Raw genomic sequence first — 263,321 nt, 5'->3', positions numbered from 1 at the left:
TTGGTTTATATTATCTATATGTACCACAAGAGGTAATTGGAATTCAAAAAAAAAACACCAAAAACTCAAGTAACATCACACTGTAGGAAATGTTAGAACTATGCCTTGAACCCCTGTAATTTGACACTGAAACTGTCCTAATAAAATTAATACAACTTAATTGCTAGATTCTTAACAAAAACAGAAGCCTGGAGTAGCATCAGAGCAAAGTATGAACCAGCTTGCCCTAGAGCCACTTCCTTAAAGCTACCGCTTGGAAGTCACCTACCCCCATCACAAGATCCTAACTTCTATAGATAACATCCTTACCATTCATAAACCTCAAGGTTTTCATTTGAGATGCTTTGCAGATCCTGCATTCCAACAAGTCCGTTGATGCCAGCCAGTCTGAAGACCCGCTCTGAGGAAGCCACTCAGTACCAGAATGTGGTTTCTTCATCTCCCTGTCCCATGACTCAACCTCTCACTTTGCAAACAATCAGCAACCTTAGCTCCTCAGCTCTGTGTCCACCAAAATTCCCTTAAAAACCTAAGTCCAAAACTTCTAGGACAGGGAGATTTGAGGTTCCCTCTCATCTTTTTCTTTGGCTGCTATTTGGTTATTAAACTCTTTATCTGCTGCAATTCCTGCTGTTTTGGTGCACTGATTGGTTACCGTGCACTAAGCAAGAATCCGATCATGCTACAACAACACTATGCAGGTTGATTTTCTTCATGCAAATATTCTGAAATGGATATGCATACATAGGGTCTCAAAGTCCTCATTTTCAATGTATATTTTTAAATGTTTATAGTAAGAAAAGATCAGTATGACAATATTCTGAATCACTTGAATTAAGTCCTAAACAAACAAGTGTTGTCACATACTTTGTGGGGCCAACTCAAAACAGTTTGTTTCCAGGCTCGTAGGCAATCAAGATCACGCAATGTGACTGATTATTCTTTATGAGGCATTTCTTAAAAAGGGAATTCTTGAGTCATTGACTAGAACTCTATCTGGTTCTCTAAATTTAGTCCATATTAATTTGGTTTATGTCAACACAAATATGCCTTGCAGGACTAGTGCAAGGTTTTGGGATAAGTACTGTGTTAAACAAGAGATGAGTCAGATCATTTTCTTTTACTTAAGGGCCAGTTCCACAGTGTGTGACTGTAAAAAGTCCATAAAGCAGAATGAGAATTCAGGTAAGAATGTTAAACCTATCTCTTGTCTTGTGCCATCAAAAGAATTTGACACTCATAAAAATCAGTGACAAACTGTATTAGTCTGTTCTCATGCTGCTAAAAAAGACATCCCTGAGACCGGGCAATTTATTAACAAAAGGGGGTTTAACGGACTCACAGCTCCACATGGCTAAGGAGGCCTTACCATTATGGTGGAAGGTGAAGGAGCAAAGGAACGTCTTACATGGTGTTGGGAAAGACAGCATGTGCAGGGGACCTGCCCTTTATAAAACCATCAGATCTCCTGATACTTATTTGCTATCAAGAGAACAGCATGGGAAAAACACACCCCCATGATTCAATTACCTCCCACTGGATCCCTCCAATGACATGTGGGAATTATTGGAGCTACAATTCAAGATGAGATTTGGGTGGGGACACAGTCAAACCATATCACACACTTTTGCCATAATTGCTGGCATGTAGTAAGTCAGGTAAAATACACTACATACTGTATAACTCATTTTATGTAAAACTAAAAAAAAGCAAATTTATCTCTGTTGACAAAAAGCACATAGGTGGTTGGTTACCAGGGGATGCAAGGAGTGGTTGCAGTGAGGGAACAGAAAGAGACACAAGAAAGTTTGGGGGCGATGCCATCACACATCATCTTGGTTGTGCCCATGGCTTCATGTGTGCATACACATAACAGAGCATATCCAATGGTACCCTTTCAATACAATTTCTGTGGTTTCTTGCATGTTTGGTATACCTCAATAACATTGTTTAAAAAGTAAATTACTGGTAATGCTTTTTGAAGTTTGATTAATAATTACACATAAATAATTTAAACTTCTAGTGAATTATATTTGGATTAAATCAAGTAAAGAAGAATGAATAAACTATTCATTCCTCAGCTGGCTCCTTAATTTCCAGGTTATAATTATTGGGGTCTATGTACCAAATTTTACTGAGTATTTTCTATCTCTAACACTAGGTTTTTCTTAGTAACGGAGTTCTGCCAGATTGAAATCTTGCTTCAGACTTTTCAACTTAAATATAAGGTCTTTTTCCTCCCAAAAGATATGCTAAACATATCTTATGTTAATGTACATACATAAATATTAATATCTAGAATTTAAGCTTTATACATTTACATGTCAGTGTATGTTTATGTGAATATATTTTATATTCTTTGTTCATATGTATGTTCTTGTTATAATATTAAATATGACTTTCATTAACAAAGAATGTGTTTAAGGAAAAATAGTCAAATTCCATTATATTTTTTAAAAGAAATGGATAATCCAAATCAAGCCTTCAAGCCTTCCAAATTTTAAAATGATGAAGGATATCTAATTAAACACTTAACTAATAGTAAAACTAGGAATATAACTTCAATATACAAAGCAGAAATAGTACAGAAAATTATGACACATGAACTTGATGGACTTTTATGCAGCCATTAAAATGATAATTATGAAGGCTATAAAACAAAATGAAATGCTTATAGTAAAATATTGAGTGACAAAGGCAGAATGCAAAATCATATCTATGCTATAATTAGGTTTTGCACAACACATACTTAAGGAGTTTGTAACTCAGTTTCAAGCATTGTCTTAGGTCCTGCAGTTGCAAAGGTAAAGAAATAACTGCCCATAGCTTTAAGAAACTCAGTCTCATTGCGGGAGACTGACATGCAGTAAATGAGTATGATAACCTCTAAGACCTGCTATATAATTATATAGTGCAGAAGTAGGTCAGAAAAATAAGTAACAAAGCCCATGAAGTGAGCTAGGAAAACTTCCAGAGAAATAAATATCTGTCTGTGTAGGTACACTGGCCAGAGAGCAACTATATCTGGGATGGAAATCCCCTTGGTACTTTTGAGAGACAAGAAGAAGTCAAATAAAATGTTTTCTTAGCAGCAGCAGCCAGTAGGCATAGCCCAAATGGCTCAATTCTCTCTCACCTGCTTCAACTCCTGTGTGTCCACATCGCCTACCTGCAAATCTGTTGGTAGAAACCTCCTTCCTGCCCCTGCTCATCATAGGAACGTCATAGTTTATGTTGATATACTTTTATGGCTTTTTGATAACCCCAAACTGCTGGATCCTTAAGGGTCACTTCTCTGACACTCGGCATATTATTTTAGGATTCCAAACTTTTTCCTGACTCACTAATTCTTCTTGCGTAATGCTATCAACTTTGGCCTCTAACTACGGTGACTCTCCATTCTGATTCTTAAACATTACAGCTGGGAACATAAAAGTATGTTCTATAGAGTATATAGAGAAAGGGTCAGCAAATCGCCACCCATTGACCAAAGCTGTCCTGCTAAATATTTTGGTACTACCTATGCTATAGACCAAATATTTATGTATCTCCAAATACAATGAAACATAATCCTCAATATAATGATACTTGGAGGTGGGGCCTTTGTGAGGTGACTAAGTCATGAGGTCAGAGCCCTCATAAATGGATTAGTGTCCAGAGGACATAGATGGCCATCTATGATCCAGGACGCAGGCCCTCACCAAATACCACACGGGCTGGCATCTTCTCATTGGAATTCATAGCCTCCAGAACCATGAGAAATAAATTTCTTAGCTATCTGTCATAGCAGCCTGAACAAAATAAGACAAAATTCAAAGTTCAAATAGCACTTACATTTCTATCAAGCTGGAAACAAATATATTTTATGACACAATAATTACATTAAAAACATTTTCTTCTTTGTAAATAAAGTTTTATTGGAACATGACCATGTTTTCTATCTTTATATACAGCTAGTCTCCAACTTATGATGGTTTGAGTTACAATTTTTCAGCTTTGTAATGGTGCAACAGGGATACACATCCATTAGAAAATGTACTTCAAGTACCATAAAACCATTCTGTTTTTCACATTCAGTATTCAATAAATTACATAAGAAATTCAACACCGAATTACAAAATAGGGTTTGTGTTAGATAATTTTACCCAATGGTGGGCTTTGTAAGTATTCTGAGCACATTTAAAGTGGGCTCAGCTAAGATGTGACGTTCAGTAGCTTGGGTGTATTAAATGCGTTTTTGATTTACAATGGGTTTACTGGGATAAAATCCCATTGTAAGTTGAGGAGCATCTGTATATTCTGTGGCTACATTCTTGTTACAGCGGCAGAGTTTAGTAATTGTAACAGAGAGTATGACCTGAAAAAATAAAACAGCTTGCCCTTTACAGACAGTTTTGTTGACTATGTAATAGAGAATAGTCTCAACATATTGCTATAGTTTATTTATTTATTATATGTATAACTATACATTTATTATATGTGTGTATTTATTAAATGTATATGTGTAATTTATTAAATGTATATTTATTATATGTATAACTGTATTTATTATATGTATAACTATGTATTCATTGTATTTTGACAATACTTTAATGTAAATAAATCTTTTCAACAGCAATGAGATAAAAGTTTTGTAAAAAAAAAAATCAAGTACCACATTTCTATTTCTCAAATAAATTGATGATGATGTAAAATTTGTTAATATTTGCCTTCCATATTAGTCCATTTTCATGCTGCTGATAAAGATATACTCATGACTGGAAACAAAAATAGGTTTAACAGATTTACAGTTTCACATGGCTTGGGAGGTCTTGCAATCACGGTGGAAGGCAAGGAGGAGCAAGCCATGTCTTATATAGATGGCAGTCAGCAAAAAGAGGGAGCTTGTGCAGGGAAACTCCCCTTTATAAAACTGTCAGATCTCATGAGACTTATTTACTATCACAAGAACAGCATGAGAAAGATCTACTCCCATGATTCAATTAACTCCCACTTGATCCCTCCCACAACACATGAGAATTCAAGATGAGATTTGGGTGGGGACACAGCCGAATCATATCATTCCTCCCTGAGAAAATCAAATCTCATTTTCTCACATTTCAAAACTAATTATGCCTTCCCCAAAGTCCCCCCAAAGTCTTAACTCATTTCAGCATTAATTCAAATGTCCACAATTCAACATCTCATCTGAGACAAGGCAAGTCCCTTCTGCCCTAAGCCTGTAAAATCAAAAGCAAGTTACTGACTTCCTAGATACAATGGGGGTACAGGTATTGGGTAAATACAGCCATTCCAAATGGGAGAGATTGGCCAAAACAAAGTGGTTACAGGCCCCATGCAAATCCAAATTCCAGTGGGGCGGTCAGATCTTAAAGCTCCAAAATGATCTCCTTTGACTCCACGTCTCACATCCAGGTAATGACAATGCAAGAGGTGAGTTCCCATGGTCTTGGGCAGCTCCACTCCTGCGGCTTCGCAGGGCACAGCCTCCCTTGCCGGCTGCTTTCATGGGCTGGGGTTGAGTGTCTGCAGCTTTTCCAGGCACATGGTGTAAGTTAGTGGACCTACAATTCTGGGGTCTGGAGGATGGTGAGCCTCTTCTCACAGCTCCACTAGGCAGTGCCCCAGTAGAAACTCTGTGTGGGAGCTCCAACCCCACATTTTCCTTTCATACTGTGCTAGCAGAGGTTATCCACAAGAGCCTCATTCCTGCAGCAAACTTCTACCTAGACATCCAAGTGTTTCCATACATCCTCTGAAATCTAGGCAGAGGTTCCCACACTCCAAATCTTTACTTCTGTGCTCTGGCAAGAAGCACATCACATGGAAGCTGCAAAGCTTGAGATTGCACCCTCTGAAGCCACAGCCCAAGCTCTATGTTGGCCCCTTTCAGCCACGACTGGAGCAGCTGAGATGCAGAGCACCAAGTCCCTAGGCTGAACACAGCACAGGTACCCTGGGCACAGCCCACGAAACCACTTTTTTTCTCCTAGGCCTCAGGGCCTGTTATGAGAGGGGCTGCCATGAAGACCTCTGATAGGCCCTGGAGACATTTTTCCCATTGTCTTAGGAACTAACATTGACCCCTTGCTGCTTATGCAAATTTCTGCAGCCAGCTTGAATTTCTCCTTAGCAAACGAATTTTTCTTTTCTATTGCATTGCCAGGTTGCAAATTTTCTGAACTTTTATGCTCTGCTTTCCTTATAAAACTGATTGCCTTTAACAGCACCCAAGTCACATCTTGAATGCTTTGCTGCTGAGAAATTTCTTCTGCCAGAAACCCTAAATCATCTCTCTCAAGTTCAAAGTTCCACAAATCTCTATGGCAGAAGTAAAATGTCACCAGTCTCTGTTAAACATAGCAAGAGTCACATTTACTCCAGTTACCAACAAGTTCCTCATCTCCATCTGACACCACCTTAGCCTGGATTTGATTGCCCATGTCATTATCAGTATTTTGGTCAAAGCCCTTCAACAAGTCTCTAGTGAGTTCCAAACTTTCCCACATTTTCCTGTCTTCTGAGCCCTCCAAACTGTTCCAGCCTCTGCCTGTTACCCAGTTCACAAGTCGCTTCCACATGTCCGGGTATGTTTTCAGCAGCACCCTACGTTACTGGTACCAATTTACTATATTAGTCCATTTTCATGCTGCTGATAAAAATATACCTGAGGCTGTGAACAAAAATATGTTTAATGGACTAACAGTTCCACATGGCTTAGGAGGCATCACAATCATGGCAGAAGGCAAGGAGGAGCAAGTCACATCTTACATGGATGTCAGTGGGCAAAAAGAAGGAGTTTGTGCAGGAAAATTTCCCCATATAAAACCATCAGATTTCATGAGACTTATTCACTATCATGAGAGCACCACGGAAAAGACCTGACTGCATGATTCAACTACCTCCCACTGGTCCCTCTCACAACATGTGGGAATTCAAGATGAGATTTGGGGAGGACACAGTCAAACCACATCACCTTCCACCAGTGACGTCTCTGACCACATGAAAAACCAATACACATCAATCTGCCTCAGCATCTATCTAAAATAGTAGAGTAATTTTAACAAGTCTCTGCCTAAAGATAGAAATTTTACCCATTACGTGCTAGCCCAGCTTGTTTTGATCATCAATCTGTAAAGCTTAACTTTCAATGTTGACAAAAAGCCTATTGTTTTAAATTTATTTATGTTTGTTTCATCTTTCCTTCTGCAGTATAAAAAGAAAGAAAAAAATTAATGTGTTTACAATTAAATTATGATTTTAAATTGATGTTATTAGATGTCTCAAATATGGTATCTGTTTTTTTAAGTCTATTTTGTGTTGCTATAACACAATATCACATACTGGATAATTTATAAAACATAGTGAGACTGGTAATCTCAAAAGAGAAGGGAGTTGGCATCGGGTGAGGGTTTTCTTGCTGCATAATTTATTACAAAAGGCCAAAGGGAAAAAGAGAGCAAGAGAAAGGAAGCTAAATTCATCTTTTTTATCGGGAACCCATTCTAAATAATATCATTAATCCATTAGTGATGGCAGAGCCCTCATAACCTAATCACCTTATAAAGGTCCCACTTCTCAATACTGTTGCATTGAGGATTAAGTTTCCAACACATGAATTTTGGGGTTACATGCATGCCATCATGTTCTAGCTCATGATCCCCAAAATTCATGTCCTTCTCTCATGTAAAATACATTTATTAAATCCCAGTAGCCCCAAAGTGTTAACTTTTTCCAGCACTAACTCAAATGTCCAAAGTTCAGAGTCTTATCTGAATCAGAGATGAGTGAGACTTACAGCATGATTCATCCAGAAGCAAGTTCCTCTAGAGCTGTAAGCCTGTGAAATTAACAAGTTATCTGCTTCCAAAACACAGTGTTGGAACAACCATAAGCTAGACATTCCCATTCCAAAAGGGAGAAATAGGCAAGATAAAAGAAATAACTGGTCCCAAGTAAATCCAAAATCTAAGAGAAAAATCAGTACTGAGTTTTATAGTTGGAAAATCATCACCTTTGACTTTATCCCTCACATCCTGGGAACGCTGGGGTAGGAGCTGGGACCCCAAGGCCAAAGGCAACCCCATTCCTATGGCATTGCTGGGCACAGCCCATCCATCCACTCTCAGGGGCTAGAATTTCATGACCGTAGCTTTCCCAAACTAGAGTTGCACATTGGTGGCCCTACAGTTCTGTAGTCTTGGGGGCTTCCCTACTCCCCCAGGTTCAATGGGCATTGCCCTAGTGGCTGCTCTCTGCAGTAGCTCTGCCCTTGTAACAAATCTCTGCATAGGCCTCCAGGACATCCATGGCATCCTTTGAAATCTAGGTGCAGACTGTCACAGCCTCACAACTTACGCATTTTGCTTTGCAGAATTTGCACCACATAGATGCCACCAAAGTTTATGGCTTGGACCTCCAAAGCAGCAGGTAGAGTGTCACTTAGGCCCACTTGAGCCATAGACGAGGCAGTCAAAGAGCAGTTTGCTGGAAGGCAGGGAACAGATTCCAAGGCGGCACTGAGCAGGAAGCCAATGGAGGGCACCCTGGGCTCATCCCCTGAATTTATTCTGCCCTCCTGGTGCTCTGGACCTGTGATGGGAGGGGCAGCCTTGAAGATCTCTGAAATGCCTTCAGGTCTTCCTCCTATTGTCTTAATGAATCTAACCTAACTTTCTTCTATCCATATTAACTTCTTTTTTAAAAAATACTTCAATTTTTATTTTAGATTCAGGGGCACACGTGCAGGTTTCTTACATAGGTATACCGTATGATACTGAGGTTTAGGGTACAATTGACCTAGTCACCCTGGTAGTGAGCATAGTACTCTATAGGTAGTTTTTCAGCCCTTACCTCCCTCCTTTTCTCCCCACTCTAGTAGTCCCTAGTATCTATTGTTCCCATCTTCATGTCCATGAATACCCAATGTTTAGCTCCCTTTCAAAAGTGAGAACATGCAGTATTTGGTTTTCTGTTTCCACATTAATTAAATTAGAATAATGGCCTACAGCGTCATCCAAGTTCCTTGAGAATAAAGAATAATTTCATTCTTTTTTTATGGATATCTAATATTTAATGATGCATATATACCACATTTTTTCCCCAATCCACCACTGATGGGCATCTAGGTTGATTCCATGCCTTTCCTATTGTGAATGGCGTTGCAATAAACATAAAAGTATGTTGCAGGAAGTAAGGGACTCTGAACAGAGGGACTGGCTGAAGCCATGGCAGAAGAACATAAATTGTGAAGACTTCATGGACACTTATCACTTCCCCAATCAATACTCTTGTGATTTCCTATGCCTGTCTTTACTTTAATCTCTTAATCCCATCATCTTCATAAGCTGAAGATGAATGTCACCTCAGGACCCTGTGATAATTGTGTTAACTGCACAAATTGTTTATAGAGCATGTGTGTTTGAACAATATGAAATCTGGGCACATTAAGAACAGGATAACAGCAATTTTCAGGGAACAAGGGAGATAACCTTAAAGTCTGGCTGCCTGTGGGCCGGGCAGGACAGAGGAAATTCCAGCTTGGCGATTTCTAGTCAGACAGGTTCTCTGCTCTTGAACCCTGACAATGCATGCACAGCAGGACATGGAAGTTCATTAGTGATTCTAGTTTCACCCTGACCTGCTGCCGTGTGATCTTTTCTCGCCCTTGAAGCATGTGATCTCTGTGACCCACACCCTATTCATACACTCCCTCCCCTTTGAAAATTGCTAATAAAAACTGGCAGGTTTTATGGCTCAGGGGGCATCACGGAACCTGCTGACAAGGGATGTCTTCCCCAGACACCCAGCTTGAGTGCCAGATTTCGGGGGAACCCGCCCCTGATAATTTAACAGAGGTTCTTTTCTATTTTCCCTAAGTGTCGGCCTGTCTGAGAAGTATAGGGAAAGAGTACAAAAGAGAGAAATTTTAAAGCTAGGTGTCTGCCAGGCTGCAATTTCCTAATCCTAGCAAGCCTGGGGGCACTGCAGGAGACTAGGGCATGTTTCATTCCTATCTACATCTGCATAAAGGCAGACACTCCCAGGGTGGCCATTTCAGAGGCCTCCCCTAGGAATGCACTCTTTTCCCAGGGCTGTTAATTATTAATATTCCTTACTGGGGAAAGAATTCAGTGATATTTATCTTACCCATTTTCGGTAATAAGAGAAATATAGCTCTGTCCTACCTGGCCCACAGGCAGCCAGACTTTAAGGTTATCACAGGGTCCTGAGGCGACATTCATCCTCTGCTTACGAAGATGATGGGATTAAGAGATTAAAGACAGGCATAGGAAATCACAAGAGTATTGATTGGGGAAGTGATAAATGTCTATGAAATCTTCACAATTTATGCTCAGATTGCAGTAAAGACAGGTGTAATTAATTATAAAAGTATTAATTTGGAGAACTAATAAATGTCCATGAAAGCTTCACAATTTATGTTCTTCTGCCATGGCTTCAGCCGATCCTTCCATTCGGGTTCCCTGACTTCCCGCAACAGAAGTACCTATGTCTTTTTGGTAGAATAATTAATTTTCCCTTGAGTATACCTGATAATGGGATTCCTGGGTCAAAGGGTGGTTCTGTTTTATGTACTTTAAGAAATCTCCAAACTGCTTTCCACAGGCGCTGAACTAATTTACATTTTCACTAACAGTGTGCATGTGTTTTCTTTGCTCTCTATCCTCACCAGACTTTGTTGTTTTTTGACTTTTAAATAATGGCCATCCTGACTGGTGTGAGAGGACATCTCACTGTGGTTTGGATTTGCATCTATCTGATGGTTAGTGATGCTGATTAGTTTTTAACATGTTTTTAGGCTGCTTGAATGTCTTCTTTTGAGAAGTGCCTGTTCATTTTTTTCCCACATTATAATGGACTTATTTGTGTTTTGCTTGCTGCTTTGCTTAAGTTTCTTAAGAATCTGGATATTATACCTTTTCATTCAATTCATAGAGTCAAATAAATCTTTCTGAAATGTATTAAGTTGAGGGTAAAACAGCTGACATTAATAGGAGTGCTCTTAAAATTTAGTCCATTTAAAATTGAAGGTAGAAATTAGTTGTTATTCTGGTGCTAATATAAAAAATTTTGGAGGAGTACATTGTTATGTTAAAAGCAAGGTTCTTGCTGAATTAAGAAATCAACAAGGCTTCTATGTACTGGAATTGATTGTGTTGCACAAGCAAACACTTCCTTGCATAGTAAAGAATGACTATGATGAACAGCCTCCAGTAAATCTACCAGTGAGGTTGAATTCATATTTGTCAAAATTTACAAATATATTTATACACATACAGTTAAATTGAAACTACTGTGAAATGTTGACAAATGGATAATTTCAATCACAAAAAATACTTGGTAACAACTCACGTTTTCCTTCTTTTTAGCAACTATCTATGAAATGATTGAAATGTAAGACACTGAACTCTGTTGATTACTTTTTGTAGAGTGGGTATTATTTCTTTTTTAAATGGTTTGTAGTATTTTCCAGTAAAATCATCTCAATCTGAAAGTTTCATTGTTGGAAAGTTTTCAGCTACCAATTCAGCATCCTTAAAAGATATGACACTATTCATTTTATTTAGATTTTCAGTGAGATTTGGTAGTTCCTGTTTTCAATAAATATTTCTGTTTTATTTAAGTTGCCACATTTTGTCCATGGTATTTCTATATATTTCTCTATTATCTTTTTCATGTCTATGGGTTATTTATTATTGTTCTGTCATTCTTGAGATTGGTAATATGGGACTTATCTCTCTGTTAGTCTGGCTAGATGTTTATCAATTTTATTAAGTTTTTCCAAAAACCAGCTGATTTCATTGATTTTTTCCATTCGTTTTTCTGTTTTTACTTTTATGTATTTTTGTTCTAATCTTTATTCCCTTTTTTCTTCTTGCTTTGGGTTTAATTTGCTCTTCATTTTATAGTTTCTTGAGATAAAAGTTTATATTACTTATTTGAGACTTCATTTCTTTCTTAGTATAAGCATTTAATATTTTGAAATGTCCTTAAACACTACTTTAGCTACATCCTACATATTTTGATATATTGTGTTTTCATTTTCTTAAAATTCAAAGCCATTTTCCAATTTTCTTTATGACTTCCACTTTTTCCCTACTGGATTATTTAGAATTGTGGTCTTCAATTTTAAAACATTTTATGTTTCTCCAAAAATATTTCCGTCATTTAGTTTTAGTGTTACATTTTGTGGAACATATATTGTATAATTACAATTTGATTAAAATTATTGAGATATATATTATGACCCAGAATACGTTCTACCTTAGGAAATGTTTTATATGTACTTGAAAATGGTTTCATTCTGCTATTGTTGGGTGAAGTTTTTCTATAAATGTGAATCTGGAAAAAGTTTGTTGATAATTGTTCAGGTTTTCTATATCTTGTGATTTTATGTCCATTTGTTCTACAGATTACTGAGAGAGAGGAGACAAAATCCAAACTATAATTATAGATTCCTCTATTCCTTCTTGTAATTCTATGAGTTCTTCCTTCATTTATTTTGAATTCCTCCTTGACTTTTATATGTCTTTTCAGAGATTTGGATTCTTTATCACTTTATCAGTTTATTATTTATCTTTGTTCTGGGACATACTAATCCTTATTACAATTTGGTCACACCACTTTTCTTTTTTTTTTCATAAGTGACTTGATGATCCTTATGCATTTCTTCTGTTCATGTTTTATCTCTATCATATGTAAGAAATCTTCTTACAGACAGCATATATTTGGGTCTTGATTTTTATCTAATCTAACAATCATGTATTTTAATTTTTGTTTTTATACCAGTTATATTTGAATTAATTATTGATATTATGGAATTAAACATGCTATCTTATTTGTTTTGCACTTGTTTGTTCTTTATAATTTACTTACTTATTGTCTGCCATGTTTTAGATTAATTATATATCATGTAAAATTCCCTGCTATCCACTATTGATTAATCTTTTCTATATCTTTAGAAATAATTTCCGTAGGCATATGCATATATCTAAACACACACACACACACACAATCTTTATTTTATTACAATATAAATCAAAGTAATACAGATTTTTGTAACCTTTTGTTTTCTGTAATATTGTTTTTATACAATTTATTTCTACATACAGCATTAATCCAAAAGACAATGTCATTTTTGTTTATTTGTCTGTTCTGTTGTGATAATAATATTTAACATAGGTGATAGCCTCTTAAAATATTTAAGTGCACAATATAGTATTGTAAATTCAAGGCAAAATATTGTGCAACAAATCTGTAGAAATAGCTACTTTGCATAACTGAAACCATATACCCATTGAATAGCTACCTTTTTATTTAATGTAGTAAATCAATTATATGCCAAAATTATATAAACATTTTGCTATAATTCAGGCAATGACAAGCCATTGACAAGTCATGAAATTTGTATTAACAATTCATGAAATGAGTCAAAGAATGAGTCAAAGGAAAAGGTAAAACTGTTCAGGTTTGGGGCTTAGGTAATATTTAAATACATAACAAGTATAGATATTAGAAATATCAATGGAGGTATGTGAAAGATACTACATGAATATTCTTTGAGGAATGTTAAATATAGCAACTTTTTTTTCTGGTCTTAGACTACTTATTGCCACAATGTTTAGGTTTTGGACATTTTTTAAATCAAAGTTTATTTTTTGAGGGGATTCCACTTCGTCTCCGCCACGAATCACTCATTGAGCTCACTGGGTTTGACAGTGTGTCAAACCCTGGATTCACAAGGTGGATCAGATACAGCCCTCACCGTGGGGAATTCCCAGACTAATAGGAAAGATAAGTACATAGGCAGTTTCTATACAACACCTTTAAACTGTCAGATGGAAGTAAAAGTTAATCTGAAGAAACACAAGAAAGAACATGCGTCTATTTACGGAGGTTGGGGAGGGCGAAGACATTCAGGAAAGTTTCCCAGTGAGAGGGGTAGCCTCTGAATTGAGTTTAAAATGAGAAGTAAAACATAGCAGATGAATAAAAGAGGTAAATAGAACATCTTAGCAGACATTAAATAACTTAAAACGATAGGAGATTGTTTCAGCTCTAGCCTTGTGAAATAGAAATTAACATATATGTGATTTATTTAGGAGGTTAGGATCTTAATTAGGCCTAAACTTAACACAGTAATGGGAAGATTTCAGTGGAAGCTGCAACAGCTCTTCATAAGAAAAGGTCAAATAAAAGCCTATTTAAATCATCCTTCAAATTCTTCCCCTACAGATTCTTCATAAAGAACAACATACAACAGATAATGAGAGAATCTGCAAATATGAGAAAGTGAAATATACTCAAATGCATAATTACCTATGGTCAGGTTATCTGTTCTCTGATTATGATATATAGTCACAGAGAGGTTTTTGTTAATATTAGAAATCGATAGATATACAAATCGATGAAAATAAACTTTTATGAGTAATTAATATGTCCACTGTCTGATCACAACACTGTTTCACAAATGTATGTTTATGTCAGACCATATCAAATTGTACAGTTTACATTTGTATAGTTTATGGTGTTTTCATTATATTTCAATAAAGCTGTTAAAGAAAAATAAAGGAAATCTACATCTCTGCATAGAGAAGTCACTGTCTACCCCATATTTTCAGGATTTTCATTTTTAGTTGTTATTGTAATAGTAAACTTGGATTGACAGTGAGATCATCTTACTCCTGATCCATGGTTCTTGCTTTCTCTGGTGAGAGCATTTGCTGAAGTGAGGGACAGCATCTGTGATCTCTAGGTGGAGAAATTTCAACTGATGCAAGAGGTCTAAACCTATGGATCCATTAACATGAGGACTTAAAATCTGACCAACTGAGATTCTGCATAACAGTAATAGGCCAATGGTGGTATAGGCACATTTATGCTATGAATGATAGCTTTATTAAGCAAATATTTGAAGAAGTCATAATTTTAATCCATTTAGTATTCCCTGGTGGCTATTGCATGCAGGTACTAGGCTAAACTCATGGGAAACAAAAGTAAATAAAACACGGATATAGCTCCATAGGAATGCCAGGTCTATTGCCAGAGGACAGCAGGTTAAAGTCATGAAGCAGAATAACAGTCACTACACAACCACAGGCCTGGTGTAATGGTACCGTAGGACAGGGATTGAACAATTAGAATAGGCAAGTTTAGGAGACAGTCTCGAAAACAGATGGCATTTGAATGGGAGTTTGTAAGAAAAACAACACTGTCTCATCAGACTGGCTAAGATTTTTTATCATGCATATTTCTTGAGTACAGTATGAGATTTTGGCACATGCATAAATTATGGAATGATCGAATCGGTGTAACTAGCATACCCATCACTTTAAACAGTTATTATTTCTTCATAATGACATCTGAAAGCCTATCTTCTAGCTATTTAAAAGCATACAATACAGCTGGGTGCGGTGGCTCATGCCTATAATCCAGCACTTTGGGAGGCCAAGGTGGACAGATCATGAGGTCAAGAGATCAAGACCATCCTGGCCAACATGGTGAAACCCTGTCTCTACTAAAAATACAAAAATTAGCTGGGTGGGGTGACGAGCACCTGTAATCCCAGCTACTCAGGAGGCTGAGGCAGAAGAATCACTTGAACACAGGAGGTGGAGGTTGCAGTGAGCCGAGATCACACTGCTGCACTCTAGCCTGGTGACAGAGAGAGCCTCTGTCTCAAAACAAACAAACAAACAAAAATGCATTCTTTTTAACACTAGTAATTCTACTACGCAATAGACCACCAGAACTTAACCTCTTTTATCTAACTATAACTTTGTACCTGTTGACCAATCCCTCATTATCTCCCTTTCAGCCTCCTTTTCCCATTCTCTGGTAACCACAAATCTATAGTTAACATCATACTGAATGGGAAACGTTGAACACTTTCTCTGTAAGTTCTGAAATACTATAATGATGTCCACTTTCCCCGCTTTTATTCAACATACTGCTGGAAGTCCTAGCCAGAAACATCAGGCAAAAGGAACAAATAAAGGGCATCCAAATTATAAAGGAAGAACTCAAATTGACCCTGTGTGGAGATTAAACAGTCTTATTTATGGAGAACTGCAAGGACTCCATGAAAACTATTACAACTAATTAAAAAATTCAGTAAAGTGGCAGGATACAAAATTAACATACAAAATCAGTAGTTTCATTATGCCACTAGAGAATTATGTGGAAAAGAAAACAGGAAAGCAATCCATTTTACAGTTTTACAGGAGCAGGAAGAAATTTAGCCAAGGAGGTGAGAGATCTTTAAGATGAAAACTGTAAAACATTGATGAAAGAAATTGAAGAAACACACACACACACACACACACACACACACACACACACACACACAGAGACATACCATACATGGAATAATTAATATTGCTAAAACGTGCATACTACCCAGAGTGACCTACTACTTCAATGCAATTTCTATCAAAATCCCAATGACATTCTTTAAAAAAAATAGAAAAAATATATATAGTGTGAAATCTGTATGGAACCCTGGAAGACCTAGGATAGCCATAGCAATCTTGAGCAAGAAGAACAAAACTGTTGGCCTCATACTACAAAGGTATAGTAATGAAAATAGCATGGTATTGGAATAAAAAGAACACACAGACCAATGGAGCAGAATAGAGGGCACAGAAGTAAACCCACACATCTAGGGCTAACTGATTTTTGACAAAGGCGTCAAGTAAAAATAACGAGAAAAGGAAAGCATTTTTAATAAATGGTAATGAGGAAATTGAATATTCACATGCAGAAGAATAAGACCAGACCCTTATCTCTCACCATACACAAAAATTAACTAAAAATGGAGTAAAGACTTAAATATAAATATAAAACTGCTGCTCTCACTGGAAGCTGGTTCTTTTTAATGTTTTGACATAAAACATGTACATCCATACAGAGATATTTTAAATTAAATCTGCAGTTGTACAAGAGAACATGGGTGATACTCTGACATCTGAATAATGAGTCTATAAAGAGGCGGCAGAGGAAAGAAAACAGGAAAGGCATCACCATTTTGTCATTAAAGAAAAACATAATAAATTACATATTATTTCAATAAGATACAAAGAGGAATCTTACAAGTTTTAGTTCATTGTAGAGATGATAATATAAAAATTAAGGTTCTTCATGAGAAACAGTCCAGCAACTGTGGGATGAGTGATTAAACAAGAGCTTTGTCTTGTAGATTATATGTCCAGGTTACCTTTCAGACTTTTCCACAGAGAAAAACTAAAAGAATACAGAAACATGTTTAAAGTTTATGAAAAATATCTTGAGAACTAAGATCTTTCCTTTATTCTCTTTCTATTCCTCTCTATTTCTCTCTCATGCTCTTTATTTCCTTTTCAATAACAATATTGGCAGTTTAGGAATTATCTATGAAGGGACATAATTGTTGCCTTATTTCCGACTTTTTGTTCACGTCTCCCTGCATTAATCATTCTATGAGTTTCAATTATGAGATGAGGGTGAATAGTAGATTTCTTAAACAGAATTGTATTTTAAATGTAGACATTTGCATATTTTCTCACTAAATTATAAGTTACTGAAAGGCAAAGACTTTCTCTCCATATTAAAGCAGGGTAGTTCATTGCAATGCAATATGTTTACTACATTAACGATGACTGACCCGAAAGTTAAGTTTAATCTGTTTCCTAAAACATGAAAATTGCAAATAAGTGTGACATGGAATATATTAATTTTAGTTAGTAGTTACGAATACTGTATTTCTATTAAAACAAATTATATTTTTAATAAACATCTACAGTTATTCATTCATTTTAGCTATTACTAAGTTTTAGGTATTGAGTTCAGAACATTATATTTAGTTTAACAAATAAAAGCCAGGAATTCAAATTCTTGAATTCCAGATAAGCAGCAAAGAAGTTTTAGCTTACAGATATCCTATGCAATATTTGATACATATATATAGTGACTTGAGTAATGGCCTTGAAGAAAGATATGTTGTTCATGGTGTAAGCACCTGGAAGCTGTGAAAATGACCTATTTTCACAGGAAAAGGTTTCGCAGATGTAATTAAGGTTCTGGAGATGAGTCATGTTGGAAATAGAAAGGGCCCTAAATGTAATGGCGAGTGTCCTTTTATAAAAACGGGAAAGAATACACACACACACACACACACACACACACACACAGACACACACACAGACACACACACACACAGACACACACACACACAGACACAGACACACACACACAGACACACAGACACACACACACACAGACACACACACACACAGACACACACACACACACACGATGTGAACATCGAGGCAATTCGGAGTGAAGCATCTGCATGCCAAGGGACACCGAGGACTCCCAGCAGCCACTCGAAACCAAGAGGGAGGCCTGAAATGGATTATCTGTCACAGGCCCAAAAGGAACCAACCCTTCTGACATCTTCATTCTGGACCTGTAAAATCCTGAACTATGGGACAGTAGATGTCTGTTGTTTTAAGCCACTCTGTGTTAATTTGTTATGGCAAATGTAGGAAATTAATGCACTATTTCAACAACAAAAACAAATGTTGTTTATCTAAAATTGAAATTTAACTGAACATCCTGTAGTTTTATTTACTAAATCTGTTGACCTTGCTTTAGATGGATGATCTCATTAAATGCTCTATGTAAATGTAAGAGCTAGCTGTTATTGTTCTGCTTTACATTAAGGAACTGAACTCTAAGATGTTTTCAAGCTAGCGTAATAACTAATCAATCAATAAGTATTTGAGTCAGAATTCCAAAGTGAGACATTATAATTCATAATCTTCAGCTGTTAATTAATATTATACCACCTTCTAACATGTCTTGGGGTGAAATTTATGATATAATAAAAATTGAAAAAATGTAGGAACAAACTTATGCATGCATTGTTATTCTAGGATGGGGAAGGGTGGACAAGAGGAGGAGAAACATAGGGCATCAGAGTATTTGAGGACCTACAGAGCAGCAAGAGCTCAAGGCGGTCTACCGCTGGATACAAAGAAAAGAGTCACCAGGCTGGGTAAGGCGGCTCATGCCTGTAATTCCAGCACTTTGTGAGGCCGAGGCGGGAGGATCACTTGAGGTCAGGAGTTGAAGACCAGCCTGGCCAATGTGGCGAAACCTGTTCTCTATTAAAAATACAGAATATTAGCTGGGTTTGGTGGTGCACGCCTGTAATCCCAGCTACTTGGGAGGCTGAGGCATGAGAATTGCTTGAACCCTGGAGGCAGAGGTTGCAGTGAGCTGAGATTGTACCACTGCACTCTAGCCTGGGAGTGGCGGAAAAGCCAATTCCTGCTGTAAAACTCAGAATATAAGCAATGGTTGCTCTCACAAAGTAGAAAGGGCATATGTTAAAGCAAATGAATGAAACTGAGCATGGCAAATCAGAACATTTCAAGATATACAATGTGAGTAAAGCAGAATGCATGCCTCTAAGATGACTGCATCACCATTATTTTATTCATATCACTCCTTTGGTAATGTGGTTCTAGTGTCTGGATTTCCAGCAATGTCTAGATCAGTTCTTACCTACAACTATGAAGATATTTATTCAAAGCATGGCCCAGTCTAACTTTGCAGGTCCTCTTCCCTTTCCCATGTATTGAGGGAGCTGTGCTACAACGTGCCCAAACTTCATTCCAACACGAATGTCGGATGGCCTGCAAGGTGGTAAATAATGCTGAAAACAGCCATGAACAGTGAAAAGGAGCTATGCAAACTTAACCTGCCAGACTTCAACAGCAGAAACTCTCCAGTTTAGAAGTAGTGGAAGTTTTCCTCTTCGTTGAGTGCTGTGCTTTAAGACAATTTTTCAACTGTTTTTAACTTCTAAAAAAAAGTTGATATTCAGTAGTTTGGAGATACATATGCACTAAGAAATCATATTGCTTTTAAATCTTTAACTTAAAAACAACTCCAAGATGTTTGTGCTGATCTTACTCAAATTCTTATGGAAAGTGATTCAGGTTTCAGGCTGAAACTAACTCCTCAGAGTGTAGCAGAACAGAATCAATTATTATTAGACAGCAATGAGTAAGTAAAAGTAGAATTAAAGTGGAATCTCTGAGCAGCCCTAAAACAGGGTGTTCTGACAAATATTCTCTTATTCAGCATGACTCTCCTTTTACAAGTGTTCACAAAATGATTCAAGAACCATGACAGCTGGCTTCTCAGCACAATTAGACTAAAACCCATGTTGCTTTGAAACAGAGAACGGGTTTTTAAAAAACATATGATTTGATATGGGATAAGACATTTTTTTTTTTTTTTTTTTTTTTTTTTTTTGAGACGGAGTCTCGCTCTGTCGCCCAGGCTGGAGTGCAGTGGCCGGATCTCAGCTCACTGCAAGCTCCACCTCCCGGGTTCACGCCATTCTCCTGCCTCAGCCTCCCGAGTAGCTGGGACTACAGGCGCCCACCACCTCGCCCAGCTAAGTTTTCGTATTTTTTAGGTAGAGACGGGGTTTCACCGTGTCAGCCAGGATGGTCTCGATCTCCTGACCTTGTGATCCGCCCGTCTCGGCCTCCCAAAGTGCTGGGATTACAGGCTTGAGCCACCGCGCCCGGCCTGGGATAAGACATTTTTGAAAGACATATCTCTTAAAAGATACATAGCTATAAAATGGCTGTATAATTGCAGAACACGTACTAGAAGATTTTAGTAAAAATATTAGGCAGAATTATTCCTTTGTGCTTACCAATCATTTTTTCCCCACCTAGATACACAGCAAGACCACAGTTTCTAGTTCTCTTGTATTTGAGTGGGGCGCATTCCGGCCGCTAAATGTAGTGGAAAATGTTTGCCACTCCCAGGTCTAGTTACTAAATTGTTTTTACAAGATTCTCCACACTCTCTCCACGCAGCTGGATGCAGAAGAGTGAGACACAAGGCCACCTGGTGGAAGGGGCCAGCCATCCTCACTGACTTCACCACTTGGAAGGAAGCTATGGAGGAGAATTGCCCAGACAACTACAACTGCATCAGACTTCGCCTCGGTAAGAAATAGATCTTTATTACGTTAAAATAGGTCCCTGGAATTTGGGTTTTATTTGTTATAGTAGCTAGTGTTATTTTTACTGAAATGGATCTCCGCTGGGCGCAGTGGCTCAAGCCTGTAATCCCAGCACTTTGGGAGGCCGGGGCGGGTGGATCACGAGGTCAGGAGATCCAGACCACCCTGGTTAACACGGTGAAACCCCGTCTCTACTAAAACTACAAAAAATTAGCCGGGTGAGGTGGTGGGCGCCTGTAGTCCCAGCTACTCGGGAGGCTGAGGCCACAGAATGGTGTGAACCCGGGAGGCAGAGTTTGCAGTGAGCCGAGATCGCGCCACTGCACTCCAGCCTGGGCGACAGAGCGAGACTCCGTCTCAAACTAACTAACTAACTAACTAACTAACTAAATAAATAAAATGGATCTCATGGTTCTGTAAAGCTGCAACATGCTTAAAAATGTTCAGGCACAATGACCAAACAACAGGAAGCCAGTAAAGGACTTCATACAATTTAGTTCTGGATCAATGCATTATCTGGCCTTTTTCTGGGTCTTTGTTAGACTTTGACATCCAATTAGTGGATTGTTAAGACACCTATATGCATTAGCACACATTCAATTGTGAGTTTTAAACCCTCTATTCGTCTCTCTTTTCAATTTGTAATTAATTTCCCTTGTGTGATTAAATTAATGGTCTAGGAACGGGTTTTGATTACATTATCTCATTTGATTCTCGTTAGAAGTTTCAGTTAACACACGAAAGCTATCAGTTTTGAAGGTTTCTACATTCCGTGTCCTCTTGCTTATACTGGAAGAGTCAGAACCAAAACAAAACTTAGAGGAGTTTCTTTTTTTTCTAATTGCATCTATACTTCAGTCCTAAAATAATAAAAAAATTGTATTAAAAAAGTTTCCACAGTTTAATAAGAAAAAAATCAAAATATACAATACAGAATTTTAAAAATGTTTATAACAAATTTTGCCTAGTTTTTGTTAGTTGAGAAAATTAAAGTTGATAACTTTTTAAAGTATGTGAAAATCAGTATCAAATTAACTTGAATGTAGTATGCTTAGAGTCTGTAAAATTCAGAAATGTGTGTGTAGGCATGTTTGTTAATGATGAGTACTTTTACACTTTCATAAAAGTAAAGGGTATATTAATTCACCTCTATATAACTGCCAACCATCAGTAGAAATTATCAAGATGTTGTAATAGTTGCTACTTCAACCTCCAATCTTATTTTAATTATTTTATATATTGTTTTATTACAAAGAAATACATGATGTTACCCATTTATATTTTAACACAAATATATAAAATGTTTGAACGTATTCTTAAAAAACATCAAAAACTTATAATTATTTGTTCTTATCTAATATCTAGGCTACATTTAAATTTTCTCAATAGTATAAAATGTATCTTTTAACATAATTAGGATCCAAACATATTTTACCTATTATGTTTCTAAAAATAAATATTGACTCTTTGAATGTAAATCCCCCTCAATTTATATATACATATATATATAATCATTAAATTGATTTTTGAAAAACCTAGGTTTTGTCTTGTGTACTATCCCATATTCCATAATGATCTATTTGCTATTTCAAAATGATTCTTAACTTAGTCTTTTGTCCCGTTTTTCTTGTAAAAAATAAAATTAGCACTAAATTATTGATTAAAGTTAGACATTTTTGGCAAGAATACGTCTATGCTGTGCTGTATGCAAATACCAGTTGCAAAATCTTTTTGTATCTCACTTTTGATTAACTTAAATTTCATTCATGGCCTCAGAATCTCAGAAGATGACTGACAGATGACGCCACTGAGAAGTTCTGTTTGTGTGTGTGCATGTGTATTTAATGAATATTTCATCTAATAATTTCATCCATTGATATTTGTTGCCTGGCAATGAGGTGATTTTTCTAAGCCTATAATTCCTTCTATTTTAATTATCTATATTTATTTTATATAAAACTAACCCTCATTAATTATTATTTAACTAAAATGCAGTTTATGTAAGGAAAGCTGGATATATGTTTAACATTTTCCCTTTAATTGCTAATTTTCTGAATGAGATATTTTTCAAAATCTTACATAGTGAGTATACATTGCACCATTTTATTTACTAATATAATGTTAAAAATTTTTACGCATATATTCATGAAAGATATCAATCCATAACTTATTTGTATGTGTGTACGTTTGTGTGTGTGTGATTTCCTTGTCAAGTTTTGGTATAAGACTTATGTCTGCCTCGGCCAGGCGCTGTGGCTCATGCCTGTAATCCCAGCACTTTGGGAGGCCGAGGTGGGTGGATCACGAGGTCATGAGATCGAGACCATGCTGGCTAACACGGTGAAATCCTGTCTTTACTAAAAATACAAAAAATTAGCTAGGAGTGGTGGTGGGCGCCTGTAATCCCAGCTACCTGGGAGGCTGAGGCTGTAGTATGGCATGAACCCTGGAGGCGGAGTTTGCAGTGAGCCGAGATCACACCATTGCACTCCAGCCTGGGCCACAGAGGGAGACTCCATCTCAAAACAAAACAAAAAAAGACTTATTTCTACCTCATAAGAGACAAAGTATTCTCTCCTCAATTCATTCCTACGAGTTTCAAAAATATTTTTATGTTAATATTTGAAAGTTCTAATAACTTAATTTTTTGAATTTTGTATTATTTTTTACTTTAGTATAATTAATATAAATAATTGAACATATTTAGTGTATACATTTATTTCAGTTTAAACATATGTATAAACCTGTGGTACCATCACCACAATCAAGGTATTTTATATATATGTGTGTGTGTGTGTATATATATACACTCCTAAAATGTCCTTTGTCCTTTGTGTGTGTGTATGTGTGTGTGTGTGTGTATGTTTATATGCATTTGTCATAAGAACACATGCCATGATATCTATTCTCATATTTTAAAGTGCACAATACTGAAATATTAACTACAGACACTATGTTGTATGCCAGATCTCTAGAACTTACTCATCTTGCAGAACTGAAACTTTATATCAATTGAATTTCAATTCTCCAATTCCCCCTCTTTAGTTACTAATAAATACCATTCTATTTTATGTTTCTATGAATTTGACTGTTTTAGAAATTTCATATAAGTGGAATCATACAGTATTAGCTCTTTCTGTAATTAATATATTAACTTAGAATAAAATATCCTTTAAATTCATTCATATTATTGTAACTGGTACAATTTCCTTCTTTTATAAGGCTAAATGATATTTGATTCTATGTATATATCACATTTTCTTTTTCCACTCATTTTTTGATGGACATTTAGATTACTTCTTTCTTCATTACTTATGTTCTGTATCATTTATTTCTGCTCCAATCTGTATAAATTTCTTCATTTCACTTATTTTGTGTTTACCTTGCTCGTCTTAATCTAGATGCTTAAAGATGAATCTTAAGTTACTGACTTTATATAGTTTGTTTCATTTACAATATAAACATTAAAACCTATATTTTTCATTGAGCACTGCTTTATCTACATCCCACAAATTCTGATGTTTTATTTGTATTGTAAATAAATTTGAAATATTTTTTTAAAATTTCATTGTAATTTCTTCCTTAACATTTGTCAGCATGTTAAATTTCTAAATCTTTGGGAGGCTTCTATATTTGCTTATCAAAACACTTTCAATTATTTCAGTATCACTTTAATGTGTCAGTTTTCTTTTTGCTATAATTCTTTTCATTTTTAAGTGGTTATTCTGGAGAATGCAGTATCAGAGATAATATTTAAACACTATACATAAAATATAAGAACCATGCAATAATGAAGTTTAATTTACCACCATCCCTCTCCTTTACACAAAGTAGTTGTATATGTTGTATACGTCATACTGGCATACAAAATAAATCTACAGTGACAATGTTATTCTTTATTTCTGACTCTGAATGTATTATAAAAGATTAAGGAAAAAAATCACTTTATGTTTACACCCCCCGTTCATTATTTCTAGGACTCTGTATTCCTTATCTAAGATTCCCTCTGGTCTTGTTTCCCTTCAGCCTAAAAATCTTCCCATAGCATTTCACATACCGCAGGTCTGCTGGTAAAAATTCCCTTTTATTGCTCATTTACAAATAAGGAAGAATAAAGAAAAATGCCTTATTTTCCCTTAATTGTAAAAAAAAGTATGAACATAATATTTTTTGTTGAGATGATCATCTTCTCTCGCCCTTCTAGATTTGTGTTTCTACTCTCTTCTGGCCTGCATTCTTTCTGATGAGACGTTGGCAGCCATTTCTATTGCCATTGTCCTGTAGGGATCACTGCACTAGTCTCTGGATCCTTTCAAATTTTAACTTTGATTTCTAACAAGATGAACATGTTATTTCTAGCTTTGGACTTACCTTCCTTAGGGTTCACTGAACTTGTTGAATCTATACATTTGTATTCTACTACTTGGGAGAACTTTGTGAGCATTACTTGGAACCAACCCAAATGCCCATCAGTGATAGTTTGGATAAAGAAAACGTGGCACATATACACTATGGAATATTATGCAGCCATAAAAAGGATGAGTTCATGTCCTTTGCAGGGACATGGATGAAGCTGGAAACCATCCTTCTCAGCAAACTAACACAAGAACAGAAAACCAAACACCACATGTTCTCACTCATAAGTGGGAGTTGAACAATGAGAACACATGGACACAGGGAGGGGAACAACACACACGGGGATCTGTCAGGGGGTGGAGGGTTAGGGAAGGGTTAGCATTCGGAGAAATACTTAATGTAGATGACAGGCTGATGGGTGCAGCAAACCACCATGGCATGTGTATACCTATGTAACAAACCTGCACATTCTGCTCATGTACCCCAGAACTTAAAGTATAATTTAAAAAAATGAAAAAGAAATTTCCTTCTGACCCATTTTTACTTCCTTTTCTTCTGGAACTTCAGTTATAAGTATGCTATTTTTGATACTGTTCCACATATCACTGAGACTCTGACATATACGTGTGTGTGTTTGTGTGTGTATATTTGCTCACAATTCTTCCAACTGAATATGTACATACACACATACACATAGATATGTGTATATATGTGTATATGTGTGTGTATACAGAAACGAGAAAGCTAGAGAGAAAAGGCTCTGAATTCTGCATACACATATATACACATTTCTATATGTAAACATATATACATGTTCTTTATATATACACACATAAATTATATAGGTATATGTATATATACATTATGAACCATACATAAACATGTATCTATATAAACATGTATCTATGTAACCTATATATAAACATGTATCTATGTATCTAACCCAAATGTAAACATGAACAATGTATACATTATATACATATGTATATATAGTTACTATAATACATGTGTACATATGGATCAATTATATATATACACATGTGTGTATATTAATGTACACGTGTATATATGCACATATGCAAATATATTTTTACATATATACATATGTATAAATGTGTTAATTATATACATATATGTGTATACAGATACATTTATGTGTATGTGTATATAGATACATATGTACTATATATACGTATGTGTGTATATATACACATATAATGTATATATGTATATGTATGTGTGTGTATATATACATATAGAGGAAGGAGATGTGTATAATATATATTTGCTCACAATTCTTCCAATTGACTAATTTGTATAGATTAATCTATCTTCAAGTTCGCTGATTCTTTTTAAATTTCAATGTTGGTAACTACATGAAAATAATGTACATATATATTTTTAAAAATTCAAATGTATTTTTCATTTCCAGAATTCCCATTTTATTCTTTATAGTTTCTGTTTTTTTACTAAGATTTATTACTTGTTTATGCACCATGAGCATCTTTTTTATTATTCTTGAGTATGATTACAATAGCTGCTCTAAAATCATCATCTGCTATTTTATCACCTGTCATTTCAGGGTTGATCTTTGTTTCTTGTCTCTTATATATGAGTCATATTTTCCTCTTTTTCATATATCTAACAATTTGGATAATTTAAAATCGTATCTTAGGCCTCATGAACAACATATTTTAGAGATTCTGTTATGCTCTTCTCAACACTATTAATTTTGTTTTGCTTTGCTTTGCTTTCTCAAGCAGTCAGTTAACTCGACTGAACTCAACCTCTAGTTCTCTACTACACAGGGCAATCGTTGAAATATGTTTTAACCTTAGCTGGAATGCTAAAAATCTGCCCCATACATGTGTAGTTCAAAAATCAGTGAGAGCTTTGGGCAGACGCTGTATGCAGAATTCGTAGCCTTTTCTCTCTAGCTGTCTCATTTATGCAATATTCACCACACGTTCCAGATGTTGTCATTGCCTAGAACCCTGTCCTCTAGTTTTTAAAACCAGAAAGATTTCAAGTTTCTCTTCAAGTTCTAGGTACCCCTCATACCCGGATAGAGGCTACCCTCAGTCCAAGAATTATCGAAAGAAGTGCCTCTTTTCTAAGGTTAGAGCTTCCTCTCGTTTCTGCCTAATGTTATCACTCCTCTGTGTCTGTAATTGGTTTCCATTTTATGTTTTAAGAGTGTACAAAGTTATCTAAGGGATGATAAACCCACTAGGAGCTATTCCACCACTACCAGATGTGAACGTTTTTCTCAGTGTAGTTTTAATTTGCATTCTTTTCATATTAGAGGAAAAATACACTACAACATACCTTTTTTTAAGTTTAATGGTAAACATTTATTCTTCTGTGAACTATTTGTTCATATATTGCCCATTTTTGTATCTTGTGGGTAATTGTCTCTGTCATTTTTAAAGTTATTTATACATTAATGAGACACTCCTGAATCTATAAATCTTATATTTTTATTTTTACTTCATTCAGGATTGTTAGCCACAGTTAGGCTTTTAATAATTATACATTGAATGAATAAATACATCACTAGATACATTGATCCAACACATGGTGTAGATATTATGTTAATGGAGATATCTTTAAATTCATGAGGAGATATCCATAACTTCATGGGGAAGTTAGCAGACCTTTAAAGTTAACAGACATGTTTAATCTTTAAGGTAAAGTTTAAAGCACTTTGTTATTAGGCTGAAATTCTGAATTTCCAGCTAAATTTTACAGCATTACTGTATCCTGAACTTGATGACATGGTGGTAAATTTAAATTGAGACTCTGACTTTCTGCCTGGCTATGCGTATACTGTTTAATATTTTTTGTATGTATTTGCACTTCACTTTCTGATTTCTTAGAGTGAGGGTCTTAGAGGGAAAATAATTTAATTAATGTGCATAATAACAAGCCCATAATATAAAATAAAATATACACTTAGCAATATATAATTCATCAGTTGAGGCTTTGTCCTTTCTTCTAGACTTGTTTTCATAATTATGCTTTCATCATTTCTAATGAGCTGTCAATTACCTATGCAAATTAAGTGCAGCAGACATTAAAAGGTGTTTATATTAGTATCATAATAACGGTGCTATGATTTTATGAGATGGCTGTGATTCATGCAAGCTTTCAACAAAGGGCCTATACCTGAGGCTGCTATTTATTTTTGTCAATGATGTATATCTGCTTTCAAGAAAAATTTATAAATAGAATTGTAAACCTTTAATGGAAATTTAGAATCTTTCCAATTTTGTATTTTATAAGGCCACACAACTGTTGCCACAATTAGGCTGCTAAACACCCCAAAATGTGGCATTTTGGTTACTAGTCATAAGCTGAGAATGGAATATTTTCCCCTATCCATTTCTATTATGTCAACATCTAGTACTATGAACTTCGTTGACTCCAGCTTTGCTACTTCTTTTCAATCTATGGTCCTTCATGCTCTCCCTAAGTAGGACTGCCCCAAGGCAGCTAGCCCATAACTTAGATGACTCTTAACTAACGCTAGACCTGCTAAGGGTTCACCTAACTCAGCCAGTTTTTATATTTTTTAGGTAAAGAAATAGAATTTATCTTGTGAATGGAGTACTTTGATATCAAACAGCTGATGTGAACCCTGATTCCATCTGTCTTACCTTGTAATTCAGGATATGTACATGGTATAGAATTGTGACTTGGTTTGATTAGATTTCATTACAAAAGGTATACCATGGCTTCTACACTCCTTCACATCCTCAAGGACCTTAGAATAGGACTTACAAAATATGACTCAGAGAAAAATAAGTGCCATAAAATATAGAATGTCTATATTGCTTACAGCAGTGTTTTATATCTATTTGATAATGGAAATAGTAAATGTATTTTTTCCAAATATAACCCCAAACTGGAGAAGTGTGTACATTTGACTTTTGGTGAAGCAAAAATAGAAAATTTTAGTGCTATGTTAAAAAGTATCACACGACTTATGAAAATTAGCTGTTTTGTACATGCTATACAGAAAAGATGACAGTTTATAGTTGGAGGTAAGGAGTTTAGTGCAATGTCTAGCCAGAACAAAAAACAACTTGAACTTGTATAAAGAGGCACTGCCAAGGCAGTAAAAATTTCTGTTGAAAGACCACAGCAACATAATGGATGGAGTTAACCATCAAATAGTGTGTGCATGACTGTCCATGAGAACATTATAGATACAGAGAGGAACTTTTACCTTTGGGTAGTAATTTTATTTTAAATACTGATAATATGATTCCTCTAATCACTTCAGAAGTAGTGCCAAAAATTACAGTATCTTCATGTGTGCCACAAACAACCTTCTGGGATCCATTAGTATGAGATGCTATGTAGGCTTGCTTCTTAGTGAAACAGGTATAAAAAAATCCACATGTGGATTGAGTGAGGGAGCCTCATTCTCCCCACAGTCACAAGCGAGTGAGCAGGAGACCATGCATAGATGGCATGGAATGGAACTGCCAACATTAACACCAACATCAACAAAGTATAGATGGGAAAAGCTCCAGTTTAGATGAATGAAAGCTAAAGGCTATAACATCGGTGCAGATGACGTAGGGTCTTTGATACGATGTCCTACCTTACCTAACTTAATTGGGAGTTAATTCCGATAGTAATGAAAATCCTCACTGATGTAGAATAGACGAGTCGGTTGACAAGATAGAAATTTTAGAATCATCCCATTTATAGTGTTAGAAAACATTTATTATTAATAGTCAAAAAGGGAAGCCTTGATGGTAATTTCAACAGTCTTTATGCCAGAACAAACGGACCAATGGGAAATCATTAAAGTACTATTTAGGAAGATGCATAAACAATATAAGCAAACAAGCTCCTATGTACATGTTAAGAAAATAAACAGGCAAGGACAAACCCTAAATTTCTTGCCTCTTTTTCTGGTTAGATATTAACCATGGAAATTATAAATTCAATATTTTAGGGATATTTTATGTATGCAGTGCCTAACTGTGGCTCAGTGTGAGGTAATGTTGGTTAAAAAAGACATGCATTTGCTTTGGTATATACTGATTTTACAATGTCTGAAATATATAATCTAGTTGTCTAGCACAGTGGTGGGTTTGTAAATTTGATGTGAATGTGGGGCTAAATATAGAAATCTGGGAGTTTTGCTAACAGTAAAATAGTAACTACTACATTTCCCAGACTTGCATAGAGAGAAACTGGGCAAAAAGGGCTTGCCTACTAAGATTAAAATTTATGAAATCTTTAAAACCTACTCACTATAGACAAGTTTCAATGAACTATTTCTTCTTTCATTTTTAGGAGTCTAAATGTAAAGAAAACATTCCCCATAAGCAACCTTTCATAGGACATGAAAAAACAACCATAATTTATGATTCACAGAAATGTTCACTTTCTTAGTATGATGTTAATGGATTTTTTGCCCGAGAAATAGAGAGTGCGAATGATGAATCATGAAAACCAGCAATTTACTGAGGATAGGTATATTTCCTTCCAACCATTGTCCTGTAAATGATATACTTGTTTTATAAATAGTGACCTAATTGTCAAATAAAGACAGCAGGAGACATAGGCAAGGTGATTAGACCATGATGTAATCAAGACAATAAGACACATCAAAAGCATTTCAAATGAATGAATCAATTTGATAATTAGACACCTCGGCTACTAAAGAGTAAAGTCAAAGAAACCCATGGAAAAGGAATCCCTTCAACAAAACAATTGGGTGTTTTTGTGAATTATAATAACCTATGTGTAATCTACTTCTCTGAACAAAGGCAATAATTTATTCTTGTTTATGAAAGCGGCATTGAAACAAACAAACAAACAAAACGTAGGTTTGCTTAAGAAAGGTGATGGAGATTAGAGTTGGAGAATAAAGAAGAAAGCAAAACATTAAATCATTGGTTTCCATCTGTTTGTGCAAAGGAGGAAAGGGAGGCATGGATCTTGTGCCCAAGTGAAAGATGGCCCAGGATGGTTAAGAGAAGGTATGTCCAAAGGAACAACAGAGTATTGGAAGGTGCAATACTAGATTTTTAAGATTTTAATTCAAACGAAATGGCTACTTCTCAAAAATCTCAGTTAAGGATCAAATGATGGCTAAATTCATCCTCATCAGGTAAAGCACATTTTGATGGAACTGCAGCTCCAGCTCAAGGAAAAAGCACGATACCAAAGCCCCAGACCTAGTTCATTATGATTTGGGCTATGACCATGGAAACACCACAAATGTGCATATTGTTGTGTGTTTTCTCTTTTTTATCTCTTTTGTCTGTTCTCCTTATTTGTTTTTGATAAATATAAGCCAAGAGAGTTCTTCCTCACATGGTTGTCATTGAACCCACTTGATCATCACTTTATAAAGTTTCTGGAAAAGGCAAAGAATATATAAGTCACTTTCTGAATTAAAAGAATAATAGAATAGCCTTAAAAGACACACTAAAACTACTAGCTGGGGGCGAATGCTGTTTATAAAATTTACTAAGGGAATTGGTGTGGGAACTGATAAGTGATATACAGAGGAAAAGTTGAGACAGGCTACAGTTATAGTGAAAGACCATTATTTAAAGAGGTATTTTGCTGATAAGAGGCAGAGACAGAATCAACAGACCGGGCAAGTGAAAGGGGAAGTGGGTTACTATAATCTGGAAACGTGAAGAAACTTTTTCTTTGCTAGCTGGTTCATCTTATCCCACTTCTTAAAATGTTTAGTTTCCAGAAATATTGCTAAGGGATCAAGCTAAATACTAGTGCATGTATTAACAAATTCATGTATGCATTCATATAAGGTTCTGAAAACTAATCAATAAAAATATGTTGAGTGTGCGTGTGTGGTGTGTGTGTGTATACACATGCACACTATTGCTACCCCAGGAAGCTTACTCTGTATTGAGAGTAAAACATGGAAACGGATGACTTGGTGTAATAAATGCTTACCACAAAGGTACGTGATGATTGTGAATACACCAGGTAGCAGGGAACAGGGGAAAGTGTCTCAAATAGTCTGAGTAGAGAGCAGAGCAGTCCTAGGGAATGTGTGTGTTTGGGGTGGGAGGTGGCAGGGAGAGAAACATGTAGTGTATCCACACAATGAACATGCCACAATTTATAAGGATAATGCCAATTTTGAATCTATGGAAGAGAAAAAAAAGGAAAGTGGAAAGCTATTCAAAGATGGACTGAACTGCATTTGGGAGGGTTGTGGACATTGTGAGAAAATGAGGTGGACAGAGAACTGGGTGGAGAAAACTGGTGGGGTATGTAATCTTTCTGCTTTGTTTCTCTATTTTTTTTAAGTTTTAACCTAGCTATATTTTATGTGATGTGATGCCTTTCAGCTATCAAATTTATATGAGACAAAAATAATAGTAAAGATTCCAAAAACATATAGTACGTGATATATTCCAGCACTGTTGAACATTTCTTGAATCTATTAACTTATTTTAATCATCACTCCTCCACAAGATCACTCTACTCTTATTAGGTCCATTTTATAAGTATGTCGTCACATGATTAGAATTATTTGTCCTGTCTTTATTGGTTTGATTGGTATAATGTTATTGAACCTAAGAAAAAGATTAAGAGCAACCCAGAAAGCCCCCTACATCCTACACAATAACTAATTTATCCTTGGTAATCAGGGTCAAATGACCCTAGTTCAGATAACCCATTTTCCTCAGTAACACAAGAATGCAAGTGGTCGGGAGTATCTTCAGCCTCTGTCTGACGGACTTCCAACCAATCAAACTCAAGGTTGTGAAGAAGGTGAACAAAAATTGTGTAAGATAGTTATTATTTGTAGTAGTGAAAGAGACCACCCATACATCTCTCCCTAGCAAACAGATTCATGTATTTTGACTAAGGAAAATGGCAAGATATACTCAGCTGTTATGTGTAGCTGTTCTACATCCTGTAAAACAGCCTCCCAAGTTCTCTGGTGGTGTTTCTCTTAGGTGATCGCTACTAAACGTCACTAGGGCATTTCATCATCCTAACAAACCAGCTGTTTCTGGTGATGATGCAGGTGATAAGATCAGTTAATCCCACGGGCATCGGTGCATTTTCAAACTTTGCTTGCTGCAACATTACCATTATTCTCTTGTAAAAAGCAATGTCGAGTGGAACAACATCAATGTGAACAAGACATACACTGAGTAGCAATGATGGCAGGGGATGTGGGGGCAGGAAAGGCAAATCTATATTTATTCCTGTGAGACAAATCACTGTCCTTAATAGAAGGGGACCAGTGCAATCAGCCTGCTCCCAGATGGCCGGTTAATACACTCATGGTGCATTATCAGGGTTCAGATTTAGCCTCTGCTTTTGGCAGCTCGGGCACTCATTAGCAGTTACATTGTTGAGTCTATGTATAGCACTCTTCTCTGTCTGTACTTAGCACACAGGCCCATATAGCAAATGCCGGAGTGCCAGAGGAAAGACCAGCATTTATAGAATGTGTCATTTTTCCACCTGCTTATTAAATAAAATCCAGGCAGTTGAGCTGTTGAATTTCAGTTAAGCCTTTTTCAAGGCTTTTATATAGGCATGGGTATTATGCTTACTGTATCTATTCCGAGAGGTGCATAATTATGGCTCTGGGTCCTAACGTCTTATCATCAATAATCTCATCCTATTCTTTATAAGCTTTTGATCTCCTAAAACAACTTTCATAACATGCAAAGTAGAAAATCTGGCACTCTATCAGAAAATCAGACACTGAGAAGACTTTTTATTTTTGCATTCCCTCTGAGTGTGATGTACAGCAGATTGTGTTTTCCAAACATGCGGGTACCTATTCTTATACAGTCCATCTTCATCACTTATGGATTCCATATTTGATAATTTATCCACTTGCCAAAATGTATTTGTAACATCAAAATTAATAATCTCTGTGTTTTCCTTGTTATTGGCAAAAAGTTTGAGTTGCCCAACACACACATTACCAGTGGGGGGTGAAATGAGGCATTGCATTGCTTTCTTGTTTCTACTCTCAGGCTGTAAACAAGTGTCCTTTTTGATATCTTCGCAGTGCTATGTTTCTCTTTTTTAATTTTTGTGCTTTCTCTTGGTGATTTTGTTCTAAATTTAAAATGATCCCCAAGTGCAGGTGTGACGTATCGTCTAGTGTCCCTAAGCACAAGGCAGTTGTTATGTGCCTCATAGGGCAAAAACACATTTATTGAAATAAGCTTCTTTTAGGCATGAATTATGGAGCTGTTGTCTGTGAGTTTAATGTTAGTGAATCAACAATATGTACTAAACATGGTGTCTTTAAACAGAAGCACATTTAAAACAAGGTTGTGCATTGATTCTTTGATAGAAATGTATGACTTGAGGCTCCCACTATTCTAATTCATTAGTATCTGTTTCCCTCTTTGAAAATTGAATATGCTAAGGTCTGATCTTACATAATTACTTCCCTGTATGGATGAAACACTACTGTGTATATTCAGCTTTATTATGTTTATTTTGATTTTACTGAAGACCTTACACTGCATTTCTATCCAACACATAACATAAAGTACCCTTAGAATCTACTGGATCATGAGGACCATATGTCAGGGAAGCTTGTTTCAAATAATTAACCTGTATTATAGCCCACAAAACTGTCAGATTTGTGTATAATTCTATGTAAAACAGTATAGTGGCTACTGAAAACATTATAAATAGAATTAATCTGTGATCAGTAATTCTACTTTTGAGTATATACTCAAAAGAGTAAAAAACAGGATCTCAAGGAGATATTTATGCACCTGCCTTCATAGCAGCATTATTTGCAATAGCCAAAATGTGAAAGAAACTCAAGTGACCATCTACAGATAAATGGACAAACACAATGTAATATACCCATATGATGGGATGTTATTCAGCTTTGAAAGGAAGGAAATTCTGACACATGCTACAACATAGATGAATACTGAGACCATTAAGCTGAGTGAAATAAACCAGCCACAAAAAGACAAATACCATAGTATTTCACTGACATGAAGTACCTAGGTCAAATTCATAGAAAAAGAAAGTAGAATGATGCTTCCCAGAGGCTGGAAAAAGGAAGAGATAGGTGGTGATTGTTAATGGGTGTAAAGTTTCAGTTCTGGAAAATGAAAGGAGTCCTGGAGATTTGTTGCACAGCAATATAAATGCATTTAACACTACTGAATTGCACACTTAAAAGAGTTAAGATAGTAGATTTTATTTATGTATATTTTGACACAAGTATTTTGAAAAATGATCAGTGGTTGCCAGGGTTTTGGGCAGGAAAAGATGGATAAACAGCTGAAGCACAAGAGATTTTTAGGGCAATGAAACTTCTGCATGACACTGCAATGATGGATACATGATGTTATGCATTTATCAAAACCCACAGAACATTCTAATACAGAGTGAACCCTAAAATAAACGGTGGACTTTAGTTAATAATAGTCCATTCATATTGGCCAATCCATTGCCATGATTCTATCACATTAATACAAGATGTTAATTACAGAGAAGATTATGTTGGAGAAAAAGAAGTATAATAAAACTTTTCTGCTAAATATTTATGAAATCTTAAACCTCTCTAGTAAATAAAGTCTATTAACTTAAATCAATTGTCAGACTTAGGAGATTTTCTATAAAGGGGGCAGAGCAGCACACACTCATGTGGTATATCTACCTCCCAAACCCAAATTTCCAAACAAGAATTATACTTTATTTATTTATTTTTTTACTATGACAAATGGTGCAGGGTACAGCAAAATGCCATTTACTTTAGAAGCTGTATCCAAACCTGTTTCAGACAATTAACCCCCTAGAAACTTTATTGATGTATAAATGCCACTGAAATTTCTCTGGCATAATAGCCCCAATTTAAGCATTTAAGGTTTTGTATGTCTTTCTCATATAATCCAATGAGCACAACACCATTTATGTTATGTAACCAACAGTATGATATACTGGAAGAAATTAATATGACTAAATTTTTACAGACTATCTAAATGAAAAGTAATTAAAGTTGATATAGTCCTAAAATAACAGAGTGAAGAAGTATCGCTGTTCTTGCCTGGTAAAGTGGATGATTTCCAAGTGAGTATATTAATTGAGAATGAGAAACAGAATACTGGATAAGTCAATTGGTAGCTTTTTTTTTTTTGCCAGGAGCTATTGATTTGCTTTCGTAAAGAGTTTAAATCTGGAACACATCCTGTGATAGGTGCTAACAGGTGATAAACTTTACATTTTTAAGCATGTCATTCACAGTCATGCTTAAAAATCAATGTTGACTTTTACTCAATCTGTTAAGGAATCAAAATGGAGATCCTGTCAGTTGCTAAATAGTTCTATTCCAACAGCACATTGAGAAACTAGGGAAATAACCACAGAACGGACCTACTATGGACCCACTGTGTTACCCACTCAGGCCAAGTGTCCATTATTGCCTGACTTCCATAAGCTCTCACTCTGACCACAAAGGCATTTTGGGTTCTGATGGGTTGGTGTTAACTCAGAACCCCAGAAGGTCTGGGTACATCTCTTTCTCCAAAACATTTAAGTCCTCACTTACTGTTGTTGATAGATTACTGGAAACTGTGACTTTAAGTAAAATGAAGCATAATTAAACCAGTTTTATCATAGGCTAGTTGATACGAACAAGTGTCAACTTCCTGTGGCATATTTCTGGTCACAAAAACATCATGAAATTTCTAAATAAAGACCCCAAATGCTTCAAATACTGAACATTGAAATGGATGTGAGCTATACATATATTGAAGATAGATTAACAAAAGCAGGTAAGATAATTATTTACTCAATTTTTGGTGAATCAGTGAGTGGTGACAGTTGCAGTGGTAGTGGGTTAAATCAATGGATAAACGTTTGCAAATCAACGATTGTAAGGAGCACCTCCTGGCACCACGCATTTCAACATCAAACAATCAACAAATGTGGTGAGCTTGCTGAACGCTTTCCTACTGCATCGTTTATTGTTGTGCATTTATGCAACTATTGTGGGCTTTGCAAATGTTTAGTTTGTAATCATTTGTATTCAATCAATCATCATTCTCCAATCTGTTTATTCCAGTCCAGGGTCAAAGGTGGCTGGAGCCTATTCCAGTAGCTCAAGGCAGGCACCAAACATAGAATGATGTCATTTCATCACAGGGTTCACTTACACCAACACCCACACTCACTCAGACTGGGACAACGTAGACACGCCAATTCACAGAACGTGCACAGCTTTGGGATGTGGGAGAAAACCGTGGTACATGGAGAAAACCCACACAGACATGGGGAGAATATAAAACCCAACAAATGCAAAGTATACACCTGATAGAATAAACATTGTAATCGATATAATTCTGAAAATGAGGCAAACCACAGGGGGCTTTATTTTTTATAGAGGTATTTAGTTTATATATTACCTGGTAAATTCTCTGCCACCTTTGACAGCACCTCACTGAGCATCAAATTGCCAGAAAGGTGAGAAGGAATTAAGCACTGCGAGTAATATCCTCTGTAATGTCTGATAGAGAAAGGTTAAGGAAATTTTATTTGCTATAAAGAGATGGAAATAAATTAGTTGAAGACACCATGGAAAATCAGGGAGGCAGAAACAGTGATAAGATCCAGGAAAGAAATATGAGATTTTTAAAAATAGACATTTTAATTCATAGAATAATAAATGTGAGAAGAATTTTAAAGGAGAGAGCTAATGCAAAAAGCATCAAGATTTTTCAACTTAAGTTAGAAAGGGTTGGATGAGTTTATAAGACAATTCAGTTGTTATGAGTTTTTACTATTTATTTATATACTTTAATGGGAAGGAAATAAATAAACTGAAACAAACTTAGGACCTAGAAATCTGTTTTAACATTCTGAGAAGACAGAAAGTAGAGAAAAAAAAGAGTTTGAAATAGAGTTTTCTGAAATCTTTTCTATAATCTGACTCTCTTACTAGTCATAATGATTACTAAAACATTTATATCAAGTCCTGTTCATCTTGTGTTTCTCTTTTTAAGAAAAAGTGGGTTCTTGTTAGCTATTAATATATTATTATATTAATTGAATACAGGCCTTATATATTAGTAATAGACAGAAAGATCACCTTTAGTGCTGGGAAGAAAACATGAATGGCAGAGCAAAAGTCAATTTTCTGTGCTATAGTCTGATGAGCAGAGCTAGTGCTACATGAAGTTGAAGTTATATCACTTAGGCTTTAGACCTGCAGGCACACAGTTTCAGAGGTAAACCCAAGAATGAAGAGGAAGGGCAGGTGAGGGTCATGACTGATCAATCACATATGCCTTGAAATGGGAATGTGGACTTGGAAAGGGTCTGGTGGTAGCAGTTGTGGGACATCACACCTGGATGCCTAGGGGAAATTGCACTTGACTCCACTAAGTACACTATCCCAGTTTTATGGATCTAAGTTATCCATATCAGTTAGGAGAAATTTTGATGCAAGCCAAAGCATACCTCAAACTGGCTTAAACAATATAAATTAGTTACTGGATTTATTGGTTTATTTACTGTACATTCCAGAATTGGAGGTGGCTTTGGCTTGAGACAGACTCAGAAGGTCAAAAATTCACTTACGCGTATGATTACTTCCTCTTCCTACTGCCTCCCATGGAGTCATCTTTATCCCAGTGTTGGCTCTCCACTGTGGACCCAGATAATTGGCAAGAGTGGATGAAGGCTTGCTGCTGGAGCTTATCCCAGCCACTCACCTCCTGCTCACTGGGGAAGATGTCTCTAAGGAATATTTGTGACACGCAGAAGAATGGAGAGTGGGATCCTTGTAGGAAACCACAGACATCTGCTCAGCCCGAAACTCTGAGGCTATTGTCTGAACTCAAAGGCAACATTTTTTAAAGTCACAATTACTAGAGAGTTTTTAGAACAGAGGTCACCTGCTTTCGGACTGCACCTAATCCTTCATAATTTTTTAAAAACATTTGTATAATTATTTACAAATAAAATTACTCATCAACTCCCCTTCTTTCCCCTACTCCCAACTATAAGCCAAGTTCAACATTTTATTCTCCTTTCTTTCCTCAATACAAGCATAGACAGTGCTTAGGAATGGGCATCATGTATGTACCATCGGACAAGTGCTACCCTGAGCCTTAATACCTGTTAGTGTTTTCATTGTCTTAAAAGTATAAGATAGAGTCTGTGACTGATTCCATTGTGCAGATAAGAAAAGTGGCACGATATGCAGCTGAATACTGGCAGAACTAAGATACAAACCCTGGCAACTGGCTACAAATTCTTTGGTTTTAAAACTTTTAAAACACTTTCTTGAAAAAAAAGTAATAAATTGATTATTTCATAATTACATCAATGAATGAGTGAATCAACAAATGAATGAACAACAAAAAGACAAAAAATGTCTCTGTCTGCATATTCTATACCTATGTGTGTTCTCCTTACAGACAGTGTGCCAAAAACAGGTTAGATTTTTAAGAAATATGATTTCAAGCTCAAACAGTGTCCTTAATTCTCTATGGAATTTTAGGGAATGTTTAAACTACTCAGTGTCACTGTCAATAAAACCACTAAATGTGCACTGAAATTCTGTCCTTTCTACTTCAGAGGACATTTTTGTGGATACAAGAAGACGATACATTGTAAGTACATTGGAAACTGTAAAGCACCATACAAATAAATATGAAGTATACACCTGTAACACTTTTCATGTAGTAAAGTTGTCTCCCTATGATGACGAAACTGTTGATGAATAATACCAGAAATATAGTTTAGAGGCCTGCCATAATCATTACAGTTTAGAATTTTAGAGCTGAAGGCCCTTTTGAGATCATTTATTTTGAGCTCTCATTTTTCATATTGAGATTGACTCAGGGTCATTTTGTCTATGGGGCACAGGATCCTCAGTATAAAACAGTCTCTTTGTACTACCAATCATTATCATGAGTGGATAATTTTAAAACCTGTTCAAATCCTCAGGTATCTTAATGTCATTGCATCAAAAAGTTAGAATGTCTGACTGCCATCACAGGCTCCTCACGTTACCCTGAGCAAATAATTATTTGTATTCAATAAGTACTCAATAAGCATTTATTCATTGAGTAAATTGTAATTTCTTAGCGATTAGGCAGCAGACTATATCCCTTCATCGGAATAAATTAAAAGCAGCTGCTTCTGGGAAGTATCTAGCCCAGACAAAGTGCAGGCTCCCTCACATGTCCTCATTACCTTCTAGCTGGATGAACTTGGCCCATTCTCTTGTCTCAAGTTACAAAGGACTCATCTTCCACGTGGTTCAAGTAAATATGGTAGTGTTTTAGGTAGATGTGGAAATAAATAATAAGAATGTAAGGGAATGGCAGCCAAATTTGTTAGCCACACCACAATACTGCTGCATAACCAAACACCCCAAACTCAGCAGAAAGCGCTTAGTACCATGCACAACGTTCTGCAACCCATTCAGGGCAATTATACACCTGGCTGCTGGACTGTGATACCAGGTGAAATATCTCTGATACGGTTTGGCTGTGTCCCCATCCAAAATCTCATCTTGAATTGTAATCCCCATGGTCCCCATGTGTCAAGGGCAGGACGAGGTGGAGGTAATTGGATCATAGGGGCTGTTTCTCCCATGCTGTTCTCATCATAGTGAGTGAGTCTCAAAAGATCTGACGGTTTTATAAGCATCTGGCATTCCCCGTGCTTGCACTCACTGTCTCTCCTGCTGTCCTGTGAAAAGGTGCCTTCTGCCATGATTGCAAGTTTCCTGAGGCCTCCCCAGTCATGTGGAACTATGAGTCAATTAAACCTCTCTTCTTTATAAATTATCCAGTCTTAGGTATTTATTCATGGCAGTGAGACAAGAGGCTAATACACTAAATTCGTACTGCAGACAGTGGGGTGCTGCTATTAAGATACATGAAAATGTAAGACTGACTTTGGAACTGGGTGACAAGTGGAGGTTGAAACAGTTTGGAGGCCTCAGAAGAAGGCAGGGAGATGTGGGAATTGTTGAATGGATTTGACAAAAATGCTGATAGTGATATGGACAATGAAGTCCAGGCTGAAGTGATCTCAGATGGAGATGAGGAACTTGTGAAATGGAGTAAAGGTCACCCTTGCTATGCTTCAGCAAAGGAGCTAGTGGCATCTTGCCTCTGCTCTAGAGATCTGTTGAACTTTGAACTTGAGAGAGATGATTTAGGGTATCTGACAGAAGAAATTTCTCTCTCTCTCTTTCTCTCCCTCTCTTTCTTTGGAGATGGAGTTTCACTCCTATTGCCCAGGCTGGAGTGCAATGGCATGATCTTGGCTCACCGCAATCTCTACCTCCAGGGTTCAAGTAAGTCTCCTGCCTCAGTCTCTCGAGTAGCTGGGATTACAGGCATGTGCCACCACCACACCAGGCTAATTTTGTATTTTTAGTAGAGATGGGGTTTCTCCATGTTGGTCAGGCTGGTGTCGAACTCCCAACGTGAGGTGATCTGCCTGCCTCGGCCTCCCAAAGTGCTGGGATTACAGGCGTGAGCCACAGTGCCTAGACTAAATGCATGATTTGACTCTTAGGAACAAAATTTCTTCCAAGGATTTTGAGGTTGGTTCCTCTCAAGGTCCTCCTGAACTGTATGGCCTATTTATAGTTTAATTTGACCCCCTGCAAATCTCTTCCCCACACATATGCCAACACAAACACAAATCAATATGCTTCTACACACACAGGCCTAATATGCATATCATAAGCCATACCAGCACATGCGCGCACGCACATACACACACACTTTTTCTTCTTTACTTATATAGCGTCTATTATGCTTTACATTTTATTTTAGTGATCATACTCTTTGAAAGATTTTTATGACCTTCATCATTAACTTGTATTACTATATTATTTCACTTTGAGTACATTTTTAGGCTTGAACTTATCTTTACTTCCCAATAGACTAAAGGTAGATACTTAAGCAGTCAAAATATTGACATTCTGCTATTATTTTATCTGTATCTAGTAAACTGTACTATGCACCAGCAGAAACACATAATAAACACTCACCAAAAGCATTTAGTTTAAAAATATCACAGTTAATATAGTTAGGCTCTGTATCCCTACCCAAATCTCATCTCAAATTTTAATTCCCATGTGTCAAGGGATGGACCTGGTCAGAGGTGGTTGGATCATAGAGGCTGTTTCCTGCATGCTGTTCTTGTGACAGCGAGTGAGTTCTCATGAGGTCTGATGGTTTAAAACTGTTTGGCATTTCCTCCCTGGCTCTCTCTCTCTCTCTGGCTGCCATGTAAGACGTGCCTCGCTTCCCCGTCACCTTCCACCATGATTGTAAGTTTCCTGAGGCCTCTCCAGCCATGTGGAACTGTGAGTCAATTAAACATCTTTTATTTATAAATTAGCCAGTCTCAGGTAGTTCTTTACAGCAGTGTGACAATGGACTGATACAGTAATTAATGAATACATTGCCAATTTTTATACATTTTATTAAGAGTTTGTAAGTTTACAACTTCCAGATCTTACACTGATGTAATGAAACATTTGAGCAAGTAAGAGTCATTTATTACATGTATTGAAAATAACAGTAATGAATGTAAATATATTTAAACATTATATCTAAAATCATATTTAGATTCAGTTTCTGTTAATATTTAATGACTTTCCTTCTAGCATGTAACTGATAATTTTTTTTTTTTTTTTTTTGAGACAGAGTCTCACTCTATCACCCAGCACGGAGTGCAGTGGTGCTATCTCCATTCATTGCAAGCTTCGCCTTCCAAGTTAAGGCCATTCTCCTGCCTCAGCCTCCAGAGTAGCTGGGACTACAGGCACCTGCCATCACGTCTGGCTAATTATTTTTAATTTATTTTTAGTAGAGACGGGATTTCACCATGTTAGCCAGGATAGTCTTGATCTCCTGACCTTGTGATCTGCCCACGTTGGCCTCCCAAAGTTCTGGGATTACAGGCGTGAGCCACTGAGCCTGGCTGATAATTTTACATTATGCAGAGTGGAGATCATAATACATACCATTTATTCTCCTATTTTCAATTAATATTACATGGTGAATATTTTTACATCTTCAAAATGTTGTCAAACATATTTACACATGCATGTGTAAATCAATAATACAATTTAGATACCTTAGTGGAACCATGCAACAATAGGACTAAAATAAATACATTAACAGAATATTCTCTCTCATATGGATACTTCCTTTAAGCCAAAGCTATTTATTACTAAAAAGACTAAGTAAGCTTATTTAGTAAGCTAAAGTTAGATATCCACAGCACCTTCTTTATCACAGAAATTAATGAGGTGGGATACTTAATACCCCCACACAGTACAGGGTGGCTGATATGTATGATAGAAATTTCAGTCCTTAAAAGTTAAACGGCTCTATTCACTTATTTTGAGGCTCTGTGAATGAGAATAAGGAGTTAACATTAAACAAGTTTTCTGCCTTTGGTATATAAGTGATCTATTTAAAGGACTACAGATGTACATATGAAATAGTTACAGAACCATCCCAGGGGATGAGATGAGTAGGAATACACAGCGTAGACAGCACATGGTAGTGTAATGTGGAGGTGGAGTGTCAGTTTGGATGGGTGCAATCCATGGAGGCTTCCTGGAGAAGATGGACTTAGCTCCGGTTTCTGAATAACGGAGTATGGTAGAATAACATTTATTCATGGCCTATTACACATCAGTCTTCATCTTTGGACACCTTCACAGAATCACTGTGAAACCATTCTCATTTGATAGATCGTCTTGAACACTAGCTCCACATATCTGCTCTTGAAGTGGCACTGTTAATAAGACACTTAGAAAGAACAAGGACAGCATTGAGGCAGGGAATGAAGCAAGTAAGAGCCTAGGGAGGCATGAGATCTGTGTGTGAACCCAGGCAGGTCACAAGCCAGGTGTGTAAGAGGTGAGATTCAGTGTGATGTTTTATAGTGGGTTGACAGCATGTCTAAGATGAGATTGAATAGACACTGTAGGATCATGTGGTGGAAGACATCAAATAGCAAAGAGGAATCACTCATGACTATACCCCATGATGCTGATTCTCCCAGTGGGATCCCATTTATGCTCTGACTGCAATTTTCCATTTGCTTGACTGAAATCTTCTTAGAAATACAAGCTCAATTAGTTTACAAAGAAGTCTGCGGTCTGTATGCATTTATATGTGTGTGGGGGTATGTGCAATCACAAAACTCCATCTTCTCCATTATGGTGAAAATACAATTAATGCATTTTTCAATGATAGTGAAATGGGGGCCCTTTTAAACACACACACCCTTTTATAGATTTGTAGTCAAAATGAATTATTTTCTATTTTACTGTGGTCATTAAGTATTAATATCCACCCCTCATAGAGTTTGGGGTCTAATGGACAAGGTCAGTTGCAACAGGTACGACAGAGAAGAGGTACATAGCACCTTGACAATGTCTAATTTTAATTCCAGGAAGTCTTCCACAAGGAAACATTTACTGATTTTAAATTTCTAGGAAGAAAAACCTGTACAAATGCAGAAGGAAGGAATGCTTAAACCGAGGAAATAGCATATCAGATACCCTGTGTTTTGATAGATCAAGGCTTATATTAGGAACAGGACAAAGAAACCCTGTGGTTGAAGTGCAGAGATCAAGAGGAAACAGCAAGTCACATGAAAAAAAACATATGGACAGGGCTGGATCGTGCAAGGTTTGCAGTTTGAGGTAATGATCTGGTTTTCACTCCCTCCCCCCAAAATGAGGAGCCATTGATGAATTTTAAGCAGAGTCCTGATATGATCAGATTTGATTTAAAAGAAGGAAATAGGATGAAGAGAAAAATTAGAAACTAAGCGCTAAAAGATCAATGACTGTATGAAGATAAACCAAGAACCACCAGCAATTAGCATTGTTAATAGTATTGGCATGCTGTAGAAAAAATCGGGGTTTTGCAGAAGGGTACAAGAGAAATGAGAAGAAAATGTCGCTTCTATATCTCAAACTACAGGGAGATACAGTACTTACACTGATGAATGCAGTGCAGAGTGATACATGAGAAACTAAAGTAATTAGATTAAGATCGGAGGTTCTGGAGTCAGCCAATCTAATTTAAATCCAGGTCCTGGCACTTATCAGAGGTGAGAGGCACAGCCAATTACCTAGTTGCTGTGAACACCTCTCTTTTGTTTCCATAAAATGTGAAGAACCATAACTCTCATTGTAAAGGGCTTGGAGAAGGATTAAATAACATGTTGTGGAATAAAGCATTGAGCCCAGAGCATATACAATCACTAAAGAATCTTAGGTACAACTATTTTTAAAGAATTGTCATTGTTGCTATCACAATGTCATTCTTAAAATCATTGTAATCAGCATTGTTTTAAGAGGCTTAATAGACACTTTTTTTTGTATAGTCAATTTCAGAGATGATAAAAGTTTGAGATGGAGTCTACCAGGAATTCTAAAGAATATCCCACAGTTCAGAAATTAATCTGCTACAACCAACTTTTGTTGAGCTTTGGAAGTAGTTTAGAGTTAATTCTCAGTATAAGATGAGAGCTACGATAATTCCCTTTTTACTGATAAAGAAACTGAGGTATTGAGACATTAAGTAATTTCCAGGGATCATTCAGTTGGTAAGCAGAGGAACTGGAATTTGGATCCAAAGGTCTGGCTACAGAATGGACATGCTTAACCACTAAGCAGCAATGCCTCTGCTATGTTAAAATGGTCAGTGGTAAGGGTGACTAGTACAATACTGTCATTTGATTTCCAATTTCTGCATTGTGTGGTATGCACACTACCGGACAAAAAGCCTATTCTTTTGCAGAAAATGACTTGGGAAACTCGTGGAAAAGGACACGACCCAAAGGCCATGTTATCATTTTTTCCTTTATTTAAGATTTCAACCTCAAAGATGAACCCTGGGTCGTGCATATCATGGAGCTTAATGTACTATTCCGTCACCAGGGCCAAGGAAAGCTGCATTCACAGATGGATTGTGTCTGCAGGCAGCCTTGAACTTCTTGTGTTCAGTTGAATAAATGATTTTCTTTGGTAATGCAACATTTGAAGCAGCTGGATAGCTAGATTATTCCACAGCATCTGAACACCCACCAACAAAATGATGAAAGCTTGAGACAATTTGGTTTGCTCAGAGAAGTGTTATTGCTCAAGCTAGCCAACCGTCACTAACGTTTCTGTACAAAGCCGATAAGTTCAGAGGTCTCTGGGATGAGCAGAGGCATGTGAAATCAGAAGATGCATGCTGTCTACATCCTTCAAGGCCAGCTCAAATGTCTCCTCCCTGACCACCGGAAGCAGAACAAACGGCAGGCAAAACACTCAGTGTACACTTCTCCTATGTTGACAAGAATTCCAGCATATTAGACATGTAGCCCTCTTGCCTTCTCAGAAGCACATTTTGTGGATGCTGATGAGAGTCATTTTATCATTCTTTCCTTACTCAAAGACCTTGAGCGCATGTGAAAAATTGTTTTACCCACGACTTGAACAGTACTGTTGGCAGTGCTCTGGTTACTCTCAATTTCCCGCTTGCTCAACCTCCATCTCCCTGCTAGCCCAGCTTGTGGCCACCTCCTGCATGTGGAATCACACAATGTTCAACTGAACAATTCCTACTCTGCCTGCTGCCCCACTCCAATGCCACTGCCCACCAGTTCATCCTTTCGCAGTTATATAACGACAGTCTGGCCATGTCTCTTCATGATCCTCCTGTCTTCTCCTCAATGGGAGATGTCTTTTTTTTTTTTAATTCACCAAAAGGATAAAGGGTGAGAGTGCAAGTGTTTTGTAGCCAAGCAGTTGTGCTTATTAATAGATTTGTTCCAGGCTTATCAAATATATCAAAGAAGCCTTCCTTTGGTCCCAAATCCGTGGCATGTAGCGGATTGGGCAGAACGGGATGGAGTTTGTTGGAGTGGGGTAGGTTACTGTTTAGACTCACACTTATGCTTTTCCTTTCACATCAGGCTCTCCATGAGGACCCTCTGTCACCCAACTCTTCATTTATGGTGCTCTTGTTCCCTCTCATGGACTTGGTGTCTCTCACTGACTCAACTGCCCTTGTTAAACTGTCTGAAGCTCGTGGATGGCAGTCATGATTGAAGAATTTAGTCCAGGTGGTAGCCAGAGCTACTTAAATGCTTTCTGTATCAGCCATGGTAAAATGTTTTATTTATTGTTTTAATGGCGTTTCCTTTGTTTAGAGATAGAATGAAATACTGGCACAGTCTGTATCTGTAATCTGAAAGAGGAGATTAACTATTTCTAGTCTTTAAAGAAAATCCAGTATATTTTGAATCTTAATGCACAGCATCTGTATTGCTTTTGTAAGGCTATGATAAAAAAAAAAAAAAAGTACCGCAAACTAAGTGACTTGAGACACAGAAATTTACTCTGTCACAGTTCTGGAAGCCAGAAGTCTATGAGATCAAGCGGTGAGCAGTGCTGGTTCCTTAGGAGGGAGGCAAGGGAGAATTTGCCCTGTGCCACGCCCCCAGCATCTGGGGATTTGCTGGCATTCTTTGGCACTATCTGACTTGTTGAAACATCAGCCCAATAACCGCCTTCATGGTCATGTGGCGTTCTACCTGTGTGCATTTCTGTTTTCAAATTTCCCCTATTTATAGTACCAGTGATATCAGATTAGAATCCCCCCAACAACCTAATTTAATTTGATTACCTTTATAAAGACTCTCTCCGAATAAAATCACATTCTGAAGTACCTGGGGTTAGGATTTCAACATAGGAATATTTGGGGGACATGTAAAAGTTTTAAGTAAATAAGGATAAGCGCTTCATTAATAGATGGCTGCTCTCCTTTTATTCATATATGTCTCCTAAGGGTTTTGTTGCCCTAGCCTACACATAGACACACGCACAAGGGGAATTTTGGAGTTTTAGAAGAAAAGCACAAAACTGTTCCTGACATTCCAAACTGTCAGACAAACTTGACAATTCTAGTCTCCTCCATGCATAGATATTTTTCACAGTTTCATAAACATTGACTTGGGGTTAGGTGGCTTTGGTTTTGATAGCCAGACTTTTACTTCAAAATTGTATAACCTTGGAAAGTGACCTCGTTTTTTTGCATTTCAACTTGTCATCTATGAAGTTAGAATAAAAATCCACATATTTAAATACTAGATGACATATTTTCAGTAGTGCCAAGGAGAGCAAGTGATAAGTTGAAGGATTGAAATAAACTTAGCTCTCCACCATAGACCTGTTTTATTAGGGAAGATAATGATACTTAAAGCACTCTGACAGCTCAGTGAACATAAGCGGATTAATTTATCTTTTTACTATGACTTTTAGAGAACCAAATACAATTTAAAAATTTCAACTTTGCCTATATCTGCCTTCATCTGATTATATGTCTTATCTCTTTTAAATGTGTTGGGATCTTAAAGCTGATTTTATTATTTACTCTGTATCAGTCTATTTTGAAGTCAGTAGATAAAGGCATAGGAAGGCAATACAGTTTGAACATACAACAAATATCTCAGGCGTCTTTTTTTTTTTTTTTAAATAAGGCAGCTTCTTGTAGTAGAAAAAAAACCTGGATTAGGGATCAGCGACTTGGATTAGAGTTCTGGACTTTCTACCTCCTTTAGGTACATCACTCAACATTTCTAAGTCTCTGATGTCTTTAGTTAAAAACAGATCGAATTACCTCCCTCATAGTATTGTAATTGTCAAAATGGAAAATATGGGTGAAGTGCCTACTACAGAGTCACCACCTGGTACATAGCTAGTACATTTATATTAAGCCCCACATGCACAATCTATGAAAAATGAAATCCTTATCACTGCAACTTTCTCTATGTATGGGTTTTCATAAGAGAAAATTAACTAGAATCAGGTGTTTTAAACATTTATGACATATTTTTTAAGTATAACAAAGAAGGTGCTAAGATGATTGCAGAAAGGTATGTGCAAGGAAAAATATAACTAGATCAAGCCCCAGAATAAGTAAGAAGAATTTTAGCACATATTTTCCAATATTAAATTAGTAGGTTAAAAGCAGCTATAATGGTTCACCTTTTTGTCTTCTAAACCACTCACTCCTAAAATGAGAAGACACAAATTACACTTATCACACTCCATGATATACATACTTTTTATAGCACTTGATTTCTATATTGTTTGTATGTTTCCTCTACCAAAATGTGAGCAATTTTGACACACCAAAAGCCAGGTCTCATATTTTAATGCCACAGACAGAAAGGCAGACATTGGAGTCACACAGCTGGAATTGCTTCCAGATCTAAATTTACCTGCCGTGTAACCTTTGGCAAGTTACTTAGGCTATCTGAACTTCACTTTCCTGAACTATAGAAGTGAAGCCAATATTTGTTTTAAGCTGATAGCACTGTTGTGGAGACTAGATGAATTGTACACACTTAGAATGACAACGGGCATATGGCAAGCAGCTCAGTAAGATTTAGCTATTATGTCATTCCAACAGGAGCCAGCAAAATCCTCAAATTTGAAATCCAGATTTCCTGAATTATCAGATATCCTGAATCTAAAATTTATCCATTCGTTGTTCACTCACTCATTTACTTACCTATTCTGCATTTATTGGGAACCTACCATTTGCTGAGAATTTGTATGTCCACATAGTCTCATACCCACTTACATTCATTTTCAGAATCAACTGACATTACCTAAATAATCTCAGACACTCAGACATACTCTAGCTTCGATCTTCTAGGATTCTAAAATGACTGTGAGGGTTCTTCATTTGAATACATGTTTAATGTTTCCTGATAAAGAAAAAAAAATAAGTCTCATCAATTGTCTTTATCATTATGTCAGAGACATGTGAACCAAAGCGATTCCATCTTAATTAAACAGTAGCTGGGTAGAATGAGGCGCAAACCTACTGGGCTGCATTCCCAGATGGTTAAGGCATTCTAAGTTACAGGATAAGATAGTAGGTTGGCATAAAATACAGGTCATAAAGACCTTGCTGATGAAACAGATTGCAGTAAAGGAGCTGGCCCAAACTCATGAAAACCGAAATGGCGATGAGTTTGACGTCTGGTCGTCCTCACTGCTTGCTACACTCCCACCAGTGCCATGACAGTTTACAAATGCCGTGGCAACATCAGGAAGTTACTTTATATGGTATAAAAAAGGGAGGCATGAATAATTCCTCCCTTAGCATATCATCAAGAAATAACCATAAAAAAAGGGTCACCAAGCAGCCCTTGGGGCTGATCTGCCTATTAAGTAGCCATTCTTTTATTCCTTTACTTTCTTAATACACTTGCTTTCAGTTTGCACTGTGGACTCTCCCTGAATTCTTTCTTGCATGAGATCCAAGAACCCTCTCTTGGGATCTGGATTGGGACCCCTTTCCTGTAACAATTAGAATGACCTGGGTTTTAGGCCAAATACACATGGGAAAAAATATGTTTACGACAAAATATTTCCAGAAAAGTGATTTGCAAACTCATATTGAGTAATTGGATGTTGGGTTTAATCTTTTCTTAGGGCACTTTTATACAGTGAGAGAGAGAGACTGGGAGGGAGGGAGGGAAAGGGGAAGAATGAGGAGGAGAAGAGGGAGAGGATGAAAGGGGAGGAGGGAGAGAAGGGCAGGGGAGAAAACGAGAGAGTTCTTCCTCCAAACTATTTCTTAGATATTTTCAATTTTATAAATGCTTTCATTCCTTCTGGCAACAGCAAAATGAACAAGCACATAGTATGGGGAGAAATGCGGCCCCATAAAAACTGCTCCCAGTGAGTGGGTGATGGCCTCCCTCGGAACCCATAAATGTTTTATCAGCAGGTTCTGCTTCCTCAGAGTCAAGGCTGGGCAAGCCTAGTAAGTGCTGTTGAAATGCTGGAAGTGGCAATCTTATTTGAAGAAGAGGTCGAGGAAGCAATCCAAGCCCTGTTTCAATGACTAGGATTTGCAATGCACAGAGCCCAGTGAGTGGCACTTCAAACAAATTCTACCACTCCATACTGGGATGCAAATGTCTGCTTTGCTGATGCCTTGTTTCCCTAAAGGGGAAAAGCCATAGGCACCTTCATATGGTGAAACCGTTGACAGTGAAAAAAAGAAAAATTAAATAAATAGTGAAAGGAAAGCAAAAAACAACAACATGCAGGGGATGGTGCTTGTGAAAAAGATCATTCTCTAAGAATGAAATGGAGCCTTTCCACTATAGGAAAAGGTGGATTTGGGCAATGCCTCCCACTGGTAACCCCCTTCCACTTGATCCTTGAATGTAATTAAAGTAAATTTTAGCATAAACCCAAAGTCAATAACAGATTACAAGAGAAGAAAGGGATTCTGTGAACATAGCATACGTCAGTTCATCATAGTCTGTATATGTAAGGGCATTAGTGTATTAGTAGTGAGGGAAGATTGAAGAAAATTTAACCATTTGACATGATCTTTTCTATATGAGAAAAATACTCTATACATATTATAGATCATGCTTAGGAGGAAATTATGACTAAAATGCTGGAAGTAAGGAATACAAAGAGACTACTACTGGGATTTTTCAAACACAATTTAATAATTAAGAGGGTGTCCATGTCTGGGGCAAAGATGTAGTAAATACTTAGGAGGCACAAAAATATATAAGACCTAGTCATTTGGAATAGAAATTAAGGGAGTGGGAGGTGATACCCAGATGTAAACTATAAATAGTTGTATTCTGCATCCTTTCTCCCTTTCTTCATTTTTTTCTAATATAACCTCTATATTTTAAAAAATGTGTATACCAGACATTGTGCAGCAGATTGCAATTTCCAAGAGCAATTCCACCACTAAATCTCATCACTCATTTTATTCCTGCAATGGGATGTTGACACTTCTCCATTAATCAGTAAGATCTCCTTTACCTCCCCTTGAATATGAGCATGAGCCAGCCTCTGCAGCCAGGTTCTAATGAATATTATGTGAGGCGAATGACTTTTAGTCACATTTGAGATTAGGCTATAAAGGTGATCGAGTTTGTGCTAGAGCAGTTTTCTCTCAGGATAACAGCCATTGAAAGCAGTTGCCATGTTGTGAGGAAGCCCCATCCATATGAAGAGGCCACGTGTAGATATTCTGACCAATAATTCCATCTCAGCTCTCAACTAATAGCATCAATTTGCAGCCTCATAAGTGATCCTTCACATAATGCCATTCTTGTAGCCACCCTAGATGATACTGAGGCAGAGATGAGCTATACTCACCTACCTCTATCCAACTTGCACACCTCTCAGTCAAATAAATGCTGTCATTGCTTTTAGCTACTATGTTTTGAGTAAATATATTAGCAATTACAGAGACATTCTATCATATTATGATATTGCAAGGTTGAATATTACTGATTCTTTCTAATAACATATTCTCATATATTAGACAAACAATATTAGTAAAATTAGATCAATACAAAAATCATGTTTATGGTAAAGGGAGGTGTAACAGAAGGGTAATTAAATTGCTTAGTGATTGATGCCTATTTTAGATGCTTATTGCTCCTGCTAGACTTGATCCTTAGGACAGGATGATTTCAGGATCCCACACTATGTGCCCATGAACATGACCCTTTGTGACAAAGAACCAGTCACTGCTGAGATGTCTCAACAACAACAACAACAAAAAAGGGTTTTCCCATATGCTTATACATTATTTGGAAGATACTTGAAATTGTCACTTGTTAGGCCCATGGTGAGTTGAAAAAGACAACGTCAGATATTCTTCCTCTCTAAACTTCCATCTGTAGTTTTTTTCTTTTTTTTTTTTTTTACACAATCCGTCTTTACTAACAAGTGATTTGTAGAGAATTTGTATGCCATATATGGGCATTCTGATGTGTAAGTGAGAAAATGACATTTGTGTGACAGTTCACAAGCTCTATGCAGATATACTTTAGATATTTGTCCATGCCCAAATGTCATGCTGAAATGTATGTAGTTCCCAATGTTGGAGGTGGTGCGAGGTGTTTGGGTCATAGGGGCAGATCTCTTATGACTTGGTGCTATCCTTGTGATAGTGACAGAGTTCTCATGAGATCTGGTTGTTGTAAAGTGTGGCACCTCCCCGCCACCCCTACAGTGCCACCTCTTGCTCTTGTTCCCACCAGGTACAGTGCTGGCTCCTGCTTCACCTTCCACCATGATTGTAAGTTTGCCAAGGTCTCACCAGAAGCTGGGGAGATGCCAACAGCATGCTTCCTGTACAGCCTGCAGAACCATGAGCCAATTAAACCTCTTTTCTTCATAAGTTACCTAGTCTTGAGTATTTCTTTATAGTAATACAAGAATGCCCTAATACACGTAGAAACCACAAAACAGACCTTAATCTTCTATCACAGTTTCTGGGGCCAGGCACCATAAATATGTACGTAACAGTGCTCCTGGGCCATCAGCCTTGAGTTCACTCTCTTGACTATATTTAAGGTGACAAGTGTTGGATGACAAATTCGTGGAGCAATGGCAGGACTTCATTTTCTTCATGGGTGTGTGGATTTATTGTAATTGTAACTAGCATTGTGTTTAAAAAGGAACAAACCCTTTGGTTTAAATAGAGTGATTAAGATTATTGTCTTTGCTGTGAATAAACACATAAAGGTAACAATACTACCTGGTCTGGGGTGGGAGACAGCTTGGACATTAGGATCTGAATCTAATCTTTTAACAGTCTGAGGGATCTAGGAGAGGATAATAGTGCATTTGAGTAAAAAAAAAAAAACTTGAGAATCTCAAAGTGGGTAAGCAGACTTATTCTGGCAGTCAATAATTCATGATCACCAGTCGTTTCATTGAGTTGTCCAAAGTCTTTACAAGACTTTGTGTCAAATAAACATGGATTCAAGTTGATGCTTGTCCATTAACTTGTTACCGATTATTTAACCTGTAAAAAGCCTAATTAAATGCACTTAAAGTGTATAACAATGTGCTAGGCATGTAACCAGTACTCAGTGAAAGACAGCTTCTAGAACGGCATGCCAACGGGCACCATTACACTATGAGAACATGGCTAGTGTTGTTGTTATCTGAGGGAGTTGGTAGCTCATCCCGATACGATGTCAGACAAAGGATCTATGCCAGAGATGAGGACTTGGGAGTAATGATTATGTAGGATGTAGTTAGAATTATTGGAGTAGTAGATTCAAAATATCCACAAGTTAAACTCAAGGAGATCCAGAGATTAAAGAGACACAAGAGAACCCAACAGTACTATGTATAAGGTTGAGGTAGAAGAGGAAGACACAGAAGAGTTATTGATAGGAAGATATGTAGGAAGAAACAAATAAACTGGGCAAGAACCATGGAAACTGAAAAAGAGAGTTTTACATAGAATCTTAACAGGAAGCCAACAAATATTTGTCATCAATATATTCCACTGTATTCCATTCCCTATTTTCAGTGTGTCTGGGGACCTCTGTAGTGTAAGTGGAATATTTAGCCTAGCTAATAATAACCATAAAACAAGCAATTAATCCTTAATATACTGGAAAGAAGCAGCTTCCCAATAGGTAGATATTTCCCTAGGTGAGTGCTAGAACAGTTAATCCTTATTGTAAGTCAGCAGTGTGTTAGATTTATTTATCTTGGAATGGATTCCTTCAACTCCTGTGGTTTTCTTCCTTATATCTAGTAACTGTCATGCTGAGTGACTAGGTGGGTTTGTTCTGGCTTGAGGAAAGACCAAATTCAAAGGGAAGTGGGGGTCCATTTCTAAAAGGAAGCATTTCCTAACAAAGCCCTGTGGGGGGATTACCAACAGGGTATCTTCTGAGACAAAGCAGATACCACCTTCACTCATCTCTCACTCAGAAGGCAATCTTCTGCACGTGACTAGAGATATTCTAATCAGCCTGCCTAATTACAAAGCCCTGTGAATCACTTTGAAAGAAAAAAAAAAAAAACTTCCCTACAATAAAGGCAAGAACAAAGACAAATTGACAATCACTTCCCACACTAGCGTGTGATAAACCTACCAGCTGGATTGAGACAGAGTGATTCCAGTTTTCAGAGCCCTGAGTGTGAAGACAGATGTTTAAAAAAAAAAAAAAAAAAAGAAGAAGAAGAAAAGGCAAATCAACACGGTTGGAATTTTATTAAAATATGGACTCTACTAAAAACTGTCTAATTCATTAGATAACTATTTACAGGTCACTTGAGGTGTCTATTGGCTTGAATGTATCTCTTCTAGAAGAAGAGATGTATGTGTTCAGAAGCTGTCAATATTATTACCACTGTATTTTATTATTCTTCCATAAGTTTGGGGTTTTAATTAATTCAAAGAAAGCCTTAAACAAATTTCATTTGTAAGAGGGCGCATGGCCTAGTGGTCAAATGGTGGCTTTAAAGCACTTTGATCATAACCATGCAAGGTTGTACCTAGAGTGATGATGGACTCTGGGATTGAATCTCTGCTCTGGCTCAGACTGTCTGTGCCTCAGTTTGCTTATCTGTAAAATGGAAGTGATAATAATGCAACCTTTTTCATAATATTATGTATATGGCTGGGCTGTGCCCCATCCAAAATCTCATCTTGAATTGTAATCCTCATAATCCCCATGTGTCAAAGGAGGGCCCAGGAGGAGGTAATTGAATCATAAGGACAGTTGCCCCCACGCTGTTCTCACAATAGTGAGAACCGTGGAAACGGAAAAGCAGAGTGTTTTACATAGAATCTTTTTTTTTGTTGTTATTTAAGTTCTAGGATACATGTGCACAATGTGCAGGTTTGTTACATATGTAAACATGTGCCATGTTGGTGTGCTGCACCCATTAACTCGTCATTTACATTAGGTATCTATCCTAATGCTATCCCTTCCCCCTTCCCCACCCCACGACAGGCCCCGGCGTGTGATGTTCCCCGTCCTGTGTCCAAATGTTCTCATTGTTCAATTCCCACCTATGAGTGAGAACATGCTAATATCCAGAATCTACAAAGAACTAAACAAATTTACAAGAAAAAAATCAAACAACCCCATCAAAAAGTGGGCAAAGGATAGGTACATAGACTCTTAACAAGGAGCCAACAAGTATTGTGAGTGGGTTCTCATGAGATCTGATGGTTTTTAAGTGTTTGGTAGTTCCTACTGTGTTCATTCTCCCCATTGCCACCTTGTAAAGAAGGTGCCTTGCTTCCCCTTAGACTTCCACCATAATTGTAAATTTCCTGAGGCCTCCCCAGTCCTCTAAAATTGTGAGTCAATTGAACCTCTTTCCTTTCTAAATTACCCAGTCTTGAGCAGTTCTTTACAGCAGTGTGAGAACGGACTAATACCATTATAAAGTGTATGTGAATTTAGATTTATTAAATATTAGAACTATGTCTAACACATGGGTGTACATAAGTGTTAAGTTCCACAAGCTCATGGTAATTACATGACCTTAAGGTGGGGCACAATTGCCACGATCACCAGGAATAGTTTTTACACAATGCATTTTTAGGTATTTAGTTTTACCTTTCTCTGGTACAAGTCTCCACATGCTGTGCTCTTTGCCAGCCTTGCTCTTGTGCTGAAATAAATGCAAACCATTCCATAGTGTGATGAAGATTTTCTTAAATTTACTGATTGAGTTTACTTTTATTTATCAAAAAAGAAATATCCAGATGTCTTTCCTCTCTTGTGGGTCACGAAGTTCGGGATGATCAGTCTTTCCCATTCAACACAGTCTACTACCCTTTTCTCTGCTTATTATTCACCCATTCCTCAAAGTTTCTTTCTCTTGACTGGGCGCAGTGGCTCATGCCCGTAATCTCAGCACTTTGGGAGGCTGAGATGGGCAAATCACGAGGTCAGGAGACTGCTACAATCTTGGCTAACATGGTGAAACCCTGTCACTACCAAAAATACAAAAATTAGCTGAGCGTGGTGTTGCATGCCTGTAATCCCAGCTACTTGGGAGGCTGAGGCAGGAGAATCGCTTGAACCCAGGAGGCAGAGGTTGCAGTGAGCTGAGGTCGCGCCACTGCACTCCAGCCTGGGCAACAAGAGGGAAACTCCATCTCAAAAAAAAAAAAGTAAACAAATACAAATTTTAGATATAAATATTACTGCTAAAGACATACGAATCTTAGTGACAGGTTAGCTGTATTAAGTGACAGGTTAGCTGTATTAATATACTTTCGGGCCATTGATTCATCATTGATTGAATAAAGATTCCAAAGTAGACATTGTGTTTTCACTGTTATAACCCACTCTTATAAATGCTGCAGGTGCAGATCAACTAAGGAAAATTACGTTTAGCCTCTGTTTATATGCTTGCACACTTTACTGATGATGCCTTTGAAAATAGATTCTATTTTGAACACGTGTTTGAAATATATATTTTAAAATGAGTTGAACAATGTTTATTCATAAGGTGTTTTGAATCTTGTGACAGCTGAAGTTAATATTGACCAACCTGTGTTTCAATACCAGCTTTAAGTATATGAAATCCACAATGATACTAAAGGTGTCAGTAATTTACTTATTATCATTAGCACAAGACTTTATGAGACATTTTAATTGCAGATCATAATGACAGAACATTTATAACACTGTTCATTAATACATTATTTAATACAAACCTATGAAAAATTTAATTGCTGTTAAATGAAGTGTACCAGATAACATTCCAAGAGATTCAGTTTGCATTAAAAATAGGGCTGTTTCGTGTTTGATGCTATGGGGTAGTCTAGGGAAATATCACATATGGAAGAGTATTTTTTAATATGAAAATTGTTTCAGTACTTAGCAGTTCAGGCCATTCATGGCATTAAAAATAGTTTCTAATACACTCAGTAGGCATAGTTTTATAAATATTGTTTCAGGAGGAAATTCCTCCATCATTAATTAGCTATCTACTATTGGGCAGATTATTTAACCTCCCTGAGCTAAGTTTCCTCATCTACAAAATTGAGCAATCCTATAGTACTTACCTGTGGCAGAGGATGTAACTTTCCACATTAAAAAAAAAAAAAAAAAAAAACCCTCTTTCCCTGTAGAAGTCTCTAGCGGCTTCATCATCCTGGACCAGTAAGCAACCACTACATCTCAGGGTCATAAAACAATAACCATTTACTTCTTGCTACTGCTTGGTATCCACTGGGGCTCTGCTCAGGCCAGCGGCACCCTCATACCACAACCAAGGCTGACAGGGCAGTGTAATTTGGAATATTGGTAGTTGTCGTGTCACAGGGAAAGAGAGAACAACAAAGCATATGTTTATTAAGGATTCTACCTATGCTAACTATATTTCGGTTTTGATCATTCTTTACTGAGAAAAACAAGTCATGTAGCCCAAGATCAGTGGAGCTTCAATAACTCTGTTTTGACTCCAATAACCCTCTTCTTCTTCATTAACAAAACCATCATTTTGTGCAATGGAAATATACTCAGCTACAATCAAGGGCTCTCTTAATGCTAAAGGTAGCTAAATGCTCCCCATCTCTGGTATTGCAAAGGAGGTATGCTCTTTTTTCCTCATAGCCTATAGTTTCTTTATATTTTCATAAAGGTGTCAACTAACAGCATTCCTGTGTCCTTTTGGAATAGTTCTCTCTTGCAGCATTTATGGAGGGTCAAAGAGGTGTTCTGTTCTCATCAAGGAAAGGTAAACAAGTAATCTAGGCTATACCAGTTACACTCTGTTCTTACAGTTGAAGCACGTGTGAATATCTCAGAGAATATAAAAATGAGTCCCAGACAAAAATAATTTTACTCATAATTAGTTAAATGCAAATTAATAAAATGAGAAGTCAGTTCATGTCAAGCAGCTGGTGAAAATTTTACAAGTCCATTAGTACCCAACTATTTACTATTACCTTTACTGCTGCCACACTGGTCCAAACTGTGTTTCCTTTTGCCCGCCCTTCTAATTGATATTTTTTTTTCCCCATCCTTTCCCTCCTAGAATCTCTTCTCAGTATAGCAGCCAAAGGTGTCCTTTTAAATCTTAAGTAAGATTAGATCACTTCTATGTTTAATAACCTGAAGGATTTTAATGGATCCCCATTCCATCCTGGTAAAAACTAAAATCCTAACATGGTAAGCGAGACCTAAAATCCTTCACCCTGTTACTCTTTTCCTCTTTTCTAACTACTCCTTGTCTCACTTATAGCCTCATGGGTATCTTCGCTGTCCCAAAAACAAACACCCAGGAAAAATTTCACTTCAGTTAATTTGTTCTTCCCTAGCTCCAGCATGTCCTGCTAGATAAATGAATGGTGAGCTCCCAGATTTGTGTGAAGTCAACAAGTTTTTGCTCGCATGCCGATTTCTCAGTGAGAACTTCCCTTAGCACTTAAATTAAACATGCAATCTCACCATCCCTCTGGCACTTCCTATTGCTTTGTGTTTTCTTATTTTTCTCTATAACACTTATCAACTTCTAAAACACAAAACATTTGTTTATACTGCTTATTGTATGGGTTGCTGCATACACATATAATACAAAGAATAAGCTTCTACAATACAAGGAATAAGTTTCATAAGGGCACAAATTTTTTAATCTCTTTTGTTTACTATCATTTCTGAAAATAAAACCAAAGAGTTTTTGGGTTGAAGTATATGGACAATAAACATTTGCTGAAATGACCTGAATTGCCAAGTATTATTAAGAATACAGGGAAATAGGAACTCAGTTACACGGTCAATTAGTATATTGGTTTTCATAACCACTTTGAAGTACACTTCTGCAAAATCTGTTAAAGTTGAAGTGGATGTACTCAATGACTTGGTAATTGTCTTCTAGAGAGGAAATTATCTACAAAGAGAGTCAAAGCATCATCGTTATAGCAAAAACAATAGTAAAAGGAGTTATCTCTTTCTTCAATGGGGAAACATCTAAATATGTTGATTCATTCAGTTAAATGCTATGGAAATATTAAAAATATTAAAAATCTTAAACTAGATCAGGAAAAATATATACGAATACAATTTTTTTTTTTTTTTGACGGAGTCTCGCTCTGTCGCCTAGAGTGGAGTGCAGTGGGGTGATCTCGGCTCACTGCAACCTCCGCCTCCTGGGTTCAAGCGATTCTCCTGCCTCAGCCTCCCGAGTAGCTGGGACTACAGGTCGGTGCAACCATGCCTGGCTAATTGGATAGAAATTTTAAAATAATATTAGATGGATAAAGTTAGTTGAAAAAGCACGCAAGCAGTATGATAATAGTTATATATATCTTATTAAATACATACCCTTATTTGATACTTATCAATATTGATACATAATAAACCACAAGACAAGAATGAGGATGCTATAGACCAACTTCAGGGCAGAGATTTCCTTTAGGAAAGGCATCAGGGTGAGGCTTTAGTTGTGTTTTAAATATATTTTAAGTAAAGAAACTCAAACTATTAAAGTTTATTACATATGGTAAGCATTTGAATACCTATTTTATTATTTTGGATAATTTGATATGAGCTTGGAACACCTTTTAATAAAGACAAACAAATAGGAACATGTCTGAGGCCAGTGAACCCCAATGGCAGCGAACCAACTCTCTAAAAACTTCAGTAACATTAGCACCTGGATATATGTGCAGAGACATTTGAGAAGTATTAGTAAAACCCAAAACAGGCCTTTCAATCAAGCAGTAAACAATTTATATCTCTTTCAACATCTATTGGCTGTGTGACACTGAGAAACTCATTTTGTTTTGTCTCTGAATATCAGGGTTTTTTACAAGTAAAATATGAGGATAAATCATTCCTGCTTTATGTGGTTAAAATGATAATCACTATATTTAATGAAAATTGCACATAGGAAGCCTTCAGTTATTAATTATTATCTCCCTTTATATAGTAAATAAAAATAATCATTACTTTCAGCTATTTTGGCTTATGGGGCTGATCCCATTGGAAGGAACAAGCATTAATCTCTACACTCTCTTGAGGAGACATTTGACATAGTTTATTTTCCTCTCCGATAGAGTTATCGCAGAAGACATTGGCTCACTTTACATTTTCTGTCTATCTCTGTTGATGTCTCTGCTGCAGTTCTCCTCAAGTACTTGTGGAGTGGTCCTTGACATTTACAAAAAAGCTGCAGGAGAGACGTGCAAACGCCGTCAACATGCACCAGACCAGCTCTCTGAAGAAAGAGTTAATGAACTTACTGTTCCTTGGGGAGTTTGAGGTGGTGGTAAGTGGGGAGTCTGAACAGAATTAAATTGCTCTCCTCAAAGCCATCAAGGACTTTCATCAGTAAGAATAAGAAGGTTTGAGATAGGGGAGCTTGGCCTTGCAGTTTTTGTCTTTAAAACTAAATACTTAATTAAAGGAGATGTGGTATAGCAGGAAAATAGTAAACTCGTAGTGAAAAAGCATGTTTTACAGATGTGAATCTTTCAAATCTAGCTGTACAACTCAGAGATATTTTCATTTCAATATCTTCTATAACATGAAGGGGGTAGTCACTTACTTACCAGGTTGATTAGATGAGCATAAGATATTTTTAAAGTGTAGGTGAAATAATTTTTAAAAATATAATCCCCCATAAACAAATTAACACTCAATCCTGGATCTGGGTAAAGAAAAATTAAGAGTTGAATATACAGGATGATACCAAGAAGAAGACAAAGATCAACGCCAAAAGAATGCAAACAAATAAGGCATTCTTCTGCCTGGAGACACCTACCTTCTACACCACAGAGCAGAGAGAGGAGTACCTAGGAGAGCACAATAATATTCCTGAATTGAAAAGACAGAGATTGGAATGCAGGGAGGAACAGGAGGAGGCTGCAGGGTATGAGAGAAGAAGCTACCCATAGAAAAAGCTGCTGATAATAGCATAAGGTTATATCCTTGAGTTTATAACTCTGAGTTGATGAGCTTTGAGCTACACAGGAGTAGGGATCTGTAAGACAAGCAGTTCTAAGAGATTGCTGGGCTGTGGACAAATGAAGGCATACCAATCTGACCTTGAGTCTTTGTTACTACCAGCATATCTAACAGGAGCCCCTAAAGGAACATCCTTTAGTAATAGGAATAAATTAGACCCTGAGTATAACATTAAATTCATTCAAGCAAATTTCACAACTACCTCCAAAACATTGAGCTGATAAAAAAGAAACATACCGGCTCACTAGAATAAAGGCCAACACAGTATAAACAAATATAACAAAATCTAGCATAAACATATAAAATTCAAACTACTTATTATCAAAATAAATTGCTTAATGTGAAGAAGTAGGAAAAAGTGATCTACAACTCAAAAAAATCAGTAAATAGAAACAGACGTATAGATGACAAAGATAAAGGATTTAATGGACAATAATTTTAGAATATTTATTAATAGATTATGAATAGATCCAAGTATGTAAAATAAAGACACGAAGAATATAAATCAAAAGGCATAAAGAAAACAAAGTAGAATCTCTAGTTTTAAAAAATAAAGTGCCTGAATTTTAAAAAGTAATTGGATGGATTACCAACAGATTAGAAACTAACAGAAAAGAAAATATCAATGAAGTTGAAGACACAGCAACAGACACCATCCGCATTAAAGGACCAAGGGAAAAAACACAACAAAAAATTTAAAACAAGCAAAAGCATTAAATAATAATTTATCAGATCCTTAGTAATCTGTAGGAAAATATCAAATATTATCATGTGTACTATTGGGGTACCATCAAGAGGGAAGACAGTTGGGAAACCAAAAAATGATTTAATAAGGCAAAATGATTGTTAAAAACCACATACCTACAGATCCAAGGAGTTCCATTAAACTTAAGAGGAATAAAATCAAACTAGGCCAAGCTCAGGTAATCATAATCAGTTGCCTAATACAGTGTAAAGAGAAGATCTTAAAGCTCTAGAATAAAAAAAACTATGAACAGGAAAGCAAAGATAAATATATCACAGACTTCTCATTAGAAACTATTCAAATAAGAAAAGGGTGAAATTACATTTCCAAAGTGCATTTTCAAACAACAAAATATGTTTGAAAGTAAACATGAAGCCAAAACTCTTTCAGAAACACTAAAGCTGAGAGAATCTATGAGTAGTGAACCAACACAGCCAGACACACTAAATAAAGTGTTTCAGACTTAAAGAAATGTTACCAGAGAAAAACTTGGACTTATCAGAGAAACCTAAATAATAAACATGCATAAATGTTAAGCAGTTTTATTTTCATAATTTTATAATGATTTATTATGTAAAACACAATTAACAACACTGTTTTATAGATTATATTGCATATTTAGAAGTAGAATGTATGATTTCAAAAGCACACAGGAGAGGAATAGGAAATAAAAGTATATCAATGTAACTTTTTACCCTACACGCAAAGTTGTTTAATGTTACTTAAAAGTACATCATGATTATTTCAAAATATGTATTTCAAATTTCAGAGCAATTATTTAAAAAATGAAACAATGTTATCGCTACTATTCCAATGGTAAAAATAAAATGGAACACTAAAAATATACTCAAGTAATCTAAAAGAAGGTATGGGGAGAAAAAAATGTAAAAAATGAAGAAAATGAATAAAAGTATTGTAGATTTAAATCTAACAACATAAATAATTACATTAAAGATGGATAGTCTTAATGCTCCAATTAAAAAGCAAAATGATCAAACTTAATAATAAACAAAGCCCTACTTGTCTGGTAGGAAACCAATTTAAATATAAAGATATTATTATCTTAAAAGTACAGGGATGGGAAAACAAATAGTAATATAATGTTAATAAAAATATAACTGGAGTGGCTATAATAACATCACTAGAAATCAGAATTCAAATAAGAAATATGACAGGGGTTCAAAAGGAAGAAAAACATTTTATAATCATAAAATTTCATAACACTTTATAAAATTGTTAATTTCTCATGAAGACATAATCATCCTAAACTTCTATGTACCCAATAAGATAACTTAAAAATGCATAAAACTGAAGCTAAAAAATGTGAACGGAAAAGAAAATCTACACATATACTTGGAGATAGCTATAATACTCTTACGATAATTGCTAGAATAAGTAAATAAAATATAGTAAGAGTCACTCAAAAAACACTGTTAACCATGTTGATTTAACTGATACATTTAGAACATTCAAAGTAAGAAAATATGTGCACACTCATTACTTATCGAGGTAGATTCATCAACATAGACCATAAAACGGGTCCTACAATGAGTCATAATATATTTTAAATGATTGGATAAAAAATAATACAGGGTATTTTTTTTTATTAAAATGTAAGCAAAGTAGAAATCAATAAGAGAAAAGTATCTGAAAAATTTTCAAATGTTTTGAAATTAAACATCACAACTGGAAAAAACATGTGGGCCAAGTAGGAAATCACATAGGAAATTATGAAATATTTTAAAGTAACATAATAAAAGCAAACATGTCAAAATCTGTATGTAAAGTTAATTACAATTATTTAAAAGATTAGTTTTGAGTGCTTATATTAGCAAAGAAATAAGTCCCAAATTCAATTATGGCAGATTCAAGAGTAAGACAAAAAACCAAGGTAAAAATTTAAAGTTGGCATTAGAATAACAATAATGATTTAAGAGATCAAACAGAAAAACAGTAGAAAAATATAAAAACAAAAGTCAGTTTTTCTAAAAGATAAATAAAACTAATAATAGGCATATAATGATTAAAAAAATTATCAATATCAGAAATTAAATATTAGTAATCACTAGAAAATCTGCCAACATTAAACAGATAGTAATGGAATATCATGAAAATGTTATCCCAATATATAAGTTAGACTCCTACTGGACAAACTTAAACTTAACTTGAGTCTATAACTTAAACTCACAATGGACAAATTCCTGGAAAGACAAAAAATAACCAAGCTTACATAAGAAGTCTTATATTTCTGAAAAGCTTGGCTAAAAGCCTTCCAACTAATTAAATTAAAGCCCAGATGGCTTCACTAGTTAATACCAATAAACACTTAAAGGACAATAAATCAACCCTACCTGCACTATATCAGCACTCAGGGCATGGGAGTACACTTCCCAAGTGATTTTATGTTGCTGAAATTAACCCGATGCCAAAACCAGAAAAAAAGAAAAAGGACGTTTAAAGAAAAGAGGACCATAGATTACTTTCTCTCGTGAACATAGATGCAAAAGTCATATAGAAAATATAAGTTAATCAGCTGAGGAACACACTCGTAAATAAGTTACCACATGCTGACCCAGTGAGATTTAGCCCAGGAATGCAAATTTAGTACATCATTCAAAAATCAACTAATGTAGCTTACCATATTTAAACCCAAAACAGGAAAAAAAAAAAAAAAAGAAAAAAACACACACATAATAATCTCAACAAATGAAAAAATACATTGAAAAATTTTTCACATTCAAAATTTTTGAATTTTCATTATACAGACTCTGAATAAATGAGGTATAGAAGGAATATACCTGAACACCATAAAGGCAAACTCATAGCTAACATCGTATATATGACACAAACTCATAGCGAACATCACACCAAACTCATAGCTAACATATGACAAACTCATACCTAACATCATAGCAAACAGGGAAAAGTTGAAATATGACAAACTCATAGCTAAAATCATACCAAACAGGGTAAACCTGAAAACTTTTCCTCAAGATCTGGAACAAGACCATTTTTACCACTTCTATTCAACATGGTGCTATAAATCATATTCAGAGCAATTAGACAAATGAAAGAAATAAAAGGTATCAATATTGGAAAAGAAGATGTTAAATTGTTCCTTTTTTCAGATTACATAATCTTGCATTAAAAAACCTAAACTCTACACCAAAAAAACTATTAGAACTAATTAATGAATTCAGTAAACTTGTAGGATATACAATCAACATACAAAAATCAATATTGTTTTTATACATTAACACCATACTATCTGAGAAAGAAATTTTATGAAACTCCTACAGACAATAGCTACAAAATGTAATAAAATAACTGGGAGTAACTATTAGATAATATAATTGTTGTTATGATCTGTTAAGACACTATCCAAGAACAGAGATAGATACTAATTTTTCTACTTCGCAAACACACAAATTTATCTTTTCTTCAATTTAAGCAGGAATACATTTTGTGAGAAGCTGGTATATCTTTGGTTGCCCTGGGGAAACTTAAGTAGTCGATTTCTCTGTAATATTTCTCTTTACACATAATGAGATTATTAAGGAGCCCAGGCAGTCTCTAAACTGGAAAAATATCCCAAAAGATAAGACTAAACTTTCTATTGCTCATTTTGAGTGAATCATCTCTAATCAATCACTGAATGAGTAGACTTGTAATGATGAGTTCTTACTCTAGGCCAGTTACTCTGTTAAGTTATAAGAGACAGAAAGATGACCAAATTATCACCTCAATCCTCGGGGTGTTTACAAACAATTTGGAGTGAAAAGATTGTACAGAGATGTAACACTCTTTTGTTTGTCCAGAAATATAAAATAATAGGAGAACCTTAATATCAAGAAGGATGAAATCTCAATTATTGTCATTCCTTTGCACCTGAAACCCCCCATGGAGTTTTTCTTATTAGCTTCTGATTATCATGATGCATTTTCTTAGTGAATACAAGAAAGACTCAGAGAATTAAAATGACTTTCCCAAAGTCATGCAGGTTGTAGTGAATGGACTCAGGATTAATTTTGAGATTTGACAGCCTCCAAATTCAATGACTTTGCAGCTTATCCCAACACTAAGATTCCATTCACAGAGATAGTGATGATCCACTTTCATGATGCTTTTAGTGGCCCTTTGTGAAGAATTTTGTGTTATTTTGCCTTTTGAACATAAAGCTAACTTTTAGAGATAGATCCAATATTCAAAAATTACAGCATCACTTTTAAATATCTCTGTCATAAAGAGTCCTAATTTCTAATAATAATATCACCTTAAATAGTGATTATATACTCTTTGATGAAGAATATAGCATTTTCAAATTTTCTCATTGGGGAAGAAGTTTTGTGATTATCTTCAGAACACATTTGGTATCTGAATATTCTCTTTTAATTTGGTGGAGAAAGATCAGGACTTTGGAGGAGAGGATGATATTCTTCTGGCACAACTCTGGAAAATTATGTTATTATGTTTTACTTGAACAGAGATGTCCAACAAATTTGTGTTAGTGACAGAGCCTGTCGAATGTCAGTAAAAATAGCTTATGGTGGCTGAGCACCAAACCCTGCCATAGACAAGTAGCAATAATAGCTCATGGTGGTTAATGACAAATTAAAACAACAACCACCACCCTCTGAATTTAGGTAAGACGAGACTTTATTAGAAAAGAGTATTGCACAGAAAGAGGGTGACTATTGTAACAGAAAGAATATCCCAAACAGATCCTGAAACATCTCTAATTTCAATTGGAAAAAAACTTTTCTTTCATAGACAGGAGTAAACAAGACTAGAAAGAACCAGGTGTTAGAACCATGGAATACTATGCAGCCATAAAAAAGGATGAGTTCGTGTCCTTTGTAGGGACATGGATGCAGCTGGAAACCATCATTCTCAGCAAATTATCGCAAGAACAGAAAACCAAATACCGCATGTTCTCACTCATAGGTGGGAATTGAACAATGAGATCACTTGGATAAAGGAAGGGGAGCACCACAGACCAGGTCCTATTGTGGGGAGGGGGCAGGGTGGAGGGATAGCATTAGGAGATATACCTAATGTAAATGACGAGTTAATGGGTGCAGCACACCAACATGGCACATGTATACATATGTAACAAACCTGCACGTTGTGCACATGTACCCTAGACCTTAAAGTATAATTAAAAAAAAAAAAAAAAAGAAGAAAAAAAAGAAAATACAATGAAGTGGAGGCATGACTGGACCATTTAACAAGAAACGTCTTTCTTTTCAGCAAGCCAGTTCTCTGAAGGGACTGTTAAGGGGGAGCTGTTCTACTCTCCAGTGCCAGCTGAAGCTTCCAATGCTCATTTAAGCTCAATTATGGGTCAAAATTCAGGGGCCCAGAGGAAAGGGAGAAGCCTATCTAAAGTCTGCTCAAGTAGAATTAGTGAGTATTTTTCCAGATGGGTCATTGGAGACTGGAACTGATCCTAATTCTGATGACACAATCCCAAACACTATAATTTCAAATGCTGAAATTCTAGAAGATCAAAATCTTCAAAATAAAATCCTGGAAAAAAACAATTTTAAAATTTTATTACAATATTTGTATGTATATTTTTAAAGGAGTATTCATTAGAAACAGATAAAAAACATGACAGAACATTTCATAGGCCACTTTATATAATGAAATATGCATTAATATACATATTTTTGCAAGCACAAACTCTCAGGCATACTAATGACAGTCACAATAACAACAGTTATGAGCAGAAAAACCATATTCATATAAATAAGTCAAAAAGTGAAAAGTATAAACACGTATCAGAATTGTTGGCAACTGTGTGTGCCCAACTTTATAATGCAGTCATCTGCAATATTCTGATGGACGACCTAAGATTTTGACGAGATTTATCAAAAACCAAGATAGGTCATGATATGGTTTGAATGTATCCCCACCCAAACTGCATCTTAAATTGCAGTTGCCATAATCCCCACATGCTGCGGGAGGGACCAGGTGGAGGTGACTGAATCTTGTGGATGGTTTCCCCAATCCTGTTCTTACGATAGTGAGTGAGTTCTCACAAATTTTCTGATGGTTTTATAAGGGGCTTTTCCCCCTTTTGCTGTCCACTTCTCCTTGATGCCACCATGTGAAGACAGACGTGTTTGCTTCCCTTCCCACCATGACTGTAAGTTTTCTGAGACCTCCCCAGTCATGCTAAACTGTGAGCCCATTAAACTGCTTTCCGTTATAAATTACCCAGTCTTAGGTATGTCTTTCTTAGCAGCATGAAAATGAACTAACACAGTAAATTGGTACCAGAAGTAGGGTGCTGCTATAAAGATACCTGAAAATGTGGAAGCAACTTTGGAACTGGGTAATAGGCAGAGGTTGAAACAGTTGGGAAGGCTCAGAAGAAGGTAGAAAATGTGGCAAAGTCTGGAATTTCCTAGAGACTTGTTGAACGGCTTTACCCAAAATACTGATGGTCTCAGACGGAGATGAAGAACTTATTGGGAAATGGAGTAAAGATCACTCTTGCTATGCAAAGAGACTGGGAGAATTTTGCCAGCCCTAGAGACCTGTGGAACTTTGAGCTTGAGAGAGATTATTTAAGGTACTTGGTGGAACAAATGTCTAAGCAGCAACGTGTTCAAGAGGAAGCAGCGCATAAAAGTTTGCAAAATCTGCAGCCAGATGATGCAGCAGCAAAGAAAAACCCATTTTCTGGAGAGAAACTCAATCCAGCAGCAGAAATTTGCTTAAGTAATGAGGAGCCCAATGCTAATCACCAACACAGTAGGGAAAATGTCTTTAGGACATGTCAGAGACCTTTGCAGCACCCCCTCCCATCACAGACCCAGAGGCCTAGGAGAGAAAAATAGTTTACTGGGTGGGGCTCAGGGACCCCATGCAGTGTGAAGCCTTGGGACTTAGTGCCATGCATCCCAGCCACTTCAACCATGACTAAAAGGGACCAAGGTATAGCTCAGGTCATAGCTTCAGAGATTGCAAACCTGAAGCCTTGACAGCTACCATGTGTTGTTGAGTCTGCAGGGGCATAGAAGTCAAGAAATGAGGTTTGAGAACCTCCACCTATGTTGGGAGAAAAGCTGAGTGTTGAGAAAGAAGCTGAGGCAGGGCTTGCATGTCTGACATAATGTAACAGAGTCTTGGAACATGTCCAGGGTCCAAAGTCTAAAACCCCTTGTGGCCTTTGGAACACCAAGCTCTGTGCTAAAGTGTGGAAGGCTACTCTGATGCACCATAATCTAAGCTCTAAGCCCAGGGCATAAAACCCCTCATGGCTTGGATAGAATCTGGGGCTGCTGGCCTTTGGAATGTGTCTAAACTTGCTGGCTCCATGCTCCTTGCTCTCCCAGGATCGATTGTATCTTGAGTTAAAAGAACCTACTCTCCATTATCTCAAGTAGCGAAGCATATGCTAAACCATCACAGCTGTAAATCATGTGATTAATGCAACACGCCCTTTCAACCCCCACATTTTTACCGCCTGTTTCTTTGTTTGATCACCAATAAATAGTCTGGGCTTCCAGAGCTTGGGGCCTTCACAGCCTCCGTATGTAGCAATGGACCCCTGGGCCCACTTTTGCTCTCAAATTGTCTTTTCTCATTCCTTTGACTCCGCTGGACTTTGTCGCCCCCATGACTGGGTATTGGGTCCGATCACCCCAACCACTTACATTCCAGAGGATATATGAAATTGCCTGGATGTCCAGGCAGAAATTTGCTGCAGAGGCAGAGTCCGCATGGAGAATCTCTGCTAGGGTAGTGCAGAAGGGAAATGTGGCATTGGAGTCCCCACACAGAGTTCCCATTGGGGCACTGCATAGTGGAGCTGTGAGAAAGGGCCACTGTGCTCCAGACCCCAGAAGTGTAGATCCACCAACACCTTTCACCATGGGCCTGGAAAAGCCACAGACATTAAACCCCAGCTCATAAAAGCGGCTGGTAGGGAGACTGTACCCTGCAAAGCCACAGGGGCAGAGGTGCCCAGGGCCATAGGGGTCCACTTTTTGCGTCAGTGTGCCCTGGATATGAGACATGAAGTCAAAGGAGATCATTTTGGAACTTTAAGATTGAATGATTGCCCTGTTGGATTTCAGACTTGCATGAAGCCTGTAGCCCTTTTGTTTTGATCAATTTCTCCCATTTGGAATGGGTGTATTTACCCAGTACCCCCAGTGTATTTAGGAAGCAACACACTTTCTTTTAATTTTATAGGCTTATAAGTAGAAGAGACTTGCCTTGTCTCCAACGAAACTTTGGACTTAGACTTTTGAGTTAATGCTGGAATGAGTTAAGACTTTGGGGGACTGTTGGAAGGGCATTATTGTGTCTTAAATTGTGAGAACATGAGATTTGGGAGGAACCAGCAGTGGAATGATATGGTTTGGCTGTGTCCCCACTCAAATTTCATCTTAAATTGAAGTTCCCATAATATCCACATGTTGTGGGAGGGACAAGGAAGAGCTAATTGAATCATGGGGGCAGCTTTCCCCATACTGTTTTGAAGATAGTGAGTGAGTTCTCATAAGATCTGATGGTTTTATAACAGGCTATTCCCCCGTTTGCTCTGCACTTCTCCTTGCTGCCACCATGTTAAAAGAGAGGTGTTTTCTTCCCCTTCCACCATGATCGTCAGTTTCCTGAGGCCGACCCAGCCCTGTAGAACTGTAAGTCGATTAAACCTCTTTCCTTTATAAATTATCCAGTCTTGGGTATGTCATTCTTAGCTGCATGAGAATGGACTAATACATGGCACCACTGTACCAGTCACCCCAAAAGCCAAGATCTCAAGACATTTTATCTTTCACAAATACAAAAGCACAAAAAGGACTTATCTTCATCTACTGAACAAGTGCCAGTGTTTCTGTATTCACACGTCATGCTTACACACAAAGTCAACATTGTGATAATGCATTTTCATGGAGTCTCTTTTGAAAAAAATACATACAATGAATTAGAATTCTCCAAAAGTTTTAAAACAATTTATACCCTAATTATTGGAAATGATGAGAAGATGATGTATTACAGCATAGTGAAGTATGAAGCAGTAGTGGTAACAATGTAAAATAGTAAAAGAAAAAAAAAATCAGCAAAAACAAAGAAGAATCAAAAGAAAAGAAAACAACAACTCAAAAACCTAAAACAAAAATTGACATGTGAAAAAACATATTACAGAAATAGATTATGGGCAATTACACAGAGACAGTCCATAAGAGCTGGCCAACTTTCATGAACATTAACTATATTTTAACATCTTGAATAACAGGGAATAGCTATTTGTTTGTTTTCCTTTTAGGACATTCATTTTCTACTAGGCAGTGCTGTTGCTCTATTTGAAATTCTTCAATGATTAAACATCCACCTACATGAGAATTGCTTATTTAATTTTTCCATCTTCTGTGCCTTGCTTCTATGTTTTTGGGGATATGAGGATATCTATTCCAAACGCACTCACATACAGACCACAAATTTGGTAGAAACAATAGTGGTAATTGAGTGACTACACCATTTCTCAACTGTCTTTTTTTTCTACCATGCACATAATTATTTTTGGGCCAGTTAGTAACTTTACTGATATATTCAAGCAAATATGGCTTTAATTCATTGAAAACTCCTGGAATGTCATAACCTGGAAGAAACGCCACTACAGACAAACAACACGTTTTTAAACTTAAGTTTTCATCCTTGCCATATCATATAGGCTTCCACACATGTGAATTTTTGTCAAATGCATTGAGATAAATGAACAAAACAAATTTTATTGGTAACACCTTGAAATTCACTTTTAGAAGACTTGTTTGCGGTTTACTTCAAATCTGTCATTATGGCTTGGGAATTCAATTAAAATCCATTTTCTTCTGCAGGAAGACATTAACAAGATAACAGTTGAACGTAACATGTTGCAACTATCCCATGATTGTAATTTTCAGTATTTAAGATGTTAGATATTTTAGACTTTAAGTATTTAGACATTTGGTATTATGGTGTTTGAGATTGTGTCCTTTGGTATTATGATGCAAACCCTATGTATGGAAACAAACAGTTCAGCTGGTCATTGACAAAAGAGGAATCAAAATTTGGAGCATTTGTAGCTGGCCCTATCATAGGTGAACAAGATGTTCACCTTTGAGTCCCATCCTTCTATGCTAGGTGTAGTCCTTAATTTATCCTCAGTGATTTTGCTGAAAGGATAGAACATGATTATTTAATCCAGATTTTTTTTTAACTTATTGTCTTCATAAACGTGGTTAAATATCCAAGGCCTTTAGGAACCACTCTTCTCATCTGTGTATTATGAATAATACCACTTACCTGAAATCGTCGCATGAATATATAACAGTATCCTTTATGTTACAACATATTTATTCAATACCAGTAGTTTTGTAATGGAGAGGAATCCCTCCGTGCCTTGTGTCTCCACCTCGTATGTTAGAGTAAACAAGTAGTTCAGGCTTCCAGGAGAAGATGTTCTATGGATAATAAAATAATAAATACAGGAAAAAAACCTGACCTTCTGATCCAAAGTCCTGAGTTATAATACCAGTGCTACCTAATCTTTACCATGTGGCCCTAAACTAATCAAATAACTTGAGAAATAAAATCTACTTTCCTGTTCTTAAACATTTTTTAAGGGAATCAAACACATTGAAAGTAAAAGTTTATTCATCTTAAATTTGCTAATATAAATATCATTGATATTATTTTGCATCAAAAAGGTTAAATTCTTCATTTTGTCTCAGAATCATTTGATTTTTTAAGCAAATATCTCTCTATTAAAAAGCAGTAATTTATGCAGGAAAAATGCATGCTACTATCCCCTATGACTCTTTTAGCAAAAACATTGCTTTTTTTTTTTTTCCAATTGACTAATTGATTTTAAGCAATTAGTCAGTGCAACTAACATGTAACTAGTTAATTAGCTTACTATCCAGTGTTGCTCCCTTGAGAGCCATTAGAATGTGAATTTACATCCTTCGATAAAGAAGTAATGTCAGAAGAAGACCAAAGATTTTATATTTTTAGAGAAAATGAAGCTGCAGAAAGGAGAACTTCAGCAAATGGATTCTGAGAGCTGGTTATTTAGAAGTAATTTATACCACTTTCTTATTATACAAGTTTAGGAAATAAAATATCAGTAATTTAAAAAAAATCTATAATCTTATTACTTATCACTACAAGGAATTATTTTTTATATTCTGTTCTAAAATTTACATGCACACACATGCCCAAACACACACACATGTTTCCAAATCCAAAATGTATTAATCTGTACAGCATATGTAGATTGAGTGGCCATCGTGTACACCTGGGAACACAAAAGTTCATAGTATGCGATTTCTTGAACAGAAATGGGAAAGACAAATATTAATTACGTAGTTAACCAAATAGATACTCAATCACAAAGAGATGGTTGACCTACATGAAATATATACATTACTCAGAACATATCACAAAGAAATTTGACTCAGGATACCAAGAAATTTTTCCTCAGTAAGCGATATTTTGAACTGGTATCTAAATGAAGAAAAGGATTAACCTATGTGAACGGTAAAAGAAGTGAGGGCTGTTGCAGTAGTTTTATAAGATTCAGCCATAGCATTTGGTAGGAACCAGACCATGAAGCTGCTGTGGATGATACTAAGACACCTAACCTGGGTCCCCAAAGCAATGGGAATCACTGAATTGTTTCCAACAAAGGAGAGATCCACAGTTTTAATGGTTTCAATGTGGAAAATATATTGGAGTCTATAGCACTATATCCCATACATACATACAAATATAATTTGTCAAAATATGATAAAAAATAAATTTATATGACAAAAATGGAAGAGGGATATCAAATTGTAATAGCACAGTAGAGTTATTAAGTATCTTCATCTGGAAATAGAATTAGGTGAACTGAGGAGAGACTGCAAATACCGCAGAGGTTTTGGTAACAGAATAAGCATGAGGAGGAAGGAATAGAAAAGTGTTAGAGATGGCCCTTGGGTCGCAAAGTAGGTGGACTGAGTGATATTCAGTGACAACAAGCACCAGACAAGGCCCAGATGAGAGCAGAGGACGGTCAGAGGAGCATCAGTTAGCCCTGGGTGTGCTGAGTCTGTGATGCTTTTAAGACCACTGTATGAAGTACTCAATTATGGAGTTGGATCTAAAACTAAGAAAACTGACTGGGGTAGCAATATAAATTTGGGTACCATTCCAAAAAGGATTGGTTTTGAAAATTTTGACGTTGATGTTGTAGTCTAAGAGAGAGAGAAATTAATAAGAAAGGTTTATGGGATAATGGACAAGGGATATAGCTCAGACACTTACAAAAGGATAATATGAAAGAGCTAATAAGAACATCATGATACATTCAACTCCACTGTAATTTAAAAAATAAATATTAATACATACATGACATTCCTTTTTATATCCATCGTAATACCAAATAATTAGACAGTCGTATAAAATCAAATGTTGGTGAAGATACAGAGAGACAGACACTTCTTTGAAATCAGAAATTACACATATTTCTGGCTATCAATCAAGTACTAGTTAGTGAATTCCAGTTCGAGTGTGTTCCATAAATGACATACCTCACTCCTGCATGTATGTATTCTGAGAAATCCCCACTGGTGCATTAGAGAACTTCTATGAGGAAAGTGTTCTGTTGCTTTGCATAGCAAGGACTCCGTGACAATTTACCTGTTCAACTCACCTGTTCAATACTGGGGGAGCTTATAAGTAAAATTCATTGACATCACTATGGAATACTATGCTGCAGTCAGAGTCAACAAACCAGATGGGCATTTGACCATATGCATGAATCTTCAAGATAGGTATTGGGTGAAACTGGTAGTTTGAAAAGGGCTGAGGAAATAAAGCATATTAAAAGACAAACAGTAATCAAAAATGTCAGGCACTACTGAGAAGTAAGATGAATTCTGAAGTATGCTCAGTGAATCTGGTGCTGTGAACCACTGACACAACATTTACCACATTGGGAGCTATTTCGGTGAAGTGACTGAAGCAGAAGTCAAAGTAGAGTGATTTGAAGAATAAATGAAAATAAGGAGTCTGTTTGCTGGAGCAGAATATGAAGCTGAAATAAATTGTGTTGTTGTTGTTTTAAGATTGGAGATGCTTAGGTGAAAATTCCTGATGGAAGGACCCATATGAGAGAACAATACAGAGGGGAAACATTGCAGGAACGTTCAGATGAAAGGTTTCAGCATGTTGCGTATGCTATGCAGGAAGTATCGCCTATCCCCAGGAATTCTCTGTATATTTGAATCCGTGCACAGTTATGATTTCAGCAATAAAGTGAAAATGATTGGCTTCTTATTGTAATTATTTATTTTGTTCCTGTCTTTGTGAACAAGCACCGGGAAAAAAAGACGGGACTTGGCTCCAATAAAATTGAGGGTTCGAATTCTGTCCTTAATTAATTAACATTGTGGCCTTGAGAAACTCTTCCATTTCTCCTTACATCAGCTTTCTCACCCATAAATGTGAATAAAATGCTATTTTCCCACAGGATGATATAGAAAATTAGGCGAGTTAATGAATATTACATGCTTAGAAGATGACCTGCAACATAGTACATGTTGAATAAAATATAATTGTACAGTTCTCAAAAAAGCATCTGTTCCAAAGCTGGCAGAAACTCTGCTTGGATAAGTCCTATTGAAAGTCAAAACTCTACTGGTGATTAAGGATCTTTCAAGAATAATTTTGACAATACTTAGTTTTTATTTTAGGAGCTGGCAAAATATTTAAATACTTGCAAGTATTCTGGCTTTTAGAAGTTGCAAATCTTCACGTTTAGATTTTTATATCACTCCAAGTTTTTTCCTCTTGGCAAAAGCATAAATAAACGCAGAATAAAGGCTGTGTTAATTAGGTATACGTATCAAAAACTTTGAGACTTTAGGAAAAGATGGAATTATTCTCAAAAGGGCCACTTAGGCATAAGGAGGCACTGAAAGGCCTTGGCAAGATGATAAGGGATTAAAATAAGTGGAACAAAAAAAATTAAGCCTATACCTGTCATGCTTTTTAGTCTCATGTTCTTTGTGAGAAAGTACTCTGCTTCTGCATTTTAGGGCTAGGCAAGTTTCTGTGAGATGTACACCTCCGAAGCTGAACGTTCTGACAACACTTGTAAGAGGTTGAGATAGTAAAAGAAAACTGGCCTGAGAATCGCAGGAACACTGATGTAGAGCAATGGGGGTCCTGGACTGGGGATGTTGCTCTGAGCCATGATGGGACAGATATAGAATTAAGAATCATCAGCCAAAGGATTATAAGTCATGCTGCTGTAAAGACACATGCACACGTATATTTAGTGCAGCACTATTCACAATAGCAAAGACTTGGAATCAACCCAAATGTCCATCAATGATAGACTGGATGAAGAAAATGTGGCACATATACACCATGGAATACTATGCAGCCATAAAAAAGGATGAGTTCATGTCCTTTGTAGGGACATGGATGAAGCTGGAAACCATCATTCTCAGCAAACTATTGCAAGGACAACAAACCAAACATGGCATGTTCTCACTCATAGGGGGGAATTGAACAATGAGAACACTTGGACATAGGAAGGGGAGCATCACACACTGGGGCCTGTCATGGGGTTGGGGGAGGGGGAAGGATAGCATTAGGAGATATACCTAATGCAAATGAGGAGTTAATGGGTGCAGTACACCAACATGGCGCAGGTATACATATGTAACAAACATGCACGTTGTGCACAGGTACCCTAGAACTTAAAGTATAATAATAAAAAAAAAAGAATCATCACATAATGGGTAATATTTCCAAGGCTAAAGCATCAACAAAGAATTGCCCAAAATGGAGAAGCATCCTGAGAAGCATTATAACTTTGAAATTGACATGTGGGCTTTGATGAGATAGAATTCCAGCAGGTGGAAATAAGAGGGAGCCTTATACATTTTACATGTTATACTCCTGGCTTTATCCCTAATCTTACAAGCCATGAGAAACACTATTACAATAAGTACCTGAATTGTCAAGAAGAAACAAAGCATCTCAGATGCATTCAAATTACCCTGCTGCTGACTGCTATTATTTAGGATTCATCCCATGGTTACAAACTCCCATTATAATGAACCTTGAAAGAAAATAAATAATGACATTTCAGCTACCCTTAACAAAATATGTCAGCCAAGTACATTTTGGAATCTAAACCCTAATTTATTACTTATTAATTTGTATAAAGTCATTAGCTGTGATGGGTTTTCCTAAAGTTAGTGTTATTTAATATGCCTAAACTAGATAATTTTATTATTTTTTGAACTAGCTTGAAAAAGAGCTGAATTGCAGGATTTCAGAGGTGACTTATGACCAGATGGTGGTAAAGATATGTGAGACAATAGCAGCATCTATTTTGGCTTCTGTATCTGAGTGTATGACATTTTTAGGAATCTCCATCTCTGTCAATGAAATGTAAGATCTGTAAGATCTATGAGAAGAAAAACCAGCTTTGTTTCTTCGATCGTAGTTCCATTCCTAATCCTAGTGAAGTATCCTAGTAAAGTATCTTAGTTACCAAATAAGTAATTTTTGAATTAAAAATGAAATGAATTAAAGGCAAAAAACTAACCATTTCATAAAGCTTTAAATTTCTGAGGGGATAGAGGTAGCAGGGGTAGGGCAATGAGATTTCAAACAGTTAAATGCTTGTTTTAAGTTAAGCGTGGAGCTAGAGGGGCATAGACTATGAGATGATGAGAATAAGAATGATCATTATCTTGAAGAGTTACTAGGTGAGGTTTCAAGCAAATGATTGTCTTATTGGGATCTCTGACATGCAAGCTATAATGTAATAACATAAGTTAAGCTAAACAGTATGAGTAATAGTTGATCTACTATTTTTGTTGTATTGTAACTTTGATTTAGCACTGCATTAGTTTCAGTATAACTATTAAATCAAATAAAGTACAAACTGCCAGTGGTTTACATAACAAAAGTTTATTTCTCTTTTAAATAACTCAAAAATGCTGTTTTTTTTTCTGATTAGCAGGTCACTTTTTCTCTCCATGGTGACTCAGAATCCTGTGGCTCTGCCTACCTAGGGCTTTGGAATCCTCTCCGTCTAGTAAGCAGAGGGGGAAAATGCATGGAAAAGCTACACCTGCTTCTTAAAACCACGATCTCTAAAATGGCATGTGCTTATGCTCACATTCTTTTGACTAGAACTCATACATGGCCACAGACAACTGCAAGGGGAATGGAGAAACGTTGTTTAGGGTGAGCACTAAGTCCAATGCCAGGAACACAATGAATAGGTAAATATATTTTATCTATTATTTTATTATTACACTTAATGCTTATTAAGCAATTGTTCCCTAGATTGTCAGGGTTGGAGGCCTGAGTCCATCTTTCCACTGTTTTTGTAATTTCGATACGTCATATGAGTCTGTTCTGGCAGAGACCTCTAGATGCCCACCAAAATCTCCTTTATTTGTTTTCTTCTTGGATACACAGCTACATTTACATTCTCCAGCTTCGTTCGCAGGTAGCTGTAGCTACCTGCAGTAGTTAACGTAGCCCTCTCCAGCAACAATGTGAAGCGAAATCATTTGTGCTATTTTATGGCCCATGAAAGTAAAACAAAACAAACGAAAACAGTAAAAACAAAATCTTGCATGGTACTCCTCCATTAGATCCCAATTCCAACTGACTGAAGGTTTGATAGACAGGATGATCTTAGGAGCCACTTGGTGAAGGTAGGAAAACAGCTATTGACCTCAATCTGTGAATAAGTTTTTAGGCACTGGAAGCTTCCCTGGACTATTAAATGAAAAATAAATCAAGTCCTTCTTCTTTAAGCAGCTTAAATTTTGGGCTTATTTGCTACTGGTACTTGGACTATACTAATACAGCACCATGACGATGGAAGGCTATTGGGCCACACAGTTGGGCACGCAGAATTTGGAGACAGGGATATGAGGCCTCATTTACTTGCTGGAGATTGACCTTTCATAAGCAACAGAGCTGAATATTAAACACAGTTTTGTCCATTGCCAAATCTGTTGACCCTTTCTCTGTACATTACTGCCTCTCATATGCCTTTAGTTTCTCTTATGCCACGGTTTCCCACGAGACACCCTTGGTGTCTTTTGGCATTGTCATAGAGAAAAATATGATTTGGTTGCTAATTTAAGCTGTCGTTATGGGCAGAACCAATACTTAGTTTTCTGGTCTCACTTGTGAGATTCTCATTCAAAACCTCAAAGGTTGAAGTGTGGGCAGCTGGCATGTTTTATGTCTCTTCAGTTTTATACATGATAGAAAAATTTTACTGCTACTAAAATAGTCAGAGGGCATGTGGCTAATATTTATAGCTTAAAGGTTAATCTTGCTAATAATTTAAAGCAAAATGCTAGTTTAAAAACTATGGAACAACTTGAAATAAATGGTGTTCCTCTGAAATGCCCCAACTACTGAATAACTAACTCACCATGAATAAGTGCTTTTCCTAACTAAAGTAGAAGAGAAATCCAATTTAATTCTATTTATTCAATAAATATTTATTTAGGATTCTTTAAGTAAGACCACATGAAAAAGAGAGCAGAATAATGAATTATTTCTGCTTGAAGAAATACAAATTTTAGGCAGTAGTACAAGAACATTTTAAGCACATAGAGCTTAACTTGCCTGTGGCCTTTCGAGGAAGCATGCATGGTAGCATTGTGTGGGTTATAGCAGTGCAGACCAGGAAATCCTCCTGGAGGAAGAAACTAGATTTAAAGATGTAAGCAGGTGACAGTGCTATAGAATGAAGACAGATAATTCCAGATCAAGGGAACAATCAAAACAAAGACATGGTGAAGGGAAAAGAGTATGAGATTTTCTTAGGAAAAATAATGAAGTGTGATTGTCTTAAGGGCATGACACATGGAAGAGGAATGGGGAGACAGGAGGACTTTAAAAGTTGGTTGTCAAAAAAAATAATGAAGGCTCATGAATTCCATCCCGAAATGTTTTGAATTATAGTTTGAGAGTGTGGAGGGTTCACTTAGCACGTTGAGGATGGAGTCAATGTAAATGGAAGTATATACTTATACCTCATATATATATACACATATATATATATAGTCTATAAAAAATATATATCTTATAGACTATTTATTTCTGAGTTTTCTGATATATTGATGCCGGGCATGAATGAAAAATAATAAAGATAGCAGGATATCAAATGGAATACCATAGAATATAAGATCACCAATAAAACATAAAAGAAGCACTTTCTAGATTAAAAATGAAGCATATCATTTTGAAATGATTCATTGCATCTCTCCAGAAAATATTCATTCTCCAACTCCTCCATGGACTATAGGTTTGGTGCTACTGAGGGAAAACTGAATTTGGAAAGTGGAATGTGAAATGATGAATATTAAATAGATGAACATTTCAAGTTGTAATTTTCATAATCTATTTTTTCCAGCCATCCATCATACCATCAATGGCATACCCGACTAGATGAACTGAATCATACTGTAGTAACAAAAGATAGTGAAGTTCTTAGAGATTTATGTGAAAAATAACTCCCCTCCTCCTCCAAAAGACACCCCTGACTCTGAGACTCATTTCTCCACTCAGATGTTTCCACACTATGTTTGAGAGCCATGCACGGATTTAGTTCTAGCCAAAGGCCTTTTCTCAGTTTTATATTTTACTGCTTTTGTTGAGAAGCAGTCACCTCTTGCAACTCTGCAAGTCCTCAGATTTCTGGTTTACTTTTATTTCCTTTTCATGATTCAAGCCAAGCCAAGTCTTTTCTCAGCTCATCTTTTTCTTATAATAACTTGTCAAACACAATCAATAGGAGCTATCACACTGTATTATGTTTTAATTTCATTTCTTTTCCCTAGAGTTAATACTTTATGAAGGAAGAAACTACACTAAAATTCTGGTTTTAGACCCTGTTTTGAACAAGGCATAAGCCCATTTTTTTCTTGCCTCTCTGCTAAGCATCACTATAGAAATAGCACAAGAGAAAATGAAAGAAGAAGGCTAAAATGTGCTAAGAATGTAAGTTGTTTGGAGGCTTGAGAACAGGAAGAGGATAACAACAGCAGGATCTCCCCACTCCAGACCCTCTAATTTAGAAAAGAAGGTGGCCCAGGTAGGCTTATTCTTCTGCCAGATTGACCATGATTCCTTCTGACAGCATGTGAGTCTTATACCACCACTAAGGGAAGAGTGAGTGAATGAGTGGGAGCTTTGCCAGAATTAAGTGGCCAGGGGAGTTCATCTCTTTCCATGCTGTGTCTAAGGCTCATCTTTTCCACTGAGGGACACATAGTCAGCCTGATGGAATTGGAAACAATTCCCAGCCACAAGTGCCCTGATACAGCAATCATTCTTTTCCCTGGAAGCCTGAGACCCTCCTGACCACAAGTTATGGAGGTAGCTGAGATACACCAAATGGGAGATCCTACAACAGTCCTCACTCACTAAGAGACACCTGGAGAAATCAGCCTTGACAACATCAGCAGTAATCAGTGGGAGCCCCAGCAGAAGGAACAGACAAACCAAGCAAGCCAACACAACAGTGAAGAAGCTCTGAAAATTTAATTGCCTTTGAAACACAGCCCACAGAGTTAGGTGAATACCCGCATGCTAAACCTAAATAGGATGAACATTGACTTAAATAAACTATGTAAATAGACCCACAGTCTCCTACCACAATAGGTAAAATGTTCAGGATACAATTTAAAATTAGGTATGCCAAAATTCAGGAAATTTGCAACTTCAGTGACAGAAAAAATAAATTGATGCCAGCACTGAGATAAATCAGATATTGAATATATTTAATAAGAAATTAATAACAGGCATCAAAATAACGTTTGAATAATCCATTTCAATTTTTTTTGCAACAAATAAGAATATGTAGAAAAAATCAAGAAATTGAGATCTAAAAAATAACAAATAGAAATTACTGGACTAAAATTACAAATAATCAAACCAAACCAAAACAATCTTCTCTGGTCGAATTCATGAAAAGGTAAAATGACAGAGGATTCAAATAGTAACCATGAAGATGAAATAGTACAACAGAGAAAAACAACGAATAAAGGAATCTGTGGGATAATAATACAAGATCCAGTATTTATATCATCAGAGTCCCATAAGAAAATGAGAAATTAAAAGAGAGTGAAAGAGTATTTGAAACTACATTGTCTATAAATCTTTCAGCTTTGATGAAATAAACAAACATACAGATTCAAAGGGTTGGGCAAACTCCAAACAGAAAAGTTTCTAATCATAAATATATGTGCACAAAATATATATTCCTAAAGCAACAGACCATGAAATACATAAAAAATCTCATAGAGTTGAAAAGATAAATAGACAAGTCAACAATTACATTTGGGGACTTCAACACACTCACAAAAACAAGAGAACTACTAGCAAAGATATAAAAGGTCTGAATAACATAATCGACCAACAGTGTCTAACTGGTGTATACAGCACAATCTACTCAACAAAGGCAAAATATGCTCTAACAATTACGGAAAATTAATCAAGATAGACAATATTTCAGGCCATAAAACAAACCTAAACATTTTTAAAAGATTTAAAATGATGCACAGTTGGTGGGAATGTAAAGTGGTACAACCACTATGGAAACCAGTGTGGAGATTCCTTAAAGAGCTAAAAGTATATCTACCATTTGATTCAGCAGTTCCACTCCTGCATAGCTACCGCAAGGTTATTATATGAAAGTCATTATACGAGAAAGATATTTGGACATACACGTCTATAGCGACAAAATTTGCAATTGCAAAAATATGGAACCCGTCCAAATGTCCCACAATCAGTGACTGAATAAAGAAAATGTGGTGCATATATATATATATATATACACACACACACACACATATACATACACACACACACACACACATACATACCATGGAAGACTACTCAGTTATAAAAAGGAACAAAATGATGGCATTTGTAGCAACCTGGATGGAACTGGAGACCATTATTCTAAGTGAAATAACTCAGAAATGGAAAACCAAACATCATATGTTCTCACTCATAGGTGGAAGATAAGCTATGAGGATGCAAAGGCATAAGAAAGATACAGTGGACTCTGGGGACTTGGGAGAAAGTGTGGGAAGAGTGTGAGGGATAAAAGACTACATATTGGGTATAGTGCATACTGCTCAGGTGATAGGTCCACCAAAATCTCAGAAATCACCACAAAAGAACTTATTCATGTAACCAAACACCACCTGTTCCCCAGAAATCTATTGAAATAAACAAAAAAATGTATTGTACATTTTTAAATAAATAAAATGTTGCACGGTAAGCTCTCTTACAATAATTGAATCAAACGATAAATATATAACATAAAGAAAACAGAAAAAAATCTCTAATTTTTAATGGAAACATTAAACAACACCCTTCTACATATTCCCCTGGCCAAAGAGTAACTCTCAAAGGAAATTTTAAAAATATATATTACTGAATGAAAACATAATATATCACAATTTGTGGGACTTGGTTAAAGAGCAATTGAGAGAAAAACTTATATCACTAAGTGCCTGCATTGAAAATGAGGAAAAATCTCAAATCAATAACCTATGTATCTACCTTAGGAAACTTGACAAAGAATGGAAACATAAACTCAAAGCTATAATGAAGGAAATATAGATAGGAACAAATGCAATGAAATTGAAAATAAGAAGCAATAAAAATAATAAACAAAACAGCGCTAGCTTACCAATAAAATTAATAAACCTCTATTAATTTTATCAATACAATTAATAAGACTAATAAATAAGAGAAGATACAATTTCACAAGAATCAAAATAATATTGTGTATCACTACATATCTTATATCCATTAAAAAGATTGTCAGAAAGTATTACAAACAATTTTATGCTCATAAATCTGGCAACTTAGAAGAAAGGAAGTGACTTGTCAAAGACTACAAGCCACCAAATCTCAACCAAGATGAAATAGACAGTCTGAGAAGCTCTATAATTTTGCAAAACGTAAAAATAATTAAAAAGAATCACCACGAATATTGGACAATTTTTTCCAGAAAGTGTAAGAAGGAACACTTCCCAAATCATTTTATGAGACTAGTATTACCTTGATAATAATATCAGACAAAGACAGTACAAAAAAGGAACTATACACCAATATCTTATGACTTTAGACACAAAGGTCTTGAATATAATATGAGTCAATTGAATCATAAATGTGTAAAAAATGTGTAAAAAAATTGGCACTATAGCCAGTTAGTATTTATTCCAGGGATAAAAGACTGTTTTAGCATTTGAACAACAGTCAATACAATCCATCATTGAAACATGGTAAAGAAGAAAAATCATTTCATCATATTACTTGTCAAAAGCCAACAGCAATTCATAACAAAACTCTCGTTTTAATTAATAAACTTGATTTTTGGAGCTGATTCAGGTTCACAGCAAAATTGATTTGGACAGTACAGAGTTCATGTATATCTCCTGTCCCCATGAAAGCACAACCTCTTCCACTATCAGCATCATGCACCGGAGTGGTACATTTGTTACAAATGATGAACCCACGTTGACACATCACATAATACAACTCTTAGGGAATTAAGAATAGAGGAGAGTTACCTCAACTTGATTACAGAGCATCTACAAAAACACTAGAGCTAACATACTTAATGGTGAAAGACAATGATTTTCCCCTAAGATTGGGGCAAAGGCAAGATGTTCACCCTCATTAAGTTGATTCAACATCATTCTGGAAGTTGGTTCTGGTTTGTAATATAAGGCAAGAAGGGGAAATAAAGGACATACAAATTGAAATAGAAAAAAAAAAGTTGTCCCATTTATAGATGGCATAATTGTCTATAGAGGAAATTCTGAAAAATCCACTGAAACCTCATAGAACCAATCAGTCGGCTGAGTTAGGTCACAGGATTCAAGATCAATCACAAAAAAATTAATCACATTTCTATGTTCTAACAATGAACCTGCTGTGTAGAAAGCAAAAATAACACTATGGAATTCACAATTGCTCAGCAGAAAATTAAATACTTAAGTATACACTTAGCAAAACATACATGTTGAAACTTACAGAAAGCTGATTGAAAAAAATCAAAGACTTATAATAAATGGGGACAGACACAATAATCATGGATTACCAAACTCTATATAATTAAGATTTCAATTCTGCAGTTAATCTATGGATTTAGAGCAATTTCTGTCAAAATCTAGACAAGATTTTTTATAGGTATAGATAAACTTATTTAAAAATTTACATAGAAACACATAGGCCCTGTAACAGCTAAGACAATCTTGACAAAAAAAGTAGGATAAATTATTCTATTGTAATTAAGGTTACTATAAAACTACAGTGATCACATAAAATGTGATATTGGCAAAGGAATAGGCACACAGTTTGCTGGAACAGAAGACCCAGTAATAGACCCACAAAAATATACTCAACTTGTTTTTGACAAAAGTACAAATTGAATTTAATGGAGAAAGGATAGCCTGAAGCAATTAGTTCCATGTAGGAAAAATAAAAAGTCAAAAGAAAAAAGAGAACCTAAAACTCACAAGTTAGACAAAACTTAAAATGGATTACAGAAAATGTAAAACGAAAACCATGCAACTATAAAGCATTTAGAAATAAAGATGAGGAAATCTAAAGCATATAGAATTAGGCAAATAATTTTTAGACTTGATATTCAGTGCACAATATCTTAAAGAAAAAATGAAATATTAGGCCTTATCAAAATTAAACAATTTTACTTCATAAAGGTGCATGTGAAAAAAATATGAAAAGATAGACTACAGTTTAAGAGAAAAGGTTTGCAAACAACATATCCAAAATGTATAAAACATTTTCAATTCTTAACAGTAACAAATTTTATGAAAACATAATTTGAAAGTGACCAAAATACATGAACAGGTGATTCATCAAAGAAGATATACAGATGACAAATGAAGTCACAAAATATTGCTCAACATTATTATCCATTTGTGAAATGCAAATTAAAATACAAATTACGTATTGATGGCTGCCTACTCAGAATATGTAACATAAAAAATGGTGACATCTTTAAACACTGGCAAGTGTGCAGAGATTCTGGATCACTCTAAACATTTGGTAGTTTCTAAAACAAACAAAAAAATACCTGAATGTACAAGCAACATATGACCTAGCAAATGCACTCTCGGGCATTTATCCCACAGAAATGAAAACTTACATTTGTAGAAAAGACTGCATATGTACATTTATAGAAGCTTTATTTGTAATAGTCAAAATCTGTTTCCAGCCTGATGTCCTTGAACAGATGAATGTTCAAAAAAAAAAAAAAAAAACTGTGGTACATCCATATTACGGAATATTACTTAGCAACAAAATGTAACTATAGATATGCATGACAGTTTGGATGGATCTCTGGGAAATTATTTTGAGTGAAAATTCTGATAGGTTCCATATATATTTTCATTTGAAATGACAAAACTGTAGAAACGGAAGCCAGATTAGTAATTGCTAGAGCCTGAAGGAAAAGAGTTTGAAGAGAGTGAGTGTAATTATGAAAGAGCATCATAAGGGATTCTTATGACATTGGATTGTTCAGTACCTTTACTGTGGGAGTGGATATAGGAACATAAGCAGGTGATAAAATTGTACAGAATTGAATGTATAAACAAACAAGTAAAACTGGGGAAATCAGAATAAAATGAATATATTATATATCTGTCAATATCTTCATTGTGATATTTTGTTATAAGTTTCCAAAATATTGCGATGGGAGAAACTAGGTAAAATGTACAAAGGATTTCTCTGTGTTATTCTTTACAACTGCATGCTACTTCACAGTTATTTCCATTTATTAAAGTTTATGTTGATTGTCTGCTATTTGAGTTATGGTAAAATGTAGTTTTAATTAAAGCGTATGTAACACTTTCCTTTCCTTCTAGCCTCTGATAACTCTGTCCCTAGTGCTTCCTTCCCAGTTCTAAGCTAATGCTACATTGATGTGTATGTGTGTGGGGAGATGAAGGGTGCTGTTATGGCAGCATGTTGTTGGTCATCACCAACTCCCCCACTCCGGGAGGCACTTCTGATATAGCAGTCACCAACTGGAACATTACTGGTTGCCTTTGAACATCAAGCAGTGGCCAACTTGCCCCAAGTTAGCTTTATCACTTAGCCTCACATTTCGAGTGACATGACCACATCTAACGCCAGGAAGACAGAGAAGCCTCATCCTGTATTATATTGCAACAAGAAGTGGAAATATTTGATAATTTCCCCTTCATTTACAAATATGAAATAGTATTTTTTTGCTATATAATTGTCTGCTGGTTTTTGACAACTGTCTTCTTTAATTTAATCTAAAACATCATTAAGCCAAAACTACTCTAACTTAGCATCATGGTATGCAAAACACAGAGAACGCAGTGGGTAGTGAAGTGAGAGACGACGAAACTGACAATTCTGTTGAGACAAATTAACTCTGGTATACAATGAAAGACTAGAGTGGATATGAGTTAAATTCACATAAGGAAATTTTGGGTAGTATAAATGATGGCTCTCACAACGACTGAAAAGATGGACAGTGACTGGAATCTGAGGATAATGTTGAATAGGTAAAACCCTGGGGCCTCTCTCTCTCGATATGTGTCTGCATCTGTCTGTCTGTACGTACATATATACACACACATACACACATGTACACAATTTAAGCCATTATGATTGGGGTATTCTTTACATTGGTAAATAAAACACATTAACAAATAGAGTTTCTTTTTTTTTTTTGGAGACCAAGTCTCACTCGGTTGCCCTGGCTGGAGTGCAATGGTGCCATCTCTGCTCACTGCAACCTCCGCCTCCTGGGTTCAAGGGATTCTCCTGTCTCAGCCTCACGAGTAGCCTGGATTACAGGTGCATATCAGCACGCCACCTAGTTTTTGTATTTTTAGTAGAGACAGGATTTCACCATGTTGGCCAGACTGGTCTCAAACTCCTGACTTTAAGTCATCCACCCTCTTCAGCCTCCCAAAGTGCTAGGATTACAGCCATGAGCCACCGTGCCAGGCAACAAGTAGGGATTCTATTCATTATCTACTGATGGTCATAAGTATGCATTACGTAACCTGTCAGGCTTGCCTTTATTCAAAATTGACTGACAAAAGCCTTTTCCTCTTTAAATACTCAATTTAATTGCGATTTTTCCCGTTAATTATTTGGACTACAATTTATCTAGTTTGTTAAACCAGTGTGGTGACTGGATTTAGTTGATGCATTATACCATAAATTTAGTATATTTTCAAATAAATTAATGGTTATTTTTACTTGTTGACACTTATTAGCTGGCAAAAAAAGAAATCTTTGTCAATCAGTTATTCAAGAAGGACACAGAAAGACAATCTCTGAGCTTTTAATACTTTATTCCTACAGATTTTATTCCACTGGATTTAATTTATAGACATCTATGTCTCCTACTAAATTAAGGCTCAGGCAGCGATTTTGATTTACTAACTTTTAACCTATAATTTTCACAAATAAAGGAAATAAAGTGCACACTCAGAGGAAAGGTAAAACAAGGGAAAGTGAAAGCCATTCCACAATGTACACATATTTCAAAACAACATATTGTACATTGAAAAAAATATATATATAGTCAATTTTTAGTTGCCAATTAAAACATGAAGAAAGAATTTGAGGGAGAAGAGTAGGGTATTGTAAGGAGAGAAATAAATTTATATGGGGCAATTTCTGCCTTTCAAATAATAATATTGTAGTGTTGTTGGTCTAAATAATTTCATATTATAAGAAACATAATGAAAAAGAAAAGATGACAGAAAATCCTATTTCTGATGTGCACAATATGTATTTGTCAGACTTTGTTTGCTACTTATGATTTAGTAATTCTGAGCTACTTTCAGTCTTTCAAATATATTCTCCCTTTCTCTTCTATGCTTTTACTGAGTTGTTTCACATGCTTCAATGTGCTTCCACGGTGTCTCTGTATTATCGGATTTCATGCTCTTGTGAGTGGAGATGGTGTCAGACAAATCCGCCCTTGCAGGGCTCGGATACTTTGCAAGTGTGGAGTCTCTAGTTGCAGAGTATTTGAACAAATGGCTTCTCTTACTAGTAACTGAAGTTCATGAAACTAAGATGTGCCCTATATTTTCCTATGGATTTCTTGGTGTCTGTATCTATCAGCATCTTTATCCAGCCTCGTACACCCTCATTTGTCATCCCTTTCCTAGCTTTGTCATTAAGTATATTCATTAAACATACAAACAGGACAGTTGGAGCATACCATACAGAGAAGAAAGGTAATATTTCTTGTTCAGAGGCACCCAAGTTAAGACAGAAACAGGAAATCACTTTTACGGGACAGATTTATAGTGTAATATTCCCTTTTTCTAAAAAAAAAGAATCCAGGCAGAACAAACTCTTGTCTGTAGATGGAATATTACTGTTATATTTTCTATGGAGATAAAATGAGTGGCTTAAAAAGTGTCTAAAGAAGTGGGCATGGAAAAGGTGAGAGGAGACATTGAGGAATTCTGTTTGGACAGGGTGGGGTAAAAGTGGTGGGATATCAACGCTTATGGTTTAGAGTGGGGATAGCTGTTCTGGTCCCAGGCGAGGCCTGCCACCTGGGAAGATATTACTTAGAGTGAAAAGGAGAGCTTAGGCAAGACCAGGAGAAGACTATCAGTCACTGAACCAAGATCAATGAGAAGCTATAAGAAGTAAATATTGTCTGTGTAAGGCAAGACGCTGAAAGTCCAAGAACACATTATGAGTGAAGGGCACATCTGATAAGAAACAATACAGCTCAGGATGCTGCTTTGATTAAATCACGGCATTCTGAGACCCCCAGTAGCTGGTCCCATGTACTTGCATGTTTCTCAGTAGGAAAGTATGTAAGCCAGTTTTAAAGGTGCAGGGCAAGGCTAGAGATAATTTTGGGAGGAAGGCTGGGTTGTGTTTCAAAAATAATACTAAATAATAATATGAAGCTTCCACTCTGTTCCAAGAATTGTATTAGAGACTAAGATCCAGAAGTGTAAAGACCTTCCCAAAGGTTGCAGAGTGAGTTGGAATTAGGACTTCAATCAATTATACATCAAAAATATGTTACAGATACATTCTGAAATGGAAGGCAGGAAAATGCAGTTCTGTATCTCACACATCTAAGAAGGTAGAAAAGGAGGACTTTGTTACAGAGAGGTGATGCCCAGATAGCAGGCTCCAGGTAAGCAAATGTCTTGTCCACACTGCTCCATAGCCTGATTTCTCTTTAGTCTTGTGAGGTGAAAAAGACCCGAGACGTATCTGATCATATGAAAACCCCTTAAAAGTCACCCCATCTGAGAACTGACAAATATTGTGAGGAACCGTCTTTTCAAAAACCCCTAATAATAAAAGTATTTTATACACAAAGGTTCTCTTCAGTCAAATTTATAGGAAAAAGAGGTTTCATCTAGAGAGCTATAGTCAATTAAGATATATTTATATTAAATCATACAAAATAGTATGAATTTAATATGATAATTAAAAAGCTTATGACTTTATAATGAATAAAATATAAATATAAATTGAACATATATTCACAATTTTAAGAGTAACCAAACAAAATAAAATTCAAGCATCAAAATACAGAAATAGAGGAATAAAAAAGATGTCAAGAGTAAAGAACAGAACTGCACAAAAAGACTTATTGTGATACAAAATTAGCAATGCCTAATATAAGTGACTGGTCACACATGGCTACTGAGCAGCACAATTTGACTGACAGAGTAATGTCAGCAAGATATCAAAATAAGAGTTCTCTACCATCATCTTTCCATAAAATCATTGATTTTGACAACAACTCATGGGTGAAAGTACCTTTCAGGTAGTCCAGGAATCCAGTGGAGAAGTTCTCACACACTTTAGGAGCAAAAATCAGAAAATACATGCATTGAAGAGGATAAAAAATAGTTTCACTACATGCACATCACCCCTCTCCCAAGGCAGCACAGATCAGAACCAAGAAAGACCTCCTTAGCCCACATTTCTCCCATTAGGCAAAGTAAGAGCATAGTGAGTGAGAGCCTGACTTCTGTAGTCATAGAGGATGCTGTCCAGAAGGCCCATTTGCTTCTCACCCCACCCAGAATTCTGAAATAATCATCATGGCTGAGTGGTTGGTAAAGGATAACAACAGGGAAGAGAGGTGAGGACTCAAAACAATCAGGGCTCTGAACTCAAGAAATGGCCCCAGATCTTACTAATCCCTATGTAGACTTAATCAGGAAACCTGATTATAAATCACTTAGGATGCCTTGCCTTCAGACTCCACCATTTTTTCCATGGACACCTCTAATGTCCCACACACCTCACACCTCCTTTGTAGATTGCCACCAATGCACACCCTCACAGACAGCAAGTGAGCTTCTGAAGGTGGTGTCTGAGCATGCACAGGTGGCTGCTGGCCTTACTTGGTGAAATTGGAAAAAGACACACAAACCTGAGTACTTGTGGGGGCTGCCCTAGTGAAAACAAATTGTAAGGTGTCAGGACCAGGCCTGGATTTGCAGGATTGCGAGAAAGACTTCCCTACATCCCCAAGAGGGAACAAGAGATGAGAAAACAACATATCTATATAAAGGGTCTATGAGAGCCTCAGAATCTCTAGCTAGGCTGAATAGTGTAGGTGCTCCTCTAAAGGCCAGTTAACAAAGTCTGGAGGCAGAGTCTCTTTCTTCAAATGTGAAGGCAGCAACACAAGACTAAGGAAAATCTAAAAAAGGAAAGAAACATGACAACGCCAAAGGAATACTGAAATTTTCCAGTAACTGTCCTCAAATGAATGAAGGTCTACAAATGGCCTGAAAAAGATTTAAAAATAATTGTTTCAGGAATTTCAGCATGCTATAAGAAAATACAAGTAGATAACTCAAAAATATCAGAAAATCAATACATAAACAAAATTGAAAGGTTTGCAATATGATAAAAATAGAAAACAAAACAAAACAAAAATAACAACAGCAAACTCCAGAAACCAGAGCTAAAAAATACAATAAACAAAAGGTAAAAATTCAATAGAAGTTGGGCAAGATGGCTCACTCCTGTAATCTCAGCACTTTGGGAGGTTGAGGCAGGCGGATCTCTTGAGCCCAGGAGTTTGAGACTAGCTTGGGCAACATGGCCAAACCACATCCCTACAAAAATGGTTTTAAAAGTAGCCAGGCATGGTGGTACATGCCTATATTCCCAGCTACTTGGGAGACTGAGGTGGAAAGACTGCTTGAACCTTGGAGGTCAAGGGTGTAGTGAGCCATGATCACGTCACTGTACTCCAAACTGGGTGACATAGCAAGACTCTGTCTCAAATATATTATTTATACATGTGTGTGTATATATATACACACACACATACATATACACATATATATACACACAGATATATATACACACATATAAATAATGTATATGTATATATAATATAAAAATATATAATATCAAAAATACTCTGTATATACATATACCAATAGATAGCATTCAGAGCAGAATTGATGAAGCTGAATAAAGAATTGTGAAGACAAGTCATTTGAAATTATTTAGTCAGAGGAAAAACAAATTAATAAAACAATTTTGAAAATGTGATTTATCAGACACCATCAAGGTAACTAACAAATGTGTTATGGGACCACCACAAGTAGAAGAGAGAGACAAAGGAGATCAAAAGCGTACTTAAAGAATTAGTGGTTGCAGACTTCCCATATTTAGGGAGAGGTACTGACATTCAAGTACATAATGCACAAAGGAAATCAATTAGGTTCAACCCAGAAAAGTCTTTACCAAAACACATTATAATCAAAGTTTCAAAAACCAAATACAAAGAGAGAATTTTCAAAACAGCAAGAGGAAATAGACTTGTCATATACAAGGGAATTTTCATAAATCTCTCAGCAAATTTCTCAGCAGAAACCTTGAGAGCCAGGAGAGAGTGGGATGATACATTCAATGTGCTGAATTTTTTTTAAAAAAGAAAGAAACCTGTCAACCAAGAATGCTTTATAGTAAAGCTTTCCTTAATAAATGAGGGAGAGACAAAGACTTTCTCAGACAGACAAAGTTGAGGGAGTTTATGACCACCAGATCTGCCTTATTACAAGTAATAAAGATGGTTTCTCAAGCTGAAACAAAAGAAAATTAGTAACATTTAAATATATAAAATTATAAAATACACTGCTAAAGATAAGTATATAGTCAAATTCAGAATATTGTAATACTTAAATGTAAATGTATAAATTATTTTTATTTTAGTATATAAAATAAAACACAAAAATATTAAACATAATTTTACCTATAGCAGTTTGTTAATGAAAACATGATACATCATGACACATAAAATGTAGGAGGGGAATAAAATGGTGAGTTTCTGTATGTGATTAGAGTTAAATTTTTATCAGCTAAAACTAATATAAATATAGATGTTTTATATAAGCTTCAGGGTAACCCCAAAGCAAAAACCTGTAGTTGATATGTAAAAGTAGATAAGAGTCAAATTATACCACTACAAAGTATAATCAAGTTGCAAAAGAAGCTAGCAAAGAGGATAGAGGAAGATAGAGGAAGAAAGAAACTACAGAACACCCAGAAAACAATTTTAAAATGGCAATAATAAGTAACCTATAAATAATTAATTTTCATGCAAATGGATTAAATTATTCAATCAAAAGACATACAATAGCCGAATGAAGAAGAAAAAAAATCTATATGGTGACTATGAGATACTCACTTCAGTTTTAAGGACCCATAGAGGCTGCAAGTAAAGATATGAACAAAAAGTCACATGCAAATGGAAACCAATGAATAGTAGGGATACTATACTTATATCATAAAATAGACTTTTAGTCAAAATCTCTCACATGAAACAAAGTTCACTATATCATGATAAAGGGATCGAATCATCACAAGAAAATAACAGTTGTAAATATATAGATATGCATCCAATATTGAAGCACCTAAATAAAGTAAATATTAACAGAAATAAAGGAACATATAGAAATATAATAATAATAAGATACTTCAATATTTCACATTTTAAAATGGATAGATTAGACAGAAAATTAGCAAAAAAACACTACACTTGGACAACACTACAGACCAACCAAACGCAGCAGAAATATATAAAACATTTCATCCAACAGCAGGTGACTAAATATTATTCTCAAACAAAAAAAAACATTGCTCATAATACATGTTAGACCAAAAAACAAATCATAATACTTTTAAGAAGACTAGAAACATTTAAGTATCTTTTTATACCAGTTAGTATGAAACAAGAAATAAATAATTGGAAGTGAAATATAAAATTTACTAATGTGTGCTAATTAAATAGTGCATTCCTGAAAAGTCAATAAGCCAAACAGTAAATCAAAAGGAAAAAAGTACTGATGCAAATATAAATGGAATTACAACACATTAAAACTCATGAGATTAGCAAAAGCAGTACGAATAGAAAACATGCATATCAATAAACACCTACTTTAAGAAAAAAAAATCTCAAATGAACAACCAAACTTTACAACTGAAGGAAATGGGAAAAAAATGACAAAGTAAACCCCAAATTAGCATATAAATGAAATATTAAAGATCAGAGCAGAAATAAAAAAGATTCTAGAAAAACAATAGAAAAGATCAACTAAACTAAGAATTGTTTTTAAAGAACAGTACTAGTGGAAAACTTTTATCTAGATTAAGAAAAAAAAAGAGCAGGCTCAAATAAGGATAATCAGAAATGAAAGAGGAGACATTATAACTGATACCAGAGAAATACAAAGGACCACTAGAAACTAGTGTAACTATACACCAGCAAATTGTGTACCCTAAAATGAATGGGTAAATTTCTAGAAACATACTATATGCCAAGATTAAATCATGAAAAAGTAGAAAATCAGAACAAATCAAAGACAGACAAGGAGATTTAATTAAAAAGACTCCCAATAAAGAAAAGTCCAAGACCAGATGGTTTCACTGGCAAACTCTACAAAACATTTAAAGAAGAATAAACCCCAATTCATCTCACAGTCTTTCAAAAAAATTGAGGATGAGAGAACACTTTCAAACTCATTTTATGAAGCGGGCATTACCCTCATACCAATGCCAGACAAGCACACTATAAGAAAGAAAATTACAGTCAAACATCCCTGGCTAACATAGATAAAAACAATTCTCAACAAAGTATCAATACATTGAATTCATAGCATGTAAAAAGGGTTACACACCATAATCAAGTGGATCTACCTACAGGATACAAGTATGATTCAACATAGGGAAATTGACAATTGTGATACAAACATTCATTAAGAGATAAAGAATAAAAATATTATAATATCAATAGATGCAGTTAAAGCATTTGACAAAATGTAACATCCTTTCATTATAAAAGTTCTCAACAAATTGGATATTGAAGGATTGAACCTAAACATAATATGACAAGCTCACAGCTAACAATATTACTCAATGGTGAAAAACTGAAAGCTTTTTCTCTAAGATTAGAAAGAAAGATGAGGTTGACAACTCTCCATTACCATTCAACATAATACTGAAAGTTGTAGCCAGAACAATTTGGCAAGAAAGAGACCTAAAAGGCATCCAAATTGGAAAAAAGGCATAGAACTTCAAGTCCTTGCAGATAATGTGATCATATATATATATGTGTGTGTATATATACACACACACACATAATTTTTTAAAATTGATTAAAATTTACTAAAACTAACAAATTCAGTAAACTTGCAGGATACAAAATTGACATACAAAAATTACTTGTGTTTCTATACACTAACAACTGATCTTTCAAAAAAAAAAATAAATGTCATTTCTAGTGTCATCAAAAAGAATAAACTACTCAAGAATAAATTTAGTTAAGGGGTGAAAGATAGCATATTGATGAAAACAATGAAGAAAACACAAATAAATATAAATATATACTGTGTTAATGGGTTAGGAGAATATTGTTTAAATGTCCATATTACTCAAAGTGATCTACAGATTCAATGCCATCTCTATCAAAATTTCAATGACATTTTTCACAGGAATAGAAAAAAAAAATCCTAAAATTTGTATGGAACCACAAATTACCCCATACAGCCAAAGCAATTTTGAGTCAGAAGAACAAAGCTGGAGACACCAAACCTTCTGATTTCAAGTCATATTACAATGCTATAATAATCAGTACAGTATGACACTGGCATCAAAACAGGCATGCAGGCCAGTGGAGGAAAATAGAGTTCCAGAAATAAACCCACACATACACACTCAACTAGTATTTGAATAAATTAATAAAGAAAGGATAGTCTCTTCAAAAAATGTTGCTTCAAAAAATGGATATTTACATGGAAATAATTAAATTGGACCCTTAACCAATAAACAAAAAGTCAACTGAAATTGTATTAAAACTTAAACATAAGACCTGAAACCACAAAACTTCTAGAGTAAAAAAATAAAAAAGCCCCTTGATACTGGTCTTGGCAATCATGTTTTGAATGTGACACTTAAAGCACAGCCAATAAATGCAAAATAAACAAGTGGAACTACATCAAACTAAAAAGTTTTTTGCACAGAAGTGAAAACAGTCAACAGAATAAAGAGGCAATCTGTGAAACTGGAGAAACTGCACACCATGTACCCAATTAGAGGTTTGTTTCCAAATCATCTAAGGGACACAAACTCACACAACAAAATAGCAATTCAAGTGGCCTGAATAAAAAATGCACACAGATCCTGACTAGACATTTTCAAAAGAAGACACACACATGGCACACAGGTGTATGAAAGTATGCTCAACATCACTACTCATCTGAGAAATGCAAAACCAAACCTGTTAGAATGAGTGTTACCAAAAAGACAAAAGATAACAAAAGTTGTTTGTTAGGATGTGGAGAAACGGAAACACTCTGTGTTGATCAGACTGTAAATTGGTACAATCATTGTGATGGCAATGGTGCCCTGTCTGGCGCAGCTGCTGAGAAGATGTTGGCTACAGAGTAGGAGTCATCCTGCCTCCTACTTGGTTGGCGACATGGTAGTCCCACACTCTCAGGTGCAGCTGCAGCTGCCTAGCTGAAGTTCTGAACCCAGGCATCCCTGTGCTCTGGGAAGCCCAGGAAGCCCTCCCTGCCCCTGCAAGTTGGGAAGTGCCTGCTCCTGTCCCTGGCTTCTCCAATTTTGGAGGAAAGTTGTGGCAGAACCCGGGTGCTGTTGAAACCCAGCTGGGTGTGCACACACAGGATGGCACTGACACACCAGCACCCTGCCACCTCAGCCCCCTCTGGACTTTGGGCACTGAGGAGCACAGGAGGGAGTCTGAGGGGTTGGCTGAGGGTAGCTCAGCATAAGCGTGCAGGCATCCCTTGTCCCTTGGCACAAACTGCCTGGGCATTGTAGATGGCATGTTGATGGCAGGAGGCAGACAGGCTCCTGGGTGGAAAGGGGTAGGTCCCAGGTGAATCCCCACCTTCAAGCTAGGGACAGCCTGAAGCCTGGTGGCCAGGCTGCCAATTCTGGGTGAAATCTGTGGCTTAGAGTGAAAACTCATGGTGCTTTTTCCGGGCCTGCTCATGGCTGCCCATGGACCAATCAGCACACACTTCTTCCCTGCTGAGCCCATAAAAACCCAGCCTGACTCAGACAGATGTTGGGAATATCAACTGCCAGGAAGGAGCTCCTCACTCAGGGTCTCCTCAACACATCAGGACAGCCTGCCTGCAGAAAGGAACTACCCATTGTGGGTCTCCTCTCTGCTGAAAGCTGGGCACGTGTTGGGATGACCTGTCTGCAGAAAGGAGCTACCTACTTCAGGTCTCCTGTGAGCTGCTGTGTCACTCAATGAAGCTCCTCTCTACCTGGCTCACCCTCCAGTTGTCTGTGAACCTCATTCTTCCTGAACATGGGACAAGAATGCAGGACCCACCGAATGGCAGGACTGAAAGAGCTGTAACACAAACAGGGGTAAAACATGGCCCCCCACTCACCACGTTACAGGCAATGAGAAGGAGAGAGGAGCTACAGTCCTTCTGGGAGCCGAGACCTCCAGGCTCCCTGAGCCAGAGTTGTGACACTGTATTGCCCTCTTGAGGCTCTGGGGTTCCTGTCATCACCAAGCTTTTGGGCATCATGGCATTCCCCTTGTCAGATGCTGGTAACCTCAGCGGAAGCTGCTTGCAGTATGTCTTATCCAGCAGCAGGCTTGCATGTAGCTGACACCTGTGGTGGTGCCTGGAACTGCCCTCGCCACAGCAGCAGCCAGCGTGCCCGGCTGTGTGCAGTGGCCAGACCTCATGCTCACTTGCCCACACACCCCTCTCCACTCCGCTCCTGGCTTGCCCTTGGCAGATGTGGGATCCAGAACAGTAGCGTAAGCCAAGCATAGCAGGTCAGGCCAAGTGGATGGAACAAGCCCAGTAGGCAGGAACAAAACTCAAGCAGAGGCACCGTTGGCCACAGAGGCTTTGGCTGCTCAAGTGACACTCTAAGGATCCTAAGACAATTGTAGTGATTCTTCGAAAAACTAAAATAAGAACTACAATATGATCCAGCAAGTCCACTTCTGGATATATTTTCAAATGAGATAAAATCACAATCTTGAAGAGACATTTGCACTTCCTGAGTGAAACATTACAATGGCAGAAAAATGTTGCAGCATTATTCACAGTAGTCAAAATATGGAAACAACCAAAGTGTCCATTGATGTATAAATGGATAAAAAATTTGGTATTTACATAGAGTACATGGAACAATATTTAGCCTTAAAAAAGTAAAAAATCTTGCCATTTACAATAACTTGGATGAACCTGAAGGACATTATGTTAAATGAAATCAGCCAGATACAGGAAGACAAATGCTACATGATCTCAGTTATAAGTGGAAATCTTTTTTAAAAAAGTTATACCCGTAGTAAAAGAGAAGGGAATGGTTTTTATTAGGGGCTGAGGGTGGGCATGAGAAAAGGAAAAAAGTAAAAAAATATAAACTTTCAAGTTATAACACAAATAAATTTTGAATATTTAGCATATAATATGATGACTCTAGTTAATAACAATGTATTGTACACTTGAAATTTGCTAAAATGTAGATCTCAAGTGTTCTCATGAAAAAAAGATAACTGTGGGATGCTGAATGTATTAATTTACTTGGTTGTGTTAACTATTTTACAATGTACAGACATATCAAAACACCATATTGTCCACCTTAAATATATACAATTATTACTTGCTAGTCATACCTCAAAAAATTAAAAGAATTGATTATGGGAAAAAACATGGTCAATATGACTGAAACACTAAATTTTAACTTTTTACAATTTTAACTCATTTACATGTGATTAGACATTAATTTAGTTTTTGCTTTTAATTTAATGTGGCCAGTGACTCTGATATTGGATAGCACATTTATGAAGTGTTTCTAAGAATGCAAGACTTTTTTGTACCATCTATGTGAAGAAGGAACTCTAAAAAGATACATAGACTCGTCTGTAAAATGGGACTAATGATAGAACCAGCTTCTTTGACCTGTTGTGAACAGTAAACTTAAAAGGTATAAAACAAAAATCATTTAAGAAAAGCTTAACAAGTATAAATTATTTCATAAATATTAATGATTTCAATTCTGTGGATAAGGATATTATTATTCCACGAGAATAAAACACCACGTCCCCCAACATGGAAGCATACAATTCCTGTGAGTGTTTGAGAAACACAATGTTTTTTGCATAAATGCGATTTTAGGTTTTGGTTGTCTCCATAATAAAATAGTCATGAAGCCACTTCAACAGGTTTATAGAGAAGAAAACAGAGTGAATGTATTATAAGAAATCCTCTCTCAGAGGTCTCTAAAGGATCCAGATATCTTGGCCAAATGTATTGAGTAATCATCCTTATTTTACAGAGGTAAAGATGCAGGAAGTGTAATTTGATGGGACTACAACGACATGCTTTGATTCAATGGAACATGGAAGCAGTGCTTTTGTATGGTGGGGAAAGGAACTAAACGTTTAAGAAGGAAATACTACAGCAAAGTGAAAATCAACATAATAAAATTCCTCCCACTGTTTGTCCTTGGGCTTCCTCTCTTCACATCACCAGCGTTCCATCTGGATGCTTCCCAATGTGTGCTATAACTCCCATCCTTGGCTCTTCTGAAATCAGTACAGGTCACATTGAGGTTCCAGGTGTTCATGATCCTAGCCTCAATTAGCTATCTCAGAGAGTAATAAAGAAAGACCTATTAAAGAAAGAAAGTTGGGGGATACAGCAAAATTCTGACCTAACAAACAAAAATGTGGGACTATCAAACCACTTTCTGCAGTTTTATCTGATGTTTTATTAATGCAATAGCTGCATTTTAATTAACAGAATTCTTTATTGTACATGTACCCTGAGGGTGTTTGCAAAAAGGGCATGCTCTTAAAAGTCTATAGAGTAGATAAATACGCAAATATTGCCTCAGACAACATTTCCCCACATGCACTGGTAATAGGTATTAATTACCGTATTGGGATTTTGCAGAAACAATTTTAGTAATCTAGGCATTTGCCTTCCTGTCCTCAGCTTCAAGGACAGAGACGATCATACTGGAAAGCATTTACAAGGGAAACACGAAAGCGCTGGGGAATTTAACTAATCTGTAATGGGTAAAATATATGAAAATTTCCAAAAATTTCAGATTACTATCTCAATTTGGGTCCTCCTAGAAATGAACCCTGAGGCAAGGACTGGAACGGCAGTAATTGATTTGAGAGAGAACTCAAGAGTCACCAGTGGAACAGTGGGACACCGAGACAAGGAAGGAAGTGTGGCCAATAAAATTTGCAAAATTATCCAGTAGTCAACATGGGCGACTAAAGCAAAATTCCACTGGAGAATGCTAAGATACCACAAAGCATGCCTCAGAGCTATCCCAACTGAGGGATGAGGACACTGGTGTGTTTTCATGCTTTTACCCTGATGTCCTTGGATGGAAGATGTATTTATCTGAAGGCATTAATCCACTGGTAATTAGAGCTAGTTCTATGCATAAGGCCAGCAAGCTTTCCAGCCAGGAGTAAACAAAAACACACACAGACACACACACACAGACACATACACAGACACACACACCACAGAACTTTCAGGCAGAAAGACACAGGTGCCTGCAGGACATGCCCCTTGCCATGTGAAGGTGAGTAGTGAGGGGAAGTGAGCTAGACACCGACAGCGTCTGCTTCAACCACAATAGTTCTTATTGAAAAAAGGAAACCTGTGTGTATATTTGTCACTGACTACTTCCTATTGTAGCAAGTATGCACACTCCGGAATCAGAGAAACCTGACTTCAAATCCTCAGTTTACACCTTTAAATGGATGACTGTAGATAGTTTGTATAACAACCATGTACATCTCTTTCATCATTGGGAAAATGGGAATAATATAATGTATGTAGCAGTAGACTTATGTTGAAAAGCACATGAGATAATATACGCATAACTACTTAATGCTTTACATGAATATGTCTAATATATACTCTAAGAAAAAGTATGAAACAATTAATAAATAAATGGCCCATATTATTATTTATAATTACACTTTTCTGCATTCACGTAAAAGGGCGTGACTAAAAATGACAAAAATATGGTGATTGCAATGTCTTCAGTTTCTAAATGTGCTGATATCTGCATATTGCATTCTAATAGGCAAGGAATTCATAGTATAGGGACTCTGAGTCCATTATTTAATATTTATAATAAATGCATTCGGTAGATGATTCTCTTCTTTGCTTAATTACTGGAAGTACTCACCTGCTCCCCACTTCAGACTTCATCAGAGGAGCTCTTCAGCTCAGAAAAGGTGAGGTGACCACCTCTGTGATTCCTCAATTTGTCAAATATCCAAAATTCTGCAAGTTCATGATGTACTGGAGTTCTGCAGAAACTGAGCCTAAACAATGTGTGTGTTTGTACATGTGTGTGCACATACGTTTCTCTCTCTGCATACATATGTATGTATATAGAGAGAAAGCACATGCGTGCAAGACTTTAAGAAATTAACTCATGATTGTGGAGATGCAAGTCAAAGTCTGCAGGGTGAAACCCAGGGAGGTTTTGCTGTTCAAGTGGAAGGCAGTCTGCTGCCCGAATCCCTTCTTGCTTGGGGAGGGAGAAATCATTAACTGATTGAACAAGGCCTATCCACATTAGAGAGGTCAATCTATTTTGCTCAAAGTCCACCAATTTAGAGAATAATTTCATGCAGAAATCACCTTCACAGAAACATCCATAATAATAGTTGACCCAATATCTGCTCTCCTGATCCAGCCAAGTTGACACATAAAACGAACTCTTGCACGAGAACACTAAGTTTGTTTCTTCTACTTCTTGTTTCACTGCAAGAGTAATTGTTGAATGGATGTAAACATATCATGTATCTTGTTAATAAATGTGTTTAGGCAGCCCTGATCTTACACCGAGTGGCAGTGAGTGATCTTCCATAAGGACCGTCTGCCTTGTCTGAAGGTGTGTTTGTCATAACAACCATTCATTCATGGATTTAATATTCATCCCTTCATTCATTCATTCATCCATTTCCTCAGCATTAATTCATGTCTTCTTAGGCTAGGCACTGTGCTAGGTTGGGGGACAAGGCAGCAATCATAGTTCTTTTCTTCAAAGAGCTTTTATTTGTGAGAAGAGCAACAGTTAAGTGAAAGATTAAAAAGACTTGTGGCAACTGCCATGCCCACAGCTCTTTTGTAATGTGTAAGAACCTCAAGGGGAGGCTGCCATCAAGGCCTTTAGGGAGGGCTGCACTGTCACGACCAATGGGCATTGAAAAGCCACCTGCTGCCAGCTAAGACACCTGAAGAAGAAAGAGCCCTTTCCAGAGAGCTGAGAGGAACTTGATGAGGTATGGAGAAGATAGCCTTGTGCTCTGGAAATTGAAAGTATTTTCTTATTTCCATTAGAATTCAAGCTCCTTGAGGGTCGTCTTGTCCCTTGCTATCCCTGCACTAGAACATACTCAGACCAAGCAGACATAGTGGGAAAATGGTGCAGTTTGTGCAGACACAGGAAGGAAGGAGGAATAGAGGAAGAGGGGTGGAAATGATGCTTGAGGCTTAGACTCTAACCTGTACGCAAAGGGAGATCCAGTAGAAGAGTTAAGCAGTGGAAAGATAGGAATTACGTAGGAGTATGGCATGTTTTAAACAGAAAAACAGAGAATCCTTAAAAATAATAACCAAATGTCTAACTATGACATCATTTCCATTGCAAAGAGAAGGAAGCATGCTCACTTTTACAAAGGGAAGCAAGTTCCAAGATTGTCTAAAGCTTGGGACTAGTTTTATTATGAAAAAGGATTTTAGTTCTTCCACCAAAAGAAGTGGTGGGAGCTCGTGCATCAGAGTCTGAATGACAGGAGCCTCGGATGCCTTTTGTTTTCAAATCAGTCTCATATTCACTAAAGGAAACAACAGGTACATATCAAGAGACTGTGGTCATAGAATCCAAACACTAAGCTTGTCGCTCTAACTCTGCCACAGAATCAACTGCTTAAAAGTACCTTCTGGATTTGTTCCACTTCTTCACAAGTAGGCTGTTTTGAATTTTCGTAACCTACCATCTTGCTTCCTCCAAACCCAGCCTCCTAAGGACCAGGGACTTCCTGGCAGGCACAGGAGTAAAATTCAGGACCCTAACGCCCAGGCCCAGGGTCTGTCTACTCCTTATGCTTCACCCACAGATTTATAAAAGTCGTTTTGAGGATGAGTGCTGTCTTTTCTTGTGGAGGGTGTTTGATTTTTTCTTCCTCCTAAGAGTCATGGGGAGTACAAAAAGAATGATGAAATAAAACCTAAGTGGGTCATTGCCTCAAGTCAGCCAGCTTCTTCAAAATATAGACCTGGCGTTTTTCAGAATTAAAAAAAGAATGTCAGCATGCCTTTATCCTTTTGTTACCAGAATGCTGGAATGGCTAAGGAAGGATAATTGATGATGAGAAAACACAGATGAAATAAATACGAGCAAGAATTTTCAAGGTTCTGATGTACTCTATGTCTAAGTGATGATCATCGGACAATTCCTGCACCCTGTACCTTGACTATGGGTGGATATTTCAGGACAAGAAGCCAAATTCACATACACAATTCTAGAGAGTGCAAAGAGAGTAATTTTTTTAAATACAATTATATGTTCCAAAATAAGCCAGTTGGGAAGGGTCTAGGATAACAGCAGAGCCTGATTCATGGAGAAAGATCCAATATGCCTTCCAGTCTAGATATTTGAAACCATAAAAACAATTTACATTTGTTTGGTGTATTTTGCAAAGGACTTTTACATCTGTGGTGTTGTCTGATCCTCAGAGGAACCTGTGGAGGGAGTATTGTCATCACTGTTTCACAAATGGAGAACTGGGTTCTTCATATATATGGAAAGAAGAGCTCAATTTTAGGCACTTACTATTTGCCAAATGCAGTACTCAGAACCCATAACATAAGTTATCCAATTTAATCTCTCAACAACCTTGGTGCAGATGCTATTGTCATTTATAAATGAGAAAATAAACCAAGATTAAATGAATTGTACAAACGACACTTTCCTGTCTCCCAATGTGGTGCTGACACATCACTAATACTAGACTTGTAATATTTTACTGCAATTAACTTAAGTTTCTGTAGCTTTTGCCTCTACAGTGTTGGAGCACTTTGAAGACAGTCTCTTTTTAATCTTAGCTTAACCAGCATCTTAGATACATTAGCTCTACACATTGAAAATGCCATTATGTGCAATAAGTAGGCTATTTAAATTAAAGTAACTTGAGGTACTGACATGGCATTTTTTCAAGTTTCCAAATGATTCTAGGGTACAACCAGGAACAGAATCCCCACTGACCTAGGTTATAGTAAATGTTAAGTTACATAACTCAGTCTTAATCTTGCTCTTAGTCTCCCCATCCATAAAATTTGTATAATGGTAGCTCTGTGTAGATAAGTTTGAAGACTTTAATGCAGTGGTGTGTATAAAATTGCTTAGCACATTGTCACGTAGCAAATAGTGAAGAAATAATAGGTATCATCATTGTTTATAGTATCCTTGTTATTATGAGTGGCAATTATTGAATGATAAGATAGATAAATTATTTCCTAAAGTGTAACATCGTATCACTGACAAACTTGAGATTATGTCAAAAATTCCATTTTTAATAATACTTTTATCATGAAAAGGCCAGCAAATATGTCATTCTCCTAACTGCCACACCATGAGTTCCTTTCTGTGTTCTCACATTGAGTAAGGGATTCAACGCCAATGGCAGGCCAGGCAGATTCCAGAGTAAAGACATCCTCATCACCAAAGCCCAGTATTCATGCAGTTCTTCCTCACTCTGCATATCTTGAGGATTGAGAAGGGAAGGCCATCGCACATGTGCCGATAGACAAAGCCAACATTACTGGTTGAATTTGAAAGTGTTAAATGATACTCCACAGACTGAATCTCAAGGGGGAAAAGTATTACAAGTCATCTGATTAAGTGAAGATCAATTATACTCCTCAAAGAGGTCAAAAACAGAAGTGTTTTATCCGATCTTCAATGAGGTCAGAAATAAAAGTAGATAAACATTGGGTAGCAACTCTTCCCAGAAACCTTTGGAACTGTTAACCATCAGACTCTGATTTTCTTTGAACCTCGATTTATCTCCCTAAACCATAAATTGAGGATGATAATATCATTACTCCTCCACTTGTTGTGAAAACCTAGTAGGAAAACACTGTATAAATCTGGTGTGATAATTATACATCTTTGTGATAATGTGAAGGGGTCATCCCTAATGTCATAAGACCTGATTTAGTATATGCTCTATTTAAAAATGCGCAGAGTGAAAAGAAGGAATTTCTTTAGAGAATATTTAGTCTAATGTGCTAATTTTCAACATCAGAAAATCCAGGCTGAGCAATATTAATAACCTTTACCAAGGTCATACATTGCATTCTGTCTTGCAGGCTGTGTGCCAGTTTATTGGCTACACTGCCTCACCTACAGATGTGGTATCATCTAAGGGATTTCCTTCAGAACCCCTCACTTTCATTTTTGATTAAAGTAAACAGAGAAACAAGGCAAATTTTTCCTGGAATGACTCCCTGCATAAACTCATGCTTAATGTCATTCTATTTAAGTGGCCACTAAGTTTGATCATATTATTTTAGCCACAAGGAACATTTCAGGCTCCTAGATAATTATAAACCAGTCACATTTCTACAAAGTCATGCTTAACTTATTCAAACATATAACAAGTGATTATATTCTAAGAGCAATTCAGCTAATTACATTGCATTAAAAATTAGAAATAAATTAATTCTAAAAGCAAAGTATATACTCAAGTTTTCTATGTAACAGCTTGGCATAAATATTTAATGCATATGAAATCTTTGATGGGAGTGTTTGGCAAACATTCACTTGGGAAAGAAATCAACAAATTATGTGATAATTGCTTTTGTGAAGCTTGGTTCAAGAATTAGAGGAAATTGAACTTCAGTGTTTTAAGATTGAGAATATTCTCAGACCTAAGTGCCTTAAAATCTTTCACTTCTCTGAATTTTTCATGTATGTTATCTATATTTCTTTTGTTCCTTTTTTCTTTTCTACCTTTTGAAATTTCTTAAAATGCATTTCTTAATTGACAAATAAAAATGGTATGTATTTGTGGTGACAATGCCCTCTTTTAATCCATGTATTCATTGTAGAATGGCTAAGTCGAGCTACTTAATATGACCATCACCTAACATACCAATCAGTTTTGTGGTGATAACACTTACAATCTATTCTCAGCAATTTTCAAGTATACAATACTTGGTTATTTACTATAGTCACCATATTATGCAACAGATCTCTTGAACTTAATCCTTCTATCTAATTTATATTGTATATTATTTGACCAACATCTCCTCAGTTCCCCTACCTTCAGGCCATTTTACTCTCTGCTTCTATGGATTTGACTTTTTAAAATTGTATATGCAGTAAAAGTGAGATCATGATGTGTTTGTCATTCTGTACCTGGTGTGTTTTACTGAACGTAATGTCCTTCATGTTTATCTGTGTTGTTACTAATGATAGGATTTACATTCTTTTTTAAGGCTGATATTTCAGAGTATTTCATTGTATATCTATACCACATTTTCTTTATCCGTTTACCTTCTGGTAGATACACAAGTGGAGTCCATGTCTTGACTATTTTGAATAATGCTACAATAAGCATGGGAGTGCAGATATGGCTTCAACACATGAATTTAATATCCTTTGGACATATATCCACTATTGGGATTACCGGCTCATATAGCAGTCTTACAGCAAAAAGTAAACAGGATATTATGCAACACATTGGAATCTGCTCAGAAAATGTGGATTCTAGTACATTCTTCTCATACTTTCTGAGTATGATTTATGTAGTTCAGCACTCTGAATATCAATTTTCTTTACTGTAAATTTTATTGATTTGTAATTCATTTATTTATTATTATATTTTAAAGTACCTACTATGTGGAAGGCTGTCGTAAGCACTAAAGAATTAGAGGAAATTGAACTTCAGTGTTTTAGGATTGAGAATATTCTCAGACCTAAGTGCCTTAAAATCTTTCACTTCTCTGAATTTTTCATGTATATTATCTATATTTCTTTTTGTTCCACGTTTTTTCTTTTCTACCTTTTGAAATTTCTTTTATTAACAAGACAAATGTAGTCCCTGCTTTTATGTTGTTTATGTTCTAGTAAGATATATTTTTAATAAAAAACTTTGCAAGTTACAAATGTGCTAAAATTGGGATGAAGGCAATGAGTGAAAAGCTTGACATGCTATAAAAGAATATGACAAGGTGTCTCATTCCATCTGGAGAGGTCAAGGAATACTAACATAAGTTGAATCTTAAAGAAAAAAATAATTCATATACATGAAGTTAGAAGATAACAGTTTTCTAAGCAGCAAAAGAAAAAAAATGCAGTATTGACCTTTTTTATCTCAGTGAGCTCTTATGAGGCTCAAATAAAAGAAAATATTCAGAAGAATTGGAAAATTTTGAACTGTTGTACTCACTGCTGCCAGACTCCTCCTAGGAAGATGAGACCTTAATGCAGTTATGGGAATGGCTTGGAGATGAAGATCTATGAAAATGCATTTGGCCAATGCCATATGTTACTTGGCTTAGCCTTGCTGGTAGAATAGGTCATGTTGAGTCAAAATGCAACCTGAAATCTGATGTCAGAGCCACTGACACTTCATCTTTTGTTGATCTATTTAACCTTTCCCAATCATTCCTCCAGAATTCTAAGAGCAATTTTATTTAAAATGTTGCCTCATCCTACACGTATCCTTGATGATCTCTTACTGTTTCAGAGGATGGAAGGGCAAAGCCACAAAGAATCATAGACATCAGTCACCGTAACCTGTGTTTCCAGTGGGGTCTCAAGTCAAGTGCTTCAAGTATAGATTGTATAACTGGAAGTGATCATCAGTATCTTCAGTGGCCTTCTCACTATCAGTCATACTTTTCTTTCTCACTTGTTCCTTTTTTTTTTTTTTTTTTTTTTTTTTTTTTCCCTACTTTTTTTTTTTTTTTCTTTTTTCCCTTTTTTAAATTTTTTTTTCTTTTTTTTTACCACAATGTCATTTTTTTTTTTTTTTTTTTTTCAGCAGAAGCTATGCTCTGAAGATCCCTTTAGCTGAAGGAATGAGTTTCCTCAAAACTCCACCTTTAGGATCTCACGGCCACTCAAAGCCACAGACTTTAATATTTGCAAGAGGAGAGCAGAAAGAGAGGATGCTATTGCTTCACTTTCAATTTTTATCTCTGCTTTACATATCCTTGCTCCACCAAAACTTTTCTTACTTTTGTGACTGGAAGTAGCACCCTGTCTCTAATTACAGTAGTAGTCTATCCATATGCTTCTTAAGTCACTTCTCCTATGTAATGTAATATACGTCAGTCCGTACATATTTAAATAAGGCCATCATCAGCTTCTTGAAAGTAGGATGCATTTCTGGTCATCTTTAAATCCATCACAAAACAAAATAGTTAATGCAAAGGGAGAGAGAAGGGAGAACGGCAGAAGGTTAAAAAAAGGGGAGGAAAGAGAAATAGAGGAAGGGTAAGAAAGAACAGCTTTAAAGAGAAGAAGGCCAGTGTGAAGAGGTGCCTAACATTTGTCAGGAACTAAGGTATAATCACGTATAATACATTTTAATATATATATTTTTTGTAATTTTAAATATATAACATTGATTTTAAAATGAAGAAATATGAATATAATGATAATTTTCATTAGAAATCAGGAGTGATCATTGTAATACTGAAAATGTTCAACCCATTCATTTGACTATTTTTGTTATATGATTAAAATAAAACTCAAATAATAGAGATCAGTATTTGCAAATGGATGTGTTTTCTGCAAGTTACACATTGTCAGGTGTTTTTTTTTTTTTTTTTTTTTTTTTTTTTCCTATCCATTTGTGGTCTCAAGGAATGCTAAAGAATCCAAAGTTACCCACCTAATATGTAGCAAGGATGGACTTCCCACTCCATAGCCTTTTCTCGGGTCCACAATAAAGAGACAATGCAAACTCAAATAAGTGGATAAGTGAGTAAATAACGGATTTCTAGTAAGACGGATCAGGACAAAGTGTAGAGACTCTAGCTTCTAAACAGAGCAAGGACACTGCCTGTCCCTCAATTAATCCCCCATTCTTGGCCACATTAGCACATTCTTTTAACTAATTAGTATCGACTGTAGCCATATTACCAATAGTATTTCATTTGCTTAAAGATGGTTCATCTTAGTATGTACAAAGTTACCCATCCCATTGATGTACAAACTTTTAACATCAAATAATTCTCCCATAACCGGCAAATAATGGGAAATTTGTGTTTTCAAATAATTCAAATAGCATACATTTATCTGCTAGCCTAACAATCCTTATTTTTGTCAAGCTGAAAGCAGGGAGTAATATTGCAGCCCACAGAAAGGATTTACTTATTTCATTCATTCAGTCACTTATTTATTTATGCTTTTAAATTTCTCTGTTTGATCCATTCATTTTCTCTCCAAACATTTATTCACCGTGCATTATTTGCAGATACTGAATTCAACTACAGTCATAGGAAGACAAACGAAAGTAAAAGATGATAAAGTCAGGCAGATTTGTTAATAATGTTTTTTGTAAGTATACATTTTTATGTTAACAAAAATGGAATGTATACTCTTTTAGCAGTAAGAAGTTCAATCTGAGTTTTAGAAGGAAAGCATTAAGAGTTCTCCTTTCTCCATTGCTGAGATTCTCTCTTGGGAATTATTCAATTTTTTTCAGAATGCTTTGGTAATTCTCCAGACAATGAGATTTTGGTCTGGTTTGTGCGTTTATCTACTCTCAGAGGTCTTGAAGTAAACACATACTTATGGTAGACTTATTTTTTTCCACTAGACAGAATCTTTCCATACCATATCATTTTTGATTGAAACTGAAGTGGTTCACAGAATGTGGGACTTTTGGTTTTAAAGTCAGGATGGGCCTGGGCAATCTGTATAAGTTGGCCACTCTAAATTGTGATGCAAATCTTCATTTTTCAGGCATGTATTTACACATAGGGACCATTTTCCAAGTAGCTTAAGTTTTTCACTTTAAGTAGCAAAATAATGTTTTTGTAACCACAGGTTTTTTTAAACACACACACACGCACACACACACACACGCACACGTGTGTGCACACACACACATGCACATGCACACACACCCACACATGCACACATGCATGCACACACGCACACATACACACAGGCACATGCACACACGCACACACATGCACACACACGTGCGCACACACACACACACCTCCTCCATTCATTTTAAAAGATAACTCAATTGAATATTCTCTTCATATTTCAAGCTTAAATTCTATTTGTGGTGAGACAACTTACCCCTACCCAGTATTCATTAGCTAGTTGAGCATTTCTCATTGTTTAGTTTTATCAGTGGTGGTTTATTGAACAATACCTTAACGTTAAGCATCCTGTGGTAAACATCCTATATTTCATTAAGTTATTTTGGTAATTATTTAATTTCCAGTTCCCCAAATAGGCTTTAAGGTACGTAAGGGCAGAACTCAACCCGAACTCTATCCTCAGTGCTTTATCAGCAGGCTTATCATGCTGTCTGGGTTATATAAGCACATAATCATTGAACTAGTGAAAACTATAGAATGTTATTGACAGCTAACATTTATTGAGAATCAATATCATCTGAACACATATTAAGCATTTTGCATACCTTCCTTTACCCCTTTTAATATTGACCTTTACAACAAACAAATAGTACCTTTTGATAACACTAACTGGTATTATTAACTAAGAACTGAAATAGCATTCTGTTCTGGATATCAATATCTATTGTCTAAAAGTAAATATGACTGTTGTGGGAATGGTGCGGGTACACGGATGCAATTTTTAAACTCATTCTCACATTGTTCTTGGCAGGCCGAGGTCCTCAGTGACTGCTGGCTGGATACATCCGTTCCTTGCTATGTGGGACTCTCCTTAGGGCTTCTCACAACTTGAGAACTGACTCTGAGAGACAGAGGTTGTAAGAGCATAGTCGAGATAGTAGTCACAGCTATCTGGTAATCTAATCTCAGAAATGACACCCCCTGCTTCTACTTGGCTGTTATTATAAGTGAGTCAATAAGCTCAGTCCATACTCCAGGAGAGGAGAACAGTCAAAGAACAAACGCCAGTAGGCAGGGGTCATTGGGGCCATCTTAGAGGCCACCATCATATTACACGCATAGACACACACAAAGAGGATTGTATTCTAAGCAAAGTAAAGCAAAATTCAACTGAGACTTTGGAGAAGAATGGAATATAGACTGGGGCAAATAATTTCTTTCTATGACAAATGAATCATATAACAACACTGAAGGATAAGAGAAAGAAAGGAGCTGCCTTAAGTAACATTGAAAAGGGGTGTGTGTTGTGTGTGTGTGTGTGTGTGTAAACTATAGGTATAAAGACCAAAATAACTGTTTATAAACACAGTATGATAGCTGGTAAATTTGTTTTCCATAAGAGCACAGATGAGAGATTCTGAATCCATATTACATGCATACAAATAAACAAATAAATATATAAATTGCAGGTAATGGGATCCAGGTTTCCCATTGTGGGAGTAAGATGCTTCAAATCTTAATATATATACTGATTATATGTACTTAATATATATACTTTATATATACTTAATATACATAATGGTAATATATATACTTATATCTATCTCAATAAACATAAATATATACTGATATAATTTAACTTTAACCAAGCACCACAGGCTTCACCTCTTTGAGGTGAGGATAGACTGAATCCTGTGGTGCTTGGTTAAGGCGAAATATATCAGTATATATTTATGTTTATTGAGATAGATACATACATACATACATACATAGAAGGCAAATAGGTAATTAGTTATAGGTAGGTGTGTGTGTGAGTGTGTGTGTGCATAGGCTAGTACACAGCTGTGTATTTCTTTATCTATCCCTGCTTATGCGACCTTAACTAAAAGATCAAAGTTGGCATCACCAGAGATAAGTCATGTTGATATCATGTCTCACCCCCACCCTCTGGCATAAAATGATGATAAGAGCACTTCACCTCTATGTTATTGTTTCTCAACAACCATAACTCTAGGCAAATCACGTGAAAAACATAAACAAACCCCAGTTTAAGGATACCTTACCAAATGCCAGACAAATGCTCTTTAAAATGTCAAAGTCATGAAAAGCAAGGAAAGACTGAGGAACCATCATGGATTGGAGGGGACTAAGGAGTCATGACAAATAAATGTAAGTTAAAGTCCTGGGATTAGATTCTTGATTACAAAAAGCACATTAGTACAAAACTGATGAAAAATCTGAACTACAGTTAACAGTATTATGATATTGTACTATAGTTATTTTCTTACTTTTGATAACTATTCTATGGTCGAATATGTGGTGATGGATACATGGAAATTATATTATTTTTGCAACTTTTATAAGCCTAAAATTATCTCACTATTAAAAGTTTAATAAATCTGAGAGGGAAAAACACTCTTCTTGGTAACTTGGTTTTCTTCAGTCATTTTTGTTCTAGAGCCATTTGTCTATGTTGAGCTCAGATAGATGCTAGATTGGTTCATGCTGGATGATTCTATTGAGGTAAAAAGAAGTCAGCAAGGTTTTGGTAGTTTTGCAGGGTATTAAAATGAATTGGATACAAGAGGACTTGTTAATGCAGGTCTAGATCTAAAACATTTGCTGAGTCATTTAGTGATGTGGGAAGCTAGAGGACTGAGCTGGAAAAGCAGAGTGGAGTTTCTGGCACTCTCATAGTACTCACAAGCTGGAGGGGTCATGAAATAAATGAGGCTAGTTTCTTTCTCAAAACTGTTGTGAGAATTTGAAACCAGTGAGAAGTAAGCTAAAGAGGTAGGCCAAAATTCTCTATTAAGCAAAACTTTAAAAGCTGAGGTTGCAGAAATTGGCTAGGCCATTAGTAAAAGTTCAGGAGCATATCACTTGAGAAATAGAATTAATGAGAAGTGACCTGACTTTGATCTTCTATGTCCTCTGTGGTTCTATTATACACTTGTCTGGCATGTAATAAAACTTATTAGACTATTGAAAATAATGAAGATAAAAGGAAAAACAAACAATACAAACAAATACTGATAATCCAAATATTGAAGTTATCAGATAAGAACTTTAAAATAACTGTGACAATGTGGAAGAAAGAGGGAAAGAAGAAAAAAATGAATGAAAGCGTGGATTTTTAAAAGCAAGTAAGTATTCTACACATAAAAATTATACAATATTCAAAAACAAGAATTTATTAAAAGAGTTATCAGCAGACTGGCCACAGCAGAAATCAGGGTTTGTGAACTTGAAGATGTATCAGAATAAAATATTAAATTAAATCACAAAAAAGAAAACATTTCTGCAATAATAGAATTAGTGATAGAAACATGTGAGACACAAGTGATCTAACACAAAGACTATCCAGAATGAGAAAAAGAAGATATAGAAGTGCAGACCATATTTGAAGTGATAACGGTTGGAATTTTCCAAAACTGATGAAAGCCATTGACCCATAGATTAAAGAGATTTCATGCACATGTATTGTATTAGTTAACTTAGAACTGCCTGAGACTATGTAATTTAGAAAGGAAAGAGGTTTAATTGACTCACAGTTCCATATGGCTGGGAGGTCTCAGGAAACTTACAATCACGGTGGAAGGCAATGGGGAAGCAAGGCACCTTCTTCACAAGGCACCAGGGAGGAGAATGAATGCAGAAGGAGCTATCAAACACTTGCAAAACCATTAGACCTTTTGAGCACTCACTCATTATTATGAGAACAGCATGAGAGAAACCACCCCTATGATTCAATTACCTCCACCTGGTGTCTCCCTTGACACATGGGGATTATGGGGATTATAATTCAAGATGAAATTTCGAATGGGGACACAAAGCCTAACCATATCATGTATAGAGCCTACACCAGGTACCTTGTTTTCTTGCCCCAGGTCCTCTTTGATGTTAGAACATGGAATGTGCTTGGAGCCTGGCCTGGTATTTAGTAATATGCAATCTGAAACTATACAGGAGTTAATCCCAGGGGACTTCCTTTGATCACTGGGGTATTCAGAAAAGGACAAATAGTATGTCTTTAATCTCAGTGAGTTTAAATGGACTGGAAATATAAATTATGAACTCAAATGTAAAATTAAAGGTTGAAAGAAAGAAATAACAGAGAGGTATAGGAGATATGTTCCTTTATCAAGATTATCTCCAGTTAGACGAAGGAGGAATATATGGATGTAGATAGATTTTGCAAGATTTTTTTTGAAGAATGACTAGAATTTATTAAAGGAGAGGTTGAGGCTGTAATATTGAGATGAGTTATTCCAAGCAGAATAACTAAGTGAACTCTGTTAGCTTTCTTTTCATAATTGTAATCAAGTTTCCTCTGCCTTTGCAGTAACTGTGGGAGGCACAAAGATAATGATGAATATGTCACAGTTTCAACCATCAATTAATTTGCAGATTAGTGGAGAATATGAGAAGTATCTATTGTTTTCCGGAAATAAACACAAGCACATTAACATTTGAGTTGACATAGCAACTCTGATTTCTAAGTGAGGCCACAAAGGTTCAGTGATAACCTCTTTTGCCCAAGGTCATATAGCCAGAAACTGAAATGGCTAAAATAGTTTAAATTCAAGTCAGCCTTTGCCACACCTAATATGTTCTTTACTACGCACATATAACCAGAAGATAAGGCAGAAAAAAAAGATGTCACAAGAAAGGTATAGATAAAGCCCTATAGGCCTTCAGAAGAAGACAATATTTCCACAAGAATGAAGCATTTATGTAATTAGGAATTACTTACAAATGCATACACCATCCACTGCCATTTGTCTTATCCCTATTAAGATATGTTGGTGTTCATATAAAGTGATTTACAGAACCATAAATACTTTCTATCTCATCCAAAACTGTGTTCACAGACTTGCACTTAACAGATTAATTAGGAAACATTGCATTGATTGACCTAAGTATTTGCATATTTTTGCCCATGCTTTTAAAAGGCCATGTTGTATCCCTATGAAAGGAAATTATCCATTAAATGGAGGAAAAAACAAGATTCAAATAACTAGCGGAAAAACTAACCACATCAACAGCTAGGGCTTGTCAGTTTTTAATAAGGCTGAGTTATGATTAAGTTATAATTATGATATAAAATATTATGCAGAGCTGTAAGGAACAAATGTGAGACATGCTTATTGAATTAGACAGTGTAAATGATAAGTACTAGTAATAAAAGAACACTCATTTCATATTCTAGTAAAATATGTTCATCATCCTGTTATTTATTATTCAAAATATTGAGATGCAATTCCCCCAACTTAAAGTATAAAATAGCAAAAAAAGTTTTATGAATAATTTGATTTTGCTGTCACTGGGAGGTAGTATCATCATCACATAAAAAAGCATAGAGCCTGTGTGAATCGCTCAAACCGCAGTTCAACTCTCACTACATTAAACACCTTGCACTATGCCAGATACGTTGCCTCAGCTTTTAGTCTTAATTTTCTCTATCATAAAATGAAGAAAACAATTTCTGTCCAATCTGGGTTTCATGTGGATTAGAAATAATATATGGGGAGTGCCTGATTCATAATAAGGTCATGAAAAAACACAGTGATAATTTGCATGATTTCTATCTTAATATGTGCCTAAAATAACCATGGTTATTGATATTGTTTCTGTTCCATAGGTCTTCATGAGAACTTGCTCTGCCACTCCTTGTGATGGGTGCCATAGTGGTGCAAGCCACCCGGAACTCGAAGCCACATGGGACAGTCCCCACTAACAGCAGACACAGGCCCAGAATGAGACGCAAATTAATGCTATTGGAGCATTTGAAAAAAAAAGGATATCAATTTACAACTAGAGTTTTCTGTAAAGCGTTTTGAAGTAGGTGTCATTACTTCATATGCCAGGAACTGTTCTTGGCACTGGTGATACATTATAGAACAAAGGAGAGTATTGGCCTTTAAGGCTCTTAAATTCTGTGATAAAGGAGAAAATAAACATGCACATAAAGAAATAGACTTGCAAGTATATTAAAATATAAAATAGAATAATTGAATAAAAAGAAGGATGAGTTGCTGTATGTGGAATGACCAGGAAGGGCCTGTTGGGCTCAGTAACATTTGAGTTGAGACCTGAACAGTGAAAAGCAAGTATCCATGCACAAACGTGGAGGGCAGGTTTGGCAAGAAGATGGCAGTTTAAAGCCCATGAAGCAGGAATGAGTTTGGGGGTGAAGAAAGGACAGAGGCAAGGCTAGCATGAGAGAAGTAGAAAAAGAACAGAAAAGTGATTAATGAATTGTAGTCCTAATAAATAATCCTAACGGCTACACTTCATGATTACAGATTAGGATCCAGGTTCAGTGCTAGGTTTTCTATATAACTAAGCAGTTTTTACTCCTTTCAAGAATCCTATGTGTGAGACATCTGCTTAACTCCATTTCTTAGAGCAATAGAGGCTTCTGTGTATTAGCATACCTATCTAAGATCTAATTCTAAGTTAAGGAGCCTGGGTTCAAGAGTTAGTTTGATTGAATGACTCTGAATCCTGTGTTTATGAATTTATGTTTTCATGCTAACGCTGCATTAGTGTCTGTCAAGATCTTTCTTTGATGGGAGAATGGATAAGACATAGTAGCTGTCTTTGAACTGTGACCTTTAGAAGGTCAGTCTCAAGAGTTCAGTGTTTCCTCTTACCATCCTCAGATCCATATCCTGGAGTCAAGAACTTTAATCCATCACTTCACAGCGTGGTTATGGGAAGTGAAGAAGATTATTTTGGAAAATGTGAATCACAATGTCATTACCTGTGGTAAAAGTAATTATTTTATTTTGTTTTTTTTTGTAGTTCCTACTTGACCTGGCCCATGTCCCCATTGTGAGGAAACAGTCAGGGATCAGGAACTTCTGTCAGACCTAAGAACAAAGTTCTTGCAATCACCTACACATGATCAGTCATTGATCTGATGCTTCTGCAACCTAGGTGTGAAACTAGTGTAAATAGTTCACCAGTAACCGAATGAACTCTAGTGGAGGATGATTCTAGGGGAGGATTACTTAAGAAAAGTTCTGAATTCCTGTGTGAACCTGACTCGTGGTCAACTAACTGGGCTGATAGCCCAACTGCCACGGGCTTTCTTCTTAGTTCTGTTCCTCACTAGTTGTACGACTTGAATTGAATGTTTTTCATTCATTCATTTATTCATTCTTTAATTTATGTTCTCTTTCACGGAAAAAACTATGGATCAGATACTAATTTAGGCAGGTAGGAATTTAATATAAATAAAGCAGCATCTCTTCTGACAATGGTACAAGAGATGGAGACATTTTGTACATTTTTTTGTTTCAATATAGCATGTAAACTGCCATTACTGAGGATATAGTAATAGGACAAAATATATAATTCTCAGTTGAAGTTGCTGGACATAGAGTAAGATTTTATGGAGAGGTGGCTCTGGAGCTGAACATGGAAGGATAGGAAAGACTATTTTTAAGGAAAGACAAATAGCCAGTATATGATAAGTAAAGGTAAATATTTTTTGAGCATCTATCGTGCTACATTGCTCTTCTAGGCCCTAGAAATTAGCAGTAAACAAAAGAAATCATTCCCTGCCTTTCATAAGTTTTCATTCTGTATAAAAACACAGTGAAATAAAACATTAACACAAAGAAGGCACTCATCATCAATTTTCACTGGATTTGAGGTTCAAAAATAGTCCAAATGGGAAAGGAGCTAGGGAGCATATGAAAAATCCAGACATACCTGCCTAGCTATAATGAAACTGAAATATGCCATTAACTTCTTGTCAGTTGCCTGAACACAGCACTCCTGCAATTCAGTAAGTAGCTCCTTCCCAGGGCCCCTTCAGTCTTTGCTCATGCGAAGAATTTCTCCATCTCAACTGTGAACTCTTCAATGAAAGGGGATATAAATTGCACATTTTATATCCTCAGTCCTAGCAATGATCATAGAACAGGTGTTCAAGAATATTTGCTAATGAGGTTGCTAAATACAAAGCCAATAATAACAACTCTGTGTGTGTGTGTGTGTGTGTGTAATAGAAATTGTAATGCTAGAAACAATATGCCTTAAAATAGAAAAAAAGTTACCAAGTTTCTAAAGCTAAATCTAAAGAAAGAATCTAAGGAAAGAAGTGTGATAACACTACATTAAAAGTGTGTACAGGTACAAAAGCATACAACAGTACCTTCAAATGTGTGTCTCTGTGTGTGTGTGTGTATGTATTTATCCAGAATAGTGACAACTCTATAAATTCTCTATAACATTTATATCTGTGAGATGCTCTTTTATATGTTCATATTGGAACACACAATACTGTAAAGATATCAATTTTCCCAAGTTTATGCATTAAATATACCCCAATCAATATATCAGCATATTTGTTGGTATATGTGTGTGGCGGGGTGCACGTCTGGGTGCATTTGTGTCTGTGTACATATGTGGAAATTGACAAACTCCTTCTAAATTTTATGTGAAAGAAAATGCAAATAACAAGGAATAACCAAGATAATCTTAAAGAAAAAAATTGCTGAAGGACTCATAATACCAGATATCACAATTTCTTCTAAAGCAATAGCAATTTAAACCATGTAGTATGATATGAAGATAGATAAAAATATATCCATGAAATAAAATAGAGAATTTGAAAACAGTTGGGTGTGTATATAAAATCAACTGCTCTTTGACAAAGACGGAACTAGAATGCAGTGGGAAAGCGTGAACTTTCTATGAAAGAGTGCCGGGTCAGTTTGGAATGAATGGGAAAGCGTGAACTTTCTATGAAAGAGTGCCGAGTCAGTTTGGAATGAATGGGACTTTCATATGAAAGGGAAAAGAAAACAACATAGGATAATATCTTCATTGCCACGAAGTAGACAGACTACGTTTTTAACTGGCTGCATAAAAAGTACTAATCAATAATAATAATAATAATAATAATAAATTGTTATTAAAATTAAAAGCCAAAACATACTCTTAAATTGGGAGAGGAAGGAGACAGGTTTCTGTAGGCCTTGAAACGTCCTGTGGGACTAAAACATGTTCCCTAGCAGCAAATCAAGTGTATGGCAGAAGCTCAGAACGAATGGATTTCCATAAATACCTGTTGGATTAATCTATGTTTTCATATTTAACACATACGTATACAAAATATGAATTCACAGAATATAGGACAGCATAGCACAGACATAAAATGAGGGAGGATTTAGATATTCTGAAGCCATAATGACCAGATTTAAATATTTCTTCAAAAAATTACTAGCTGGTCTTGAGAAACTTACTTAATTTTTCTGGTCTTCAGCTTCCTCAGCTAAGAAGAGTTAAATAATGACAGCATATGCTTCAGAATGAAGTAAATACACAAAATGTGTTTTCAGCACAGTGTTGGGCTCTGCAAAACTATTCAGTGAGTGTGAGTTCTCACATCATACACTTTCCCCTGTAGCATGGTGTATCAGCATGTGCATTTCTTATTTATTTATTTACATATTATCAACTTTCTTCTATAAAGCATTTAACATCGCAGTAATATACTATAAAATTAATTTAACATCCTCGACTTCTGCCTATAAATGTATAGATGTATGTAAATTTAGTGTTTTTGTACATATAATGATGAGTGTATGGAATAACCTTTACTAAAGATCTCTAATAAGCAGAATGTTCAACCCATGGCTAAGGTTCCTAGAAATTGAAAAAAAGAAAGTGTCTAGTGTACCTGCTGTGTCTCATGCATTTTACATGTATTTTCTTATCTAATCTTTCCAGCAAGCTACGGAAAGAGATATTTCTCCATTTAACAAAGAAGAAAATTGAAGGCAAACACAATTTAATAATTTACTCAGCATTACAGACCCAGTAAGTAGTGGAACCGTCATTCCCACCTGGATTTGTGTGCATTTTCCAGTGTACCATGTTGTCTCTTGACCCCGTAAGAACTTTGTATGTTGCAGATACCACAAGACCTTCATACTAGTAGGTTTCACAGTGGATAAAAGGTTCACAAATGCCATAAAGAGGTATGCTCAAAATACTCTGGCAGATTAGATAAAGATGAAAACATTTTACGGTTATGGGTGTTAGTAAAAGCTTCCTATGTTGGTTATTTTTGCTCAGGATGTTGTTTGTAAATTATATACATATTTGCATTCTCTACCTCTAGCTCTTAAATCTAATCTTTTTGTTGGGCCAATCAGTGGTACCCTCTATACCTACTCTGGATCTGTGGCAATTTCTACATAGTTAGTCATTACCTTGTAAAGGCTACTATCCCACTGCTGAATGAATACTTCTCAAATGAAATAAAGAGATACACAGAAAAAGTCAGTTTTTAAAATATTGTACAGTCCAACCAGAAATGTCTATTTAGATGCCATCCCTCTATTTCTAAACGATACTATGGTTTGGTCTATTTATCTACTTATTTTTGAAATCTAGCTTGTCTAAAAATGTGCTGGGACTTTATTTGAGCAGGTACAGTAAGACACACAGACACTAAACTGATTTCCATGAAGAAAGAATTATTTTTCTAAATTCAAAGAAGCATGGTACTCAGAGCCACCTAGAGAAGCACCCAACAGAGAGGACCTGGCAGACAGAAAAGAGAATTATGAGTTGGCTGGAATCTTCTCACAGTTTTCACAGGACAGAAATGGGCAGGCAATGTTCAATTATGAGGAGTAGAAACTTATGATCAGAAAGTTTGAAAAATTTTGATGGGCTGTGGACTATATGGGTGGTAGGTAGGGCAGGGAATAGTGCCACGGACTGTACTAGTCTGATAAAAGGAGACTGGTGAGAAGTGTGGCCTCTGGATTGGTTGGTTTGCTTATCAAAGGTGTGGTGGCAGGCAAGTTGTTTGTTATTTCTAGGAATTAGTTAACCTCCAGAGAAGTGGTTCCCTAGGCATTTAAAGATCCCAAACTCTAGAGCATCAAAAATGTAAAAGTAAGAAAACATAGCTAATCCAGAGGCCTTACAACCTTATTTAGTGTTTAATCAGAGAAAGGCAGATAACAATATAGTGGGTGAGTCTCTGTAGGATACTATCTGTGCTAGGTGCCAAGAAAATATTATTAAAATGTATAGCGGAATAAAAGTGCACTATCTGACATACTCAGGGTAGTCTTTGTTTCAGATTATTCTTTCCTTTTGGAGAATTTGTCAGCCACTTACTGAAAACAGTATTATTTAGATCTGTATTTAGCATATTCCTTTTCATTCATTTTCTTTCCTGATACTTCCATGACCATATGTTCTTTGGCATTCTTTTTGATTAGCGACAGATGGATGAAGAAACTTTAGATCCTACCTTGGATTCCATGCTGTTTTGGTGCTTTCAAACTGGCAAAACCACAAACCTAGCCGCAATCTCTTAGGCAACTTTAACTGCCCCTAAACTCTGCCTAATAATGGTCATTTTGAGGTAGGGTGTTGGGTTTGAGGCGGGGAGTGTCTTTACGTAAATAACATGGAGCTTTTTGGGGAGTATAAACTAAAACTCTCTGAATCTCTGCAGCCACACCCTTTGAACACTCAACTTCTCTAAGAACAAAAACGCTTGCCTGACACAATGTCAAATTTGTCGCATCTTTAAGTGTATGGAAGAGTTATGCATTAGAGGAAGGGAATAAAATTTTATTATATGACTTTTCACCAAGCAAAACAAAGAATATCTAAATCCCACCTTGGCCCAGTCACTGCTCATTGTCAAGGAAAATATATCAACAAGGAGCAATGACCATTAAACATTAAACCATCACTTCATTTTCAGTCATGCCTGTGAATGGAAATTCAGTGAGTTGCACTCTGGTCACGTGTATCACACCACATCCTTCAAGACTGGGACCTGACAGGCTAAACCAGGGACATGGCTCTCACCTCCCTTCTCTCCAAACATGGAAGGAGTAAAGTCCTTCACACTTGCCACCAACCCAGCTATTTTATGCATTCTCTATCTCTCTATCTTTTTGCAAAGGATGAAAGAGGAAGCAAAATTATGCAAACCCCTCATCAGGTTGACCTGGGCAGACACCCCATGATGCTGATTCCCAATGAGCCTGGTACCAAAAAGGAGCTAGTGCCATTCCTTCTGAAACTATTTCAAACATTTGAAAAGGAGGGAATTCCTTCTTAACTTATTTTATGAAGCCAGCATCATCCTGATACCAAAACTGGGAAGAGACATAACAAAAAAAGAAAATGTCAGGCCAATATCCCTGATGAACTTCAATGTGAAAATCCTTAATAAAGCACTGGCAAACTGAATCCAGCAGCACATGAGAAAACATCCACCATGACCAAGCTGGCTTCATCCCTGGGATGCAAGGCTGGTTCAACACACACAAATCGATAAACGTAATCAATCACATAAACAGAACCAAAGACAAGAACCACATGATTATCTCAATAAATGAAGAAAAGGCCTGGGTAAAATTTAACATCACTCCATGTTAAAAACTCTCAATAAACTAGGGTATTGATGGAACATACCTCAAAATAATACGAGCTATTTATGACAAATCCACAGCCAATATCATATTGAATGCGCAAAAACTGGAAGCATTCCCTTTGAAAACTGGTACAAGACAAGGACGCCCTGTCTCACCACTCCTATTCAACATAGTATTGGAAGTTCTGGCCAGGGCAATCAAGCAAGAGAAAGAAATAAAGGGCATTCAAATAGGAAGAGAGGAAGTCAAGTCGTCTCTGTTTGCAAACAACATGATTTTACTTTTAGAAAACTCCATCATCTCAACCCAAAAACATCTTGAGCTGATAAGCAACTTCAGCAAAGTCTCAGGATACAAAATCAATTATGCAAAAATTACAAGCATTCCTTTACACCAGCAATAGGCAAGCAGAGAGGTAAATCATGAATGAACTCCCATTCACAATTGCTACAAAGACAATAAAATACCCAGGAATACAGCTAACAAAGGATGTGAGGGACCTCTTCAGGAAGAACTATGAACCACTGCTCAAGGAAATAAGAGAGGACACAAACAAATGGAAAAACATTTCATCTTTATGGATAGGAAGCATCAATATCATGAAAATGGACATATTGCCCAAAGTAATTTGTAGATTCAATGCTATTCACATGAAACCACCATTGACATTTTTCACAGAATTAGAAAACAACTATTTTAAGTATCATATGAAGTCAAAGTCCCCCTATAGCCAAGACAATCCTAAGCAAAAAGAACAAAGCTGGATGCGTCACGCTACCTGACTTCAAACTATACTACAAGGATAAGACTGTTTTAAATGCAACCAAGATGCTGCTGCTTTCACACCTGGTTTTCACTGACCTGCTACTCAGCCTCATCTTTCTCCAGAGTATCTGTACCACCAATCACAGGCTACACAGTCCATTATCCTTATCACCATGGTTTTCTCCATGCATAGTGGATCTCTTAATGAGTGGACTCCCACTTTGTGAGGTGCGAGAACATTCACCCTACCGTCAGTGATGTCTTCATTGCCTGCAGGAGAGTGATCCAACTTCACAATTGAATCTTCTCACTTCTTTTCTCAAACTGTGTTCCACATTGAGTTTACAGGTTGGGTTATCTGGAAGCAAACGCTGAGACAGAGTTTGATGCGTGAGACGATTTATTAGGGATCATCAGCTGTGAATGGAAGAGGGAAGAAGCAAGATTGGACAGAGACAAAAGTCAAATCATGATAAAGACTAGCTTGACAGCCTTGGCCAGTCCGCAGACAGCCTCTGGTGTAAGGATTGCGCATCAGAGTACTGTACCTTGGGCCAAATGAACAGGTGTTTAACCCCACACTGTCTGAGTCCCTGGATTTGGACTTCTCCAAGAAGGCCACAACCTCATGGTATGTGAGGTGGCTTTAAGCAGCTGAGGTAGAGCTTGAAGGAGCTGATAACTGGAGGTGTCTGTTTGCTGACTGGGCAGCAAATCTTTCCTTGAAGGGAGATCTGAGGGGACCTGCACTTGATTAACACACTTATATAACTGCAGTACAACTGCCAAATTAGGAAATTAGCAGAGTTAGCATTAATTCGTTTTTTTTTTGTTTTGTTTTGTTTTTGAGACAGAGTCTGGCTCTGTCCCCCAGGCTGGAGTGCAGTGGCGCGATCTCGGCTCACTGCAAGCCCCGCCTCCGGGGTTCACGCCATTCTTCTGCCTCAGCCTCCCGAGTAGCTGGGACTACAGGTGCCCGCCACCCCATCCGGCTAATTTTTTTTTTTGTATTTTTAGTAGAGACGGGGTTTCACCGTGGTCTCGATCTCCTGACCTTGTGATCCACCCGCCTCGGCCTCCCAAAGTGCTGGGATTACAGGCGTGAGCCGCTGCGCCCAGCCTACCATTCGATTTTAAACGTGGTATACATTCAAATTTCTCCAGTTGTTCCATTCCTTTTGATTGGGGTGCAGAGAATGTTACCCCAAAGTATGATATTTTACCATACTCAACAATGAATTTAAAGAAATTTGAAGGGCTTAAAAGCTGCCTCAGAACAAATAACTTTCCAACCTTCTCTTATTTCTTCTTCCCATAAGCACAGGGAGGGACTTTGTCTGGAGTTTCCCTATCTGACTAAGGAGATTTCTTTCCAAAAGAAATGCAATTGTCTTTTGAACTCCTCTCTAAGAGTCTCATCAAATAACTAAAAAAAAGTTTAAACCAGCGACTATGATGAGAAGAGACTAAAAGTCATCACCGTGCCCAGATAGACTTTTCATGTATTCTTCGGAGGGCCGCTTCCAGAAATTACCCGAGATACCTTATCTACACAACAAGAAAACTTTTATTCCCAATGCAGTTTCACCTCTTACCTTCTAATAATTTCCTGTTCCCATTAAGCTTCTTAAGAAAATCATGTACGGGATAATTTTGCTTCCTGGGCCCATTTATTTTCCATAAAATTATGTACTACCACTCTAAAATGCCCACAGTTTCCCACATCCTTCTCCCCTTTGAAGGAGGTGTTTGAGCCTCAACTATCTGGCCCTCTTTTGAATCTCATATTTGTGAGATTCCCAAGTCCCTGTGCATGTTAATACATTTGTATGTTTTTTCTCTTCCTAATCTATCCATTGTCAGTTCATTTCATTTTAACAATGAACTTTCCAAGGGCAGAGGTGATGCTTTCCCATCCACATCTAAACTTCTTTGATAGCGCTTTTTACCTAGTTGAATTTCCCACCCAGGATAACACAAAGTATCCTATTGGCATGCCTTTTTATACTCCTTTAAATCTGGAATGATTCAAAGTTTCTTTTTTGTCTTTTAGGATTTTAATTTTGTTTTATGGACATAAGTCTGTGGCTTTACAGAATGAAAATTTAGATTCATTAGGTACCTTTTTATGATTAAAATACATTTATAAGAAATACTATATAAATTATGATGTGTCTTTCATTAATTCTTATCATACATATTGTGCTGCCTTTTTTTTTTTTTTTCTCAAAACAGAGTAGACTGGTATTATTTTCCTCTTGTACAGACGGGAGACCGATGCAGAGAGGTTAAAATGATCTAGCAGTGCATGGAAGAAGTAGTAATGTCATTCAATTTAGGGATTTTAAAGTCTGTCTTCTTCACAAGACTTCTTACTTCAGAAAACTGTGCCTATTTGTTATATTTACACTTTCCAGTTGAGGAGTTAGTTAAAAATATATGCACCCAAACTGCACAAATTATAATCATCAGACATTAGAGAAAGATATCTGTTTTTAACAGGCATTCCACTCTGAATTTGATCCGCAACAAATCCTGAGCTGTTGGAACACAGGTGATCGTGTCAGTGGCTGACTAGGTGGATTTATCTGGCTTTGGATGGAAAGGCTTTACTCCCACCATATGGGCTGTCTGGTGCTCCTCACTTTCATAACCCTGGCTGCTTCATCCATTATCAGACTTATCCTCACTCTCAGACTTGAGATTTTGGGAAACAAAGGAGCACAGGCTACGTTCAAACTGTGGCTTTGGCAAATTCCTTAACCTCTCTGGGCCTCAGTTCCTTAACCTCTCTGAAGTTAATGATACGTGTCTTCTATGAAGTTTTAATAATATGTTAGAGATTGGTAATCACTAGGCAAATAATACATCTAAGATACTCATTGTTTTTTAAAAATGTTTACTCTACACTCATCCCTTGGTATTGAAGGAAGATTTGTTTCATGACCCTCCCCTTCCAAAAAATCTACAGATGCACAAATCTGTTCCATAAATTAGCAATGGCATGGTATTTGCATATAACCTAGACACATTCTCTCATATACTTTAAGTCATCTCTAGATTACTTACAACACATAATACAATATAAATGCCACATAACTGGTTGTTATTCTGTATTGTATTTGCATTTGTATTATTTGAATTTTTAAATTTTCTGAATAGTTTCAATCTGTGGCTGGTTTAATCTGTAGGTGCAGAACTATTAGATAGGGAGGGCCTACTGTATTTAAGTTTTACGTTTTACTCAGAGTATGAAGAGCCTGGACCAGCCTCTGCTCTCTGCCAGTTCACCACATTCACAATCAAAACAAGAGCCCTAAAGCACAGAGTTGTCCCTAGGCCTGCACACACCTGCATTCTATTTTTCCCCCATTACATCCATTTCTGACCAGGTGTATAGGTCTACAGATAATTTTTTCTTTTTCTTCATTGAATTATTGCTCTTCCTCTTAAAGAATTGATTTATCCTCCCACCATCTGCTTCCAAATAAAAACCTAAGAAATACCCGGTCATCTTTGGGAAATAAATAACAATAGATAGATAGATAGATAGATAGATAGATAGATAGACAGACAGACAGACAGACAGACAAACAGACAGGTAAACTGATTCAGTGTTTACTGTGAACTCCTTATTAAATTAGAGATTCCCTAAGGGGTAAAACAGTCAAAGTGCTATTTCCTGAGTAAAAAAAGCTTGTGGTTTACCCTACAGCCCCCAACAGAGCAGCAAGCGCACCTCACAGCATGCCTATCTTTGATGCTGATTTTAACTTTCTGTGTAAGTATCACAGGTTGGGTGGCATTTACTTTTGCATGAATATGATGTTAAACTTTAACTCACATTAATCCAGCAACTACAGTCATGTGCTGCATAATGACGTTTTCATCAACGGCAGACTGTTTATACGACTGTAGTCCCATAAGATTATAAAATTATTTTTACAGTGCCTTTTCTATGCTATATTTAGATATGTTTAGATACACAAGTACTTACCATTGTGTTAGGATGCCCACTGCACTCAGTACAGTAACATGTTGTACAGGTTTGTAGCCTAGGAGCAATCTGCTATTCCACACAGCCTAAGTTAGCAGGAGGCTGTCCCATCTAGGTTTTTGAAAGCTAAATACATGATGTTTGCGCCATGATGCAATCGCCTAAGACGCATTTCTCAGGCCCCTTTGCGCGATGATGCAATCGCCTGAGACGCATTCGTCGGAACCGTTTGCGCGATGACGCAATCGCCTGAGACGCATTAGTCAGAACCGTTTGCGCGATGACGCAAACCCCTGAGACGCATTCCCCTGAGACGCATTCGGCGCAAACCCCTGAGATGCCTTCGTCAGAACCCTTTGGGCGATGATGCAATCGCCTGAGACGCATTTGTCAGAACTTACAGCCTTGTTAAGTGAAACATGACAGTTTTCTTCTTTTTAATTTTTAATTTTTGTAGGTACATAGTAGGTGTATATATTTACAGAGTGTATGAGATATTTTGATAATGATATCAGGGTAAATGGTGTATCCATCACCTTAAATGTTTATTCTTCGCGTTACAAACAATGCAATTATACTCCTTTAGTTATTCTATAATGTACAATTAAATTATTATTGACTATAATCACCCTGTTGTGCTATCAAATACTAGGTCTTATTGATTATTTCTATTTTTTGTACTCGTTAACAATTCCACTTCTCCACCCCAGCCTCTGGTAACCATCATTCTGCTCTGTATCTCTATGAGTTCGATGGATTTAATTTTTAGCTGCCACAAATCAGTATAGTTTTTGATTATTTCTCTATACAAAGAACTATGTTGGCTGTATAAGAAGAAATTCAAAAGAGAGAAAAAAAAACTTAGTCCCATCCGTGACAATTTACATTTATTAGAAATGTGCTGGCTCCTATATTGAGCAATAAATAGGGGTACAAAGATGGATACAACAATAACCTAACCCATGAGTTGTGAACAATCTCATCAAATATATTATTTGGTCTATATTTGTTGAAAACAGAACACCAGACTAGCAGGCAATATATTAGTTTCAAGGGCTGTCCCTGAGGCTGAGAAGGTGTTTGGTCTCTAGTAACTATTAATTTTGGAGGAAAAAAGAATAAATAAAAGCAGCATTGAGCTATCTTGTCTATTATAAATTGAAAATATCTTCTTATATGACATAATTAATTTTCTGATAACATTATTTAATGGTGTGGATACAATGTTTTTAATTAAAAATTAAAATATACATATTGTGGAAAAATGTTTTTAAAATAAATGATCTACATTCTAGCAATAAAAACTAACTAGTTGGGTGTGTTTCCTTCTGTTTATTTTTTTAATTCTATACTTGGATAGGTATACATCTGTATCTGTATATCTATAAATAATTATCACTGTGCACATAGTTTTATGTTCTATATTTTTTACTTATTTGTATATTATATACATTTTCTGGTGACCTCAAAAAAATTTTAAATACTTATTTTCAACAGTTCCGCTGTATGGTTTTAGTTTAACTTATTCAGCCATTATTTTTCTGGAGATACACATTTTATATTAAGTTTATAAATAAATATGAAGTAACTTTTATATATTTCTGAATATTTTCCTCAGTAGTATAGGGCAAAAGAAAACTACTGAAAATCAATGATAGTGTAGGGGAGAAAAAAACATTCACTGAAAATCAACTGACAAAAGGTAGATTAATAGAAGAAAACATATACAAATATATTAACATGTATATGGGCATGGGAGGCATACTAATATTAAAAGCTCAAATAAATGGCCAATTGATGCTTTTGCATCATCTTGAGGTTACAAAAGAATAAGAGCTCAGGACATGGCCAAACAGGTTATGGGAGGGAGAGGAGAAGAAAGGCCCGGAGAAAAGGTGGTCACGTTGTGCAGATGAAACCTGTCAGGCAGCAGCCCTCAGAAGGAATAGATGGTAGCCAGTGGGCAATGTTCCCGTCAGACCTTTACAGGTTTCTGACTCAGTTAATCTTTCCTAGTTATGAATAAGGGAGGGCCTCGCAAAAAGCTTGTGTCCATCTGTTGTTTATTTCACTTTATCTCCTCTACAGGTGCAAATCCTAGCCACTCCCCCCACCCCGCACAAAAGACAGCATTTTAACTATTCTTATGTTTCTAGCCCGGCTGAAGAGCCATCTTGAAATATGGCAAATAAGTATATATGGGGGTAAATTTTTTTTTTTTTTTTTTTTTTTTGGTCACCAGCCTGGAGTGCAGTGGTGTGATCTCAGCTCACTGCAACCTCCACCTCCAAGGTTCAAGCAATTCTCCTCACTCAGCCTCCAGAGTAGCTGAGACTACAGGCATGCACTACCATGCCAAGCTATTTGTGTGTGTGTGTGTGTGTGTGTGTTCTTATTAGAGACAGAGTTTCACCACGTTGGCCAGAATTGTCCCAATCTCTTGACCTCGTGACCCGCCCGCCTCAGCCTCCCAAAGTGGGGTAAAATATTTTTAGTTTCCTTCAGTAATTTTTTCTATTTAATTATTTTCCCCTTAAATACTACCTTTAATATGCTTAAGTAATTTTAGCAATCATATCATAATGTAAATTCCAATATCATATGATTGAAATGAGGAAGGAAGGAAAGGAGTAAGGAAAGGAGGAGGGAAGGAAAGGAGTAAGGAAAGGAGGAAGGAAGGAAGGAAAGAAGGAAGAAGGGAGGGAGGGAGGAAGAAAGGAAGGAAGGAAAGAGGGAAGAAGGGAGGAAGGGCGGGAGGGAGGAAGGAAGGGAGGGTGGGAGAGAGGGAGAGAGGAAGGAAGGAAGGAAGAGAGGGAGGGAGGAAGGAAGGAGAGAAGGAAGGGAGGAAGGAAGGAAGGAGGGAAGGAAAGGAGGAAGAAAGGAAGGAAGGGAGGGAGGGAAGGAGGAAGGAAGAAAGGGAGGGAGGGAGTTGGTTAAGCTCAAATCTGGTTCTAATGAACTCTATTTCAGTGGGAAGCCTGGAGTTAAGAACTGCACAACAATCAATCTGGAGCATTTTAGTCTTGAGTTGATCTGCTAAAGCAGTTCTGAAGAGGGGTTGATCAAAGGCAACAGGACATGGGGATTCAGCTTCCAGAAGGATTCAGCTTCCAGAAGTAAGTATAGGATCAAGAGGAGCTTAATTGGCCCTAACTGGCCTGAGCTCAGGGAAGATAAGAAATGTCCCCTGGTTTAGCTGGCCCCCAAACACAATGGTCCAGGAAATGCTACCATCACACAGGATTGTATTCTTTAACACAGAACCTCTTTAAGGCAGAGGTTATTTGTATATGTGATGAGAACATACAAGACTACATTTTATGGGAACAATAAAAACTTCATAAACATTCACATGTTTTATGTCCTTGCATATGATATACTTTCAAGAAATACTAATTTAACCCAATTTTACTATTGTTTATTCCCTGCAAATAATATCTTCTATTTACAATGGTTTTCAATTTGTACAGTTGTTTTCAATATGTACAATTGTTTTCAGTTTGTGCAATTACATTTTGTTTGCTACTTTTCTTTTTCCTTTTGTTTTTGTTTGTTTGTTTTTGTGTCTTTGACCACTCATTAAACCACACTGGGGATGGAACTTAATATATTGTATTCATTATTTTTCCTTAATATTTGTTAAACTGATGTTAAATTAAAATCTGTTGGGATTCTTTTACTATCCTGGATGATTTAAGTATAATTGGCTTAAACACTAGACCATTTCACAGCTTAAAAGACTAAGAGGTTTTTTACAAGTTTTCCTGATTCTTAGATCTTGAAAATTCATGTTTTGTATCTTCTTTGCAGACTGCCTCTGTTTATCAAAATGCAAAACTAAACTCTTTCAAGAATCACTCACACTAATAAATGTATGAAACTATTAACCTTAAGGACAAGATCTCATAGCAGCATCTCACAACTCTTGTACTATCTGTACCCCAGCTACTCCTCCTCTCTTTACTTCTCATCAGGAACAAAGAAAATTTTTCTTCTCTAACCACAAAAGCTCTGTATTCTTTTCTGGAGTTTTATACCCTGTGAGTGACAATGTTTATTTAAGTTTTTAAAGTTACTTTTGCCTCTGTAAAATGAGAAGAAAGTAAGCAATGGAAAAGTTATGGCACAGAAGTTCCTTGCCTCAGGAAAAGTAGCTAGGTTGCTGTTGAGTAAATAAAGCATTGGGAAAAACAATCTGTAAGACAAGTACAGAATTAGAAGGGAAGGGCATGTGTGCAAAACTAGTGTTTCAGAGTATATATGGGCAAGGTTTGACACTGACTCCTAGATTCATTGGTATAATTATTCAACATTGCAATGAAAAGTCCGAGGGACAGAGAATAGATGGATATTGCAAAGTGAAAGCCATATTCCTGTACTTTTGAGACACAAGAAAGAACTTGACCAGCCCCTGTGGGCGATCCATGGAATACCGACCATATGATTATTATTATCTTTCTTTTGTCCTAGTGTTAGTAAAGCCTGGGAAACAGCTGACAAATATTTCCTTGCATTTGTAGAATTACTGTTCTTTTTTATCTTTGTGTCTTGTAAAGCAGATTCTTGCATCATGGCTATAGTGCAATGGTCTGGAAATTTGCCACTGCCCTTCAGTTAATTAAGGCTGTGGTCACTTAAGTTGGCTCCAAGTAGGTGCTCCATAAATGTTAGGTGAATGAACAAATATGAATGAATATTGTGGCTGAGGCTGCTCTATCATAACTCTATTTGTGATAATAATATTTGACCTGTGAAGTTGCAATCAATACAAACTCTTACGGGCATCATATATAGATCTCTTCTCTTCTTGAATTTATATGTTCTAAAACAGGGACTGGAACGTTTTATTTATGTTGGTCACCAATTCATGAGGGAAAAATATCAATTGAAGTGTGAAATGACAAAACAACTTGTTATACTTAGTTTTTAAAGATAAATATGGAGTTTCCTACTCACCTGCTTTTTTAAAATAAAATAATTCAACAACTGGACAGACATCTATTGATCATATACTGCATGCACGGAGCTATGCTATTCCAGGCTACTAGAACCAATGAGAATAGCTAAAGGAGACACATTGCTGTTAAAACTTAATCCTTGCTCTAATTCTCTTGTATGTGTACATGCATATAAATGTGTATGAAGGATGAAGTGATCAGTGACTTAGTAAGAACATTCTTTTTTTTTATAGTTCACAATTACATAAAGGAAGAAAAAGTTCAAAATCATTAGCAAAATCTCACCTAAATCTATAATTTTTTTTTTGCAGTTCTCTCTTTCTTATTCCATACTCCAGGCATTGTGAGTCACTTGCATTGCATGACAAGATCTGTACTTTGCACCTCATTCTATGTAGTTAACTGGATATTGTTATTTAACTCACCAGATAGAGAAATGCTCTATTAGAAATATACACATCCAGATCCAAATTGTGTCTACCTTCATGTGTGGTTTCAAATTTTTAGAGTATCTTTGTTTTGCTTTTTAAAAAAAATCTTGCCAGAAACTCTGCTAAGTGAGAAATGGTATCCAATTTAGTTTATACTCTCAGGCACTTACCAGTTTGATGGACCAAAAGCACAGGCTGATTAATATTTGATGAATAATTGGGAGTATATACACAACTTCACACTTCTGTATCTCTCTACATAATACTATGCATATGTGTGATTTTATTTTTCTAGTCAAATTTCAATATTTATTAATATGAAAACATTAAGGAGAGTTACATATTGGAAGAACCAGGTATTGAGGTGTCAAGCTTAGACACACAGAGGTATAAGTAGAACATTTCACGTTCTCTATTTAATAGTTTCATCCATCACACTTCTGCCAGAATAGACTTTATAGAAGGCAAACCCAATATCTGTGCAACTACCAGTAGTCCCCACTGTAAAAGGTTCCTGTCACTTCATGTTCTTTCCAGTATCGTTTGTCCAGTATGAGCTTAAATATATATTTTATTTATTTCATGGTATAAATGTATTTCCCTATGATACCATATTGCGTTTTCCTAAGTAGTAATGGTAAATCTCTTTTGGTTTTTCCAATTTTTTTGTTTGTTTGTTTTTTTGAGACAGTCTCACTCTGTCATCCAGGCTGGAGTGCAATGGCACAATCTCACTTTAACCTCCACCTCCCAGGTTCTAAGGGATTCTCCTGCCTCAGCCTCCAGAGTAGCTGGCATTACAGGCACATACCACTACACCCAACTAATTTTTGTGTTTTTAGCAGAGATGAGGGTTTCACCAGGTTGGCCAGGCTGGTCTCAAACTCCTAATCTCAGGTGATCCACCCGCCTCGGCTTCCCAAAGTGCTGGGATTACAAGTGTGAGCCACTGCGCCCGGCTGGTCTTTCCAATTTTTTGTTTTTAATTTAAAAATATAACATACACATAGAAAAGATAAAAAATGCTGAATTAAATGCATAGAAATAAAGTGGGTGCCATGTAACCACCACTGAGAAGGAGTATGAGTACATGGGTAGTGCCCGGTATCCCTCCATGTGTCCCTTCTGATCACATTCCTCTCCTTATCCTGTAATATCTACATGCATATCTATAGTAATATTGATATAGATAAATATTTACAATTAAATATTATGTGTAAGTACATAAACACATATTCATACATAGAAGTATGCATTACTTCCAGGCACTGATTATATATTAATATGTATGTATGTGATTTCATTTTTACTTTTTAACCTTACAAAAATGAAATAAAGTATGTGTTCTCTTGATTCTTACCTCTTTTAGACAGCCTCATGTTTGTAACATCTGTCTAGATTGTTTTATGTAGCTGCAGTTCATTCTTTTATATCACTGGATGATAGCTCATTGCATAAATATGCAAGAGTTTATCTTTTCCACTGGTGATGGACATTGAGTTATTCCCAGTTTGGTGTTATTACATACTAATAATTCCATGTGGACAGCCATTCTGTTGAATATTTATCTAGAAGTGGAATCAACTTGTCACAGACTATACAAACCTTTGCATTCAGTAGATAATGCCATTTTTTAAGTGAGTATATGAAACTACATTCCCAGAGGCATTATATGAGAGTTTCTGTTACTACACAGTCTCACCAATACATGGTGGTATAAGACTGTTTCAACTTTTGCAAGTCTGCTGAGAATATAATTTTATCTTATTGTGGTTCTAATTTGCAGTTCTCTGATTAATGATGAAACTGAACAGCTTTTCATGTTTATTGATTATTTGAATAAAATATCTGCTAAAGATGTTTGCCTATTTTTCTATTGATTTTTCTGCCTTTGTGTTGATTAAAGGAATAATGTATATAATTATGAAACCAGTCCTTTGCCACTACAAATATATGAAGTATATAACCTAGTAGATTTTCTCTTTTTTCATCTTTATTAAGGTACGCCTGATGAATAGAAATTGTGTGTATTTAAGATGTACTAATTGATGTTTTAATGCATGTATACATTGCGAAATGATCACCCAATCAAGCTAATTAACATATCCATCCCTCACATAGTTGTTTGTATGATAGTTTTGTCACACAAAGGGATATGGGATAATTTGCTGTTCTAGCTCCATTTATTGTAAAGACCATTCTTTCCCCTGATACTCTATGATGACACTTCTGTAATACATGAGAAGTACACATACATGAACAAATTGAATCTGTTTCTAGCATCTCCTTTACCTTCAATTACTCTGTTTATCTCTACCTGTGCAAAAACTTCACTATCCTAATGATATGGTTTTTGGCTCTGTTTCCCCACCCAAATCTCATGTTGAATTGTAATACCCAGTGTTGGGGACTGGTAGGAGGTGATTTGATCATAGCGGAAGATTCCGCTCTTTCTGTCCTAATGATAGTGAATGAGTTCTCACAACATCTGGTTGTTTAAAAGTGTGTACCATTTCCTCCTTTACTCTTTCTTTCCTGCTCGGCCATGTGAAGATGTGTTTGCTTCCCCTTTGCTTTCTGCCATGATTGTAAGTTTCCCGAGGCCTCCCAGTCATGCTTCTTGTATAGCCTGAAGAACTGTGAGCCAATTAACCCTCTTTTCTTCATAAATTACCCAGTCTCAGGTAGTTCTTTATAGCAGTGTTAGAACAGATTAATACACCTAATTAATATAATATTTTAAATCCTGAGGGTATCTTTTAATTTTTTTTTTTTTTGAGACAGTGTTTTTTTCTTTTTGTCCAGACTAGAGTGCAATGGCACAATCTCATCTCACTGCAACCTCCACCTCCCAGGTTCAAGCGATTCTACTGCCTTAGCCTCCTGAGTAGCTGAGGTTACTGGCGCCCGCCACCAGGCCCAGCTAATTTTTTGTATTTTTAGTAGACAGGGTTTCACTATATTGGCCAGGCTGGTGTTGAACTCCTGACCTCAGGTGATCGGCCTGCCTCGGCCTCCCAAAGTGCCGGGATTACAGTGTGAGCCACCAGCCCGGCCCTAAATTTTTATTCCCAGATCATTTTCTCTGTGAGGGTTTTACTTCTCTTTTATTCCTATGTACCATTTTTATGAGATTGTAATATTTTAAATTTGTTTTATAATTATGGCTACTATGTGAATAAATATTTGATTTTTAATTATCAGTCTTGTTAGATTATTAAGAATCATAATGTTTAAATTGAAATAAAAATTTATATAGAAATATATGTTCTTTCATAATTATTATTTATTCAATTTGCTATTATTTTCCAACTCTATTTTTACAGTGATTTTAAACATCATCCAACAGATAATTACCAATCACCGACTACTTAGCAGGCATTTGGCAGCATCATGCTACAAAACAGACAAGGCTTCCTATCCTTGTGGAGCTTACATTCTAATGTGTATAGGAAATAATATGTAAAAAAAAAAAAATAGGAAATAAAATATCATAAATAATACTGGAAGGTAAAGAGGGCTATGCAATTTATAGACAAGGGCATGTGGGATTTAGATGGTATGGTACAGAGGTTTGAATTCTTAAAAGGGTGGCCATAGGAGTTTTCTAATTAAGTTGTCAAATTATTGGAAACTTTTCTGACATTTTAATAGAGAGAGAACTGATGCATCTATACCAGAGTGGAAGATATTTTAACACCATATCCAATCCAAAATCTTGGCTTGTTTATCACTTTACTTGGGTTTTCCTTTATGCTCATAAATTAAGTATTAGAATTTTCTCTATGAGTGTCTTGTCTCTTATTTCTTCATACTCTTCTTTGAAATTATAATTTTTAAAATTTGTTTTTTAATTATTACTACTATGTGAATAGATATTTAATTTTTAATTATCTATTAGTCTGCTAGATTATTGATAATAAATGTTTAAATTGAAATTAAAATCTATGTAGAAATCATGTACTCTGTAATAGTTACTTATACCATCAGAAGTGGTAACAATTCCTACACCATTTGTTCATTCACTCTTTTATGATTTCCCATTTTACCCAGGACCAAAAGTCATTGGTGAGAGCACACAACCTTGCAACCTTGTCTTTCACTAATACCTAATGGAAAGATTTCAATATTTCACATTTAAATGTAACATTTTATGTTTAAATATAAATAACACATACACACACGTGCGCGCGTGCACACACACACACACACACACACACACACACAGAGAGAGGGGAGAGAGAGAGAAACAGTGAGAGAGAGACAGATTTTAAAGAATTAACTCATGTGATTCTGAGGCTTGGTGATTCCAATAGGGCAGGCCAACAGGCTAGAGACCCAGGAAAGAGTTGATGTTTTATTTCAAGTCTGGAGGCAAAATTTTCTCTCCTCTGTGGGACCTCAGCCTTTTTCTCTTAAGACCTGCTACTGATTGGATAAGACTCATTCACATTATGGAGGGTAAGCTTTACTCAAATTGTACTGATTTGAATGTTAGTCACATCTGAAACAAACAAACAACCTTTACAGCAACATCTAGACCTGTTTTTGACCAAACTTCCAGACATCATAGCCTAGGTAAATTGACACTTATACTTAATCTTCACATCTTCATTCTTAGTTAACTAATAATTTTTAATATGAGTCAATGTTGAATTTTAAAAGTGCTTTTATTCTGCAACTATTGAGATAATATTATGTTTTTGTATTAATCTGCATCTGTAGGAATTGTGTTAATAGATTTTTCTATTGCTAAATCAAACTTGGATTTCGGGATAAACTCTCATTATTAATTGGATCAATAGAGAGTAGACAGATGAATACTTAGATTTGTCTTACCAACATTTTATTTCGGATTTTTGCCTGTATGTTAAATGGTAAGGTTGAGCAGTAAAATTTCATTTTTTGTCTTTTTCTTATGGGGTTTGGTATAAAGGCAATGTATAAATAATGTAAATTGAGATAAGAAATATTCCCACTGAAAATGTTTATATGAACCTATGAGTATTTTTAAATTTTTGATAGAATTTCTGACAAAAACATGCAGGATTTGAGTTTTCTACCTGGCAAAACTTTCAACTGTTCTTTCAGGTTTTTTACAAATATTATCAGGCTAAGACTGTTTATTAATTTTTGAGTTGAAAGTGAAATGTTATCATTTATATTATATCGTTTTAAGGTAATTTCTTTCATATACCTTCTAATTTATTGTTGTAATGGTTTTATAATATTCTTTAAATATGTAAATTATGTCTGTGTTATTTATAGCAATGAGAAATTTAATAACGACTAGATCCACTCTATTGCTTCACATTCTTTAATGGGTAGAAGAAAGGACAGGGAGAGAATGCTTGACTTCAGGCACAGTATGCCTGGAAGTACATTTTGCTAATGCTGTGTTCTGAACTTCTGTCACAGTCCTCTGGTGATAAAAACTGAACTTGCCCTGACACTTAGTTGTTCCTCCTCCAGAGGAACTCACTGGTTGACCATGAGTTTATTTGATAAACTCGGTGGGTTAAAAGAACACACATTTGAGGAACAGAACAGTAATGGATGAAGCAGTTTCTTTCCTCTGAAACTTATTTCGAGGGCAACTATAACATCTTCTAACTTTTTTTTTTCTCTTTGTAGAGTGTAAGAAACCCCTGAAATTTTCTGTACTGGTAAACATGAAAGGCAAACATCCATTGAGACATGGTTCTCTATGAAGTGGGGATGAGTATTCCAACCCCCTCTGAATCTCCATGAAGCAGCAGAACTTTACAAAGGCACGCTCTCATTTTGTATTCTCTGAACCTGTTTCTATACAGTAGGCATGGTGGGGTCACGGCATGCATTCTACTTATCGAATTAATATTGTAGGCTCATCAGAAGGCCAGGCCAATACCTTTAAGAATAAAGGGTCTATAACAGCATGGTTGGTTTTGTCTCCTTTGTGGTATAAGAAGTACCTAGGTAGTTGCAGGCACATAGGAGACACTCAAGAAAAATTGGAAGAAAAATTTAATAAACAAATATGCTGCTGACACATTTATGATGTATGGCCCCAAAGTTGTGGATCTGGGGAGTGATGCAAAAAGTCTATTTTGATCTTGGATGTAATCTTTATTCTCTAATCCAGGTTTGTCAGGATAAAACAGATAGAGGATTTAATTCCTGTCAGTCTCCAGTGAATATTTCTAAAAGGATTCAAAATCTAGAGAAAGACTGATTGATGTCCAAAAATATCAATACAAATTCCAGACTAGGCATGAAACTTATAAAAAATGAGGTCAATCCATAGTAGTCTGTGTGAAATGTAGAGCAATAATCATTACCTCAAGACAAAAAATCTTTCTCAAATACATAAGTGCCTTTCCTGATATTAAAACAGATACCTACAGATATTAATGTCATAATTGTTTGAGGTCACAGAGCTATGCGATATAAGATTTGAGATAAAAAGTTACTACAGCTGACTACTACTTTATTTATCTACTTTATATTTATACTACATTTATCTTGTATGAGCTTTCACAGGATTTTTAAAACAACACATATAGACTTGTAAAAAAAAAGTAGTTCAAAAGGATCCCATTTTGTTCTCAAGAAATGAAACATAACACTATTCAAATATCTATGAAGTAGCATTAATGGCCATGGTGACAAAACCAGTCTCTGGTCTGCAGTACAATTATAAACTGAGGTATTTAGTGATATCTGACATCAAACAGATATTCAGTGATATCTGGATGTGAAACTTGAGACAAGTTATTTAATCGCTCTGAGCCTCAGTTTTCTCATTTGTAAACGGTTGTAGTGTTGCTTACCTTCCAGATAATGGAATAACATTCTAGGTAATGAGGTAACATGCATTCAGAATGTTAGACACACAAAGGGAGAACTTGATAGGTCAACTTTATCTCAATAAGATTCATGCTAATTGTAGTCAGATGTTTGCATTTTGCCTTCTTTCTGTTTGCAAGAAGGACTAAACATTGGCGCATTAAAAGTGAAGCAAGCAGTCAACTGGATGAGACAGGGCTACAAGAAGCTTATGTATTACCTGTTGAGTATTTTTCCAAATGTAGTTTATATACCACTTCCATCAATTAGAACTACCTTGGGGATGCTTCAAGGGATATATTACTTTATTTTCTTTGTATCTGTCAATCCACCCACATGGAAAAGCCTATTACATTCAGGAAAGTATTCATTCTGACTGGAGCACGTTCTGACTGGAGCAGACTATGATGATGGAGACATGCAAGAGTTAAACTGAAAAAATGCAGGTTGAGCCTACTATATCATAATAGAGGAGAAGCTTTTTGTCATACAAAAAATGGAGAGTTAATTAAGGAGTTTCTAAAGTAAGGGAGTACAGGATTATATTCATAAGATCATTCTGAATTGAGCAAAAGCATATTTAATATTTCTGCCCAATCATAGTAGAGTGACAATTCACTTATATTACAAAGACAAGAAGCACAAATGCACAGAGATACCAATGGCAAATGAGGTCCCTTGTGTTGATGCTTATGTCCTGCATTTTTATTATTTTTAGTTATGGCATGCAGGGCTCATTTGCTCAGTTAAACATACAGACCTGTATTGAATTCCACCAGGCAGCAGTTTCTCTTCTTGGCAGTGGAAATTGGAAAATTGAATTTTCCTCTGCATTCTAATCTGATTCAAAATTTATTTTGTATTTAGACCCTTTATATAATTATTGCCATCATCATTATTTAGCAGCTTTTGCTTAATCTATTATTGAAAAATGGGTATTTTCAATTTGGGTGCTCTGCAAAGTCTATTAGGGATAGTTATTGCTAGAAAAATGTGTAGGCGTAATGAGTGAAACTTAGGAACTGCAGCATAGTCACACTTACTGTTCTGAGCAGCCAAGGAAAGGAGTGAGAGGTGGAAAAAAACTCCATGGAGGAGCAAGAAGAAAATTGGATCAGTATACTGAAGGTCTGACTGTTCAACCCCAGCTTTTCATTTAACTGGCTGTATGATTTTGGAAAGAAAATTTCTGAACTTAGTTATCACATCTGCAATATAAGGAATTGGGAGAAAACGAAATATATGTTGACAGTCTCTTTCAGCATAGGTCCTCATGAACTTAACCAAACAGAACAGCATTTTGAAGATCGTGAAACTGCCCTGGAATATACTTTCTTCCTGTTTGTGACTTCTGACACTCTGAGGACCCGGCCGCTGCTTGATTATGCCAGCCATAACTACTTCAGATCCCTAAATTTATAGAATCAAAAGACATTATAGAGACCTTTCATTCCAGTGCCATAAAAATGTAATTCTCAGTACCATTAAAGTTTCTTCTGGTGTTTCCAATTAAAAAAAAAAAAAAAACAAGAACACTAATAAGATCTCATTCTCCATGATATGATTATTTCACATTGCATACCTGTATCAAATCATCTTATGTATACACACCTACTATGTACCCACAGAAATTAAAAATTACAAAATTACAAAAAAAGGAAAATAAATTTAGAGAATCATTTGAAGGGTGAAACTGAAGGGACATTGGGGAACACTTATTCTCCATTCAGCATGGTCAGATTTAAGAAATAAAAATGCAAGATGCCCAGTTTAAATTTGAATTTCAGATAAACCACATTTTATTAAGAATAAGTATGCCCCAAGTATTGCATAGTCAATCTCAGCTTTTATTATACTCCACTCAGCCTGTTTCTAAATTGAGCAATTCCCATTACAAAAACACCCTGGACTTCTTTCTCTCTCTTCACTCACTTCACTATAGGAACCAAAAGTGATTCATCTTACTTGTGGCTTGGGACAAGGAGCAGGGGATAAGTGACGCTCAGTCCTTTCTAGTATCTCTTATATAAAACTCTTGACTACCGATGTTCCCTATTTCATTCTCAACCAGGTGGTTATCTCAGCAATAAAGACCCTGACATGACTGTGAATCTCCACTGACTAGGAAAGAATAGAGAAGTCTCTGTGACTAGGATGCAGTTCTATGGAAGCCCTTTTTGTTTTGTTTTGTTTTGTTTTATTTTTTGTTTTTTGCTACTTCTAAGGCACATTCTCCATTGGCTCAATTAATAACAAAACATGCCATTTTTATTTCTATATGTTTACTTTTTTGTATCTCTCAATTGGTTCGGAAATTAGGTGGGAATACCAAGAAGAATCACACACTATGAAGAAAAAAAAAAAATATATATATATATATATATATACACACACACACACACTAATCCCTTGAATCCTATCATCCTACCTGACAATAAGGAGGCTGATTGAGAAAGCTGTTGTGAGAATACAAATAATATAATTTTCTGAGAATAAGGTACACAGAAGAATTCAAACATTTTAATTCATTCCTCTTGATGAGTTATTTGGAGAATGAGATTATATGAAACTTCACAAACTGAAATCGACAAGCCAAATGTATTGAATTATCTTTCAATCTTTGTTATTTTTGGATGCTATGCTTATTTAGGTAAATGCAAAGAATACCCTTTCCTAAAACAGTTCATATAAAACAACAAAATAGATTATGCTTTTATGGAGTACAAATTAGGGGGCTAAATTGAAACAATACGTGCACAGATACAGCAGATGACATAGTCAAGGAGTAACACACCCGACTTTCTGATACAAAAGTTGATAGTTCTTATGATCCATCATGAAAATATTTAAAATAAAACATTAATTATTTCCTTTTGGGGATGCAGCTAATTAAAAACAAATTAAAAATTAAAAACAAAAGCTAATTAAAAACAAAAACATTTTATTTAGCTAAATCACTCTGATAGAACAGAGTTACACAGACAATTTACCTTGTGGCTACTCACAGTTAGGCGAATGAGCTCACTTTGACAAGGCATGGCCTCCATGTTCCTGTCTTTATAACTCTGAATATGGGCTGGGACTAGGTTATAGCAAGCCAGCACCGGGTAGGCAGAATTTAAGGAGACCATCACTCTCAGCTGCTGACCTGTGCACGCAAAACACTGAAAGCGAGCGTCTCCTTAAGCAACTGGCTTGACTCATTCCAGTCCCAGCATTGCTCTGCATGAATTAGGGTGTTAATAATGGAATAAAGTTGTAGATTTTTACTCAACTTTTAACTTAAAATATGCAAAACAAAACATACAACAAGAAATTTAAATAAAAGTAAATATTTGATAAAGACATGTTCAAATTGCTGATACTTTGTTTTAATTACACTGTTGAACACTTCACAGAATTTAAAGACCATGTGAAAAATGTTTTATAGGAAACAATAAACATTAAAACTGGCCATGGAAACTATTCATTAGCTTTATTCAATATTTATGCCAGTTTTATGATTTGAAGAGTTTTTATATATTATTGATCATTCAAATTTAAAATAAAGGCGTACCTCATTCAAGCATCTAGAGTACTTATAAAGCAACTTTTTACAAGCAAAAATATTGAAAACACATGTTTTTAAGCTGCTTATCTACACAAAAGAAGAGAAAGAAATTACAGGATCTTTTAAGACAGAGCTTATTATTTATAATCCTCCATTAATACATTTTTATTTAAAAATATACCTTTTTTATTATTTTTTAAAGTTAGTATTTTGACCCTATATTTATTAAATATCTCTTCTTCGCAAATAGTGTTGTACGGAGTGTGGTCCCTGTATATAACACTTGCTCTGAGACACAGTGGGAATTAGCCAGTAAGGTCTATGTCCCCATAGAGTTTGCATTCTAGGGATACAAAAAGATTATAAGCAAAACAAAAAATATATACACATTTTTATTTGTGATAAATGCTATAAAAAGCATAAACATAATAATGTGATAGAGAATACTTGTAAAAAGTCAAATTTAAAGTCGACTCAAAAAGCCCATCTGTGGAGGTGTCCTTTGAAGGAAACCTGAAGGATGAGAATAATTCAGTCACTGGACAAGCCCAGGGGAGATAACTCCAGGCAGACAGAAAACCAAATGAGCCTCATGTCTGCAAGGTCTCATTCACTACCAATGAAGCCAGCTAGCAGCCGGTGAGACAGAGTTGCATGACTCTGGCAATGGGTAAGAAACAATTCATAAAATAGATTGAACACATTACAAGGAGTTTAGGTTTTATGTTAGTTATTAAATTGAAAAGCCCTTTAAATGTTTTAAGTAGAAAGCAACACTATTAAATTTGCATTTACCAAGACTAACCAGAATAAATCAGATGGTAACAGAAGAGGAAAAGGAAGAGTTAGGAGATTCATGCAACGTTCCTGGTGAGGGATGTGGCAGCATGAACTGCATTGTGTCAAATAAAAGAAAGGATAAAGAGAGGCAAAGGTATTCTTCTGATTTCCCCCATTCACAGATGAGCCACTCACGGATAAAGGGTTTAGTTTCAGTGGCCCGGTGACAACCTGGGCTTCCAAATGCCAGGCTGGAACTCTTGCAGGATTCTGAATCATAAAGAACAAATTTCTCTTTTTCTTTCCTAGTTATAATACTTTGTGTCACATATTTCTAAATACTTTACAAGTAGAAACTCACATATTTTTACCAATAAATGCATTTAATAAATTAAGGGACACATGAGAAATGAATGGAAGAGTTTGAAAACTTTACAACACAGCATATGATATATTTTCCTTCCACTTAACATAAAAAGATCATTAGACAAAGTACTATGCTTCACTGATACCTTCTGGTTAAAATTTGTGTTATTTTTCTTTTCTTTCTTTTTTTTTTTTTGAATCAATGTCAATTTATTTTAATTTTTTTAAAAAATTACAGTTTAAGTTCTAAGGTACATGTGCACAACGTGCAGTTTTGTTACATATGTACACATGTGCCATGTTGGTGTGCTGCACCCATTAACTCATCATTTACATTAGGTATATCTCCTAATGCTATCCCTCTCCCATCCCCCAACCCCACAACAGGCCCTGGTGTGTGATCTTCCCCTTCCTGTGACCAAGTGTTCTCATTGTTCAATTCCCACCTAAGAGTGATAACATGCAGTGTTTGGTTTTCTTGTCCTTGTGATAGTTTGCTGAGAATGATGGTTTCCAGCTTCATCCATGTCCCTACAAAGGACATGAACTCATCCGTTTTATGGCTGCATAGTATTCCATGATGTATATGTGCCACATTTTCTTAATCCAGTCTATCATTGATGGACATTTGGGTTGATTCCCAGTCTTTGCTATTGGAAATAGTGCCACAATAAACATACGTGTGCATGTGTCTTTATAGCAGCATGATTTATAATCCTTTGGATATATACCTAGTAATGGAAGGCTGGGTCAAATGGTATTTCTAGTTCTAGATTCTTGAGGAATCACCACCCTGTCTTCGACAACCGTTGAACTAGTTTACAGTCCCATCAACAGTGTAAAAGTGTTCCTATTTCTCCACATCCTCTCCAGCACCTGTTGTTTCCTGACCTTTTAATGATCGCCATTCTAACTGGTGTGAGATAGTATCTCACTGTGGTTTTGATTTGCACTTCTCTGATGGCCAGTGATGAGGAGCATTTTTTTTGTGTCTGTTGGCTGCATAAATATCTTCTTTTGAGAAGTGTATATAAAAATTAATTCAAGATGGATTAAAGACTTAAATGTTAGACCTAAAACCATAAAAACCCTAGAAGAAAACCTAGGCAATACCATTCAGGACATAGGCATGGGCCAGGACTTCATGTCTAAAACACCAAAAGCAATGGCAACAAAAGCCAGAATTGACAAATGGGATCTAATTAAACTAAAGAGCTTCTGCACAGCAAAAGAAACTACCATCAGAATGAACAGGCAACCTAGACAATGGGAGAAAATTTTTGCAATCTACTCATCTGACAAAGGACTAATATCCAGAATCTACAAAGAACTCAAACAAACTTAAAAGAAAAAAACAAACAACCCCATCAAAAAGTGGGCAAAGGATATGAATTTGTGTTCTTTTTCACCTGAGTATCTAACTTCTGGATGCATACATGTCTTTAGAGAATTCCTTTTACAATTTTGTTTTTACTTTTAAATTCATCTTTGTACAGCAACAAAACTATAGAGCTTCTGAATTCGAAGGTGCTGTAGAGATTACTAAACTATAGCACCCTTTATTTTACTGATACAGAGCTTGACAGAAAATGTGCCATAGAGAAGTGTACTGAATAGTGTGAGGTCATTCTTTACTCAGCTGGTGACAGAAAGGGGAAGAAACTCCTTCCTAGTAAATACGTGAGCACATGGAAATTTACAGAGTTTATTATAAGTAATGTATCCCAGGGAGAGATAAGCTTTTCCACCCTCCTTAAGTACTTGAACATGAAGAAGTGTAGAATAATAAATTGAAGATAAGTGCCCAGGAAAAAGCGACTTTTCAAGGCAGGCCAACATTGCAGGCAAAATAAAATAATAAAATATGACAGAAGATAATTTTGGAATTTGGTTTCCTTAATTCTTCTTCCTTTAGAAGTTATATAAACACAAATTGAAAGTTTAAATTATTAAAATATTCTTTATTGTTTTCTGGTTATTGCACACATTTTATGATGACGTTAACGTATAATAAAAATCTGCATACTTTGTATTCCATAATAAGCAACCAGTCATTTCTTATGTGTTTTATTATTCTTAATAAATTTCGAGGTAAAAAATAAATAATGCTACTTCAGGTGCTGTTACGGATAGATATCTAGTCTGTGTATATAATATCTATCACGGATGACATCTGGCGTGGGATAGTAAACAGACATCTTACTATATGCAATTTTAACAAGGCCAATATCTTCCTGGGATATATTTCATACATTAAAAGCAGAGTGAAGCAGAGATGGGATAAGAGGATGGGTGCTGAGCTGAGTGTGGGTTTTGTTAGAGTCTACAGTCAGCTATTAGGTAATAAAATAATAGCCACTCACTCACTTTTACCACTTTGCAGTAATTCCAAAGCAATGAATCTAATAGAATCCCATGCAGAGATGGCTTCAGTGGTTTCATTTGGTAATGCAGAGTTAGGCTGAAGAAATATGAGTTAACGGTGTTTGCTAAACCCCACCAATAAAAACTCAATAGCTTTATTTTCTTCTGCAGAGAATCTGATATTCAATTTATATTCATGGGTTTCAAAGGAAAAAGAGTGAAAGTGAGGACAATCTGACATAAAAATGCTAAAAAGATTTCTTCTAGTATATCATTGTATTTTCAATGCTTCTGTCAGTCTGAGAACAGTCAGAACAAAAATATAATAATAACAAATAGCATGTCAGACGCTCAGCTGCTTCTTCCACCACAGGTGTGCCAGACAGCTGGTGATGTCACAAAGAGCAGGTTCAGATGGTGCAGTGATTTCCAAAAGAGAAGACGGAAAGAGTAGTCAGCATTTTTTTTTTTTCAAACAGTGGCTGCAAATTTTAATTGCTTGGGTAAATTTGTAAAAAACATGTATGCCCAAATGACCAGAGAATCTGATTAAATAGTCTGCAAGTGGGAAATGAGTATCTTTTAAACTTTCCAAAAAAATATCTAATATATAGGTAAAGGGAGAACAAAATATTCATATAGGAAGATGCAGATAAAATATGTCAATTATATTCCATTTTAAAGAAAAGCTAAATTAGACATTTAAAATAATTGTAAGCTCTATATGGATCTCCTGACTGATATGAAGGAAACATGTTGATGCACATTAATTTATATCATTTAAAATGGCAAAATTGATAGAAAAAAAATGACAAATATGCCACAAGTTTTCACATACATTGTGATGACTTGCTTGGCTTTTCAGTGTATAGTGGATACGTACAATTCTATAATTATTTCCTATTTAAACACATTAGCAGGATAATTAAAGATGGGTTATAGCAACAGTGACTCCTGTTGCTATTTTACTGACTTCTTACAACTTGAAATCATACATCCTCTCATCTCAAACTTTTAAATGTCTCAAATACTCGATTAATCTATATTAATGTCAAACCATGTGGCTGGATATATATGACAATCCAGATTGATAGGAATCTGTAATGACAAGGGGAATGTTTTGGAATGGATCCAGTTAGCCATGGAGAATCAAAGGTGAGAACATACAGGAAGCAGTGGGAAATGGGTGGGAGAAGATAATGTGGATATACAAGAAATATGTGGTTGTCCAGGCATGAGACAATCAGGGCCTGATAGTTAAGTCAGGAAAGAGTAAGAAAGAAAGACCATGTTTAGAATAGACTTTTGAAGTACAATTTCTAAAAAATCAAAGCTGATATCAGATATAAAGACCGAAGAAAGAAGTAAGATTAATTCTAAAGGTTTTGGTGAATGCTGAAGACATTTTCCAAAATCAAAAACAGAGATTGTGATATAAGGTCATTTGTAAGACAGTGGCACAGAAGAGAGAGGGAACTCAGAGAACTAGCCTACAGAGATGAGCAAATATACAAGTCCATCCCTCATCAAACAAAGATGAGAAAGCAGCCATCATGCTAAGAGACGAGAAGGCCAAAGCATGAACAATATATTATTAATAAGTAGCTATAACCGCTGTGGCTCTAGACCCAAAGTGCCTCACAATGAATTGTTATCACTGTATGATCTATTATTTGCAGACAGCAGAGCAAGAGAGAATATTAATTAAAGCCATAAGCAAAGAGGTCCACAGTTACAGTGTGTTTTTGGCATACTTGCGATTTTAGGGTGAACCATGAGTGACACAAACATAAAAGGTCTGTGGTGAGTTTCATTTTGAGTACCAATGTTAAGTTTGGACTAAATGCAGAATCTGTAAAATCTGTGGAAACATCCTATGGCAAGAACCATTAGCAGAACAAAGGATGAAAATGATAAATGGAAAAAAAGAAAAAAACACTGAATAATTGTTGAAAAGATTCAAATTGGTTTCTGAGTAAAGAATCCCCCCGAAATTTGTAGTAATAAGCATTACAAATAATCAAATAATATAAATAAAAATATTTCTGTTAAATTCAGGAATAAGCAAGAATGCCCATTGCCAATAAAACTCTTCAGAGTTTATCCTGGAGACCACAGATAAAGTAACGAGATGAGGAAAAAAAATAGTAAGTATGAAAAAATCAATTTTGGCTAAAATTAAACTTGTTAATGTACGCGAATCTTAAAATAAGCTTGTTCGGCTCGCGGCCTGTGGGTCACATGTGGCTCAGGACTGCTTTGACTGCACCCCAACACAAATTCGTAAACTTTTAAAAAACATTATGGTATTTTATTTGTGATTTTTAGAAATAACTCATCAGCTATCATTAGTGTGAAGTCTGTTTTATGTGTGGTCCAAGACAATTCTTCCAGTATGACTCAGAGAAGCCAAAATAGTGAACACCCCTGTCTTCAAGGATTAATTTGAGAAGGACAATACATAAAAGGTGTTCAAAATTTGGATTTCTTCAAAAGCAGACGCCAAAAAGAACTAGGATTTTGGTAGTTTAATTGGAAGTTGATCCTAAGAAACAAGAAAAATAGCCCTTGAAGAGCAACACAGAGAAGGAAGGAAACTCAATACAGAAGCGTCAGGTAGGCTGCTGCTGAGTTTGGTGGGGCCTCTATTCCACACAACCTCGGGAAGATTGTATAGAATTGATACCAAAAGAGTACACCACGAGTACAGGAGTTGGGAGCATTCATTATCAATCCCCATTCCTCAGGCTGAGGGCTGCTTCTAATGATGTCATGTCCACATACTTCCAAGTCAGGCACGAATCCAGGCTGTCCAAGTTCCCGTTGGCACCATGACACCGGAAGATTCCCTATCAAGTGAAAATGCTTAGGATAGATGAAGCCTGAAGTAGGCATCATGAAGTGAGACCATTCCTAAAGGGACTGTCCCCTAAGTGCAGGTGGAATCAGAAGTAGGGTCAAGGAGTCAGAGGCAGAGCTCCAGAGGAATTGGGCACTATCAACAAACAAGAGCCATGACTCTCCTTTACATCAGCAACACCAGTTGGAAAGTGTAGAGAACAAAAGGGAGACTTCATTGCTGTATGCAGATGATTTATCTAAGAATAAAGATTGTATTTGCTATTGTGGTTTCCTACAAATGTCTCTTTTCTTCCTTGTTTTCCTAACCATGCTTTGAGCAATGCAATTGATTCATTTACATGGGACATTTTTCTCACCATTCCACACTGCCCTCCTGCCCCTCAGCACCAAAACTTTTGTCAGGACGAATTTTAAAATCCTATCCATGCTTTAAGGCTCAAAGCAGAACATCTGCTTTAGGACATCTTCATGATTCCCCAGGTAATATTCATGCTCATGTTGTCTTCTCTGATAAAAGCGATATAGCTTAACTCACTACAGTGTATTTCTGTTTTTTTTTTTTTTTGGATGGACTCTCACTCTGTTATCCAGACTGAAGTGCAGTGGTGCGATCTCAGCTCACTACAACCTCTGCTTCCAGGGTTCAAGTGATTCTCGTGCCTCACCTCCCAAGTAGCTGGGACTATAGGTGTGCACCAACACTCCAGCTAACTTTTGTATGTTTTGTAGAGATGAGGTTTCCTCATGTTGCCCAGGCTTCCTAAATCCTGGCCTCAAGTGACCTGCCCACTTCAGCCTCCCAAAGTGCTGGGATTACAGGCATGAGCCACTGTGCCCAGCCACACACTGTATTCCTTTTACAGTCAGACCATCAACAATCTTACAAGGAGTCTCACCTACATTACTTTTACACAGGGCTAGCTACATAATATTGGGGTGTAGTACAAAATGAAAATGCAGAGCTCCTTGTTTAAAAATTAGGAAAACAGTGCGGTAAAAGATACCAAGGTTTGAAGCTTTTTAATTCCTTGCATGGTATCTCTTGACTTGTCATGGTGTTTTTTACTCGCTGTTTGATATCATTTTAAGTATATGAAAATGAAATTTCAAATTATTAGACAAAATTGTGCATTCCACTTTACATATTGTGAAATTATACTTTGAAAACCAAACATAAGAACATTTAACTCATATGTGGAATCATTAAAATTACATAATTTATATTTCATAGCTTATACATGCACATGTATTTTATTCTCACTAGAATAATGTAAACACTGTGCAAAATAAAATCAACTGTTTTTGTTGGATTTGGTATGTACCTTTTCTGGCAACACTTTGTACCTGTGGTTTCATAATGTGGACGACAAAACTGAAAAGTGTAGTTTCCCCTTTTCTTCTACATCGTCGCCTCAGCTAAAGTGATTGGCTAATACAGAAAAGGAACATGAGGAATAAAGAATATGAGTTCCTAGTCACTTCATGCTCTTAGAACTCCATTGCCTTCTTTCTGCAAGTTCGGGGTTGAAGGGAAAGCTAGGCTTCTTGGTGTCATCAGCAACCTGTGTAGTCCTACATGGAACACACGCTTGTCTTGTACTTGCTTTGAGTCTGGTTAAACTCCTTCATGTCTTGGAGCCATTGGCATTCCATGATCAAGGTGCATTGCTAGGTAAAGCTTAATTCTGTGTTTACACACTTGCTCCCTGGTCCTATTGGACTTCATTTAACAAACATAAGTTCCAAGATAAAATAAAAATTGTAATACAGCTACAGCAAAGCATAAACCAATCATGGGGCCTGCTGAGCATGGGGCCAGTATGACCACACGTGCCACCTGCTCATCTGTAAAGCCAGTGCTGCTTCCACGCATAGTTCTGTAGCAGAGGCCCATTTTCCTCAAATGACTGTTCCCTGACCCTGAGAGCAGGGGGTTGAAGAAATCCATTACATGGCCCAGCATTTTAGAGGAAAGCTTTATCTCCAGAAGGTACAAAGCAAACAACAAAACAAAACAAAAAAACAAAGTTGCAGATGCTGAGTTTTTGCCTAGAGTCTCCAAGAACTCACAGCCAATTTGCTGAGGGCACTGTTTGACCTGGGGTTACAGCTCCAGTCTCTGCCTTGATTAGTGAATGTTTTTCTCTGTTATGGTGAGTTAAACTGGACACTTGCTTTTTTCTTCTTGTTTTTCATTTGTAAGTAATTGGTTTTTAAGTAGTTACTTAAATTCCATTTGGTCAACTATTGATAGAAATTGCCAAACCTCATTAAGAAAGTCATCATTTTGCTAGATTTTCATGAACGCTTTGCTCAGCTGAATACAGACCCTTCTGAACCTTTTTCTGTGCATTTTTGTGTTCTGAGATTTTTAGTACAATGTGTGTTGGAGACTTTCTAGGTAATAATATAAAATTGAATTCACTTCACTTCCACTTAATTAAAAATTAAAAGAGTGAGGGCCTACAATATACTAAGTTGCCTTAGATTTGTAAGTCTTGATCATTTTCTATGAATAATGAAGATCTAATATTTAACAGAATTACCATGATAATTACTAAAACTCAAACTATAAAAGCACCTAACACAATTGCTGACTCATGGTAAATACACACCTGAAAGGTGTATGCAGAGGCCGTGGGGGAATGCAGAGTGGATGAAGGCACTGCCTCTAGTCTTAAGTGACTTCCAATTTCAAATCTTGTCAGGGAAAAATATGACGTGACTGTACAGTAGTATAGAGCAAATGTAACTTCATAACTTTATATGAAGTTCTGCCACTGCAAGTAGCTAAGGCTTATTTTATACATGCATGCTTACATACATACATGCATATATACTTCTAGTTGACCCTTGAACAATGCACGGGTTAGAGGTGTCAATCCCCAGTGCAATTGAAAATCCTCATATTGTTACAGGACCCCACCACTTACCCAAAGTCGGTGGTTTCCTCACTATAGTCCCTTCTGTGCTCACCAGAAATATGTTACAAAACCCCACCACTTACCCAAATGTAGCTGTTGGGTCAAAGTTTCTGCACGGTAGTCCCTTCTGTAGTCATCAGAAATATGTCACAGGAAAGGGATCCAATCCAGACACCAAGAGAGGGTTCTCGGATCTCACGCAAGAAAGAATTCAGGGAGAGTCCGCAGTGCAAAGTCAAAGCAAATTTATTAAGAAAGTAAAGTGGTGAAAGGACAGCTACTCCATAGACAGAGAAGGACATTCCCTAAAGTAAGAGGAGGAATGCGTCCACCCTAGAAACAATGCTAGTATATATGGGGAGATGTGCTCTGTTACAAGGGTTTGTGATACAGGATTAATTTTCTTAATTACTATATTTTGCAAGAATCAATATTATTATCTTCAAAGCAAAATTAGGAATGCCTTTGTTCTCTGGGTATCAGGATATCTGGACACTCCCAAGTCTGGGTCTGTTTAATAAACATTGTTAATTTTTTCCTTTACCTGTAAACATCTAGAGGCTCAGAATGCTTAACTTTCTGGGAATGCAACCCAGCAAGTCCCAGACTCATTTTCCTAGCTCTCATTCAAAATGGAGTCACTCTGGTTCTAGCGCCTCTGATAATATTACCTTTGACTTTCCAAAAAACTAAATTACTAATTGCCTACCATTGACCAGAAACTTTATGGATAACAAAGCAGCTGATTTGATACATAAGAATACATATGATACATATAAACATGTTATATTTATATGTTATACGTACTAGATACTATCTTCTTACAATAAAAATGAGCTAGAGAAAATAAAATGTTGTTAAGAAAATCCTAAGGAAGAGAAAACATATTTACTACGCATTATGTGAAAGTGAAGCAATGTTAAGGTCTTTATCCTCATCTTCATGCTAAGTAGGCTGAGGAGATGGAGAAAGAAGAGATGGTGGCAGAGGAGGAAGAAAATCCTCTTATACTTGGACCTGCGTGGATCAAACCCATGTTGTTCAAGTGTCAGGGGCATTCGAACCAGAGTGACTCCATTTTGAGTGAGGGCTGGGAAAATGAGTCTGGGACTTGTTGGGCTGCATTCCCAGAAAGTTAGGCATTCCTAGCCTCTAGATTCTTATGGTTAAGGGAACAAATTAATAATGTTTTGTTTTGTTTTGTTTGAGACGGAATTTCGCTCTTGTTGCCCAGGCTGGAATGCAATGGTGTGATCTCGGCTGACTACAACCTCCACCTCCAGGGTTCAAGCTATTCTCCTGCCTCAGCCTCCCAAGTAGCTGGGATTACAGGCATGCACCACCATGCTCAGCTAATTTTGTATTTTTAGTAGAGATGGTGTTTCTCCACATTGGTCAGGCTGGTCTCGACCTCCTGACCTCAGGTGATCCGCCTGCCTCGGCCTCCCAAAGTGCTAGGATTACAGGCATGAGCCACTGTGCCCGGCCTAATGTTTACTAAGTAGACCCAGACTTGGGAGTGTCCAGATATCCAAGGCATTCCTAATTGTGCTTTATAGATAAAAATATTGGTTCTTGCAAAATATAGTAATTAAGAAAATTAATCCTGTATCACAAACCCTTGTAACAGAGCACATCTCCCCATATATACAAGCATTGTACCCAGGGAGGGCATGTTCCTCCTTTTATTTTTGGGAACGTCCTACTCCATCTATGGAGTAGCTGTCCTTTCACCACTTTACTTTCTTAATAAACTTGCTTTTGTTTTGCACTGTGGACTCACCCTGAATTCTTTCTTGCCTGAGATCCAAGAACCCTCTCTTGGGGTCTGGATCAGGACCCCTTTCTTCTAACACAAGGGCCAACTGTATATACATATAACATACACACACCCTTTTGTGCCAGGCACTGTGCTAGGCATTGGGGATACACTAATAAATTAGAGAAACAAAATTCCTGCCTTCATATACAATAAACATATTTTTGCATGTATATTTCTTATCTATGAAACCGATAGAATAATATGTACCACTCTTAGTTTCACTGTGCAGTTAAAACAAGATGACTTGGGCAAAAACTTTACAAAGTGTTTTTCTTTCAAATACTCTTTGATTATTTACTGTGTGTCAGTCATTATTTTAGAGACTGAGAATGCAAAACAGTAAAATATGCATCCCCTTAAGAGCTAAAACCCTAGGAAGAGAATGGGTAGATATGAAAAAACTAATTTCTATAGAATGAGGTAATCAAAAGTACAAAATGCATTGACAGGTAAGATAAATGAATGTCTAGTACTGTGTAATAGGATTTTTATTCCAAAATGCTTGACAAAGGTGTTTGATATTTGAACAGAGCTTGAAGAAAGGTTTGCCTGAGGGATCAAGGGAGAAGAAGTACTACAGATAGAGGAAACATTATAAAGAATCTTGTGTGTTTGTGTGTGTGTGTGTGTGTGTGTGTGTGTGTGTGTGTGTGTTTATAGAAGGTCTTAGCTACCTAGAGTGAAAGAGTTAAAAAAGAGAATTTTTTTTTTAAAAGACATTAATCTCTTGTTACATTTAAAACCTATCAGTCTCATGGGTTCATTATAATGGGCATAATGTTTCCTTGTGCAACTATCTCCCTATGAAACAAGGTTGGTCTCTATTTTCTCATATGATCAATATTTATCGGGTGTCTAAGATGTCAGATGTCTTGTCAAGTGTTTGGTTACAGAGATAAATAAGACATTGTCTTCAGTCATTCTGCCATCCAGTGGTGAGAACAATAAATAATTGATACAGAACATTATACTTTTCAATATTGTTTTACAATTACAAGACGGAGAAATTCAGCTCATATTAGCCTTAGCAAAACAAAAACAAAACAAAACAAAACCAAAAACCAAGCAAACAAAAAACAGAAAGTATCAAGTCACATTAAAGGGCAAGGTGAGGATGTCTTCAGAGAAAACTGGATCCAGGGTCTTGAAGATCAGGAATTTCTCTCTCCCTCTCTCTCTCTCTCTTTTTTTTTTTTGAGAGTCATCTTAATTCTCTCTAACTGCCACAGAACAAGACTACAGGAAGCAAGACTGATATTTCTATCAAGCTCCAATTTGGAAAGCCCAGGGAATATCTCTAATTAGCTGAATTTGAGTACATGCACAGATCATATTTATCGACCACTGTGTCCAAAGGAGATGCTTTCTCCTGGATCAACAGCCTACCACACAGATGCTGGAAGAAGCTTCAGAATCTTCCCATATTAAAGGGTTTCAGGCATAGATCCACTTAGAATCATGGTTAGAAAGAGACTGGTTTGGGAGAGGGGAGGGTAAGGGAAGTGGCTTTGCCACTCAGCATGGAAATTATGTAAGACTTAAGCAAGGGAGGTGGGGCAGGGTGGTGAGATTTAGGAGGTTAGGGCAGTTTGTACAGAAGTACCTGGAAATATACACCATAATAGCTCCAATAATTGATCACAGACCAGGAATAACATAAAAAAACTGCATCCTAGAGCAAAATGAGTAATACTGTAATAAAATTAGTATGCATTATTAATGTGCCTCTCCCAAACGCAGACTGAAGATAAGACAGTATTATTAATGATATAGTTTATTAATAATCAACATTTGAAATATGCACATTCTAAATATTTTACACAATAAACTCTTTTCAAGTTTTAATTATATTTAATGGCAATGTAATGGTTTTAAATAGCAAAATTAATAACAAAAGAAAACTTAGTAATATTAATAGTGCTTTGATGTAAACTTTGTCTGCTTATGATTACAGATTTGATTAGGAATTTTCAAATCCAAATCCCATTCAAATTCTATTCAACTTCTCTGCATCACAGTAGGGTCAGAGCATGGCATTGGAAATAATTTATGAATACACCTCCAACTGTATTGATGTTAGACAACAGCCAGGCATTCAATTTGGAATTTCATTCTTCTCATCTAGTCAGTCTGACTCATTTTTCAGATTCAACTCAAATAGTACCTATGCTGTAATTGTATTTGTAATCTTCTTACCCATTTTTCAACCCTGAGATAGAATAGACGACTTTGCCTATTGCACACTTTCAAGGTAGTACTTAATGCAATAATTTCTAATTTCTTACTTGCTGTATTTTATTATCAGACTGTTGCAGCCCAATTTGTTCTTCTTGCCTGCTGACCCCAAAAGCCAATATAATGAGAATAGCTGGTGTTGTAGCAAAGAAAGAGTTTAATAATATCATGGCCAGCCAAGTGGAAGGATGAGAGTTAATTCTCAAATCTACCTCCCCAAGAATTCAAAGGCTACAGTTTTTCAAGGACAGTTCGGTGGGCAATGAAATAGGGAATAGGTTGGGTTATGGATGAAATCATAGGGGTGTGAAGCTGACTTCTTGTGCTGAGTCACTTCCCGGGTGGGTTATTGGTCCTGGTGGCACCAGTTGGTCCATCAGAATGCAAGGTCTGAAAGATACCTCAAGTATCACCCTTAGATTTTACAATAGTGGTGCTATCTATAAGAGAAATTGGGGAGGTTAAAAATCTTGTGACTTTTGACTACATGAATCCTGCACCCTAATTCTAACCTTGTGACTAATATGTTAGTTTTATAAAGGCAGTTTCAGTTCCTGAGCAAATAGGTTATTCATTTTGGAAAAATACTATTATCATCATTGTTTTAAAGTTAAACTATAATCTAAATTCTTCCTATAGTTAGGTTGACCTGTGCCCATGAATGAGCAAGGAAAGCTTGTGACGTCAGAAGCAAGATTGAGTCAACTGTGTTAAATGTCTCTCACTGTCATAATTTTTTTGCAAAGGGTTTTGAGAATAGAACATCCTGGACATGCAACCAACTTATTTATCTCTGGATCTTATGACTTAAGACAGAACTTGAAATACATTTACATAATAAATACATGTCTACAAATTTACAAATGAACAAATGAATCAGTTTTCTTCTGATTTACATGCTTTAGAGAAAAAGGTATTTTTCATTGAAATAGGTTCTGCTCCCTTTTCGCCACTACTAACACCTCCACTGTAGCTGGTATACAAAAGGGTCAGGACAGAAATTATGAGAAATAATATTATAGTTCCTCATCTAGAAGAATAAGTTAAAATATCTATATTAGAAGGCTGTCCTGAGAACTTTGAGTTAGTAAAATCATCAGTGAGTACCCACAGTTTCCTATGATGGACAAACAGAATGGAGTAACTGACACCTTCATCCAAACAGAGACTGAATTGGTAGAACTTAATTTGCAGTTTTGTAAAGCTCTGTCTATCTGTCTCTCTAACCCTGGAGCATAGCACTTTAGGTCTTTCAACTGGAAGGATTACTAGGATCCCCCCACCCCTCTCCAATCAGAGTTGGAGGAAGTTCTTTGTGTATTCTAGCTCCCTGAGCTTTAAACATTGTCACCCCTGCCTGGACCTTCTGCCAAACATTCTATACCCCTTTCTGTCCTAGAGCAGCATCCCTGTGCTAGTGGAAGCCTGGATACACAGTTTCTTGCTTCCTCCACATGCCGCATTGGCCAATGTCTCCAGTCACAAGTCTTCTTCTAATTACAACTTTGTCCATACTCTTCGCAAGTTTAGTCATTCCTTGTGTAGCTCTCTGATATTTTTAAACGGATTTTTAAAATCCTATCCAATTTTCTAGGTGTACTTGGGTAGAGCACTTTTTATGTTGCAAGCTACTCTACCCTACCTTGAATGAGAAGCTCTCAGGTAACATTTCATATGTTTTCCTGAAATGCCTTCAGAAGGAAGACAGCTTTCACGATACTTTAATTTTACCCCAATGAGACCAATTTCAGGTTTCGGAACTCCAGAAGAATAAGGTATCTTCTGGAGTTCTGCATTGTTTTAAGCAGCTAAGTTTGAGGTAGTTCGTTACAGCAGCAAGTGGAAATTAATACAGGCAGATTGCATTTTCCAAAGATAATGGCAAGAATTTCTCCCAAACCATGTACTAATCTTCCAGTGATGTTTCAAATCTCTTCCCATCAAAAGTGAAGTTTTCTGTACCCTCACCACTATAGTGGAAGTGATATTATATACATGACTTAAGAGGCTAGGTCTTCAGAGGTGATGTAGCCTCCTCTTGGTTCTCTTGGGACATTTGCTTTTGTTGCCCAGATGCTATACTGTGAGGAAATCCAAATTTACTCATATAAAGACATCACATGCAGAGGCCATGTATAGATGCTCCAGCTGACAGTTCAGTTGAGGTTCCAAAGTGCAGGTGAAATCAACTGTAATCATGTGAGGGAAAACACCTCCAGATGTCTCCAGCCCCAGCTGCTGATTCAGTCTTCAGTCTCCTTAGCTGAGGACCCACGCATGGTGACACAGAGACCCACCCTCCCTAAAACCCATGTCTAAATTTCTAAACCACTGAATCCATAAGAATAATAAAATGCTCTTTTATACCACTGAATTTTGTGAGGGTATGTTACACAGCAATAGTAACTAATACACAAGAGAGACGATGCAAAAGTGGAGAAAAAAGTAGGTACACTAGAACAAAAAATATTTTCATGCAAATTAACAACTAGAAGATACAATTGAGGGATCACAAATAATTGCCTATCATACCTGCATCATTTAGGCATTCTGGGCTCATAAAAGACAACAGCTGTGATGTGAGTTAAATCATCCCAAGCCTGGGTTCTTATTAGAAAATACAACTTGGGTCAAAGGTCCAATAATCTTGTCATGCAAAAGACCACTAGGATGGCTAGAGTAGAAAGGAGAGCTTTTCATGATATCAGTTTCCAAAATGGGAAGAGACAGTCTCCATCATGTGCTGAAAGTGCTCTCTTTTCAAAGAGCAGAAGGACAGGTTGGGTTTTATGCCACATGGAGCCTGTATCATATTACTGAGTAACACACAAGCAACTGGTTTGGGGAGAAGACTATACGTATCTGCAGGGAGATGCAACGCCCGCACAATGGGTAAACATATACAGAACATACCTCCCATGTTCACACTGGTGTGTGATTTTAGCATTAAAATGAGGAGAAATTTGACTTTTTACATCAAAAGGAGAACTATAAGACAAAAAGACCATTTGTGCACAGCCTCTATAAACTGACTGAAACAGGCTTAACGTCTGCAGTTGCTTATCAGAAAATAATGTTTGTAAGGCTGGTCCTCTGTCCAGTCATAATTGTCGTGGTCTAGGTTGCAAACTGGAGCTAGGAGGGGTTTGATAATTTGTCTAATAGCTCCTACTGTGAGGGAATTTAGCAAGAGTGTGATTTTTCTTATAGCCATAGGAACTTAAGAAGTTGCCAGGCCAGCAACTCTGAAACCTTGAACTTATAGGTGTCATTGTTGTCCCCTTAAACTCAGGGTGTGTTTTAGTGGGTAAAGGGTGCCTATTTTGGTCATCTCTGAAATTATAATACGGAAAAGGTCATAGTCAGGAGATGAAACAAGGAGCTGCCACAGATTATGAATAAAGCATAAAGAAAGGCAAAGGAAACATGCTAAGACTGAACCAGGAAAAGGGTGCCAGTTCCTTTGGATAGAGATTTTAAGATAAAGAGAATCGAAGCTGAACAGCAGTTCTTCTATGGGAAGGATTATGTTTGTGTGCTTTTTAAAATCCACCTTGCTATTCTCAGCCTTCATATTCTTAAAGATGTCTCAGAGCAGGGCTACCATCCTAGGCCATGAAGAAAGCAGTTTGTTTCCTACAATATACAAATTAAATAAGTGAATTACTGCAAATTTGTCAAATTATTTTAAGCCACTTCTTCAAATGTCCCTTCTACCACATCCCCTCTACCTTGTGGCCATGGAGGGATTCTCATAGTATCTCATATTGTCTCTGTAAGGTCACAGATAATTTATTTTCACTTTCCTACAGATATGTATGTCCTATGGATGTAGGAATTCTTTGTTCACTACTCACACTATGCAGAGTCCTCAAGTCCTATTTTCTACATCTCCCTGTCATATGGGTTCTCCCCAAAGCATTCTATACCATAACTAGATTACATACCACCTTAAACAAAAAAGTGAGATGTGAAGGGTCATTGTTTTCCCTCCAAAAGTAAGTATCTGGGTCCCTGCAGGACCATGGAATCAATCATAAACCAATTTTGTAAAGCTAAGATAATATTCTGAAATGTGGTCTTTGAAACTTAGCAGAGTACTTTGCATATAGTAAGCACTCTATGAATAATAGACAGTGCTATTTATTTTTATTTTTATTACTGCTGGAACCATTGCAACCCTAAAAGTAGTTTGTCTTCACAGCTAGACTGTGAAAAGGAATCCTGTCTCATTCACCATTAGATCTGCCTCAGAGCTCAGCACAGGGCCTTATGCTATTCAATGGATGTTTGCTAAATATGTATCCTCAAGACATCCTCCTCTGGGCATATCTGAAAGATCTCCTTTGCACAACATGCCCACATCCACCTACAGGCAACAATCAGTAGAACAACAGCCTGGATGCAGCAGGCTGTTAAATATCTGTCTCCAAGGAAATACTGCCCAGTACTAAAAGGACTCACCACAAAAAGGTGCGTTTTATGGTGTCATTTTTCCTCTGTGATATTTTGTGCCACATTAAATTTTATCCATATCAATTGATATTCTAAATCCAAGCTTAAAGGCAGAAGGCCAGGGAGGGAGTTATCATTATGGTAATACTGGGAGCAATGATTGCATTCAGCAGTGAAATGTGGATACAGATTCAGTGTTAACATGTGGTAATTAACTGGGAGAAAGCTTCCTCCTGGCCCCAGGTGAAACAGTTAAACACCTACCGAGACAAGATGCCAGGCTGGAGAGAAGATTGAATAAAGATGCCTCTAGCTCTCTTATCCATCATGTTAGCCAGTCTTCTCTTTGTAAAACAAGTTAGATCATTCTTTGAGGAGCTGGAGGAGGGATTTGGTTGTACTTCCTTTTTGGTTCATTCATTCATTAAATCATTTTATCTATATAGAGATGAATATCCCCACGTTAAATTCATCTCCCGCCCCTGCCCATTCCCCAAAGTTTTCCCTTGAGTGCCCTGGAATGTACCACACATAACTTACATAACCAGCAAACTCCATTCCGTTCTTCTTTTCACTTGTAAATGGAAAAGCAAACACCTGAATCACTCCTGAGGACTCCACTTCTCCTATAGCCCTGGCCTGCAGAAAGAACAGGTGATTTCTTCCCTATTAGGAATTTTAGAAGATCCCCCCTCTCCCCTAATAAATACTCTGAAGTTGTAAATTATTTCACTCACTACCCCTCTTCGTCCCCACCATTTATATATTTGTTGCAAATATTGCAGCTATTTCAATACTCGAGACAAATTTTCAATTCCTTGAAGATTTCAGCGTCTGCAATGATGTTCCTCCTCCCGTATTGTTTTCATCTGTAATGCACAGTGATTTCAGTATCCTCATCAACAATTACTCCAGCACTTTGGTTTTTCCCTTCTTGATCTGTCATGCAATGGTCTTGCTCTCCAGTTTACTAGAGCTACCCAAGCCCATGGTCACACCTCAGAACTTGTTATTGCCAATAAGCGCCTAACTTCAACTCTCCTCAATTTATAGAGGTAGTTCTAATTCTCTCACTCTTCAATCTGCCTAAAACGATTACTTGATCATGAAGGAAATTTCATTGAACTTACCACATTTCTGTTGTCTGTCCTGTATCTCATTATGTTCTCCCTTCACTCTGTATTCAGAATTTATATGTGATGTATTTTATATGATATTTGTTAGAATAGGAAGATAGCCAAACATGAGCAGGAGCCACTGAGAAAGGAAGGTCTGGAAAGCCTCACACCCCACAGACCAGCTGAAACATGCGTACTGGAAAGGAGCAGAGAGGAGGGGAAGTACCTATGCAGAAAGGAATGCCCCCAAATGCCTGATAAGATGCCCAGTAATTGCTCACCCTGCAGAACCTGTCAGAATGCAGCTAGCTACATGCTTATAAGAATAAAAGAGGACAAAGGGGAAATTCCTAAGATATATACAGTACATAAAGTACAGATTTAACCACTATATGACCATCCTGGGATGGTGGTAATGAGCAAAGCCACAATTAGGTAGGCTTCGTATCCAGCATGGGGCCCACATGTTCCATCAACTGACAGTCAGAGTGAATCCCAGGAACCTGGGACAGGACTAGGTAGGGACTAGGCAGAAACTTAGGACAGAAGCGGTAAACTAGACACCGACAAAGGCAGAGACTTGAGAAAGAGGCAGGAACTTCAAGAGTCCAACAAAACAAAAACTTCAGTGCAGAACTCTCAGGACTGCTGCCTGGCTCTTTTCCCAGCAGCCTGCTCTGCCTCATATTTGAGTGTACTCTCTCTGTGTCTCTTTGAATAACTCAGCTACTACTTAACTCTTGTTGCTACTGCTGCTCCCAGCGGGGCCAGCCCACTCCTCTCTTGGAGTGAACTCATCTCCTTAATGGGTCTTTGCTTACTTTAATAATTGGTCTCTTGGCCATATCTTTTCTCCCAAGATGACTAGCACCAAGGACTTCACACTTCCTGGTAATATAATCACATTTTTGAAATACGTCTTTTTTTTTTCTTTTTTCTTTTTTTTTGAGATGGAGTCTCGCTCTGTCGCCCAGGCTGGGGTGCAGTGGCATGATCTCAGCTCACTGCAACCTCCGCCTCCTGGGTTCAAATGATTCTCCTGCCCTAGCCTCCCAAGCAGCTGGGACTACAGGCACATACCACCATGCCCAGCTAATTGTTGTATTTTTAGTAGAGGCAGGGTTTCACCATTTTAGCCAGGCTGGTCTCAAACTCCTGACCTCATGATCCACCCGCCTCGGCCTCCCAAAGTGCTGTGATTACAGGCATGAGCCATCGTGCCTGGCCTGAAATACATCTTTAACACTTTTGTTGCTTCCCCTTTATCTGACTTAAGTAAGCTAATTGTTGGCCCTTGCCAAATTCCATTATGCCTCCTCTAGATCTGCATCTGGACAGCTGAATGTGGACCAAAAAAAAAATTCTTAAAATCATGTCGAGTGCACCCAAATTAAAATCATAATCACTACATAAATAAAGGTGGAAGATAAAGCTATTGAAGAGGCAAATTGAATGCAGTGCTAGAACAGATCATTAACACTCACACAAGGCATTGTCATGCTGGAACACTGTTGACTCCAAAAGGGATGACATCATGTCCAAGAGGCCAGAGAAGATACCCAGAGACAGCAAACTAGACACAGCGTTTATTGACAGGACTTATGTTCAAGGAGAGTCCAGCAGAGGTGTGCTGGACAGGAGAACCACATTCACTTGTGAAAAGCATTCAGTTTACATCACATTTTTACTTGGCATCCTTCAACTAGAAACCTCCATTTAACTCAGAACAAAGGGCCTGGATTCCCTGTAGGGATGGTGTTCTAAGAGATGGGCCAAGAGCTCAGCTGTCCTTCATAGATATGGAGTGAATCTTCAGGTTGGCCACTTAGCTAGGAATTCCTTAGCTCAGAACTCAGAACACACAGTCTTCTTAGACCCTGAGGTCATTCTCAAGGTATGCTTAAGTTAAGTTATTGCTGTCCAGTTTGTTTGCCAAACAGGCATTATGTATCAGACATTTATTCTAATTGATTCATACATATTCACTTTTTAAATTAATATATTCACCTTATAGATGAGGAAACAGGTAAAGACCTACTCTCTGACAACAGAGAGAGGAATCAAGACAGAAGTTTATAAGAGAAAACACAAATTAAAAATAAGAAACTTCATTCTCCCTGTTGTCAATAAAAAGACTTCCTCCTCCCTCTCTTTTCTTAGAGTATTTACTTTGGAAAATATATGATATTTTTCTGTGACTTTGAAATGTATGTAACTGTTAGGAAACGGTAAGTAAACCTCTTGTCAGTGTCAAACCCCAGGAATGTCTTTCTTAAGGACCAGAAAACCATCTCTTTGAATTGAAATTTTCAAGGAACAAAGTAGCATTATACCCCGGTTTCTGTGGGATAGTAGGAGCATAAATTCAGCGGGTGCCTCTCTTTAAGGCACAGAACTACTGCCTCTCACAAAGATATGAGAAGTTTGTGTTTCCCTTGGATAATGCCAATTAGCTAACACAAATGGCCACCCCAATTACCAGAACAATCTAATATAAACATGTGTAACAAATGGCACCTCAAGTTTCCTTACTTGACTACTAGTTATTGATTATCTTGAGAACATGTATGTAATAGATTCTATTTGCTGGACTGTATAAAAGAATAAGATTTATTTTTGATCTTTGCAGTCTCTAAGCAGATTGTCTGTGATGTGCACCACATTCTGGTTTATTGCTTATTCAACAATAAAATTGTTTCCCTTCTCTTTTGTCTTTCTGGAAAGATTTTCTGGATTGGAAGAATACTTTGTTTTTAATTATATTTTCAAAAGAAAACAACTCAAAATGGGATATGATAGAATGAACAAGATTGGTAGTAAATATTGGAAACTCATTATTTATTTTTTACCATGGCTGAAAATTGCAGGAAATGAGAGGGGTTGTAACTTTAACTTTTGACTTTATGTATTTGTCAACTGATTGATTTCTTGCAATCAGATTGATTCTTTGCAGTATCCAAGATATGGAATCAATGCAAGGGTTCATCAGCAAATGTGTGGATAAAGAAAATGTGCTATATATACAGCATGATAACCATAGTTAATAATATTTATTATATACTTGAAATTTCCTAAGAGAGTCAGTATTAAATGGTTTAACTACACACATACACATACACACACATAAACACACACACAAACACAAAGGTAACCATGTAAGGTAATGGATATGCTATCTAGGTAGATAATAGCAATCATTCCACAATATATATGTATATCAAAACAAAATGTTGTATAACTTAAATATATACATTTTTATATGCCACTTATAAAATTGAGGTAGTGGGGAAGGAGATCTACCAGTCAGCACAGTGAACAAACATGAAATAGCTCAAAGGCTATTTCATATTTGTGAAATATGAAAGTGCTAATTACTTTGATTGAATAAGTTGTTTATTTCCATAACACTTTCTGATGTAGCTCTTATCATCTTAGTTTTATAGATAAAGATATAGAAGTTTAACTACTTGAGTTATAGCCAAATAAATCAAAACTAGCAAGTGAATTTGAGCATATACCTACTGACTTCAAGTCATATTTTCTCCAGATTGCAATTAATTCCATATATTGAATATATTGAATAAAGAAAAGCAGAAAAAGTTGACTGAAAAGCCACCTAGATACAACCAAAAATTAATATTTCATCTAGGTTTTTTAGAAGATTATAATTTATAAAACATTGGCTGTGTCAGACACTAAGTTATTATTTTGGTAAAATAATATCTTAATTTTCACAAGAACTTAAAAAGGCAAATTTTGTTGATGGTTGTTTTTGTTTTGTTTTTAATATGTGAAGAAAAATCTACAGTGGTCACCTCCCAGAGGGAATCTGGAAATGGAATTGCGAATTAGGTTCCAGGCTACAAAGCCCATGCTCTTTCCATTATGCATAAATTGCACAAGCAATGATGGTTGCACAGGCAGCTCAGTCAGCATAAAAGAACACACTAAGTCATGAAAGTATAGCTATAATCAAGGTATAAGAGTAGTTTTACTGGAAGGACCACAGAGATTTGGAATACAACGGAAAAAATGCAAAAAAAAAAGTAAACCTGGAATTAGGAAACGCAAAGGTCCTAGCCTTTGGTTTTTCACCAGGTACCTATTAATTTGTTGTGGTTTTTTTTGGTCTTCAAATTTCTTATTTTTTGAACTCTCCAGACACTGAAAATACAAATGTGAAAAGACAATATGGTCCCTGGTCTTTTGAAACTCACATTCTACTTGGAGAAACAACATTAATACTAATAAAGAGAATCACAGTCAAAACATTTATAGATTATACCAATGATCATGAAGGAAACATATAATGTGAAGACAGGGGTGGGAGAATACTTCTGTAGGATTTCAGAAAGGACTTTCAGACATGGGAGCTGGGATGTAGTTTAAATGTTTACTAATTTCATATTGCTGCTTTAAAATATACACTCTAAACTAATGCTTCAAACAACAACAAAAACACATTATCTTGCAGTTCTATAGGTCAAATGCATGAAATGAGTTAGCAGGGCTACACTCTTAATATGGTTTGGCTCTCTGTCTCTACCCACATCTCATGGTGGATTGTGATCTTCATTGTTGAATGAAGGGCCTAGTAGGAGGTGACGGCATCATGGGAGTGGACTTCCCTTTTGCTATTTTCATGATAGAATTTTCACAAGATCTGGTGGTTTGAAGTGTGTGGTGCTTCCCACTTTGTACTCTCTCTCTCTCTTCTGCTCTGCCTGGTAAGGTGTGCTTGCCCCTCTTCACATTCTGACATAGTTGCAAATTTTCTGAGTCCTCCCAGTCATACTTTCTGTACAGTTTGTGAAACTGTGAGTCAAGTAAACATCTTTTCTTCATAAATTACCCAGCCTCAGGTAGTTCTTCATAGCAGTATGAGAAAAAACTAATGCAACTCTCTTCTGGAAGCTCGAGAGGAAAATTTGTTTCCTTGTCTTTCCAGCTTCTGGAGGCTGCTCAAACTTCACAGTCTGCGTTCCTTTCTTCCATCTTCAAAGACAACAGTATAGTATCTTCAAATCTTTTTCTCTCTATTATCTCTACTTCAATCATTGACAGTGGCAGGAGGCAAACAAATCCCAAAATTAAAAATTGCTAGGAGTTACCATTATATCATGTAATTGAGACTACTGAAAATAGATTTACATGTGACGTATACACTTACATGTGACGTGTGTAAGGAAAGTAAAATGTGTTTTTGGTAAAAGATTACATGACTACATGGGAATGTAAATTTTTGACTTATTTAGAGGGTTAAAGGATTGTTTGAAATTAGATAACACAAAGCTAAAAGTTTAAACAAGTTGTGGAAGGTTTGTAAAAATCTTCTAAAAGAAATTCTGTGTGTGAACATATTGACTAAAAACAAAGAGGATTTTTTTTTCATAAATTGTACATTAGAATAAAAGCACAAAAATGTTTTATTAAGGCACTGATTTGCTCTTTAACAAAACTTTGTAAAGAGTTATAAAAAGTTTACAAGAATTTCACCTTATGGTCAAACTGATTAAAATTAGATTTGTCTATAAGGTTTCATTTAAAAATCAGGGTTGACATTAATAGTAGATTAATGCAAGGGTGAAATGTGGCATTCTCTATCTTGAAAAATATTTTCATATACTATTATATGATAATGAAAAGTTTTTGATTGCCTTGAGAATAACCTACCAAAAAGGAAGGGAAAGAGAAGAGACAGAATGTTTGGAAAGCTAAGTCTTCCCTCTTAATCAGTAAAGGTTTTGCCTTTTTACGAAGTTTTGAGTCATCATTTTGGCTAAATAAATGATTTATGGTAATGTGGAATTCTATTTAATAATATTAGGTATTTTAAACCTTTAACATGTTTGATAGATTTCCAACAATCAAATTTCAGCTTCAAAATAGTATTTTCTGACCCCAAAATTTGGGATACTACAGAGGGCCACTGGAGCATCCAATAGAGAAGTAAAGAGGATTATTTGACATATTTAGTTACATGAGATTGTCAAAATAAAAATAATGTGTAATCCTCTTCAGGTTATATTTTAGTGAATAATAATATATGTTCCAAAATTATATGGGATTTCTAAGATTCTAATATCTGAGTGTATGCTATCAATCATAATTAGAGTTATTATGTTAAGTTATTGTAAACCACAAAAAATAACCCAATTTCTTTGTCCATTATGTTTTTGATTGTGACTATCCTAAGACATTTTGTCTTTCACAGGCAATTGTTGTCTTGTGTTGATCCTCTTCAAAAGATGGTTTATAATCAGCTACAAGACTTTGACAGGTGCTTTCTAATGCAGGTTTCTGGTAACTTTAGAGTTTGTGACATTAGAGTAGAGGAAAAATGTTCAGGACCCATGAAGAGCTGAAATATTCATGAATATCAAACAGAACAAGTATTGAATGAATAGATTGAGCTAATAGAAGACGAAGTAATGTTTTTTAACTTTTTGCTTAAAACATTGCTGATCCTTTATTTTCAGAGTCAGGAAAACTTTTATTTTTGAGCTATTTACAGCTTTTGACAATTGAGTAAAATATACTTCTGTGAACAAAATGTGGAGCATATTTGTTTCTCTCTGCCTGCTTCCTCCAGAATTTGGAAACTATTTGTGAGTATCCTTAACTTATGGCAATATAATTATTTGCATAAGTGCAATAAGAATTAATTTTCTTTTGCATCAGGATGCAATTGGAGAAACTGGTTATTTTACCAAGGCTTTGACTGTAAGGTGCTTCCTTTTAAGGAATCAAGCTTGACTTGCAGAGCCAATAAAAGCCCTTAGGAAAACTGGCCTCACGCCTTGTCTACACAGTCCTTGTACAGGGTTCCTAACCTGTTCTGAATAAAGAATGTCACTTTCTAATGGGTGCAAGGACCCCAAGTTATCTTGGGACCTCAAAAAGAGCAGAATTTACCCAACTTATAGATAGCTGAGAATACAAATCTATGGCTGGGCTCAGCTTTAAATGTCTTATCTGAGATTCCTTATGGAACAGAGTTCCATCAAAGTCAATTTAAAAAGCCAATGTGAAAATAATTATTCTTGCTTTGCTTTATGCTAATAATCAGGCCAAGTATAATAAGACTACAGTTAATTTGGAAACAAATCAGTCCTATCATGATTTGTTTTTAACAAAAATGAGAATAGAATAGAAAAAAAATTATGTTTCAAATGTTACGGTACATCTACTATCAGACTGTAGTCTTATTAGTTGCTTTTAAATTTTTGTCTACAATTGAGACTAACCTTGCTTATTCCTGTGAACCAATCAGTGATCTTTGGCTACAGCTCAGAAGAAACAAAAGCGATGGGTAATGTAAAAATCTGGATCAATATTCTAATTCTGGGCAATTATCCTTCTCATCCTGCCAGGTGATGGGGGTAAAGGGAGTGCCCATACCCAGAGGATTTTTTTTTCTTGGAAAATAAGACCAAGGTAGCTAACCAAAGCCGAGCTCCATGCACCCAAGTCTTAGCAGGTGTAACTATAGTCACTAGTTATCTGGGCATTCTGGCAGCCTTAGGATTTTTGGGCTGTCCTTACCTGCTTGTTTCCTTTGATTCATGTTGTCTAATAACTGGTTTGTCTCTTCTCACCTCCAGGCCATCAAACTTCAAACAGTAATGCAAATGGAGCCTCAGACAAAAGTTTCCTTTGACTGAGAACCCTCAGATAAGCCTCTGAGATATCTGAATGTCATATCCCCAAAACAATGGCCCCTGTGAGCACGAAGCAGTTAAGTGTTGTCATAATTCCTGCCCCAATGGCAGTTAGATATACCTCTTCAGAGGGGCAACTGATAGCAGCAGGAGGCAGACACTTCCCTATGTAGATAGGGATGGGTCCCCAGTGAAACCCCATCTTCCAGCCAAAAACAGATTGAAGCCCTCAAGATTGGACTGCTGGTTCCAGATGAAGCTTGCGACCCACAGTAAGAACTCTTTTATCCTGTTTGCCTGCTCTTTCCTGGTTGGTTCCTTATGAATAATGCATTGTTTTCTTTCTTTTTTGTTTGTTTGTTTGGAGACAGAGTTTGACTCTGTCACCCAGGCTGGAGTGCAGTGGCACAATCTTGGCTCACTGCAACCTCCACCTCCCAGGTTTTAGTGATTCTCTTGCATCAGCCTCCAGAATAGCTGGGATTACAGGCACATGCCACCACACCCAGCTAATTTTTTTGTTGTTGTTGTATTTTTAGTAGAGATGGGGTTTCACCATGTTGGCCAGACTGGTCTTAAACTCCTGGCCTCTAGTGATCTGGCCTTGGCCTCCCAAAGTGCTGGGATTGCAAGCTTCAGCCACTGCACCTGGTTCTGAATAATGCTTTTTAATCAATTGAGTGTTACCTTTTCCAGTGCTACCTATGGCCCACACCTCCCCTATTCTGTGCCTTTAATAAAACCCCCAAACTCAGCCACACTTGAGAACTACCCGACTTCAGGCAGAGGGTTGCCCATTCCAGGTCCCACCTCCACTGAGAACTGTTCTGTGGCTCAATAAAACTCTCCACCCTGCTTACCCTCTGGTTTTCAGTGTAGCCTTATTTTTGGATGGAAGATAAGAACCCAGGAACTGCTGAATGCGTGTGCAAAAAAGGCTGTAACACTGTAGCCCTCTGTCCTCTGCCAGTGCCAGGCAGCCATGCCACACAATGGGAAGCAGTGGTGGGGCTGGGCCAGCCCAGGAGCCACGGGCTGGAGTGTGGTAGTGGAACTGAATGAGCTATAACTTATACAAAAAATGGGTGGAAACACTCCCCCCATTTACTCTGCTACAGGCAACAGGAAGGAGAGAAGAGCTACTACCCTTCTAGGGGCCCAGACCTCAGGGCTCCCTGAGCCAAAGCTGTAGCACAATGTAACACCCTCTTTGAAGTTCTGCAATTTCTAGCATTTGCAAGTTTTTTGGGTGCCACTGTGTTCCTCTCGTCCAGATGCCAGCACCCAAGGCAGAAGCAGGTTACAGCACACCTAGCCCATCCATGAACTGATCACGGATCCCACAGTTGGGGTACCTCCAGCAGCAAGCCTGGAGTGGGTCTCCAGCTGAGGAAGTGGCACAGAAAAAAAATTCTGCCTCATCGTTACATCTCCTTCTCTTACTCTGATACTCTTGACTTCCTCTTACAAAAGCCGTTGTCATTATATTGAACCTGCCCATATAATACAAAGTAATCTTTATCTCTCAAAATTCTAAATTTTAATCATACCTGCAAAGTCCCATTTGCCAAGTAATGTAAAATACGTTCTAGGGATTAGGGTGTGCACATCCTTGTGTGGGTGATTATTCTACTACCTGAAAGTCTTAGTGTTAATACTGGAGACTTGGGAAGAACAGACTGTAGAGTTCAGTAATGAAAATGTGGAAACAGATATCCAAGAGCCCTGAGACTGTAAGTAACTGGGGGTTCCTTATAATGTGAGAGATTAGTGTTAGTCCAGTGCCATGTGGAGGGAAAGTGGTACAAATGAAATGTCATAATTTCAAAGAAAGACACACAGGGCCTGAGGTTTTTCAATTATTTAGTGGTGGCATTCGGTTATATGGTTTCTCATGTTACTTGTCACTGTTTGTTTCAATGATTCCATGAAATGGTGAACAGAACCAGAAAGCCTCAGGGCTCACCTGGGAGTATAATAAACGTGGCAAGAAGAGACGGATGTATTTTAGGAACAGTCATGGTATTTGTAAAGAATATAGTTTTGTCAGAATTTAGCTGAAAATGCTTTACGAGTTGGTAAGTTGCCAGTTTTAAGAACAATTTGGACAAAAATGTCCACAGTAGACACCCAGTGAACACATTTTATGTAAACCTCCTCTATCCCTTCTCCTTTTGCAGTTCATCTTAAAAAATAGATCATTTTAATAAATAGCTGATGAGTTTTGCATCTATATGACTTACTGAGACTTCCACAGGTCTTGGCATATATTGTTTTCACAATCATGAGTTAGCCATTGATATTCACATTTAACTGGTAAAGAACTTAGATTCAGAGAAGTTATTTCAGATTCAGATCAAGCAGCTACTTGATCAGCATCAAAGTTTCCCACTCCACATTTCTGTCCCTTTTCTGTAGTGCTCTTTAGGTAGCAAATGATAAATAAAAATGCATCAGATTCCAGTCAGAATTGCATTTAAATCAAAGTTGAATATTTTTCCTTTGTATTTCCCTTTACATCCTATGGAGGAGGCAGGCTTGTTCTCATAATAATAGGAAGCCAACTTCCTATGATTAGTGAACTCAAATTCCAGTCCACAGCATGCTTATGTGTATGTATCTGGATAGTTTTAGGAATGTCAGTGTAGGACTGAAAGCTCAAACTGGCGTGACAACAGAGTATTCTCGTGTTTGGCAACTATCTGAAAGAGAATAGGGTACAGAGGAAGGCTGATGGACACAGAGAGACTACATCTGCCTCTTCTAAGCTGTACAACTGCGGACAACTCTTGCAGCCTTTGTGTCCTCACTTGTTAAATAGGGATAATATCTATCTTAAAGGATTACATATATTTGAGGTAGGAGGCAGGACTCAGATGTGAAACCACAATGAGGACTAGCTCAAACAGAGCTGGGGTGACAGCAGCTTTCAATCAGACAAACCCACTAAGATTAACATGTCAATTTACCGTTGCCATGGCAACACCTGGGTGTTACCACCCCTTTCCATGGCAATACCCAATGACCTGAAAGTACTACCCCTTTCCCTGAAGTTTCTGCATAAACCACCCCTTAATCTACATACAATAAAATGTGGGTATAAATATGACTCCAGAACTGCCCTGAGCTGCTGCTCTCTTCCCACAGGGTAGCCTTCTCTGCAGGAGCAGTTACAGAGCTGTAACACTGCTTCTTCAGTAAAGCTATTTTCTTCTACCTCTGGTTTGCCTTTGAAATCTTTCCAGGGCAAAGCCAAGAACCCAGTGGGCTAAGCTCCACTTTGGGGATTGCCTTCCCTGTATCATATTAAACAAGACTTTAAAACATGAAGCCCTGTCACATAGTAGACACCTGGTGAACACATTTTATGTTAACCTCCTCTGTCCCTTCTCCCTTTGCAAAGATGGAGTAACTACAGATCAAAAAGTTATTCTTTGTTCTAATCAACCTGACTTTTTGCAGTTTCCCAAGAACTGAATGTTCTATTTGATTCGGAACATGGTACATGAGTCTCTCTCCTTATGTATTATCTTTCTCTTATCCTTTGCCTACTAAATTATTTTCATTTAACCAGGCTCATTTCACACAGTATTTCTGACTTACTCTATAGCAATATGTTCATTGGATTCCCCTCACACCTGCAGCTTCCTTCTCACTTTGCTGTAGTCACATTGGATTTTACTGTCTCTGACCCAGGCTGTCCTTTGGGCTTCTTGGACAGCACTCATTCTTATCTGTCCCCTCATTCTCAGTGCAATGCTTGCCACTCATTACCAGTTCAGTCCTCTGAGAGATCAAATGAATGAAAGAAATGTCATCCCTGTCTTCAAATAGCTCACAGTCTAAAAGGGGAGATAGGTAAAAAAACAAACACTAAACCTAAGCGGATGAAATTATATTTAGGCAACTTGAACAAAATGCTATGAGAACACAGAGGAGAATGATTTACTCTGACATGGGAGAGAACAGCCCCTAGAAGATTCCATATATGGATGTAGGTTTAAGTGCCCAAAGAAGAAGCAAAGTCCATCTCTCCAAGGATACCAGCAGTGAAGACTTAGATTCGTAAACAAATAAACAAAAGATGGCAACCTATGTAAGAAGATAAGGGAGCTGGTGTGGCTGAAGGTCAGATGTTTGGGCAGTTGGGAGAATAGGAGGGGATGCAGCTGAGAACCTCTTGAGAAGACTGGAAATACCTGAGTATTATCGGCTAAGTGAGTGGAGAAAACAATGGCATAAGGACTGAAGATCCCCATCCCAACCCCTCTCTCTCTCCTTCCTCTCTCCCTTCTTGACTCTCTCTGTCCCTCTACCTACCAGCCATCTTTCTTTGTCTATCTCTCTCTCTGTTTCTCTCTCCGTGCCTCAGTTTCTCTGTCTTTGTCTATCTCTCTATTTTCTCTTTATATGTGTCTCTATATCTCTGTCTTTATCTCCCATCACGTTGCAGGCAAGGAAGATAGTAGAGAGATGGTTTAGGTTGCGTAGGTTGGTAAAACTGAAGTCATTTAATTTAGCTCATAAATTTTATCTCCAAAAAATTATCTTATTTAGCATCTGCTGAGTGTTTTTCTGCCCAGAGACTACACAGAACCATTAACTGAGCCTGGGTCTGATCCTAGTCACATCTTCGAGTATTGCCTAAACCTCGAAATCTCATTTATATGTCATTTTAGAAGGATAGATTGGAATCCAACACTCAGAAATGAACATGTTAAACTCCTCTGCTGCTGAGTCAACCACAAGCCAAACTTACTTTGCAGCTAACACTTCATAATAGTTATGTGCTCAATAAATGTCCACCCCGAATATGGATTTCACAAAAATGCACCACTATAGCCACCCCAAGGGTTTATGATCCATAATTCATTTTGGAAAATGGCTTGATTCACTTGAAGCAGTAAAATCTGAGAACTTCATGGCTCATAATAATGTCAGAGAAAGCAATCTCCCATGCTAACTGTGTGCAGAGAATTAAAGCCACACTATCTAAACACTGCACCAATCTTGTCCCCACACAAATCAAGAGGGACCCACCCCTGAACACTCTGAGGAGTAATAATCAAGGCCAATTCATGTTTTATCATCTGAAAACCAGGGAATGTGCTGATATAATCCTTCCAAAGGAAATAAGTCATCAAAGAAAAATGGATCCTAGTTTCAATTTTTCATGACCCTAATTGGGTTCCCATTTGACCTCAACTTATTTTCCAGCCACAATTCTTGACCCTTTTATTTGATACCCACATCATTTGTTTCCCTAACAAAAGAGCTTCTCAGATTTCTTAGAATGGAGTGTGTTTCTACTCATTTCCAAGCATTTACATAAATGAATACCCCTCCCTACAATACACCTATTCATTCTTCAAAGTCAAATTTAATGCTACTTCCTACAGGAACTCTACCATATGACATTATAATTAGTGGTCTCTTGAGGGCAGGAGCTGTCTATTAAATTTATTGGTACATAACAGCTGCTTACCTATATTTTTTTATCTTGGTTTTATTTGATGTGCCCTAAATGTTACACACATAGGTAATATAATTTTGTAGTATATAAGACTTTAATCCAACAACATTATTTGATAGATTTGAAAGAAGAGGCAAGAAAAATCAAGACATTTAATCAAGATAAGTGGTAGAAGAGGCATAACCAAACTGTCCACCTCTTTTTGGCAGAATGTCCGACTCTCAGTTAAGTATTTAGCTCGACCATGGCATTTTGCGTTCTTTCAGAAGGATAAAATGAGACAATGATGCAAAGTGGTTAGTATTGTGCCTGGCACATCTTTAGTGCATCTACTAGATGATGCTTATTGTTTGTATGTCATATTATTGCTATCACTGCCACTAGCTGGGCACCTGCTTTACATTTCAAAATTTTACATCTTCTTTTCATAAAAACACTACAAAGTAAATATTATCCTTAACTTATATACAAGAGAAGAGAGGCTTATAGTTTCAAAAACTCTTGCAAAGGTCACCCTGTTACATAGGCAGTATTCAAACCTCATTAACTTTTATTGTTTTTTACTCAAATGTCCTTTCTTCATTTCTCCCACCTCACATTGCCTTCCCATCCAGAGGAGAGTTTGGGCTGAATATCTAATCTCTGGGGAGATTTGTGGTCCTGCATTCTATAATGCCATTGTCTTCCTGGGTAACGGAATGTGTCCTGAGTCAAGGAACCTTGCCTAGGAATTGGACAGTGGCTGCCTCCAGGGCACTGCACATTTGTTAAAGAGCTCAGTTGCAGAGCAGGTCATTTATCTCGTTCTGGTTTTGATCAGTCTAATTATTCATGAAATGATTCATCACAAAAATAACATATTAGAATGAAAACATTCTTAAAACAAAGCAAGACAAAACATCAAGCTTCAGCAACTGCAGTTTTCAAGGTTGCCATCTTGATGGTGCTCCTGCAGTGACTTTGAATGCAAGGAAACCAGTCTCACCATTTAGTCAGATGTTTTTCTCACGAGGGGAGAGGAATCGCATGAGCTCTTGGACAAATATTTAGTGAGCACCTGCTAAGTAAAGCATATGGAATGCATGATGGATGATACAGAGAAACATAATGCAAATCTCTTGCCTTCAAAGACTTCGAACCCCTAGCACTGTAAAACATTGCTGAAGGGAGAATAATTTGTTTTATTTACTTTGGGAAATTGACAGAAAGTACTAAATGTAAGCGTAATCTACCCTCTGGATCAGGAACTGCACTCTGAAATATACGTCCAGGGACAATGAGTACACATGCCCCCAAAGACTTAAGAACATCTGAAGCAGCTTTGTTTATAACAGTCAAAAACAGGGAGGGAGGAAATCATCAACACTAGAATTGTGAATAAACTGTGATCTAGTCATACAGTGAAAAATAATCAGAAACAAACAAAACAAACTACTGCTACACATATCAACGTGGATAAGTTTTGCAGTCTGAATATTGAGGAAAACAAGCCACGTATTAAGAGGCACATATCTTATGATTCTGTTCACATGAAATACAAGGAAAAGCAAAACTAATCTAATAGAAGTCAATATAATAGTTACCTCAGTGTAGTGAAGTGTTAACTGGGAAGATGAATGAATATTTCAAGGATACTGCAAAAGTTCTGTGTCTTGATCTCCGTGTTACATAGGCAGTATTCAAACCTCATTCTATATGTATGCAAATCTCTATCCAGAAGATACATTGAGCTGTACCCTCAATATCTGCGCACTTTGTATATATGTATGGTATACCTCAATAACAAAAAAAAAAAAAAAAAAAAAAAAGAAGAAAGCAAACAAGGCTGTGCGCGGTGGCTCCCACCTGTAATCGCAGCACTTTGGCAGGCTGAGGAGGGTGGTTCACAAGGTCAGGAAATCGAGACCATCCTGGCTAACATGGTGAAACCCCGTCTCTACTAACAATACAAGGCGGGCATGGTGGCGGGTGCCTGTAGTCGCAGCTACTCAGGAAGCTGAGGAAAGAGAATAGCGTGAACCCGGGAGGTGGAGCTTGCAGTGAGCCCAGATGGCGCCACTCCACTCCAGCCTGGGCGACAGAGCGAGACTCTGTCTCAGAAAAAAAATAAAAGAAAAGAAAGAAAGAAAGAAAGAGAGAGAGGGAGAGAGAGAAAGAAGGGAGGGAGGGAGGGAGGGAGGAAAGAAAGAAACACACTTGGATGTCCAGATGCTTAGAAGATCAGAAACACTGAGATCTGCTAATTCTCTCATGTATTTTATATAGGATAATTTTTGAAAATAATTTATGGTTGTAATCATTGCATGATATGCTTTACTAATCAATTACTTCTTATTTCATTTATTTAATTCTTGAAAATATCTATAGAGGCCTGCACCATCTACAGTTGGAAGAGACGATATGACTCAAATGCCACTTAGATGACACTGGAAGTCAGATTGGGCAGTTACAAAAATGTTACCAGAAGCACGGGGGGCAGAGGTGCACAGTTAATGGAGTCATGGGCCTCTTAACACAAGAGCTGAGCTTCTGGGAGGAAAGTTGTTATTTTAGAGACAGGGTATGATTCACCTAGCCTAGGAAATCCGGAAGTAGAAGTTGGTTTTCTCCTAATAAGGTGAGTGTGCTTCTTTTGAAGCCACAAACCTGTGGATATCCTTGATCCTTGTTTCTAATCTTGAGAGTCAGCATTAAGTTATGCCAATACAGGGGCTCGAGGGAGCTTTGGGATTTAAACGAATGGTGTCTGTGTTGTAGTCCCATAAGCACTTTTAGCACATGTGGCCTGTAAACCTGAACACGCTGAGCTCCACCTTCTACAGCTATGGAATGAGAACAAAACTGCCTGCAAAATGTTTCCCAAGACATAAAGATATAAACTCAAACAACTTAGTGTGATTTATATGAACTTTTATGAGTTGTTCTCAATGATTTTCCAACTTCATTTTTTGTCTGTGCTTCTCAATTATTTATGGAGGGCTCTTGTATAGCCAACACCCTGCCAGAGGCCAGAGATTGTGAGAAGGACAGAATGGAGCTATGTTCTGGTAGAAGGTAGATAGATGATAGTTAAACAAATAAGAAAATATTGTAATTCCAAAGAGGGCTAAATGCTATGACATTTTTAAATGCAGGACTTGTGAAAGAGGGGTAGAAGGGTGGCTGACAATATTTTAGGTTGGGTAGTTGAAGAAGGCCTCTCTAAGAAAGTGATATTTGAGCTGAGCTCTTTCGTAGATGTCTTTTGAACCTCACTCCTCATTCTCTCCATCTCTCTCACTAAAGCTTTAGCAATCAGCTTCATAGACTGCAAGCCAACATTTCCTTGCCTCAGTTACACCTAGCACCTCTTCTATTCTATTCAGTATGCCTCTGAAGTTGCAGTGTAAAATGCCTGCAGAAAACCATTATACCTTCACAGATGTATAAACCAAGAAGAACAAGAGAATTAACAAACCAAGGCCAACCCTTGACCAATGGCAGATGTCATTCAGAAGATAAATGTTCCTTCTTTTTATTCTTTTGGTGGACAAGTGTAAGGGTCATTCTACATGGCTTTTCAACAGTCACTGAGCTCAAACTGCCACAGCAGAAACCCGCTTAACAGTGTTCTTCCTTCTTCCCTGTCTCACACTTACCATTTACTAAACTCTTCAGATAATGCATCCAGGCTAAACTACCTGCATGAAAGTCTATATCTGAGGCTCTGTTTTCTGGCAAATGAAAAACTTTAATATTAAGAAAGAGCCAGCAATGCATAAATGAGGGGAGAAAGTTGTCTAGGAAGAGGAAACAGCAATGAAAAATGCCTTGAGACTTACTTTGCCTATCAAAACCCTGACTTTCTCAAGGCCCAGGGGGTTCCACAACCACAGACGGAATAGAATAATGAATTTTATGACTTGAAGGAATCAGGGACCCCCAGTCCTTGGCATATTGGAGGAAAAGAAGGCCACAGTAGCCTAAGTGAAGGCAAAGGAAAGTGAAAGAGTATGTGGAGAATTCAGCAAGAAGCGGCTCACACAGTCTTACAGGCCCAAGTAAGAAATATGAAAAGCCAGAATATTTTCCCTTCACTGGACTTCTCATTAGTTCTAAATATTCCACTGTCTTTGATTCCTTCACATGGCTCATTCGGGCCCTTCCTACATGCAAAGTCTCATCTTCTCCCCTCTTCCCCACATCCTCTTTGTTCTGTCTGCCTTGGATATATTTATTGTCTTTGAATTTTTCTAAATGTTTTTGATCATAGTCTATAACGTTGCATATGCTCTTTTCTATTCCTTGAGTATCCTGTTCTCCTTGCAAACATATTTGCTGGATAATGGATAATGGCTATCATCTTTTGAGAGTCTTCTTGAAAGCAACTTTTTCAGGAAATAATCCAATGATCCTTCTCTCACAAAAACTTATATATTCCTGCTAGGAATCATCATATTTTCCTGAATGTTTTCATTATTTCATATTGTTTTGACTTCAAAAATTATTTGACATTCTTTTCTATCACATTATAAACTCCCGGAGTGATAATGTTTTCTTAATCACTGTTGTGAATCGGAGGACTGAGTTCACTGTAGGTACCTGTCTTTGTCCATTCAGGTTGCTATAAAAAAATGCCATAGATTGTTTGGCTTATAAACTACAGAAATTTATTTCTCACTGTTTTGAAGGCTGGGAAGTTAAAGGTCAAGGCAATGGAAGATCAGTGTTGGTGAGGGCCCACATTCTGCTCCATAGAGGGCACTGCTTTCATTGTGCCCTCACATGGTGGAAGGGACTAAAGAATGCTCTGAATCTTTTATAGAAAAGCACTAATAAGAGGCTACACAATCCTAATACCATCACCTTAGGGGTCAGGGTTTCAGCAGGTGTATTTGGGAGGGACACAAACGGTCAGACCATAGCAGTATTTATCCATATCTCATACGACAAAAATAAGTACCGATATGGTCTGAATGTTTGTGACCCTGCCAGACACAATGTATTATATTGTATATATGTAATTGTTATATATGTGACTTCATTGTTGTCTCTGTTCCTTGGCACTTGTTGATATTTCTGCCTGAAAAGTCCCTTTCCCTTCTAACTGTGACAACACTCCATGAAGGCCTAACTGAAATTTTGCCTCTTAGTGAGATCTTTTCTTACCCATAGGTGAGTTAGTTTCACTGGCAGACTCCATAATTTGGCCATCAGATCTCTGTTTCCAATCCCAGTCTCCATTTTCTGATTCTTCTTTAAAGACTGTAAAAAGTGAAAATTCCATTTATCCAATCCCCTCTCCATGAGGTCATACAAACATAAATGGAATTCTTCTCATATTCCTTTCTGCTTGATTTCTTGCTCCTGTCTCAGTAGGAGCCTGACGCTTTAAGCAGTAGCCACTCTGCAAGCAAGAGGTGAGAAGCATGAAGATTAAGCCAATATGCCAATGATAGAAGAGAAGAAATATTGAAAGGCCATGGGTTCTTGATGGTAGTACCAAACATGTGCACCAGTCCTAAATTTCCTGTTTCTGGACTTGCTCTTGAGCGAAAGAAATAGCCCACCTCTTTATTTTTGTGAAAAATCAGAGATAAATATATTGTCTATATTGAAATTCCACCATATGTAAAGGTATAAAGAACTGAATACTTTAAAAGATTTTGGAGATCATACGAAGCATTAAGAAATAGAGTATTGTTTAGTGAAGCAATAAGACATAGAGGATGAACTGCAAAAGGAAGCAGTAATGTAAGAAGCTAAAGAATTTTGGGGTAGACCTCTGGGGTCTACAGTAACAAGAAAAGATTGATGGAAAATAAAGAGGCAAACCAAAAGTAAGTAATTCATTTCAATGTACATTTTTCACAACAGAGATTCCTTACCAATATGTCAAAGATATTTGAAATATAGAGTGGGCACTGTGGCTTATTCCTGTAATACCAGCACTTTCAGAGGCTGAGGCAGGAGGATCACTTGAGTCCAGGGGTTTGAGACTAGCCTTGGCAACATGGCAAAACCCATCTCTCCAAAAAAATATAATAATTAACTGGGCATAGTGGCACGTGGCTATAGTCCCAACTCTCAGGAGGCTGAGGTGGGAGGATCAACTGCTCCTGGCTCAAGGCTGCGGTAAGCTGTGATGGTACCACTGCACTTCAGCCTGGGTAACAGAGTAAGACTCTGTTTCAGCCAATAATATATTAATTATTTAAAAGTAATCTTTATGAATATAAGTCATTGTAATCCATACATTTCATGATTCTCAGCTAATTTAATATTAAGTTCCAAGCCTGCTAACAGAAGGAGGAATCTCCTCTGCTACATTTTTGCACAATATACTCAGTAATGCAAATAGTTTATCTAAGTGGTATTGGCTTAACAAAGTCCATGAGAATTATTTGCTGTTGGTATTTTGATTCTTGGAAATTTTGAACATTTCTAGACAAAGCAAAAATATGTTAAAACTCTACGAAACATAGCTGGCATTTATAGAGATATGAAATTTCATTCTAGGCTCAATTAATTATAAGGACTTATCTGCCCTCATGAAATGACATTCGGCTGTTGTGAAGGATGCTGCCCAGTCTTCTATGGGTCAATGACTAGCCTCTCACTTTCTTGAATGAATATTCCTGGTTTTATTGTCAAATTTATCCCAGTTTAAATCATAGCTCTTCCACTGTGTAATGTATGTTAAGCTCCTTGAGTCTTAAGTTTCCTCAAAGTGCAAAAAGTGGAATAACGACAATCCAATGAGATAACAGATATCGAGCAGCTCATACAGTTTCACATTGTGAGTTAAATGGTAGATTTCTATCTCTGGATGAGATCCCTGTGGTCTAGCAACCCCAACAGAATGCAGCAGGTCTAAATATCATGGCTTGATGCACATTCCTAGACTGTATTGTAGCCAGACTTGAATCATCACACCATAGCTAGGAGCAATGGTACAGTGATGAGGACCACCTAAATCACCCTGAAGAGTGCCTAAGCATAAGAGAGCAGAATGCAATTAGGAAACTATTGGGGTTGATGAAGAGAAAGGAATGCTTAATAGAAAAACTCAAATGTTGTTCATTATTCAAGGTAGGCTAGTTAACGAAGACTTACTGAGGCAATGCTGCATGCCAGGCTCAGTCCTGGGCTCCAGGATACAGAAACTGATAAAGGAGACCTAGACATTGGCTTTAAGAGGCTTCCTCGGGGTGGAGTAAGAATAAGATAAATATAAACACAAAGCGAAGGGAGCACACGTTGTTTGTGGTGTGGACACTACTTTCAGTGAGTGATCCTTTCTGAGAAGTAACATTTGAGTGGTAACATAAGCAATAGGAAAGGGGCAGTCACAGCAACATCTAGGGCAGAGCCCTTCTGCAGAGGGATTAGTTGTCCTGAGAACTTGGCATGATCTAGAGTCAGAGAAAAAGCACTAATGTGGCTGGAGCCAAGTGAACAAGAGGAGCCCAGAGGAGATGAGCTCTCAGAGATGAGAGGACATGGTTCTCTATGACTCTTATGGCCACATTAGGAGGTTTGGATGTTATTCTAAGTGTAATGGAAAGTTTTAGAAGGGCTCAACAGAGGTGATAAAATTTATACTCTGAAGCTCAAGTTGATGAATGGAGAAGAGTGTAGTGTGAAAGGAGGCTATGACAGAAGTTGTTTCTCCAGGTCAAGACATCGAGACAACCACTAAGGAGATGCAGAGTAACCCTATGAATTAAAATTACTTAAATCAACCAATTCCTCTTTGGATACAAATTTAATAAACACACTATAGATTACATGCACATCTACAGTTATATTTATTTATATGTATATTTCTATATGTCTATATATCTATATCTGTATTTATATGTATAGATTTATAATTTTCTCTATATTTATAGATATATCTATATCCATCCATCTATCATCTATCCATCCTTCTATCCATACAGTTGGCCCTTGTGTATAACCTTTGACTCCCAAAAACTTAACTACTAATAGCCTACTATTGACAGAAAATCTGACCAATGAATAAATCATCAGTTAACACATATTTTGGATGTAATATATATTTTATATGGCATTCTTACAATAAAGTAAGCTAAAGAAAAGAAAATGTTAAGAAAATCATAAAGAAGATAAAATATATTTATTGTTCATTAAATGGAATTAAATTATAAAGATCTTTAGCTTCATTATCTTCACATTACATAGGCTGAGGAAGGGGAGAAAGAGAAGAGGTTGGTCTTGATGTCTCAGTGACAGCAGAGGCAGAAGAAAATCCACATATGAGTGGATCTTTGCAGGTAGTTCAATCCCATGTTGTTCAAGAGTCAACTTTACATAAACATATACACATGGCTTAGTCAGTTTGGGGCTGCTGTAACAAAATATCGTAGACTGAATAATTTTTAACCAACAGAAATTTATTGCTCATAGCTCTAGAGGTTGGGAAGTCCAAAGTGGAAGTGCCAGCAGATCTGGTTTCTGGTAAGGTCTCACTCTACCTCAGAGACGGTGCCTGCTTGCTATGTGCTCACATAGTCAGGGCCAGACAAGTTACCTCCAGCCTCTTTTATAAAGTCACTAATCTCATTCATGAGGAAAACCCTCATGACCTAGTCACCTCCCAAGGGCTCCACCTCTTAATATCAACAGATTGGGGATTGCATTAAAAAAATGAATTTTAGAGGGACACAAACATTCTGACCATTGCAATGTAGGCATACATATATATCCATGTGCATGCATGTGCCATTTATAAAAATGCAAGCACTGCCTCAATATATGGCAATGTTAAAATGGTGGATTTTTAGATGTCAAAATGCCTTTGTAATTATGCTTTTTAGGAGTCCTTACCTTTTAGAGAAATATACTGATATTCTGTTCTAGGTGGAACAATATAATATCTGGGTTTAATCCAAATGAAAGTATGAGGAAGGGGGTGAATGTGGATATATAAAAATAATGTTGGCTATAAAATGTTCATTGTTAAAGTTGAGTGATGGATACATCAAGTTTTTTAATTGTGTCTAATTTGGTATCTGTTTAATATGTTCCATAACAAAAACAGAGAGAGAAAAAAGTATGTGTCTCTCACCCTCCCTCTCTGTCTCTATGGTATGTGAGTGAGGGAAGAGGGGAGGGGGGGGAGAGAGAGAGAGAGAGAGAGGGAGAATGGTACAGTGGTATGTGGGGTGTTCAGTACTTGAATGGCACCTGAGGTTATGATAAGACGTTGTTAGAATCTAGAGTGTTTTAGACTCAGAGTGAACAGAAATTTCTGTTGGATGTCTAAGTCCCTGAGATTCTGGGACAACTATTTTACTCTGTAGGCTGTGCTGAGCCACTGCAAGTTTTTTGATCAGGAGGCCCGTATGATCAGCTGTGTTTGGGGCTGCAGCTGAGGGTGCAGGATTAAAGCCAAGAGCTCTGGCACTTTTTTCAACATAGGATGGCAACTTTGAGGAGTACCACGCCTTAGTTCTAAAACTGTGTTTTGATCCCAATATGCCAGGAGCTTGCCAACCTCAACTTGCCCATAATGTAATGTCTGTGATTAGCAATCAAGCACAAGATGAGGAATCTAGCTTCCTAAATGGATTAATACGCTAAAATTTTCATCAGGTGTGAAAGCCTGGACCCATTCAGGCATTGTTAAACACAGGCACTCTCTGGTTGCCTGCCTTTCCACTTAAGGTCCGGTGTAATCTGCTTTTTGCATTCACTTACCCAAAGTATATAAAATATCCTAGACAGCAAAATGCCTCCCTAAAGAGTGTTAAGTATCAATCTTCTTCATTTGCCTGTTTTTGGAGAAATCTGAGCTGCACTCTGGATAGAAATTGTAAACTCCTGGGAGCCCAGACATTTCTTTGATTTTCTCCTTTAGTGTCTTACTGCTTCTCTCAGATCCGTTAATGAAACACTCTGCATACATCTAAAGAAGAGATCGTTTAGACGATGTGTTAAGAAGCACACCTTACAGAAACTCTCCTGTACTTCTTTTATCATAAGACTTGTTTGTCTGAGGTAGCCTCTCATGCACCTCAGATAACCTCCAGTGAAATACCGCTTTAGGCATATCACTCTTTTTTCCACTGCCACTTTGCAAAAGCCTCAAAGACAGGCAACTGAATGTACTAGCTAAAAGTTTGTTTCCGAGGCTGGGACAGTTATAAGTCTAAAACTCAACCGCGCTACTTAGAATTAACGCAGTGTTTTAAAGACTTATCTCATTGATCTCTAATATAGGGAAAGTAGGACTTTTTCATAAAATTGTTGTCATCAGCTGTGAAAGTCCTGACTCATCCAGGCATTGTTAAAAAAAGGCACACTTGAGGTGCCTACTTTTCCACTTAAAATCCAGTGTAATTTGCTTCATAGGTTGATGTCCAGTGTAATCATGCTTCATATGTTGCATGATATGAAGCACGTAAACTAGTTACCAGGGAATCCAGCCTGTGGTGAGCAGTCAATAAATGTTATAATTCTCAGCTATTATTTTTATCAACCAGTGTCACAATGTCACATATGCATGTCAATGACATGCATAAGTGGAATTGTAATAGTTAAAATAATCAATAAGTATTTTAAATTTTAACATGTGGAAACATGTTCAATTTTAACATGTCTAACCACACAAAGCTGGTTAGAATGCAGCTTCCCCTGCATTTCTGGCAGCCACCAGGTTAATGGCTATGTTACTAGCTCTCAGACTATGCATTCAATAGCAAGAGTCTACATCTCAAGTATGGTGGAGAATTATTTTAAACATAAAAACGTAACTTTTGGAATAGTGGAGTTTATGATTTGTATTATACTGAGGCATTATGTTAATAAGTATTGGACCATCCATTTTGTGTCTAGTCTTTGTTTATCCAGTTAGCATCAGGATACATAAGAACTAGTATTAAAGTTAGAGACTACTATTTGTGTGGCATAATGAGGGGAAGTGAAAAAGCAGTGATTCAGGGGAGAAGGCAGGGATTTTATGAAAAAGATAATGGAAATGCCTGGTCATGACACTAGCCATGTCATCTCAGGCCATCCACTAACCTATGGAGCCTGGCTTTTCTAGGCTGTAGAATATGGTTAGTAATGTCTGTATCATAGAGCATTCATGATGAATCAATGGATGCCTCTTGAAGGTACTAGCACTGGTACTGAAAATAGAAATCACTTAAGAAATCACGGCTTACACCCCTACCTCCTCACCTATTCTATCTACCTCTGACAAGAGCATTTCAAGAATTTTTAGCACAGCCTAAACAACCCTCAACTATCTAAGGGAGAGCATAAAGTATAATATAATTAAGAGGCAGAAAGCGAAGGCAGCTCATTGCATCCCTAACATTTACCATGGGCTTGCCAAGTGCCAGGCTCCAAAGATGCAAAGTCCTATGCGGGCCTTCAAATAGTCTGTTGCATTGTCTACTTCTCATTCCTGTATCCCAGTGAGGCCAGGTGGTGTGGTGCTTGGGCACATACCATCTCTGAGTCCTAGGGTATCCAGAATGACCTTCTCCTTTCTCTTCTCCAGTGTCCAAATTCAGTGTGACATTGAAAATAAAAGACACTGAAGATAAAAGACACTGAAGATAAAAGACAGGGAAAAAGACAGGAAAAAGACAGGGAAAATAGAGACATCCTGCCCAGTTTGCAAGATTTTCTATTTTATGACTCATAAAATCAATCAGTTTCTCACATTTGTTTTTTTTAAAAAAATCATGATAATCAGTGCATATTTATTGCAGAAAAGCAGAATGTGCAAAGTAAAAATTGCCCATATTAAAGATTTAGACATATGGAAGTGTGTGTGTGTGTGTGTGTGTGTGTATGCGTATGTGTGTGTGTGTGCATATGTATGTGTTCTCTTAGTCTAAGAATACACTTTCACATTATGATTATTTATGTCTTTAATGCAGAATGAATATATTGTCCTTGTTAAAAATATGTACTTCAAAGTTAGGCAGAGCTGAGTTAACATTCCTGGTTTATCACTTTCTGCGCATGCAACTTTGAGCAAGTTGCTTAATAAATCTAAGTCACAATTTTGTAGATTTAATAAAATGTGTATGAAACATTTTATAGAGATAATTACAAATAAAAAATTAAATATATGCCGCATATTGTCATTTTTTATTAACAGTTTTTCTGTGTTTCTTCATATTTCTAGAATTCTTTAAAATCACATTGCCACTGGCTGTACAATATTCTTTTCTGAGCCTGGCACAAAATGAGCACCATGTAAAAAGCTATAAATAAGCAAATGTATGATAATTTACTTAAACATCAATTTCTAAAAGCTTTGCCAGTATTATAGCTAAAAATAATTCATTGTTTCAAATTTTATTATTTATTTACATTTACATTTTCTTTCATTAAGTTTTTTGCTCATATCCTTTGTTCATTTTTATCAGTCTTAATTTTCATCATAATGTATATTTTTATATTAATTTTTAAAGGTTCCAAATATTTACACTGATTTTATGGTATGAATCAGAAACATTGCATGACACACAACAAAGTTCTCCTTTTGGAATTCAGGAATCTGGGATTTAGGTCTGGTTGTACCATTTACTATTTGTGTGACCCTCAAGAATTCCCCTAAACACTTGTTCTTTATTATTATGGTTGTTTGTACCCTTCCCTTTCTTGTTCATGGCAAGTCTATACAACTTGGGCAAGAAAGAAATTCTACAATAAAATGTTGAATGATTTTACTTCAAATTCAAGCTACTAAGTCTTATATATCTAGGCCTTATCTTCCCTTAGTGATGTTCTTCCTATAAATCTCAGTGGCTTCTTGAAAAGTCCCCTGGCAATACTTTTCGAGACCTACCTATATGGAGTAGTTATTTTTCCTTCTTTGCAGAAGACAATAGACTGTATGTTGACTAGAAGAAGGTTAGTGAAATGTACGTATGAGCCAGGAATAAAATCCTGTGCTACAATCAATTTATTGTTAATACATTTCCTATTAATTATGTTTACTCCACAAATACATTTAGGTCAAATGTCATCAGATATGGATAGCCATCTGGCATTATAATCCCTTAAAATAAACAAAATATATAATTTCTACGAAGGACAGCCATATTTCTGCTTTAATTTATGTTTCTGAATATTATCCTGCAAAAGCAAAACTAACTCAATAATTTGAATATAGTCCAATGCCTTGATTGGTTTTCAACATAGCAAAGACAAAAGCTGTAGTCAAGTTAGGGTGGTTTAGCCCTTCCCATTCAATAGTCACTTTTCTTTTTCTCTTCAATGCTTGGATTAATGCAAATACATGAAGCAACTGTTATGAAGAGAAAATAAACAAGGAGAATTACAAAAAGAAGGACATTGTTATTATGACAAAGGAAACAAATGCAATAGATTTAGCCATGTCGGAAGTTCATAGTAAATACGAAAGAAGAATTATGTTTCATGGTGGAAGTAAAACAAAGTAAGAACTCAAAGGAAATAAATGCCTCAGCGAACTTTTCCTTTTCCCTTTCTGTTCAACTGAATACTCTGTGATTCATTCACTTTGAATATGTGTGCTCCAGCACTAGCCATATATAAAACCAAGCATTCCTGCTATTTACGCTCCTTCTCATTTTGAAGTGAGAAACCTCTGGAAGCTTCGCTAACTCCTCAGGCCATCAGAGAAGTTCTAACTGTATGAATGCTCAACATAGCATTCCAGAATCATTTCCATCTTGTGGATGCTCACAGAGTCTGTGCACACACACTAATTTTGTGGTGTGAATCTGAAACATTGCCTGACACACAACAAAGCTCTCCTTTTGGAATTCAGGGATCTGGACTTTAGAGCTGGTTGTACAATTTACTAGTTGTGTGACCTTCAAGAATTCCCTTAAATTATTTCAAAGGTCTGATTTAAAAGAGAGAAGGAATGCTCTTTTAGATGAGCAAAAGTATTATATCTAATAATGTATGTATGCATTGTAATCCTGTGACACATAAACTCCCTCATAACATTTATAACTAACTTATTGACAAAAGTATATATGGATGTGCACGCTTGCTAATTGTCTTAATTCTGTTGAATTGGTTCTATTTTTAGTTACTGGATCACCCTATGAATTATCAAACAAGCTATGCATGTGTACAGGAGAAATACAGTTTAGATTACAACCTTCATGCTGTACATCCTTGAATCTCGTAGTGTCTATAAGAGTCTGCGTGTTGTAAATACCTAATAAATGTCTGCTGAAAGTGTATGTACTGAGTCCACAAATGAATAAAGTTATTTGCAAGGTCTAAGAGAGAAAGCTACATGCTTGCAAATAAATAAAAATGTTCAACAGATTTTGAGTTATTTCATTTTTACCTAGACCTAGGAACTTACTCCAAAATGTATTCATACCTGGTTCAGGGTTCATATCCAAAATACAGAAGGAATTTGTACAATCAAATAGGAAAAAACTCTGGTCAAAAAATGGACAAAGGATTTGAACAGATACTTCTCTAAAGAAGACAGACAAATAGCCAGTAAGTATATGAAAAGATGCTCAACATCATTAACTATCAGAGAAATGATTATCAACACCACAAAGAAATATCATGTCCCATCTGTTAGGATGGCTATTGTTAAGAAAATAAGAGTTGGCAAGGATGTGAAGAAATTGGGACTCTTGTGCACTGTTGGTGGGAATGTAACATGGTACAGCTGCTGTGGTAAATAGTATGGATTTTTATCAGAACACTAAAAATAGAGCTACTTACGATCCAGCAGTCTGATTTCTGAATATTCATTAAAAAATTAAAATCAGGATCTGAAAAAGATTTTTGCACTCCCATGTTTATTGCAGCATTATTCACTGTAGCCAAGATATGGAACCAAACTAAATATCCATCAATGTATGAGTGCATAAGGAAAATGTGGTAAATACAAACAATGAAATATTATTCAGCCTTAAAAGAGGATTTCTGACACGAGTGATAATGTGAATGAACCTTAATGATATTATTTTAAGGTAAATAAACCAGTCAAAGAAGAACAAATACTGCCTGATTCCCCTTACATGAGGTATCTGTAATAGTCAAACTCCCAGAAGCAGAGAGTAGAACGCTGATCGCCAAGGGATGGGGAAAGAGGAAAATGGAGAGTTGTTGTTTGATTGGTGTGAAGTATTGATTTTGCAAGAAGAATGAATTCTGGAGATCTGCTGTATAATATTGTGCCTATAGTTAACAATGTACTTAAAAATTTATGTACTTAAAAGTTGGTTAGAGGATAGATTGCTGTTAAATGTTCTTAGAGCAGTATAAATAAACAAGTAAATAAATAAAAATTCAAACAAAAACACTAAAATGGTATCTGATTGAAGTTAATGTCAAAACATACTTTTATCTGGAATTTACATAGCTGAAATAACATACTTGCATGTATTATTTAATAATATAGCAAAGAACAAATAGTATTAGTTTAATTCCCTAAACAAAAGTCTCAGAATAATAATATCAAATTCATAAAAATTCTTATATTTACCCATAAACGTGGATCTCAAAGGGGGAAGTTTTTTGGTAACATGGGATTATTCAAAAAAAAAAAAAGACATTGCATTGGTGAATTTTCATATTAGGTTTAGGGTTGGTCTCAAATATCTCAGGTTGAGAAAAATGAAACATGATTCTATTTCTTCAAAGATTCTGGGGAATCCTGAACAGTGTCGTGCGTTGTTTGGTTTGGTTCAGAAGTAGAATTAAAATGTTTATCAGAAAAAAACAGTAAAAATTTGAACTGTTATATGTGAAACAAATAAAAATTCTCCTAAGTTAAATCTAATGAAGCTACATGGAATAAGATAATAAATGTTTTAAAAAGAGGAAAGCACTATAAAGCATTGTCTCCATGAAATAATAACAAATAAACATTTTCTGAAATCCATATTCTTAGTCAACTAGTTAGATGAAGAATACCCAAGAATGGGTGAAAAGAAGGTAATATTAATACTTATGGGAGTTTTTATGCTCAAGTCATAACATCTTACTGAGCACTTATATTTCCAAGAGAATATAGAGGGCTGTGCCTTCGAGGAGAGCTCAGCTTTAATTACCATGTGTCAGAAGTTATTTAAATGGTTCACAAAGAAGTTTAGAAAGTTAAAAATTCCAAGACCTATCCAAATGAATAATTATCATTTGTTACACTTTAGAAAAGATTCTGAAGAAATTAACAGAATCATAGCCTGATAAAACTCTTCTACCCAAATCAGAATTTCTATTCCTATTACAAAAATGTCTTTCTGACCCTGAGTAAAGATTCAAAACTACTTTTCTCATTATAAATACAATTTTCATCATTTCTGATTTTCAACCATCAGTGTATTTTTTCCTTAATAAGTGCAAATATTTATACTTTGCCTTAAATGGAAAATTCATCCAACCAACACTTTCTTCTACTCATGCGTTTGTGTTTTTTTAGAGACATGCAGCCCATTTGGCAGAATAAAATATAAATGAAGTTTTCTTTCTTTTTTTCTCCATATACAAACAGAGCGTTTTGTGCTCATTCATTGTAACATCTCTGTTGAAGTGCTATCATTTGCTCATACCAGTCTTTGGCACATAAAGTGTTTATCAGATGCCTTTTGCGTAAGTGATCCAAATTTAAAATAAAAGATGGAGCTGAAACTTTTTATTCAGAAAGGATATCCCTTCGTTTTTAAGGTCGTTTAGGTTTGATGTCGAGATATATTGTATCATGGTGAACTAGAAAAGTGTTCAGTGTCTTATGTATGATTTTGTGTTAAGTCACGTATAACCAAGTATAAGTTTTCAAAATTAATGTGTTTTTCTTTCTCATCCGTAGTGCCATGGAGTTTTGTAAAATTCAAGTATTTGTCTAACTCTGCCATCCCTTAAAGGTCAGGCAGTTCTTGGTTCTTGATGGGGTTCTCATTACTGGTCAGCACATTTTATCTATGAATCACCAGTGATAAGGAAAATTGTTTGGCACATGATAGATATCCATTTATATATATATATAAAAAAAATTGAATTGAGATAGAGGCTCTGACTATCTTTCAGGGTCTTTTTTCTTTAAGAGGAAATTATATTCAGAAGGCAGTTTTTAGAAATTACCCTTGAGACTGTTTTAAACATAAATACTTTACGAATATCACCATAGCTTTTTCATTAACAACATATGTGAGCTACAGAGTCCAGAAAACAGGTTTGGGTCACTGTTTCCCTGTCAGTGAATTAATTAATTCGATAATTGTATAAGTAATCTCTGGCTCTAAAATCTGATGTTCCTTTGAACAGCAAGAAAGTGTCTGGGATGGGATAGATTCTACAACTTGGCAGCAGCTAGGCTGACAGTAACAAAATAATAGATTTCTACAAACAATGTCTTCCCAACCAGGCTGAGCTAGGGAGCAGACAAGGGTGGCATATAGGAGGTCCTTTCAAAACAGATTCAATACAGCTCCTATTGCTCCTCTGAGCTAAGCTATGCCTTTATTAAGCATGTGGCATCAATTACAGCGGTCTTCTTACACCTATAGTGCAACCCAAGAGAAGTACAAGAGCTGTAGGAGGCTTCCATCATCAGTCAAAGTGTTGTTATCAGCTAACTCCCTCAATTGGCCATATGTCTTTTCAGTGACACTCTCCTCTACCAGATTATTAGGAGAGAGTCATGCAAAGGAATTTCCAGCAGATAACTTGTACAGAGATGCTTCAGAGTCAGCCTGCTAGTTATTAGACCATTGTGGTAGGAAACACTTTTAGAGAACTGATTTGGGAGTGCAATATCTATGATATTTATTCAGGATTTTAAATTTATTATATTTGTGATTTTGAACAAGTGACTTCCTCTCTGGACTTTACTCTTAACTGCATACATCACTCAACTAGCAATAAAAAAGACCTAATAGGAGTGAGGTCAAAAATTACAGCTATGTAAAATTCCTTTGTATAAAACTGAGTTCATGTTCACACATAAACACACTTGCATACATGCACACACAATTATTCATAAGAGATTTTGTAAAAAATGTTCTTTCTCTCCTGATTCTCTGGTACATATAATCTGTGTCTTATAATGGAACACTCAATAGAGTAGCCTTTCTTTTCCACTCTTGGATGTTTCTTTATTCTTACACTTAGATGTGAAACTCCTTGAGAAACGGTGCACCAGGCATTTTATTTGTCTCTACTTCTTTCAGCACCAGCTGCTCATGCTCTCAGTTCCCAGACACTGGAATACACCCTCCCCTTTGCTCCTTGTGGAAATGCGGTTTATGGCTTTGTTCAAATATCTATTCCAGAATTCTCCTTGAAAGTCACCTTCTTTCTTGATGCTCCAGTTGGTCCATTTTCTCTTCGTTTGGGTTCTATTTTTTATGTTATCTTAGAGTAGTTTGCTCAATTGTATGTAAATTTGAAACATGTTCAGTGAGCAGCCACAATTATTAAAAGCAATGTGTGAAACACTCTGGAAAACTAAACAACAAACAAACAAACAAGCAAAAACTAATTACTAGTCACAAATCTTGCCCCCATCTCTTTTCCCCTGTATTACAAAATGATAAAGCAGATAAGGCATGCAATAAGCATCTATAATTCAAGGTTAGAATTAAAGATAATATTGCTTTTATTGGCATGTAATTATTGTTGGATGCTAAGGAAAGAGAGTGATTCTCATGGGGAAGATTTTGGAGACAGAGCAGAGGTTCAAATTCTTCTATATCTCCAACAATAGGTCCTTTGACTTCTCTATGTTCCCTTCTTTGAGTTACATTTTTCTTTTAGCTTCCCAATAAAATGTCCTTAGTTTATACAGGACTCATCTATACCCACCACTTCTACCACCTGCGTGAATGCATAACTTGCAAATGTATGCCACATTCCTAGAACTGCAGTCTAAGCTACACCCTTCGATAAGTCTATTCCATTGTTTACCAGACTCCCCACCAGGTCGCCCCTCAGATCCATCTGTATTAGCAGGCTCAAAAATTAACTTATTTTACATTCCCCCTACTCATGCTACTTTCTTGTTACCTATTTTAATTACTGTTCTCCTATTAACACTACCAGAAATCCCTATATATAATGAGGTAGTAACCCCTAATAATTCATTTTGTTTAAGATAGTTCCTATCTACCTCATATTTGCACCAATTACCAAGATTTTGGCTGAAAATACTAATTATTTTTCTGCATTCTTGCAATGTTCCATAACTGTTATCTGTGTTTCAGTTTTCACCATTCTTTACCTCCCCCATTGATGGCAGAGTGCTATTGCTAAACTGCAAACCTGATCATGTAATGCTCATGCTTAATATTTTTAATGACTTGCATTGATTTTGGAATCAGGATCATCAGCAAAGCACACAGTTTTTGCTCTTATACTATTGTTGATTCCTGACAAAAGAATTTGAAGTTCCTAAAACCATAACATTTTAAAAGTACAGACGTTTTTAAATATTTAGTGTTCCTGTTGTTTCTTTTCTGTCTGAACTCACATCATTTCACTATTCATTTAATGAACTCAATAATCTTATTTAATATGACACCAAAGTTCTTACGAAACTTAGCCCCATCCTCAAGAAGTGTTTTAAAACTTTCACATTACTACTTACATATATATTTTGGAAGTGTAGACAGTTAAAAATTTATTTTACATTATTTTAATCAACGGGGCTGTTCAGAACAAGAACATTACCTTATGTAGCTTTTATTCTCTAGCACTCAGTGCAACACTGAGAACGTAGAGCAGCTCAAAACTTTCTTGGCCACTTCTGTTGAGTGACTAACACAAAAAATGAGAACTCTGGACCTCCTCAAATAAACAGGAATAAAGGCAAAAACAGATTGTTTGAGGAGTATGAGCAAAACTGTTTCATCCGACCTTTGGGAGAAAATGATCATGTATGCTTACATGGATCATTTATAGCATGTGTACAGGCGAAAAAAATACTATTTTTTTTTGGTTTAAAAATGCCAACATATTAGACTAGTAAATGAGTGATATTGAAATTTGGAACATTTCCTAAGAAGGTATGATTTACTACCTTTTACAGGTTGAGCATCCAAAATAGGAAAATCCAAAATTTGAAATATAGTACTCCAAAATCTGAAACTTTTTAAGCGCTGACATTATGCCACAGTGGAAAATTTCATACATGACCTCATGTAATAGTCTGCATCCACAACACACGATTTATTCAGCATTCCCAAGAGTGAGAACCTTCTTATCCTGCTTTGACTGTAATATATATTATTTACTTATGCCTAGATTATTCCACATAAACACAAAGTGCAATAAAATAGCACATGTACAGGGTGGTTGTGCCAACAGCAGATTCCTCAAAATGCTCCAAATGGAGCCAAGATCTACATGCATTAATTACTGTGTTTGTGTGTTTTATTATTAGCATTATTGTTATTATCTGCTCTGTAATGTAACAATTTTTTTGAAAATGTCAAAAAGGCCAGGTATGCTGGCTCACTCCTGTTGTCCCAGCACTCTGAGAGGCTGAGGTGGGTGGATCACCTGAGGTCAGGAGTTAAAGACTAGCCTGGCCAAATGGTGGAAACCCCGTCTCTACTAAAAATACAAAAATTAGCTTGGTGTGGTGGCAGGTGCCTGTAGTCCCAGCTACTTGTACTTGGGAGGCTGAGGTGGGAGAATTGCTTGAACTTGGGAGGCAGAGGTTGCAGTGAGCTGAGATCACATGACTGCACTCCATCCTGCGTGACAAGAGGGAAACTCTGTCTCAAAAAAAAAAAAAGAAAAAAAAGAAAAGAAAACGTCTAAAAGGTCTATATATACTCCTATGGGTAAAAGTATTAAGACAAAGTGGAAGCATTTATATTTATCTACAACACAGAAAGTCAAGCTGTTGGAGAAACTGGATGGTGGTGTAAGTGGAAAACATCATGCAGAAGAGCATGGTGTTGGAATGAGCACCACACATGACCTGAAGAAACAGAAAGATAAATTGTTGAAATTATATGCTGAAAATGATGAACAGAAGTTAGTGAAAAATAGAACATAAGACACTGCAGAAAGATAACAATGAAGATTTTGATCATGTTTTTAAAGAGTGGATTCATCAGCATCATAGTAAAGAAATGCCATTTAAAGGTATGCTGGTCATGGAACAATCAAAGATCTGTCATGATGAACTGAAACCGAGAAAAAAAGTAAGTATTGAATACGCTGATTGCAGAACTATCAGAAATAATGCAGCATTAGATTTTTAAATATGTTTTGTTTTAAAGCATCTGCTGATTATGAAACAGCAGAGAAATTATTTGATAAGTTCGCCAAGGCTGTCACTGATAAAAGTAGGACACCAGAGTAAATCTATAATGCTGATGAAACATCATGGTTGTGGTCCTGTTGCCCTAGAAAGTCATTGACTACAGCTGATGAGACAGCTCCTGTAGAAATTAAGGATGCCGAGGACAGAATAACTGTGGAGAACGTGCTAATGCAGCAGGCATGCATAAGTGTAAACTTGCTGTGATGGGCAAAAGCATGCATCCTCCCTGTTTTCAAGGAGTAATTCTTTTACCAGCTCATTCTTATTCTAACAAAAAGGCAAGGATCACTAGAAACATCTTTCCTAACTGGCTTCACAAATACTTTTTACCAGTGTCTTATACTCAATGAAGGAAAGCCGGACTAGATAATGGTTGCAATATTTTATTATTTTCTGGTGAGTACTCTGCTCCTTCTGCAGCCAAATTTATTATAAAAAGAAATGCTATGTCACAAACTTTCCCTCAAGTGTGACTTCATTAATTCAGCCATGTGACCACGCTATCCTTAGATCGATGAAGAGTAAATATAAAAACACTTTCTTGCATAGCACTGTAGCAGTAGTGAACAGAAGTGTTGATGTGGAAGGTTTTCAAAAGGACTTAGCATACATGATGCTACATGTTTGGAACACAGTGACTAAAGACACAGTTGTACATGTCTGGCACAGCCTCTGACCTGCCAACTGTGTTCAGTGATGATGATGAGCAAGGTGGTGACCTTAAGAGATTCAAGAGTATGTCAAGTAAAGAAAAAGCCTGGACTCCTTATATATGCAAAAAGTATACTTTCAGGGTCCACTGGTAAACTGGAAGAAGTAGATCTTGAAGCAGTTTTTAATATCAATAATGAGGCTCCACTTGTTCATTCATTGACTGATGGTAAAATAGCAAAAATGGCTCTGAATCAAGGCGATGTTGATTAACAGTGATAATGAAGATGACATTGTTAACACTGCAGAAAAAGTGCCTATTGATGACATGGTGACAATGTGTTATGGACTTATTGAGAGACTAGAGCAGGAGTTGTTCATAATAGAACAAGAAATCACATTAGGTTATAAAATCAAGGAGAGACTTTTAAGATAAAAACCATTAATGATGCAGATGACTCTGGAGGAAACATTTTAAAAAGTCATCCAACAGAATGCCTCCTCATCCCTCGAGGACTCACTCTCTGGTCCCTCAACTGCTTCTGATGTTTCTTTCCCTCACCCTCCCGCAAAATGCAATGAACCTTTTAATCAAAACACAGAAATGTAGATGGAGACTGATAGCCAGCCATTGTTTGCTGTTGCTGCTGTTTAGCAGTTTATATGGTGTCCTGGTGATGTTACTGTGTGCTTAGTTACCCTTAACACATTATTTTTTCAATGTATTAATTATGTGGTTTTTTTTTTTTTACTATTAGGTTTTTAATGCATAAATATATGTAAGAAAATATTTGCTTATTGATAGCATAGAAATTCAGCATCAGGAATTACAGTGATGCTAAACAACCACGGATTGTCCCCATGGGTGGCAAAGATAGTGAGACCTTTACTTTCTGATGGTTCAATGTATGCAAACTATGTTTCAGGCACAAAATTATTTAGACTATTGCATAAAATTACCTTCAGTCTATGTATATAAGATGTATAGGAAACAAAAATAAATTTCCTGTTCAGACTTGGATCCCATTCCAAAGATATCTTATTATGTATATGCAAATATTCTAAAACATAGAAAAATTCCAAATTCAAAACACTTCTTGCTCCAAGCATTTTGAATTAAAAAATCTACATAATCAACTATATCAACAGTTAACAGTTAAGTATCTCAGTATCACATCAATTTTAGAACCTAGTAATGAAGGACAATATAATTATTTTAAAACAAATAAAATTTGATGAATACATTAATTAGAAATGCTTCCCCATGTTTACATATAATTGACATACAAAAAAAACCAAACAAGCAATAACTAACTTATGGTAAGCGACATTTGATGAAACGCTGGTTAATGTATCTAAATTCCAAGTACTATATGAAAAGAAACCTCTAACTACATACTGAAGTTAAAAAAAACTCAAGGTTAACAGGTTAAAGTTTGCAGTTAATTTATTCTGCTAATTAAGTTTATTTTTCTAAACTGATATCAATTTAATAAGACTGCAAACTGCATTGACTTATTTGTCTTTGTTATTGTGACATTTCACTAACAACTCCTGAACCAGAACCCTTAGGTGAAAGAATATCTTTCTGAACTTACTGAACGGTGCCATAACCTAAAGGTAGATACTGGAAAATGCAGAGCTTCTCCATTTGAGAAAAGAGGATAGGAGGAAGAAAAAATGAAAAAAAGAAAGAAGAGTGACTGACTATTTGTATAAATTTATGATGGATAAGTAATCAATGACAGATCTCAATAAAGGTTTGTTAATCAACTAAGTGAAATTGGTAGCTACGTTAACCACAGGGGTAAAATTTTGAAATAAGGATAACAACTAATAACTATATGGATATGAATAATATTATTAATAGCAATTATCATTGTCCAAAGAGTTGTGCAGGGATTTTATGTAAGTTGACTACTTTATTTCTGTCAATGTGAAGCTTGAGTATTTATTATTACTTTCAGTTTATACTTTATATTTTTTATTTTTAGATTTTATAACTATATTTATCTAGGTACTTTTGTTATTGTTGGACTATAATATGAAAGAGTAAACTTAGATTAAGTGATATTAAATGCCTTACAGTTACACAAAAAACAGGGATAGTTGAGATGTGGTTACAGATCTAAATCCATGTTTGCTACTGATTCCACAACAGGCGGTTCAAGCTTAGAATACTAAACTGAAGAAAAGAGTGGGTTATCTAAAATGTAAAGAGCATTAACTAAACAAGAAGACACAAATCTGGGGCCATATTTTGCACAGAGCCATACTATTGGTTGTATTTTTAGCAAAATTATTTCTTTAAATATTCTTAAATTTCCACACTAATTTAATTTTTTTTCTAGTTACATAAGAAAAGTACTTACCAGGTCTGACATATCTGCCTGTTCTCCCCCGTGGCTACCAGCTTAAGCTGAATAATGCAGTCTGCATTAGAATGACATGTGGTCTTCATTTAATTAGAATCTCCACCTAGACAAAAACAACCCTTTATGTCACCTACTGGCCCTTACAATAACTTTATATTGACACTCATATAAACTCTACACAACTACCTAATTGGAGCTGTGCCTGCTACATTAGTGAAGAACTAATCTAAATTCATACATTGACAACAACACTAGCAATTCTACTTTTTAATACAGGTGGAGAATTGTCTCTCTAAAGTGAGAATTGTCTCTCTAAAGTAAGCTTCTCTGTTACTGATGACTATTTTTTTATATTGGATAAATTCTTTTATTCTTGTCTGTTTATGAGCATGATGTCCCAACTGCCTTCTCATCTCTGGTCAAAAACTTGGACATCTCTTCTTCATTCCTTAGGAATCACTGCCACTATTTTATGACACTTTTCATCTTACTTTTCCGTGGAGTGGAGAGTGGAGCCAATGATAAGATAGGAGACATTGTGTAGTTTATTTGGGTGGTGATTTTCGGGAGTAGGAGTTCACTGATCTAGATAAGGTTTAAAAAATTTAGAAATGTGCTGATATGGTCAGTACTCTTCTAACAGAGTCTTGAGCTGAGCAGTATCTTTTAGTAATGTGTAGAATTTTCCCCCAAATTGTCTTCCAGGAATGACAGGTAGAGACATTTATTTGTCTGTCTCTTGTGCCCCATTGGTAAGGGTTGTCTCTGTAATTCTTAGCTGTTGTGAATGCATGCCAAGGCCATCACACTGATGTCCATGATGGCAAAGAAGGCCCAGGAAGTAAACAAAAGATGTGAAATATACGCTTAAGATGTAACACTGTCAGTGCAATGTAGTCTAAAGCTTGTACAAGACCATTTGCTCTAGTCACAGATGGACTGATTGCGAGTCCTGGATGAGGATGTGACACTACGCGTAAGAGGCATCTAATAGAGTCTACCCTTGCATTGTTTGTGTGTACCCTACATTGTCTAATATATCACCGAGTCATCAAAGTTTGACAGCTACAAGTCTGTAGAAAAGATCTAATATAGGCAGCTTAATAAAAACAAGCTTTAGTCACTGATAAAGGCTAAAATTGAAATTCATTATTTCTCTATTACAACCTATTTTACATTTCCTTCACCTTTGGCCACCTTCTGTGGGTCACCTGCCTGATGGGTGACAAAGACCTCATTCCTGATGAAACTAATATCCTAGCCTTGTTCTTGCTGGTCTCAATTGTGGCAGTTGTCCGCTTGCCATTATCACTGGAAAGAAGGGCACAAAGAACACCCTAGGTGGCAGACATGCACCGATGTTGTGACTCTGGAGCAGAACCCCCAGCTCCTCATGTTCTATGACCCATTTCATTATAATATTTCTTTTGTCAGTTGATTCACAGGCATGAGAAGCCTAAAGTAACCTGATATTGACTCTGTGTGCTATGACTTCAACCCAGCAGAGTCTAAAGTTGTGGGGAAGAACAGCAGACTCTCCACATGTTGGACACTGAAAGTGATGGAAGTGAAGCTGATGCTGCATTGGCCCTTTGGGTCCTGCAGCCATGTGTTCTATCTGTTAGTGAGAGCACGCTATATGTCAGCTATTGGCTTACTGCATATGTACCTGATCCTGTAAGATAGACATCACTTTTGCTGGTCAGTTTCAGACTGGTTGTTAGCTAAGACTTTCAACGATCATTCCATCATTATCAAAGAGAAGTTAAGTCTCATTTTCAACACATCCTTGCCTGCCGATATAGGAGATGAGAGTTTCTTTATATATAAACTATCTTTAAACAATTCCTTGTAGGCTCTGTGGGTGTTTAGAGTGCATGGAGATGATGGTTGCTTAACCTGAGCCTTTCATTTTCTTTTTGCAAGGCTTCCCATGCAGCACACCCAAGCTGGGCAATCTCAAAGCCTAATGATTATCATAATATTACTCCACTGAAAGGATAGAGCTATGACACAACTCAGTTCTGCCCCCTTCTTCATGAAGCACATTCCAATTCTGCCACATTACCAAATGAGACTTTTAGTTGTTTCAATGGTAATATGTGCAAATTCTGTTATCTCCATTTCCTTTTTTTTTTTTTTTTTTTTTGAGACGGAGTCTCACTCTATAGCCCAGGCTGGAGTGCAGTGGCTGGATCTCAGCTCACTGCAAGCTCTGCCTCCTGAGTTCACGCCATTCTCCTGCCTCAGTCTCCCGAGTAGCTGGGACTACAGGCGCCCGCCACCTCGCCCGGCTAGTTTTTTTGTATTTTTTAGTAGAGACGGGGTTTCACCCTGTTAGCCAGGATGGTCTCGATCTCCTGACCTCATGATCCGCCAGTCTCGGCCTCCCAAAGTGCTGGGATTACAGGCTTGAGCCACCGTGCCCGGACTCCTCTTACTAATAACAATGAGATTCTCGTCATCTCACGGGTGATTGATCCAGTTGCAGGATCCCTCCTGGGAACTGGCTTTCAAGGTCTACTCCTAGGGCAATTAATTGCCTTAGCCCAGACTCTCTCTGTAAGCACAGCCTAAGTCCATATAGTTATGCATGCAGTTTATTTGAGAGTCGATATCCAAAAGAAGGCACAAGGGACTCTGTCTAACAGGGAAAGACAATTCAGCTATCCTCTCCTGACTCTGTTGTTTCAGGGTTGCATCAGGGCATGCCTATACTCCTAAACTTCTGGCTGTGTATGTGTGTATGTCTGAGTAACATTCTGCATATTTCCCAAGCTATGGTATCACAGATGCTCTGGGTCAGCAAGCTGGAGAAACAGATTGTGGGCTTGAAGTGGGAAGCTTTCTGTGAGAAATGAGCCGATCCCACCATGGACCTATGTGCCACAGCCTTGGCACAGCTAGAATTAGAGTTGAGGCCAAGAAAATAGTAGCAGGTCAAAAGAAGAATCAGATACCTCTTCCTTATTAAAGGATGATAATCTTTTCTGTGAATTTTCATAGTACTCTGTACATACTTTGACAATAAGACTGATTTCTTATTAGTTTAGACAGCTTAATAAAACAAGCTATAGTCTCTGCTGATAAAGGCTAAAATTGAAATTCATTATTTTCCTATTACAATCTATTGGATACTTTCTTCACCCTTTGCCAGAACGTCAACTTATCGAGGTTACGGCCTAACAGGTGAGTTTCTGAGGACAAACATTAAATTGTATTTTATTTTGCCTTTTCTTAGTGTGTATTTGCACATGTTAAATGCATTATCCACATTTTCTGGATGAATAAATGAAAGTTTTGAAATGCACATGAAAATACTCTTATAAATTGCTATTTTTGAAGAGGTTTCTCTTATGTGTTTTTATTATGATAGGCTTCTAAGGGGTCTTGTTTCATCAAACCCATTTTATAGATATAAAAACAAATCTGAAATATGCCAGAGATCATTAAATAGGGTCTGTATCAACCCCTGCAAGATTACCTAAATAAAAGGTAAGTAAATACATTTTCACTAGAAATAACAAAAATGACATTGACACATACAAATTAACTCTAAATTACTTGATATTCAATTCTTTATGTGGAACAAGATTATTTGGAAAGAAACTGAAGTTTTAAGACATAATGAAGTTTGTCAGAGAGGAGACTGAAATCTAGACATGAAATCATAAGCAACAAAAGTAAACTTCCTCTGTTTCAATGATGTTCCAAGCTCATATCAGGTTTTAAAACTCTATTTATTTAGGCTCAGGGAACAACGGCAACAATGAATTTTCTGTCTGACCCTAAATTTCAGTTGCCATAACAACGTGAGAGAATTCTATAAATGAATATGTGTTTATTGTACAATTTAGCATTGAGAGAGAAAGAAGGATATAACCAAATATACATTTTCCTCAGTGTACCATCTGTAATGTTGAATTCTTTAAAGATTTCTTTAATTAGCCTACATGTAAATACACTTGCTTTGGAGTACATTGGCTCTAATTGCACTTCAATTTTCAATGGTTTTCTGCTTTTCTAACGATAAAGGGCTTATATAGCTATGCCAGCCAAGTGTAGGGGAGACGTTTCTGCCTGGAATGAGCTTGCTAATAACCTCAAATCCCTCTTTCATGCCACACTAGAGACCTGGCTAGAAGAAGAATCATAACAAAGGCAGCATCAAGCCTAGAAGAGAGAGCTATAAAATCCTGCAGGTATCAAGACTGACAGGATGAGACACACTTCTGGCCAAGGGAACAAAAATGCTAAGGATGGGAGATCCGATATATTTATTTCCTTTTAGATGAGCAAGTAAGACAAGCTCTTTGTTGGGGAGATGATGCTATGGAAAGAGTTGATCTCATACTCAGATTTTCTGAGTGCTTTACCCTTCCGATAAAATCCTTTCAGGGGAACCTGGTCAAGACAAGATGGCCACCATGGTAATTAACCAAGGTCTAAAAGGCTTAGCTCCTGTCCGTCGCAGTGGGATTCTGCTGTTTGGCATTACAGCCATCCTCGGTTTTCAGTTATGCAGCGCCTGGCAGTTTATACAGCAAAGGTACATGCACAGCCTTCCTTGAGTCTCACAGAAGCCCCAATTTTCAAGCAAGGAAACAGCATATGAAATATAAAACAGTAGTAAAGATACTCTACTAAGCAGAAGAAATGAACTTGACCTCTTTCTCTACTGTGATTTCACTGTGTGACTTTGGATCTATACTTCCTCAAGGCTTAGATGCTTAATATGTAAAGTGAAATGATGAAATATGGCTCCCAAGATTGTTGTGAAGATGAATGTACTTCATGAGCTTGAATTTCTATATGGCATAATACTTTACTTTTAGTTTACATGGTTTGTCAGACTTCCTTAAGAATCCAAGTCTGTTATAAGATTAGTTCATTGTCACATTGGATTAAGGATTAAGGTATATCTTTCTTTTAAGACAGTTTACATTGTTTATGATTTAAAAAATCATATATATACAATTACTCCTAGGAAAAACATGTAACATGCAACCTGACGTTTGATTGCATGGGGCACATAAATATTTTGGCATTTCAGAGAAGAAAGAAGCTAGTGAGAATTTCAATATTGCACAAAAGCTTCTGTGGGAATTTTTTAAAAATTAGCATGGCCTTGTAAAGCAGGTTCAACCTCAAGCAATGACACATAGATTTGATAAGAATGGATACTAAGAAATACAGATGCTAAATGTAAATATGGTTATAAATAGATACAGCAAATACGGTTGAATTTAAAAGAAAGAAGTTCTAGGTGCTAAGAATTAAGCAAGACACTAAAAAAACCATAAGTGATAATATTGCAGTTATTCATGGAAGTTTTAAACACAGATATACAACTTATGGACAGGGTTTTGGGATTTTAATGCCTATATTAAGGGATTTTAAGGCCTATATTAAGGGATTTTAATGCCTACGTAAAGCCTATAAGAAGGAGGAAGTTCTAATAATAGACAAATCATAGTGAACATGCATTCAAATACACTTAGAAAACTACTAGAAAAATAGTAGAAAAGGTGAATTCTTTCAAAGAAATAAAGAGTGGAATGATAATTTTTTTCTCATCAATAAAACAGAGGATACAAGATTAAAAAAATAGATCCCAAGTGCTAAATATAAACAATTATCAATCTCATAATATAAGCTCAACAAAACCATCATCAATCAAGAACAAACAGACAAGGACAAAAATAAACATTTTAGAAAACAAAGCAAAACATTACAAAAGAAAACAAAACTGAGTAAGCCTTCCTCTTGTAAACTCTTATGGACAAAATCAAGAATCAATTTCAAGTAGAAAAGTTACATTGAGAAGAAAAGGCTGAAATAATAGGAAGTGATGCACATACTGACAAAGCTAAATAAACATTGGCTGAAAAAGTGTATAATAATGACCAAAAGGTAGCATCAAAAATAAAAGAATCAATAAAATAACAGTCAATCTCCATTTATAAATTGGAGGTATTATGGACACGGAACAAAAAGATGACATTTTAATAAAAATTATCAGAGAACGAGAATATATTCCTAAGAATATAAAAATAGGCTTGGTGCGGTGGCTCATGCCTGTAATCCCAACACTTTGGGAGACCAAGGCAGGTGGATCATGAGGTCAGGAGATCAAGACCACACTGGCTAACACAGTGAAACCCCATCTCTACTAAAAATGCAAAAATATTAGCCGGGCGTGGTCGCACGTGCCTGTAATGCCAGTTACTTGGGAAGCTGGGGCAGGAGAATCTCTTGAACCTGGGAAGTGGAGGTTGCAGTGAGCCGAAAATGCGCCACTGCACTCCAGTCTGGGTGACAGAGCGACACTCTGTCTCAAAAAAAAAAAATAAATAAATAAATAAATAAATAAAATAAAGAAAGAAAAAAAGAAAAGAAATACCATAGATTTCAAGAACAAGGTAATAGGTTTTGAAACATTAAGAAATCTTCGCTGAAAATTAAATATAGACTAAAATGATATCAAAAATAACTCAAAAAGAATGAAAATATATGGGAAAATAGAAGAAACATAGAAGGCTGTAAATAAGTGTAAGACAAAGTAGAGATAGAAAATATTCACACCAAATAATATAGAAAAAATATTTTACAAGTCTTCAAACTGGAAAGATTCATAAGTACATTGAAAAATACATGCATATCTAGTGCTGTAAATTTCCCTCTACACACTGCTTTAAATGTGTCCCAGAGATTCTGGTATGTTGTGTCTTTGTTCTCATTGGTTTCAGAGAACATCTTTATTTCTGCCTTCATTTCATTATGTACCCAGTAGTCATTCAAGAGCAGGTTGTTCAGTTTCCATGTAGTCGAGCGGTTTTGAGTGAGTTTCTTAATCCTGAATTCTAATTTGATTGCATTGTGGTCTGAGACTGTTATAATTTCTGTTCTTGTACATTTGCTGAGGAGTGCTTTACTTCCAAATATGTGGTCAGTTTTGGAATAAGTGTGATGTGGTGCTGAAAAGAATGTATATTCTGTTGATTTGGGATGGAGAGTTCTGTAGATGTCTATGAGGTCCACTTGGTGCAGAGCTGAGTTCAAGTCCCGGATATTCTTGTTAATTTTCTGTCTCATTGATCTGTCTGCAGGAAAGATCTAAAATTGACACCTTAACATCACAATTAAAAGAACTAGAGAAGCAAGAGCAAACACATTCAAAAGCTAGCAGAAGGCAAGAAATAACTAAGATCAGAGCAGAACTGGAAGAGATAGAGACACAAAAATAAACCCCTTCAAAACAATCAATGAATCTGGGAGCAGGTTTTTTGAAAAATTGATAGACTGCTAGCAAGACGAATAAAGAAGAAAAGAGAGAAACATCAAATAGACATGATCATTAAAAAGTCAGGAAACAAAAGGTGCTGGAGAGGATGTGGAGAAATAGGAACACTTTTACACTGTTGGTGGGACTGTAAACTAGTTCAATCATTGTGGAAGACAGTGTGGCAATTCCTCAAGGATCTAGAATTAGAAATATCATTTGACCCAACAATCCCATTACTGGGTATATACCCAAAGGATTATAAATCATACTGCTATAAAGACACATGCACACATATGTTTATTGTGGCACTATTCACAATAGCAAAGACCTAGAACCAACCCAAATGGCCATCAATGATAGACTGGATTAAGAATGTGGCACATATACACCATGGAATACTATGCAGCCATAAAAAAAAAAAGATGAGTTCATGTTCTTTGTAGGGACATGGATGCAGCTGGAAACCATCATTCTGAGCAAACTATCACAAGGACAGAAAACCAAACACTGCATGTTCTCACTCATAGGTGGGAATTGAACAATGAGATCACCTGGATGCAGGGTGGGGAACATCACACACTGGGCCTGCCGTGGAGTGGGTGGAGAGGGGAGGGATAGCATTAGGAGATATATCTAATGTAAGTGAAGAGTTAATAGGTGCAGGAAACCAACATGGCACATGCATACATATGTAACAAACCTGCACGTTGTGCACATGCACCCTAGAATTTAAAGTATAATTAAAAAAAAAGAAAAATACATACTTATCGTCAGAAAGTTTCAAGATACCTAGTTGATAAATATGACCTAATACTTTTTCAGAGAGGAGAAAAACACAGGTTTAAAATGAAAGTGAGAATCAGAATAGAATTGGTATTGTCAATAGCAACACTGGAAGATGGAAATCAGTTGCAATGTTTTAAAAATTCAAAAGGAAACTTGTGTTCAATGTAAAAGTATATACTAAAAGAAAAAATTAAGGAAGTGAAAAAATTGGAGACAAGATAGGTAATATCACAAGGATTTATTTCCTCTCACACTATTTCAAACATTCTTTATTAATATTTATTTATTTTAAAATATTTTAACTTTTATTTTAAAATATTTTAACTTTTATTTTGGGTTCAGAGATATATGCGCAGGTATGTTATATAGGTAAACCTGTGTCTCAGGAGTTTGGCGTACAGATTGTTTCATCTTCCAGGTACTATGCATAGTAGCATAATACCCAATAGATTTTTTTTTCCAAGACTTTTCCCTCCTCCCACCCTCCAACCACAAGTAGGCCCCAGTTTCTGTTGTTCACCTCTTTCTGTCCAAGTGTTCTCATCATTTAGCTCCCACTTATAAGTGAGAACATATGGTATTAAGGTATTGAGTTTTCTGTTTATGCATTAGTTTGTGAATGATAACGTCCTCCAGTTCCGTCCATGTTCCTGCAAAGGACATAATTTTGTTATTTCTTATGACTGCGTAGTATTCCATGGTGAATATGTACCACGTTTTTTTTTTTTAATCCAGTCTACTATTGATGGGAATTTACGCTGATTCATGAGTAGTTCTGCAATGAACCTAGGCATGCATGTGTCTTTATGGTAGAATGATTTATATTCCTTTAGGTATATAACAAGTAGTGGGATTACTGGGTCAAATGGCAAAAGGGCAATTCTGTTTTTAGTACTTTGAAGAATCCCCACACTGCTTTCCACATTGGTTGAACTTATTTACAATCCCACCAGCAGTGTATAAGCATTTCTTTCTCTCCCCGACTTCACCAGCATCTGTTATTTTCTGAGTTCTTAATAATAGCCATTTTGACTGGCATGAGATGGTATCTCATTGTGGTTTTGATTTGCATTTCTCTAGTGATTAGTGATATTGAACATTTTTTTTCATAGACTTGTTGGCCTCATGTATGTCTTCTTTTGAAAAATGTCTGCTCAGGTCTCCTTTGCCCATTTTTTAATGAGGTTGTTTGTTTTTTGCCTTTATGCTTGTTTAAGTTCCTTGTAGATTCTGGATATTAGACATTTGTCAGATGTATAGTTTGTAAATATTTTCTCCCATTCTGTAGCTTGCCTGTTTACTCTGAAGATAGTTTATTTTACTATGCAGAAGTTCTTTGGTTTGATTAGGTTTCATGTGTCAATTTTTGCTTTAATTGAAATTGCTTTTGGCATTTACATCATGAAATCTTTGCCTGTTCCTATGTCCAAAATGTTATTTTTAGTTTGTCTCCCAGTGTTTTATAGTTCTAGATTTTACATTTAGATCTTTAATCCATTCTGAGTTAATTTTTATATAGGGTGTAAGGAAGAGGTCCTGTTTCAGTCATCTGCATATAGGTAACCAGTTTTCTGAGCACCATTTATTGAATATAGAGTCCTATCCCCATTGCTTATTTTTGTCAACTCTGTCAAAGATCAGAAGGTTGTATGAATTTGGCTTAGTTTCTGGGTTCTCTCTCTCTTTTTTTTTAAACCATTTTTCTATGTGTGTGTTTTTGTACCATTACCATACTGTTTTGGTTACTATAGTCCTGCAGCATAGTTTGAAGTAAGTCAATGTGATTCCTCCAGTTTTGTTCTTTTTGCTTAGGATTGCATTGGCTATTCAGGTTCTTTTTTTTGGTTCCGTATACAATTTAGAATAGCTTTCTTTTTTTAGGTCTTTCAAGCATTGTATGTATGTTGTGCTAAAATGGGTGAAGAAATAAAGAAATATAAACCTTAAAATCGAGGAAACAGGAATCGAATACAGAAAGAGGAAAGAAGATCCAGGACGGTGAAGGGGGAAAGTCCAGAGATAGTAGAATCCCACAGTCTTGAGAAAAGATCAGAAGGCTGTTAATAAGTATGCCAAAGAGCAAGTGGATGTTGATAGATTACATCATATGAATGACTAGTGAGAAAAGCTGAGAGTGATGGAAAATAATGTGACGCAGATTAATGATAGTTATCTTTAAAGAAAAACTAAGAAGTTTAGCAGAGACACTCAAAAAGAGGCAATATTTGAGGAAACTGGATACTAGACTTAATACATGGGTGATAAAATGGTCTGTACAATAAACCCCCATGACACAAGTTTACCTATGTAATGAACTACACTTGTACTCTGACCTTAAAATAAAAGTTTAAAGAAATAAATGTAACTATGTTATTGCATGTGACACTTTATTGTGGTACTACTGTAAATGTGTATTAGTCATTCATGCAATTCCTACAGCAATTTAATAACATGAGAACTACTGTTATTGCTACTAATGAATAACACAGAGCTAAAATTCAAGCTTTCATTACTGCCTTTTCTTTCAAACTGTATTATCTAAATTATGTTTTTCATTGGTATTATTAATAATATCACCCCAAAAATATATTTATAGACATACAGAACAATTCCTTGTCTTTCAGGAGTTTTGTTTTACAGTACCTCCTCTTTGACTTACTGACTTTGCTTGTCCAAGAGATATCCTTGAGGCTCCAACCTCTCCTTGTTAATTCTGCACTTTATAAATTCAACTCAGACACTGAGCAGCACCTAGCTGTCTGTTCCTGTCAAGTCCCCTCCCCAACCCTCTTAATTTTCCACTTCATTTTTAAATCATCCTTTAGAGGATATACATCCCATCATAACAAGATATATCTGTATCATATTTTTATTATAGGAGAGCTGCTCGATAAATGTTCCCTATAGTGATCACCAAACTGATTCTATGTTCATTTTAAAATTTAGTGTTTTGTTTTTCCTTAATTATTTTGCATTAACTTATTTTTTTAATATTGTGTTAAAATATTGATCTTGATTATGAAGATTTTCAGCAACCCTTAAATGTTGTTCCTGGGTTGGTCACCTCATTAGCTTCACCCTCCTTCCAGCCCTGAGCAGACACTATCTTCATCCAGATCTATACCACTACAAACAAATTTATTGAAATTCACTGTTATAAACTTCAAATTTAGCATTACCCTTTAAATAGAAAAAAATGATTACACTATAGTTGTGAAATCCTCCCATTATTACTGCATTTTTTATAACAGGATTTCTGAACCAGGAGATTCCATTCGATCTCAGGGTAAGAGAAGCAGAGAAAGCAGAGCAGGAGGTTGGGGGAGTAAAATGACATGAGATTTTTTTTCATATCACCTAAGATTTAGAGGCACTAGATAAGACTAGGGATTCAGGTGAGGTAAGCTCCATTGGGCTATTATTAGCACTGGACACAGTCAAAGCCAGATGTGTGCCTCTGTCAGCCGTGGGCTGCTTGCTGTGTCTCTCAGAATCATGCAAGGAATATGTTCAGTAAATTCCTTGTCACAATACAAGAGAAGAGAAAAGACTCAATTTGTCCTAATAGGCATTCTAATGCATTTTATAGGTTAGCATTTTAAAAGAGTAGACTAGTTCAGCATAGCTTACAGCGAGCACATAAAGTCCAGTGTGGAAATTTTAGTTCAGGATAAAGACAATAATTTTAAACATTGAAGATGTTCAACAAGGATGATGCCCTTAGATTTGTTAGCTCCTTGATACTGAAGAGCTTAAATTAGTCATTGTGGTCCTCTAAGGAATTGGAGAAGAGATTTATAGAGAACTGTAAATAGATGGATAATGATAGTAATTATCACCATCATTATCCTCACCATCATCGCCATTTATGGGAGATAATGGAAGAAAGTCATACTGAAAATGCAACCTCAAGTTCAACTCTCATGGATGAAAGTCTAACTTTGTTATTTGGTACTTTGTGATATTGAGTAACTTAGCTTTTTTCAAATTCCCAGTCTTAAAGGAGGGATAGCAATAACTTCTAACCCATAGAGATATTAAAATGGTTAGGGTAAAACAAGAAAAGTTGTTCGTGAATCTCTCTCTCTCTATATATATACAAACTTGATTTAAAAATACAATTCCTTATTGAACAACTATTATTTGTCTGATATTGTGTATACATTTTCTATTGCCATCATGACAATCCAAATAAAATCTTATATTTCAGACGAGGAAATGATACTCTGGAATTCAGAAGGAATTTGCCTAAATTAACACTCTCAGCAGTGACAGAACTCAGCTAAACACACAAATATGCTTGTCTTCAAATCCTTTCCACTGCAGCACGGAACCACTGAGCCTACAAGTCAAAAATTCTACAAAATACCAAGGAACACAGAAAGAACAACATTTCACAAATGTCTGCATTGCGACAGACAATGTACAAATAGGCATGTAATGAATTAATTTATAAAATCTTGGCAGAGACATATTTCTGACAGGGTAATTTCTTTGTGTTCCACTTTAAAAAATTGAGATACGATGTATACATAGTGAAAGACCCAGACCTTCAGTGTAGAGATTGATGAGTTTTGAAAGCCATATACATTTGTTTAAGAAATACCACTATAAAAAACAGAACATTTTCACTATCCTAAAATTCCCTCATGCTTCTTTCTAGATTATCTCTATCTTGAATGCGGCAGCAATCATTCTTCTGATTTATATCACCAGAAGTTTGATTACACTGTTTTAGAAATCCACTATATGTTGCAATTGTTGCATCAAAGTTCTTTTATTCAGCATAATGATATTTAAATTCACCTATTTTATTCCATGTATCAGTAGTTGTATATGTTTTCATTGACAATGTTTCTTATTTTTTCTATTGATGAATACTTGGGTTGCTTACAGACTATTATGCATAAAGCTACTGAGATTATGCTGTACACAACTTTGTATGGATGTATCTCATGGCATAATTGCTCAGTAACAGGTTAGGTATTAGTTCAATTTTATAAGAAAGTACTAATCATTTTCCAAAGTGGCTATACAATTTTACACACCTACCAAAAACATAGGAGAATTTTACTTGTTTCACATGTTCTAACCTTCAGTGTTGCCAGTGTGTATAAATAGCTTTCATTCTAGTGAGAGGATAGCCATATCTCAAGGCAGTCTAATGTTACATTTCCCTGATGATAGGAATATCAAGCACTTTTACATCTGTTTATTGACCCCAAAGCATATCTTTCTTTTAAGAATTTTTTTTTCAAATGTGTTGATCCTGATTTTAAGTGGGTGGTTTTCCTTTTTGACTATTTATATGTCACTTTTCTGTATTCTGGTATAAGATATGTATGACATGTACATATTATTAATTTTTTTTCAGTCTGTGGTTTTGCTATTCCTTTTGTTAGTGGTGACTTTTGATAAACAAAGTCCGTATTTCTTATGATTAGTGCAATTTGTGTGTTTTCTAAAATCTTACCAAATGTCAAGTTTGCATAGATTATTTTTATATTTTCTGCAACACGTTACTTTTAGCTTTTACTCTTGGTCTTTGACCAATGGGATATCAATAAGTTCTTTAAAAATATTTGAGAAAGAGGAAATATTTATTCATTTTTTCCAATATAATATCCAAATATTTCAGCATCATTTTTTCAAAAGATGTTATCTTCCCATTGAATTTCTTGGATGCCTTTTTCTGAAAAATCAGTTGATACTATAAGGGTGGTCTATTTCTGTCCTATGGCAGAAAGCCAAGCAGTGAGTAGAGCTCTCTTGTGTTTTTCCCTTCAGAGATTATTCTTTACATTTTCTTAAAAGAGTTGCTAATAAGTGGAGATGTCAACATCTCTCTATCAGAAAGGGACAGCTCCAATAGTCAGAAAATCCATAAAGACATAGTTAATCCACATGTATGCAAAACTTCAACATGAACAAGATACAAATTTTTCTCAAACTCATATGCAACATTCACTAACATAGACATATTCTAGTCCATAAAACACACTTTAACAAAATAGAATAAATCATATAATGTATGATCCCTGATCACAATAGAATTAAACTAAAAATCAATAAGAGAAAAATAGTTGAAAAATTCTGAAATACTAGGAGATTAAACAAGGAATTTCTAAATAACACATAAGTCAAAAAAATTACAAGAGGAATTTAAAAATACTTTGCAGTAAATGAAAAAAAAATACTTCAAAATTTGTGGAATGCAGTAGAGGTAAATGTAAAATCTCTCGAAGCATGCTTAGAAAGATTTAAAATCAGTAACTTAAGCTTCCAACTTAGGAGATGAAAAAAAGAAAATTAAATCCAAAGATAAGAGAAGAAAAAAATAATAAAAATTTGAGACGTTAACAAAATTAAAAAACAAAAATAGAGAAACTAAATTGAAATCAAAAGCTGCTTCTGTGGAAACAGCAACAAAACTTATAAGCCTATTACCAGGATGATAAAGAAAAAAGTGAGAAGAAACAAATTACTAATATCAGAAATGAAGGAGGGTTCATCACTACAGTGATCACAGACATCAACAACATAATAAGGGAATACTATTAAAAATTCTATGCCCACGAATCAAATAACCTAGACATAATGGGCCTATTTCTTGAAAGACACAATCTTCCAGAACTCGCACAACAAGAAATAAACAATCTGAATAGGCATATATTTCTTAAAGAAATTGAGTCAATAATTAATAACCTTACAAAATACAAAGTAACAGGCTCGGGTGTGTTTACCAGTACCTTCCTGAAAACATTTAAGAAGAAAATTTTTACCAATTTTCTACAATATTTTTCTGAAGATAGAAGCAGGGAGCTGGGCACGGTGCCTCACGCCTGTAATCCCAGCACTTCGGTAGGCGAGGACGTGCGGATCACTAGGTCAGGAGATCAAGTCCATCCTAGCTAACACGGTGAAACCCCGTCTCTACTAAAAATACAAAAAATTAGCAGGGCTTCCTGGCGGGTACCTGTATTCCCAGCTACTTGGCAGGCTGAGGCAGGAGAATGGCGTGAACCTGGGAGAAGGAGCTTGCAGTGAGCCGAGATTGCCCCACTGTACTCCAGCCTGGGCGACAGAGCAAGACTCTGTCTCCAAAAAAAGAAAAGAAGCAGAGAGAATACTCCCTGACTTATTATATGGAGCCAGCACTACTCTAATGCCAAAAACAAATAAGGATATTAGAAAACAATAAAATTACAAACCAATATTTCTCACAAAATAAATGCAAAAATCCTCAACAAAATATTAGAAAATGTAATGTATAAAAAATTGATAGACCATGACCAAATAAGATTTATTCCAGATATGCAAACTCTCTCAACATTTTAGAAAATCAATTAATGCAACAAATCACAATGGCAGACTAAAGAAGGCTAATCATATGAAAATATCAGTAGGTACAGAAAATATACTTGACAAAATTCAATACCCACTGTCGACAAAAACTGTCAGCAACCTAAGAACGATGGAGAAATTCCTCAACTTGATAAAGAACGTCTAAAGAACAAAAAACCTCCAGCTAACATTTCACATAATGTTCAAGAACTAATAACTTTTTTTGCTAAAATCAGGAACAAGGCAAAGATATGTCCTTCTCACCATATTCCTTTTCAACATTGTGCTGGAAGTCCTAGCTAATGCAATAAAACAAAAAGAGAAAATACAATCAATACAGATTTGAAAGCAAAAAATAAAACTGTCTTTGTTCACTGAGGACATGTTCGTTTATGTAGAAAATTCAAAAGAATTGAAAAATCAAACAAACAAATCTGGAACTAATAAGCAATTATAACAAGGTTGCAGGAAACAAGGTTAATATACTAATGTCAATCACTTTCCTATATGCCTATTTACCTATAAACAGGTAAAAGTTGAAACTTAGAACACAATAATACTTACATAAGCACACCAAAAAATAAGATATGCAGGTATAAATCTAACAAAATATGTACAAAATCTTGTGAGAAAAAAATTACAAACTCTGAGGAAATAAATCAAAGTACAAAATAAATGGAGAGAGATTTCATGTACATGGATAGGAAGACTCAATATTGTCAGATATTAGCTTTACCCAACTTAATCTATAGATTCAGTGCAAACCTAGTCAAAATATCATATGACCTAGAGATTTTTCTTCTTGGTATTTACCCAAAGAAAATAAAATCAGCACTTCATAAATCTATCTGCAGTTCTACTTTTATTGCAGCATTATTCACAATAGCAAACATACAGAAACAAGCTAAATGTTAGCTGATAGATGATAAGACAAAAAATTGTAGTATATATATAATACAAGAAATACTACTCAAGTTTAATTAAATAAGAAAATCCTGCCATTTCTGACAACAAGATAAATACTGGAGGGCATTATACTAAGGGAAATGAGCCAGACACAGGAAGAATAAACACTGAATGATCTCTCATACATGTGAAGTCCTAAAAAAAAGTTGAATGCATAAAAACAGAAACTAGAATGGTACTTACTAGAGGCAGGAGAGGAGGAATGGGGAAATATAAATCAAAGGGTACAAAGTTGCAGGTGGTCAGGGTAAATAAACCTAGAGATCTAAAACACAACACGGAGACTGTAGTTAATAATATTGCATTGCCTATTGAAAATTTTCTAAGAGAGATTTTAGGTGCTCTTACCATATGCACCCCCACCAAAACACACACACACACACACACAAATAATAACAGTAACTATGTGATATTGTGAGATGACGAATAGGTTATCTCTATTTATCATATGTTATCTCTATCATTTCATTTTGTACAAATTGTCGAAGTTAATAATAACAGCGAGTTCATTCTTGTCATACCCAACTAAAACACAGTTGAGAGGCCAGGTGAAAATCCACTCAGAGAAATTAGTTTTGCCTAATAGCTGCTGAAATAACCTTCTGTGACCCATAATTTTACTCATAGCTATCACTCACAAATCAGAGCTTGCCAGCTCTCCAGAATTTTACTAGTACCAGTGAACTTTCTTTCAAAATGAAATGTAAATGCCAATAACTTTTCTTTCATATAAAATGTTACATTTCTCCTTTGTATAACATGTCTAACCCTCTTTTTGTTTTTTGTACATACCAAAGACAACTTGCTGTGTGTCTATGCCCTCAACTGCAATTATTGCTTGCCAAGTAAAACATTTAAAATTAAATATTTTTCTCCATGTTTGATTTGACTTTGACTATAGATAGATATCTCAAAACATCATGTTGTACATCTTAAATTTACTCAATAAAAATTATAAAAAGAACTTTCACATATTACTAGTTAAAGTGCAAAATGGTACTGCCAATTTGTAAGACAGTTGGGCAGTTTCTTACAAAACTAGAAATAATCTTACAATTCAGCAATAGTATTTGTTACTATTTACTTAAATAAGTTAAAAACTAACTTCTTTCCTCCCTCCCTTCCTCCCTCCCTCCCTTCCCTCTTCTTTACTTCCTTCCTTCCATAGTCATTTGCCAAGTTAAATGCCATGTATAATTTGATTAAAAAGAAAAGAAACTGACTTGGTCCTTAGCCTCACTGATCTTAATTCTACTTAAAATAGCAAAATGACCTTCCCAAATTTAGTATTCCAAGGGCAGAATTGAGTGAAGGCATTCTGTGAAAATTCATGACACAAAATAATGAAGACTGAAAATAAAATTGGGTTAAGATAAATAACGGTTTGGGGAAACAAGCCATATTATAGAACAAGAACAGTCCCTGAGAGTATATCTTAACATTAAAATTTCAAATAGATAGAGCATGACACTACTAATTCTGTGGTCTTTCTCTTAAATTGTTAATGACTGTTTTTGGACATCAGTGTCTTGTATTTAACTGGAGGGGAAATACCTTATGGGTCAGAATCATGTCCTGTACTAAAATATCTATAGCATTGTATATTCTACTATATTAAACGTTTAACCATGTTTATAATAATGATGACTATAAGAATAGTGATAATGATCTATATTTTATTTGTATTTTTATTAAAATTTTTATAACATATTAAAAAACATTTATGATTAGTCATGGTTATACAAGAGGAACATGGAATAGCTGTCTTAATTAGTTAAAATAGTATTTGGTTTTGCTGCTGGTTTTTACTTCAGAGAATGATTTCGTGTTGACTAAAAGCTCATGATAATTCTGCAAATATCTGTTAATTCATAAACTAATGAAGATTCATCTTGTAGAGGCAGGAAATAAGATAATCCAAGATGGCGGCATTGAGCAATTTGAGTAGTAATTTTGTCAAGTGTCAGGGCAGTATTTTTATGGTAAAATGTGGGTGAATGAGAAACCAATTTTACCCCATGTGGCAATGGGTTATAGAAGCCACATTTCCAGTGGAAAACTTGAGAGATTTTTAGAAAAATACATAGAGAAGTGTACTTTTATGGGCAGAGCCAAGGTGCAAATAGGGTCAAGGAGCAGATAACTGTTGAAATCTGCGGCCCTGCAGGCTGAGTGATGCCCATTGAGACAGACAGGTGGGAAGGGCTCCCTGGCAGAGCCTCCAACCAACCTGCGCACTGGGAATACCACACACTGGGTGGGAGTCAAAGAGGTTCACACCATCTGCAGTGAGGAGGAACCCAGTCCCTCCTCTTCTTGTGCGGAATGGGGAATTCAAACTAAAAGGCGGGAATAGCACCAGCAGGGACTCTGGCCTTGTGGAGAGTCCCTGTTTCCCCGCCCTACATTTTCTTTTTTCTTTTTACCCAATATATCCCATTATTCTCACCATTAAAATTGTCTGTGAGTCTAATCTTTCATTGCTGTGTGACAGGGACCCCGTCTTTAGCTGAGCTAGGGAAAAGTCCTGCAACATCATGTATTGTACCACAGAAATATGAGAAGCATGGAAATGATAAGCCAGCTTGACCAGAACACTGGTCCCGATAGTGGGGCTCAGTAATTGGGCAAGGATTATCCTAGGAGTAAAAAAAATCAGAAAATTCTTGTGGGAGGTCCCAAGGTATGCAGGAGATGATGATGAACAATCTTTTGTAATAAATTATGTGCTGACCTAGCATCAAGAGTCCACAGATGAAAATGCTGTTAATTAACAATATTAACCATCTTAGAGAGATTTTTCTCTCACTCTCTTTTCCTCCATCTATAAAATTATTTTATTTTAAGTCTCTAATTTAAGGAGCTGTCCTAACTGAAGGAGGAAATGATCAAAGAGTTTTCTGTGTAATATATTGATGTCCTGTTCAAAAATAAATGACCTTGTCAACTTTCTTCACCCCTTGCAACTCATAGTAAGAGTAAACTTGTTGATTATATTAAAGAGATTTGTCATACAGCAATAGGGACAAATGTAGAAGGCATTGACATGCTGAGGGCTTTAGGAGCATGCAGTGAATGTTGTGGCATAGACCTTTTGCAAAAGTGATGGCCACATTCTCATTTACTTATAAAATGCATGCTATCTAGGTCAAATAAACTATATCTGTGTGGGAACTAATCACTTCTAACAGCTGAATGATTTAATGACTGAGAAAGTCCTCAATAACTCTTCTCCCAAGAGATAGTATCAGAGATAAAATCTTGAGACTCATTATAGCACTAGAGGTTTGTGGTTTGGGGGTGATCGAAGATGTTTATGGGCCACTGCTTGGTCATCATCTTTAATGATAACACTCCTGCCTCTTAATGTCTCCCCAGTTTTTTCTATGGCCTGCTTGGATTATATTCTATTGGTTAAGTTCATCACTATAGGGCAACATTTTCAATTTTTCCTTTCTTACTGGCGGATGAATATAGCTCATTTGTGAATGTATTTTATAAAAATAAATGCTATAGCTGAAAGCTGAGAGGACAAGACTTGACATTTGTGAAAGGTATGAATGTATGTCACGTTTCTTCATAATGATTTTATGACATTGGGCAAGCTATTCACTTCCCTAAGCATTACTTTACCTATCTGAAGGCTGGTGATGATTTCTGTTCTTCCGCTCTTGTGGAATCATCCATGACCCATCTTTTCCCCAGTATTTTATGTTTTAATATTTCAGCCACATTCGTGCTGTGGCTGGCATAAATAACCCATCCAAAATATTTTGTATTTTATTATATATAAAATAATAGATATTATTACATTAAAATACTTATATTTTAATATATAAATGTATAAATTATATATTAATCATATATTATTACATATAAAGTAATACATTTTATATGTACATTTTATATATTATTTAACTTATTAAATGATTTTCAGAAGCAAATCTGAGCCTATTTTCTACTAAAAAACAGGTCCATTTCCTTATTATTTAGTGTTCCTTACGATAAAGACAACAGGTAGCTTTTCTTTGTTTATTTGGTCGTGATCGGTCATGTGGTAGCCGCTCTGCGTTGCTCCACTTAGCTTCTCAAATGGTTGTACCAGGCTCTCTCTCTCTCTCAGTTCCCTCAATATGTACAAACCAATCAGCTTAGAAGACAGCCACCCAGTTTCAAATCTAAACTTACTATGCCCGCCATCCTCCTTCCATATCACAAAGGAAGGTGAATTTAATAATTGTAATAGTTAAACAAGACCATGGCTATTGAAACACTTTGGAAACAAAAGGTCGGTAAGAAGTGATAATCACAGAGGTGAAAAGTGATAATCAATTGAACAATTATTTATATAAAATGTCTTATGTAAAAAGTGTGTGTGTGTGTGTGTGTGTGTGTGTGTGTTTACCAACTGAAACTTGATTTATTAATTGAAGTTGATTCCTTGGAAGGTACAACTCTTGGTCCCTCCCTTAATGCAAGGTAGAAAGACAAGACAAAAGGACAAGACAAAAAGGAAACAATAGCTACTGAAATAAGGAATCTAAGACACAGAAGAAGAACACAGCTTGTTCCAAGCCCCAGGTACATAGGGCCATGGCAGGAAATAGAAGTAAATTATCCTGGTCCTTGGCATAGAATCTTACCCCTGTGTGAAAGGGAGGAACATGCATTTAAGGTGCTGCTAGAATGAAAATCACCAAATACATGAGCTGGATTATCAGCAGGACCTTCAACCACATGCTAGTTCAGGGTATTTTTTTATGCTTATCTTTTTTTTTTTTTTTTTGAGACGGAGTCTCACTCTGTCGCCCAGGCTAGAGTGCAGTGGCGTGATCTCTGCTCACTCCAAGCTCCACCTCCTGGGTTCACACCATTCTCCTGCCTCAGCCTCCCGAGTAGCTGGGACTACAGGCACCCGCCACCACACCTGTTCTTTGTATTTTTAGTAGAGACAGGGCTTCACTGTGTTAGCCAGGATGGTCTTGATCTCCTGACCTCATGATCCGCCCACCTCGACCTCCCAAAGTGCTGGGATTACAGGCATGAGCCACCATGCCAGGCCCTTATCTTTAATGTCATATGAAATTATACATTCCTAGGCCTACTTCTTCCCTGTTATTGTATGTGTCATATCTCTTGATACCAGAATAGTTCTATATACTCCAATCACTAAAGTAAATACACAAACATAAATTAGTACCAAGTATGTGATTTAAAGTGCACTAAACTGTAAGCAATAGAGACCTTACTCAAAGAAACCCACCGGATAAAGCAATTTTATACATTTGCAGAAGGAAATCCAAGTAGTTCATCAATCTAACCACAATCTCAGTCTTTTTTTATTGTGCTGCCTTGAGTGTTGATTTCTTCCTAAGCCTATTCCTCATTTTATAATAGGGTGACCATTCGACTTGCTTACTAGGAAATATCCAGTTTCTATCTTGACATGGTTTGGCTGTGTGTCCCCACCCAAATCTCATCTCGAATTGTAATCCCAATAATCCACGCATGTCGAGGGAGGGACCAGCTGGGAGGTGACTGGATCATGGGAGCATTTTCCCCCATGCTGTTTGGTGACAGTGAGTGAGCTCTCACAAGATCTGATGGTTTTATAAAGCAGATTTTCCCTGCTCTTTCTCACTGTCTCTCGTTTGCCGCTATATAAGGTGTGCCTCTTCCTTCCGCCATGAATGTAAGTTTCCTGAATCCTTCCCAGCTTTGTAGAACTGTGAGTCAATTAAACCTCTTCCCTTTATAAATTACCCAGTCTTGGGTTTGTCTTTGTAGCAGTGCGAAAATGGACTTATACATACCTTTTATCTAGAATAATAAGTTGCATTCCCTTTCACTCTCTGCAGTTGCCTAGCTTTGTAGATGATAAATCGTAAGTACTCCGGCATCAAACTTTTGCTGCCAGTTGCAAAGAGGGATACATTGCTCCTCATATCCAGCAGGTGAAGTCCCACTTTTAGAAAAGTGAGAATTTACCCATAGGTCTCAACAAGTCTCCCTTTTCACCTATTTGGATCAAATGATGGCATAAGGAATGCATTTTTTTTTTTTTTTTGTAATAATGAGACTCATTGTGGAGTCAAATTCAAATCCTAAAGCACATGGGCTATGATGATGAAAAATGAACACCTGAATAGCATTAAAGTTCTGTTGGAAAGAGAAATAAAAAAATGTGTAGTGGAGCCACTATGCTCTTGATGATGTCTCAAAAATCTTCATGAAGTCATACATTGTGATGATAATAAGGCTGAATAAAACTACAATCAGACGATGAGAGACTTCAATACAGGGTGAAAATGATTCCTTAATACACATTGTGCTCCTGCATGTAGCTTAAGACTATAAAGATATAACTGCTCAACGTGTACTCATTGATTAACTAACTGGAAAATCAACTCATATTCCTTTCACTCAGCCTTTCCTCAGTTTATTCTGGGGGCATCACAAAGTCAATATGAAAATTTTGAATAAATAATACAGATGTCCTCATACAAACCATGTTAGAAATCTCAGTCCTACCAGAATGGTCTAAGCCTTTCCTTTATTGCATGCCTTCTGAGCATTTCTTGGGTAAAAGTGTAACTCCCATTGAACCATTTCTCAGATTGCATCCAATTCTCCTTACCACAAATCTGTGTTTGATTGCAAGACAGAGTTGTATTATTATAGATGAATGGCAACACAGATGACTGAAATCAGTATATTTGATTTATATGTTTCCAATAACATTTAGTTACCCTTTTGCATTGTGATTGTGGTTTTGATTTAATTTTTAACTTCAATTTTTATTTTAAATTCAGGGTTACATGTGCAGGTTAGTTATGTGGGTATATTGCATGACACTGAGGTTTGGAGTGCAATTGATCCCATCATCCAGGTAGTGAGCATAGTACTCAATAGATATTTTTTCAGACTTTGTTCCCACCATCCTCCCTCTTGTAGTCCTCAGTATCTATTGTTCTCATCTTTATGTCCATGTGTATCCAATGTTTAGCTGACACTTGCAAGTAAAGAATATGTGGCATTTTGTTTTCTGTTCCTGTGTTAATTTGTTTGGGATAATGAACTTCAGCTGCATCTATGTTGTTGCAAGACTCATGATTTCACAGTTTTTATGGCTTCATAGTATTCCATGGTGTATAGGTACCACATTTTCTTTATCCAGTCCACCATTGATGGGCACCTAGGTTGATTCCATGGCTTTGCACAGTGAATAGTGCTGTGATGAACATATGCATGCATGTGTCTTTATGGTAGAATGATGTATATTCCTTTGTGTATACACTCAGTAATGAGATTGCAGGGTTCAATGGTAGTTCTGCTTTAAGTTCTTTGAGAAATATCCAACTGTTTTCCATAGTGGCTGAACTAAATTACATTTCCAAAAGCAGTGCATAAGTGTTTCCTTTTCTCTGAAGCCTCACCAGCATCTGTTTTTTATTTATATATTTTTTTACTTTTTAATAATAGCCACTCTGACTGGTATGAGAAGGTATATCATTGTGGTTTTACTTGCATTTCTCTGATGATTAGAGATGTGGATCATTTTTTCATGTTTTTTGGCCATGTGTATGTCTTATTTTGAGAAATGTCTGTTCTTGTCTTCTGCCCACTTTTTTAATAAGGTTATTTGTTTTCTGCTTGTTGAATTAAGTTCCTTATAGATTCTGGATTTTAGACCTTTGCCAGATGAATAGATTACAAATATTTTTTTCTTATTCTGCAGATTGTCTGTTTTCTCTGTTGAGAGTTTCTTTTGAAGTAGAAACTCTTTCATTTTATGAGGCCCCATTTGTCAATTTTTGTTGTTCCAATTGCTTTTGAGGACTTACTTATAAATTATTTGCCAAGGCTGATGTCTACAGTGGTACCTTCTAGGTTTTAATATGTAATTTTTTACAGTTTGAGGTCTTACATTTAAGTCTTTAATCCATCTTGACTTAATTTTTGTACATGGTGAAAGGTAGGAGTTCAGTTTCATTCTTCTATCTATGGCTATCCAGTTATCACAGCACCATTTATTAACTAGGGAGTTTTATTCCTATTACTTGTTTTTGTCAACTTTGTCAAAGATTATTCAGCTGTAGATATGTGGCTTAATTACTGGATTCTCTATTCTGTTCCATTGGTACATGTGTCTGCTTTTTACCAGTACCATGTTTTTTTGGTTACTGTAGCCTCGTAGTATTAGCATAACTTGAAGTCTGGTAACATGATGCCTCTGGCTTTGTTCCTTTTGCTTAGGATTGCTTTGACTATCAAGGCTCTTTTTTGGTTTTGTATGAATTTTAGAATAGTTTTATTTTTTAATTCTGTAAAAGATGTCATTGATAGTTAGACAGAAATAGTGCTGAATCTGTATATTACATTTGGCAGTATGGCCATTTTAACAATATTGATTCTTTCAATCCATGAGCATGGAATCTTTCTCCATTTATTTATGTCATCTCTGGTTTCTTTCGGCAGTATTCTATAGTCTTCCTTGTAGAGATATTTCACTTCTTTGATTAAATGTATTCCTAGGCATTTTATTTTTTGTGTGGCTTTTGTCAACGGAATTGTGTTCTTAATTTGGCTTTCAGCTTGGATGTTATTAATGTACAGAAATGCTAGATTTTTTACATTAATCCTGCATCCTGAAACTTTACTGAAGTCATTTATCACTTCCAGAAGCCTTTTGGTGAAGTCTTTAGGGTTTTCTAGCTATAGAGTAATATCAACAAAGAAAGATAATTTAATGTCCTCTTTTTCTATTTGGATGCCTTTTAATTCTTTCTCTTGCCTGATTGTTCTGACGAGGACTTCTAATATTGTGTAGCTTGAGAATGGTCAGAGTGTGCATCCTTGTCTCATTTGTATTCTGAAGTGGAATGTTTCCAGCTTTTGCTCATCTATTATGATGTTTATTGTGGGTTTGTCATAGATGTTTTTATTTTGAGGGATATTCCTTTGATGCCTAATTTGTTGAGGGTTTTTATCATAAAGGAATGTTGGATTTTATCAAAAGATTTATTTGCATCAATTGAGATTATCATGTGGTTTTTGTTTTTAATTCTGTTTCTGTGGTGAATACATTTATTCATTTGGAGATAGTTAATTCATAGGGTTGTGGGCTGTGTACTTAGTGTGTTTTTGTGATAGCAGGTATTGTTCTATCATTTCCACTTTTAGAACTCTTTTAAGGATCTCTAGTGAGGATGATCTAGTGGTGATGAATACCCTTGGTGATTGCTTCTCTGGAGAATACTTTATTTCTCTTTTATTATAAAGCTTAGTTTGGTTGGATATGAAATTCTTGTTGGAATTTATTTTCTTTAAGAATGCTGAGAAATAGGTCATCAACCTCTTCTAGTTTGTAAGGAGTCTGATGAGAATTTCTCTCTTAGCTTGTTGTTGTTCCCTTTGTAAAAAATCTGACCTTTATTTTCTAGTTGGCTTTAAGATATTTTCTTTAGTGTTGACTTTAGACAATCTGGTCGCTATATGCCTTGGTGTTCATTTTGTACAGTATCTCAAAAATATTCTCTAGGTTTCCTATAACAGAATGCTGACTTGTCTAGCAAGATTAGGGAAATTTTCTTGAATTATTCCCTCAAATATATCTTCCAGTGTTTTTAACTTATTATTATTATTATTATTATTACTATTATTATTATTTGCTTTTTCCTTGTCTCTTGGGAATGCCAGTAATTCATAGGCTTGGTCATTTAATATAATCCCATTATTTCTCAAAGACTTTTTTTTTTTAATTCTATTTTCCTTGTGTCTATCTGACTGTGCTGGTTCAAAAGACTGATCTTCAGGCCCTGAATATTTTTTTCTTAGTCTAGTCTATTGATAAAGCTTTGAAGTGTATCTTGAAATTCCTTGATTTTTTCATTTCCAGAAGTTCTGACTGATTTCCTTTTAAGATATTTATCTCTATTTTCATTTATTGAATTGCTCTATGAGCTTGTATTGATTTTCAATCTTGTCTTGGATCTCATTGAGCTTCCTTGCAATCCATTCTTTGAATTATTTGTCATTTCTGAGTTTCTATTTTGGTTAGTGTCCATTGCTGGAAATCTACTGTGATCCTATGGTGGTGTAACAACATTCAGACTTTTCATGGTGCCAGAATTCTTATGCTGGTTCTTTCTCATCTGGAGAAGCTGGCATTTCTAATTTTTATAATTACTTTTGTGCTGATAAAATTATTTTTCTTTCTTTCTATGTAATTTTTTTCTTTCCCTCTCCCCTCTACTCCCAAGGGGATGTCACTGTAGAGAATGTTGTATAGAGTCTTTTAAAATTGTTGTATAGTCCTATGCCCTTCTTTTTTATTTTTATTTTATTTATATTTCCATAGGTTTTGAGGGAACGGGTAGTGTTTGGTTACATGTGTAAGTTCTTTAGTGGTGATTTGTGAGATTTTGGTGCACCTATCACTCAAATAGTAGGCATTGTACCTAATTTGCATTCTTTTATCCCTTATCCCCTCCCACCCTTTCCCCCAAGTTCTCAAAGTCCACTGAGTCATTCTTCTGCCTTTGCATCCTCATAGCTTAGCTCCTACTGATGAGTGAGAACATATGATGGTTTGCTTTCCATTACTGAGTTACTTCACTGAGAATAATGATCTCCAATTTCATCCAGGTTACTGTGAATGTCATTATTTCATTCATTTTTATGACTGAATAGTATACATGTATATATACATATACGTATATATAGCACAATTTCTCTTTTCACTCATTCATTGATGAGCATTTAGTTTGATTCCATATTTTTGCAATTGCAAATTGTGCTGCTATAAACAAGCATGTGCAGGTATCTATTTTTATAAAATGATTTATTTTTCTCTGTGTAAATATCCAGTAGTGGAATTGCTGGATCAAATGGTAGTTCTTCTTTTAGTTTTATAAGGAATCTCCACACTGTTTTCCACCATGTATTAGTTTACATTCCCACCAACAGTGTGGAAGTGTTTCCTTTTCACTACATCCTCACCAATATCTACTGATTTTTTTTTATTTTTTATTTTTTATTTTTTCTGGCAGCTCTTGCAAGAGTAAGGTGGTATCACATTGTGGTTTTGATTTGCATTTCGCTGATCATTAGTGATGTTGAGCATTTTTTCATGTTTGTTGGCCACTTGTATATCTTCTTTTGAGAATTGTCTATTCATGTCCTTATCCCTTTTTTTTTTTTTTTTTTTTTTTTGATGGGATTTTTTTTTCTTGCTACTTTGTTTGAGTTCCTTGTAGATTCTGGATATTAGTCCTTTGTCAGGTATATAGATTATGGAGATTTTCTTCCACTCTGTGGGTTGCCTGTTTACTCTGCTGATTGTTTCTTTTGCTGCGCAGAAACTTTTTAGTTTAAATAAGTCCCACCTATTTATCATTGTTTCTGTTGCATTTGCTTTTGGGTTCTTGGTCATGAAGTCTTTGCCTAAGACAACGTCTAGAAGGATTTTTCTGATGTTAGAATTTGTATGGTTTCAGGTCTTAGATTTAAGTCCTTGATCCATCTTGAGTTGATTTTTGTATAAGCTGAGAGATGAGGATCCAGTTGCATTCTTCTACATGTGACTTGCCAGTTATCACAGCACCATTTGTTGAATAAGGTGTCCTTTCCCCACTTTATATTTTTGTTTGCTTTGTTGAAGATTGGTTAGCTGTAAGTACTTGAGTTTATTTTTGGGTTCTCTAATCTGTCCCATTAGTCAATGTGCCTATTTTTATACCAGTACCATGCTGTTTTGGTAACTATAGCCTTAGAGTATAGTTTGAAGTGGGGTAATGTGATGCCTCCACATTTGTTCTTTTTACTTAGTCTTGCTATGGCTATACGGGCTCTTTTTTCATTCCATATGAATTCCAGAACTCTCTTTTCTGGTTCTATGAAAATTGACAGTGGTATTTTGATGGGAATTGCATTAAATTTGTAGAGTGCTTTTGTCAGTATGGTCATTTTCACAATATTGATTCTACCCATCCATGAGCATGGGATGAGTTTCCATTTGTTTGTGTCATCTATGATTTCTTTCAGCAGTGTTTTGTAGTTTTCCTTGTAGAGGTGTTTCACCTCCTTGGTTAGGTATATTCTTAAGTATGTTATTTTTCTGCAGTTATTGTAAGAGAGGTTGAGTTCTTGACTTGATTTCCACCTTGGTTGCTGTTGTTGTATAGCAGAGCTATTAATTTGTGTATACTAATTGTGTATCCTGGAACTTTGCTGAATTCATTTATCAGCTCCAGGAGATTTTTGGAGGAGTCTTCAGGGTTTTCTAGGTATACAATAATATCAGCAAACAATGACAGTTTGACTTCCTCTTTACCGATTTGGATGCCCTTTATTTCTTTGTCTTGTCTGATTGCTCTGCTAGGACTTCCAGTACTATGTTGCATAGAAGTGGTGAGAGTGGGCATCCTTGTCTTGTTCCAGTTCTCAGTGGAATGCTTTCAACTTTTTTCTGTTTGGTGTTGTGTTGGTATAGCCCTATGCACTTCTGTCAGCAGGTTTTATATTGGGCTGTGTGGTTCAATCTACAGGCCAGTAAATGTTGGTTACAGATATGAGTCAGCTTCAGCACAGGCAGATGGGTATGTACCTGATCTTTGTTTACTGCGAGATGCTTTGTTCAGATAATGAGCTGGACAGCGGAGGGACATGTACCATGAGTTTCCTATTCCAAGTGGGTGAGGGGACAGAGCTGGGCAGAGCTGGAGTCCCTGGCTTGCTCACAAATACCCAAATGGTGAGTGCAGTCACCACCCCTCAGGAAGGTTATTGGGAGGAGCTTCCGGTAAAATGCACTGATATCTCTGTGAGGGATTGGAGGTAAAGAGGCTGCACCTGCTTCTCATTCTGAATAAGTAGGTAGGAACATGAACTGTTAACCTATTACACCCCTGTTCCAGGGCTGGTGACTCCTAGTTCAGATGCTCACTCTAATCTATTTCTGTCATTAGAAACTTTCGGATGTACTTGTTTTGTGACTGTCTGTGGGAGTGGTTTTGGGACAGAACTTCATCACTCAGCCTGACACAGAGAGCTTGATGACTTGCCTGTTCTCTGATATGATAGCATTGTTGCTTCATGTGAAAGGGAGGGACCCCGTCTTTGGATCCCTGCTTTCCTGTTCTCTGATGTGATAGCATTGCTGCTTCATGTAGAGGAGAGGGGCTCCGTCTTTGGATCCCTGCAGGTGGGTGTTGGTTGTGTTGGTGTCAGCTGGTAGGTTTGCCTGACCTCAGGCCCTGCGAGAGTGGTCAGGTGCCGGCAGAGTTGGAATGGGCTGGGTAGTTCCCCAGTTCCCAGGCTCCTAGGACTCCTAGGACACACTGTTGGGCAGTGTGTATGAGTCCTGATGGAGATGGATGGAGTCTGGCTAACCCATGGTTCAAGTGCTGGCTGTGATGGGGAAGGGCGGGCTGGTTCCCAGATTACCATATGAACTCTACAGCTGGAGTAGACAGAATGTGTAGGCAGTTGGAGCTGAAGGGATGATCACAGGCCTGTGGTGGTAAGGTTCTCAGAATGGCTCTGGTCCTCAGTTGAAATGCTCAGGCAGGGACAGGGTAAGTGCACAGGGAACCAGAAAGCATCAAGCCACATTTTTCAGGGAGCAGCATGGATGAGGGTGTCATGTGATAAACAGTCTGACCACCTGTCTATACAGTGGCAATCATAGAAGTTCTGCCGGCTGCCTCTAGGAGTTTCATTCCAGAACAATGCAGAGCTGCAACCAACCCTTGTGATCATGCAGGGGCCGGACAGCTGCACTTCAGTCCCAAGTTATTGTGCCCTACTTGGTGAGGAGAGGCAGGGGTGGCTTCAGCACTGTGTCTGCTCCTCAGTACCATATCTGTGGCATCTATCCTGGGGGCATGCGAAAGTTCCTGTCTTCCCCTGTTGGAGGGGCTGTGGCAGTTGGCACTGGGGTTATCAAAGAACCAAGACCCATGAGGCTCCTAACGCATAGTCCAGCCAGCTCTTTGTGTAGGTCTGGAGGCCTGGGGGGAATCTGAGGGCTCTCTTGTACCCAGGGTTGCAGAGGTGCAGAATGGAGACTATGGATCCTTCAGAGGCTCTCACTTATTCACCTTTTCTCTGTGCCAAGGAACTTCCCACAGCTCTGCACCAATTCTGAGTGGGTGAGTGCCTGGCTTTGCTATTCTCTGTTCTCCATAGGTCCCATTGCTTCCTTCATAAATCTTGGCATTATCTCATAGGTGATCCACTTGACCAGCTAGTATTTACTTGCCACTTTGTTTCCTCTCCATGAGAATGACTCACACAAGCTTCTTCTAACCAGCTACCTTGAACCAGAACCCTTAATACGATCCTTGAGACACTTTTTTATCGATGTCCTGCTGCAAACTTGCAATTTGTGGGCTGAATTGATTCAATCCAAGGAGAGATGGCACCGGTGCTGTGTGGAGTGAGAGCCCACCTAACACATTCTGATGGAATTTCCTTAGACACTGCTGAGTTTTGAAGCATTCCAAGGAAAATACACAAAGCTTAAGCCCACACACTTGGCACTGAACTGGGCGGAGTGAGGATGCTCTGAAAGCAAACCCAGGGGATGGAGGTGGGTGTGTTTATGTTTTTAAATAACTGATTCATTTAGTCACTCAAATATCTAATATATGTTTGTGCCCATCTATGGTGTTTGAGACACAAGAGAAACAATTGGGTTATCAAAGTTCTTGCTTTCATGGAGTTTATATTTTCATACAATAATATAGTCAATAAATGGATAAATTTTTTATGTTGGAAGTTGGTAAGTGCCCAGGGGAAATGGAGCAAGGTAAGCAGAACTGAGAGTACAGAGGAGGGGTAGGGAGAGGGTTACTCCGTTATACAGGTGGTCAGGAAAAGGCCTCTCCGATATAGTGACTCTTGAGTGGTCCAAAGAACTCTGTCTAAAGCAAAGGACCAAGTCATTCAGATGTCTGCCAGGGCAATTAGAGCTCCAGAGCTGTGATTTGCTCATCTATCCATCCTCAGTGCCTAGCACAATGCCTACAAGTGGCAATTCAATAAATGTTTGCTGAATGCATCCAGCCCTTATAATGATTCTTTATAGCATACTATTAAATATTCTGACCCAAAGATTAGATTAATTGTAGTTCTAATGTCAAGACAAAGAGAGAACAAAAAGTCCCCCATCTCTCCGCATACACGACTTATATTCTGGGCTTAATCTGACATTCATTAATATGAAAAAGCCATAGAAGGCACATCATTAGCCAATGACTTTCTCTACTTTCTAATTAATTCAAAGAACCTCTAAATATGTATAACTCCATTTAATTTCGCTTATGCTGTTTGCCTCTCTGCCTCATGGTATGAAAACAGCAGCTAGTTAAGTAATCATATAACACTGGCTCCAAGAATTACCAGTCCTATGATGCACCCATTATAAAGTAAGTAATAAATATTGCTGCAATTTGGTAGTGGCTACATAAATCTGCCTAGATAATATTTTTCTAAGATGTTCTCGGGTTCTCCATATCAAGTATATGGAAATCCACCTGCCCTGAAATTGCCCTTTATTAGATGAACAGGGAATCCAAAAAATTATGCAAATGTGACCTTCTGGGAAGTGGTGGAACAGAAAAACATATAGCATCAGCTGTCCAAGAGTATTTTGCCTACACTTCTTTTTTTGAATAAAGAAGCAAATCGGAGCTATTGAGTTTCAATAAAATAATCAAAATCATTGTTTTCATTGTGTTTAGTAGTATTTGCATGAAATATATTTTTCTATAATTTTACTTTCAGTCTTTTTGCATCTTTGTATTTTAGATGTTTTTTTCTAAAACCATTTAATTGGATTGTGTTTCTCCAGTTGCTCTTCTGTTATCTAGCTTAAAAATATCTGCATTTTTGAATGAAGTCTCAAACCTCTTAGATCTAACATAATTAGTTATGTATTTCAACCTCAGTTTTGCACCTTCTTTTGTATTTTTCATTTATGCAATCCATTCGATGATTCATTCTTTTCTCATTTCCATTTACTATTTCTTTATAATTCTACTTTTCCCTCTACTAGTGTTTAAGTTACTCGCTCGATTTTGAGCATTTTAATGGTACCTAAGAAATTACAAAATCTATAGCAAATTGAATACAATTACATCCTACCTAGACCATACAACTTCAGAACACTTTTTTTTTTCATTTTTACCCCTCCAGCAGACTTATATTAACATAGTTGTGTTATTTAATTCAATTTTATTTATTTTAACCTTACGGATTTTTTTTTCTTTTTTTTTTTTTTTTGAGACAGAGTCTCACTCTCTCACCCAGGCTGGAGTGCAATGGTGTAGTCTCAGCTCACTGCAACCTCCACCACCTGCGTTCAAGCGATTATCGCCCCTCAGCCTCCTGAGTAGTTGGGACTACAAGTGTGTGCCACCACACCCGGCTAATTTTAGTAGAGATGAAGTTTCACTATGTTGGCCAGGCTGGTCTTGAACTCCTGACCTCGTGATTCACCCACCTCGGCCACCCAAAGTACTGGGATTGCAGGTGTGAGCTACTGCACCCTGCCTGGATGTTATCATTTTATACCGTAATGTTGTTGTCATGGATAGTCTGTGAGCATCCTTTATTATTAGTGCTCCATTCTCTGCCTCGTTTGTTTGGGTCAGAGGTAGAAGCCTGAAACCATCTTGCTTTGGCTTATTTATCAATAAGATTGCAGTTTACATTTCACCACTGGAAGGCACTCACCATAGCTTTGGAAAGCATAAAAGAGCAGACACCATCATTTCCCTGGCAAGACAGGGCAGACGCATGGCTTTTGGCAGGTAAAAGATAAGAGGTTGTGAAAGTGGTTTTCATGCAACTCACTACAAATCATTTCTTTCGGATGCCATGCACCTAAGGTAATTGGCAGAGGTGTCATATAGTTTCTGTGATTTATGACCTTCTAATCTCTGTAAAGTAGCTTCTCCAATGTTCACTAGTGTAGCTCTTAATTTTTGTATAAACCTCTAGTTCTCTTGATTTAAATTATTTCCTTTTTGAAATACTTCAAGTGTTTTCTCTTTCCCAATATATCTTGACTCACAGTGTTAAGAGCAGAAATTTGTTCTATGAAACATTTATTTGGGAATCAGTGATAGGTTATTTGACTTGGTAAAATATGAAATAATAAGCTCATGCCAATAGATAATGGGATATGGGTATCCGTGAGTAAGACAGTAATTCAAATTGTCACCTCTACTTACCGGGAATGAAATACCTATTTTAAACAAGACTTTAGGATACTAGACCACAGTATGGAAGAAATAAGGATTATAAAGTCTATGAGCTAGAATTCTAACCCAGAATATGCTGGACAGTTTATAGAAAATAAATGACAGGGCTGGGCGTGGTGGCTCACACCTGTAACCTCAGCACTTTGGGAGGCTGAGGCAGACGGACCATGAGGTCAGGAGATTGAGACCATCCTGGCTAACACAGTGAAACCCCATCTCTGCTAAAAATACAAAAAATTAGCCCAGAGTGGTGGCGGGTCCGGTAGTCCCAGCTACTCCGGAGGCTGAGGCAGGAGAATGGCGTGAACCCGGGAGGCGGAGCTTGCAGTGAGCCGAGATCCTGTCACTGCACTCCAGCCTGGGCGACAGAGTGAGACACTGTCTAAAAAAATAAAAATAAATAAGTAAATAAATAAACAAATAAACGACAAACTCAGGACTTTCTCAAATCAAGTTTAGCCTAAAACTCCTTCCATATTTTAAGTTCAGCCTAAAGGTTTCTCTGTACATCATGAACTCTAACAAGTGGAGGCATAAACAGACCATAACTGACACTTGTGTCGGTCTCTGAGTTTTGGCCGATCAAATGCAACCAACCGTGTGAACCATATTCAAATAAGGCAAATGGCAAGCTGTAATCAATCTGGCTGTTTCTGTATCTCACTCCCATTTTCCGTATGTTGCATTCCTTTTTCTATCTATAAGTCTTTAACAACATGGCTGCACCACAGTCTGAGCCTGCTCTGGCTCAGGAGGCTGCCCAATACATGAAGAGTTAATTGCTCAATTCAACTCTTCTACATTTAATTTGGCTGAAATTTTTCCTCTATCAACTTCATTTTTCCTCTATCAACTTCATTTTGCACAGTTGAGATCAGGTGATATTTTATTACTGTCCTAATACAATATCCTAAGAGTGCTAATATTTTCTGGAATTGGATCCTGTGATATCTTAGTTTTTTGGGTTTTTTTGTTTGTTTGTTTGTTTTTTTGTTTGTTTTGAGACGGAGTCTCGCTCTGTCGCCCAGACTGGAGTGCGGTGGCGCGATCTCAGCTCACTGCAAGATCTGCCTCCCGGGTTTACGCCATTCTCCTGCCTCAGCCTCCCGAGTAGCTGGGACTACAGGCGCCGCCACCTTGCCCGGCTAGTTTTTTGTATTTATTAGTACAGACGGGTTTCACTGGGTTAGCCAGGATGGTCTCGATCTCCTGACCTCGTGATCCGCCCGTCTCGGATTCCCAAAGTGCTGGGATTACAGGCTTGAGCCACCGCGTCCGGCCGTTTTTGTTTTTTTAGACACAAATTATAAACAAGGATATCAGTTCAAGTTATTCATTTCTATGAGACCCTAAGAAACACCAGTAGGGGAATACAGAAGGAGATGGGAAAGGAAAGGCAATTTGTTGGAAGTATGTTACTGAGCAAGTTTCTGCTGTGGACACCTGGAGACCAATCTTGCTGGGAAATTCTGGGAGTCAGTGTAGAACATGCAGCTCAGAGTTATCCCATTCACCATCCAATGGATGAGGTATGTTTATAGATCAACATCAACCAGTCATTAGTGGATACCTATGGGGAAGAAAAGAATTTACTCACACATTTATATCTTGTCAGGAGCATGAACTGAGTGGAATTCTACCACCAGAGAAAGTTCTCTGGCAAAAAGATGTAGCTGTCATTAGTTGGAAATCTGCTAGTTAGTGCTGCCATGCTGCATCTCAAGAGGATATGGGCAGGGCACCCACAATGTTTGACAGATGAAGGGTGCAGAATTATCAGTGCAGGTTCCTTTTGTGACAAGCATTTTTAAATTTCTTTTGGTTGAGCTTTGTCTCTTAATGTGTCTTTTTTTCTCCTTTACAACCAAATCCAGGAAAATTGTAGGAAGAGTCCATAAAGCATGAGTTTTGTAGTTGTACATTAGTGTTTTAAGTCACACATGTAAGTATGATTATAAACACCAGTCTTGATTTGGTAGAAATTAACTATCATTCCATTTCTGACACTGGTTACTTTTATGATCCCAGAAAATCTGCTTAAACTCTCTAGAAATGGAGAGATACTGATTAAGAGGTACAGAATTTTGGTTATGAAAGATGAATAATTTGTGGAGTTCTGATGTACAACGATGACTACTCTTAATAATATTGTATCATATTCTTCAAATTTGCTAAGAGGGTATATCTTAAGTGTTCTCACCACAAAAAAGGAAGAAAGGAAGGAAGGAAAAGAGAGAATGAAAGAAAAGGAAAAGAGAAGAAAGTATAAGGAATGGAAAGGAAGGGAAGGATAGTGAAAGGAAGAAGGAGGAAGAAAGAAAATAAGGATGAGGGAGAAAAGAAATGACAACTAGGAAATACAGGAGGTGATGGATATGTTAATTATCCAGTATGATGAATATTTCACAATGTATATGCATGTCAAATATCAAGTTGTTCACCTTAAATATATATCATTTAACTTGTCAACTATGTCACAATAAATTTGGGGAAAATAAATTCTCTGAGCCTCAACTTTCTCATTGAAAGTAGATTAATACTGTCTATATGTGCAACTGATAACAATGAATGTAAGTTATATATGTGAAATAAATGATGAGAATTTAAAAGAAAAATGTTTTAGTAATAGTTAGTATTTGTTATTGTTGAATTTTTATGCACCCCCTAGTATTTCCTCTGGTAAACTGAATATATGTATTTGGATTAAAATTCTTCAGTAAATTTCTACCATCTGAAATCCAAACTCCTTAGCTAAACATTAGAAAACTTTTGTTATTTGACGTATTTTACTTTCCCTGCCTTAACTACCTCTGGTTTTTGGATCAACTTCGTATTTTAGTGTCAAATATCTAAGTTGTTGTTATTTTTAGATCATCATTTCCCCCTCATAGCAGAGTTTTTGTATTCAAAACCTGTGCCCCCCTGCATAGATTATTTTTCTTTCCTTTCCTGCTAAGCTGACGTCTCAATGTCCTTCACATGTCATTCCTTCAGAACTTTACACCTGAAAATAAAGACTGAGCTAAACTCTTTTCTCTGGTGTTATCTAGCACTTTAGCACACCTCTGTGAATCTTGAATTATCACAGTCTGTCTCTCCACAGTGACTTTCTTGTGAGTATAGAACATGGTGCTTTAGTATATAGCAGTTGTATGGGGGATATTGCAGGGGACGTAAAAAGTGTCATTGTTTTCGTCCTGAAATTTTGTCTGATTCCAAAGGTGAAAAAAAAAAAAATGATTCTAACTGTCCTACATTCTAAATTCAGAAAACAGAAAATCATTTGTGGCACCTTGTCTATGTGGGGCTGAGAGGTGCTTCTTTAATAGAATTGATCCTGCCTCTACTATCACACCCCTTTCCAATCAATGTAAGAGGGGGACTGGCAAGAGAGGAAGACATCAAGTCCTATCTCATAAGTCAGGGGCAAGAGGCCACAAAATGGGGAATTCCAGAACCAGGTTCCATCTCTCGTGATGTGGAACTGATTTGCATTTCTCATCTAAAAAGCCCCGCTATTCACAGGGCACTAACACAGCACCAATAAGAGAAAAGAAGAGAACAGATATCAACAAAAAGAGAACTGGAGCCAAGTACCAACTGAGAAGCCAACAGATGTCTTAGTACCCCGGTCCTTGTTTCTGCTCCAAAATTAGAATGACAAAAACAGGGAAAGATGAATGGGAGCATTCTCTGAGGGTCATCCTCAAACCCTCTCCATGGCATGCCTTCAAGCAGAGGTAGGAGGAGGGATTTGTATTGCATGTGAATCTGAAACTTTGAAATAATAATAAGTTAAAACAAACAAACAAACAAACAAAAAACCAGAATGAGACTCTTCAACAAACAAAACGACTAACAATTATAAAAAGAAGCTGAGATATAGTTAATAGATCCCCCTCTGAACTATCTAGGAAGGAGAAGTACACATAGAGGTAGTTATGGGAAACATAAAACTGTTCATGTTTATGTCTCCCAAAGGTTGAGAGATCATAATATGTCAGTAACAGTACTTTGTGAATGAGTTACTTGCTTAATGTTGCTGAACTGAATTGGGTGGGACCAGAGCTGGGCTGTGTGCCAGACATTTAGTTGATGCTGTGATAGACATAAAAGTGAGAGTGAAGCATTCCCTGGACAAAAGTATCTTAAATTCTTTGGCTTTGTTTATATCTATGGAAAGTTTTATACTGCATTCTGATTTGCAAACAAAATAATGCCAAGAAAGAGAATCAAGATAGATCATTTTGTGTGCCAGAATCTCAACAAATAGAAAAATAATCATCCTTGGTTCCAGACAACAATTTTGTGCTTTAATGATTACATACAAAATGTCCTGAAGCTGAAGCTTATACAGTTATATATTTTCTCAAATAAAGCATATAGCACTGAGACTGATGTACAAATTACAGGCACTTTAGCAAAGGCTTCAGGTAGGAAGAAGAATAGTAGAATCATGATATCCTTTCTTTTAAAATCAATTCATAAGAAATCATGGTAAAGGGAATAATAGTATACTGTTTACAACAAATTTTGAGAAAATGGGGTTCAAGCTAGGTAAATTTCTTGAATAAATGAAGCTTGTCTTTTCATTTCTATTAAAAAAAAAAACATTTTTTGAAAGAAATTCTTTCAAAATGACTATGGTTGCTCCCTTTCCCTATATTAAACTAAAATATATCTATCCCAATATAACATGTTTTATCACAAAGTGGCACTTTGATGTATAAGGAATCGTTCCCAGTGTTCATTTTTTTTTATTATTTTTCTTTATTCTGCCCTTCTCTGAAGTAGCTTTAAGAGCTACACTTATTACCCCCCAAACTCTCATATTACTACTTCCAATTGGTGTTTTTCTATAATTTGACATAAAATGGAAAGCGCTATATAAATGTGGTAGTGTTAAGAGAGAACTAATAATAATGGCAAGCTCTGTTAATATTTGCCTATTTAATTTATTTAAATACCCAATTTTCTATGTATGGAGTTATTTGATTAAGAAAGAATTAGTGAACTTTAGGGAACTGTCTCCAGCCCAACTTTTCTGTCTATTCTACAATCCATAGTGTCTTCTCTATTTCCAGTTGCACTGTATTTTTTTATCACTTCATTATAGATCATATCCTTTCCTCTGAGTGAAAAATCCATCTCCTCCCTTTTTTTTTTTTATCATTTCCACATTGCATTCATCATTCATACCCAGATCAGGAAAAGAATATTGCTTTCCTGACTGATTATACTGCATATTTAGAACTGTCCACACTGAATTATAGTAAATGAATCACACATCTAATCTCAAACATTGGGCCCTCCTTGAGAACAGGGATTCAGTCCACTTACAGTTCTAGTCTCACTGCAACAAGTATTGCTAAAGCAATGCTTGCCGAAGTCAATCACAAAGAAATGCTTTTTTCTTCTAAACTATGTTATGGCTTATTACCAGCTCCACACACTTAACACGGACAATTTTGTTTTCACTCATTCATTCTCGTATCAAGCCCTTATTATCTTCTGGCATTGTTCTTTTTGTGCTGTCTCAATTTACAGTTTCAATAGATACGACAGAATTTGGGTGGGCACAGGCAGGTTTGAAGGCAGCAGAGTGGGTAGCAATTAACATGGTGTTTTGAGAACTCCGCCCCCAGAACAGAAGGAATGAAAGAGCTGTTTATTGTTAGTTTTTTTTTTTTGTTTTTACAGGGCTATCTAAAATGGGATGGCAAGAATCAGAAGACACTGTGGTCCAGCAATGCCAGCATCCCCTTGTCTCCCCGATGCTTTACTAGCTTTCTGCTTTTTCCCACTTTAGGCCACATCATGACTTTCATGGGCCTGAAACACTTTTGCCTCCATGGGTCCTTTATCCCAGAAAAAAGTAACAAAAATTATACTTTAAAACTGCCTTGGTATGAAGATGAATATTCTTCACGCTGGGTTCCATTCATTTTATTCTTCTGATGTTTAAAGACATTAAGACATTTTTATGAGCCCCTCAAAGCATTGTGGACTGTATGCACAGTGCTATTGTGCCTGGTGTAGATGACACCCAGACCTCAGAGCCTCTCCTCAGAGTATATTTTTCCTTCTGGAAGACTCTTCCCTTTCCTTGACTAGCTTCTATTTACCTTCCCGACCTCAGCTTAAATTATTATTCTTAGGTGGTCTTTCCTGGACCTTTGTTAGCATTCCCCAACCACTCAATCATTGTGAAACCTAAATACATACACCATTTTTAAATCAATCTCTCTCATATATATATATATATATATATATATATATACACATATAGGTTTTTTTTTTTTTTTTTGAGATGGAGTCTCACATTGTCGCCTAGGCTGGAGTGCAGTGGCTCCATCTGGTCTCACTGCAACCTCCGTCTCCCGGGATCAAGGGATTCTCCTGCCTCTGCCTCTCAAGTAGCTGGGATTACAGGTGCCCATCACCACGCCCAGATATACATATATATATATTTTTTGTATTTTTAGTGGAGATTGTGTTTCACTATGTTGGCCGGGCTGGTCTAAAACTCCTGATCTTGTGATCCACCCACCTCGGCTTCCCAAAGTGATGGGATTACAGTGATGAGCTCTCTCTCATTTTATTTATTTATTTTTAATTATTATTATACTATAAATTCTAGGGTACATGAGCACAACGTGCAGGTTTGATACATAGGTATACATGTGCCATGTTGGTTTGCTGCACCCATCAACTCATCATTTACATTAGGTATTTCTCCTAACGCTCCCTCTCATTTTTTACAAACATTAATTTCATTTATTTTTTTCCAGCTTTATTGGGATATAATTGAAAAATAAAAATTACATATATTTAGGGTGTACAATGTGATGTGTTAATATATGTGTACACCATGAAAGGACTGCCACAGTCAGCTAATTAATATATCCATCACCTCACACAGTTACCATTTGTGTGTGTGTTGTAAGAACACTTGAGATTTTCTATTTTTGTAAAATCTAAGTACAGTATACAATAAATTATTATTAACTATTGTGTTTAGCAACTACACATCTCCATATGAGAAACTGAACTTTAGTTACCTATGTAAGTGATTATTTGATTAAGGTCTGTCCTCTTCAATAGACTCAGCTCTCCCCAAAGGCAGCACATGCACCTGATCTCTCAGGTATGTCCAAGTCTTTGCTCCATGCTCTCCCTTTGTTGAAGTGTCAGGTTGCAGATATTTTCTTTATTGTATGAAGGGATTCACTGGTCCTTTTAGAAGTGATGCTCTTCTAAGATGTTATCACACATGACTAGGGCCAAATGAGACAATCTGAGGAAATAATATCAGGGGGCTCTGATGAAAACAATCACTTTGAATTACTGCCCTGGTGTTGCCTGGCTATTCAAACTTAAGCCGGTCTCATTTTCTTCCTGAAGTTTACTTTTGTTTCTGTGTTTTAATTTATAATATGGAGATTATAATAGCTGTACAAGGCTGTTGCAAGAATTAAATAAGGTACAAAAGGAAAGACAAAATCCTCTGGGTAGTGCTCCTATCTGTTAGACAGGAGAGGAACTGATACAAACAGGAGGCAGGGAAATACTGAATAGATGAGAGCAGTTCCCCAGCAAAGGCACACGCTCAAGTCTAGAAACCTATGGGCCTAAATGGGAACAGGAATTCCTGTTTTCATGCCCAAATGTTGCCTTTGCCTGCCATGCTCCCCACATGCAGTATCCATATAAACCCCAAACTCCAGGCTCCATGAGCAGATGAACACAAGAGCAGAGGAGCAGAACAGTACGGCAGAGAAGAAGGTAAGAGAAGGAGCATCTGAACATTGAGAGGAGTTTGTCTGGGAACGGTCAAAGAAAAGATTGGCCATGAGATGGCCAAACTCCAGGGGAAGATTATCTTCCCACTCCATCCCCTTTCCAGCTCCCCATCCATCCTTCTGAGAATCACCTCCACCACTCAGTAAAACTCCCACATTCATCCTTCAAGTCCGTGTGTGACCTGATTCTTCCTGGACGCTGGACAAGGACCTGGGTCCCAATAGGACAGGGTGTAAAAGGCCACTGAGCTGATTTAACACTTAGCCATCTGTGGACAGCAACTGCTAAAAGGACATTAATTGTAACACACCCCTAGATGCCACCATGAGGCTGGAGACCAAATGTTCACTCCAGCTCCTGCATCTGCCCATCTGCATGCTCCCTGTCCTGTAAGGGGTTTGAGCATGCAGCTACCAAACAGACAAGCCACACCCCTGTCACATGTCCTGCCAGGGAGCACCAGGGAACTCTCCTGTTTCAAAATCACAGTAGACTTTCTACTCCACAAATGTATGAAGGCTGACTGCACTATGTCCTTGAGTCAACATGGCTGTTTTTGTGGTAATAGACAAACTTGCATTGTGTAACTCTAAACAGTTGTAAAAGCAGTAAATATCATTATTCACACAGTCACTATGTATTATGTATTTGTGTATTTTATAAAGTTTTATCTTTGTTTTGTCATCAGATCTGCCTAGGTACCCTCATGGCTTCCTTTACATTTTGAGGATGCTGCTGCTGCTCCCCGTTTCTCAGGCAGTGATGCTTCTGTGAAGCCCCCTGATGGGTCCTGTGGTTGTCTGCTGTCCATGTCAGTTACTGAAGCAGCACATGAAGAGGTAGAACTCTGAGCACAATGTCATGAGAAAGAAACGAAGAAATAAGTTAGGAAAAGTAATATATCTTGAAAATAATCTTTTGGAATGAATTTGTTCTGACTTTTGAGAGAAGAAGGGAGTACTGTACCAGGGACTGAGCGAACAGCAGTATGGATAACAATTCAAGGGAAGGCAAATTAGATGTTACATTGCAAGAGGCTTGGAGCATTGGTTATTAGGTCTCTGCATCCTGACAAAGATAAATGTATTAATGGATCATAGAAAGAGTGTTTGCTAAGAGCAAAAATAATCTGTCCACAGTGGCATCTCCAAAATGATTTCTGGAGGAAAAAAAGGGACTCTGGCTGTAAGATTGGTTTCTCCTATTAGAAAGAAACCTGTAAATAAAATTTCTTTTCTTGAAAAGAAAAAGAAAATATAATGAAAGAATAATTATGTTTCTGGTGATGGGATGTGGAACAGATAAAAATATTTAGCTGAGGCAATTATTTCCAGGCTGGTGTTTTGTTTTTGTTGCCTAAATTAATTGAAGAAATGTCTTCTAATCTTAAAGAGCTTGTCAGTCCAAACCTAAAATAGCCTTATGTTCATGTAGAGACTTTTAGAATTCTTAACCCATACAATGAGGCATTATATCTTTATCTACAGGCAGTTGGGATGAATTTCTTTAGCGTCCTGTTCACTAAATTGAACCTCCAAAAAAACACAAAGGTTATATAATTACTTTCACTTATCCATTCAATGATTCATTCAATGAATTATTGAGATTGAAATATTGCATTAGATGCTTAGAATATAGCAGTTAATAAGGAAAACAAAGCCTCTGTTTTCTTCGAAATTCTATTATAGAGGAGAGGCCACCAGTTTATACCCTAGCTGACAGTATAAGCTTTGATGGTGACAAAAATGGTACAGGATGATGGGTTTGACTGACTCTACACTTTTGACTAAAATGACCAACGAAGTTCATCTGAAGAGATGATATGTTAGTGAAAACATGACTAAAGAAAGGAATATAACATGGGAAATCTGGAGGCTGAAGCAGAAGAGAATGAATCAGGACAAAAAAACCCACAACAACAACAATTGTAATGAATCCAAAAAAGAAATACTCCTGATGCAACAAGAAGGAAAACAAGGCCTAGGAGGGTCAGTGCCCTGAGTGGGGCTGATAAAAGATCCCGTAGGACCTGTGGAACAGGTAAGGAATTTGAGATTTTCCTGTGAACTCCTCCTCCTCCTTCTACTAAAACCCACTCCAGGGTACCTCTGCATCACACTGTTTATGAAATGCTATCCTATCTGTCACTTCATTCAATACCATAATAACCTGGGCAAGGGTGGTATTCCTGTTTAACAGTGAGTACATGATGAGTACAAATGAGTACACCTGCCTGAGATGCTATCACTTTTCAGCATGCCTGGTGTGCCTTGCAATTTGTCACTTCATTCACACGCATTAGCACAATAAATGCTTTCAGTAGTCATGAACATAAGCTTTCTGGTGTCAGGAATCTCCTTTATTCTTCCCCAAGCTAGCAAGCTTCTCCAATTTGTACATCCTTTCCTTACATCATTACCAACCTAAAGTATTCTAGCCTCTCTGTTCCCATAATATCTGTTCATGGAACATGTATTATATTGCATTACAATCATTGATCTCTTTGCCCATCTCTCTCTCACTAATCTATGAATTCCTCAATGACAGTGACTCTGTCTTTTTATCTTCAGTGTCTAGTGCAATATCTGTCTATCATGTCATTATGAACAGATGACAAAAGAAATGCTTCTAAAGTCAAAGTAAAAATGCTTTTTCCCTCAATTTCAGTTTCTTTTAAACTATTTTCTCACCCTAGTTTTGTCTAACATTTCCTGAGGGCCCCTTAAGATTAGATCTTTAAGTGTCTGCTTTGTGACATGTTTGCCAAGGTGTTAATGGTTTCTAACGACTTTCCTCAAAAGCCCAGCAAGGTAACACATTTGCAGGTAAAGCAATGTCCCCATGAAGAAAGATTGCCTTAACCCAAGGTGTTCTAGGTTTCAGGCTCTGGGGAAAACAGTGATAACATCACTTGTTCTACCTGAGACTTGTGATCACTAACACATGTTTATTGAGCCTATACAAAGAGCAAAGCAGGAGGTTAGGTGTTAGGGTTACAGTGAATAGGAAACACTGCCAAGTAAACTCACAATTACAAAAGCCTGCATTAGATACTTTCTATGAGAGCAGAAAGCACAAGGTGCAGTGAAGGCATGCAGAAGGGACATGATTTTCTGTCTTAAAGGACTAGGGGAGACTTACCAGAGAATATATGCGTTTAACTTTGCCCAAATAGCTTTCATATCATATATAACAAAAAAATGTGGAACATTTTGCTTGAAGTAATGTCTAAGCAGAGTCTTAAAATTAAGAATTACTAGATGTAAATATGTCTATAAGTTTGCATGTGTATTTTGAGTAGAGGACTTGTGGTTTCAATTGAGCTCATTGAAACTGATTCAAACCAGATGGTATTAGCTCTGCTCATACAGTCAATGTGTTTAACCTCCCTGGCTCTTAGCAAGGTCCTCTGGAAAATAGAAATTTTAAAGAGCAGGTATTTATGTAATTATAGTGAGGGTTTTGAGAGTTGTGTGGCATAATTTACAAAATACTTACAAAAATGACTAGGCAGTTGACCTTTTCAATAAGTCTTAGCCTCTGTTAGCATTGCTGTTATTCCTATTATCGTTACGGGACTAAGAGTAATAATTATTAGAGGTGATAAGTGATACAAGCAAATATTCAAAATATATGAATGTTCTACATGTGCAAACTGAGGCCACAAAGTCATTACTTGACTTATGCCCATGATGTATTTAAAACAGAGTTTGAGGATGTGTTTCTCTTGACTATCCCTTTAAAGGCTTCTGTTTCCACAAAGTTATGCTCTGCCTCCCCTTCACTAAAGTGAGCCATTTTCTCTATTGGCGCTGAAACACATTGATCAAAATGTGGGAGATTAATCAACTACTGACCTCTACACCATCCAGAGACCCAACCCAGAAGGAAAAAAAGGTCCTGACATTAACATATAATTCATTTAGAAATTAGTCTAGGGGAAATGAGAAGGATAAAATCTGAGGCATGTTAGATAAAAGTTTCACTTTATCTTCTGAATTCATCACCTGCTTGGTATTGCTGATAAAAGAAAGAGAGCTAAGGTACCATAGAAATGCACTGCTAGGAGAGATTAAATAGAGGGCACCCAAGATGGCCGAATAGGAACAGCTCCAGCCTCCAGCTCCCAGTGTGAGCAACACAGACGATGGGTGATTTCTGCATTTTCAACTGAGCCTCCGCTGCTGATACCCAGGCAAACAGGGTCTGGAGTGGACCTTAAGCAAACTCCAACAGATCTGAAGCTGAGGGTCCTGACTGTTAGAAGGAAAACTAACAAACAGAAAGGACACCCACACCAAAACCCCATCAGTACGTCACCATCATCAAAGACCGAAGGCAGATAAAACCACAAAGATGGGGAAAAAGCAGTGCAGAAAAGCTGGAAGTTCCAACACTCAGAGTGCATCTCCCCCTCCAAAGGAACGCAGCTCATCACCAGCAGTGGAAGAAAGCTGGACTGAGAATGACTTTGGCGAGTTGAGAGAAGAAGGCTTCAGTCGATCAAACTTCTCAGAGCTAAAGGAGGAACTATATAACCGGCGCAAAGAAACTAAAAACCTTGAAAAAAGATTTGATGAATGGCTAACTAGAATAACCAATGTAGAGAAGTCCTTAAAAGAACTGATAGAGATGAAAACCTTAACATGGGAACTACGTGACAAATGCACAAGCTTCAGTAATTGACTCAATCAACTGGAAGAAAGAGTATCAGCGATTGAAGAGCAAATGAATGAAATGAAGTGAGAAGAGAAATGTAGAGAAAAAAGAGTAAAAAGAAATGAACAAAGCCTCCAAGAAATATGGGAATATGTGAAAAGACCAAATCTATGTCTGATTGGTATGCCTGAAAGTGACGGGGAAAATGGAACCAAGTTGGAAAACACTCTGCAGGATATCATCCAGGAGAACTTCCCCAACCTAGTAAGGCAGGCCAACATTCAAATTCAGGAAATACAGAGAATGCCACAAAGATACTCCTCAAGAAGAGCAACTCCAAGACACATAATTGTCAGATTCACCAAAGTTGAAATGAAGGAAAAAACGTTAAGGGCAGCCAGAGAGAAAGGTCGGGTTACCCACAAAGGGAAGCCCATCAGACTAACAGCAGATCTCTCAGCAGAAACTCTACAAGCCAGAAGAGAGTGGGGGCCAATATTCAACATTCTTAAAGGAAAGAATTTTCAACCCAGAATTTCATATCCAGCCAAACTAAGTTTCATAAGTGAAGGAGAAATAAAATCCTTTACAGACAAGCAAATGCTTAGAAATTTTGTCACCACCAGGCCTGCCCTACAAGAGATCCTGAAGGAAGCACTAAAATGGAAAGTAACAACAGGTACCAGCCATTCCAAAAACATGCCAAAATGTAAAGTCCATCAATGCTAGGAAGGAACTGCATCAACTAACGAGCAAAATAACCAGTTAATATCATAACGACAGGATGAAGTTCACACATGACAATATTAACCTTAAATGTAAATGGACTAAATGGTCCAATTAAAAGACACAGACTGGCAAATTGGATAAAGAGTCAAGACCTATCAGTTTGCTGTATTCAGGAGACCCATCTCACATGCAGAGACACACATAGGCTCAAAATAAAGGGATGGAGGAAGATCTACCAAGCAAATGGAGAACAAAAAAAAGCAGGGGTTGCAATCCTAGTCTCTGATAAAACAGACTTTAAACCATCAAAGATCAAAAGAGACAAAGAAGGCCATTACATAATGGTAAAGGGATCAATTAATCAGGAAGAGCTAACTATCCTAAATATATATGCACCCAATACAGGAGCACCCAGATTCATAAAGCATGTCCTTAGAGACTTACAAGGAGACTTAGACTCCCATACAATAACAATGGGAGACTTTAACACCCCACTGTCAACATTAGACAGATCAACAAGATAGAAAGTTAACAAGGATATCCAGGAATTGAACTCAGCTCTGCACCAAGCAGACATAATAGACATCTACAGAACTCTCCAGCCCAAATCAACAGAATATACATTCTTCTCAACACCACATCGCATCCAAAATTGACCACATAGTTGGAAGTAAAGCACTCCTTTGCAAATGTACAAGAACAGAAATTATAACAAACTGTCTCTCAGACCACAGTGCAATCAAACTAAAACTCAGGACTAAGAAACTCAATCAAAACCTCTCAACTACATGGAAACTGAACAACCTGCTCCTGAATGACTACTGGGTACATAACGAAATGAAGGCAGAGATAAAGATGTTCTTTGAAACCAATGAGAACAAAGATACAACATACCAGAATCTCTGGGACACATTTGAAGCAGTGTGTAGAGGGAAATTTATAGCACTAAATGCCCACAAGAGAGAGCAGGAAAGATCTAAAATTGACACCCTAACATCACAATTAAAAGAACTAGAGAAGCAAGAGCAAACACATTCAAAAGCTAGCAGAAGGCAAGAAATAACTAAGATCAGAGCAGAACTCAAGGAGATAGAGACACATAAAACCCTCCAAAAAATCAATGAATCCAGGAGCTGGATTTTAGAAAAGATCAACAAAATTGATAGACTGCTAGCAAGACTAATAAAGAAGAAAAGAGAGAAGAATCAAATAGATGCAATAAAAAATGATAAAGGGGATATCACCATCGACCTCACAGAAATACAAACTACCATCAGAGAACACTATAAACACCTCTACACAAATAAACTAGAAAACCTAGAAGAAATGGATAATTTCCTCGACACTTACACTCTCCCAAGACTAAACCAGGAAGAAGTTGAATCCCTGAATAGACCAATAGCAGACACTGAAATTGAGGCAATAATTAATAGTCTACCAACCAAAAAAAGTCCAGGACCAGATGGATTAACAGCTGACTTCTACCAGAGGTACAAGGAGGAGTTGGTACCATTCCTTCTGAAACTATTCCAATCAATAGAAAAAGAGGGAATCCTCCCTAACTCATTTTACGAGGCCAACATCATCCTGATACCAATGCCTGGCAGAGATACAACAAAAAAAGAGAATTTTAGACTAATATCCCTGATGAACATCGATGCAAAAATTCTCAATAAAATACTGGCAAACCGAATCCAGCAGCACATCAAAAACTTATCCACCATGATCAAGTGGGCTTCATCCCTGGGATGCAAGGCTGGTTCCACATACACAAATCAATAAACGTAATCCAGCATATAAACAGAACCAAAGACAAAAACCGCATGATTATCTCAATAGACGTAGAAAAGGCCTTTGACAAAATTCAACAGCCCTTCATGCTAAAAACTCTCAATAAATTCGGTATTGATGGAATGTATCTCAAAATAATAAGAGCTATTTATGACAAACCCACAGCCAATATCATACTGAATGGGCAAAAACTGGAAGCATTCCCTTTGAAAACTGGCACAAACAGGGATGTCCTCTCTCCCCACTCCTTTTAAACACAGTGTTGGAAGTTCTGGGTAGGGCAATCAGGCAAGAGAAAGAAATAAAGGGTATTCAGTTAGGAAGAGAAAAAGTCAAATTGTCCCTGTTTGCAGATGACATGATTGTCTATTTAGAAAACCCCATGATCTCAGCCCAAAACCTTCTTAAGCTGATAAGCAACTTCAGCAAAGTCTCAGGATACAAAATTAATGTGCAAAAATCACAAGCATTCTTACACACCAGTAACAGACAAACAGAGAGCCAAATCATGAATGAACTCCCATTCACAATTGCTTCAAAGAGAATAAAATATCTAGGAATCCAATTTACAAGGGATGTAAAGGACCTCTTCAAGGAGAACTACAAACCACTGCTCAGTGAAATAAAAGAGGACACCAACAAATGGAAGAACATACCATTCTCATGGATAGGAAGAATCAATATTGTAAAAATGGCCATACTGCCCAAGGCAATTTATAGATTCAATGCCATCCCCGTTAAGCTACCAATGACTTTCTTCACAGAATTGGAAAAAAACTGCTTTAATGTTCATATGGAACCAAAAAAGAGCCCGCATTGCCAAGACAATCCTAAGCCAAAAGAACAAAGCTGGAGGCATCACACTAGCTGACTTCAAACGATACTACAAGACTACAGTAACCAAAACAGCATGGTACTGGTACCAAAACAGACATATAGACCAATGGAACAGAACAGAGCCCTCAGAAATAATACCACACATCTACAGCCATCTGATCTTTGACAAACCTGACAAAAACAAGAAATGGGGAAAGGATTCCCTATTTAATAAATAGTGCTGAGAAAATTGGCTAATCATAAGTAGAAAGCTGAAACTGGATCCTTTCCTTATTCCTTACGCGAAAATTAATTCAAGATGGGTTAGAGACTTAAATGTTAGACCTAAAACCATAGAAACCATAGAAGAAAAGCTAGGTAATACCATTCAGGACATAGGCATGGGCAAGGACTTCATGTCTAAAACACCAAAAGCAACAGCAACAAAAGCCAAAATTGACAAATGGGATCTAATTAAACTAAAGAGCTTCTGCACAGCAAAATAAACTACCATCAGAGTGAACAGGCAACCTACAGAATGAGAGAAAATTTTTGCAATCTACTCGTCTGACAAAGGGCTAATATCCAGAACCTACAAAGAACTCAAACAAATTTACAAGAAAAAAAACCCCATCAAAAAGTGGGCAAAGGATATGAACAGACACTTATGAAGACATTCATACAGCCAACAGACACATGAAAAAATGCTCATCATCACTTGCTGTCAGAGAAATGCAAATCAAAACCACAATGAGATACCATCTCACACCAGTTAAAATGGCGATCATGAAAAAGTCAGGAAACAACAGGTGCTGGAGAGGATGTGGAGAAATAGGAACACTTTTACACTGTTGGTGGGACTGTAAACTAGTTGAACCATTGTGGAAAGCAGTGTGGCGATTCCTCAAGGATCTAGAACTAGAAATACCATTTGACCCAGCCATCCCATTACTGGGTATATACCCAAAGGATTATAAGCCATGCTGCTATAAAGACACATGCACACGTATGTTTATTGCAGCACTATTCACAATAACAAAGACTTGGAATCAACCCAAATGTCCATCAGTGACAGACTGGATTAAGAAAATGTGGCACATATACACCATGGAATACTATGCAGCCATAAAAAAGGATGAGTTTGTGTCCTTTGTAGGGACATGGATGCAGCTGGAAACCATCATTCTCAGCAAACTATTGCAAGAACAGAAAACCAAATACCACATGTTCTCACTCATAGGTGGGAAGTGAAAAATGAGATCACTTGGACCCAGGAAGGGGAACATCACACACTGGGTCCTATTGTGGGGAGGGGGCGGGGGGAGGGATAGCCTTAGGAGATATACCTAATGTAAATGACGAGTTAATGGATGTAGCACACCAACATGGCACATGTATACATATGTAACAAACCTGCACATTGTGCACATGTACCCTAGAAATTAAAGTATAATTTAAAAAAAGAAAAAAAAAAAGAAATGCACTGCTAGTATTCAATAAATTCCAGGCAGTTAGTCTTGGTAATTTTGATTTTAGGGATAAGTGTAACTGGATACAGAGAGCTGCTGCTATTTCTTTTCAAATAAGCAACATATATGATGCATAGTAACAATAATACTCCAGCCTCACCCTTCTTTAAATTATTTTTCTGAAATGACCACAGCAGCTCAAGGGCTAACAGTCGATTCGAGGTGTATCTACTACTGCATCTGAATATAAGGATGCTAGGTTGAGAATCTGTACATAACCTCAAAAGATGATCTTTAGAATATTTAAACAAAAGAAATGTATGACAACATTTGTGACTCAAAAAAGTTACTGAAACTGCAAGTTGGAGAATGTGTTACAAGGTGATAAGACCAGAGATAGAAGCCCAGTAGGAGGCTATTGCAGTTATTCAGGTGAAAGACTATGAGTTCATAATTACAGACCTGTACTTGGTATTGAGACAAAAGAAAGGCAGGAAGATAGAGAAAATAGTGGGTGCATGACTGAATTTGGAAGAGTGAAAGTAAATTAATCAAATGGTGGAAATAAGTTGTGATGAGTTAAAGTGATGGAATGGAAAAGCTGGAGAAGACAAAAGTTTAGGAATGAAAGGACAGCAGTGGTGTCCTGGTAAGTATTTATCGGCTTGCTTTCTTTAAAAAAGTGATTATATTTATATATTTGTGTGTGTTCTTAGCATTTTATCTCTCTTAATATCTCTAAAATGTGTAAAAGCATACTTATGTGCTTTTACAAATAATGATACAACTTATAAATAATATAATATATACAATGGTATTTATTGTAATTTCTACACACCTATAACTTTAGTATGACCTGCTATTTCTTGCAAAATCTACCATGTTTTTAGAATTCTATTGCCAACAGGAGTGTCACAAAAATAAACCCATGAATAAATGTTTGTTTAGTATCCACTTAAGCAAAGTCACTCGCATCATTGGCAAAATAATGTAGTTCCAATATAAATGTCAGTTAATGTTTTTTCATTTATAATAACAAGCAAAATCAAAGTGAAAAAACAAAGATATATGTCAGAACTTTACTTATTCGTCAGTAGGTCATGTGAACAACATCTTTGTTGAATTGGTAAGAGTTGTGTAATACTGGATGAATACTTTCCCAATATTTTGTGTTTTTCACAATGTAATGGTTACAAACATGACACACTTTTAGGTTTAATGTGTATTATTTATATTTTCTCCAGCACTTTCTTAAGTTTTGACAATCAACAAAACCATAAATCAAACTCAGTTTGCAGCATTTTCCCATTTCTATGGTGGAAATACTCTCATCATGGCCTGCTTCAAGCGACCCATGTGACTTCACTGAATATGGAGTTGGTGTGGTGCCACCGTTATATCATATTTCCACCATACTCTCAATAGTATAAATAATATTAAAATATGATAAAATATTTATAACGTGATGATTTTTGTTATTTATCTTGATTTTTAATGTAATTTATTAATATTTATATAATTACAATGATATAAATGATGTAATTAATATATTATATGTTATATAAATTAATATAATAGATAACATAGCATATAACTAATAATTTATTATATAATTATAATTATTTGAATTTTTATAATTTAACTTTTTTTTTTTTTTTTTTTTTTTCTGAGACAGTGTCCTGCCCTGTCGCCCAGGTTGGAGTGCAGTGGCGCAATCTTGGCTCACTGCAGGCTCCGCCTCCCGGGTTCACGCCATTCTCCTGCCTCAGCCTCCCGAGGCGCCTGCCACCACGCCCGGCTAATTTTTTTGTATTTTTAGTAGAGACGAGGTTTCTCCTTGTTAGCCAGGATGGTCTCGATCTCCTGACCTCGTGATCTACCCGCCTTGGCCTCCCAAAGTGCTGGGATTACAGGCATGAGCCACCGTGCCCGGCCATAATTTAACTTTTAATAATGACTGTGTTTAACAGTTTGCAAAATCAATGAAAATTTATTTATTTATTTATTTATTTTTATTTGTTTATTTTTGTTTTTTCTTTCCAAGTTTTATTTTATGTTCGAGGATGTACATGTGCAGGTTTGTTATATAGGTAAATTGTGTGTTGTGGGTATTTGGTGTACAGATTATTTTGTTACCCAGGTAATCAGCGTAATACACAATAGGTAATTTTTAAATCCTCACCCTCTTACCATCTTCCATGCTCAAGGAGGCCCTGGTCTCTTCTTCATGTCCCTTCTTTGTGTCCACATTTCCTTAATGTTTAGTTTCCATCTATACTTGAGAACATGTGGTGTTTGGTTTTCTGTTCCTATGTTAATGTGGTTAGAATAATGGCCTCCAGCTCCATCCATGTTGCTACAAAGGACGTGATCTTGGTTTTTTTGTTTGTTTTTTTATGGCTACGTAGTATTCCATAGTGTCTATGCACCCCATTTTCTTTAGCCAGTCCACCACTGACGGGCACCTACATTGATTCCATGTCTTTGCTATTGTGAATACTGTTGTGATAAATGTATGCATGAATATGTCTTTACAGTAGAACATTTTATATTTCTTTCGATATATATCCATCCAGTCATGGGACTGCTGGGTCAAATGGTGGTTCTGCTTTAAGTTCTTTGAGAAACTTCCAAACTGCTGTCCACAGTGGCTGAACTAATTTACATTCCCTCCAGCAGTGAGACACACATTGCACAGGGTGTTTCCTTTTCTCTGCAACCTCTCCAGCATCTGTTTGTTTGTTTGTTTGTTTTTGTTTTTGTTTTTTATAATAGCCATTCTGACTGGTGTGAGATGTATCTCATTGTGGTTTTGATTTGCATTTCCCAGTGATTAGGGATCCTCAGCATCTTTTCATATGCTTGTTGGCCACACTATGTCTTCTATTGGAAGTTTCTGTTCATGTCCCTTGTCCATTTTTTAATGGGATTATTTGTTTTTTTGCTTGATCATTTATTTAAGTTCATTATAGATTCTGAATATTAGACCTTTGCCAGATGCATAGTTTGCAAATGTCTTCTCATATTGTGTAGGTTGTCTGTTTGTTGTGTTGACAGTTTATTTTGCTGTGCAACAGCTCTTTAGTTTAATTAGGTCCCTTTTGTTTACTAAATATATATAACTATTTGCTTTCATGAGCCAGTAAAATGACTGCAGCATACCACTCAATGCAAGTTTCAGTGCCGAAGAAGTAGAGATGGAATATGAAATATTCAAGTAGGCCAGAATTGAGGCAGTATTATAAGTGTCAATTTTTTATCTTTACATGTGAATGTGTGTATGTATGTAAGTATGTGCTGGGGTAAGGGTGTGGTCTTAAACATTAAAATTTTCACTAAACTAACTTTATACCACCTGGATATTTTGGTCTGTGATTCATTTTCACTGTGTTGGACTCTGCCTGTGTTCCTTACTCAACGGTGGTTTCCACCTCCAAACATCTGTCAATGGATGGTTGTTCATGTACTAGATAGGAGGTTTTGATCAAACAACACAAAGGTAATTTCTAGGACTATGTCACATTGCTAGTGTATCTCACAAATCATAGAACGTCGTGGTAAATTTGGGTGCTTTTCTGCTTATTCCCTCATATGTAGGAATGGTTCTCTGTTGAACTCTCAAATGTGGGCATTTGCCTTTGCTGGAAAATTTTGATAGCTTACAAGCCAGTTTATTCCCGCTATCAAGTAATTTAGCATCCTTAAGAAGGCAATGTTGAAGATTAAATTGTAATGAAGTTTTATTACTGATTTCAAATATAGGAGTGAATGATTTTGAAAGTCAGAAGAAAGGCTAATTTTGTCCTACTGAATATTGCAGACACCTTGATCCAATTTTATCTCTGAAGCTTATCCCTGTGCACTCTGGCTGCCCCAGAGGCTATGGCTCTCTTGGGAAAAAAATTAGCCACTGAGGAGGGTTTAATGACCCTGACAGTCTTCCATGGTTCCTTTATGCCTCTTAGCAGCTGGGTGTAAAACTCTCCCCAGGGTCTACTAACACAGTAAAATCTCAGAGTTAGCTGAAAGGCAGTTCGAAAGCATCTAATCCAACTTCCACTTTTCATACATAGAGCTATTTGGATTCAGAGACGCAAAGATGGAGAGGTTGCAGAGCTGGAGTTGATGGCCAGGTGTCTGCATCTCTATCCAGGTAGACTCGTTCCTATCACAGAGGTCCCTTCTACAGACCGTCGGACATTGCATAGGGTGTAACTAAAATTTAGATGGTCGTGTCAAGATTCAGTTCCAAGGTATTTTGGCAGAAGGGTAATCAAAGACAAGAAATATTAGTATAAACATACCTATGGGTGTATATAACAGAATATCTGAAAATGGGTAATTTATAAAGAAAACTAATTTATCTCTTACAATTGTAAATGCTAAAAAGTCTTGATGAGGGAATTCTCTGGAGAGTCTCAAGGTAGCACAAGGAATCACATGGCAAGGGGGCTGGGTGTGCTAGCTGAACCCTATTTGCCTCTTCTCATAAAGCCACCGGTCTCACTCTCATGATAGCCCATTTACTCATTAATCCATTAATCCACAAATAGATCAATCTATTCATGAGGGCAGAGACCTCATGACCAAATCACCTCTTAAAGGCCTCACCTTGTGATATATTACATTGAGGATTCAGTGTCTTTTCTTTTTTTTTTTTTTTTAACTTTTATTTTAGATTTGGGATTACATGTGAATGTTTGTTACGTAGTAAACTTGTGTCACAGGGTTTGTCATATAGATTATTTCATCATCCATGTACTAAGCCTTATACTCAATAGTTATTTTTTCTGTTACTTCACCTCCTCCCACCTTCCACCCTTCGAAAGGTCTCAGTGTGTGTTGTTCCCACTGTGTGTATATATATTCTTATTCATTAGCTCCCACTTATAAGTGAGAATATGCAGTGTTTGGTTTTCTGTTCCTATGTTAGCTTGCTAAAAATAACGGCCTCCAGTTCCATCAATATCCTTTCAAAAGACATTATCTTGTTTGAACCTAAACAGTTCAACATACAAAATACAAACAACTCTGCTAAAAAGTAGGCATGATTTTTTGATATTCATGTCCACTTTTTAATGGGGCTGTTTGTTTTTCACTTGTTGAATTATTTAAGTTCCTTATAGATTCCGGATATTAGATCTTTGTCAGATGTATAGTTTGTGAATATTTTCTCCATTCTATAGGTTGTTGGTTTACTCTTGCTGTGCAGAAGCTCTTTAGTTTAATTGGGTCTCACTTTTTAAATTTTTGTTTTTGTTGCAATTGCTTTGGGGAACTTAGCCAACAATTCTTTGCCAAGGCTGCTATCAAGAAGAGTATTTCCTAGGTTTTCTCTAGGATTTTTAGAATTTAAGGCCCCACATTTAAATCTATACTCTATCTTGAGTTAATTTTTATATATGGTGAAAAGTAAGGGTTCTGTTTAATTCTTCTGCCTGCCACTAACCAGTTATCACAGCACAATTTATGGACTGCAGAGTCCTTTCCCTGTAGCTTGTTTTTGTCAACCTTGTCAAAGATCAGATGGGGCTGGGCGTGGTGGCTCATGCCTGTAATCCCAGCACTTTGGGTGGCTGAGGCAGGCGGATCACGAGGTCAAGAGATCAAGACCCACCTGGCTAACATGGTGAAATCCCGTCTCTACTAAAAATACAAAAATTAGCTGGGTGTGATGGCATGAGCCTGTAGTCTCAGCTACTCGGGAGGCTGAGGTAGGAGAATTGCTTGAACCCGGGAGGTAGAGGTTGCAGTGAACTGAGATCGCACCACTGTACTCCAGCCTCATGACAGAGCATGACTAAATCTCAAAAAAAAAAAAAAAAAAAAAAAAAAAAAAAAATCAGATGGTTGTAGGTATGTGGCTTTATTTATGAGTTTTCTGTACTATTCCTTTGGTGTATGTATCTGGTTTTGTACCAGTATCATGCTGTTTTGTTAGTGTAGGCTTGTAGTATAGTTTAAAGTCGGGTGGTGTGATGCATCTGGATTTGTTCTTTTTGCTTAGGATTTCCTTGGCTATTCAGAGTCTTTTAGGGTTCCATATAAATTTTAAAATAGTTTTTTTTCTAATTCTGTTAAAATGATGTAGATATTTGATAGAAATAGGGTTGAATCTGTAGATTGCTTTGGGTAGTATGGCCATTTTAATGGTGTTGCTCTTTCCAATCCATGTGCATGGAATATTTGTCCATGTATTTGTATCACCTCTGATTTCTTTCATCAGTGTTTTATAGTTTTCTTTTTAGAGATCTTTCACCCTCTTAGTTAGCTATATTCTTAGGTATTTCATTTTCTTTCTGACTATTGTAAATGGGATTGTGTTCTTGATTTGACTCTTAACCTGGACAATATTGTTGTATACAAAAGTGACTAATTTGTATGCATTGATTTTGTATGCTGAAACATCTATTCTAAAAATTTACACACCCCAAATTGGAACACCTAGTTTTATAAAATAGATGCTTGTTGGCCTATGAAAAAGACATAGATAACCACAGGAGAGGAGTGGAAATGTTCAGCAGTTCACTGATAGCAGTAGACAGGTCATCAAGGCAGAATACTGACAAAGAACCCGTGGACTTAACATGACACTTGACCAATTGGACCTAGTAGACATCTGCAGAACACTCCACCCAACAATCAAAGAATACACATTTTTCTAATATGCACATGGAACATATTCTAAGATCAACAACATGTTCAGTCATAAAACAAGTCTCGATAAATTTTAAAAAATAAAATCATACTAAGCACACTCTCAATTCATAGTACAATAAAAACTGGAAATCAATATCAAGAAGATTTCTGGCGACAACACAGATACATGGAAATTTAACAGCTTGTTCCTGAATAACTACTGGGTGAACATTGAAATTAAGGCAGAAATCAAAAAATATATTTCAAATTAATGAAAATACGGGCACAATTCACCAAAATCTTTGGGATGTCACAAAAGCATAAATAAGAGGAAAGCTTATTCCCCAAACACCTTCATCAAGAAGTTAGAAAGATCTCATATTAATCATCTAGCTTTTCACCAAAAGGAACTAGAAAAAAAAAAAAAAACCTTAGAACTAACAGAAGAAAATAAATACCTAGTATTAGAGGAGAATTTAATGAAACTGAGATGTAAAACTATACAAAACGTCAATAAATCCAAGAGTAGCTGGTTCTACCAAAAAAGAAAGAAAGAAAAACAAAGATTAATTGATAGAATACTGGCTGGATTAACAAAAACTAGAAGAAGATCCAAATAAGTACAATCAGAAATGACAAAGATGACATTCAACTGATCCCACAGAAACACAAATGCTTGTTAGAGAATTACTATGAACAAATACATGCATGCAAATAAGAAAATCCAGAAGAAATGGATAAATTCCTGGAAAGACACAGTCTTCTAAGATTTAATCAGGAAGAGAATTAAAACCTGTAAAGACCAACATTAAGCTTTGAAATTGACTCACTAATAAAAAAACCTATCAACCACAAAAAGCCCTGGACCACATGGAGTCACAGCCAAATTCTACCAGGTGCATAAAGAAGAACAGGTACCAATCCTAATGAAATTATTCTGAAAAAGTAAGGAGGAGGGACTCCTCTCTAACTCATTCTATGAAACTAGCATCAGCCTAATGCCAAAATCTGGCAGACACACAATGAAAAAAGAAAACTTCAGGACAAAAATCACTGATGAATCATAGAAACAAAAATCCTCAACAAAATACTATCAAACTAAATCCAGCAGCACATCAAAAATTAATTTACTATGATCAAATATGCTTTATCCTGGGATGCAAGACTGGTTCAACGTATGTGTATTACTTTGTTCTTATGCTGCTAATAAAGACATACCTGAGACTAAGTAGTTTATAAAGGAAAGAGTTTTAATGGACTTATAGTTCCACATGACTGGGGAGGCCTTGCAATCATGGTGGAAGGCAAAGGAAAAGCAAAGGCACATCTTACATGGCAGTAGGCAAGAGGGCACGTTCAGAGGAACTCTCCTTTATAAAGGCATCAGATCTCATGAGACTTATTCACTATCACAAGAACAGCATGGGAAAGACCCGCCCCATGATTCAATTACCTCCAACCAGGTCACTCCAATGACATGTGGAAAACATAGAAGCTATAATTCAAGATGAGATTTGGGTAGGGACATAGCCAAACCATATCAATATGTAAATTAATAAATATAATTCACCATATAAACAGAATTAAAACACAAATCTTTTGATCCTATCAATAGAGGCAGAAAAATACTTAAATATAATTTAATACCCCTTTTGAATAAAAACCCTCAACAAACTAGGCATCAAAGAAACATAACTCAAAATAATAAGAGCCATCTATGACAAACTCATAGCCAACGTCATATTAAACAAGAGAAAGCTGAAAACATTTCCCTTGAGAACTGGAACAAGACAAGGATATTCATTCTCACCATTCTTATTCAACATACTACTGGAACTTCTAGTTAGACCAATCAATCAAGAGAAAGAAATAAAAGCTATTCAAGTAGGAAAATAAGAAGTCAATCTAGTTCTTCTTGCTCATGATATTATTCTTTACTTAGAAAACTCTAAAGTTCCTGCCGAAAGGCTACTAGAACAGGTCTTTTAAAAATATTATTTTATTTATTACTATTATTTTTATTTTTTGAGACGGAGTTTCGCTATTGTCACCCACGCTGAAGTGCAGTGGCACAATTTCAGCTCACTGCAACCCCTGCCTCCCAGGTTCAAGCAATTCTCCTGCCTCAGTCTTCCGAGTAGCTGGGATTACAGGTGCCTGCCACCACACCTGGTTAATTATTTGTATTTTTAGTAGAGATGGGGTTTCACCATGTTGGCCAGGCTTGTTTCAATCTCCTGACCTCAAGTGATCCACTCACCTCGGCCTCCCAAAGTTCTAGGATTACAGGCCTGAGCCAATGCACCCGGCTTTTTTTTAAAATTTAAATCTATTCTGACAGTTTCTGCTTTTCCATTGGAATGTTTAGTCTAATTACATTTAAGATATGTATTGATATGGTTATTCAATCATACTATTTGTTATCTATTTAATTTTCTTCTCCTATCTTATTTTGGATCAAGTTTTTATTTTTATTTTTATGATTATTTTTCAATATTCCTTTTTATCTCTTCCCTTGGCTTTTTATAAATATTGATTTTATAGTTTCTCTTTCAGAGGACATTATATGATTATAATAAACATTATTGTCATTTGGTATGAATAAATATACTACTTATTGCATGCTCTAAGGACCTTAAAAAGCAAACATTCAGTTATAGGCTTTCTGTCCTTTGTGTTATTACTTTCATACATTTATTTCTACCTATGTAATAAACATTAAATGCATGGTTTATATTTTTTCTTTCAAAATCAATTGTCTTTGAAAAAACTGAGAAAGAGAAAATGCTTTCCCACATATTTTTCATTTCTATTGCTCTTCATTCCATTGCATAGATCCAAATTTCTATTTGACATCATTTCCCTTCAGCCTAAAAATCATGCAAATATTAATAATGTAAAAAAAGATGAAAGGTTAAAAAAATTATTGCTAAGTTCTACAATACTGAAAACAAAAAGGAAAGCAAAAACCTTTCATTCTCAAGCTCTACCTTGCTCAAAGATTCTTAGCAAAGAAAACTTCCTCATCATTGATGTTAACGTTAAGTAAAATTTTAGTTGTAAAAACCAGTTGGTTAGTTCTCAGCAATTGTTCACACATATGTATTGAGGTTTTTGCTAACAATAGCACACAAAATAGACTCCTGACTAGAAGAATTGAAAACATGGCAAATTGATTATAAAAACAGGAGCATTATTAAGGAACACATGTATTTATTTTATGACTATACGTCTATTTTATAAAAAGTTATTGGTATTTTTATTCTTAATGTCTCTCTGATCCTATGCTATAATTGATGAATTGTTTCTTTTTAACCCGCAAGATAAATATTATTAGCCTTGCTTTTATAAATGAAGTAACTGAGGATCAAAGAATTAAAAACACTGGACCCATGTATTTCAGCTTGATAAGGTCATACCAAGACTCTGAGCACAAGAAAGTGTTACCTACAGTCAGTTCACCGTATCATGTCTACAGATTATTTGCAAGAAGCTTCTCGAGTAGAAAGTTTATTGAGAAAACATTTTATTTTATTTAATTTATTTTTTTTGAGACGGAGTCTAGCTCTGTCACCCAGGCTAGAGTGCAGTGGCGCATCTCGGCTCACTGCAAGCTCCACCTCCCAGGTTCACGCCATTCTCCTGCCTCAGCCTCCCGAGTACAGGCGCCCGCCACCATGCCTGGCTAATTTTTTGTATTTTCAGTAGAGACATGGTTTCACCTTGTTAGCCAGGATGGTCTCGATCTCCTGACCTCGTGATCTGCCCGCCTCAGCCTCCCAAAGTGCTGAGATTACAGGTGTGAGCCCCCGCGCCCGACCGAGAAAACATTTTAGAAATTGCATGTGATTCTGTGTGCTAATAAATTACAGCTAAAAGGCCAGAATTTAAATGCCCTCAGGCAAGTCATTTAGTTTTCAAAGTCAGAGTTTCCTTGAAATTACTGAGACTATCAAGTGGCTAGAGTAGAGTGGGTGTTCAATATTTTTCTTATGAATACGTGTATATGTAACCTTTCCACCATAGGTCATTATAAAAATGTAAGCATTGTGTTAGACTGACAGGAGAGAAAATATGTTTGAATTACTATTTTCAATGAAGAATTTTTAAAGAAATTTATATATATTTGGAGTAGGGTTTAATAAATTATGAAGACAAGAAATCTTCTCCACCTATGTTAATGAAAACATTTAAATCACTATGTTAGTTGTTTTTATATTAGTAAATGTCACTAGGTCTTAGATAAAGTAAAAGACTCATCTGCAGTGATGCTTACCACAATAGTTTGCTCATGTTATGACCCCCGATTTCATAAAACCTACATTATGTATCATCTAGGACAGATCAGTGAATATTTGTTTGCCTCATATTTTTGATGTGTATAAAGAAGATAAAGAGAGTACCTAAGTCATAGTCTTACTGTAAGAACTAAGGAAGATAAGATGTATAACTCAATACCAACCACACAGTCTCTAAGAGAATACAGATCAAATAAATTACAAATAACAACTAGAGGCAGTATATTTATATTCCGAAAGGCTTTGATTCAGGTGTCATGTTTGTCTCATACAAACTATGTGACTTTGAGTGAGTTATTTAATGATACTTCCTCAGTTTTTTTTTATTTGAAAAATAGAGATATGAATGCTAATTACATCATATTTCTGTAGGTGTGTTGGGATGTTTAAGATGATGATGATAAAGTTAATATTAATTAGGAATCTACCATGTGTGAGACAATGTTCTAATC

At 36.5% G+C, this 263,321-nt stretch overlaps 4 long non-coding RNA genes across 6 annotated transcripts; 3 read left to right on the top strand and 1 right to left on the bottom strand.

The window, feature by feature from the left end:
* The first annotated feature begins 20,557 nt into the window (after positions 1 to 20,557).
* Positions 20,558 to 83,890, top strand: LOC108587390. 2 transcript variants are annotated; one of them, XR_004185959.1, is made up of 4 exons: positions 20,566 to 21,035; positions 61,379 to 61,523; positions 78,994 to 79,261; positions 81,424 to 83,890. It is a non-coding gene; the product is annotated as an uncharacterized LOC108587390 (long non-coding RNA). The 2 variants fall into 2 exon arrangements; XR_002524045.2 differs by having other exon boundaries at positions 20,558 to 21,035; positions 78,994 to 83,890.
* On the bottom strand, positions 73,306 to 171,238 carry LOC103887174. Of its 2 annotated transcripts, XR_001905957.3 has the most exons (4): positions 171,132 to 171,238; positions 163,009 to 163,107; positions 125,146 to 125,313; positions 73,306 to 73,429 (listed from the first exon to the last, which is right to left on the bottom strand). It is a non-coding gene; the product is annotated as an uncharacterized LOC103887174 (long non-coding RNA). The 2 variants fall into 2 exon arrangements; XR_651162.4 differs by lacking the exons at positions 163,009 to 163,107; positions 171,132 to 171,238 and adding an exon at positions 128,894 to 129,053.
* Positions 171,239 to 171,364: 126 nt separating this feature from the next.
* On the top strand, positions 171,365 to 253,379 carry LOC108587389. Its single transcript, XR_001905956.3, has 3 exons — positions 171,365 to 171,519; positions 243,157 to 244,508; positions 253,177 to 253,379. It is a non-coding gene; the product is annotated as an uncharacterized LOC108587389 (long non-coding RNA).
* LOC110744021 lies at positions 179,043 to 182,636 on the top strand. The gene is made up of 3 exons (XR_002524046.2): positions 179,043 to 179,337; positions 180,006 to 180,760; positions 182,079 to 182,636. It is a non-coding gene; the product is annotated as an uncharacterized LOC110744021 (long non-coding RNA).
* Positions 253,380 to 263,321: the final 9,942 nt, after the last annotated feature.

This window comes from Papio anubis, chromosome 8, assembly GCF_008728515.1.
Source record: "Papio anubis isolate 15944 chromosome 8, Panubis1.0, whole genome shotgun sequence".
In the NCBI taxonomy this organism is placed as follows: domain Eukaryota; kingdom Metazoa; phylum Chordata; class Mammalia; order Primates; family Cercopithecidae; genus Papio; species Papio anubis.
This window is presented reverse-complemented; position numbering and strand designations above follow the sequence as displayed.